The 262,009-nt window shown below is 44.5% G+C and overlaps 8 protein-coding genes across 18 annotated transcripts; 5 read left to right on the top strand and 3 right to left on the bottom strand.

The window, feature by feature from the left end:
* Positions 1 to 18,548: 18,548 nt before the first annotated feature.
* Positions 18,549 to 47,836, bottom strand: pigk (phosphatidylinositol glycan anchor biosynthesis, class K). The gene is made up of 11 exons (XM_072688373.1): positions 47,479 to 47,836; positions 46,440 to 46,493; positions 46,247 to 46,338; positions 42,878 to 43,013; positions 41,810 to 41,921; positions 40,459 to 40,555; positions 38,919 to 39,036; positions 38,541 to 38,651; positions 34,989 to 35,164; positions 25,803 to 25,878; positions 18,549 to 19,621 (listed from the first exon to the last, which is right to left on the bottom strand). The coding sequence occupies exons 1-11, from the start codon at positions 47,563 to 47,565 to the stop codon at positions 19,505 to 19,507; spliced, it is 1,176 nt and encodes a 391-aa protein (XP_072544474.1). The 5' UTR covers positions 47,566 to 47,836; the 3' UTR covers positions 18,549 to 19,504.
* Positions 47,837 to 48,429: 593 nt separating this feature from the next.
* On the top strand, positions 48,430 to 131,125 carry ak5 (adenylate kinase 5). The gene is made up of 14 exons (XM_072688372.1): positions 48,430 to 48,729; positions 51,373 to 51,559; positions 54,323 to 54,490; positions 59,176 to 59,348; positions 63,053 to 63,166; positions 76,048 to 76,239; positions 93,858 to 93,948; positions 106,016 to 106,092; positions 114,886 to 114,928; positions 116,352 to 116,396; positions 120,215 to 120,378; positions 124,303 to 124,419; positions 125,350 to 125,544; positions 129,691 to 131,125. The coding sequence occupies exons 1-14, from the start codon at positions 48,670 to 48,672 to the stop codon at positions 129,754 to 129,756; spliced, it is 1,692 nt and encodes a 563-aa protein (XP_072544473.1). The 5' UTR covers positions 48,430 to 48,669; the 3' UTR covers positions 129,757 to 131,125.
* Positions 131,126 to 132,366: 1,241 nt separating this feature from the next.
* Positions 132,367 to 156,681, bottom strand: zzz3 (zinc finger, ZZ-type containing 3). 3 transcript variants are annotated; one of them, XM_072688369.1, is made up of 12 exons: positions 156,623 to 156,681; positions 148,986 to 150,520; positions 144,446 to 144,584; positions 144,192 to 144,339; positions 143,039 to 143,163; positions 140,454 to 140,525; positions 139,590 to 139,691; positions 139,275 to 139,370; positions 138,408 to 138,557; positions 136,330 to 136,464; positions 134,911 to 135,011; positions 132,367 to 134,064 (listed from the first exon to the last, which is right to left on the bottom strand). In XM_072688369.1, the coding sequence occupies exons 2-12, from the start codon at positions 150,452 to 150,454 to the stop codon at positions 133,920 to 133,922; spliced, it is 2,682 nt and encodes an 893-aa protein (XP_072544470.1). In that variant the 5' UTR covers positions 150,455 to 150,520; positions 156,623 to 156,681; the 3' UTR covers positions 132,367 to 133,919. The 3 variants fall into 3 exon arrangements, with proteins under 3 accessions (XP_072544470.1, XP_072544472.1, XP_072544471.1); XM_072688371.1 differs by lacking the exon at positions 156,623 to 156,681 and adding an exon at positions 155,413 to 155,500; XM_072688370.1 differs by lacking the exon at positions 156,623 to 156,681 and adding an exon at positions 152,884 to 152,972.
* A 1,426-nt stretch (positions 156,682 to 158,107) lies between these two features.
* On the bottom strand, positions 158,108 to 186,227 carry usp33 (ubiquitin specific peptidase 33). 2 transcript variants are annotated; one of them, XM_072688366.1, is made up of 24 exons: positions 186,021 to 186,227; positions 182,751 to 182,849; positions 182,208 to 182,261; positions 181,575 to 181,637; positions 178,180 to 178,332; positions 177,710 to 177,815; positions 177,157 to 177,226; positions 175,150 to 175,263; positions 174,996 to 175,074; positions 172,937 to 173,327; positions 172,566 to 172,706; positions 172,358 to 172,470; positions 172,080 to 172,252; positions 171,320 to 171,390; positions 171,146 to 171,179; positions 169,936 to 169,981; positions 168,723 to 168,903; positions 167,787 to 167,913; positions 165,520 to 165,689; positions 163,808 to 163,889; positions 163,621 to 163,729; positions 161,588 to 161,690; positions 161,016 to 161,084; positions 158,108 to 160,504 (listed from the first exon to the last, which is right to left on the bottom strand). In XM_072688366.1, exons 2-24 carry the CDS (start codon positions 182,832 to 182,834, stop codon positions 160,347 to 160,349), a joined length of 2,691 nt encoding a protein of 896 aa, XP_072544467.1. In that variant the 5' UTR covers positions 182,835 to 182,849; positions 186,021 to 186,227; the 3' UTR covers positions 158,108 to 160,346. The 2 variants fall into 2 exon arrangements, with proteins under 2 accessions (XP_072544467.1, XP_072544468.1); XM_072688367.1 differs by lacking the exon at positions 186,021 to 186,227 and adding an exon at positions 184,467 to 184,538.
* Positions 186,228 to 188,308: 2,081 nt separating this feature from the next.
* miga1 (mitoguardin 1) lies at positions 188,309 to 204,734 on the top strand. Its single transcript, XM_072688368.1, has 16 exons — positions 188,309 to 188,507; positions 189,280 to 189,426; positions 191,638 to 191,806; positions 192,554 to 192,678; positions 194,644 to 194,770; positions 194,916 to 195,052; positions 196,130 to 196,250; positions 198,469 to 198,569; positions 199,258 to 199,376; positions 199,689 to 199,761; positions 199,895 to 199,981; positions 200,608 to 200,706; positions 200,992 to 201,126; positions 201,217 to 201,270; positions 201,752 to 201,868; positions 202,446 to 204,734. Exons 2-16 carry the CDS (start codon positions 189,328 to 189,330, stop codon positions 202,662 to 202,664), a joined length of 1,782 nt encoding a protein of 593 aa, XP_072544469.1. The 5' UTR covers positions 188,309 to 188,507; positions 189,280 to 189,327; the 3' UTR covers positions 202,665 to 204,734.
* Positions 204,735 to 208,977: 4,243 nt separating this feature from the next.
* Positions 208,978 to 220,524, top strand: fubp1 (far upstream element (FUSE) binding protein 1). Of its 8 annotated transcripts, XR_011980164.1 has the most exons (22): positions 208,978 to 209,126; positions 209,790 to 209,883; positions 211,311 to 211,373; positions 212,298 to 212,333; positions 212,416 to 212,455; positions 212,561 to 212,607; positions 212,692 to 212,763; positions 212,861 to 212,918; positions 213,029 to 213,191; positions 213,312 to 213,410; positions 213,514 to 213,660; positions 213,763 to 213,865; positions 213,992 to 214,228; positions 214,322 to 214,482; positions 214,586 to 214,734; positions 214,983 to 215,059; positions 215,175 to 215,300; positions 215,581 to 215,655; positions 216,066 to 216,128; positions 216,492 to 216,655; positions 217,018 to 218,422; positions 219,758 to 220,524. XR_011980164.1 is itself a non-coding variant. In XM_072688359.1 (21 exons), the coding sequence occupies exons 1-21, from the start codon at positions 209,034 to 209,036 to the stop codon at positions 217,024 to 217,026; spliced, it is 2,067 nt and encodes a 688-aa protein (XP_072544460.1). In that variant the 5' UTR covers positions 208,978 to 209,033; the 3' UTR covers positions 217,027 to 220,524. The 8 variants fall into 8 exon arrangements, 7 of the variants coding, with proteins under 7 accessions (XP_072544460.1, XP_072544459.1, XP_072544465.1 ...); XM_072688359.1 differs by having other exon boundaries at positions 216,501 to 216,655; positions 217,018 to 220,524; XM_072688358.1 differs by having other exon boundaries at positions 217,018 to 220,524.
* An 8,016-nt stretch (positions 220,525 to 228,540) lies between these two features.
* On the top strand, positions 228,541 to 233,345 carry LOC140561765 (phospholipid scramblase 1-like). The gene is made up of 8 exons (XM_072686999.1): positions 228,541 to 228,720; positions 228,810 to 228,857; positions 228,947 to 229,032; positions 229,203 to 229,245; positions 229,344 to 229,564; positions 231,528 to 231,689; positions 232,386 to 232,547; positions 232,635 to 233,345. The coding sequence occupies exons 1-8, from the start codon at positions 228,609 to 228,611 to the stop codon at positions 232,680 to 232,682; spliced, it is 882 nt and encodes a 293-aa protein (XP_072543100.1). The 5' UTR covers positions 228,541 to 228,608; the 3' UTR covers positions 232,683 to 233,345.
* Positions 233,346 to 234,530: 1,185 nt separating this feature from the next.
* LOC140561764 (phospholipid scramblase 1-like) lies at positions 234,531 to 246,757 on the top strand. Its single transcript, XM_072686997.1, has 10 exons — positions 234,531 to 234,688; positions 240,586 to 240,621; positions 240,922 to 240,999; positions 241,652 to 241,737; positions 242,040 to 242,082; positions 242,391 to 242,611; positions 244,084 to 244,245; positions 245,419 to 245,580; positions 246,119 to 246,177; positions 246,297 to 246,757. Exons 2-9 carry the CDS (start codon positions 240,609 to 240,611, stop codon positions 246,155 to 246,157), a joined length of 804 nt encoding a protein of 267 aa, XP_072543098.1. The 5' UTR covers positions 234,531 to 234,688; positions 240,586 to 240,608; the 3' UTR covers positions 246,158 to 246,177; positions 246,297 to 246,757.
* The last annotated feature ends 15,252 nt before the right edge of the window (positions 246,758 to 262,009 follow it).

Genomic DNA, 262,009 nt, shown 5'->3' with positions numbered 1-262,009 from the left:
TCTCATGTCTATTGATGTTTTTGGAGAGTAACAAAAACCCTTATTAAGTAGTTTGGCAGGAGTGAGAGCTGAGCTGTGGTGGCTCAGCGGGTAGAGCATGGGACTGCTGATGACAGGGTTGTGGGTTCGAAACTTATCTTGAGCAAGGCTGGTGCTTTCATGTCTATTGATGGTTTTTGGAGAGTAACAAAAACCCTTATTAAGTAGTTTGGCAGGACAGAGAGCTGAGCTGTGGTGGCTCAGTGGTTAGAGCACCAGGCTTGAGATGACAGAGTTGTGAGTTTGAAACCCAGGCTCGGCAATGAGCCTGGGTTGTGCTGTTGTGCACTGTTGTGCACTTTAAAAAAAAAAAAAAAAAAACTCTCTGTTTCTCCCTCTATTCCCCCTCCCTTCCCCTCTCTCTCTCTCTCTCTCCCCTCACCCCTCCCTCTCTCTCTCTCTCTCTCTCACCCCTCCCTCTCTCTCTCTCTCTCACCCCTCCCTCTCTCTCTCTCTCCCCCCCCCCCTCCCCCCCTCTCTCTCTCTCTCTCCCCCCCCTCCCCCCCTCTCTCTCTCTCTCTCTCTCCCCCCTCCCCCTCTCTCTCTCTCTCTCCCCCCCCCTCTCTCTCTCTCTCTCTCTCTCTCTCCCCCCCCTCCTATACTCTCTCTCTCTATCATACTTCCTCTAGGTAAAGTTACTTGACTTTTAATTAAAGTTAATGATGTTTCCACCTCAACCAACTGTTTAAAATCTAAGTCAAGTAGTACTAAGTAGTAGTTTTGGCTCAGTTACTTTAGGATTCATGATATAGGGTAGTTTGGCATGAGACTGAGGGGGGCTGTGGTGGTGGCTCAGTGGTTAGAGCAGCAGGCTGCGGAGGACAGGGTCATGAGTTCGAAACCCCAGCCCTGGCAAGATGCTACTCTCTTTTCCCTCTCTCCCCCTTCCCCCCGCCCTCCAACTCCTCCCCCCCTTCACAACCTGCCCCTCCCTCTCTCATTCAACTCACCTGTTTATTTTTCAGGGCTCAGTCGGTCTGTCAGAGCAGGGGATTCAGAGAGAGCGCCCTCTTCGCTTGGAGTCAAGAATCTGAGGCACAAAGAGGAGAAAGACAAATACATCCACAAAGCAGATTTTTTTGGTCCAAGCATTAACTTGGGACAGTAGTATCTTAAGAGGAGCCTTCTGATTATTGCAGCCCAGCACCACAATTGTAAGAACAACTAACTACGACCTGGAGCGGGAGCTTCTCTCGTTCATGTCCAAGCCTCTCTCGCTGGCCCGTGCCCTCCAAAAATGTAACAGTCCATTGGAAAAGATCCAGAGTACAACCCTGAGGCACGCCACGTCTCCACATCACAGCTGTCGGAGGCCCACAGAGGTTCATGTTTGGGCTTCCGAGTTGAAGTAGGATAAAGCCGCCACAGGATTTGTCTCTTTGAGGACTGGGGTTGTCTCTGGAAGAAAAAGAAAGAAGAGCAAAAGTGGACAAAACACAAACAGAATGCTTTGAATGCTACAACGATGGAATGTGAATATCCTTACACCAAAATAACAAATTACATTCTAGTTCACACTCACCAAAAAACGATAAAAAGGGGAGGTTCTAAATAGCATCGCGAAGAAAGGAAGAAATAAAAAACCCCAACCAAACAGGCATGGGGGGGTTTCCGGACTAATCATCGTAGATCTCAAGCTAATGCGGACACTAGTTTAATCACAAGCCTAACCTCCTCCCTCCACCGCAGATTCGCACTGGAATCACTACGAAGCTATCGCTAAAAGTTACGGACATTTGGCTTCACTCCTAAATGAGCCGGATACCTAAAAAAAATAATAAAAATCTGTCGCACGGATCACCAACAGGTTCTACGAAAGAGGCACTAATTCAGATCACATCGGCTTTTTATGCTTTTAAAAAACCCCAAAACAACGAGAAGTAGGCCATCGGCATTGGCCACAAATTACTTCCACAAGCTCGACAGTTCTGCGGGTTCTCAGCCAGCCCTGTGTTGCATAAGTGGTGTGTTCGAGTGCTCGACTACAATGCATCATTTGACGAATCCCAGGGTTTTGACGTACACGTACAAACGAACGGTGGTCCTAATCTGCGAGAATCTGAGGCAGATGCAATAAGTCTTCGCCTTTTTCAACTTTCCTTCACATGAATGACAATAAAATGTACATTCTTAAAAAGTAATCGTAGATATAACGACAACAACAACAATAATAATAATACAAACAAAAACACTGTATCCACTGATGATGGCTGATGATCTACTGGACTGCTTCGTGAACCAACACTACAGGCGTCTTCGTGAAAAGTTACACCGAGTTAAAACAGATCGCTGTGAGGGTGAGGGTACTATTAATAACAAGCCTGGGTGGGTGGGTTTCCTGGTTATCATCTCTGTTGCATTTATAATGCCTGTTTTTACCTCTGCATCCTATTAATATGCAAATATGTAATACATATTACACCCTAATTTGACCAACAGCTTAATCAATATCTAACAATGAATGCTTACATAATCACTGCATGTGCCTTAATAAACGCTGCCGTTTGAATAATTACGCATTTGCTTGCTTAGCAACACACGATAATTATTATGTAAAGTTCGTGAAACAATCATTAACAAGCAGTTAATTATTCATTCCGTTATTTCACACTCATAACTCACGGCTAACGAATAATAATAAATGCATACTATAATACGTCCCTAATGTGCGTCTTTGACATCCCGGGTCTAATCCCCAGGTCTTGGTGTGAAGCCCCAGCGCCTCATATTCAACACTTTAAACATTAATGTGCTGCATGCGGGGGGGTGGGGGGGAGTTCAAGCAAGCCTGAATTCATGAATACGAATAATGCTGTTAGTTATTTTGGCCGGAATACACAGATCAGCCATAACATTAGAACCACCTGTTCCACCAAAACAGCTCTGACCATTCGAGGAACGGACTGCACAAGACCTCTGCAGGTGTCCTGGTGTGGTATCTGGCACCTGGGCTGATGTTAGGTGGGACTGGCCTCAATGAGCATCAATGAGCCCTGGCAGCTCATGACCCTGTGGCCCTGTTTGAAAGGGAGGTAGTCCATATGTGTGAAGAACCGTTTCAAGGTTTAGAGAGGTTCTATTCCAGTTCACATTTATTATATAGACAGACCAGATGTACCTATGGGCACCATGCTGCCTAATGCCAGGTGTGGGCTAGAGGGGTGTAAAGCCCCCCAGCATTGAGCTGTGGAGCAGTGGAAGAACTGTGTTCTCTGGAATGATGGATGGAGCTCCATTCTATACTTTTGGGATGAATTGGAGATGATTAGACTCACCAAATGCTCTTGCCGCTCTTGAATGCAATCAAATGCTCACAGCAATTCTCTGCCAAAATCTAGTAGAAAGCCTTCTTCCCTAAACAGTAGAGATTGCAGTTACTCCAACAAAAGCAGGATACATTTTTTAACCCTTTGGTTTCTGAAGAAACAACAAATGAATAAGTGTCCCAATACTTTTGTCTTTTAGTGTGTTTCTGTACAGAGGCCATAGCCTCTGACAGTCTACAGTTCTGAACCCAGGTTAGTTTTATCCGTGGGTTGGAGTGAACATGCTCAGCAGCGCTCCTATAAACAACAGGACGCCGTCGGTGTGAGGAATTTGGATTTATGCTAATAGAAGAAAATCAAACGTCAAATGCGCCAACTGCTGGGCCTTCATTACTCACGTAAACGTTTCAGCTAACAGATGTTCTCAGCTCAGGAAAACATCATTACATATAGCCTTGTTGTTCACTTCTGATTAATCTGCTTTTAACGAAGCAGGAGCCGCCGGTAACGTGCACAGATGCATCAGACCTGAGCGAGTGCCGCCTGGCAGTGGCAGGTGAACAACTGGGGGACACTCAAACATGAAGGTGCTTCTAAGGGTTCTTTAAGCAGTGCCACAGAAGATCCACATTTGGTTTCATGAAGTGTAAGAGAGACGTGCGAGTGTGAAGAACCTTTTGAAGACATAAAAGAACCTTAAGAATGTAAACGTTCTGCAACAGCATGAGGGTTCTTCACGTTCTTCTCCTTAACAGATCGGCTCTTAAGAATTCAGCAAGGCCATAGACTGACTTATGCTTCCATACAGGACAATTTTAGTAAAGAAGCTGTGACTGTGAAGAATGTTAGGAAGATCTAAAGAACCTTCACCTAATAATAATAATAATAATAATACAATTCGAATGCACTTAAACGTCAGATAGATTCAAATTCATAAAGACTATTTAATAGCTGTAATAATAATAATAATGGTAATAATAATAATAATAATAATAATAATAATTAATCATAATAATATACAATTGTAATGCATTTTTAAAAATCCAAATTGGCAGACAATTTCTCACAAATTCATATAGATTCTCAAATAAATCAATATAAAAAATAAATAAATACACTTATGCCATTTGTCTTAAGCCCATTTGGCAAATTCAGATAGACCTTCATAAATGATAATAATAGCAATAATAATAATAATAATAATAATAATGCACTTAATACATTTACAGATAGACTCAAATTCATAAATACGCTCAGAATTAATAGCACCAATAATAATAATAATAATAATGCACTTTTTTTTTTAAACAAATTGGCAGATTCTCAAAAATTCAGAACGATTCTTAATAATAATAATAATAATACAATTTTAATACACTTAATACATTTACAGATAGACTGCATTTTTTAAAATCCATATTGGCAGAAAGTTTCTCCTAAATTCAAATAGATTCTCAAATAAATAAATAACTAAATAAATACACTTTTCTTAAGCCTATTTGGCAAGTTCAGATAGACATACAAAAACTATAACAGCAAAATAATTTTTAAAACTCAAGTTGTCAGGCAGACTCTTAAAACGTCACACAGGCACTCTAAATATATATATTTTAAATACTTAATTACACTTATTATTATTATTATTATTATTAACACCACTTACGTCCTTTTTTACTTAAATCTAAATTGACAGACAGACTCAAATAATAATAATAATAATAATAATAAGAAGAAGAAACTTCAAAGCGCTACATGGAATATATAAATAAAATATTTATAAAGAATAAATCTAAAAAGATGCTTTTTAAGTTTCTTAAATTTTAAAACAACCTAAAGAATGAGCCTTTTTAATAACGTCAGGTAAGACACATCATAACTGAGGTGCTCTGTAAGCAAAAGCTCCCTCACCCACAGACTTCAGCTTGCAGAGAGGCTGCTGTAAGGTAATGTACCTATCAGAGCGTAGCGAGCGAGAGGGCGTGTAGAACTTCACCGGGTCACAAAGACACCCTGGAGCTGTCCCACGCACTGCCCTGCAGGTCAGAATGAGAGTTTTATCATCTGTACATATTTAATGTAAAGGTTCTTCACACTCCGGCATGTCTTCTACAAACATGGTTCATAAGTGAGTGTCTGAATCTCCCCAGCAACCTCACAGCCAGAGAACAAGGCCATTACCTGTGACGCGGAGAGGACGGGAGCGGAGCTGCACAGCATGAACTACATCTATCGGAATGCGATATGATTTGTCATATGACAAAACGCATCAGCTGCTGACCTTGTTTCCATGTGACGCGGTTAAAAATAGCAGGGCTTCAACAAACATTCGACAATGAGAACGCTGGTGATTCATCAGACCACTCATACCTACCACATCTACTGGATCATCTGAGCTCGGCCGCTATTCGTGTGGCACAAACAGGACGTTTCAGCCAATGCTACGAGGTCTCGAGGTTGCAGCCTTTTTTACCGTGGCTCACCAACCGAAGTCTTCAGTAAAGCTACTCAACTTACATACAGTACATCTTGCTCTGATCTTCAAAGTGAATTAGACTGGAATCTGGGCGTTTCTACGTTATCAGGTTTTGAAGTTTTGACTGTTGAAATGAAAAGAAAAAAAAAGCGAGGACTCCAGAGCTGTTCCCAGGCCTCTAAACTGAGATTAAGGACCGAATGAGATTCAATTAAATTCAATTGCATTTGTATGGGGCTTATTATGACCGCCATTGTCCCAAAGCAGCTTCCAGAAATCCCGGACGAGCCCCCTAATGAGCATCACAGAGGGAGACTGAGGGAGGAAGAATTCCCTAATGCTGTGCATACGCTACGCAATTATCAGCCAGGTTTTACCCCTGATTTGCCCCTTCCCACCAATTTCCACACTCTCAAGTGATTTTCCTGGTTGGGGGGCTTCATCAGAACCCAGTAACAGCATGGGTGATCTGGTCATGTGAGGAGAAATGAGCCAAACTTATTATTTTTGTAGACCTTCAACCCACTTTTTCAACTCAAAATGTTCAAGAGGTGGTCGGCCAATGAGAGAACTAGGAGGGGGGAAGGGGGGGCGGTAGGATAACCAGGAGTCAACACTCGCCAAACAATTTTAACTGGACCTTCAACTGAGAGCCTAAAGACACAGACTGTACAGGAATGTGTTACTGATCACCTTCAGCTCCCGCCCAACCAACCGTTCCCCAAAACTCTGCAAAACAAGACCTGTGAGGTGATTCTCTCGAGCTTGTTATGTTAAGGATATTTGTGGCCTGTTACTGCTGCGACACAGAGAGGAGCCAAGACTCAAAAGATTTAACCTCCCTATAAGCATTAGAAACAACCTCCCTTAGATACTCAGGGAAGACCCACTAAGAGGAACCATGACTCTTGAGACCAGAACCTTCTTTGAGACCAACGTCAGGAACCCAGGCTGAAGAAGAAGTTCTTTAAGAGCATGAGAATGACCACCGAGGAGAACCATGACTAAAAAGGACAAGCTCCCTTAGATACTGAGGAAGATCCACTGACATAGAAGATCCAATGACCCAGGACTGAACTGAGAACCTCCCTCAGATACTAAGGAAGACCTACTGTGAAGAAGAACCTCCATTAGATACTGAGGAAGGCCCACTGAGAGGAACCATGACTCAGAAGGAGAACCTCCCTTAAGACCAATGAGAGGAACCTGGGCTGGAGATAAACGTCTCTAAGAGCATGAGCATGACCACTGAGGAGACCCAAGACTAGAAAGAACAACCTCCCTTAGATACTCCCTTAGAACCAAGACTGGTTCTAAGACCGCTGACATGAGCTAGGATAAAAAGGAGAACCTCTCTTAAGACCAATGAAAAGAACACTAGCTGGAGGGGAAATTCCTTAAAAGCATTAAAGGGATGAACCACTGAAGCTCAAAAGGAGAACCTCCTCCAGAGTATGAGGAGGAACCTCCCTTGAGATCAACGAGGGGAACCTGGGCTGGAGCCGAACCCCTGATCAGTGATCACCTACGACTAATACATCTAATCCATCAATCAAGCAATTCTCCAGAGCAGCTGTGATGGACAGAGGTTGGATCTACACTCTACAGGAAGATGCGTCTCCAGGACAGCGTTTGGTGAGCACTGCTCCAGACGAAATCCCCTGGTCCTGACCTTATGAACCCTACTTACTCACATTGGGCCTCATTCACCAAGACCTTCCTGAGAATTTTCTCAGCACTGCTCTCGTGTAAAGCCCTCACAGAAAGTCTGGGTCAGGCTGATGAGATGTTTTTACAGAGCAGAATTGTTCACAGCTCTGCTCCTATAATGGTGGATCCCATTGTCCTCCTAAACTGAACAAATCCCAGAGAAGGAGACGTTGGAGAATGTGAGAAAAATCGTAATGGCGTAAGAAATTTCTTCTTAAGAGTGTGAATACTTGGTGAATAAGGCCCATTATTTCCTTTTGAAGCATGAAGGTCAGCAACCATTCTTTCTTATATACAGAACATCTCAGCAGTCATTCAGCTTAACTGCTTTACAGTGTTTGGAAAAGCTGGCAAGCTGCATCCTCCCGTTTGGGGAAGTTACACATTTCCCACATATGCTGCTTCTTGTTAGGGGAAGAATTTTCTCTGGCCTTGTGTACTGATCGACCACTTCTGTTGAAGGACCTTCCTGACATGTAAACATCCAGAAGGACGCCGTCATCCTCTTTAGCCCCAAATGTAAAAAAAGTCAGGATTATCTGACACTGGATGACACTACTGCTACTTGATGCTACTTGAATTTGCACCCATTGTGTCAGACAGAGGGGTGATCATCATCATCCAACATCCTCACCTAACTCACTAACACTCTTGTCGCAGAATGCAACCAAATCCTTGCAGCAATGCTCCTCCAAAATCCTGTAGAAAACCTGGAAGGATCCTGGACAGTAGAGACAGTTACTCCAACAAAAGCTAGATAAGACTAAAAAGGACAAGATCCACTGAGAGGAAGAACCTCCCTTAAAGCATGATAAAGACCCAATGAGAGGAACCCGGGCTGGAGGACCAATGCTAAAAAGGACAACCTCCCTTAGATACTGAGCAAAACCCACTGAGAAGAACCAAGACGTAAAAGGAGAACTTCCACTGATACAAATAAGTACAACCCAAACTGAAGGAGAAATTCCTAAAAAGCTTTTTTTATTAAAACTATAATAATGTCAATTAAACTCTTTTTATATCCTTGATTTTTAAAAGAAACAATGAATGAGCAGGTGTCCCAATACTTTTGTCCACAAAGTGCATTTGATTAAATGGTCAATTAAATCTATATGCAACGCAATAGGGTGCGAAAGGGTGGCCGACACAAACAGTGCCTTTGATAGCTGGGCTACAGTCTGAACGGTGCTTTTTGCAACCCCTTTCTGATGCCATCTAGAACCATCTACAAAAGGATGGTGTCCAGCTTCATGTGCAGACCACAGGTAAGCAGTTCTCCTCAAAGATCTTGTAGAAAGCCTTCTTCCCTGGACAGTAGAGACAGTTACGCCAACAATTAACGAGAAGGTGTCCCAATACTTTTGTCCAAATGGTGGATTGTAAACAGCAGAATATTTGCATTGATAATGTAGTAGCGTGGGGGAAAAGAAAAGGATAAGCCCGACTGTTTTTAAAGAGTGCAGGAAATGAACAGTTCAGTCGAGAACAGTTCAGCTGGAGAAGTGGATACAAGGCCATTCTCCATTCTACGTCGGCCTGGTGGTGGTCTGGTCAGGACTCGATCATCTGCTTTACACGCTGGCAACTGTGCTTGGTGGGTCTAAGCTGAGGTAAAAAGAGGCTTTTCTATTTTAAGGCGTGAGATAAGGAGCGAGCATCATCAGATCAGCTAAATCTCAGAGGCTAATCGCATTTAATCAGTGCAAGGCAGCGGTGCAGAGACAGCCTTTTAACAGATTAGCTGGAAGGAACATGAAGAACTGGAGCCAATTCCAGCTCGGTTTCATGTGGCTTCTTATAGACGGCTCGCTCTACGGTAGGAGGAGCGGTCGCCACGTCTCGATCTCGGCCAATCACAAAGAGGCTATTCAGGAAGAGTAAAAAAAAAAAAACAACAACGAACAGCCTAATATTGACTGTAAGGAGCCTCAGAGGATCCTTTCAATGATCACAGTTCCATTCATTAATATTGTTCTTAATTATTATTAATAATATTATTATTATTCCCGTTTCTCCTTAAGACTCATATTCTTTGAAGAAAAGGTTGACAAGATCCACCTGCCTCCCCCTGCCTCCACCTGCCTCCACCCCTCCCACCAGACACCGTCCTCCTCTTCCTACTTCTCAGCCTTGCTTCCCTCCTCTTCCCACGGGCGTCATCCTACACCTCCTCCCATCCAACCACCCGGCCCCCGGCCCCCTAGACCCTGTTCCTACCACACTGTAGAGGGCATGCATCTTAGCAAACACCCTAGCAACCAACACCCATACCATAGCAACACCACAGCAACCAACATCTATACCATATTAGCCACTTAGCAACACCTATACAATAGCAGCAACTTAGCAACACCTATACCATAGTAGCCACTTAGCAACACTTTAGCAACCAACAGTTATATCATACCAGCACCATAACAAAACCCTAGCAACCACCTAACAACACCTTAGCAACCAACAGCTATACCATAGCATCTACTTAGCAAAACCATAGCAGCCACTAAGCAACACCTTAGCAACCAACAGTTATACCATAGCATCACCTTAGCAACCAACACCCAAACCATAGCAACCACTTAGCAATACATTAGCAACCAACAGCTGAAGTATAGCATCACCTTAGCAACCAACAGCTATACCATTGCAACCATTTAGCAACCACCTGGCAACGCCATAGCAACCAACAGCTAAAGTATGGCAACACCTTAGCAACCAATGCATTACCATAACAACCGCCCAACAACATCACAGCAACCAACAACTATACCACAGCAACACCTTAGCAACAAACACCCGCTTCACCGCAACACTGCTGAGCTGCAATCACACTCGCACGTTCTGCCGGATCCGCACTGGATAATAATCTCTGGCTGGAGTTGAGATGTGTGAGTGTGAGGAACCTTTCAATCAAGCGAAGGTTCCTAAGACCTTTAAAAGACTCTTCACAGACTAATGAGGAACAGGAAGAGCCAATTAAGCTCGTTTCTACTGCGGAAGGGTAGAGGTGGCTGTGGGATTTCAGGGACTCAAACTTGCAATATCCTGGTGCGGAGACGGCTGCAGCACACAGAGCATTGTTCTCAAAAAGCTCAAAAACACATTTCCTGATATGTACCCACATGCCCTGCTGTGTAACTCCACCCGTCAGGGCAGCAACGCAATGCATTATTTACGGTGCCCCTCTCCCACCTATCCCACGCGCACGTGCAACCGAGTCAGGACGGCCGAGCGGTTACTGCCTCATTACCATCCGAGCTCCAGAGCAGCTGTGCTGGATCACTGTCAGATCTGCAAATGCTGTCGGACACATTAATACCACTCAGCTTGGAAAGATATGTCAGCGGCTAATGGCGTGATTTATTCCGAGAGACGAGGCGCTGTCATGTAAATGTGGACGCCTGTCAGTCCGGCTTAAGCCCGAGACTGAGATCAAGAGCGTGCATTGGAGGCGCTTGGTAAGAGCCATAGGACAGGGACAGAGCGCCCCTAAGGAAGGACATCCGTCCTACAAAGCAGGGTCATTATTTTATTGGATTGGCCTGCCACTGCCTTATCGATTTTGGACTCGTCCGATCTGAGGTGAGTTATGGGAACTTCACCACCATTGGTCAGCGCCTCGGTGGCTCACCGTGCACGTGTTCCATCTCGGGTTCCAATACGAAGGCGGTTAAATGGTCCCTTATACGCTATTGATCTGGATATGTCTCAAACACCTTTCCAACAGAAAGCAATACAGTGTCCTTTTAAAGACGCAGTTCCTGGAAAACCTGTGGCCTGGCAATTCATACTGGAAGCAAGAAAACGAGCCACATGTAAACGAATCTTTGCGTCTTTAGGAAGCCTGAGCAGTCCTCATCCGTCACACTGGAGGTCACCTTCGCTCTCTCTCTGTGATTGGAATCAGATCATTTATTAGCGAGAGACATTGGGTGCAACAGACTTTCTGTAACCGTGAACAGTTAAGGGTGTAGAAAATCTGATGTCTGGTCATTTTCTGCAATATTAGTGCATTATTTTTCATTTCTATACTTTTTGGAAAGTTGAGCCATGCACAAGCTCGGGCACCCGAAAAAAAAAATCGGAGGCCTAAGGTCTCTATCTTAGGGCTACGACTTGTCCACAGTCCTCATTAGGAAAGGAACGCCAGACGAGGCAGATTAACTCCAAAGCTTCGTTCACTCCTCAAACCTTATCCCAACAATCGGCAGCCGTGGGCTCCTCCAAGCAGCTGCTGAGCACTCAAATGAACATACAAATAACCGATGCCAAAAAAAACGAACAGTAGCGATTCAGCAGACTCTGGAGTGGCGGTGGCGGCCCTGTTCTGATGGCCAACATTTCCTGTGATGATGGAGGTCTTTCGCCTGATCCAAGTCCAACAATCGGCAGCCGTGGGCTCCTCCAAGCAGCTGCCAAGCACTCAACATACAAATAACCGTAATGTGTAGTTACCAAACGTCTGTTAAAGCGAACAGTAGCGATTCAGCAGACTCTGGAGTGGCGGTGGCGGCCCTGTTCTGATGGCCAACATTTCCTGTTCTGATGGAGGTCTTTCGCCCGAGCCGTGGGCTCCTCCAAGCAGCTGCCAAGCACTCGACATACAAATAACGATGCCAAATAACCGTAATGTGTAGTTACCAAACGTACCGTCTGTTAAAGCGAACAGTAGCGATTCAGCAGACTCTGGGGTGGCGGTGGCGGCCCTGTTCTGATGGAGGTCTTTTGCCCGATCCAAGCCTGACGAGGCCTGAGACTGTATCAGATTTCAGTATCAGATTCAGAACAGCTCCACTCACCTTACAGGAGCACTGTGTAGCTCTACAGGTCCAGACTGCATCCATCTGTTTCCCTGCAGACTCTGACAGTCAGCCTCCTCTCAGCCTGTTCTCCTCAATGCTCAGGACCCACAGCACTGACCACCACAGTGGTAGTATTTGGGTGGTGGGTCATCAGCCCTTCAGCCCTGCAGTCACAATGACATGGTAGTGGTGTGTGCTTGCAGTTTATTAAGGTCATTAATATTATTAGTCACGACACAGAAACACACCTACACACTCATTTAGCCACAGAAAGGAAGGGAAGTGTGGACAACAGCACGTCCAGCAGTCAGCTAGCTAGCTAGCATGCTAACTAATTAAACCGTGGAGATTTCCTTACCTCTTAAGTCTTTGGCAGCTGAGGGAGTATTTACTGCTGGGCAGGGGGGTGTTAATGTTCATTGGCAGTGATATTTCTTTCATTTCTCTTTTAGAAATGAAGTTATTTCGCCTTGTCCACGAGTGAACGCACTTTCCCAGCCGTGCAAGCAAACGCAAGCTCACGGTCTCCACCAGGGGGCGCTGTTGCACTCAGCTAGCTCCGCGCGCGTCTCTGAAAACAGAGGAAAGCGGAACGACAGCAGCGTGTTGTAAACACAGCGGGAGTAGTTCTGCTTTTGAGGCTCAAAAACTCTTAAATGTTACAAAAATGAGAGAAATGTAAACGTTGTTGAGCTTTTTAGCCCGAAAAGGCGCAGCTCCGCGGTTCTCGCGCGTTTGTTTACAGGCACGTTTTTCCAGAACCAAGATGGCGGACGCGCTGTGGTATCGCAGCAACGGGCCAGAGCGGCCAGTTACTCTCCTCAGGCAATTCGTTTAATTATTATTATTATTATTATTATTATTATTATTATTATTATTAACAATAATAATACATTATTTTATTATTAAATAAAATTATTTTGTCGGAATAGGCCGACATTTCGCATCTCTTGGATACATCTGTTGTTATTTTTCCAAAAAACATATTTATTGAATCAGTTTTGAATAATAACACGAATTACAATTAATTATCACTATTGCTAATCCCTAATGTTTATTCGAGGTACAATTTCTACACAACATATCAACTAAATGACCCCCAGCCCATCACATTATTTACTGTATTAGTCTTCCAAATCATACATTCAGTCTGAATTTTAGATTTAATAATTAATTCTCATTTATTTTTATTGTTATTATTTATCTTTTAACGGTTGTTATTATTAACGGTCTTTCCGGAACCAAGATGGCGGACGAGCTGAAGTATCGCAGCAACGGTCCGGAGCGGCCAGGTACAGTACACACCTCTACCAATCAGGTAATAGATTCATTATTATTATTATTATTATTATTATTATTATTATTAATAATAATAATACTTTATAATTATTATTATTATTATTATTACTTAATTAAACTAACCTTCACAGGTTGTCTTTTCTGTAATTGAGGATACATTTCACATCTTCAAAAACAATCTTTCTTGAATCAGTTTTGAATAATAATAATAATAATAACAACATGAATTACATTCAAATATCACTTTTAATAATCTTTAATGTTAATTCTATGTACAATTTCTACACAAAATATAAACTAAATGAGAATATTGACTGTATTCACCCTCTGGTTCATACATTCTACCTGGATTATAAATTTAATAATTAATAATAAAAAAAATTATTAGTCCTCTTATTGTTATTATTAACAGTTTTCCAGAACCAAGATGGCGGGTGAGCTGAAGTATGGCAGCAATGGGCCAGAGCAGCCAGTGTGACATCTAGTATATATATGCTTCCACCTCTATGACTCAGGTAATTAGTGTAAATAATAATGAGTGATTTTGTTAGGTTGGGTCTCAACACAGGTGGTCTATTCTAGAATAGGGTACATTTTACGTCTCCCAGATAAACTTTGTGTTATTTTGCATTATTATTATTATTATTATTATTAATAATAATAATAATAATAATAATATTTAATTATTTAATTTTCACTATTATGAATGTTTATTCTAGGTGCAATTTCTACACAAATATCAACTAAATGATTCCCAGCCCAAACATTATTGACTGTATTCACCTTCTGATTCACACATTAAATAGTTAATTACATTTTTCTGGGATTACTCTATGAACAGTTATGAAATGTCGACTTTGTTAATGGTTTTAATGGTTTAAGCAGTTGAATGATAACGGAGTCTTTGAATCGTTTGATATTTTAAACACCCTCAATTCTAGAATTGGCTGTATAACGTACAGTGTAGTAATATAGTGCATACAGGCCAGTGTTTCTGGGACCCAGATGGCAGACTCGCTGATGTATCGCAGCAATGGGCCAAAGCGACTTCTAGGTTTATATGGTTCCACCCTTATATACATTATTGACTGTACTTGTCTTCTAAAGCATACATTCAGCCTGTCTTTGAGTCCAGGTATTTATGGTTCCACGTCTATTAATCAGGTCATTTACAGGGGATTGTTGTAATTACTCTATTAAGTTATAAAATCAGTTGCATAGAAAATGTCATTTTTGTGATGATATATATATATATATATATATATATATATATTATTTATTTTATTTGTTTATTTATTTTGAGTGTCTGTTCCAACATTCAGGTCAATTCTGTTACATCTGACCTTAAAACTGCACCAAATCTGCGAACAGTTCTGATGAAAGCAAGTGACCGTCACTCAGTGATGTCTTTTCCTCTGGCGGGAAACACGTGGAAGGCCGTGAGGTATGTCAAAATTCTTCTCAGTATTTTTGTGAAATGTTCAGGATATACCAACAATATATTAATTAGAGGCAGTGGTGGCTCAGCGGTTAGAGCGCCGTGCTATTGTATTGATAACAGGGTTGTGGGTTCGATTCCCGGGCTGCCCCAAGCTGCTGGAGTTGGCTGCCTACCGTTCTAGGTGTGTGTGTGTGTGTGTACTTACTGCCCCTAGTTCACTAGTGTGTGTGTGTGTATGTTCACTACCACAGATGGGTTAAATGCGGAGGTCACATTTCACTGTACAGTGACAAATACGTGCACCTTTACCTAATTATTTGTCAGATTTGTTATTGTGATATTGAGAGAATCAACAGTAATAAATAATACATTAAAATAAACACTAATGCACACAGAGAGGATGGAGTTAATGCACATACTGGTGGAAAATGTCAACGTACCCTCGGTTCTAGACTAGGCCTCATAACGTACAGCCCATAGTGTCCAAACTGAGAAATGGGAGAGCTCTAGTGCAGCACTGTGATGTTTTCATGCCCTTGCAGAAACAAAAGACTTGGCGCAAGAGGACGGAGAAAGTAAGCCGTAGAGGAGGACACGGAGAGTGTGATTGCTACAGCAGGGGGGCTTTGTCCTGCTGCGGTATCGAGCGGAGGAGCCAGAGCCATTTTTCCGCCATGAATCTCTGTCTGAAAGACAAGGCTCCCCTGCCCACTGAGATAATGCTGACGGAAAGGGAGTGCCAGCCTAGTCCGGCATGAGCTGGGCCAGAGATAACGCCGGAGCTGGCCACTCACATTAGATGAATCCGTGTATAATGGATGAATAGCGTCCCGCTAGTGCTACCTGCCCTGCAGCCGTGGACCTTTATGAGTTATGAGCAGATTGTGGGGGCTCATGTGTTCTGGAGGATCCAGAGATTCACCAGTGGGTTAAGCGGTTAAGTGAAGGACAAGATCCAGTGACGCAGTGGTCACCATCAGAAGCAAGAGCTTTTAGCTTCTTTCCAGAACATGTTGGACCTGCCCTGCTGAAATAACCAGCACCATCAGCTCAAGCTTAGCTCTTGACCATGAGTTTGATGGTCTACCTAGCCAAAGCTTGACCATGCTGCTTGACAAGCTTGGTGATGGTGGTCATGGTGGTCGGCAAACATAACCGACATAACCAAACCGGTTGACCAGAATAATTAAATTGACCAAGTTGGTCCCACACAATCCAGCTAGCTAACAAACATGTCCATGTTTGTCAACCAGTAGCAGCAGGACCACCATGATGACATTGGTCAACCAGCATGACCCATGGTCCATCATGGGTGACCAGCTTTTTAACCACCTTGACCATCTAAAGACCAGCTACCAGCCTGACTTTTCAGTAGAGGAGTGGACGTATTTCTAGAGGAGGTTTCGTAATTCTTTCTTTTTGATTCCTGGATGAACTGCCTAGATGGCCTGAGTGACCAGTGCATTGGTCATGGCCTAGTCTGAAGGCTGGAGTTCACCGAACATTCATTTCCGGCCTAGAAAACGCTACAGTGAACTTTCCATCATTTGCTCAGAAGACCCTGGCCAATTCAAGTTCAGACTGAAGGAAAAGTATCTTCCAATTGAAATGGCGGTCCCGCAGGACCTTGAGCGCTTTCTTCTGGTTCCAGAGCGCCGAGTCCTACAGAACAAAGCTCTCTCTGGTGCAATCCTCCGATGTTGGAGCTTTAATGAAATGCCTTTATTTGGTCTGCATGACTGAAATTACAGACCGTGACTTGGGTAATGGCATAACCGTCGCAATTAGCGGTTATCACAGCCTGGGGGCCGGCGTCCCATTATAAGAATAATTAGGGTGAATCTAATATCTGAGCCGGATGGCTCGACGTGGCGTTCTCTAAGCCGTGAGAAACAAAGACGTGAACTAATTTCCGAACCTTTTTAGAGCTTCTTGCATCTGCACGGTGTCACGTAATCTAATATAGGCTAGATATGATCATTACTGAGGAAGCAAAGGTGCAGGTTTTTGTCCTTGGTCACTGCTTGTTCTGCAGCAGAGTGAGGAGCTCTCGGAGCTCTCGGAGCTCTCGGAGCTGCTTAACATTCAGCTTCATTACTTTGTTGGTACACCCTTTACGTGAGCTTTAGAGACTTGAAAGGCGCCCAGAAAGCTTTTCCAGCCTCGTCTTTGTCGACTTTATTCAAAACAGCCTCCGAAAAAGCTCACTTTCACAAACCGTCAAACCTAGAGCTGGAAAGGAACAGAATAAAGAGGCGAGAGGCAGCAAAAAAGGAAAATGCTCTTTTCATAATGCATCATAGAGCTCCAGTCGCTGACACAGCAGTGCGGCCGGTCTCATACGTCGGGTCGGCAGACGGCATCAGCAGCTGTCGGAGCTTTATACGGACTTGAAGAGGCAGGGAAATGAGATATTTCCATCAGCTGGAGTCCTTCAATTCCTCAATCTTTCATTTGGACGCTTCGTGTAGACGGAGTGAATTGGGTGACCCTTTAAAAGCATGTCCTACCAGCAGAACAAATGGAATTGGAGAGCTAACGGGTGGATGGATATGGGAACGGTGATAGAATCCCAAATCTGCCGGGGAATGTCAGCAGCCCCTCTGAAGTGACGTACCTTTACAATACCAGTCAACAGGTAGAACCCGAGCCAGTTAACCCTCCCATTCAATAGGACTCCTGACCCTAAGAGGGGGAGGACCAGCACATGCCCTCGCCTTTTTCAGAACTGCCGCCAGTGCAGCATCACTAGGTCGTGGACCCCAGCTCTGATACATCAGCCAACAGACGCCTGCCAACATCCCAATGGGAGTGATGAGGGGAGAGAGAGAGAGCATGGCCAATTGTGCTCTCTCTGGTTGGGGCTGCCGATGGCAAAACCAGAATCCCCACCCAGAATCCCCAGGCCATAGTGTCAGCATCCGAGTCCACGTAAAGCCCCCGCATGCTCAACACTGCTGTCTAAAACAAACACAGTGCTGCTAGAGACCACCCTTACTTCAAACCACTCATTCAAGTACTAGTTCTAGTTAAGTAATGAAGGTGAGGTGAGTAATGAGGTTCATGTACAAATGAATGAAGACTGTTGTTGCCACGTGAACCAAAAACAGACCATAATAAGACTACAGTAAGTGGGATAAACACTTGGCGACAAACGTTAAATATGGGCCCTGTAATATAAGCTCCTAGCCAACATGCTCATGGGGGGCTCATATGGGTGGAATGGGGGCAAGATATGGGCTCTGAGTGGGTTTATACACGTGTTGTTACTGGGACTGAATTGGGCTTCTTACATGGGCCCCCTTATTATAGCCCACTCTAATCTCACATTGGTCCCATGTAGGCCGGGTGCAGTGTACAAATCAGTTGGGCTACCCCTACAGGGCTCACTGCAAATGATGACATCTTAGCAAAGTGAACCCCCCTTAAATGAAGTTTAATTATGAGATCTCATTTTTCTATTGTTCCAAGAATATTCTAAAATGATGAAACTTATTTTCACTTGTTTAAAGTGATTTCAATTTGCATTATTTTTATTTTATTATTATTGTTTGTTGTTTCTTGAATGAACTCCTTAATCCTTGCTTCTTCACCCTCATAACTGCAGTACTTTCATCATTAACATCCGTTTCATAGACCCTAAAATAGAACCCTGTGGGACGCCACAGAATATACTGATACCAAATAATTCATAGCGGTTTCGGCTCTGGGATTAATAACAGAACGATGAGTTTAAGAGGTAAAGCACAATAATCCACCAACAGAATGAGACCATTTTAGTGGATAAAAAGCTAAAAGTTATAATATTACTCTAATAATCTCAAAGTGAGCAATATTCAGAATTTACACCACCTTTAAGTGGACTTCACTTGCTGAGATCACTTTCGGCAGTGTTACTGATACACATGCAGGACCTAAGAGCAGCTGACCCACTCTTGAACCTCATTTCAGTGCATTACAGTTAAACTCAGTTTCAACACAAAATTATCAGAGACAAAATGATTCAACACAGGATTCACATTATTTACAAACGATAAAGAGGAGATTACGGCTGGAGTCACTCCTGTCCCATTAAAAGTGATGACCGATGGTCACATTGGAGACAAAGTGAGTTTGACCGTACAGAGTGAGAGAGTTGTGTCCTTGGCTGCTGTATCAAAAAGAGAAGAATAACAGGGTAGAAAAACAGCCCACCCTCCAAAACCAAAAAAGAAATAAATAAATAAAGAGAAAGCCCCTGTGCTAAAGTCACACCCAGATCACAGCCCGCGATGCCGAGGACAACAAAGAAGCGCTGAGAGTCAGTAGTCAGTCTTGCCGTTTTTCAGCGCCGGCCTTCAGTCCAGGTCACTTTTTCAAAAGAACGAAGGCTGTGGATGAAACTTTCATTAAGCAGGCAAATAAAAATCATCATTCATGAGCACCAAGCAGAGGAAGCTGCTCAAGCCTTCCAGGAAGGTGGTCTGGTACGGCCCTCTCAAAAGATGTGTTTGAGGTGTTTGATGCCGTAGGTCTTGAAGAACACCAGCAGGATTAGGGTCCACAGGCCCAGGATGAAGCCGTCAGGAGGGTGCCAGTCCTTCTGCTTGGGTTTCTGTGGACGACAGGAGAAGGAGGAGGAGGAAGAAGAGGAGGCTTTCGTGAATATCACACTGATCAAACATCATTGCCAAAACTAGCCAGAAAGAACTAGATAGAGAAGATGATGGACACACAGACAAAGGAGAGATGAGGGAAGAATTTGAAAACAGTAAAACTTCAGAAAAAAAACTAAATGGAAATAAAATTGAATGAAAATAGCAAAATAAATAAATAAAATAAATAAATAAATAGTCAAAATGATTTAACATGGGGAAAAATATATAATTAGTTATTAGAAATCTACAGAGTAGAAAGTCAATAAATAAATACATATGAAAATAAAAATTTAAATAAAAGAGTAAAAATAAATAAATAATTGACTAAATACACAGTAAAAGGAGTTAAGCAAAATATTAAAACAAAGTTTATACAAATAGTGAAATAGTAAAATGTAGTAGAAATAAAATTGTAAGCAAATAAAAATTAAATGGAGGAAAAAAAAAAAGTGAAAATCGTGAAAAAATAGTTTCAGAAATTAGTGCGTAAAGACAGTGTAAGCATGGAAATAACTACAGAATAAAAATGTCAAATAAAATAAAGAAATATATAGTTAATATAAGTTCAAATAGAAATAGAGATGTTAAATAAAAAAGTTAATAATGTTCAAATAAAAAACAAATTATAGTTCAAAATTAAATAGAGCAATAGTTGCAATAGAGAGAAAAACAAAAGTGAACCAAAGCAATAAAATGAATAAAACAGAGAGAAATACAAATGAAAACAGTGAGTGAAGGGAAAAGGATTGAGGCAGGGATGCACTGATGGACGGGTGAATGAATAAATAATGAAAGAAATAAAGAGACACTTTCCCCAGACGGTGTTTGCCCATTTACCGCCACATCATCACTTTGTGTACGGATATTATACTTTTAAATTGTCCTCTATTAAACATGCATCACCAGAAGTGCATTTATATGCTAATGTGGTCCGAATATTCTACAGAGAGGGGTTTAACCTCTAAAAAGCAAAAGTCCCCATAACTTTTCCAATTACATTGCAGCGAGGGGCGCGAGAGCATGCCCTTAAAAGGCGTCTGTGAACACCGCAGGTGACCGCCAGTGTCCGTTAACGTGCAAGATCTTCATTATCAGGCCACATCTAAAGGAGGTGTTGAGTGGGGGGGGGGGGGGACTGCAGCCGCGAGTTGGCCTGGGAAAGAGAAAACAGCCCTGAGCACAAATGTCCGGCACAAATCACTGTGGACTCTCTAGCACAGGGTTCAGGGTTCAGGGTTCAGAAGGACAAGTGAACAGCCTGCCCATGGTCATCAAACCAAGCTGCTGATATACTGACCAACAGTCTTTGACTTTTTGGTGCAAAATAAAAGCAATAAAATTACACTACTTAAAGTCTATCATCAGGACCTGACCTCCCCTCACGTGGCTGAATTCAAGCAAATCCTACTCACAGCAATGTTCCAACATCTATTGTAAAGCCTGTGCAGTAGAGTAGAGGCTGTTGCTGCAGCAAAGGGGAACAAACTCCCTACTAATACCCTTGATTTCAGAAGACACTCTGGATAAGCAGGTGTCCACAAACTTTTGGACATTTAAAAAGCACCGCTGGTCAAATCACACATTTTGATTGGTTTATCCTCCGGTTGCCCACCAGCGCTGTCCAGCACAGTCTGCTGAAAGTGCTGAAGGTATCGCTGCACTACTATGGATGGTCCAAAGGTCAAACTCGGAAATTAAGACAACAGTCTGCATGATGCTAATTGGTGTACATTAGCTCCCATTACTTATTAGCAACATTAGCCTTGAGGCTTCAGTGCAGAGCTGAAACCGCGCCCGTCTGATTTCCAAAGCGTCACTATAAACATTGTTTCCCATCACCTGAGATGAAGACACCAAATCCTCCATTGACCTCGGTGTTTAGCTGAAGAGCAGAGCTGAACTCATGACCCGCTGCCGCACACAGCTGACATTTGGGTAAGCCGCGAGACGGCCGGGTGAACACGGGCACGCTTGCTCCAGCAGCTCGAGAGAGCACCAGCCATTATAATGGGAAGAGGATCTCTCATCACCATGGAAACCACATCACGCAGCAGAGGAGGTCCAGGCGCACCGCTGTCAGACAGGGCTTTGATCTGCCCGAGATTGCGGATAGGGAAATTACATACAAGAGATGATGACTGACTGAACCCACCTACAGCAGCTAGCAGAGGCCTTTGCTGGACGTGTGCAGCAGAGCAGTGGGACAAAGGCCGTCACAAGCCTCCAGACAGAGCCAATAGTACCAATCCTCGAGACTCTGGGAATCGGACTCGTATCCCAGAGGCCCAAGACTCAGACACAGACTCGTACCCCAGAGGCCCAAGACTCAGACACAGACTCGTATCCCAGGGACTAAAGACACAGCTCAGACTCGCACCCCAGGGACTAAAGACACAGCTCAGACTCGTATCCCAGGGACTAAAGACACAGCTCAGACTCGTATCCCAGGGACTAAAGACACAGCTCAGACTCGTATCCCAGGGACTAAAGACACAGCTCAGACACAGACTCCTAGAGCCTAAAGACACAGCTCAGACTCGTATCCCAGAGCCTAAAGACACAGCTCAGACTCGTATGCCAGGGACTAAAGACACAGCTCAGACTCGTATGCCAGGGACTAAAGACACAGCTCAGACTCGTATGCCAGGGACTAAAGACACAGCTCAGACTCGTATGCCAGGGACTAAAGACTCAGCTCAGACTCGTATCCCAGAGCCTAAAGACTCATCACAGACTCGTATCCCAGAGCCTAAAGACTCATCTCAGACACAGACTCCTAGAGCCTAAAGACTCAGCTCAGACTCCCATCCCAGAGCCTAAAGACTCAGCTCAGACTCCCATCCCAGAGTCTAAAGACTCAGCTCAGACTCCCATCCCAGGGCCTAAAGACTCAGCTCAGACTCGTATCCCAGGGCCTAAAGACTCAGCTCAGACTCTCACACACGTTCTCTACAACGACATGGGTCACCGGATGCAGTCTTTCTCTGAATATTCACATGGGTACTTTTGTCTTTAAAATCCAGAAGGACGCTGGAATCAGCATGAGACATCTCTCTCTCTCGGGCTGTGTGTGTGTGTGTGTGTGTGTGTGTGTGTGTGTGTGTGTGTGTCAGATAAACATTTCAAAGTAAAACCAGACGATCCTCCTGACACGCAGTAGCTGGACCAAACAAGCCAGCAGCCTTCCTCAATTGGATACAGCTGGAGTCTTTAGGGTTTTCGGGCTAAATGGAACAGCTGTACATGAATCAATTTCACTATATGGACAAAAGTTTTGGGACACCTGCTCATTCATTGTTTCTTTCAAAATCAAGGCTATTAAAAGGTTTCTCCTGCTTCTGTTGGAGTAACAGTCTACTGTCCAGGGAAGAAGGCCTTCTACAAGATTTTGTAGGAGCATTGCTGTGAGGATTTGATTACATTCAGCAACAAGAGCGTTACCAAGGTCAGGTCACCACCTCATCCCTCAACTCCCCAACTCATCCCAAAAGTACTGGATGGAGCACCACAAAAACAAAATTACCCAACTCAGAGAAAACCGTTACTCCACTGCTCCACAGCTTTAAAAGCTCCACGGCTTTTAGTAAGGGTGTCCACAAACATTTGGACAACATAGTGTAAATAATTAAGAATTATTAAACGAACGCAAGAGCTGGACGCGAGCGCTGCATTCTGCTACACCTGGCTGCATACGGAGCTGCAAGCTACGAGACGTTTGGATCTTAAGGACTCTCACGAGTCTACAAATACGCCCGGATGTAAGCGGCCGTATGTGGAATGTGAAGCGGCAGCAGCGGAAAAGCCGGAAAACATTCTGCTGAATAATTCAGAGAAAGCAGCGCGGCACTGCGCCGGAGAAAACAGCAGGCGAAAAGTCGTACGCCGCGTAAAAAAAATGGACACCAGCAAAACAAACCTGGCCTGGCCTTCATCTTCAGGGCACGAACGGCAGGGCGTCTGGAGACAGGATTTGAGCGGGTGAACGAGAGCGATCCCAAAGAGCTAAAAAGTAATCAGGTTTAGTGTTGAGAGAAAGGCCCTAAGTCTCGTCTTGGAGGGAGCGTAGTATGATTAGTCTTCACCGGGGGGATAACCTCGTCTCCCACAGAGAGAGCCGCGGCATTTGTCGTCAGGCGCTCCCCGAAGTCTCGGATGCAGAGACTATTGCGCAGCATCGTCTTTTGATTACCTGCTAATAACAGGCTCGGGAAGAAAAGCTTTAGACAGCAATCCGAGCTCCCTCGGCTGCTTACCTCCGGGTTGTGGAGTCAGACAAAGGGCTTTTTTCAGCGCTACACCAGGGTTTCTATCGAGCGCACAGAGAGAATTCAATTTAGGAGAGAATCGCTCCTCCAGTGAGTCGTCCCAGCGGTGCACTGACTGCTGGGATTCAGCTCTGGGGGAGTACATTTCTCCAGTATGACAACATTTAATCCCCACACCTCCAACTTCTCCTGGGAGCAGACAGCAAATACAGCAGCTGGGACATTCCTTTAGGCCACTGGGTGAACAAAGAAGCCCCTGGGGGATTCTCCAAGTGACGCTTTGGCCACACTCCAAATTTCCAACGTCCGTCCGAGACTGTCGTTTGGCGCCGGAGCTACACGCATAGCAGATTTGGCTAACGGGAAGCTAATCAAGCCGTGCTGACTTGCATGTATGGAGGGCTCAGATGATGTCTCCGAGGACTTGCGGGAGCATTCCAGTGAAATTTACTACTAGGAACTTCCGACATCCCAGTTCAAATGGAACGCAGCATCAAAACTCCACCGACAGCCAAAAGAACCGACTTGGACTCGCTTTCCAGAGACTGGACAACACGACGTTGTCGGCGGTAGCTCCATTACCTTTGAGCCCTTCCTCAAAACCTAGGAGAAACTAATCCATGAGGTGGTGAACAGGGAGCTAAACGACCCTTCCTCTATGCATATTAACTGCAATGCGACAGTTGAGGCAACTGCTATAGTGGTCAAGCCAGGAGCCGATCCATAAGGTGGGCATGCTTTAGTAGGACTCGGTACCTTGTTGGGATGCCAGAAGCCATTTACAGGCTGGTAAAAGTCACTACGCTTGAGTCAAGGATAGTGGACCCAATGGATTGTGCAGAATTTGACCATGGACGGTGAGGACGGTGCGTTATTAAACTCCAGGTTGGTCTGAACGCATACAAAAGGTAAACCGCGGCTGGCAAACGGCTGGCAGAACTTCATCAAAAGAGTAAGAAGAGAAAAAGGGCAGCGCCTCGTCTCGAGCCTCTCTGCTTCGGGATGCACTGGGAGCTGGGCTTTACGAACACTCTGCTGTAATGAGAAAGAATGGATGGGAGGGTGGGAGAGCGGGAGGCTGAGGGAGATAAATAGAAAGCCAGATATATAGAGAGGAAAAAAAACAAAAAGAAGACAGAGAGAGAGAGAGAGAGAGAGAGTGCCATTAACCCTCCTCTTCTTCCTCAGGTGATGGTGGGGGTGATCAAAGGCTTTGATGGCATTGGCGTGGGGTCAGTAAAAGAGCCCTGAGCTCGGTGGGAGGGAGGTCCAATCAGCAGAGGCTCTCTGAAGAACTGCTGAGGGAACTAGGGGAGTGGTGGGGGGGGGGGGGGGGTGATTGTGGTGGTGATGGGTATCTATCACTCGAAGCTCTGCTTTCACATAGCTCCCTGAAACATGCTCGAGCTAGCCCTGGACTGGATGAAGCAGTAGTTCAGAGGTATTAGTTGCCTTTGCTAGCCTATCTAATCATAATGACATCATTTATTACATAGTTACATTTGATTGAGTTACATTTCAGTTGATTATGTTGAGTTGGTGAGGTGGTGAACAGGGAGCTGAACGACCCTTCCTCTATGCATATGAACTGCAGTGACACAGATGAGGCTATTGTTAGAGTGGTCAAGCCAGGAGCAGTTCCTCAAAATACAGGAGAAACTAATCCATGAGGTGGTGAACAGGGAGCAGAACGACCCTTCCTCTATGCATATGAACCACAGTGACACAGATGAGGAAACTGTTGGAGTGGTCACTGAGTCAATGCTACCAGTGGCTAGCATGTGCCTCCTCCGAGTCACGTGAAGCTTCACTGGATGAGCTCCTGAGTGAGGGGGGAAAAAAATCGATGGCTGAAGTTAAGCTGAATACACACCTGGTGAATGATTTCAGCCACTGGTAACTGGTCCACGTACGACAGGGGCTCACTCTTCGCCGGTCTTCTGACGAACCTGAGGAGAAAGCAAGCAGAAAGCCATTAGTCTTCACTGCAGACACAACAAATCTCCTCCTGAACGTGGGCTGCTTTGATTCAGGGCTTTCAGACAGAGCAACAAAGAGCTGAATTACAGCCGTAACCAGGATTCCTCTAAACGAACCGCAATACAGCCTTAATTGCAGCAACAGAAGGAGGACAAACTCTGCCAGCTCAGAGCGTCCACCACCACCACCTCCACCTCCTCCTCTCTCTCTTCCTCCCACAGGCGGTTCACCTTGTGGAGCTCGGTGGCATGTTTTCACTGTCACTCAGCACCACTAAACCTCTGTGAGGTCCAGAACAGCCAGAGTAAAACCGAGAGAGAGAGCGAGAGAGAGAGAGAGAGAGAGAGAGATACACTAAGAGACAGAGAAATTGATTTTATGTATATGAAATGGTGTGTGGTGTGGTGGAGAACGGGGGAGAGGCAGAATGTGATGGAGTGGTGGAGAGCGGTAGAAAGAGGTAGAGAGTGGTGGAGAGAGATAGAGAGTGGTAGAGAAAGGTGAAATGTGGTAGAGAGAGGTAGAGCGTGGCAGAGCGAGGTAGAGAGGTGAAGTGTGGTAGAGTGAGGTAGAGAGAGGTGAAGTGTGGTAGAGTGAGGTAGAGAGAGGTGAAGTGTGGTAGAGCGTGGTATAGGGAGGTAGAGTGAGGTAGAGCGAGGCAGAGGGAGGTAGAGCGAGGCAGAGGGAGGTAGAGCGTGGTATAGGGAGGTAGAGCGAGGCAGAGAAAGGTAGAGTATGGTATAGAGAGGTAGAGTGAGGTAGAATGTGGTATAGGGAGGTAGAGCGAGGCAGAGGGAGGTAGAATGTGGTATAGGGAGGTAGAGCGAGGCAGAGCATGGTATAGAGAGGCAGAGTGAGGTAGAATGTGGTATAGGGAGGTAGAGCGAGGTAGAATGTGGTATAGGGAGGTAGAGCGAGGCAGAGGGAGGCAGAGCGAGGCAGATGGTTTTGGGGGTGATGTGGAGTGTGCTGTAGTGCGAGACCCTCGGCTGAGGAATCCCCCCGTGCTCTGGGTGAGCTTATATATCTGAGCTCTGAGGCTCTGCTGGGTTTCAGTGGGTTCTTATTCAGGGTGATCCACATCTGGAGGAACACTATTACACACAGGGGGAGGAGGGGGGGCGATAAAATCACTGGCAGAAGAGACATCTTCTCAGACGTGTGTGTGCGCGTGTCTGCGTGCGTGTGTATGTGTGCGTGTGTGTGTGTGTGTGTGGAGGAGGTGAGTGGCAGGTAATTTCAGAGGAGTCTTTTCTGTGTGAGCTGAACAAACAGCAGCAGATGTAAGAGTATTTCCATGAAAGGGGGGGGGGGTAGTGTGTGTGTGTGTGTGTGTGTGTGTGTGTGTGTGTGTGTGTGTGTGTGTGTGTGGGGGGGGGGGGGGGGGGTGTTTAGAGCATGCCGGGGAAAAAAGGAGCCAGTAATTCATCCTCGAAATCCAGACCTACTGAGAAGACCACTTTCTGTTCACAGTGTTTCCAGTCAGTGGAAGTACATGGAGGGTGTTTCTAATAAAGTGGTCACTGGCCAGTGAGTGGACATACACAGCAGGTGTTTCGGGAAGGTACGGAGCTACAGCTAGCCGACTTCGGCTCCCCATTGGAGCGCCTACACACTCTGGAAGAACTGCGAGCGCTCGGTGTTTCGTACCCACGGTCTGCATTGATTGGCTGTAAATAAGTAATATAAGCAATAACTATGGGCTGCCATTCAATTAAGAGGTCGAGTCTGAGGCCTCGGTGTATCAGAAGAATTCAATAACATCCTTGGAAGTTTTCACAATTACGCTTCTCTCTGAACTTTCAACCGGCGGGGCTTTGCAAATTTATATCGGGCGGCTCCCTCGAGGGGGGCCCTCCCCGCGTAATCAGAGTGTGCTCTCATTTTCTTATTACTCCTCCTGATTTATTTTTCATTTGGTAACATCACCTGACATTTAATTACTCGGAGGCTCGAGGCCGGCGCGGCACAGCCGACGCCGTCACCCCCCCGGGCCAAGCTGAATTACAATACAATCTCATAAAAAAGAGTGGGCCCACATCATAAAGAGGACGGGAGAGTCTATTAAAGCGCCTCTCTGCTTGGAAACGCAATTTTCTTAATGGAGAGGGCTTGGATACAGTGCAGAGGTAGAGGCTGCGTGGTGGAGATGACAAAGGAAAAGATACAGAGCGGCAGGGAAGAGCTGACAACACTAAATCTTCACAGACAGAGAGATGGAGACTCAGAGAGAGACGCACTGGTAGGTCAATATGAGCAATAAAACCATAGATCTCATAATGAAAATCAAATATTATACATTTACGGTGTTTCCGGACGGATCGCACTGATCAATTCCTCGAACCGATATCAACAGGAAAGGCTAGAAAGCTAGTTGCACGTGGCCCCTTCGCCTCTTACTCACCAGACAGCAAGAGTGAGCAGAAGTCTAGCCATTCACTCACCAGCGCAAACCAATGGCACCTAATAACTGGGGTTACCTACAGAGCCCAGCCCCGCCCCGCCCAGCCCCGCCCAGCCCAGCCCAGCCCAGCCCAGCCCAGCCCAGCCCAGCCCAGCCCAGCCCAGCCCCTTCACCCATCGTCTAACTCACCCACTACCTCACAAGCTCTTCACGGGGCTCAATCGGGGAGGCACCTCCCTTCCTCAGTGGTTTCTCGCCGAATTAGGCGAGACATGACACCTCCGGAAGGCTCAACAGTGAGGTCTGGTGTCTTGAGTTTCTTGGACGCGAATCTGACTCCAGTCTCGAGTCTCTGGGATTCAAGTCCAAGTCAAGTCTCCGGGGTGCGAGGCAGAGTCAAATCTCTAGTCTCTGAAATGCAAGTCTGTGTCTTGAGTCGAATCTTGACGATCTGGGGTTGAAGTCTAATAAGACAAGTCTCAAATCTCTTGAGAAAGAACCTGAGTCAGGCTTGAATCTCAGGCGCACGAGTCAGAGTCATGTCTTGAGTCTCTCAAGTGCAAGTTTGAGTCGTGCCTCAAATCTCTGGCATACGAGTTTGAGTCGAGTCTTGTGTATCTGGGAGTTTCAAGTCCAAGTCAGATCTCAAGTCTCTCAAGTCAGAATCCGAGTCAGGTCTCGAGTCAGCGTTGTGTTTCGGGGAGGTGGGTTGGTCAACGTTAAGTCTTAAGGTTCCAAATCAGAGCGGAGTTTGAGTCTCCGGCGTTCAAGTCAGAATGAAATTTCCAGTCTTTGGCGAACAGGGTGAGTCTCGAGTCTCTGAAGTCTGAGTCCAAGTTAGGCCTAGAGTCTCACGAGTCTGATCCATAATATCCGAAACGGGAATTTTCACCAGGGATCAGAATCACTGCTAATGAACGATGGGGAAAACACAGAGATATGATACCTGGCCTGTGTACCGTAAGAAAGCGGGACGAGTTCCAAGTCTGAGGCAGAAAGAGCCACTTTTCTTGCTATGTGGGACAGAACGTGGGGTCATGCACACCCGCTTTGCTCCAGATGTGACAGAAATAGGCGACGCTGCTATGGGCCCAGACGGGGTACAAGGTGACCGTTTACCTGCGGTCAGAATTGGGCAGCAGACAAGCTCCCTTAAAGCCGGAGAGGAGAGGGAAAAGCTAGCCAAGCATGACAGCTGTGAGAAAATGCGAGACGGAGTGACCTCTCCTGATGTGCAGCTGTGCCAGAGCATCTCCGCTCATTAGCACTGGACCTTGCTGGACCGGGGGCTGAACCTTGCACCGGAAAAGAGTGCACTGAGTAGCGGCCCGAAGCTTGAGGTTTTAATAAACGAGCATATTCTCTTTGCCGGACTGTAAGGATATTAAATAGGCGGGTGGTCTGATTTTCCCATTTCTATACTGGTGGTAACAGTGAATTAGCAGGTGTCCCAATACTTTTGTCCACAGCAGTAAAATGCATGGAGTTAAGGGGAACTGTGGAGGTCAGGTCAAGAGCCATGCAACCTCAGATCTCTCCGAAAACTCTCAATCAACCACCCCCATTTGACAGCAAAGGACCTGCTTGAGGTTTGGGTATCTGGGGTTCAAGTCCAAGTCATCTCTCAGGTCTCTCAAGTTAGAGTCTGAGTCACGTCTAGAGTCCGAGGCATACAAATCAGAGTCATGTCAAGTCTGGAGTCTTTGGGGTGCAAGTCTGAGTTGGGCTTCAGGGATGCGGGTCAAGTGACCGACTGAGTCAGGTCTTGAGTCTCAGGCATACGAGTCAGTCATGTCTTGTGTCATGCCTTTAATCTCTGGTGTGAGCGTTTGAGATGAGTCCCGAGTATCTAGAGTCAGAGACAAGCCTCAAGTCTCAAGTTAGAGTCTGAGTCAAGTCTTGAGTCTCTGTCAGCAAAGGACCTGCTTGAAGATTCAGCCAATGCAGTAGTGGTGGTGGTGGTGGTGCACCGTTCTACTGTGCAGCATTTCCGGCACAAACATGACCAGTGAGTTACCGGAAGGAAGGCAGTTGCCTCAATACCTTGCTGCCTATGCTGCCTCATAAATCAGTAAGAAGGCAGCAGCATTTTGATGAAGGTATCTACAACCAAATCGCGCTGGAGGCAGCAACACGTTATGCCGCTGCCTGGATACCGACAACTACTGTCAGCTGGTGGCGTAACTAAGCTTGACCAAGCCTTCGAACCTTCCACTCAGAACCCGAACCTAATCCTAAACCCCACCCTAACCATGACCCATCTCGTAGGAGAAAGGTCCTCGCCGCCTTCCTGAAGAAACGTGAAGATCAGCGCAGGAAACACGCTAACAGCCATCTTTATTAGCGGCCGAGTCTAAGTGACAGCTTGTCCAATTAATGGAAGAGCTTCTTCATTTTGGTCATTTTAACTCGAGGCCTCGGAGAGACGGCGTGCAGCGCTGGAGCTAATCAGCGAGGCGGTAATGGAACAGGGAATGGAAGGAGGAGCGAGTGAGGGAGCGAGAACCTCAAAAAAAACAAACAAACACAAAAGCAAGCAACGAGTCGCAGGCTGCCCGAGGCGGGAGTTGAAACCATACGACTAAATCCTCATTTCGCATGCTAATTGGTTGTAAAGCATCTTTGATGATTTGATTAGGGCAGAATGCTATTTATGTGAGGCAGCTACACAGTGCTTTAACAACATCTGTAGGCCTCACAACAGCCCTTGTTTACCAACAGGGACGACTTAAGCTCGGAAGGAGCAAGGGACGTCCCAACACGTCGATTCTTGTAGCAACAAAAATCGAACCAAACGGGCTATAAATACATGTGGGGTGTGTGACAGGACTCAGACATTGAGAATAGTTCAGTGCAGTGCAGTGAGTGTCTCGCAGGATGTGTGGAAAATGGAGATGCATAATTTCAGGAAGAGAAAACCTGTCCAACTGTTAAGCACAGGGGTGGATCGACCATGCTTTGGGTTTGTGTTGCAGCCAGTGGCATTCAGTGCATTCAAGAAAATACCAGCAGAATCTAAAATCACTGAACCTGAAGCCTTTTGCAGGAAAGAATAGGTGCAAATCCACCAAACAAGAACTGAAAGCGGTATGGACAAAGGTGGTATTACTGTAGACTCATCAGACAGGGTGTCTAAACTTCTGCTTCAGGCCCTTTTCCTTTACTGTTATTCTGAAAAATATGGAAATAAAGCTTTTTTACCATTTAAATAGTAACAGTTTCGTATTTGACTGCATGTCTTTAAGTCAGTCCGTCTTTTATTGACTTGACTAATTAGAATAACAGACATTTTGAAGGGGTGCCCAAACATTTGCATGCCTTTGTACATATCCACAGTACATATTTCCATATATACACACACACACACAACAGGTTGTTTTTACTACTGTTACTTTAAGATACAACATATGTAGATGAGCTCTGTTCTGGTTGCTTCTCATTACTATTGTGTATACAGGTGGGCTGTCCGGCGTTAGAGCCAGAGCCAGACTTATGTAAATATTGGTCTTAGCGACATCACTAAATAAACTGACAATAGGCTGTCTTTGCAGCTTGGTTGCCACGGCGTTGAGTAGAGGATGAGCAGGTTTCCAACACCTTTATTAAATAAATAATAAAAAAAAAAAAATAAATAATAATATATAGATGTAAAGTTCTGCTTTTCCATGATCTGGGCCCTTTAATAACGTCTGGCTTCTTGAACGCCCCGAGTCTGTGGTTTTAAACCCTTCTTAACGTCTAATTATAGTCTTACCAGAAGCAGTTTTTCTTTAATTGTATTTGATCGCAGATTAATTGGGATTTCACTTTAACTGAGACGTTACATTAGAGCTTAACAGCAGCGAGAAGCCTAAGGTAAACATTAGGCACTACGGAAGGAAGGGAATCAAGCATGGAGCGCTACTGCCACCTTGTGGTGGTCTAGAAACGACACCACAGGGCAGTGGCTAGGTCTCTCAGCCCTGTGTTTGACACCAGACATCTAGTGACCGCAGTGTTGCTGCCTAGTTGTATATTGTTATGTAGGGGTGTGGCCTAGGAAGGTATTTTGACTAATGTACTTTAAAAAGTGAGTTTTAGAATCTGAAATTTTAAGATTCTGTGATTGAAGTTTTCTGTAGACATTTCCTCAAATTCAAATCATAATGTACACCTCCTCTTCCTGATGTCTGATTACAAATACCAAGTACAAACACTATCCAACCCAAGTACAAGTTCAAATACCATGATTGTGTATTAATAACATTTGAGACCAACTACAAACACTCCCCAGTCCGAGAGGCATCCAACTACAAACACTCCCCAGTCCGAGAGGCGTTCAACTACAAACACTCCCCAGTCCGAGAGGCGTCCAACTACAAACACTCCCCAGTCCGAGAGGCGTTCAACTACAAACACTCCCCAGTCCGAGAGGCGTCCAACTACAAACACTCCCCAGTCCGAGAGGCGTCCAACTACAAACACTCCCCAGTCCGAGAGGCGTCCAACTACAAACACTCCCCAGTCCGAGAGGCGTCCAACTACAAACACTCCCCAGTCCGAGAGGCGTCCAACTACAAACACTCCCCAGTCCGAGAGGCGTCCAACTACAAACACTCCCCAGTCCGAGAGGCGTCCAACTACAAACACTCCCCAGTCCGAGACGCGTCCAATTACAAATACAAACTGAGCTGAGAGCGTTCACTCGCCCTTTAACACCAACTGTTTTCTGTACAAACCAGGACAAGCCCCTAACGCTCACCCTGCCAAAACATAGGCTGGATCTGAGCCGGCAACTCTGAGGAGACTGGAAATGCTAGCGAGGCTAACAGCACTGACTCGTCCATCCATCATTTCATTAGCAACTGGAAAATGGACTTTGATGCTACATTACGTCCTCAGGAACGTGCCGGGCATGGCTGACACCGCAACACTCCGGGTGGGCTGAAGGAAGTAGTGTTTCCAACCCTGCAGCCGGGCAGGACGCGGTGGCTCGGCCGAACAGCTGGGGGCTAGCGTGGCTTTTAAACGGAGTAACGGAGTCCGCTAATAGGAGGAAATGGGCAGGGTGGAACGTGGCCTCCCTTTGAGCCTATTCAGCTCTGGACAAACTGGATTGTGTCCCGATTTATCCTGTTCTGCGGTGGCCATGGCAACGGTTGCACGGCAGGTTATTAACAGGTCATTAGAGGGAGCCCATATCGCAAATAGGGCCTTTTATTTGATCGGTGTCCTGGCGATCCAAGCAAAAGCAAACCCAGGGCTTTTCTCCAGCGGAGTCTTTTAGACAATAGAAAAAGAAGGTAATTAGACCGTCCAGGTCTGATGTGTGTGTTTAGTGGCTTGTTTTGCAAATCCAGGCCCCAGCTGCGCCTCTCCCTTTGGACGGAAGCGTGGTCACGTGTGCAGAACCTCCGCAAGCGAAGTTAGCAAATGTGTCAATCAGCGCATTACGCCGAACAAAACAAGGAGACGTCGGTAATTGCCACAGAACACAACAAAGAGGCACGCATACATTTAGCCCTAATTGCCTCCGTAATTCCATTCAAACATGCCGGTTCCACGAGCCACCGTCACTCAGCCGCTCATTACCGTCTTCTCACGCAGTACAATCCTGTTTAGTGCCCTGATGTGTGCTGGAGTCAGGCTGTGGGACACACTGTTGTCTATAAGAACAGGGACAATGACACTGAGCAGCCACAACCAGCCACAACCAGCCACAACCAGCCACAACCAGCCGGAAAGTGAAGAACAGGGATCGAACATCTGGATCCAGTGGCCAGTTCCTGAAGGTGAGGAGTTGGGCAAGGCGTAAGGATCCGAGCCACTCGGACAAGCTGTGATGGCTAGATGACCGGGTCAGAACATCTGTAAAACATCAGGCAGGTCTCGAGGGGTTTGGTTATGGGCGCTTAAGGTCCATTGATGCGATGCATGGATCTTCTCTTAACTGTGATTGGTCCTGATCACTATCCTGTTTGTTCTGAGACCTCCCCTTGCCGGTCATTGGTCCTAATCAGTGGGGCAGTGGGTTAGTATCGATAACAAAGTTGTGGGTTCGATTCCCGGGCTCGGCAAGCTGCCACAGTTGGGCCCTTGAGCAAGACCCTTCACCCTCTCTGCTCCCCGGGCGCTGGAGTTGGCTGCCCACCGCTCTGGGTGTGTGTGTGTACTCACTGCCCCTAACACGTGTGTGTGTGTGTGTGTGTGTGTGTGTGTGTGTGTGTGTGTGTGTGTGTGTGTGTGTGTGTGAGAGAGTGTGTGTTCACTACCAGATGGGTTCACTACCAGATTGCTTGACTGCAATTGGTTGTAATTACCACCTTGTTTGTTCTGAGCCCTCCCCTTGACTGCGATTGGTTCTAATTGCCACCTGGTTTGTTCTGCAATTGGTTTTAATTACCACCTCATTTGTTCTGAGCCCTCCCCTTGACTGTGATTGGTTGTAATTACCACCTCGTTTGTTCTGAGCCCTCCCCTTTGACTGTGATTGGTTGTAATTACCACCTCGTTTGTTCTGAGACCTCCCCTTTGACTGCGATTGGCCAGAACCAGCACCCCATTTGTTCTGCAAGATCTTTACCATGCTGTGTGTTTTCAGACCTCCCCCAGACTGTGATTGGTTGTAATTACCACCTTGTTTATTCTGAGACTGTGATTAGTCAATGTCACTCATAGAGAGCCACCTATACTTACACTGCTTCAGCCGGCTGCTCGACAGCAGCAGTTAAATTGACGGCTTCTCGGGTGATCTCCACTTTGCGGACGCTGCCGAAGAAATCGGTGATGAGGGCGCTTCCGGGGTCCCGCAGGAACAGGTCAGTGCGATGGCCGGGGGTGGACACACACTGGCTTTTCGGGCACACCTTGAACTGGAACACAACCCAAAGAAAATTCAATGAATGTTAACCCCTCCGCAGGCAGGCCATTATTCATGAGCGCTTTTGTGGTCCTCCGTTTAGAAGTCAGCCTGCGCAGCTTTCCGAATCAGGGAAATGATTCCGACTCATAAATCATTAGCACTGTAATAGCATTCGCCTGGCGGGAACACGCGCTGCCGTGCATACAGAATTTCTATTTGTGTGAGATTGCGGGGAATTTATTTGGGGAGGCGCCAGGGTGAGGAGTGAAGAAGGCCTTTGAGATTACTGTTAATTACAGGTGGCTCAAACAAACACACTGCACAGCAGCACCAGAGTCTAGACCTCATCTCCTGAACGGCAACACGACAGGAGCTGCTGAACAGTTCACAAATTACAGCCTCATTAGTATTCACTGGACTCGGACTCCTGGACTCACTGGAGTCGTAACGGTCATTCTCATATACACAACATGTGGATCTACAGTTAAATGATGTCCCGATCGGGTCATTTAGCCCCCGATTCTCCAATCCGAGTCTCTAAATGCTGAGTATTAGCCGATACTGACCTTTGTGTTGCCCCACAGTTTAGATCAGACGAGCTGCTGATTAATCTGATCAGTAAAATCTCTTTATTTTCAGTCTCAGTTTCTATAATCAGACTTTCTGGACTGTCTGATTTAGTTCAGTCGAGACTTTTCTTAAAATTATGTTTTATAGTGTTTAATATCTTATAATCCAGTCTGATCTCCTCCCTGACCAATCAGCTTCCAGCTCCTTTACAACACTGCAGTCTGATCACTTCCTGTAGTGGTACACACCATGGTTGTTGGTCTACTGGTGTGTAATAACTGGTTTATTGTGGGTGAATATGCTGTGTGTGATTGGGGTTTCTATAGTGTGTGTGTGTGTGTGTGTGTGTGTGTGTGTGTGAGATTGTGAGTGTGTTCGCATTAGCGTTAGCCTCCACTCTGTTGTGAATGGGTTCTGGTTTATAAACAGAAAGGCGAGCGAGCTGTAAAATATATAAATAGCTCCACACTGCAGAACCTCAACTCCTTTATTTACCTTCTGAGAACGTCCACGCTGCTGCTGCTGCTGCTGCTGCTGCTGCTGCTGCAGCCGGCTGAGCTATAATAAGGTTAATGGCGCACTGAAGACACCAGATGGCGCTCTGAACACCATGGTTAAAATAAAGACTCTGAACTCTACTGGGATTAAAATAGCAGATACCAGATCCTTTAGAAAATGCCTGGATTGCCCAGATCCCGATCCACTGACGCTTGTATGTAAACTCTGTAGGCAATACAGTGCTAGTCCAATTCGAGTAAAATCTGTGAAACAGATTCCAATCTCATTAAGGGGACCCTTATAGAGGAGCTAAATGAGCTCTTCCATTGGTTGAAACTTCCGAATAACCAACATAAATACACTGTCCCTAGACTCGACCTGGAGTGACTGATCCAACCAAACTGCAGATTTGCAAACCAGAGATTCATAGCGTTTGAGTAGGAGATTTGTATTATAGAAGAAAACTGAAGATTTGTACCGTCTCTCGGGTTTAAATACCGTCTCTCGGGTTTGCCAGATCTTCAGCCCATCAATTCAGTTCATACTGGAGAAAGCACAACGGTGTTGCTCATCCAGTCTTTCTTCAGAAATCAATGGAAAGCTGGCCACTAACACCTCCCCCACCTTGCTGCTACATCAGTAGTGTAAAGGCCAACACTGTAATAAACGTTCACAAGCGCTTAACTGTGCTTCAGCGTTATTACAGGGTGTGTCTGCTGGTCTGCTGCTGCCACTAACTGCTTCAATCACGTTTATTTCAGGCTGTCCCTCAAATGAAGTGGCAGCCCTTCGACCTGTAAAGCAGTGCTGATTAACGTAAAAATGGGAAATTGCCACTCGGTGCATTTGACAGAGAGCCATACTTCCAGAGGTCACTTCCTGAGGCCGCAATTGAGCTTCTTTAAAGCACCCGGAGATCAGCAAATGGGAGGCAAGGTGAAATTTCCTGGAGTGCGTACTTGACGCCTGCTGAACTATTCCAAACGGAGCTAAACGAGTCCGCAGCGCTGCGGCGGGGTCTGCAGCTCGGCCACAGTACCGGCAGCACCGACGGAGAGACAGCGAGAGGGAGAGGTGAGAGACTGTGGGAGGGGGTGGTGGTGGTGAGAGGTGAGCAATCACTGTAATTTCATCTGAGTGCCTCTTTCTTTCAGGATTAAAAAGCGTCTCGTCCCGGAGGAAATCCATAATATTGACTCTAATCCTGAAGAACGGGCTGGAAAAGAGACAAGGCAGAAGATAAAAAGCAACAGCGCAGAATAAAGGCCCATCTGCTGGACCTGTTTGGTCTGGAGGCCGAGTCAAGCCATTCACCATTTTCTACACACTGCATACACTAGCCCAGAGCTTCATCCCGCAGAAGCTAAACCTTCATATTCATCCCGCAGAAGCTAAACCCTCAGATTCATCCCGCAGAAGCTAAACCCCTCAGATTCATCCCGCAGAAGCTAAACCCCTCAGATTCATCCCGCAGAAGCTAAACCCCTCAGATTCATCCCGCAGAAGCTAAACCAGAGACTCTCCTGATACTGTAGGAGGTAAACTCAAAGCTCACACTGTACAATAACTCTGGAGCTACTCCTGAAGACCAGGCAGGAAAAGCGTAGATGACAAAAAGCAGGAGCTGAGAATAAAAAGCCCTGCTGGCCGTATTTGATCTGGGTTAGTTTGAGAGTGGAGAAGGAGGGCGTTTAAAAAAAAAAAGAGAAGAAAAAAAAGGCCTGATCAAAACGGATTCGGCTGGAGGGGGTGGGACGCCTGACCAAGTCAGATGAGTGGATAACGAAGCGCGGGCCGGCGAAGCCTTCAGAGAAAGGTCTCCCTCCTGTCTGTTTCAAAGCACCTTGACCCACGTCATGGATTAGCCATTCTTTTTAAAGAGAGGGGGGGGGCTGCGGTCGCCACGGCCACGCTTTTTCATCTGCCGCTGCAGGGGGCGCTCAGAGATGCAGGGGGCGCTCAGAGATGCAGGCGCTCAACCAGAGACTGCACACAGACATGAGAGCACATCCACAAGGCAGGTGTTTCTAATGAGGTGGCCAGTGAGTGTAAGCACAGGGCAGGTGTTTCTAATAAAGTGGCCAGCGAGTGGAAAGCACAGGGCAGGTGTTTCTAATAAAGTGGCCAGTGAGTGGAAGCACAAGGTAGGTGTTTCTAATAAAGTGGCCAGTGAGTGGAAGCACAAGGTAGGTGTTTCTAATAAAGTGGCCAGTGATTGGAAGCATGGTCAATAAATGGAAGTACAAGCTCTGTGATTAGCATATTAAGAGACATTGTTCACTTGTTGTAAAGTGGAGGGGGAGTGAAGCCACACCTACCAGATCGTTCATGTTGGCCTGACTGGCAGGATGAATGTCCTCCAGGAACTCCAGAAGGTAGAAGGTGTATCTGTCCATCAGGTGAACCCCGATGGCTAGGTCCGGCTGATGCTATCAATCAGAGAAACGAAGAAACCATACAAATGAAGAACATCAGCGGACGTGTGTGTTGTTATTACTAATTTGAATAAATGATATAAAGCGGTGTTGACCAGACCAGGAGGAGTCCATCTCCATCACAGCTCACGGTACTCTGTGTACCGTGATCTTACGCTCATGCATCCTATTTCATCAGCTGTGTTTGTCCACGGGGATCATAATTCTGCAGGCTTTCCTCACACAAACTGAAACGAGGTGCCACTGCCTTGGTGTACATACCGAAAGAGAGTCCTCGCCCACTTGGCTACTAGCCAGGGCCATGATGTTGGGCGAGTAAAAGCGCTCGTACATGGAAGCCCCCTGGCAGGTGTCAATGATGAACAGCAGCTCGTTGTATCTACAAAAAAAGCAACAATGCTCCGGTTAAAGAGGCTTAAACTTATTTCATTCACCTTTCTTTCATCTTGTGAAGTTTCTTTATTTTGGACTTAAGAGACTGAATTAGGGCAAAATTCTTTCTACATAGTTTGCTGGCTAGTCTAACCTGCAGATGATAATGTTGCTTAATCCCTTAAACCTGGGAAACCCTGTATGAAGGTCCAACATTACCATTACGATCATAACTGACATCAGTTTTACAGGCCCCAACACTGAACCTTGTGGGACGCCACAAAACCTGGTAAACTCATGGTAGTAAACAGGCCGGCAAAACGGTATCTGAGCATTTTCGCTCCAAGCAAAGTTACATATTGTTTATACAGGAGATGAACAGCTAAGAATGCATTCTTAAAACCTTTACAAACAAACAAAGAAAACGAGGGAAGTCTGCTGTCGTGGGAATGTTTATGTTGCCGTGCCTATGCAAGACTGAACCGTCTACACAGTATTGTTTAATTGTTTATTATTGTTTATTATTTTGTGACAAATCTGTCACAAATGTTTTATATTTTAAGACGTTTGTTTGTCTAGGAAACCAGACGGGGGTTGTGTCTCATAAATGGATAAATAAATTAATAAAAAAATAAAGAAAAACAGGACTGAAGAACACCAGAACACAAGGCCACGAGAGCCAACCCCTATCTCCTGCCACAAAACAGCAGCTACACAAACCACTCCTCGGTAGACTGTTGCCGCGGCAACTGCGAGCCCGATGCCCATTCACAAAACGCAAAGTTTGTAAGCTTTTTTTTTTTTTTTTTTTTTTTTTTAGTTTCGTTCCTCGCCTTTCGTATCGAGGCAACAGCGAGCAACTCCTGAGGATCTGCGTCCATGAAAAGAGAACAGAGAGCACGAGAGGAAGGAAGGCAGGAGAAGGAAGGAGCGCTCGCTCTTGTTGTGAAGGCAGCATGACGTAATTGCGGAGTCAATGGCGAAGCGGTGGACAAAAGGGGCCTCGGCTGCAGCAATTTGGTACATCAACCCCCCAATTACCACATCAGCGGGCAGCCGAAGAGTGACGGGCTGAGTTGGCGCCGCGTGGCCCTCGGGGCTGTGAGCCATAATGGTGGGAATGGAATCTTTCACTGGCCATCACATTTACCTCTCCGCTAATTATACGCCCCCGGACCCAAACGTGCAATTAGTGCGGTTAAAAACACGCCATTAATGGATTAGGCCGATTCAATAGAGGAGTGCTTTGCCTCGAGAGGTTCGGATGGGGTGGAGGGGTCGCGTGGGCTTCGACTGTTCAGAGCCGCTCAGAGTCCACAGCGACATTTCAAGGACGCCTCGACTGAACGAATCGCCAGCATTCGGACGGACAGATCATGTGATGAGGAACTGATCAGCTCCACCCGCGTGGCCCTACTGACAGGTTTACCTTCTCTTCTGCCACATCTGCTCAAAGGCATCGGCCAGCTCCACGTTGCTGATCTCCTCAGAGTCCTGGAACTTCAGGAAGCCGTTGCCGCCGTGACCTGTGCACATGTACAGAGTTACAGTCAGTGGAGGGGGAATTACAGAGCGAGGCTATACTGTTGAAGACCTGCCCTGGCGGGCAGACCAGTCAGAGTTGTTACGATTGCACAGATTAGGGCAGTTGCTAGGCTGTTGCTATGTGGGTCACTATGGTGAAACTAGGGTTTTTACTAGGTGGTTGCTATGCACAACGACAACCCATATTCACCATTTGTGTTTGACACAGATGAGATCTGGCCTCTGCCTTTAATTCATCCGTGCAGTGAGCACACACACACACACACACACACACACACACACACACACACACACACACACACACAGTGTGTGAGCACAGATACACGGAGCTTTGGGCTGACAACACTGTGGCACCCTAGGGAGCAAGAAGGGTTACGGGCCGGTCATCAATAGCCCGGTGCCCCCTGCTCCATGGCTAATATGGTATTTCAGGTGGTTGCTATGGTGTTGCTAGGGGCTTGCTATAATATCCCAGGTAGTTAATACTGTGTTGCTTGGTGGTTGCTATGGATTTGCATGGAAGCGTGTGCTGTGGTATCTCAGGTAGCTCCTAGGAAGTTGCAATGATGATACTAAGTGGTTACTACGGTGTTGCTTGGTGCTTGCTATAGTGTTGCTTGGAAGGGGTTGCTGCAGTATCCCAAGAAGCTCCTAGCAAGCTGCTGTGATGATACTAAGTGGTTGCTACTGCGTTGATAGGGTGTTGCTATATTGTCCCAAGTGGTTACTATGGTGCTGCTAGGTGGTCAGATACTGTGTTGCTTGCTAAGCGGTTGCAGTGGTAGCTCCTAAGAAGGTGCTATGATGATACTAAGTGATCTCTTGTGTTGCTACGTAGTTTGCTATGGCACCCAAGGTGGTTTCCTTGGCGTTGCCAAGCAGTTGCTAGGTTGTTGGTAGATTCTATAGTGTAGTTCTATAGTGTTGCTACTTAGTGGGTGTCCGGCAGTTCTTAGGTGGCTATGGTGGTTGCTGCGGTACCCCATGTGGTTGGTTGGGTGTTACTAACGTAATCTTGACCAAACGTCTGATTACATAGCAATGACTGCAGGTAGTCACTGAATCCAGTCAATGAAGGTTGAGTAGAGGTACCAGTACCTTTAACAGCACCTAGTACCCGCCCATGATGATGTTCTCCAAGGGTTGTAGAAGAGTGGACAGAGGCGTACGTGACGGACGATCAGATAAAATGGGATGATTAGAACAGGCCCGTTCGGGAGCCGTGCTCGCTGTACCTGTCAGGTAGATGAGGATGTTGCTACGGTCGTCAGACAGGAGCCGCTTGGACCGAGGGGTGCTCTGCGGGAGCCTTCCAGTCAGAACCCGCAGAAAATTCTCCACAGTCACCTGAAACCGAGAAAGCCCAGCAGAGCTAGTTTACAAAGCGCACACCTATGTGCACTGATCAGCCATAACATTAACACCACTGACAGCTGAAGTGAAGAACCCTGTTTTTCTTGTAAAGGGCTGGATACATTAGGCAGCAAATCTGTGCAAAACTGACGTTCTAGACGGCTGGGTCAGAACACCTCCAGAACATCAGGCAGGTTTTGTTGGGGTGTTTCTGGTACGCTGTGGTCAGTACCTACCAAAAGTGCTCAGAGAAAGGAAGGAACCAGACACAGGGTCATGGACACCCAAGGCTTGTTGATGTTCATGGAGGCCCTGCCCACCTCACAACTTACAGGACTTAAAGGATCTGCTGCTAACGTTAGTCTTGGTGCCAGAGTCCATGCCTCGATGGGTCAGGGATGCTGTGGCGGCACAAGTGGGTCCTACTCAATATTAGGCAGGCGTGCGGTTGCCCTCATCTATATGTAAAAACTCATCTATGTGTTTTTTGAGGCTTATGTTCCATAAACTGACTGATATTATTAGTCATTTTGATTATTTAACTACAATTCCAGCATCATTTTCAATGTTAAACTTTAACTTTTACTAACATCAGTTTCATTGCAACTTAAAAAACATCTATTTTAGAAATTTGAGTTTTTTTTGTTTTTTTAAACAGGAAACTTCATCTTTGAGCTTGTTTTCTCAAGACCTGAGACTGCCTTGATTCTAAAAATACAGAGACTTGTTTATACTTTCAAGCTGATGACTTGCTGACACCTTGGTTACAAACCACAGCTTTGCAAAAACAGAACTTTAACACTAAAAAGGTCAGATATCTGCACCACATCTACCCTCAGCATCAGCACCGAAACCACCAATTTGTTCAGTTCCCACATGGGTTTCACAGCAGTCAGACAGTAGCGAGCTTCATTCCAGGAGAAAAGGTGAGGCGCAGGGCCTAAGCCTACCTCATAGCCACGGTAATCCACCTCCACGTCGTCCCCGTAAACGTTCAGCTCCATGTTCTTGTGGCTGAACACTGTGGCTGGCTTGGGGTTTCTGTGGTTGCAGGCCATGTCGTCAGCTAGCATCAGCACGATGTGACTGGAGGAGGGAGGAAGGAAGAGCAAACGTGTCAAATTAGAAAGAGACCCGGAGAGGAACCAAGAGAAGAACCGAGCGCATCCAATTAGAAAAGGTCCAGAAAGTAGACGGACCAGATTTCACTGGGGCTTCATTAAAAATTTCAAGTTCAGCGACTTCGCTCGTCTGAAACATGACACACAGCAGCGAGCTGATACATTCAATTAGGTTATAACGGATCTGAACTGGACTAGGTGTGTGATTATGTTGGTATGAGGATGACAACAGGGTTATTTTTTACTAATGAAATACATTTGTGTTATTCCGCACTTTAGTGCAGGTACAGCTTAGCAAGTACAATTATTTTAAATATCTAATATTGAAGCCTTTCAAGGTAATTGCACTTTGTGAGCAATGTTTCTTTTTTATTTTGGAAAAAAGCAAATGTCTATTATTTTAATTGTTAATATCTCATGAAAAACATAGGAAGCTTATTTTTAGTAGATTGGTTTGAGATTTGAATGCAAAACAGGAAGTCATTTGCAGTTCATTGGTTTTAGTGCTGTTTATAAAAAAAAAATAATAATAAAAAAATTAAAAAGCGCATTAAAATTAGACGTGGGCTAGAGGGGTGTAAAGCCCCCCCTCCAGCATTGAGCTATGCAGCAGTAGAAGAATGGTGTTCTCTGGAATGATGGATGGTGCTGTGATGGGTTGGGGATGAGGTGATGATCATCCCATCCAACATCCCTACCTCATTAACACTCATGTCGCTGAATGCAATCAAATCCTCACAGCAATGCACCTCCTAAAATCTAGCAGTAAGCCTTCTTCTACGGACAGTAGAGAAAGTCACTCTGACAAAAGCAGGATCAGCTCTTTTTAAAACCCTTAGTTTCAGACGAAAAAATTAATGAGCAGGTGTCCCAATACTTTTGTCAATAAAGTGTATGAGGGTTTTTTTTTTATTAAATGCAAAACCAGAGAGCGACAGGGTACAACGTCCTGCTATGCCTGAAGGACACAACTACGTTTTGCCAAATAACCTCATGTTTCACTGACCTGACAGCCAGTAAACACGCTCGTGCTAAAGTGCTTCTGGAGTGAATGGGCCTTTCAAAGAGAATTCAGCAAAGCAGCAAAGCTGAATTTGTCCCCAGACGTTTGCTGCAGCAGCAGCCGCCTCCACCACCACCGCCGCCGCCGCCGAGGGAGCAGAGGGAGCCGAAGCCCCGTTATAAATCACAGCGCATGAAAAGAAGAGTAAATCTCCCAGAGGGAAGCCATTAATATGCACCGAATGCATAATGCTACTGCTCGCTGATCCGGATCCATCTCCGTCAGTCTGGAGTAAGAATTAGGAGCAGCTAATGCCTGAGAGCTAATGATTAGCAGCTCCGCAACGATTAACACACACACACACACAATATATATTATACACACACACACACACACACACACACAATATATATATATATATATATATATATATATATATATATATATATATATATATATATATTAATGACGGCTGATAATGAAACTACTGCAGAAATGTTAGGGAAGAGGGAGGATTGTGGGGAGTGGGAAGGTTCTTTGAAGGTTCTCTGAATGTATTTCGTTTGTTATTTTATTTTATTTTAATTTTTCTTCCAATTTTCCACTGAATTCAGAAGGTCAGTTACCCATTTACAATTACCCCTTATCTCTTTGTGTGTGTGTTGTAGTAGTGTAATATATATATATATATATATAAAATAAAAATATATAACATGTTCTAGTTGTCAAGGTTCCAGATAGAAACTCTGCCTTAAGGAACCCTTGAAGGGCTGTAGCTGAGAAGCCCAACTCTTGCTGTGTTCTGCTGAAAGGTACTGGTCTGGACATGACCCTGATGGCAAGCAGCATGACCCAGGCTTCGAACCAGCGATCCTTAGATCACAGATGGCAGTGCCTTAGTCCAATGTACAGCTTGGAGCCGGAGCCGGAGCCGCCCCCCCAAATGTTCTTTGAATATATTTAGAAATTCACTGGAGGCCCCTGAGGGCCCAGTGCTAGTCATATTCCATTGTGAAACTTTGGTGGCAACTAAAGGGTTAAAAATGTCCAATCAGGCTGGTTTTCTCGGCTGTATCTGCATAGATACAGCTAGGCTAGCTCTCCCATTGGTCGGGCCTTCACTGGTAGTACTGAAGGCCTGCGCATGTCCAATTAACCTACAACACTACCAGGAAATGACAGAAGGCTCTAGATAGGTCCCTGGTTGTGAATGTGAGCGGTAGTGCAAGCACTAAAATTCCGAGCGCCGTCATGGTTACACTGAGAAACGCTTTATTAAACAAATTATCTATAAAAATGTTTCTAGATTTGAATAAAAATGGGTTCTCTGATTCATATCAATGGTGGAACCCATTTTGGTTCTATATAAAGGGTGTAATCTACATCTCTACAGTTTTTTCACTTGCATTTGAAAACCCCTTAAACCAAACAAAGAACCATCAACGCATTCAATCGGTTCTTCTAGCGGACGGTTCTATACACACTCGGCACAAAAGGAAAGTGAGGAAGCTTGTGATTGGTAGATTATTTCTTTGAAGGAAAGAAATTGGCAATAAATCTTACACCACTGGACAGCCAGTTAATCCCCCTTTTAAATAGTGCCACATTTGTAAGGAACATGCATTTGTGTGATGAGCAGCAGAGCTGAGTATCTGGGTTGCACCCATTTTTAAAATAAAATAAAAAAAGCCAAATCCTCTCTGCCATTGCCAAACAGCTTATTCTGCCTTCAACACTTGTTCTGAGCTCCTGGTACCCCCAGGTGCTGCCAATCAGGTGCCTGATTAGCACCTTGTTGGCAGCACCTGTGAGCATGGGCTCTGCTACAGGGGTCAGTAGGTGTCTGCTCCAAGACTCGGCATGCCACATTTGACTGAACTGGCTAGGGCTCATGCGATTGGGCAACTTCAAGCTGGTGTTCTGCAAAACCAAGTTGCTGCATGATTTGGGGTGAGGGACCCAGGAAACCCTCTCCAAACTGAAGGCGTCCCAGTTTATTTGCAGGACGATATGGCACTCAGCTCTCTGCCCATGTACTCTACCATGCTGCTCATCCCACAAATGCGTGTTCCTTACAATCGTGGCTTCATTTAAAAGGGAAATTAATATTTAAGATTTATTGGCAAGAAGCATTGCTTTGTAGACCAAGCTGTAGCTGAGAAGCTCAACTCTTGCTGCGTTCTGCTGAAAGCTACCTGTCCGGAATGCCCAGCCTCTTCACGCTCCTGTACACCGAGAGCACGTTGGCCACGTGCCGGTAGTTGAACCAGAATCTGGACGTGCACACCTGGGGGGGGGGGGGGGAGAGGAAAACAGACACAGTCAGGAGACGGTCAGCAGGACACGGCGGATCATATGGACAAACCGACCAAAGCACATAAGGCTTACCAGCACTGCCCAGTTGTTGGTGTGGCCGCTGCCGAAGAACTGAGAAGCTTTCGTCTTTAGGCATAAAAACACAAGGAACAGAGGCTTTAGTCAGCAGGTGGATTCAAGGTGGAGCTGTGAGTGACAGGCAGGGTAAGAATGGATGAATCTGTTAGATGTGCTGCTAAAGTTCTGCACTAGGTACCATCAATGGGTGCGTCAACCCTAGCCATTGATATCCTGAGGGAGAAGAGCTAGAGCTGGGCAATGTGACAATACTGTATCGGGATACTCTATGTTTTTAGTGATCCTCTAACATATTAAGTCTATTGTTAGAAAGCTGGTAGGGTAAAGGGCCTTGCTCACAGGCCCAACAGTGGCAGCCAGCCTAGCCCGGGCATCGAACCCACAACACTGATCAACAGTGTAATTAGTCTGCACTTAGTATGGAGCGTATTTGGATGGTTGTTTTTAAGAATCAATCACTATTGAGGCGTCTGATCGGGTCTAGCTAGGAAATACTGTGCAGTGAGAAAATAATATTCCTTAAATATCATGATTGTTCTTTATTACAATTCAAATAGGAGCATCTGCTAAATGACATGCATGCAAATACAGTCCAGCAGTAGAGGACAGCAAGGAGAACAACAGGATGGGTGGGAGCAGGGCCAAAAAGAAAAAGCAGGGGAGGGGGAGGGGGGGGGGCATTTATGGATAAAAGTCAAAATAGCTCCTAATCATTGAGGGTCTGAATAATAATAACGCAGATACAGTGAATCTAGTGCTACACTGCATAGCTAGCTAGCTAGCCACAATGCTTTAAGCATGTTAGCAATATAGCTACCTAGCTACTTTATTCAGCACCAATAAAACAGCACTCTAGCTTAATATATACATCATTTTATACTGATGATATTTAGTCAATGAAATAATCGACTAGCTGCAGAAGCTGGGCGGAATCTGGCAGAGAGGCCAGCTAGCTAGCGTTAGCTTAGCTTAGGTCCTTTCCAATAAAGAAATCTCGCCTCCTTCATCATGACAACAGCAGCAGCACACTCACCTCAACGCCATTACTGCTGATCACCGGCAGGAAAACGAGCACATTTATAAAAGCAAATATTGACAGAGATATGAAACAATTTGCCATGATGAAATTTCATCCGGCAGCGTCGCCTTCTGCTGCAGGGGAAGCGCACTCGCCCCTTCACCATAATAAAAGTCCCCGTTTCAAAATAAAAGCGCAACGTGCAAAATGTTTTTCCCGGCGCAGCTCAGCTACTCTTGCCACTCTTGGGTTCAGAATAGTGGCTAAAAATAGAAGAAATACATTGTTATTATATAACAGAAATGTGCTCTAATTCACTGCCGTTTCTTCTTTTTTTTGGGTTGCTTTCTTGCATAATATTAATTATAAATTAAAATTAAAATGCTAGAACAGAGTTGGCCTGTGAGGAAATAAATAATGCATAAATAAATAATGGCTAAAAAATAATAACACCTCGAGTTCCAAAGAAGTGGCCAGGGACTGCTATCATTTAAAAAAAATATATTATAATAGATCATCAGGATTCACAGCAGACTCGTCCCAGAGCTAGGGATAATGGGGCTGAGGCAGCTGGGGGGCTGCAGGTCACACCCACCAGCTGTGCTCGTGAAAAAAAAATAAAAATAAGTCGATTATTAGGGTGATTTACATTTGCAGAATTACTTCTAACTCTGAAACCTCACAGAGAGAGAATCAAGTCCATATGAGCCCTGTCCCTCCTCTGGTGAGAGGAGCGGAGTCCGGTACCTGTCGCCTGCAGTCAGGGCGCTCGCCTTATTATTTTTTTCCCCCACCCGTATTCAGGGCAAATCCCGCCCCCAGCGCTGCGATTGGCCAGCGCTATCCCGCCGAACTGCCCTGTTAACTACTCACCAATCACAACGCCGGAGGTGCGCCGCGCCTAGCCAATCACAGCGTGGGACGGTGGGGTTTGTCTGAAAGCGGGCGGGTAAAGAAAGCAACGCTGTTGACGGTTGTCAACTTGAGGCTGAGTGGAGGGGCTGGAGGGCAGCAGAATGCCACACAACGGCTTCCTCTGACTGGATACAGCCTCCTTTCTGCTTTTTGCTAGTTTAATAACCCCTAAAACTAAAACCTGCTTATTTCTGGATAAAACTACTAGCTAGTCTCGTCGCCGCAGAAGCCGAGGACTGACTGAAGCAGCTTCTCTGAATTTAACGGGCTTCTCTTTCCCTCAAAACAACCATGAACACCAACGACGCCAAGGAGTATCTCTCCCGGAGAGAAATCCCACAGCTGTTTGAGGTGAGATGATGGAAGTTCTGCCTTTAATCGTAATATTTTGCAGCTAGTGATATAGAGCTAGCTAGCTAAATACCTGAACGCAAGCCCGCGCGCGGCTGGAAAACGTTGGTGAAGTTGTGCGCGCGCGCCGGCTGGTTAGCTAACGCTGGGTCTGCCTCAGGCGCGAGGCGCGAGGACGGGAATGTCACGGGAATGTTTGACTTTTCCCGGCGTTTAAAGTCCATCACATGTCCCCCAGCTGTCTTTACTATCCAGGCCGCGGGTCATGAAGACACTTAAAGCTGAAGTTCCGTTAGGATTTGGTCCCTTTGACCGCGTCCTCGGCTGGGGGGAGGTCCCTGATTGGGTCCTGGGGCTGCTCAGCTAATGGCTTCAGCTGCCCCCCTCAAAAAGTCCCCGGATGCCTCTAAAACCTTCCTCCAGAGACCCTGAAGTATGAAGAATTAAAATGTAATAATATTTAGAGGCATAATCCGTTCCCTCGGTTAAATATATCTTTATCTGCTTAGATTTAATAGCCCGTTCCCTCAGTTCCATAAACATTCCCTAAATATGATAAATCGTTCCCTCACTGTGATACATTGATGCTTAAATTTATTAAATAAATTTGTTACTTTAATTTAATAAATTCCCACAGTTTATTAATTTGTTACTTAAATTTAATAAATCCCTCAGTTTATTAATTTGTTACTTAAATTTAATAAATTCCCTCAGTTTATTAATTTGTTACTTACATTTAAAAAATAATTCCCTCAATTTATTAATTTGTTACTTACATTTAAAAAATAATTCCCTCAGTTTATTAATTTGTTACTTAAATTTAATGAATAATTCCCACAGTATAATTTGTTACTTAAATTTAATAAATAATTCCCTCAATTTATTAATTTGTTACTTAAATAAATAAATTGTTTCCTAAATTTAAATAATCATTCCCTCAATTTAATAAATTGTTCCCATCAATTTAACAATCTTTTTTCTCAGTTTAATAAATGTCATAAACCATAGTCATAAATGATCCCTTGAAATTAACAACTCATTACCTCTACTTAAATGTAATAAATAATTCCCTCAATTTATTAATTTGTTACTTAAATTTAATAAATTGTTCCCTCAATTTAACAATCCATTCTCTCAAGTTCATAAAAGATCTCTTAAATAAATTGTTCCCTCAATTTAACATATCGTCCCCAAGTTAACGATCTGTTCCCTCAACTGAATAAATTGTTACTTAAATTGAATAAATCGTTTCCTCCATTTAATAAATCGCTCCCTCAATTTCATAAAATATTCCTTTAATGTAATAAATAGTTTCCTCAATTTAATACATTGCTCTCTCAGTTTTACAAGTCGTTCCCTAAATTTAACAATCCATTCCCTCAGTTCATAAGAACTTAATAATTTGTTCCCTTGAATTAAAAATCTGTTCCCTCAATTTGACAAATGATTCCCTCCATTAGGCAGGAATGCTTTGGTTAAACTGAGGGAAGGAGTTATTACAGCGAGGGGACGTTTAAGTTTAGAAATATTAGTTCACTGCCTGGATGATTTAGGGGCTCCGTACTTTTCAGGCACAACCAGGGGCACATTACTGGGTCCGTGCCCCTACAGTGGCTGCAGTAAACAAATTTGATTACATAGATCAATGAGAGGCACATACACGACTCTCCCATAGCTAAATCTGTTTGTAGTCCGTTACCACTTTGGCCACGTTCTGTCCTCACTAAAAGTGAGAGAACTTGGCTTTTCAGTAGAGCAGTGTCCAAAAAAAAGTGGACATGGAGATAACCTGTTCATGGATGCTAGAGTCAAGGACCCCCGCCCTGCCCATTTTAGTGTTTACCCGGCTTCCAACACACCGGATCTAACTACTCTACTAGTCCAATTAATTAACAAGCCCTGAGGTGAAGGCAGTGTGTGACCTGGATTGGAAGCCATTGACATCGGCAGATATTCTGCAAGGCTGTTAGTATAGTTCACCTGTAGATGGGTTTTCTCGCCTCAGTCCTCAGGGAGTCAACATTCTGTACTTGTGCTCTGTTCTGGCTTACATGCACCAGGTATACACTGTTCAGGTGCTTTGGGAGCTGGTATAGAGTGAACAATGTGTTGATAAAATTAAACTTCAGTTTCCTTCAAACTTCACAGTTTATTTTCTGTTATTTTAATGTTCAGTGTGCTAGGCTGTTACTAAAAGGACCCCATGGTTTGAAATTTGCCGCACCTGGCCTTTCCTAACGATGACCGTGAACAAGCCATCTCCTTAACAAGCTAGTTAAGGTCTGAGATCTTGGTTTTTTTTTTTGAGAGCTCAAATCTCTCGGGATGCCCAACTATTTCCAATGAGCTTTTCTCCTTTTCTCCAGTCTAAACTTGCACAAAATCTTAAATAATTCACTTAAATTACTAAAAATGAAAAAGATAACATTCCTTCATTTTATCCCATTTGGAGATTAGTTCATCTTCTACGCCCTTAGCTGTTCACACTGCATGAATTTTGATGAGGAAGGAACCTTTGCATGCCACTGTATATGGTACGTTGCAGATGATGCTAAGCCCAGGGCTAAAGTATTTGGGCACCACTGGCACAGATGGTACATCACAGCCTGCTAAAGCAATGCCTTTTTCCTGTTCTGTCCACAGAGTTTGCTGACAGGTTTGATGTACTACCGGCCAGATGATCCGATAGACTATCTGGAATGCTGTCTGAAGAAGGTCAGGGAACTGGGAGGGACAGAAAAAGTTCGGTGGGACACCTTCGTGGGACAGGAGAAGAAGTCCTTGCCCCCGCTCAATGGCGGTCAATCACGACGGTCTTTTTTCAGAAACGGTAGGTCCAGAAGGAAATGCTAACACTAATAATAATAATAATAATAATAATAATAACACCACATTTTTATATGCTGTGTTTTAGTGACCCATCAGTCTTAATGACTGTTGTAAAAATATAATTAATAGAAGTGCTATTTTCTTGTGGAGAAAATGTTAGGACACCCTATGCCTATAGCAATAATAGCTGGTATTTCCCCCCTTGGCTGAAATAACTTAGTTAGACATTTCCTAGAATGATCTACCAGTAATTGACATAAACTGGGAGAGATTTCTTTCCACTCCTCCATGCAGAAATCTTTCAGCTTTAGTTTTTAGGCAGATGTGTTCACATTTTCCTCAAGCTCCCTCTGATACAGTAAAGAATTCCTAGTGGATTCTATGTTGGAGATCTCTCCAGGCCCTACTGCAGAAAAGCAGCCCAAAACCGTGGCATCTCCACCTCCATGCCTCACAGCTGATATGGGTTCTTATGCTCAAATACTTCGTCTGTTACTGCGTCCAAATAATTTTGAATGAATTTGTCTAAAGCACATTGTTACAGGTGTCCTGGTCTTGGGTTTCCTCCTTGCACACCTCCCATAAAAAAATCAACTTTCTGATGGTAGATGCTGTACTTTGACAGCTGTAGATCCTCTGATGACATTTTAGGATTGTTAAAAATGTCCATGTGTTTTAAATATGTTAAAAAAGAAAGTAGGTTTTAATAGGGTGTCCTGATTTTTTCAGTCCATGCTGACTGTAGTCAGTTTGATTGGAAAACGTGGTGTAATTGTAATTTCTCAACACTTTATTATTCTGAGTGTTGAAAGCTTGTTAGTTATTTATATTATATAATACTGCTGCATGCTGAAAGTTGATGCAGTATCACCAATCTCTTGCATCTGACGTCTGGGCTGAGTTGAATGCCAGCAGCAGACAGGTCTCTACACCTCTCGCAGTTATAAGTGTACTTTGCCGCAGGCTGTGCGGTTAGGAAAATGAGCGGCAAGAATCCCTACCTGTTGAGTTTGCTTTGCAAAACAAATATGTCATCTATACTGAGGACTGCCAGACACTGAGTTAACTGTGTTTTGATCCCTAGATTGACCACATTGCAACATTTGCTGGCCTTTCTTTGGCCATGTCTGTAATTACACCACGTCCGTGACCACGCACCTGCCTCTATTAAAAGTGTATCTTACAGTCTGTGACATACTTTCCTTTCCGTTATGTAACAAGTTGGCCATATTAGAGCGTGTACAGTCATTCCTAGCCTGTACGACACCGCCTTTAAAATCACTCCACTGCTCACCCCGCACAGCTTTACCATTTCATCTTTTTATTACAAAAAAAAAACCCAACTTCATTTCCAGCTAGCGCTCATGCTGTTCAAAGAACTGCGCCACTGTGCCCCCACCACACAGTACACGAGTGTGGTGAGCAGGTGAGCAACCTCTCAATAACCCTTTCCATCCAGGGTTCGTTTTCATTCCTGCTCCTGTAGCTCCTGCCTCACTCCTCACACTTTCCCTGGCAGTTGCTTAGCGCTGTTCTTACTATGGGTTTTAGAGGCCATCACACTGTCAGCACTGAGAATGTCAGGACATCTGAAGCAGCAGACGAATGCGTTAACTGTGCCTCCGAACTCTAAACCAGACGTAGTACATGGTTGTGGTGAACGTGTGAGATTTGTTGTCAACCTGGGGGTTTGCTGTCGCAACATTGAGGCAAAATCCGTGTGAATTAAGCTGTGCCCGCTAATAGCTAGGGCTGTACAGTATATCTTTCAGCATCCCCATCGCAGTGTAGACATAAGAAGCAGTCACATCGCAGGATGTGCAATGTCATATACAGCTTGATCACTTATTTTACCCTATTGTTGGGTACACGGAGTGCATTATATATAATATTGCTTATATATTAATATGTTGGATGATTGACACGCTAACACTGTTCGCTCCCACGGCCTCTTTAAAGTTAAGTATCTGCATGTCTGCAACGATGTTTCCACTCTAAGCATCATCAGATCTATGGAAAGTAATTAATTTAGAAAACAATAATAGCAACTGCTTACCACAAGCAATTGTGCTCTACACTATGTCCAAATGTTTGTGGACATCCCTTCTAATGAGTGCATTCCCTGTAGAGAGGTACTGTCAATAGAATAGGACACTCTGGAGCAGATCAACAGAATCCTGAACCTATTGGCACCATGACTAATGCTAGGAGTGGCTTAGAGGGGTATAACCCCCCCAGCATTGAGCTGTGGAGCAGTGGAAGAACTTTGTTCTCCAGAATGATGGTTGGTGTTTCATCCAGTACTTTTGAGATGAGTTGGGGAGTGGATTTGGGATGAGAAGGGTTGGTCCTGAACATCCTGACCTCTAACTAACACTCTTGTTGCTGAATGCAATGGTCCATAATCTAGTAGAAAGCCTTCTTCCTGGACAGTAGAGACTCCAACAAAAGCAGGATAAGCTCTTTTTTAATAGCCTTGATTTTAGATGAAACAGTAAATGAGCAGGTGTCCCAATACTTTTGTCAACGTAGTGTACGTTCTGTCATTTTCTTACTGTCAGTGCAAAGTGATGACTCTTTTACACGGTCTTGTCACTTTATGCATCACGCTGTGTTGGATGACGCAGAAGTAGGTCATCCGACAGTGGGTGAGACGCCTATACATCCCACCACATAAAGCCAGCAAATGCTAGTTAAGGAGTCTGCGAGATCTGCAGCGATCTTTTGTCATTGTCTCAAACACCTGTTGTGTTCCACCTTGTAGTTTTGCCGGACAGTCCCAACTTCCCCTACCGAAGGTACGACCGCCTGCCTCCCATCCATCAGTTCTCCATCGAGAGTGACTCGGACCTGTCAGAAACAGCCGAGCTGATCGAGGAGTACGAAGTGTTCGACCCCTCCAGACCACGGCCAAAAGTCATCCTCATTATTGGTAAGTGCACAGCCAGCAGCAATGACCGATGGTAGTGCATCTCTAAATGATTCGACACCTGTGTTTGTGTGTTTGAATGTGTGCAGGTATCTAAACGGGAGTAAATGCTCTGAAATAAGGGCTGCATTGAATGCACTTGTATATGACTTTCATGCCGAATATAATTTCATATATCAAAGCAAGGGACTTAAAAATACTAGAAAATATAGTTTGTAATAAGTCAATTTCATGCATCACTTTCAGTTTGCATGAGATGTTAACACACCCTTTAAATTACGATGAAAACCATCATTCAAATCCTGCCATGTGAATGAATGAAAAACAGGCGTGTGTATCCGCCACATCCTATCTAGTTTCCATGACTGACAAGCTGCGTGAAGTTCTGATTCCATTTGGAAAGCAAATGCATATTACCGTTGTGAGCAAAGCCTCTAAGCAAATGAGACGCACAGTAGTTCATTCATCTGTCTCTTTTAACCAGGGCCATCTCCTACAGTTATGAGAACGGTTGTTATTTCAGTTATGAAAGGATTCACTCTAAATACTTCATCCAAATTATTATAAGCATCTATGGGTAATTGAAAAGCAGATGATAATTGAATGTATTGTAGTATTATAATGCAGTGTAGTATAGGGCTGCACAATATATCATTTCAGCATCGCAACGTGGACATGTGTAGGACGTGCAAATTGAATTGAATTTAATTGATGGGAAAATGCTGTTTTATTTGATCAAAGTGGATAATCTGCCCATTATGATTCATTTTTCGATAATACACAGAGGTATTATGCATTATTCATAATGTTGTGACATGTTGGCTCATTGACTTCTGCAGAAAATTCATGTATTTTAATATTGCAGTATATATCATAGAAAAGAAAACTGTTGAAATGTCAGTGTTTTTTCTTATACCATGTTTCTTTAGTATAGTATAATGATCAGTTGTTGTTGTTGTTGTTGTTGTAATTAATAATAATAATAATAATAATAACCCCTTAATTAACACTAAAAGGACCTGTATAGTCAAGTCAAATTTATTTGTATAGCTTATATATATATATAACTGTTGTTGTCACAAAGCAGCTTTACATAATTAGTAATTAGTGAAAGACAGAAAAAAATAAATAACCTAAGAAGACATGAAAATACCAAATATGATCACCGAATGATACCGAATGTGATCACCTACTGTGATCCGTTAACGTCCCACCTCACGGCTTACAGGACGTGCTGTACAGGATCTGCTGACTGGTCTCCGTGCCAGATACTACAGGACGCCTTCAGAGGTCTTGTAAAGTCTATGCCTCAAATGTTCAGGCACAAGGTGGACCTACTTAGTATTAGATGTTCTGATGTTATGGCTGATTGGTGTATGACCAAAGCAGACAATCAATAAAACGTTCTTTTGCAGAATTATGATTGGAAGTATGATGGGATGTGTTTCTATGACTCGTGTTGCTTTATGTTAGAATGAGCTCTAAGTTCTAGTCTAGGGTGCAGGCTTTCAGACTGTCTGATGTGTGTAGGTTTCTTGTCTCTGAACGAGGTCAGTCTACCAGAACATGGCAGGTAAGCTGGTTTGCTAATTTGGTATCATCAGAGCCGTCTATACAGGACGTGTTTTGTAGAATGCAGGTAACAGTATTGATCATATTTTGCACAGATGATCATTTTGATAGTCAATGCTTTTTGGCAGGTGTGCCATGTGAGCGTGGGACGCGATGAGAGAGAGGGAGAGATTTTTATTAGTGTGGGAGTGCTGTGTGAAAAGGAGGTACAAGCAGAGGTGTTTCACAGCTCAGTGAGATGAGGACTTCAGGAATTCAGGAATGGTGCAGATGGAGAGGTAGAGAGGTAACAAAAGACAAAGTGTGTGTGATGTATTTCCCAGTGTTCAGCGCTTTACAGCACTCACACCTGCTAACGGTTAGCCAGTCATTTGTTTAGAAACAAATTAACTTGGTCTGTGCTAGTTTCACAGCACTAAATTTGATCATTTTACATAGTAATTTGCTTAGCATTAAAGGAGAAGTACATGATATTGTTGAAAATTGGATACTAAGCCTAAGTGGGGAGGGTTCGCACTGTACACTGATGGCTTAACCTTAATCTCACCCTTGAATCAATCCTAACCTAAACCTTAAATCTAACCCTAAACCCAACCTATCCTAAAAGGGTATGATTAGGGTTGGGTGTAGGGCTGCATTCAACAGACAATCATACGCATTCGGATGCATTTAAGAGACCTTCAGTTGAATGTTAGGTGAAGGTCAGGTGAGCATCCATGAGGCATCTACAGCGGACCATCCAAGTAAAATGATGCCAAAACTTTACTACCTAAACTGTAAAACATCTAAGCGCTCACCCTCAGCTTTATCATCAGAGATGCCACATCCATTCATGGCTGGGTTTCCCAAAGGGCATGACTGGCTTGGCTCTCTTTGGGTGGGTAGGATGGTCCTTCTTCTCCTCCTCGTCACTCAATGCGCAATGCCAGCCAGCGTGTCTGTTAGTTGGCAGAATTGGCAGTTAGCATTCTCCACAAAGCATGTTCAGCCCTGGAGCTGTCCAAGTGCGTTAGCTCTTTACTCGTCCAGCAGTGGTGGAATCATCGGAAGGGGGGGGGGGTTCTAGATAGTAGATGGGAGGGGAAATGAAACCTGGGGGGAGTTGAACTCCGGCGAAACAATGGCTTGCTACCACAGATGATTGATTCTGTAGCTTAGCAACAGGGAGGTGCACAGCAGTATAAACCCTGCCTCAGTGTACCAGAAAGTGCTTGGCTTTAAGTGTTTATTGGGCAAAATATATTGTTTGTGATTATCAATGATTATCGCCATATTGGCTGTGGCAATTGGATAAGCTCTCTATCTCTAGCGCTTTGACTGCGTGCCTTGAATATCCAGTCTCGACCAGTCTCAGCACGAATACTCAAAGTAAATAAAAGTAAACACTCAAAGTAATTCAGGTCAGTTTGTTTTAACTGCACTGTCAGGTGTCCTGCAGCCATGATACAGTGAGTCCAAGAAGTATTTGATCCCTTGCTGATTTTCTTTGTTTGCCCACTAATAAAGACACTATCCTTCTGCACTTTTAATGGTAGATATATTCTAACATGGAGAGACAGAATATCAAGACAAAAATCCAGAATATAATTTTAAAGAATATATTTTAATTAATTTGTATTTCAATGAGGAAAATAAGTATTTGATCCCTCTTGCCAAACACACTCAATACTTAGTGGCAAAGCCTTTGTTTGCAAGCACAGCGGTGAGACGTTTGTTGTAGTTAACCACAAGTTTAGCACACACACCAGGGGGAATTTTGGCCCACTCTTCTTTGCAGATCCTCTCTAAATCATGAAGGTTGGTGGGCTGTCGCTTGGCAACTCTGACCTTCAGCTCCCTCCATAGATTTTCGATCGGATTGAGGTCTGGCGACTGGCTGGGCCACTCCATGACCTTAATGTGATTTTTCTTGAGCCAATCCTTTGTTGCCTTTGCTGTATGTTTAGGGTCGTTATCATGTTGGAAGACCCAACCACGGCCCATTTTCAGATCCCTGGCAGAGGGGAGGAGGTTGTCCCTCAGGATTGTGCGGTACATGGCTCCATCCATCTTCCCAGTGATGCGGTGAAGTAGCCCTGTACCCTTGGCAGAGAAACACCCCCAAAACATTATGCTTCCACCTCCATGCTTGACGGTGGGCACAGTGTTCTTGGGGTCATAGGCAGCATTTTTCTTCCTCCACACATGGCGGGTGGAGTTGAGGCCAAAAAGTTCAATTTTGGTCTCGTCTGACCACAAAACCTTCTCCCAATAACTTGGTTCATCTTTCAAATGATCATTGGCATACTTGAGGCGCGCCTCCACATGTGCTCTCTTCAGCAGGGGTACCTTTCGGGCACTGCAGGATGTGAATCCATTGTTGCGCAAAGTGTTGCCAATTGTTTCCTTGCAAACTGTGGTCCCAGCTGCCTTCAGGTCATTTGCTAACTCCTGCCGAGTGGTTGCAGGACGATTTCTGACTGTTCTCAGCATCATTGCCACCCCACGAGGCGAAATCTTCTTTGGAGCACCGGGCCGAGGTCTGTTGATTGTCATGTTATACTCTTTAAACTTTCTGATAATTGCACCAATAGTTGTTACTTTCACATCCAACACCTTACTAATCTTTTTGTAGCCCATTCCAGCTTTGTGAAGGTCAACAATTCTGACTCTGAGGTCCTGTGACAGCTCTTTGGTTTTACCCATGTTGGAGACTTGAAATCTGTGTGATCTGTCTGATTCTGTGGACAGGTGTTTTTCACACAAGTGATTAGTGAGAACAGGTGGCTTCAGGTCAGGTAACAAGTTGATTGGGAGTGTCTAACTGGTCTGTAAAAGCCAGAACTGCTAATGAATACTAAGGGATCAAATACTTATTTCACTCCATGAAATACAAATCAATTAATATATATTCCTTAGATTTATTTTCTGGATTTTCTTTTTAATATTCTGTCTCTCCATGTAAGAATACATCTACCATTAAAAGTATAGAATGATCATGTCTTTATTAGTGGGCCAACGAAGAAAATCAGCAAGGGATCAAATACTTCTTGGACTCACTGTATGTCTATATGATATATTTAGCATTCAGTCCACATCATGCAGCCCTATCTCACTAATGTTTCCTTCTGGAACAGGTGGCCCAGGCAGCGGTAAAGGCACACAAAGCCTGAAGATTGCCGAGCGTTACGGCTTTGAGTACGTCTCCGTAGGGGAACTGCTCAGAAAGAAGATGATCCACAATGCCACCAGCAACAGGAAGTGGAGTCTGATCGCCAAGATCATCACTAATGGGGAACTGGCTCCGCAGGTAATGCGCTGCACCATTAGCAAATGGAGGATGAAAGGTAACTAGTAAAGTAAAGGTCAAGTACACAGCGTGCTTATAAGCCTGATTACAGTCTTTCATTCGGTACTGAGTTAGGGAGTAAAGTGAGCCTTCATGGTACATTTATTCTGAGTAGTGGAAGTGAGGGAGGTTGGTTGTGAGCAGGCTGATTATGCACTTTGGCCTGAAATCCTTCTGAAATCCTTATGAGAAAGATTCATTTCCCTTTTGATTGGGACAAGATCAGGCTTTTCATGTGCGTTGTTTGATGATGATCGATGAAAAGCATTTCATCGATCAGTTCTAAAATATGATAACGCAGTCATCTTAAAAGCAGAGCAGGTTGAGATGAATCAGTTTCACATGGCCACTTTTCCAGACCCTAGACATTATTAGAAATCAATAAAACACTGGAAATCTATAGTCACTCAAGCCCTCCATGTTATTTCATGCCCACATACTTTGCTCAACCCACTCAAACTGCACCCAGGTCTTCACTAAGCTTATGCAAACTTGTTCATGTGGTTTAGGCTGCAGTTCGACTTACTGTAACTTATGAAAATCAGCACAACCTCACCAGGAAGTCCCTCAGGGTTCCCCGCTGTTAACTGCCAACTCTGTTACGTCAGCTAACAGACACATGCATTGGCTAGCATCATGCTGTGTGATGGGGAGAAGATAGCAGATAGTGCAAGGCCAGCTCTGATCTTCTGGACCCAGATAGAGTGTTTGCGCCACTCATTGGTTATTTTTACTTTTGACTTTTTTGTCGCTAGCTAAATTCGTCCTGTAGTCCCAGGTAACCTTCCCAAAATCTACAATGAAAGCCAGGTTTGGTTTCATTTTTGCATTTTTCCAGATTTCTATCTTCAGTATTTTCTGATGGTGGACATGGAAAGGTTTAACATGTGGACGTGATCATTGTTAGCAACCAATACAGCCAGCTAATAGTGCAGCTACGTCTGAAATAGATGTGGAATGCGTTATTTATTATTATTTATTATTTATAAATAGCATAAATATGGGTTAATCCTGAAGGTTTGAGGACCAACACAAAGCATCCACATATGAATGCTTAATGCTGCTGCTCCGCTCTCAAGGGACCCTGGTTTGTTTGTGGGTGAATGTGTATTGAAAGCGTGGGGTTGCTGGTGTTCGGCTGGTGTCGCTGCTTGGCTCCCCGTTTTAAACATTCCCATTTTCTTTGCCTCCCTCCTGGCTCTGTTGACGGTGACTCATTTTTAGAAACCCAGATCATCATCATACATTCCCTTTTGTGAACACCTTTCAGATGCAGACGCACAACACTTACCTTGTCTAGAGGCGACAGGAAAAAGCCCAAAATAGACTAGATGTGCGCATGTGTGTATCTACTGTATGTGTGTGAGTTAGGCGGCTCCTCTCCACTCTCGCATTCTACTTGTTCAGTGCACTATATTCACATATCCACGTACCGCCACCAGTGTGTTCACATATCCAACAATAACACGGCCTCAATACCCCCCCCTCGATTCCCGCAATCAGGTTCATGTAGCTCCACACCCTTTCCTCTACGTTCGTTTTTCCAAGGAAGCCGAGCACAAAGGCTCGGGTTGGTACAAAAGCGATTTGTGGCGCAGGGCTTAAGAGATAAACGAATCGTGAAAACGCACGCCTGGATTTGTATTCCCAGAAGCACTCTCTTCTTGCACAGGACCCTTGTGTAAGCACAAAGAAAGGAAGGAATCAATCCTTAAAGCTTATTTCTGATAGGATGAAACGGACAACCTGAGCCACTAATCCAAAGCCGCCTCGGATACATACGACTATGATCGGACAGGCGATGAGTCAGGCTTTCCTTTCCCTGACTGAGAGATAAAGCTCCAGTCTGACAAAGATTACTGGAGTAGGTCAAATAGGAACATCTGCTATACATGTTAACGTCATAGCCTATGGAAGTGGGACAGGGGTCATTGTGTCAGAATCTGTGGATTGCAATAATTTTACAGTCTTGGCTTGGGGGGAAAAAACATTTAACATTATTTAATTTGCTTGATGGAAGTGGAGTGTGGGTGTTGTTTGTGTTATCTCATCCTGCTCGGCAGCAGCAGTTTGAAAGGATTTTTAACACATTACTTCTGAACTGAAATTCAATGAATCACATCATGTCTATGGTTGTTATTAATATAGTTAATAATGTATAACACTGTTAGAAGTGTAAAAATCTTTAGGGACCTTTGGAGGTTCTTCAGTTTGAAACTATGGAGGAACCTTTCTTCCTTTCTGTTTTTTTCAGGTTTTCAGGTTTTAAGAATATGAAGGTTCCTCAAAGCACCTTAAGAAGTTATATATATACTGAAGAACCTCCAAAAGTTCCTCCAAAAGAATAAAAAAAGTAAAAAATAATAATAATAATAAAATAATAATTTTTGGAGCCTGCTGCTCATCGCAAGATCAGGCTCGGCTTAAACTACTGTTCATAAGTGCAGGTTATAGATAGGGTAGCCATGTTGCCTGGAAGGTCTGGAAGAAGACCGAGTCCGTCACCCTCAGCTGAAAGAACATTGGTTCGGATGGTCACAAACGACCCAATAACCTCCAGGGCTCAGGCCTCAGGCCATGAAATGGAAGCTGCTGGAACACCAGTGTTTCCAGAATTCTAGCAGAAGCATCTGGATCCTATGAGACATTTAACCCAACAGTAGGTGTGATGCAAACATAGCCATGATGAGCGAACGTACGCTTTCGATCTCAACTGTTTGCTTTACTGAATCATTTTTTAGCACAGCATGAAAATGTCAGTACACTACGAGGAACTATTTCTATTTTTGGATGCTGAGCTACTTTATGTAGAGCAGCCAGGATGTCACCGCTTGTGTGACAGCAGCCTGTACGTAGCGGAGACGTCCTAGAGTCAGAACAGGGCCCAATTCCATCCGGCTGCTCTGGGGAACAATGCGCTTTAGGCTTTACAGGCATGTTTTTAGAGCTATCCCACACTAAGTGTACATCTGCATCCTAAAGGAGTCCCACTGCCTCATTAGACATGCTCCGCTTGCACATTGCCCTCCAGCTTACACTAAAGTGACACCACTCTGCCCCATAACGTGTTGAGAAACGGCTTTAAAATGCTTAAAGTTGCTTGGCGCGAGTCACAGGTCTGTCCTTTGTACTCTGGCTTTTAAATGATCATTTCAGCTCCGCTTTCTCTGGGGTGGAAAGCTTGACAGTGGCAACAAGGGAAAACCTGTCTACTAAAGATCAGAGATGCTGAGAAGTGGGGTGAGATATGTAGAGCGTCTAGAGAAGTCTTTTTTTTTCTGTGATTGGCAATGATCTTAAAAAGGACGGCTCATCCGTCACCCTTGAAAACGACGATGCTCATCCTCATCTGAAATATCACGTGGCAGCGGTACAACCCTGGAGGAGGAGGGCATTTAGCTTTGCACGAGTAATATTTTTAATACATGGTTTAAGCTGGCTGGAGCCCTTAAAATGATTATGGCTTATGCTTTAAATAACAGCTTAAAGTACAAAGCACATGCCATACTCTGCTGCTTTAAATGTATCTGACTCGGCTGTTGCTAATGTGGATCAGAGGAAAAGAAGAAAGAGGCTGTTCTCTCACTCTGGAATCTTTACTCGCCTCTAATTTTGGAGGGAAAATTCTCCTGTGTGACTGAACTCTCATTATTGTTCCCCAACAGGAGACGACCATCACCGAGATCAAGCAGAAGATCATGAAGATACCAGATGCGAACGGTATAGTCATAGACGGCTTCCCGCGGGATGTGGGCCAGGCGCTTTCGTTTGAAGACCAGGTGAGGACTTAAAAATAGCTTGGTTGTCTTGCAATATTAAAGAGCTAGTCTCTTTGGACTGTGTTCCTGTATGTCACCATGTCACCGAACGATGCACACGAGTCTGCTGGTAATTCAGCCTCAGCTGTCAGTTTGAAGGAACGTCCAAAAGTTATTTCAGGAGGTCTGATTCTGTCAGCGCTTTCTTCCGCTCGCAGTCAGCTATTCGTGGGTGGGCAGTGTATGTTATTGTTATGATGAGAAATGGCTTCATTAGCAAAGGTGAGTGGAAACTGGTTCCATGATCATAAACATCACATTTCACACATGACTTCTGAAATGTAGCATCTTATTTCTGACAAAGAGCTTTTTTTTTTATATGCTAGGGACAATTTGCTAAGGGTTATTTTGCCCCTTGACCCAATCCGAGTCTCTTTACACTCAGTATTAGATAAATAATCCAGCCCCACAGTTTAGATCAGATGAGCTGCTAATTAATCAGTTCAGTAAAATCTCTTTATTTTCAGTCTCAGTTTCTATAATCAGACTTTCTGGACTGACTGATTTAGTTTAGTCGAGACTTTTCTTAAAATGATGTTTTATAGTGTTTAATATCTTATAATCCAGCCTGACTCTCCTCCTTGACCAATCAGCTCCCAGCTCCTTTACAACACTGCAGTCTAATCACTTCCTGTGTGAGTGTGTGTGTGTATGTAATGGTACACACTCTGGCCTGGTATCTGTTGTTGTTGTGAATGGGTTCTGGTTCAAAAGAGAAAGGCGAGCGAGCGGTTCTGCGGTTCTCCCGCTGGTAAAACAGAGCGTTTCAGTGAGAGTTCAGATATTATTATAAGGGTCAGATATTATGGTCTGTTTTCAGGTTCCACTGTAAAATAGCTCCACACTGCAGGACCTCAACTCCTTTATTTACCTTCTGAGAACGTCCACACTGCTGCTGCAACCGGCTGGGAATGATGTCCGTTTATGTCGCCTAAATTATGCCTGTGTCGACCCCAATTCCGATCCAATGGATCAGAACTGGGGAATCCCTATTATATGCTGATTAGGTTTGAACGATAACGTAAATTCCTCAAGTGTTTCTTGTCGGAAGTGTGTAAGTAAATTTTCTCTGTAGTTTTTGTGAAGTCTTCTGTTTTCACCATACACCAGCCAGTGCACTTGCACCCTGCCTTTATTCCTCCACATCGTTACAATCAGTAATCGCCCCGAACCTTCTTCATTCTGAAGGATGATGGGTGTGCTAAGAAGCTGCACTGCAGGTCTGTCAGTTATTATAAGTAATAGTAGTTTCTGCACCTACTGATTTTGTACTTCAAATCCAGCACTATTGTTTTACTGCTGCATTTTGCTCCCAATATCGTGAGACACACCACTGAAAAATGTCTTTTTGCCATCGGTCACCCGTAGCTCTTCCCATCTGAAGTGCGACATCTAATCCACAGTAGCGTCCTGACTGTCTCTGAAACATGCAGGGCGGCGGTGCTGCAAACAACGTGTTACATGTCAACTCTGAAACCATTAACGGAGTCTGTTCTCTCACAGCTGAGTGCGCTATTGCCGGGCGATGTGACTCGGGTGACGGAGCTGGAACGGCAAAGGCCGTCCGCTGTTGTGCTCTTAAAAAGTGCCTTAATGACCAGTGCCGGCGGTGGGCTGGAAAAAAGAAACGGACAAATGGCATGTTTGGCTCTGTAGAGTTTTAGCATTCGCAGTTTTCTTGAGCTCTGCTTTGACACGTCTGGCATGTGGGGTGGATGCTTTGCTTCTACAAGATTTCTGAAGCACTCACGCAGCCCTGTCTGTCACAAACAATGGTTGGCTAGTGCCAGTAGCCTGCTGGCTGGCTCAGTCAGCACTGTGTTGTGTACATGGGCGGTTCACACTTTGCTAAATTCACACTTACTCAGACTTACACTTCTTCTACTAACTTTTACTTGCACTTTCTTTTGGTGGCAAAAATGTCATTTTCTGTAAGCTCTCTTTTAACTTTTAGAGTTTATGCAATACATATGTAAATTGGAGGTAAAATTATGCGATTATTAGGGCTGTGATTTTGGCGAGAACCTGGCAATACCACACGTATCACGATATGGGGCTTACGATTTAAAATATGGTGATATATTGCAACACTGTAAGCAAGACGAACTATAAAAACACCTCATCCTCATCTGCATAAAATCTAAGTTGACTTTTTATCCAATCAGAACACTCTCGCTATCTAGAGGTCGGGGTTTAAACACAACACTGAATGAACCTCTGTGTCTGATACCAAGATTTACATGGAAGCCTAATATTAAAAATCGATACTATTGAATTTTGAGAATCGATACAGTACCGCAAAACATAATATTGTGATAATTTGATATATCAGTATTTTCTTACACCCCTAGTAATTATATAATTATGATTACATTGACAGTTGCATGAGAAAATATAATACACTAAATTATACTAAACTTTTAAAATGTTCCTCACACTCTTCACACATCTCTATTACTAACATGCTTCTTTAGTGTTCAAAAGTTTGGAAGCGGCCATCTAAGTAAGGCCAGCTTCTTGAACAAAGTTTGTTGATTCTCTACAACTTCTCATTAGTAGTAAAAACCGATACGTAGAATTAAGCTATTTTAACACTGGAGACCGCACGTTAGCCAGCAGGTTTATTTCAGAGTGGCTCTCTTCTTAGCTAGTTTCAACGCCGGCAACCTGGAAGGCCAGCTTGGGCTGACACCTGCTTCCATGCTAATCCTTTTATGATGGGTCACACAGGTTTTTCAGACTGCTTTTGCACAGCCTGTGTTCAGAAATAGATAAAAAGTCGGACATTTACCGCTGAGCTCTGCACAGGGAATTTTCCACGTTCAGTGTGAAAACAGCTTAAGTAGGTAAAGTGTAAACCATTCAGAATCTTGAGGCAGGGAACTGATTTGACCATTTTATAGATAAATGCATTATATCATTTATAATTGCGTAACTTTTTGGTGTTCTAATGAAAACCTACTGACTTTCAGTCTCAAAAACACATCCTAGCCCATATTACCTCACTAACTACACTGCTCCTCACCACCGTGTCCAGCACTGATCAGTTGTAATCTATGAGGGACCCATGTTGACCTAACACAGCTGCTTTTGCTTTCATATCTTGGTGTGCTCATATCTAAATTACAATCCATCCTCGGCCCATTTTTCACCGTCGGTAATTAGCTCTGCGTGACGCACTCTCTTTTGCTCCCCGACAGCAGAGCGAGCGAAGCTTTCCACATTACGTCTGAATCAGTGACCTTCCCCAGCACGCCGCAGCCACGCTGCTAAAGGCTTAGGCTTCACCGTGCTTCAGTGCTGCGGATTTGGCCAGCGAGGCATTATCGCACGCCTTAACCTTTAAGCGCAGGCGGAGACAGTTTGCTGGAATTCGCCACCTGGAAATGTCACGCTTCCTTTCCACAACAGTTCAGAAAGCAGCCCGCCTCCACCAGCCGGATTCTACCCTCACTTTTCCGCGTCTCTCCACTCTTTATCACTCGCTCTTCCTTCCTCATCTCACAGCAGTTATCGGCGAGGTCATTCCATGCATGTTGTGCCTCCAGGGACGCTGCATCGTCTGGTCAAGTGCAATATGCCTGCCTTCCCCGTGCATTGGTTGTAGAAAGTCCGGATTGTCACCGAGGACATGTTCTGCTGTGTGATACATGATGTGCCTTTGATTTGATTTCTGAAGCTCTGAATCACTTCACTAATCACTACTACACACAATTTCAGCCACATGCATTTACCCTCGGTAGGCGTCTCCTGTAAGTCCGACTACCATCCGATCCGGTTGGGGAATGCGTCTTGGAGAGAGGGATGTGTTTACTTAAAGCACTTCAGACGGTGGCTGCAGAAAATAACCCCCCACTGTTACTCTGAACTGTTCCCGGTGTCCCGGAGCAGGACAGCTTTGAGACACCGCTGTTTTTTAACAGAAAGTAAAAGGAAAATGCTGTACAGGTCGGTGTGATGTGCAATCTGATCTCCTCAGGTCACACTGGGGACGCATTTTACCATAAACTTACCATTTAAATGTAAACGAAACCCAGTTGAAGTAGATCCAGATACTAATCGCATTTCAAACTGCATGTCAATTCCAGGTGTTATTACCAACCCCTGCATTTTCATATAGCTTGGCCGTATCCAGATGGAATCCGGATACTCGGATTGGACTTCTTGTGAAGTTATCTGCCGTGTGATTGCTGTCACTTTGAGAAATAGGAATTCTGGATATTGATTTTGGTAGGTACTGACCACTGCATACCGGGATCACCCTGCAAGACCTGCCTGTTTTTCTTTTGGAGATGTTCTGACCTGGTCTTCTAGGCATCACAGTTTGGTTCTTTGTCAGATTTCAGAAGTTTCTGTTGAAGAAAAGCTCGCCATGAAGATCTCTGAGAGAACAGAAAGAGTGTGTAAAGCTGACGCTCATGATTGTACTATTGAAAGTGAGGGAATTATAAACAAGGACCAGTACGGTGTAGCGATAAAGGAGAGCAGCATCTCACTGATGATTTCCTTGAGGAGCAAAGCATGTCTGTCCTCCTGTGTCGCCACGCTGGTAATTAGTTTGCTTTCGGCTTTTTGCTTGGCCGGCTGCCTCGCTCTGCTCCACAGCCTTTACTTAACGACAGCGGTGCGGTTTCAGGCACAGTGCTCCTCGCGTGCCTCCTCGTCCTCCTCTCCTCAGAACCTACCTGCAGCGACGCACTGACAGGAGATGCAAGCAGAGATGTGCCAAAGAAGACATTGGACAGATTTGACACAGTGGGCCACCCGATAGCGCTTGTACTAGTGTTCCACCCGTAATCCCATCTGTCATTTCAGAGAATCTTCTTCGGTCGCGGCCAGGCTGCAGCAGTAAATTGGCAACGCGATGAAAATTCTTACACTGAAGATTATAAAAATGTTTTCAAAGTTTTTAGTTTTTTTTTTTTTTTTTGCTGTCAGGCTCTAATGTCCATATCCAGACTGATTCATGATGCCATTCCAACAGATTGCAGCACTCTGCGGGAAGCACTGGGAGCAATATGGCGCCGGTTGTTTTGTTGCACCATGGAAGATGAAATTGCTTAGCACTGATGAAACCTTGATTGATTGTTATGCAGCAAATAAGACGAGTTTAAGGAAGTGCAAAGCGGCGTTTATGGAGAGAAAATGCTGCTTGACAAACATTTAACATCCCACTTGTGACTCATTCAGCCGCCCCTTAAGCTTGTTTAAATCCGGCACCCCGAGTAATTGGTGTGTTGCATGTCGACGGTAGTCGAGGTAGAACCTAAAACTGAAAAATGTTTTCTTGATTGTCGATTCAGCACATACATACAGCGCTTATTATCGGTTAGGAATTCTAGTTTTAATGACTGTGAGGTATCACAAACTAAACACTGAAAGGAATTGATGAATAAGTTGCTGAATAATATCAATAAGTGGAGTTATAAAATGACTTAATTTTGGTAGATGGAGCCACGCCCCACCTTCTCCTCCACAGCCTTATGTATTCCCTTTACCCTCACTTCACATATAGAGCTACATCGCACCCATTACCACCCTGTTCCTGCCTTTCTTCTGTTCTACTCCCCTCAACCAGGCTTCTTGCTCCAAACCACCAAGGTGCTCAGAATGTAGTTCTCTGCCCCAACGTGGTGGTCCATACTAGCAAATAATCTATTTACAGTTATTTTTGTGCCTTAAGGTTTCTGCCATTACCCATAAGAGCCCAGAGAAAAAATGGAAATTATTAAATTAGTTAAAATGAACTCATTAGCGTTCTTTCTTATGATATGATATGATATTTCTCAGTCGTTACAGAATCATCTACAGCTCTGTTCCTGATTCTGGACCTGATACAAATAATTAATAGAAAATGGATTAATAATCATGTGTACTAGTGCAGAATTGTTAGTTTTATGACTTTAAATGCAACCAAATTAGTTTAATAACAGAGACTCCAGACGGGTGAAGATGAGTCTATATGGTATAGTGGGTTTTCTTGCTTCTTTTTTTTTTTTTTTTTTTTTTACAATTTTTTAGTCCAAGAACTCCTGTTTTTGACATGCAAGTACATTAAATAGCAGAAATTGCTTCATTTCTACAAGGAGAATGTGCTTTATTTTCACGTTGAAACCTTTAACCGTCTATAGAAATTACTGTTAGCTGCCTGCCGCTTTTGTGATGGCCCATTTTCTCCCAGCTCCTCTCCGCTCCTCACATACAGTATGATTGGTCCCGCCCCCAGACCTACGAAGGCAGTCATCGCAAAATTCCTCCACAACGCCTCAACAGAATTTGACACGGCTGAGTTCCCTGATCGCCCCCACAGCATGGCACCCGGGAGTTGGGACTATTTTTCTCGCTTCCAAGAAGGATTAAGCAATGCCCGCCAGGCTAATGTCAGACATCTGCCTCTGCACACCCAGTCCATGAGAAATGAGAAGAGAACAGAGTGAAGGAGGGTGAGATTTCATTGAACCAGAGAAGAGAAATGGGGCAGAGCAACAGCAGAAAAGGACAGCGGCCGAAATGATGGAAAAGCTGCACATTTCTAAGCTCACTGAATTGGTTTATCAGTTATGAACCGATTGCACATTCATGAACATCCAGCAGCCTCAGTGTTCTCAGCTCTGCGGTGCTGAGAGGCTGTAGCCCCTAAAACATGTTTAGAACTACGTCCAACAAACATGGAATGGGGGAAATGGAGTCTGAAGGCTTTCTTTGAGGCGCAGCAGTATGGAAATGGCTATTAGGGAACAGCTGGTTAGCATGAGTCCAGTAGCTATATAAATCATCCACGCAGTCCAGCCTTCTTTCACAAGCCAAGCCAGTGTGAAAAATTCTTGTTGTCTCGTTTTTTTATTTATTTATTTATTTATTTATTTGGCTTTCTCTGTTGGAAAGTGGATAAAAGACTGAATTTGCCATTCTGATATCTCCATATTCATAGGTTATATCAGTGCCGTTAGCCATTAGCGCAGCGATTGCTCAAGTAACCCGCGATTGTTGCTGGTTGCTCTTTCAGAGGCTGTGGACGTGTGACTTGACCAGAGAGGCTCTCGCAAAAACCTACCAGACCGCTCTGATATTAAAATGAATATATCAGCCGTTGCAGGGCTGGTCGTGCAGCACACTGATACCGTTTACTGCAGTATTTTGTCCCATCTTCACTCAGGAATACTACTGCTTTCCTTTTAAACCAACAAATCTTAAGGACTGCTGCTTTAATATTCACTTTACTTTCCATATTGTACTGACTAGCTTCCAGAGGTTAACCCTGAACCGCTGGACTACATGCAGATTCAAGCCCCGTCGTCTTTGCTCAGTGCAAGAAGTCTGAATTGCAGCGATTCCAATTGCAGCAGTCGTCTCCAGGATCTCTTTTTCGCAGAGCATAAATTTCAGTGGACGTCTTTGGGGATTTCACAGCACAGTCTACAAAGGATAAATGCCTCCAACCTTCATAGAGGAGAAGGGCAAATCATTGAGTTATGTAAGAAAAATTTAGCCAATACATAATGCTGAATCATATTGCCGGAGCTTGACCAGCGACAGGACAATACGTTCTGAGTAATAGATTGACCACGTGGCCAAAAAAGCGTCTTTGAAAACTTTCTCCATTGAATTAGCATCGACTCCGGAGCAAACCCAATCAGGAGCCAACCGCAGAGCCGAGGAGCTAGAGCTGCAGATCTGAAACCCATGCTTGGTGCAGAGTGACGCCGGGACGGCGAAAGCGACGACAGACTCCCCCTCGCCCGTCTGCACAAATGTCAACCAAATATTATCCCAAAATGTCAGCAGGCAGGCAGAGCACTCAGTTAGACTGATGTTTTAATGCGCTGAAAAAAGAGAGATGATGTGGAGGCAGTTCGTCTGTCACTAGTTAAAGGCCAGATGAGCTGTGAAACGGATGAGCCTGTGTTGTTGTGGGTGTTTTTTTTTTTTTGTTGGCTTTGTGAAATGACTGTAATAAAGTGCTTTGTAGAGATTTAAAAGATAGTTGAAGATAATTGGACTGATAAACAGTTCTGTATAAAAACAGTTGTGTATATAAATAGGCTGGAAAACCAGTGCTGTCACTGATTCTGCAAAGGCTGAAGGCTTTTTTTTTTTGAGTCATGATCCACATTGCTGGGGGATGACGTCTGAGTGATGCTGGACTAATATTGTACATTTTTTAACACATAAAATGTAGATTTGGGAAGAGACCTGAAAGGCTTCTCAAATCACATCTTTTGAGATGACCGTCCGCACTGTTATTCGCAAGTGATCAGATCGGATCCGCGTGTCCGGAGATGACATGTAGTAACAGCATAAGCAGCAATGGATCCCCATCCGCACTTCCATCACTCTGGATTTGCACTGGTCATTGTCTGTCTTGTTGTCAGGAGCATCAGTTCGCCAGTCTATATTTTAAAGACACATTTTGTTTTCACTTGTATTTAATGTGGACGAGATCCATCCCTGACCACTTCCCAATGAGGTTTGAGTGATCCGGTCGTGATCTGATTTGCGATCTCAATGCGCCTTGGGGGTGTTTACACCTGGCCGACCGTGACCCTATACCCAGAAACACTGTTTTTGCCAACAGGCTCTATGAGTCTGCATGAACCACAGTCCTTACAAACACAAGGGTGGTTCCAAACAGAGACGGTGGTTCAGAATCTGCACTTTCATCACAATTTCCCTGCTTGTTTCAAAGAGAAATCGATGATCTCAAATTACCTTGTGCTTTTCTATCACCAGCGACAACTTCTGAGGGTTAACTCCACACCACAGTGAGCGAAAGAGCGAGGGAAAGAGATTGGGGAAGTCACACAAGGATAATATCAGGAGAGCAGAAGATTGGAGAGATGGCAGACAGAGAGAGAGAGAGATGACCCCAGCAGAAAGAAGATGAAAGAGATAACGTAAAATCAACCCTAAGTAATACACAGGAGAGGTTTCGAGGTTACAGCGCCGTAGAGAACGTGAACGTGTAGAGTACCAGTTTGACTCTCTGGTGTTCATCTTTTGAGATGACCGGCCACGGTGTTTCTGTGGACGAGATCCATCTCTGACCACCTGTGACTGAGGTTTAATCCAATCGTAATCTGATTACAGTGCGTCCTGGGGGTGTTTACACCTCATGAGAGGGTATTAAATACTAGTGAAAACATCAAATTGACCAAATAGGGTGTAGAGATGTTCTGTGTAGATTCTTCCTCCCTTGCCTTGAACTAGCTTTGCACTCTCTTGGCCTTCGGTGAAGCATCTTCATGCCAAGAATGAATGGACAGCTCAGCTGCAGATTTCTTGATTTTCTTTTTCTTGAACTGCTACAATAAAAACAGCATTTAAACACAATAAAACTGTTAGAAATTTAGACCACAGTGTCGGTAAGATCAGAAAACCTCTAAATTCAATCAGGTGTGTGCAGATTTCTGTCTGGAACCGCAAGTGTATGCAGTCTTTCCCACCAGGAGGCTTGAGTGGCAGCACTTCTCCAGGGGCTCGGGGACCTCTGGCTACAGCGCCCTTTCAAATGTCGCGTCAGACCTTCTAAGCATAGCACTCCCTCTCTTTTTATCTAACCTCATGACACTCCTCCGGGACTCCTCTGGTTTCTCTCTGTCCCCGCATGCATGCCGCCCACCTGGAAAACAATTTCCGCGCTGCCCAGAGGAAGCTTGGTGCCATTTTCCGTTTGACGTTTTAACGAGAGTTTGATATTCCCTTGAATGTTTGATATTCCCCTGAACATCGGCAAATCCCACAACGAGCATTAATGAACTTGCCTCTGAGTAAATATTGAGCTTGGGATTGTTTGATGTTCTGCCATAAACCTGTCACAGACACAAAGCTGGGGATCGGACATTTCGGCTTTTGGCCTTTCAGACATGGCAGCTTTTGTGCGAGGTGGAACAAAGGTCCTTGTGATGTTTTCTCCACTCCACATCCCATTATTCATCACGTCTGACTCCTAATTATCAGAAAGGACCTAAAAACCTACAGCCTTCAGAAGACAGTTAAAGGCTAGCGGTGCTAAGCAGCTTGCGTAACCGTGTCTTTCTGACCTTCTAGTCTAGGTTAGTGAGAGAAAGCTCTGAAGCAAATGGCTGTTTTTTTTATTATTATTATTTTTAAAGACGCCAGCACTTCAGTCAGCGTAAAAGCTCTTCATGACCCGGGCGTTTCGGAGGTTCTGATGTTCTGCAGGAATTATTAGTGTGATTGTTCTGTTGCATAAAAAACCTTTGGACCGTTTTCTTCCACTCACAGTTGTTTTTCCAGGGAATGATTCATTAAGTGCACCAAGGGATTTTAGCAGGCCAACTGTTGAGAGGGCGAAACGCTACTTTTTAGGTGAGACGCTGCCTACGCAGGAAGTCACTCTGCACACTCTTCTCTTTCGAAAGATCATTAATAGGCTGTACGGACACTGAGAGAAATCCTAGGTGCTTCACTGACTGACAGTTATGTGAAATCATTTGTAACGTACTCCACGTCTCCACGTCGCTAATTTGGATTCCGTCGTCAGTGCTGACTTACTAAAATAACAACAGCTCTGTTTATAAACACAAATATGTAAATAAAACATTTGTGTTATTTTTTGGGGAACGTTCTCGTTATGTGGAGTTTTCAGTTGAAGCACTCTCACCGAATGCTATTTTTACACACCCTTAAGCTCACTCCGTCTCTGCCGTCTGGCGAAGAACAAAGAAAGGAATTGGTGTACGTGTATAGCTCTCAACTTCTATGACAGCAAGGAGGAAGAAAAATGTCTCATTTACATTTACATTTACATTTACGGCATTTAGCAGACGCTCTTATCCAGAGCTACTTACAAAGTGCTTTGCTATTTACCCAAGAAAACCTTAGCTAGTTAGAATAGGCTAATAATTCAAAGGATACCTCTAAGCTTAGACATTGCTAAACACAAGACAATAAGGCGACCATAGAACTATTCGTCCAATTACTCTCTGAAGAGGTGGGTCTTCAGTCTGCGTTTGAAGACAGCGAGCGACTCGGCCGTTCGGACACCCAGGGGCAGCTCGTTCCACCACTTTGGTGCCAGGACAGAAAAAAGCCTGGACGCTTGTCTTCCGCGGATTTTGAGGGATGGCGGGTCGAGCCGAGCCGTACTTGAAGCTCGAAGGGCTCTTGGTGCTCCTTAGTTTCCAGTAGACAAAGAGAGGCAAAGGAAGATATCAGGGTGTTGCATACAGCGACTATTCAGAAGGCCAGGTTATTCACTGTTATTCATACAGTACAGATGTACTTCAGTATTCAAATTCAAAATAATTCAAAGATGGATTCATTTTTAATAATAATGTATTTTTTAATTATTGAAAGGTCAAATGCTCAATTCTCGTTCATGTGCACTCCCCCTATCACTAGCAATGCCCTTAGCACTAGGATGAAGGGTGAAGACTAACACATGCCTCCTCCGACACACTGCAGCAACGCTAGGTAGCACAACATGCTCGGAGGAAAGCGCAGCTCCCCAGCGCCGATAATACAGCTAACAGACGCCAGGCTGACCAACATCACTCTAGGAGTGACGTGGGGAGGAAGTGCCATCAACTCACCCCTAAGAGAGCAAGGCCAATTGTGCTCTCTCCGACTCCGGCTGGTGATGGCCAGCAGCATGACCCAGGATTCGAACCCGCGATCCTCAGAATATAGCGGCAGGCCTGTAGTAACATGTTTAAATGAGGTGGTTACATCTTATTGTACAGCAGTTAGTTCCAAGTTTGCAGTGTGATTGACCGGAAGATTGACCATTAGCGTTGTTTTATGGGTGTCTGTTTCTATTTTTCTATTTTGCAGCACATGGCCTGGATACCTCACCTCAGATATTGTGCTTAAGCCAGCTTCTTCAAAACTAGCCAAAATAGTGGAGAAGAGACTAAGCCAGCACACAATATGGACAGAAGTATTGGGACACCTATACAGTACATCTACAGGAGCTTCTACGACATCCCATTCTAGACCCATAGGCATTATTAATATGGAGCTGGTCCTCCTTTGCTCTAAGCTCTACCAGCAGCAGCAGGTCTGGAGCTCTGCTGCAGTTACTGAGTCAGTTGGAGGCTTTTCTGCACTCTGCTCTGAGCTCAGCACTCGGCCCTGACCCCGCTCTGTAGCTTTACGTGGTCTGACAGACACTCGGTGGACACTGAGCTGCTCTCTGTGAGCTGTTCCTCCTAAACTCTTCCACTGTTCAATAATAACACCACTCACAGCTGGTAGGAGGGAGGAAATTTCACCAGCTGACTTTGTATCGTTGGTGCAGCGGTGCTGAGCTCCTATTACATACAGAACCACGCTGGAGTTCAGTGAGCTCTTCAGAACCTCCTGTTCTTTCACTGATGTGTGGAAGATAAGCAGACTGCAGGGCTAGGGGCTTGATTTTATACACTCGTGGCGGCAACACCTGAATTCAGTGATTAAGAGGTGTGTCCCAATACTTTTGTCCCTATGGTGTAGCTTCCAGATAATCTTAAAATATGACATAATGAAGATTAGACACGTATCTCCCATCCCTTTCCTCTGGTCTGAAGATAGCTGTTAGCTGAACGGTCTGATGGGGTTTGTGTGTAGGTAGCCTGAAGTCTTTGTAAGGCGATGCAGTGCTACATTGTTTTTCTCTGTTTCAGTGTGTTGGTAAGCTCTGGTCTTTAAAGCAGTTTTGGTGTCTTCATTGTCTCAAAGATAGCACTCTGCTCATTAACACACTCTGACACTGGTTTGCCTGTGGCCTGCCTCTTGTGTATTATTGTATAATAAAGTAAAACCCAAACCAGGGTGTGAAGTGTCTAACATCCACCAGCAGTGTTTAACACCGGCTCTCCTGTTTCCCCCTGATTCTGCAGATATGCACTCCAGATCTGGTGGTCTTTCTGGCCTGTTCCAATCAGCGCCTAAAGGAGCGTCTAGAGAAGCGGGCGGAGCAGCAAGGTCGTCCTGACGACAACCCCAAAGCTACAGAGCGGCGACTCGCCAACTTTAAGCAGAATGCTGTCCCACTGGTGAAGTACTTCCAGGAGAAGGGGCTCATCGTCACGGTAAGAGCCGGGTTTGGGTTTCTGGGTTTAAAAAGGGTGGGAAAGGGTAAGGAGCAGGAAGTGGAAACGAGTGGGCAATGGTAAAGAGCAGGTGGTGGTAACGAGTAGATAATGACTGGGTAATGCTAACAAGTGGGTAGTGATAATGAGTGGGTAACAGTAATGAGTGGGTAATGGTAATAGTAGCTAGTGATAATGAGTGGGTAATGGTAATGAATGTGTAACGGTAATGAGTAGCTAGTGTAACGAGTGGGTAACGGTAATGAGTGGGTAATGGTAATGAGTAGCTAGTGGTAATGAGGGGGTAATGGTAATGAGTAGCTAGTGGTAATGAGGGGGTAATGGTAATGAGTAGCTAGTGGTAACAAGTGGGTAATGGTAATGAGTGTGTAATGGTAATGAGTAGCTAGTGGTAATGAGTAGCTAGTGGTAATGAGTGGGTAACAATAATGAGTGGGTAATGGTAATGACTGGCTAGTGGTAACGAGTGGGTAACGGTAATAAGTGGGTAACGTAATGAGTAGCTAGTGGTAACGAGTAGGTAACGGTAATGAGTGTGTAATGGTAATGAGTAGCTAGTGGTAACGAGTGGGTAACGGTAATGAGTGTGTAATGGTAATGAGTAGCTAGTGGTAACGAGTGGGTAACGGAAATGAGTAGCTAGTGGTAACGAGTGGGTAATGGTAATGAGTAGCTAGTGGTAACGAGTGGGTAACGGTAATGAGTGTGTAATGGTAATGAGTAGCTAGTGGTAACGAGTGGGTAACGGTAATGAGTGTGTAATGGTAATGAGTAGCTAGTGGTAACGAGTGGGTAACGGTAATGAGTGTGTAATGTAATGAGTAGCTAGTGGTAACGAGTGGGTAACGGTAATGAGTGTGTAATGGTAATGAGAAGCTAGTGGTAACGAGTGGGTAACGGTAATGAGTGTGTAATGGTAATGAGTAGCTAGTGGTAACGAGTGGGTAACGGTAATGAGCGTGTAACGGTAATGAGCGTGTAATGGTAATGAGTGTGTAATGGTAATGAGTAGCTAGTGGTAACGAGTGGGTAACGGTAACGAGTGGGTAACGGTAATGAGTGTGTAATGGTAATGAGAAGCTAGTGGTAACGAGTGGGTAACGGTAATGAGTGTGTAATGTAATGAGTAGCTAGTGGTAACGAGTGGGTAACGGTAATGAGTGTGTAATGGTAATGAGTGTGTAATGGTAATGAGTAGCTAGTGGTAACGAGTGGGTAACGGTAATGAGTGTGTAATGGTAATGAGTAGCTAGTGATAACGAGTGTGTAACGGTAATGAGTGTGTAATGGTAATGAGTAGCTAGTGGTAACGAGTGGGTAACGGTAATGAGTGTGTAATGGTAATGAGTAGCTAGTGATAACGAGTGTGTAACGGTAATGAGTGTGTAATGGTAATGAGTAGCTAGTGGTAACGAGTGGGTAACGGTAGTTGTCACCTCACTGTAGTCTTTACCTCTGGTCTAGAGGCTCTTCAGTTAAAACTTTTCCTTAATGGTCCTTTAGGGATCCTTAATGCAGCTGAAGGAACCTAACCTTGTAAGACACACAGACAGCTGCAAGCTCCCGCATTCAGTCTCCGTATCATTCCACCGTTCTCACTGTAATCCAGAATCACTAACGGAACTGTCAGGAAAGAAAGGCAGTCTGCCTCAGCATGGGTAACGGTGTCCCGCCGGAGCTGCAGCTGTAACTAGAACCAGCTCATTTCGGTTAATTAACCCCAAGTAACACGGGAGCGATGTATAAATTCATCCCATTTTTTTCACCAGTCCCTTGGGTGTCTATTAGGTAACCATGGAAACGGAAGGAGGCTGAAATTCCTACGAACAATAGTGTACGGAGGGGTCTTTTCTGTACAAAAAAAAACCCAACAGAAAGCCGTCTATGCTGAATGTCAAATCTCTGCTGTACTGCACGGCCAAGTGCTCGTATGACTAATGCCAAGCTAGTGAGACTCTCTCCAGCTGAGCCCATTCCTTCTCCCTGGAAACTGTTCATTTCTTGACGAAGGCTGGAGGGCAAATGCTGCAGCGCTTAGTCCAAATTAGACTCAAGCTGAACGTCTCTGTACAGCCAGCGATGAATGCCAGGGGAATCAAGTCCGTGTCTACAGCAGAAAGAGGCGTAAAAGGACAGTCAAAAAAAGTGGGACTGGGATCGGGAAATGTTCCCATTTAAACCCAAAAGCGGTCGATCAGCCAAGACATTTTTTTAAACTAATGTAGCATGTGGTCATACACTTCGTATTACACACATTTTAGAGTATTTGTCACATAAATGGTTTCAGATTCTTAAACTAACTGCAATTTTGAACAAGAAGAACATAAGAAAACCCAATTTATTGAGGGAAAACATTCTGCACCACCTCCATCACCCACGTGAAAAGGTTGCTGCCTCCTAAACGTAGTATGTGGTCGTGTCGAGGTAGTGGTACTTCCTATATCTGGAGATCAGCCGCTTTGGAGGTACTTTGGCTCGCTCTTCTTTGCAGGATTGCAGAATTCAGGCAGACCGGAGGGCTTTTTTTTTGAGTATGCACTTGTCTGTTTAGGGTCCTACTGCAGCATAGGGGTGGGCAGTATCCACTTTTTTCATGCCTTCATACCGTCTCAAAGCGACTATTGCTATTGGACGCACAGAAAGCTGAAATTAACGCCCCCCTCACAGTTTTGATCATTTGCAGCTGCACTGAGCTGTCTTGAGACTCGGTGGAGCTGTAGCCGAGCTAGCTCAGCAAAGTCTCCCTTAGCGGGTGGGCCACAGCCCCACCGAGTCTCAAGACAGCTCAGTGCAGCGGCCGTTTACTAACTCCTGAGCTACTGACACAAGTGTTGAGACATGGTTTGAGCGACTGGTGTTGGACGTGATGGAAAGGCTAATTGAGCCTGAGGTTCTGAGCACTGTCTAGCTGTGTTTAGAAACGTTAGCAAGCAGGATAACCACCACACCACATTTAGAGGGTAAAGCCTCATATCTGAGAGCGCAGAGTCGAGGGAATAGTCTTGGGAGTGTTTCCCACTGTTTTCAGGCGCATTTCATATCCAGGTTTGCTTGACTTTTTTTTTTTTTTGCAGTCAGCACTCAGTCAGTTCGCCCCCCACCCCACCACCTAACTGGATAGACACATCATCTACAACCGACGCTTTGCGCTTTCAGCACACGGTAAGCAGTTATCGAGCTGAATGTCAGGACCGACCGATAGCGATAGTCCTGAAATTTGGCTTATAATATCTGTAAAGCAAAGAAATGCCTCTCTTGTGTGGTCTGATTCATATACCCCCTCATTTCTAACCCGCCCTGCTCTCCTGCTGTTCCCACCAACAGTCACAGACCGACACATCATAGCAACAAAAGGCAGCTTTATAAAAGGATGAGAGCATCAGTGTCCCTTTAAATGGAAAGGAGGCCATTCACTGCTGCGCGGAGACTAATGACTCGGCCGTGCGGTTTTGTGTCGAGTGGAGCCGATGTGTCGGGTTCGTGCCAAAGCCTTTTTTGACCACCGTCAAAAGAGAGATGCACCTCTTACTTCGCATCAGTCAAAGCAGCTGTTTATTCACGCACACTGTGTGGCCTGCTGGGCTCCAAACCACAAAGACATACTAGGCAGCATAGCAGTGATAATACAGCCATGAGTGCACTACTGATCATGCTGGAATTGGGGCTGGTTTCTAAATATCGGTAAAGCAAGAGATCAGGAGAAGCTTGGTGATTTGCATTTATGAATTAAATATGAGGGAAAGCTCTGCCAGTACGATATTTGCTCTAATGGAGAAAAATGTCTTAACTAGAGCAGCTGGAACAGCTGGATTTGTTTAGAGGAATCTGCCAAGGCGGTGCCATCTGTAGCACAAAGCAAATGCAGCACTCACTGGGGTAAAATACCCCAGCAACGAAAGTTCGTACCTTCGAGCGGGCAGTGCAGTACATCACAGCAACCAGGTGATTGTATGCTGATAAGATTTTAGCTGCATACAGTTACATATGCTACAGGGCACTAAAGTGTACTTGTCTCCACGCTAATGAAATCTCTGGAAATCTAAAGACCTGGTACCTTACGGCACAAAGGTGAGGCAAATATGTAACCAGTCATTTCTATTTACATCTACATTTAAGGCATTTAGCAGACGCTCTTCTCCAGGGCGACTCACAACAGTGCCTTGCTATTTACCCAAGAAAAACCTTGGCTAGTTTGAATAGACTAATAATTAAAAGATCCTTTAGATAAGGAGATCACTCTGCTATTAAGGAGAGCCGTACTGGACGCTCGTCTTCCATGGATTTTGAGGGATGGCGGGTCCAGCCGAGCTGTACTTGAAGCTCTTAACGCCTCTCACCGAACAGTTCTGTGGTACGATTAGCTTAAGTGCCTGATAGTGTCCGCGTGGAAAAGCCACCAGAACGGCTGGCCTCCGTGCTCAGAACTGTTCGGCTTTGCTGTGGAACAGAGGCCTAGGCGTTCCTCCACTGGAAGAGTTCTGCACAATGTCCTCAGTTATTTATTTCTGATATCTTTTATGGATTATCGGAGAATCAGTGTTGAACAAATTAACGCTAACGTTTATAGCGTTATAGCGTATAACGATAGCTTTACATGTCCTGTATCCATTGACCCTTCACCACCCTTCACATGCTGTCCAGGCTGGAGAAGCCCTGTTCAGGTGCGGTACTCCACAGACAACAACGAAGCACACGTGAGATTGAGCCTGACGGCAAGGCTTTGCCTAGACTAGACTAGAATGTACCATAAGCATATCACAATACTTACTGTATCGAGTCGCTGCCAGTGCTACCAGCCGTAGCTAGAACCGAGAAGGGCCGTGGACCTACTATCTCAAACAGACTCAGTCTGTTGTGTCGGTCAACAAGGCCTGAAAACGTGTCGGATGGCACTGACAGGGCTGCAGCCTCCCTCTGAGCGAGCCTGTCTCAGCAGAGCGTAAATAAACCAGAGCACAGCTGTCTGCTCCAGCGGCTCCTCATTCCCACCTGCCTCTCTGGACTGCCGCTGATTGAAATAGTAGCGGAACCGCACTCGAAATTCAATCCTTATTGTGCATAGACTGTAAGGTGCTAGTCGGAGCACCGTGTGATTCAGGGCTACTGTTTTGCACTACGTTCCATTAAAGTTCCCTTTTTCCAGTCAGTGGGAGCTGTGGGTATATATCTGTTTATTATGACTATTAACTGTGGCACTATTTAAGGTGGAATGGAGAGTAAGAATTAGGAGCCTTGCTTTGGCTGCTAAAGGGTAATGCCAGCGCCCTGATCAGCCCTGTACCACCATATAGTGATTCGATTGCAGGGTTTTTTTTTTTAAAGGAACTGGGAGCCGAATGGTCAGCTAGGTCAGTCAGACTGGATTGTAAGATATTGATCATTAATAGTCAATATTTTGAGCTACGTTCCATTAAAGTTCGCTTTTTCCAGTCTGTGGGAGCTGTGGCTATGTATTTGTCTGGGTCAATAAATTCAGATTTACGCCGCTGAATCTACTAGCAGTGCAAAAGTCATTTGTAGACACTGCCTTAAACAATGTTGGTTTGTGAGCTTAATTCAACAACAACACAAAAAAGAGAGCTTTATGATATGATGTTACCAGTTAGCAGCCAAACCAAGTTGGACATGTATTATTTATAGAAACCCAAAGACTGCCCAAAGTCGGTAGGGACCTAATTACAGCTTATCGGTAAATATGTAGCCTTAAAATGTACAACAGTGGATCAGTGTAGTTCCTTAACCCCTTCCTTAATACTACTCCTTAACATTACTCGGTACCTACAGGGACTTCTATACAAACCGGTGGGGATGTTCTCTGGTGAAAAAGACACTTTTTAAGGGGGGTGTGGAGTGACAGAAACCCTTTTGGACACCCACAGATTTATTTAATGAGCATTAATGAACATTAGGCCTACATGTTGACCATTTGATGGAAACACAAGCACAAGCTCTTCTCCAGTGATGTGTGGCCTTTTTTGTCTTCATCTTTCATCACTCTAGACTCTCTATCCGTTTTTCTGAAGATCTTCTGTTCTCCTCATTCTTACATTAAAAATGTGTTTTGTTTGTTTGTTTGTTTGGCGTAATCAGGAAGGCTTTGATGCAGATCTCATTTCAGCCGACCGTCACTCTTCTCACTAAAGGCAAAGCAAGTGATGAAACTTGATCACCGCTTATTCACACGCTATGAATATATTACACATCACTGGTAGGTGCAGGCTTTCTCCACTCCAGATGCCGTCGCTGCAAATTCGAAAGCCGTGCGGCCCATAGTAACACTGTAGAGTGATAGCTTTGCCGCTGGGGCATCTGTGAACCTGGGATGTGGAGATGAGATGAATCGAGGAGAATTAAACAACAAAAACTGAGCCACGGAGGTCAAGCTTCATTCCCCAGCTGCATTAGCTGGTAATCCCCGGGCCTGCAAATTAGGGTGTGTTCATTATTGACGAGCTTAAAAGTCACTGATCCCTGTCCACAGTTAAAATGCAGATTAAGTGCCCCCTCCGGACGTTCACCTAGCGTGCAAGCAAGGTTCATTTCTAAATAAAAAAGAGTAGCTCACGTGGTCAATAACCCATCAAGAGGTTAATGCCCACTGAGACATGTGAAGTAAAGTGTGGGCAGATTATCAGACAGTCAGTAAAGTACTGAGTTTATTTATTGTAGTTATAAGAAAGGGTGCGTATTAGCCGATTAGTGCTGTGATTAGAGATGTCCCGATCCGATCCAGAGACTCTGCACTGTTAATGAACCAATGTTTACATGTAAACCAGTCATTAATACTCAATACTGTGTATTTGAGAATCAATACAGTACTGCAAAACATAAAATCGCAATACTTTGATATGTATCGATATATATTTTCTTAATTCCATTCGCAAATTCTTTTCAAGGTGCTCTGCATCGACTGCTGGGACTTCTGCTTCTACCAGAGTCCCAGTCAGTCAAACCGCTGCTTTGAGAGGAAGATCTTTGTAGAGTGAAAAATCCACTCACTCGGGTTGCAGCATGCACTCATGGACCTGGAGCCCTGGTTTGTTTATCTGGAGCCAGACCAGCCAGCTATTTTCACATGCAAAGCAAATCGCATTTCAAGTGTATGCGGACAGGAGAGAATGACTTTTGCAGGACATCGGCATGCCAGGCTATTAACCTAGTGTCAGTCAGACCTGTCAGAGCCCCTCCCCTCGCTGGAGAATATCATTTCATTTGCTGTCAATTGAAAAGCTGCAGAGAAAAATAGAACAGGTGGGGAGCGAGAAACGCGAGCGAGAAGAGGGGTGATGGAGGGGGTGAAAGTGCCGTGTTTTCACTTTGGCAGCAGCTTTGTTGTCGTTGGAAGCAGCAAGGACTAAGGCTGGGTTGGCGGATGGCGGTGGGAATTATCAAATGCTGCAGTATTTTGCCTGTTAAGGATAACTGAAACGGGCCGCACGGCAAAATATGCTATGAATTCTCAAACCGGACGTTTTTTTAGAACATAAAGGGATAGGAACTAGGACACCACATCATGTTCCTGTGGGTTAAACCAAATCACTGCATAACAACTGTTACTATCAAGCTGCTTAGAATCAAAAGAGTTCTCTCTTTAATTAAGCTAGTCTGGCTCCTCAGGGCCCCCAGTGTAAATGTCCAAAGCATGCCTTATGGAGATCTTCCCAAAGTCTAATAAATGCCCTGCTCTCCGCTCACCTCTCCATGTCGAACAGGTGGTCCTAAAAGTGGGCCAGGTTTACACCAGCATTCCCCTGACCAATCACATGGCTAACATGACTCTGCCCTATTGTCGAACCGGCAGGGCAGGGATTCTATATATGGGCTGGTAACTCGGTTCCAGATATCAGAACTGTGAAGGATCCGTGAATTCACAACATTCTCAGCTTCCCCATCTCAAGGCTGTCTACGTTTCCATGGTAACTTGGATTTTTTTTGTTGGCGGCTGCTAAAGGGCTGTCAGTCACGCATTGTTATTGGAATATTAAGACCACGCCCAGACCATTCTCAGCGAAGTGTATTTTAGTGATTTTTGAAGGAGTGTTTATCACATTTCTGCTTTGTTTTCCATGTAAACTTTACTGAACACTCAAGTTCAGGGCTTTAAAGCTACAGATCTGATCAGATGTATTGATATCCGATATCCTGACAGATTGGATGTTGTTTTCTATGAATTTAAAAGTCAACAGCAGCGTCAGGTTTGAAAACATCCATGCTGCGGACCTCACCGTCAGCTGAACACGGGCACCAGAGTGAACAAAAACCTAATTAACAACTACATTTACGGTTTAATTGGTAATATGAGATCATGCGACTGACTAATGGGCCTTGAAATGAGCGAGAGATCTTTTTTTTTTTTTTATATTATTGACAGTACTGATGAAGTCATACTCATAATTTACAACTTTAAACTAGTGGGAGTGACCTGTTGGCACAAGACGCATATGGCTGCACCTTTCAGCAGAAAAATTCATTTACATTATAATGTGTGTCTCTTACTCTAGACGCTGACGTATGTCGGATAAGAAATCGTTCAGGTTGTAAGATTGTAGTGTTGAATAGCAGAGTGATCTCCTTATCTGGTCTCCTATCTGGGCGAATAGCAGAGTGGTCTCCTTACTGACTTGTGTTTAGTGGAGTCTAAACTTAGAGGATCTTTATTTTTTTAGTCTATTCAAACTAGCCGAGGTTTTTCTTGGGTAAATAGCAAAGCACTTTTGTGAGTCGCTCTGGATAAGAGTGTCTGCTAAATGCCGTAAATGTAGATTTTTCATTTCTGCAGTTCTGTAAGTCACAAAAGGTTCGGGCAGCCATGGTCAAATTGCCTGTTGCTGTGAAAACCTGAAAAAGTGAGTTTTAGATTAAAGGCTTTTTGATTGATTTTTTTTTTATTTCCAGAAGACATGAATGGTAAAAAGGGGTGGGACCAGCAACATGAAAAGACCTGCCACCCATAGAGGAAAGCCTGAACCTCGCAACAGCCAGGAGACCAGTGTCAGAAGACCTTAGTGTGCGTGACGGAGCCTAAGGCAGTAAAAGGGCAGGTAGATATGTTAGTGCAAGGCCATACAATGCCTTAAAGGTCACCAGTAGAATTTGAAAACGGGTGCGTTCTGTGATTGGTAGCCGGTGTGGGCGGTGATATGGGCAGATTTCGCTTTTTGGCCCATTCTGCTATTCTTGCAAAAGGCTTCAATGGATTCCTGGACTGTCTTGCTGCAAAACCGTGCTGTTTTGAGGTCTGTCCACAGGTTTTTGACACGGGCTCAAAGCATGATGGGTCCACCCCTGTGCTTAAAAGTTTGAGAGGTGTTTTTGGTTTTTCAGGAAATTCTGCAGCCTTGCCTCCACGCATATCTTATAAAAAATTCCCAAATTTGAACTTGAATTTGAACCACTTGTATCACTTGTATCCAAAATGCATTAAGTGTGTTTAGATGTTCCTTTGAAAACGTCTTGGTCTTCTGGACCTCCACAGTTCCTGTTGACTGCCGTCTCCTAATTACATTCCAAACTGAGAAAAAATGCTTTGCAATCTTCTAATAGTCTTTTCATACGTGAGCATCAGTTATTTTAGTGTTCAGAGTCCCAGCAGCTGCTCAGAGGAGCTCATGGCTGCTGATTGCTAATTAAGCTGGTCTTCCTAATTCCTAACGAGCCAATTAGCTCTGAGAGGTTTGCATCCACATTCCATCCTCACGTTTATGCTTGTTTATTGAAGATCAGGTCATCTTCTGCTCAGAGGGCTGTGGCATCACCCTGGATCAAACCCACGATTTCCCATTGATCGAGCCGGCTGTGAGTATATAAGCCATGATTCGCCCATTTAAAGCTAAAAACCAGACTTAAGAAGCCCATACAAAAGCTGGGTCAAGTATACTCTTTGTCCGTTGTTTAAGTCCAGCTATCTCTGGATGGTTGAGGTTTTTGTGATAAGCTCTCAGGTCCAAGCATGTGGCCGTTTTGCCTAATGAGGACTATTTCTCATATCCGACAGCGGAGCAGCTGAACGCTCCGGCGTAATGAATGAGGGTTTCCCTGAGCTGCAGTTAAACTGATGCAATTTCTTTCCCCGAGGCAAAAAGTAGGCCTCACCAGTCGACGACGTAGCTGCACGAATTCAATTCGTCCTGCATCCTGAATTTATTGCTCAGCGTCTGCGGGTTGCACCAGGCAGTACAATTTTAGGAGAATGGCAGCTTGTGATTTGTTCCTATTTCGGGTGTTATTGGGCGAAAAGGACTGAAAGGCTTGTTGCAGAGCCTGAAAATCAAGCAGAAAATATGTTCCGTGTTGACTTTCTGCCTCATGAATTTGAAAAGGAAAATCAGAATATGTAACATAATGCGCTGGGATGAACAATCTGCATAGTTCTGTTGTAAACAACGCGATGCTGCCGAAGAGGTCGTTTTGATGAGCAACAAATAACTGATGCATATCAGTGCGTCGTCTGAGAGATGCCGTGACGCATGGCTGGACTGTCGTCATCAGGCGTTCATGAAATTTTATTTTTTTTGTATCAGATTTGACATGATTACTTTGCTAACTTTCTGGTTCAATCATTTGAGTCTCTTTGGTTACTGTGCTTTGGAGACTGGTAGGAAGGACAAGGAAGGAAGGAAGGAAGGTGAACAGGCTCCCACTGATGATCATGGAGGCCCCACTTCACAACTCACAGGATCTGCCACTAACGTTAGTCTAGAAGTTCCAGATACAGCAGTGCGTCGAAAAGTCTTCATGGGCACGAGGGGAGGTCACGCAGTCTTAGCCAGGTTGTTTACATGTTATGGCTGATTAATGTAAATTAATATGACTAATGGCCCAGTCATTCAGTAATGAGATTTATGATGTCAACCTCAATATGATTTGAAATCCATCAGATATTGGCGTCAGAACGAGGCAGAATTCTCATGAAATGATTAAATCGATTGGATGTCATTATCATGTATTAATGCTGAAACAGCTTCCATTTCAATTAATTAAAATCTCTCCCTCGTTATCTGATTTTCAGAGAGCGAGTCCTAATTGACGTGGGAGGTGAAGCACATAATGGCAGTGATGAAAGACGGTGATTTAAATGTGGGCGATGCCGAACCTCTGAGAAAAAGGATAATATTTACTAGGTTGAATGTGTTTGCAGTGAGGGCTGTATTGAGCATTACAGCGTATTACATCTCCATTAGAAACCATTATAGGGAATCTCCTGGGAATCAGGGAATCTGCCTGGACGTGTTTGATTATATAGATCGTAGTCCTCATTCTGCACCTGGACCCGTTTTTTTTTCAGGACGGTTAGCTAGCTGTACCACAAAAGACACTTCATACCTCACTGAGAAGTCCAATCGTAGGCTGATATTGCAAAGACAACGATGTCACCCACTAACAAATTGTCCAGATACACAATTTTACATGTAATTTGTAACTATTGAGTTTATACACATATACAACTACAGAACAGATCAAGTCCTGGAATAACATCTACCATACAAGACCCATCATGCACTCTTCAGACTGGAGAAACACTCCTACCGCATAACGGTATGTCATATATGGCATATATGTGGTTATGGCAGATGTCATGAGCTGTCATGACCGATTATGTCCACTATTATAACAGCGTTATGTTACTTGTCATGATAGATATGTCAGCACATGGCACATGGCATGGTTACAACGTTTAAAAACGTTTAAAAAAAAAGAAAAGCAATTAGGGTCTCCGAACAGCTTTAGAGCTTCGGGGCCCTCAAAATATTCTAATGAATTAAAGATGCTCAATAATGCTTCTTAATTACATTTGCTTTGGAGGAGGCTTGGGGTGAGCTTGGTGCTCTCATTAAGAGCTACAGGTATAAAATCTGTGTACGTCACCTCTGGGAGGAAAGCAACGCGACCTCTTAACAAATCAGGCGGAAATTAAAAGGAAAGCCGCCTCAGTGCAATCCGGAGCCATCAATGCATATTTCTAATGAAGTGATAATTACGCCTCATGTGTGATGCCACCCATCCCCTGCGACCTTAAAGCAAAATTCCCACCTGGTAGAGGACATGCCATTAGCGCAATCTAAAGGAACAGTTTACCCCTTAAATGTTAGCCGTATAGTTCAAAGCATAATCAGCACCATGTTTCTGTTGTCAGGACTGATTCTTTTAAAGCTCCCTTCCTTACTTTTAAAGTTCTTAATAGCTTATCTGAGTTCTGACCTTCTCCAGGTCCCAAGTCTTAAATATAGGAGTTTGGATTATAGGCTTCCTTCTGATTCTATTCTCCAAAATATATATGTATATTTAAATATCTAAAAATATATATTAAGCGTGTTTAAGGTGATAGGAACTTCAGGCTCCTGCAGATGGCGCTGCACAAGCATGATCAGGGTGTAAATTCCATAAATTCCCTGTAGGCTGTAGGGATTTCTGCCACAGCTGGTAGACCCGTATGACCGTAAGCTCCCATACACCTGCATATTCAGCCACTACCTTCACACTGTGGTCTTTGGCCACGCCCAAATGCAATCCCTCCTTTTAGCCAATCATTAACTGCATCTGCACTGTTAACTGCACTGCACTGTACTGCACTATTCTCAAAGTCTGAGTCACATCTCACACACCCCCCCGCAGGTATTTGTAGCCCGATTATCCTCGTGCAGCGCCATCTGCAGGAGCCTGAATTTACTACCACCTTAAACACTTTGATAAACCTAATATAAACATAACCAGGGGTTGCCCCAACACCAGGCCAAGGAGCACTGAAACAAGTACCAGTACGCTAGACCGAATCCAGAAACGCGTAACAGAGGACACATGGGTGGGAACACTGATAACAAGGCGGGGCTTTGGCGTAGATCTGGGATGATCCAAGGAAGCAGAGACACATGAGACTAGGAATGACTTGAGGGAAAATGTAAACAAGGAGGAAAATTAAACAAAGGAAGGTGGAGGACCAAAGCCTCCTTTGTTTTTTTGGGATGTTTTCGCACAAGAACGAGGCCAGGGTTGCATTCTGCTGTGGAACACCGAGTACCACTTTAGCACTTCTGCTGCTGCTGCTGCTGCTGCTGTTGTTGTTTTTAATGACAGAATCGTGCTCTTAAGTTTCATTTGCAGTCTTTTACAAGTCAGACTCTCTGACACTTAACTAGGACACGTCTTTGGAAACCTGGCAGGTTTTTTTTTTAGTATGTCGTAGGTTTTTTTGTTTTTTGTCAACTCCTCTCTGCTCATACCAAGCAGAACAGTCCTGGGAGTATCTGAGAATTCGGCTGTGACTCAGTGTCGGTCTCGCTAAGCTGTGAGGCTGGCTCTGATCTGCTATTTTTTTTCTTTCTTTTTTTTTTTCTTTTAACCAAGGCTCTGGCAAAAACTCTGAGCTTCACGCTGGGCCAAGAAGGAGGATGCTGTGTGTCCCAAAATGCCATGTGGGGAGCTCGGCTTATTTCGGTTGTTAATTAGAAGTATTTAACAAGCTGCCGTAAACGGGCCGGGGTCTTTAAACTGCGGCAGTTCCACTTCCTCTAACCTCCGGCCCAGGAGGGGAAGAACGGTTTACTGTGAAAGAAGCTTCAGAAGAGATATTTAAGACTTTCTTTGATCGGATCTTGTTTGCGTTGCCATGGTGATGCTGTAGCCGTGATTACCTGAGGTAGAGAATCGATAATAATAATAATAACAAATAGAAAACTCGATCTGCTTTATATTATTCTTCTGTTTGACAGTTTGGGAGATACTGACACTGTTTCAACTCCTGATTGTTGGGTCTGATGTGCGATTCTGGCTGTTTGATTGGATGTACGTTTTTTTTCTCTGTAGGATTGAAAAGGGTGCAAAAGTTTGTGCAGTCTACTTATGTCGCCATGCTGCTCATTCACTAGTAACAAGCAAACCAAACACATCACATAAGCCACTCAGCAGTGCAGTCTCAACCACATGAGGCACCATGGAACCCACCTGCCCAGCACATACCTTGAAGTGGGAACCATGTAAGCTATGCAGTCATTCTGTGCTTCCTTCAGGAAACACACTTTTCTAGTTAACCCATGTTATTGTACAGTGAGGACCAGACAAAATGGGACCAGGTGAGCTCAAATAAATTACGCAATGTGAGTTCAAAGTGATTTACCTGCCAAGTTTTTCATTTTTTAAGTGGAGCTATTAAAAAAAACTGAATTTTGGTAGGAGGAACCTGTCTGAGGCCCCTCCTCCTTTCAATCGAACGTCCTATAAATTCCATCTGTCTTCCATGTCCATGTTCCCTTTAGCTCAGTCATATTTCTCAAAGACTAATGGCTGTAGAAAACATGCACAGCCCAACAGAAGTCTTTCAAAAGTAAAGCCACCACAGATCTAGCTCCTCTGCTGGCAGGTTGCAGTATGACGTGGAGCTCCGCCCATCCCCATATGTTTCAGTGTCAAAACGGCGGTCAGACAGTGTCCAATTCCAGCAGTTAGTCTTCTCTGTGCTACGATTGGCCCAGTTTCTAAACCCTTAGTCTGCTCTAGCTTGAGAATGAAGTGATTGACGGCCTTGGCTAGAGGAGACAATCTGCAGGACACTCTGTACAAAGCTCTTTGGAGGTTTTCAGAAAGTCTGATGTTGGCATACAATGGCCAATGGGCTCTAATGACGTGCTGGACTCTCCCTGGTCTCTGGTAGCAAATTTGACAACGTGGCGGACCACGTCGTCCATGTTTTTCTACAGTCTTCATCTCAGACCTAGCTCCACTTATCAAGGCGAAGCAGAAGCCACTTGGACTCTGGGTTCTCAAAGTCCCCTTCTCTTACAGTGGCCTCCTACCTGATGGCTGATGGCATGGTCTGAACTCAGGAACGCAGGTCTTGTCAAGTCTCGGAATATCACGCACATGAAATTCACCGAATCAACAGCTAAATTAGACGCTTTGAACTGCTTCTGCTGATGCAGCCCCAGCTTAGTCAAAGGCAGTTCAGAGGACCGAGCCAAAGCCCTGTGATGATTAGACCCGCTCTAAACCTTTTAATGGACACAGGAGGTTTTTACACACACACACACACACACAAACTTGTTTGTTTTGCTTTGATTGAAGCTCCCCGTTCATTCCAGGAAAGCAGATCAATTTAATTACGAATCTCAGGGGCTAAGGTTCCGCAGCCCTCTACCGTCACCACGGGGGACGTGATGTCAGGCCCAGGAAAAGCTTGGCTCTTTTTAATGAGTACCAAACTGACCCCCTTAATGGAAACATTACTCTGCACCCTGCTCTATTCCCAACAGATGCTGCTGTAACTCTCCACCGAGTCTCCTCAACTGGATTAATTGGGTAACGGTGCCAATACAGCGCACTCGCCTCTGCGTCTTCTCCGCAACAGATGCAGGAATAAACGGGATCCTCTACGCCAGCTGGAATTGCGCTTACAGTGGTCAGTTTGTCTTGGGAATAATGATCATGCTGGAGCCGAAAATGTCAGTCCCAGTAATGAGGATAACACATTGCGGTCGTGCTGCTACAGGCTGTGATCGTGGTAGGCCTGGCAACACATTTAAAAACTCATCAGTGACCGCTAATGTGATGAGGTTAAAGACCGTAGCAGTAATTTTAACCACAGTGATTCTTTACTGTTGGATTCTGCAAACATCTCTGATTGGCCAGGAGGCTCACAGCACACAGTTCAACATTCAGGCATTGTTCAGAGGCTCGTGTATTTCAGACCTGACCATGAATGTGACCGATTTAAAGGTCTGGTAGTAAAGCTGGCTGGAGAAAACTGTTGAAATCAGTGTAGCTCTGCCCATCCCTGTATGTTTCCATAAAGAACATACAGTCTTTCTATCCCCAGTGTCTCCAAATTCTCCAAGTTTTCCCTGTGCTAATATTGGACCATCAGGAATCACTTTTTAACAACTTACCGGAACCTTAACAAACTGGGAATCCGGGGAGAAATCCGCTCTGCTTCTGCGCTGTAAGCTCAATGAAGCCGGTCTGAGACACGTGAGCTTGGTCTGAGGGGAGGGGGCTGATCTACCAAATGAGTAAATGAGTCTGGCTCCGACTCTGGTCTCTGCTGCACTTTGACTATGGTTGTAAATTTGACAACATGCCGTCCAGTTTTGCCTTCTTTTCTATAGAACGGAACGGAAATACAGTGACTATGTTTGATATAAAATATATGAACATTCAAGCATTTATTACTGTAAATTTCAGCCATCTGTCTTATAGACGGATAGCTGTGTGCACTTATTGTGCATTAGCTGTAATAGTAGACTACTGGCAACTTCCACATCAAGGACTATCAAGGCCATCATTGCTGACAACCTAGCCTGGGTGCTGGACTTCATGAGCATTCTTCCATGAGTATCCATTACCTATAGTTATATAGCTGTTAAATATGATAATCAGACATAACTGTCTAGTACTCGAGGCCAAAGCATCTTTAAAAGTTCATCTTTGGTCCCCAGACCCCCATTGCTGGATCCCATAGCAGGCCCGAGTAGCAGCTTGGCAGCCTCCTGAGGTTTGAGGGACACTCCCACGCATTGCATGCTCTGCTGTGGCTCCTTTTAGTCTGTTGTCATGGAAACAGTGGAGAGGTTTGCGGGGGGGGGGCTGTTCCTGTGCCTCCCCATATCTTGAGGTTTTTTTTTTGTCTTTTATTTCCAGCAGGTACAGTATGATGGGCTCGGATGACAACAACCTCGCGTAGCGCTTTGTTAAAGGCTTTCCGATCTGCGGTTGGAGTGCTGGCAATTATCAGCAAGCCCCGTGGGCAGTCCGTCCTCTTTTCAAGTAGTGAGCGAAGGGGGGTGAATGAAATTACCCCAGCAATGGAAGCGTGTCCTCATTCATAAATCTCTTTGCCTCTTTGCCTTTATCTCCAACTATGCTCTGCTGCTTTCGCATAAGTTCCGTCAGCCGTAAATTGATCTCTACTCGAACATCAGAAGCGTCCTTCTGGAAATCGATCAGTGTTTTCCATCGCCGGTCAGCTTGATCGGCCGATTGGCGATACCGATCGAGGGCATGGGCATTAACCTTTCCAGGCAAACCTGGTGGTCTCTCAAGATCAAAACTCCAATCACCAGCTGATGGAGCGAACAGGGCTGCTTATCTAGTGCTGAAAACTCCATCACTCTGGAGATGATTCCTTAAGCTTTCCTCCTGCTGCTGCTGTATCTTCGCTTGTGTTTAGTGTGGTTAGTGGTGTTTGTCGAACTGCAGCGCCCTGTGACTGAGGAGCCTCACGCAGAGCTACTGTAATCCTTAAATCACGAATATGATCTGATCACCATCACAGTTTGGTTCTCAGATTCTTACACTTGCCCATTTTTCACCTTCAAGAACTGACTCACTGTTCACTCGCTACCTAATATGTAGATATACCCTTTGACTGGAGCCTCTGTAGATGAAGATAATCAGTGTTATTCACTTCCTAATGGTCCTAATGTTATGGCTGACTGGTGTATTTTGTTACGTACAGCTCTGATACTGTTTAGATTCTGCACTTTCGGAGAGACCGAGACGTAATTGCTACATGCTTTTATTGCAGGCAGCAGTAACTTTGACTTTCTGCAGTTTATGTGGGACTTTAGCACCTGATCCTGAAGCACGTTCTACCTCTCTTTTCTGCACAGCTGGATGCCGACCGAGACGAGGAGGAAGTTTTCTATGACATCAGCATGACGGTTGACAACAAGCTGTTCCCCACCAAAGAGCCCGTTGCAGGTAAGAGCACTGTCGCCAACGCAGCTCGAGAAATATCTTAAGGCTGGTTCGTTATAAACATTTCACTGGAGTCACTGTACGTGGGCAAGAAGTGAAGCCCAGCTGTCGGAGGACAGCGCAGGCCACCGAGGACGTGATGACCTAAGCAGCTATTCCATCGTTTATTTCTGGCAACTGGCCGTCTGGTCGTTCGTGGCAACTGCTGTGAATATTTTCTGTGTACTTAGCAAGCGCATATTTTGCATCTCCCACTTTAATCAAGCTAAATATAATCTTCTGTTATGAACATCGGAGTGTTTATCAGATGTTCCATGAAAAAAAAAACAACTTGAAAAACATAAGAGTTTGAGCTAAAAACCGTGCTGATAGAAATCGGATAGAAATTTTCTCAGTGATGTCACAGAGCCCTTTTTCCAGCGCTTTCTGCTCAGTGAGGCCATTTTTGGCTCCTTCATTAATTAAATGGAAGATGTTTTGGTGCAAGTCAGATCTTGCTGAAATAAATGGAGCCTTGATGGAGTTTTCGAAAGTCTGATGGATTATTTGGCTCTGTCCTGTGGTGGCCTACGTTGCGTAAAATAGCTTATCATCAATTTGGTAATTGCTATGTTGACTTTTTGGAAGATCGCCACATTCACGAGGTTCAGCAGCGTCATTCCCAGAGCGGTGAGGGTTCATCCAGGAACTTGTCTTCCCCCAGTATTTACTGCCGTCAGCAGAGAGAGAGCTAAAGAGGAGCTGAATGAATGCTGTGGTGCTTTGAGAAGTAGCTGTGTGATAACACTGGCTTTAATGCCTCACATCCAGCCGTGTTTACTGCTCCAACCTTCAGGAGCACCGCGTGGAGAGGAGCAACGGCAGCCTGAGCCCATCTGCCTGCTGAAGGCTGAAGGCTAAAGGCTGAAGGACACAGCCAGCTCATAATTTCTAGATGCACAACTCTGCCATTAGAATTTCAAATCCAGACTAACTAGAGTTCAGCCCGGGTCCTGCCAGTTCACACGATGCTCAGTTAACGGTTGCTTAAATATGATCTTGAGCCAGGGCTCTCAAGTGGTGCAACCTTCTAGGTTCTGACGTAACAGAGTTGGCAGTTAGCACTCAAGTGTGTTGAGCTCCACTGATGTTGCGTTAGTGGCAGTTGAGCTTCACATGTCTAGGAGGAAGCATGTGCTGGAGTTTACCTTCCCAGGACTGGTACTGGAGCTGTAGCTGTGATAGGAGGAGAACTAGCTAGCATGACTAAATTGTTGGAAAAACTGAGTAAATTTAAATCAGTGCTGCCAAAATATTACATACAATTTGTTGAGAAAATCTTAAGGCAACACAAGGCACTAAGATTTTTTATTTTGTTAAAATTATTTTGTTCAGGATGTAAAGAACTTTGTGTTGAGATTCAATATAAATAAAATTTCATATGAATTTATAGAAATAAAATGGTTGAAAGCAATCTAAATTAATATAAACAAAAAAGTGTAATAAAAATTCTAAGGCAGAATGATATGTTGTTGGATTTTTGCATCACCGAGCTTCACTCCTAAAAGTATAAGATCCTTGAGGAACTTTTGGAGGTTCTTCAGATTTAAACTGTGGAGGAACGCCACGTCCAAAATCTACCAGCCACGTTGTTTAATACCAAAATAGCTTTTTCTTGTAACACAGAGAATCTTGAGATATAGAGCCTGAGAATCAGATATAGAAGGTCATGTGATTTAAACAACAAAAAAACACGTAGCCACGTCTACCCTGACTTTCACATGAGAAAATAGTCTGAATTTAAACACATTTCCACTGTAGGTCAGATTCAGTCCTGTAGAGGGTACTTTTAGATGGAGATCTTAAATAAAGCTCTTCTATAAAAAATGGCTGAAAAACAGAGGAACTGTGTCTTTGAGAAAGATTTCAGACCATATTAATACAGAACTATTACAGCAGCAGCAGCAGTTGGGGGTTCAACACCTTGCTCAGGGGCACTTCAGTCATGTCCTGTCGGTTCAGGGGATCAAAGCAGCAACCTTTCGGTCTAACCTTCAGACCACGGCCCCCCCGCAGCTGAATTAACGCTAAATTAGTCATACTCAACTCTCAGCACCGAGATTTCCCGAATATCCGCAGCCTTTTTCTTTCGCTTTCTTATCGTCTGGCCGACGATTTTGACCGTGGATTAAAACCCCTGTGATATTGTTCTCAGTTGTACCGTTTAAAAATATCAGATGCTGCATCTTTATTAAACAGTGTTTCTACTTCTTTTAGAAAAACAGCTCTGAGTTTTGCTTTTCTTTGATGCAGCACGTCTCAAACACTCAGCATGACTCAGGCAGCGAACGTTGGTCATGAATATGTATTTGCTCATCAGCAACAGGAAGGTTTTAAGTCACCATGGTGACTTTATGAATAGGACTTCTTTTAACATGGAGTTTCAGAATTCTGGCCTGTTGTGCCCATTTACGAAAATATTGGTATTGAATGTTTTGGAAGGATAGAACCGGACTCTAGGAAATTTTCTGGGGGATTGAGCTCCCAGAAATATCCTCAAAGCAGCTCGAGGCACATCCAGCACAGCTCAACAGATGCTTTAGACAGATAACGGAATAGGCTCAAACACTTCTGATCATTTCTCGGGCGCTGAGTCAGCGCTGGTGTGTGTTGGTGTGCAGAAGGATTTGGTGTTATGGGGGTGTATATGTGAACGTGGTGTGTAAGTGCACATCAGGATCGGGATGGAGTTTGTGTTGTGCTTGATTGACTGTGGCTGTGTATTTGTGTAGGAATATGTATGTACTGCATCCCATAACTTCATTTCCAGTCAAAACAACCATTACGGTACACACTTAAGTACTTAAGGTCTTTCAGCAGTTCTATCCAAAACTCTAGTTGGAAAAATGATTCAAAGAAACAGAGGAAATTGGATCCCTTGCAACCCTCTGCAGGACTGGCCTGATAGATCTCCAAACCCAACCACCTCCATCAGAGAAAAAAAAAACGTCTCTTACAGCTTTCATCTTTGAGAGAGTGGATTTAATCAAGCCTCACTTTCACGTCAGATCTGATGTTGTGTCCATCCTTCCACTGTGAGAAGACGACTGACCCGGCACTGCAGGTCTGAAAGCATCTGGAGATGATCCAGAAGTTCTTGCTGAAGCTGCTGCTGGTCTTAGAACAACAGACTGAACACCCCAGACACCTCAGTCTAGACCTCAGCATCATTAAATGTGTTTGGGAGGATGCTCTGAACTTCTAAGAAGAACTTTAGGGGGTTGGAAAGGGGGTTTCAGAACACTACCACCACCGTGTTTAACAGATGGGAAAAGTGAAAGTGCGTCTCCTGAAAGAGTGGAAGCTGTAATCGAGGTAAAGGAGGATGAACCGAACGCTCAAGCATCTGATGTTAGACTTCGTGTTTTTGCACAGGACTGTATGTATGTGTGCGAATCACAGTGTAGATTGGATGTGATGTTGTGTGTGTATGTGTGTGTGTGTGTGTGTGTGAATGTGGCATATCTCTGTGTGTGTGCCTGCTGGACCGCGTGCTGACAGGAGCAGAGCAGAAGCTGAAACAGCGGTGGGCTGCACACTTCCTCCCTTCTGCAGGGCAGCGTGACGCATCAGAGCGAGGTCAGGTCAGCTCTAAGCCTCAGCTTTAATCACGCAGACGTTAGTCCATATCATTCCCTCAGTCTCCACGGCTCCACAGCCTCTCTCCTCTCGCTTTAGAGAGGTTCTGATTTCACAGATGATAAAGCTAGAAATTCCTGTCTCCAAATGGGCTGTAATTGGAGGAATGGCTGCATTAGACCAATCTGTAGACCTCAGAGCAACCTGTCCATGTATGATAACAGAAAAAACACCGACCCTGTTTACTGAAATATGACCGTAGAAGTACAGCAGAAGCGGTTTGTTGATGTAGGGTTTTTCCTCAGATCATCGTCAAAGCCCATGGCAGTGGTCAGAGAACAGGCAGACTGGGTAATGGTGACCTATCCAGAATGCAGATGCAGAATACAGGGCAGGAGAAGGTCAAACCAGAGAGGTAATGAAGGCTGGGCAAGGAAGCAAGGAAGCACTGGTCCTGAATCACACTGTGATATGCAATATAGACAAGCATAGCTACACACAGATGGTGACAGCGATGAAAACAGGGCACAAGACCTGGATAAAGACATGACATCAATCAGCCAACACCAATTTGTTTTCTTTAAAAGCTACTAAAAGCTTTAAAAGGAGCTATGTTGAAGTGAAGTACTTCAGTCAAGCATGTAAAAGCAGGCTATCATGCAAACTACTCACACGCTCTACCACCCCACAGAAAGAAAAAAACACTCATCACCAACACCAGAGTGTGTGCTCAGAACGGACGAGGTGGTGATGTGGAACAGCCGCAGTCAGGGGAAGGTCTCACAACAAACAAGGTGGTGATGTGGACCAGTCATAGCCATGAGGAGGTCTTGCAACAAATGAGGTAGTGATGAAATGGACCAGCCATAGCCAGCAGGAGGTCTGGCAAAAGACTGGGTGGTGATGTGGACCAGTGATGGCCATGAGGAGGTCTCAGAACAAGCGAAGTGGTGATGTGGACCAGTCATAGCCATGAGGAGGTCTGGCAACAAACAGGGTAGTGATGTGGATCCAACACAGTCAGGGGGAGGTCTCAGAACAAGCGAGGTGGTGATGTGGACCAATTATAGTTAGGGGGAGGTCTCAGAACAAGCGAGGTGGTGATGTGGACCAATTATAGTTAGGGGGAGGTCTCAGAACAAGCGAGGTGGTGATGTGGACCAATTATAGTTAGGGGAAGGTCTCAGATCAAACAAGGTGGTGATGTGGACCAATTATAGTTAGGGGGAGGTCTCAGATCAAACAAGGTGGTGATGTGGACCAATTATAGTTAGGGGGAGGTCTCAGATCAAACAAGGTGGTGATGTGGACCAATTACAGTTAGGGGGAGGTCTCAGATCAAACAAGGTGGTGATGTGGACCAATTATAGTTAGGGGGAGGTCTCAGATCAAACAAGGTGGTGATGTGGACCAATTATAGTTAGGGGGAGGTCTCAGATCAAACAAGGTGGTGATGTGGACCAATTATAGTTAGGGGGAGGTCTCAGAACAAGCGAGGTGGTGATGTGGACCAATTATAGTTAGGGGAAGGTCTCAGAACAAGCGAGGTGGTGATGTGGACCAATTATAGTTAGGGGGAGGTCTCAGAACAAGCGAGGTGGTGATGTGGACCAATTATAGTCAGGGGGAGGTCTCAGATCAAACAAGGTGGTGATGTGGACCAATTATAGTTAGGGGGAGGTCTCAGATCAAACAAGGTGGTGATGTGGACCAATTATAGTTAGGGGGAGGTCTCAGATCAAACAAGGTGGTGATGTGGACCAATTATAGTTAGGGGGAGGTCTCAGATCAAACAAGGTGGTGATGTGGACCAATTATAGTTAGGGGGAGGTCTCAGATCAAACAAGGTGGTGATGTGGACCAATTATAGTTAGGGGGAGGTCTCAGATCAAACAAGGTGGTGATGTGGATCAATTATAGTTAGGGGGAGGTCTCAGATCAAACAAGGTGGTGATGTGGACCAATTATAGTTAGGGGGAGGTCTCACATTAAACAAGGTGGTGATATGGACCAATTATAGTTAGGGGGAGGTCTCAAATCAAACAAGGTGGTGATGTGGACCAATTATAGTTAGGGGGAGGTCTCAGAACAAGCGAGGTGGTGATGTGGACCAATTATAGTTAGGGGAAGGTCTCAGAACAAGCGAGGTGGTGATGTGGACCAATTATAGTTAGGGGGAGATCTCAGATCAAACAAGGTGGTGATGTGGACCAATTATAGTCAGGGGGAGGTCTCAGATCAAACAAGGTGGTGATGTGGACCAATTATAGTTAGGGGAAGGTCTCAGAACAAGCGAGGTGGTGATGTGGACCAATTATAGTTAGGGGAAGGTCTCAGATCAAACAAGGTGGTGATGTGGACCAATTATAGTTAGGGGGAGGTCTCAGATCAAACAAGGTGGTGATGTGGACCAATTACAGTTAGGGGGAGGTCTCAGATCAAACAAGGTGGTGATGTGGACCAATTATAGTTAGGGGGAGGTCTCAGATCAAACAAGGTGGTGATGTGGACCAATTATAGTTAGGGGGAGGTCTCAGATCAAACAAGGTGGTGATGTGGACCAATTATAGTTAGGGGGAGGTCTCAGATCAAACAAGGTGGTGATGTGGACCAATTATAGTTAGGGGGAGGTCTCAAATCAAACAAGGTGGTGATGTGGACCAATTATAGTTAGGGGGAGGTCTCAGATCAAACAAGGTGGTGATGTGGACCAATTATAGTTAGGGGGAGGTCTCAGATCAAACAAGGTGGTGATGTGGACCAATTATAGTTAGGGGGAGGTCTCGAAATCAGTGCATCTTGTGTTATTGGCTGTAATCTTGCTGCCAAATCCGAGCAGAATAGTCGGATGTTGTTGTGAACAGTATTTAGCAGAACTTTGCATCTCAGAAGAATGTCAAACAAATTGACCACATTGTTTCAGCGCTGCATATTTATTCATCAGTAATGACTTCTGTTCCACATGCTTGCCTGAATGACTGCGGAGGCTGAAATCTGGGGCATCTTCTCATCAATATTTCAGCACATGAGAGACAGATATGAGGCCATCCAGCGACAGCCTTTGGCTTTATGAAGTGGGCTTGTAGTGTCAGTCAAGTAGAGCACAAGTTAATTAAACATCACCTCCCTCCTCCGTCTGTCTCTTAACTCCAGGATAATGAATCCATTCTCCTTCCCTCGTCTGCAGTGCAGTGATTAGGTTCCGATAAACTTTCAGCCAGCATGTCCTCATGTTGTACACAGAGTTTTCATGTATTCATACACATAAAAAAGCTCCTCCCTGCGGGTTTTAAGGTGGTAGTAACTTCAGGCTCCTGCAGACGGCGCTGCACGAGGATAATGTGACGGGACTCAGAGATTGAGAAGAGGTGGGACAGTGCAGTGAGCGTCTTGTTGGATGGGTGGAAAATGGGTCGCAAAGTAGATGCAGTTAATGATTGGCTTAAAGGTGTGACTGAATCTGCAGGTGTATGGGAGGTGTACGATCATACGGGTCTACCAGCAGTGGCAGAAATCCCAGCCTACAGGAAACTCTCCTCAAAATTGTGGACGAAACTGACAGACGGTGGGACTGCCGGAGTGTTTAGTGGCTTCAGGATGAAAATCACTTCGCTTTCAGACAAGAACTGCTTCTGGAAGTCAGCGCAAGTTCTTCACCACCAATTTCTGAAATAACACTCTGCAGGGAGCTGCAGACCATCATCATATGGAGCAGAGCGTCACCCAAGATGCCTTCACTCACTTCTGAGAATGAGGAGAATCTCCTGTAGACTGTAGTGATTTCTGCCACTGCTGGTAGACCTGTATGACCGTAAGCTTCCACACACCTGCAGATTCAGCCACTGTGGTCTTCAGCCACGCCCAAATACAGTCCCTCCTTTTAGCCAATCATTAACTGCATCTGCTTTGCGACCCATTTTCCACCCATCTAATGAGACCCTCTGTAACTGCACCACCTCTTCTCAATGTCCGAGTCCCGTCACATTCCCCCCGCAGGTATTTACAGCCTAATCATCTGCATGCAGCGCCATCTGCATGCAGATGAAATTACTGAAATTACTACACCCACGTCGACTCACTTTTTTACCTTACCCACTCAGACTGAATGAAGCACCCATTAAATAATAGTTCTTCCTTCCACAATCTTCCTCTCACAAGTTCTTCTTCTTCAGCAGGGCCGCACGGTCACTGCTAAATCAATTCCTTTGTCATGCAATTGAATTTCCTGAGGGATAAATCATCTCCCATTACTCCTCATGGTTTCATTCACGCAGCCATTTGCAAGCCACTGGCAGTGGAGCGCTGACTCGGAGTGCCATTCTTCAATCAAGAGTCAATAAAATCACTCAGCAGAGGCAGGCCTGGATAGAGAAGAGGGGGAAAAAAAGACACAAGGGCCGCAAGAGGCGTAGAGGAGAAGGGCAAGAATCATTTGATGGTCCACCACTTTTAGAGATTGCCTTCTCACGGATGCGTGGAGCACATTGGATTTCAGGGCAGTACTTTCAGTAGCAGATGAAGTGGCTGACATCGTCCCATCTCTCCTGTCACTTCAGATTTAGAGTAGGTACGGCTACAGCGCGGCAGACTATGACCACAGCGGCCGTGTTCGAAGCCGTCAGATCCTGGCGGTGCTTATTAGGTGGAACTGTTGCTGAGCTGTTGTTTCTCTCTGGAAAACAAAAGCAGCCTGAAAAGACTGTGTCTCGCCAACATCAGCGGTCAGGAGTCGGAATGTACAGATATACTATATAGACAGAAGTATTGGGACACCTGCTCATTCATTGTTTCTTCTGAAATCAGAGCTGATCCTGCGTTAGTTGGGGTAACTGTCTCTGCTGTCCAGGGAAGAAGGCTTTCTACTAAATACCAGACTTGCGGGAGACTATTGGGTGGAGCACCATCCATCATTCCAGAGAACGCAGTTCTTCCACTGCTCCACAGCGTTGTACCCATGGCATTAGGCAGCATGCTGCTAATAGGTTCATGTTGATCTGCTCCAGAGAGTTCTATTCTATTGGCAATACTTCTCTACAGGGACTAGAGACAAGCTGTGTGGGTGTTTCAGCAGTGGGTGCAGCTTTAAACAGCTGAAAGTGATCATTAGAAGGGGTGTCCACAAACATTTGGACATATAGTGTAGCTAAAAATCTATACAGTTGTTGGATATGAAGTTCTGTCATGACAGTTGACCTTCCAGTGAACTGAAAAATGTCACAGCGGTCATGTCTGTGGTTTAGTCTCATAGGTTCACAATGCTCTATAATGTCATGCTGAGGTACAAGGGACTGCACCATTTTTTTGGGGGTGGGGGGGCATTATTCTGTTCATTCATTGCTGTGGCATTATTCAGTTCATTGGAAGGTCAGCTGTCATGACAATACGTCATATCCAACAACTGTATAGTTTTTTAGTTACACTGCATGTCCAAATGTTTGTGGACACCCCTTCTAATGATCACTTTCAGCTGTTTTAAGCTGCACCCACTGCTGAAACACCCACACAGCTTGTTTAGTGTTGGGAGGGGTGGGGTGGGGTTAGGGGGGTGTGCTGTGGAGCTTTGATTCAGCAAAGGCTTAAAACTAGTAAGTTAAGCTGTTTCTGTGGTAAGGTGTTACACATGCTCACATGAATAGCCAATCATCTAATACATATTAATGACCCCCTCTCAGGACCGGCTTGTTGACCAAAATGGACCAAAACTCAAAGGTCAGCAACAAATGAACGATCTAGAAATGAAGCAGAGGAGTGGTGTTGGAAGTTCATCCCATGCTTTATGAATATGTGGCAGCGGTATAAAAAGTCAATAGTAATGGACCAAGCACTGAGCCTTGCTGGACACCATATTTCACTTTTACACTTTTAAGTGGATCAGTGGCGACTCTAGTTAGAGCTGCTGTGGTTCAGTCTAAATCCAGACTGGAAACCTTAATGAAGTGAAGTGCACTGTTACTGTAACCCTACTTTTCTATGATTTGGACAATTAACCCCTTAACGCAGCGAGGCTCATTACACACCGCGGTGTGTTACTCAGTAACTTAGGGGCTTCTGTACAAACTGGAGGGGCTGTTCTCTGGTAATAGAGAGAGAGATGTTTGCAATAACACTTTTGCAACCTCCCCTTAACTCCCCTTTATCCTTTGCGAACTCACTAGGACTTAATTTTAGGTCAGATTTAATGATGCATGTTTTTCAGTGATGTGATATATGCAAGGTAAGCAATGCTTCAGTTCATGCGTTCCTACTAATGCTTTTAATCATATATCCGAGCGAAGCCACAGAAGAACCACATTTGGTTTCATGAAGAACCTTGCTTGATTGAGTTTTAGTGCTTTATAAGGTTCCTCACACTCTCACACCTCTTACAAACCTGTTTTTATGGAACCACAAATGGTTTGTCTAGGAAATTATTCAATAGAACATTTGTAGCACCTTTATTTTTAGGAGCGTAGATAAGAGCCAGGTACTCTAAGGTACTCTAAGCAAGTCTAGTCTCTAGCTTAATTTAGGGGCGGCTGTAGAATCAGGAAGGTGACCGCAGCTTGTAGGCCACAGTACTGCTTCTGTGTGAGGAACATTCTGAAGCAATGGAAATCTTCTGCTGTCTTTCTCACCTCCGGATAAAAGGCAGTACAGACACCGCAGCAGACGCTGTCCACAAACCTACAGACCTCATCTTGACATTCCCTACAGGCCAAATATTGGCAGACATTAAACATTAAGGCTTTCTGGCTTTGTACTCGAGGGCTGTGTGTGTGTTTCTGTGTGTCTGTGTGTCAGTGTCACCTCTCAGCAGAGGTCAGTCTCTAGATACGGGAGCTCCTGTGCTCGCCTCGAAGGCTGCCAAAACTGTTGAGACGCATTACTCCCAGCTCTGACCTGGTCAGTGCAGTTCATACTGCGGACCTTCTGAGAGCTTTAATCCAAAGTTCAGGATCTCATCATTAAAATGATTTGTGCTTTTTCCATCTCCAAAGCTCTCTTTACACCAACCAAACAACCCCACAGCTCCTAAGATAGCAGTCGGCTTTAGAAAACTACAGAACGTGAACTGATGGGAATGGCGTTTATTCCAGTTCCAGGAAACGGACTTTGTTTTAACAAGATGTCGTTCTAAACGGGACGTGTTGCAGAAGAAATACGTGGAACTAGAGCAGATATCTTTCTGTTGCTTTGGCAGAGGTGTGATGTTGCTTGGGAGGTTGAACTGGGAACAGGGAACAGCATGATACCTTCAGCACCACCTCCTAAGCACCTCCTGTGTATACCTACATCCCGGACCCACTGTATCCCAACGGAAACACGAAAAACTGCAGTGGTCCTGAGACTTTTTTTTATCAGCACTTCACAATGATGCAAACCCTTTGTGCCCCGTTACCAAAATACAGCAGAGAATTTACATATTTCCACCCCGTGGAATACCGAGCATGTTTACTCCAACCTCAGTTCCACCGAACTTAGACTCTCGTCCCTAGAGTTGAACCACGACTTTTTCTTTAAAGGCAACATGATCATGATACATGTTCTGCATAATCACTGTACTGCATATTTACACAGCTATAAATCTCCAGCAGGCCCTAAAGGTCTTCTGACCAGACAGGAAGATTAATCTGCTGAGCAGCCGTAAGATGGATTCTGCAATAAACAGAAGCGTCCTGTCCGCTCCCGTCCAAGCAACGCTTCCAGGCCGGGTGGGTGGAGGGCACGTATTGATAAGACATGGCGGATATATAAGCAAGCTTCATTATACACTACAGAGGAGTGAATCGCTGACATACAGGAAGCCCTTATGATGTTTATGCTCTCTTACAAACCAGGGATCAAAGCCATCTAAGAGTGCCCCAGGGTTTCCTCTCGCAATTTGCTTGTACAAATCATAAGCAATTCTTTCACCGAGCACAATGGAGCTGTGGAAATGAGCAGGATGCAATTTTACAGCGGAGTAATTCATGTATTCTCCTTCACAACAAAGACAGGACACAGAGCGTTTCACTTGGCCATGGCGGACCACACCGAATGACTCACAGTAGAGATACCATGACACTGCAGGGGCAATATTAAGACCCACCGCTGTGGGATCGGCCCTCCTTCTTGAGGCATGGCGGTCGTTTTTCCTAGCAGCCACCAGGGGAGCGATCAGGCAACAAGGCAGGGGTTCAAAAATAGGCTCAAATGGCTCCGCAGGGTCCAACTATTTGGGTGTTGCACAACCACTGCGCTCCATAGATCGAGCCTTTGGATAAAAAGTCTCATCTGACATGATCGTTTGCTAGGTTCAGGTTCAGCAGGACCTTCTGATCACACTCGAGCGATATTGCAAATTGCGGCTAACAAAACGATCCACTTGTCCAGTTGTCTAGTTGTCGTTGTAGCTTTCTCCATTGTACCGTCCAAGGGTGTCTGCTGAAGTGCCGTTATAATAAATAATGCTGGTGCTCTTCTTTTCCTACAGGCCCCAGTGAGCTCGATCTGAGCCTGCTACCAGACAGCACCAGTTTGGCTGACGTCCCCTGCAAATTCGACGAGCAGGTATGCTAACCGACATCTGTACGGCTCTCTGGGTCTGTTCCGTCTATAAAAAAAAAAAATGCTTTTGGCCTGTTATCCTTTCTCATTACCTCCCTGCTCCACGATAATATGAGCTCTTTCTCCGCCGGCGCAGGGCGGCTCCATGGCTCTCTTGCAGGCGTTATTATAACGGCGCATTAGCAGCGTACAGCGGAGCGCTCGGGTCATCCCTTCTCCTTAATTAATCGCGAAACGATTGAAACATGTTAAAATGAAATCTTAAATGGGCTCTGAATGAGGCTCGCTCAGTTGCCATGTGGAAAGCGCGATGAGTCAGCCAGGGTGGCAGTGTCTCAGTGAGGTGGCCTTGCATTAGCAGATGGACGTTCCTCCAGCGAGCCGTTTTAACTAATGTCAGCTATAATCTTCAATTTGCTCAGGACTGCCTTATGTTATTGCAGTTTTATTTGTCACTGTCATGAGCTGTGTATGAAATGACTGGTCTCCTATAGCCTTCACAGTGGTGTGGGGATATTTTATCATTTTAACAGAGTGCATATTGTGTGCAAGTGAGCTAAAAGCCTTCCAGATTCAGTCCATCTCAACCTACAAAGTCGAGCTGGGAGAAGTCTGATATACTATATATGAAGAACAACATGGTATATAATAACAGCTTTATTGTTAATCCACTTCTAATCCATTATATAAACCCTTGGATGTGCCTTGACAAAAAAATATATGGACAAAAGTATTAGGACACCTGCTCAAATTATTATTTCTTCAGAAATCAAGGATGCTTTTGTTGGAGTAACAGTCCAGTCTCTACTGTCCAGGGAAGTTAGTGAGGTCAGAATGTTGGATGATTTATCATCTCCCAAAAGTACTGGATGGAGCTCCACCGTCCATCATTCCAGAGAACACAGTTCTCACACTGCTCCACAGCTCAATGCTGAGGGGCTTTATACCCCTCCCCAGCCCACATCTGGTCTGTCTGCTCCAGAGAGTCCTATTCTATTGGCAGTGCTAATCTGCAGGGCCTAGACAAGCTGTGTAACTGCATTCATACATGGACATACAGCCTGATTTAGCCGCTGAAACATGTCTGACCATCACAAGACCTCTAAACCCGTCCTGTGCTATCTGCAACAAGCAGATCCTCTAAGCTGTTAAGTGGGGGGAGTCTGAGTCAATGAGTGGTTTTAATGTTATGGCTGATCCGTATGTAGCACACCTTTCGTTTAAGGAACTTTGCCACCCTGTCACACTTCTCAAGGTCAGGCGAACGTGCTGCTGCGAAGAGCCGAGGTGTGATCTCCACTGTGAGAACTGCAGTCGTGACTAAGAACCATGAACCTTTGGGCAAAACCTGTTCCCTGTGTATTCACTATACAGAGAGGACATCCAGGCTCTGCTTTACACGAGGCTCACGTTCACCTTGATGGTTAAGATACAGTTCTTCTTCTCCTGAGGTCCACGTCCAGAAACAGTCATGTTTATATATGATCACTTTGTAATCTCCTTTTATTTAAGTCTGATTTAAGTAAGTGTTTTAAAGTGTTTATTTCCTCATATTAGAATAAACACTAATAATAACACTCCTACAGAACGTAGTGGTGGTTATCCTTCACTGTGTTCATCATTAGAACATCTCCAAAGTTCTCCTCTCTCATGGAGTCTAGTATTATTTAGAGTTCTCCTCAGATCAACACCTGGTTTGGTGGTAAATCAGGGCTTAATGATGGTAAATCAGGTGAGCTGCTGCTGCTGCTGCTGATGGAGTTGATCACATCCTCCACGCTGTGCTGGCTGGACTGGGGGGAGTCCAGGAGAACCCTGGAGGAACCGAGCTCTGTTTTTCAGACAAGCTCACCGACAAGATCTCACTACTTTCTTTCTTCAGAATTAGAAGCTCTTGCTTCTCCTTTTTACTGGATTTATGTTCCCCTGCTTCATCTGTTCTGATGAGATCTGGAGCTTCTGCAGTTCTACAGTTTTGACTCTTATTGGTGAGAGACAGGATTTAGAATAACGTGCTTTAGGTGCCTAAATTCTCTGAACAGTGCTGTATGTCAGAGACTTCTGTTCCGATTGGCTGCCTTGTGTGGAGTGAGGGAAAAGTACAATTGGCTGAGCTCTCTCCCTGGATGGGTAGACGGCGCCCTCTCCCATCATCACTCTTAAGCGATTGCGGCGTATTGCAGTGTTAAGTGCTTATCTTCCCAGTGTCGGGAGCACTGCTAGAGCTAGGGGGAGCTACAAATGGGTGGGTTATTTGGCAGAACCAGTAACCTCAACATGAAGCACTCAGTCAGAATCTCTCATTTTGAAAACGTAGAACTTTCAGTGCTCTAGATTAAGGAACTCGTGGAAGCGTGGAGCTTTAAGGGACTAGTTGGTAACTGGTATCGTTTGGCTTGGTTGTTGTTAAATGCTCTTTTGCTAGCATTTGAAACCTGGCAAGAGGAATCCATGCTTAATATCTTAAAGAGCTGTGATTCACAGGCATCAGATACCAGCAGATATTATTCCCACTGATGCCCAGGACCAGGTACGATCATGGTTATGAAAGCTCGCACACAGGAAGTGTTAATCAGATGGCCTTTTGTTCTCACCGAAGCTGTTTTCCTTGGTACCTCCTGTTCTGTCTCTCAGTCTCTGCCGCTGTCTTTCCCTCCCCCTCTTCATCTTCCTCGTTTCTCTCACACTTATATATTTTTCTCAAGCTTTCCAAAAAGGGGTCCTTGTGTTTTTCATTCGTACATATCAGGTCGCGTTACATAAGAGCAGCAAGCAAATTACCACTTTGACGCCGTCAGTACACTCTGACACGAAAAATCCCAGATTCTGCTCACGTCCTGCCTGCGGAGAGCCCACTTTGCCTTCCCAAACAAGTCTTGTTTATTCATGCTGTTGACGGAAGCCATCAGTGTTCGCTCGTGGTGGGCGAGGACGCTAAGAGGAGGTTGCGCCTATCTCGAGAGCGGTGCGAACAGGTTGTGGGCAGCACCCAGGCTGGGCACTGTGGACTTTTTTCTTTTCTTTTTTTCTCTGTGCCACCCTCGGCTCCCACGCTCACGCCGAGAACTGGATCATCTGCACTTGTCAGCGGGGGAGCTGTCCTCTCGGGAAAACGTCCATTATCCACCACAGATCGCCGAGCAGTCCTCAGCCCAGCATGAGGCTTCTTCGAGAAGGAGGAGTTGTTGGGGCTCGCCGCCCTGTGATTGTTGTGTGCCGTAGGAACGCGTTGGGCATTCAGGTCAGAATGCCCATCTGTGGAAGGCAAAGTTGATTAATGAGTCCAGGGATGATCTGAGGCCTGTTTAACTTTCACAAGCTTTTCCTAGATCATTACACAGAGCTTTACACAGAGCTTTACTAGAGTATGAAAGGGGAGGATCACCCAAAAATCGAATTTACACACTTTCTCCAAACGTAGTCGATTGGCCTCTATAGCAGATCATGTTCAGTGATGCACAGGACCAGGTACGGTCAGTAAGGTTCTTCAGTACGGTTCCTCATTACGGTTCTTCAGTACGGTTCTTCAGTAAAACTCTTCAGTACGGTTCTTCAGTAAAACTCTTCAGTACGGTTCTTCAGTACGGTTCTTCAGTAACTTTTCAGTAAGGTTCTTCAGTAAGACTCTTCAGTAAGGTTCTTCAGTACGGTTCTTCAGTAAGACTCTTCAGTAAGGTTCTTCAGTAAGGTTCTTCAGTAAGGTTTTTCAGTAAGAATCTTTAGTAAGACTCTTCAGTAAGGTTCTTCAGTACGGTTCTTCAGTAAGACTCTTCAGTAAGGTTCTTCAGTAAGACTCTTCAGTAAGACTCTTCAGTACGGTTCTTCAGTACGGTTCTTCAGTAAGACTCTTCAGTAAGGTTCTTCAGTACGGTTCTTCAGTAACTTTTCAGTAAGGTTCTTCAGTAAGAATCTTTAGTAAGGTTCTTCAGTACGGTTCTTCAGTAAGACTCTTCAGTAAGGTTCTTCAGTAAGGTTCTTCAGTAAGGTTCTTCAGTAAGGTTTTTCAGTAAGAATCTTTAGTAAGGTTCTTCAGTAAGGTTCTTCAGTAAGACTCTTCAGTAAGGTTCTTCAGTAAGGTTTTTCAGTAAGAATCTTTAGTAAGGTTCTTCAGTAAGGTTCTTCAGTACGGTTCTTCAGTAAGACTCTTCAGTAAGGTTTTTCAGTAAGAATCTTTAGTAAGGTTCTTCAGTACGGTTCTTCAGTACGGTTCTTCAGTAAGACTCTTCAGTACGGTTCTTCAGTAAGACTCTTCAGTAAGGTTCTTCAGTAAGGTTCTTTAGTAAGGTTCTTCAGTAAGGTTCTTTAGTAAGACTCTTCAGTAAGACTCTTTAGTAAGGTTCTTCAGCAAGGTTCTTTAGTAAGACTCTTCAGTAAGACTCTTCAGTAAGACTGTTCACTTTACTGCTGACTGTACATCCAGAGAAGGCACACACATGGAAAGCTGCCAAGCTGTCTGGCCGAACAGGTGAAGGAAGAAAACGGCAGGCTGAGAGTAAAGCTTACACAAGCTTTATCCAGTGTTCACCCACCAGTATTAGGAACGTTCTTCATGGTGCATACTTAGTCCTTCTACACTGTGAGCCCACTAGAGCATGGGTAACCTAATTAGAGGAAACACACAGATTTAGGCACCCTGGGGCTTTAATAATGCATCCAAAAATAACACAAGCAAAAAAAAGATATGTGCTGCTTTATTAGTGCTCAAGCCTCTGTGCTCTGGATGCACCGCGTTTACACACAGTCATATAAAACGAATCTAACGAGGACGTGTTTAACGTCAACCACTGAGCTAACAGCATCTGCTCTGACTGGCTTTAAAACCGGAAGGAAAGTGGGCAAGAATTTAAGACCTAATAATAAATAAAACCCCAATATTAGTACATCCCACAGTACTGTGCCAAAGTTTTAGTCCCCTGTGAAAATTATCTGGACAGCAGGTGTTTAATTCCACACTAATAATAACACTACAGAACGTAGTGGTGGTTCTCCATCACTGTGTTCATCATTAGAACATTTCCAGACTCTAGTATTATTTAAAGTTCTCCTCAGATCAACACCTGGTTTGGTGGTAAATCAGGGCTTAATGATGGTAAATCAGGTGAGCTGCTGATGGTGGGATTGAACACATCCAGGCTGTGCTGGCTGGGGGCAATTATATATATATATATATATATATATATATATATATATATATATATATATAGCTCCGGAAAAAATGAGAGACTAAAGGTTTTACTATTTCTAGGCAGTGTGTTTAAGGGAAATGAACATTTGTGTTATTTCATAAACCACGGACAACATTTCCCCTAAATTCCAAATAAAAATATTACTATTTAGAGCATTTATTTATTTGCAGAAATGACAACTGCTCAAAAACTACTGCTCAAATAATGTAAATATGATAATAATGCAAATATGATTATATGATGATGATAATTAGAATGCAAAGACGTTTTTATTGAAATTTAAACACGGTACTAATATCTGAACCTTGAGAGCATTCAGAAATCTCTATGATGAAATAACCTCGACGGCCAATCACAGCTCTCATGTCTCGGCAGGCTCTCCACTAGTCTTTCACATTGCTGTTGGGACTTTATGCCATTCATAGTCTGCAGATTCAGCTAACTCAGTGGTCTGTTATTTTTTTCCAGAGCTGTATATAGTAAAATAATGGGATCTGAACAGGTTTTGTTCAGTAGTGCCCTAGAAATACCCATTTTGATCCCTAAGCATCCCTTTTTTACTGGTTGGATGTTTTTAAAACTTATATAACGTCTATATAATGGAAAGCTTCTGTACCTGGTAAACTGTACAGCCATTTAGAACCAGAACAAGAACCTCCTTCTTATCACAGAGGATAAGAAGGTGGATGGATCACAGGCAGAGGATGTACAGCAGTGCAGCGGAGTTTGGTGCACTACTGAACGGGACCAAGTCAGAGCCCACTGTAGTCATCCCACAGAAGCTGCAGTTCAGCACTTCCTGTGAACTAGAGCGCCCACGGCTCTACAGGAACAAGAGTCACTCCTCTCTTCCGTGTCAGACCAACCTTTTTGCCTTTCACCCTCTACAGCTAATGAGCTGGGGGCGCTGGCTGCTGTTCGTGATTCAGCGAGCGGCAGCAGAGAGGGACTATAGAGGGAGAGAGAGCGCAGGACGGGGTGGGCCGTGAACAGGGCTGTCTGCATCCCGTGTTGACGTGAACGACTCCTTTCTGCTCTTATACTCAAGCAGTTTGAGCTATTCCTCATTCATCCCCTCCTTTCCTGTTGGTGGGGCTGATTATAGGGACGGGGCCGCAGAGACATCGCTCTTTATTGCAGCGATTAGCAGGACTGTAAACCTCCCGCCGTTTCCACACACTCAAACAGGTGACTCATCCAGACTTCATTTACAGCTCGCGTTCATGAATCACCGTGAACTGATTGAGTGAGTTTGCTGGGTTCAGCCGTGTTCAGCTCTAACGCCGCCTGTCACACACACAACTTAATGATCTGCATCCGTATCAACAGGGGGCACAGGTTGGCTCAGCAGACTAAGGCGCTGACACTGTGGCCTGCTGCTTTGCCATCAGCAGCCGGAGCCTGAGAGAGCACAGCTGGCCATGTTCTCTCTGCCATTGTGATGCTGGTCTGCACAGGAGTCTGTTGGCTGATGTATCAGAGCTGGGAATCCGGCACTTTCCTCTGGTTGGGTTGGCTGCCTAGTGAATCGAAAAGAGGCACATGCTTGTCCTCATCTCCCTCGTGTCGCGAGCATTACATGTGTTTATTATCCTTAATAAAGCCAGAAAAATGAGCAGGAGTATCAGAAACAGCATTAGCGGCACTATGGTAGCGAACACGGGAAGCAGGACCAAGACATAATCATTGTAATTGATCACTATTTGAATCCAGCAATGATAACACTATGCAAAGAACACAGACCGTGTAGCTGTCCACAGATCATCAACAACAAAACACTGGTAAACCCAATGATTAGGGGCGGAGCTGGAAAGCTACACGGGCAGAACTGTATTAACTGTACTACTGTTGTTTATAGTATGAGCAGGGTGTAGGGTGTACTGGAGATCATATTATTATAAATAATAATAATTATAATACATCATTTATTTAAAAAATCTACTTTGTGAAGTTCTAAAATAGGATGTTGTACCTATTTAACTAACATTAATTATTAGAAAGTTAAAAATCATAACTTTACTCCCTTATAAAAATGAAAGGCACCATTTCTTAAACATTACTAAATGTACCAAAAATGTACTGAAATACTGTAACTGGAGTAGTTGTAATTCATCACTTTCCATCTCTGAGCTTAAACTGGTCTGTGTGTGTGTGTGTGTGTGTGTGTGTGTGTGTGTGTGTGTGTGTGTGTGTGTGTGTGTGCAGTTAAATGTGTGGGTATGTGTGTGTTCCCCTCGCTCTCCTGTTCTCTCCAGCAGTGAGTCATCGGACCGTCTGGCCCACCCACATTACAATTTGGCTCATCAGTGACACCCAACCTCCCCAGCGCACAGATACATACACACACACACACCACAGCTCCCTCTACACACATCTCCTCACACTCCCACCCCTGCCCCACATACAGCAGCCCACAGGTCACTCGCATTTACAGCGCTCTCCATGTCACCCTGATCTGCACATGCATCATCGTGAACCTTTGGGGCATCCGGAGCCAATGCTGCAAATCAGCTCCAGCTTGTTCTTCTCAAACCTCTCCGTCTTCACATCTTCATTAACCCCTTAAGAAGTCTGAGGCGGTATATATCCTATTCAAATATGCACATCAATTACTTTATGAAAACCCCTTTAATCAATACTATATTTGGTGTTTGTAATTATTTGATACATCACCCTGATTTCATACATACAACACTGGGGCTATGAAAGCGCTACGCACCATTGTGGAACCAGTAGAGCATGAATGATGGGTAACAGGAGATCTTTGAACATGACTAATTCCAACGGTTCGTTTTCCCTGTGCGAATATTGGCTCATTTTTATGAAATTAGAAATCCGATTTTTAACCCTTACTCTGCTGTACCCTAAGAAGGCATTGTGCTCTTAGGAATGAAGTGATTGACAGACGGCCTTGGCTGGAGGAGGCCGGTCATTAGTCGGATCTGCATGGCAGTCCTTTCTGTTCAGTACCTGGAGTTGTAGCACTGGAAGCTCAGTGAAGACGGTCTGAGACACTTGAGCTCAGTCAGAGAGAAGGGGCGGGTCTACCCAGAGTCCACCTCTGGTCTCTACTGGGTGCAAATGTGACAACATGGCGGACAGTTTTGGCTTAATTTCTAGAAGGCGTCCATATTTTCTGCAGTCATGGTGTTAAAGTCTTGTTTGGTGACAAAAACCAAGTGTTATTCTTACGAAATCCATTCCATAATTATGTAACTATGCAGTTACATTGAAGTAATGATATAGATTGAATGTGTTGCAAGACAACAATAATATATTGTGAATGTAACACATGGGTCTTCTCATCCTAGGTAGAGTGTACCTGCATTCATCTTGCGGAGAAGCTGAGCAGTGAAATTACCACTTCCACATTTATTGTCCCAATGTTAGTTTCTCCAGCAGAGCTGCCGTGAGTTTAGCGCTGCAGGAGCCCATTCAGCACAGCGGCTCGGCCTGTATAGTGTGTTTTACACTGCCTAGTGTTGAAATCCATCAGCTGAACGACCAAATGGGTCGGTTGTAGCTGCAAGTGTGTGTTTACCCAAGCGAGACTGAAATTCATTTCAATTCATTGAAACTGAACCAAACTTTTCTCTGCTGTTTCTCACAGGCAGCCGAAGAAGAAGCGGGATACGCAGAGCAGAGTGAAGAAAGTGAGTTCAGCTTCATGGAAGGTTTAACATTTAACTTCATGTCTTTTTTATTATAAAATATTTTACAAACTGCAGTACTTAATACATGACAATACTGGGTATCTCATCCAGCACACACACATACACACACACACCTTCTTTGTCTGCTATTTTAAGTGTTAAAACAGTATTTTTTTAGTTCAGGATATTTGTGAGGGTATGGAGGGTCTATGCTGAACACATGTCAAAGTCAACATGAAGTTAATTGCTTTGAAAGGAGGAGCAAATAAAGTAAATATCAATAATATTCAGGAAATAGAAAGAATACTAAGTAAATGTAATACTTCTGGCCGAGTTGCTCAAGGTTTAGTTACGTTTATGCAGTATATGTAAAAGATGCAGTGTGTTCTCTGAGCTGAGAGAATAGTCACTTCAGAATGAAGTCAGGTTGTGTAGTTCAGTTATTGAAGTTGTTTTTCTTATTTAACAATGATATAATCATTTATATACAGCATTAAAACCAATCTGCCATAACATAAGTACCACCTATTACTATTGTCAAAGTCCCCTTTGTGACAACCTAATGTTAGCAGCAGATCCTTTAAGTCCTGCGAGTTGGTTCACCAGTTGTCCTTTCTTGGTGCACTTTTGGTAGGCACTGACCCCACAAGACCTGACAAGATGTTCTGACCCGGTCGTCAGTTTGGTTCCTGTCAAAGTGTCTCAGATTCGTACGCTTGCCCATTTTTCCTGCTTCAACACCCTTAAAAGAACTGACTGTTCACCTGCTGCCTGATATATCTACCCCTATCCACCTCTGTAGATGAAGATAATCAGTGTTATTCACTTCACCTGTCAGTGGTGCTAATGTTATGGCTGATGTGCATATGTATAGGTTAAGGTTATAGCCTATTGGTTAAGGTGGGTCTGGCGTGAGTTTTCCTCTGGGGAAAAAAAGTGTGTATATTTAATTGAGTAAGTTCCAAGCAGATTCAGTACTCTTGTTGGTGTATGAGCCGAGATCAGTGACCAAAAGTCAAGCACAGTGCAGTCAGGTGTCGCTCTGTAGCTACAGACATTAGCATTGCCTGAAAACTGCAGTCCAGAAAAAAACCCTTCTGTAAATGGTTGGATCGGGCTGAGAGCGCGGATAAGCAGTTCTGTGTCTGATCCTAATGACGCAGCAGTCATTCCTCCAAACTGCTTATTGATCAGACAGGGAGCAGGATGTTCAGTTCAATCACTTGCCCTGCAAAGACGCCTAAGCCAGCCCAACACCGTCCTCCGTGCCGTCCCAGAGGTATTAAACCGGAGGTAATGAACATTAGGGCTCAGAGCTCCGGTAGGGACAGCTAGTTTACATCGCTGCATATTAATTGGTATACCTAGCACGAGTGCACCAATACGCGCTGCTCAGTGTTGATATGCTGTCTCTGTCTTCCAGGTTTTTCCGTGGAGAAGAAGAAACCAAAGGTCATCTTCGTGATTGGTATGTTCAGCGCCGACGCCATTAGAACCACCTCACGGTCTTGTTATTACGTCTCCCCTTTTAGACACATCCTAAGAGAAGCTGTTTATCGTGGTGAATGAGATTCTCCAGGCAACACAGAGAGCTCCCACAGCGGTTTTAATTACGCCCTGTCTGAAGATGCACTGAGGTACCTGGAAAAAAACAAAAAAATAAAGAAACCTGAATATGGGTTCTGATCTATTTTTAGATCCCCCATATTGTCAGCTTTCTTTCTTACAGGTCAATTAAGCAGAAAGCCACACTGCACATCTCCGAGGAAAGGAAGGGTAAAGAGAGGGAAAATCAATTAGTCTGCTTTTCAGCTCGCTGCTGGCCAGCGTCCCCCGCCGTCCGCTAATTGGCTCAGTGATAAAGGTTAACGAAGGAGGAGGTCCGGCTTTAACACAGTGGCCGTGCGCTGAGTGGGAGTCCATAGTGTCTCACAGTTGGCTGCATAATAGCTGAATCTGAGCAGGGCGAAGGACAGCAGCGCGCTGTGGTGTGAGTTATTGCTGTAATTCAGAGCGTAGAACCTCGAGGAGCAGATAAACCATCCCTCCACCAGCACGACGGCCCCTGTCAGAGCTGCCCATCACTGCCGGCCCACCCAACTCCTTGGGGAAGGACACAGTGGTTGGACTTGTTGGGTTTATATTTTTAACCTGGCTCAATCGTAGGTCACTTTTAAAAGTGCAGATTCTGACCTTTCAGACCACATCAGTGTGTGCAGATACAATAAATGTCCAATTGTTTGTGGACACTCCTTCTAATAAATGCATTTAGCTACGTTAAGTTGCACCTATATAGTTGCAGATGTGCAAATGCGCACATCTAATCCCCGTAGATGAGCATTGGCAATAGAATAGAATCCCTTGACAGAACAAAGGCTACAGGCTACTACATGTAGGCCAGTCCCAACGCTGATCCCTCCATTAATGAGTCATAGAATGAGTGTAGTTTCGAAACCTTTTCCAAACAGCAAAATGAGAGGTTAGAAAGCAAGAAAGGAAGAAGCAAAACAGCCAAGTATAATATTTATAATGTCAGCAATACTAATGAAATGTGTTTTCATCATTTTCTGCATCTCACTGCAAGCTCTTCCTGGATTCTCTGTATTAAGCTGCGAAGGGAAAGGAAATGAAATGTCAGTGTTTTCGTCACGAGCCTGTAATTACAGATAGCATCGGCAGCTTTCACTACCAAACACCCAACTGACTGAACCACATCTAAGAAATTCTCTTCCTCACATGTTTGGACCCAGTTAGGTGGAGCAACACAAACACACACACACACACACACACACACACACACACACACACACACACACACACACACTCATACTCACGTTTCAGCTTGTTTTGAGCTCTTGAGTCACTTGTAGTTTGATGCTTTCTCATGTAAACACCTACTTTCTGCTGAAGAGCATCTAATGCAGTCTCTTAAATTCCAGCCTGAACAAGAGCTTTTCACTTACACTGTAGCGTCGCAGAAGCCACGAACACTGATGTGCTGTAATTGGCACCAGTGGAAAAAAAAATACACTACAAAAGTGTGTCCAAAAGTATCTGGACACTCATTCAGATGCACACGTGACGAGTTTCATCTGCATAGAAAAGCACTGCCAATAGAACGGGATGCTCTATTGGGTCTAAGGTCCTAATGGTCAGTGCCAAGCACTGAGTTGTGGAGCAGTGGAACTGTGGAATATCTGGAATGATGGGCGGTGTCCCATCCAGTACTTTTGTGGTGAGTTGAAGTGGCAGAACTAATTATCCAACATCAGTACCAGACCTCATTGATGTTCTTGTGGAGCTGAACGCAATCAAATCCTCACAGCTGTGTTCCCAGAACATTAGAGGCTGTCACTGCAGCAAAAACATGCTTTTAATTCCCATAATTTCAGACGTGATGCAGATGTTTACTTTTTGTTTTACACTATGTGGACAAAAGTATTGGGACACACCTCTTAATCACTGATTCATTCAGTCTCATTGACACCACAGGTGTGTAAAATCAAGCCCCTAGCCCTGCAGTCTGCCTTTCCTCCACACATCAGTGAAAGAGCGGGAGGTTCTGAAGAGCTCACTGAACTCCAGCGTGGTTCTGTATGTAATAGGAGACACCGCTGCACCACCACCACCAAGTCAGCTGGTGAAATTTCCTCCCTCCATCAGCTGTGAGTGGTGTTATTATTGAACAGTGGAAGAGTTTAGGAGGAACAGCTCACAGAGAGCAGCTCAGTGTCCATCGAGTGTCTGTCAGACAGGGCCGAGTGCTGAGCTCAGAGCAGAGTGCAGAAAAGCCTCCAACTGACTCAGTAACTGCAGCAGAGCTCCAGACCTGCTGCTGCTGGTAGAGCTTAGAGCAAAGGAGGACCAGTTCCAGATTAATAATGCCTATGGGTGTCATAAAAGCTCCTGTTGGTGTCCCAATACTTTTGTACATATAATGCATAAGTAACCAGCACATTTACATATATATAGTTTTTTTTATTAGTTTATAAATATGAACTATGCTATTTGTGCATATAGGAGCCCTGCTCTGCTATTCAGGAAGTCTGGGCATTTCTGAGCTGCTCTTGCATGCAGGGTTCTGTGTCACTCATCCGTGCCTCTCTCCAACCGAGGTGCCAATCTTCTTACTGAGAGCTGTTCAGGCTTTTGTTTTAGAGCCCCCTAGTGCATTCTTCTTACACAGTGTTATTCTGACTTAAGGAGAAAGCTGCTGACGGAAGGGGAATGCTAATACTGCACTGATGGGGATGTGGGATGTCGGCTGTCGGTTGTGTATGATGGTAAAGGAACAGTTCACTGAATAGTTCGTCTAGTTTACTTGTGTTCTCCCTCACACAGAAATGTAGTCGATCAGCCAAGATGTGTTTAGTGTCTGAAGCTCACTTCTTTAATTTTACCCTGGGGCTTGGAGAAGCACCTCAATCTGTCTGAAGTTGATCAGAACTTGAACAGACGTGTGTTCTCTCCCCCCTCCCCACCCCCCAGACTGAATGACTCACGTATCTATAAACCTAGACTGCTAGAGTGCTCTCAGCACTTTTGAAAAAAAAGGCACATCAGGAGTGTACAAATGACTGTAAATCAATATGCAAAAGAAGCAGGCTTGTGATTAAACCAAATCTAACTTGTTGGAGCTGACAGAAAGGCTTAGACAGTAAGACGGATAACCATTTTGTACAATTATGGTGAGCAGAAAAGCTTCTCAGAATGAACAACACCGTCAGCCTAGACCAGAAAGCTGAGGCTGCAGTGGCTCAGCACAGACTCACCAACACTGGACGGAAAAATGTAAATATAAATAAATCTTCATTTCTGCTGAGCCTCACAAATGATAGGGTCAGAATTGGACCAATTATGCTGCCATCAGATTTTCAAAAGAAAGGATCAGACATTTTAAAGGCACTCTTCAAAGGCGAGGCTCCCCGGGCAAGTAATCAAGTAATGGATGTACCGGTTGTACTTGTGTGGAGGCTAACCTTGGAAAGTGGGGGAAAACGAGAGGTCACCTGGGCCAGCGGGTTTGTTTCGATAATGCAGAGGGACAGGCGATGGGGTCAGATATAGTATGGGGTCACTCCAGTGCACAAAAACAGATGGCCAAGTTCACTTATTATGTAGTGTGGAGTCTCGTCTACTCGTCCACTCGTCACTGATCTTGGAATACTAAAAGAAGGAAAAGAGGAATACTAAAAACACAGAATTGCACCTAAATGCCCCTATAATACACATGTATTGCACTCCATGATGATGATGATGATGATGATGTGTATATGTTTATGTTAGGTGGTCCCGGCTCAGGGAAGGCTCTGCAGTGTGAGAAGATTGAGGAGCAGTACGGGTTGAAGCGTCTGTGTCCCGGAGACATCCTGTGCAGTGAGCTGCAGTCCCACAGCGAGAGAGGACGCTTCCTCAGAGACGTCCTCGAGAGAGGAGAACAGCTTCCCGAGGTTAGGACACCAATTAAACACCATTAGCAAAGACAGTTACCCGTAACACTTATGTAAGTCTGGTGCCTGTTTGGTAGCTGTGTATGTTTTTAGTAGGCTGTGAAATTCCAGAGGTTGTGCACACAAAGCCAAAGGCAAACAGAATGGATATCTGATTAGATGCCCAACTTAAACTGCTTAAAAAACTCCAAAAGCCAGAGTCTGCACTAAGCTGCTTTAAATTCCAAAGAAATAGATAAATAAATATATTCAGCTTAAGCTTCTTTAAAAAAACATCCAAAAAGAAGCAGTGCACTAAATCCAACAGTGAATTGGTGACTGCCAATTCTGTTAGCTAACAGACGCCCGCACTGGCTGGCATCACGCTGAGTGATGGGAGGAGAGGCAGGGCCATCCTACCCACCCAGAGAAAGCAAAGTCAGAACGCTCTGTAGGACTCCAGTCACAGATGGCCGCGTATCACTAGGGATCAACCCTCAGAACCATAATATTACCACTGCGGTTCCCCAGCCTTTAGTGGGTTGTGGGGTAATTCATTAAAACCGATGTGGGCATTGAGCTGTGGGGCAGTGGAGGAACGGTGTTCGCTGGAATGATGGTGGAGCTCCATCCAGTACTTTTGGGATGAGTTTGGGAGTTGTGGGATAAGGGGAAGATGTTCGTCCAACATCCTGACCTCACTAACGATCGCTGAATGCAATCAATCAAATCCTCACAGCAGTGCTCCTCCAGAATCTTATTGACAGCCTTCTTCCCTGGACAGTAGAGACAGTTACTCCAACGAAAGCAGGATCAGGTTTTTTTTTTTTTTTTTTTTTTTTAAATGCTCTTGATTTCAGAAGAAACGATGAACGAGCAGGTGTCCCAATACTTTTGCCCATATAGTGTAGTTTGAGTTTAGTTAGTTCCACATTTTCACACCACTTGCCACTGATTTCTGTGAGAACAGTGAGTTGATGGACAGCAGACCCCAGCTGAACAGGTACCCATGCATCAGCCAATAGGAGAGGATGTGGGGCGGGGCTTCAAGCAGGACAGTGACTGGTTTGATTAAAACACACATCATCATTTTTGCTCCTTTCGATAAGAAGGAAAAAGATAAGCAACTATTTGCAGCTGCTGTTCTCTCTCTCACTACCACAAACTCGCCCCCAGCAAACCAGAAACCCAAACTCCACACACGCCAAAGACGTCACGTGAGTATGGTCTAACTGACGGCGGCGTGATGCTGTATTATAAGTGTAGCGCCTGTGCTTATTAAAAGGAGTAATAAGTGGCACTAACATCTAACTAGGTTCGGTCAGCGGTAGGTCTTTATATCAGAGACGATTTAACGGGACGTTAAAGGATTAACTCATTTATTGCTCCACAAACTATGCAATTCAGCACTGATTTTATCAAATAAAGAAGAATAATGAAATAAAATAGAGCTCTTTCAAACTAATTAGAAAAATGGTGTCGAATAGAGAGAGAGGGAGGAGTCCCTCAATTACGTGAAGTTCCGGATCCAAGATAGAGTTCAGTTCATATCCTTCAATGGATGTAGCGAAGGAATGATGCTTAATGCGGTTATGACTGTGTCTAAGACCTGTCTACCCGGGTAGGATAAATGGTGTGTTTAAGGGCTTATCTGCTGTTGTATAAGCAAGTTCTTCTGCAGGCAGTCGTCCGGTAGGCCACACCGCTTCCACAACCGTCAGCAGTCTCACTGGGCTGGACTCCCCATCAGATCATTTTCCCAACTCATTTTCTGGCTCTAGAAAAAAACCCAATCTACACAATAGTGCAGAACAGCAAATTATTCTAATTATACTCTTTCTCTTCCAGTTCAGAATAACATGTTACAACCAACTAATGGTATACTTGTCTTACAAAATATGAACTGGCTTTTTAAACATCACAGCAACATTAATATTTAATCATGTAAGGAATTCCCATACATCACACTAGCACTGTAGTATTTCATCAATGACAGTGAACTGCTGTTTTACTGTTTTCATCTATTTTAATCCGCAACTAATAGTTTTTAACATTCGTTTGAATAAAACCACAGCTACACTTATTAAAAGTGCACATTCTGATATCCAGAATATATTCAATTACAACATTACTTACACTATAAACCATTACAGTACATCAACTCAACCAACAAATGTCAGAAAGCTCAACAGCACACCTGCACTCTCTCTCTCTCTCTCTCTAAGGCTTCACCAGGCCAGTGCATAACTCTGATTATTTATTATTTATTTTTCTATCTCTAACTTTACTGCAGTAAGGTGAACTCTCCCATTCAGAGGATTAGAGGCTTAGATAGCTGGACAAAGGAACTGCTGCTCTGACTGACCGGAGCTCTAACACTTTAAATACTGGACTGAACTGCTTCCCTTCAGGCTTTATAGCTGAAATACTGACATAAGAGCAGCTTATTAGTCTTAGTATATGACAGTATTCAACATTTTAGGGATATTATGCAATATTTTCGTACCAGGAATCTTCCATCTACCGCAGCACGAAGCACATGCGGTTCTACCATCGACAAAAAGGGAAGGACCCCTAGAGACGCACGCACTGTGTATGGCGCCCTCGTGTGGATGCTACATGCTATTGCACTTCTAAATGATATATGAGGTTTTAGTAGCTCCATATTTTATATGGGTTACATAAGAGAATTTCCCCACTGTGGGACTGATGAAGGATTATCTTATCTTATAAGGCAAGCAGAGGCACAGCTGTGCCCCTCTGGATTCTGTGTGCCTCAGTACAGGTAGTCTAGGAACACCTCTGAGTCCGAGGGAGACTTTTTGCCAGGACTTTTCTCAAGAACTAGTCAATTCTGAGGGCAGCAGACTCCATTTGACTCCAATAATAAAAACATGTATCTCCATTTTTGCCTGTTTATAGTTTTCTCCTCTCTGTATACTCTGTTAAGAGCATTTTTGTCTTTTCCTGCGAAGTCAACATGTTTTCATTGGACAGCGATGATTTTCATCCTGGTCGTTTAAAATATGCATTATAAAGAGACCGTTCCCAGCTGCTTGCGCCACGCCGACCACACCGGGATGCAAAGGCAAACATTTGTGTTGTTGAAGGGAAGGTAATTCAGGGATGTGCCTGCGCCTCAGAGGTCGGGATTCTGCGCCGTCTCAGTGTTGTCTGAGGGATTAGAGCTGAACCCTCTGGTCAGAGGCTCTCTTTGCTCTGCTGTTTTGGCGTGAGCTCAGTGAGATTTTGAGCTAATCAGATGATTTATGTTACAGTGGAGTTGCCTAGCAACATGGGCATCATTAACATTTGCTGTGAACTACTTTCTTGGATGCTCAGCGTCTGACTTCACAGCCTGTGTGCGTGTGTGTGTGTGTGTGTGTGTTTGTGCTGTATGTGCATAAGCAAGTTTTTGTCATGATTAAATGCATGAACACTGGTTCACACGTGCTGTGTGAGTGTGTGCATATTCCTATTCCTAGTGAGGACGTCCTCCCTCTCGTCGCTCTTGATTGATGGTTGAAGTGAGAGGTAAAGATCACCATCATGGCCAGATCCAGTGAGCTCTCTGAGGCCCTCAGAAAGAGGGTTGGAGAGGCAGAGGTTTAAAAAGGAAGGGGTTTAGAAAGATCTCAGAACAGATAGAAATCAGCCGTCTACAAGTCGAACAGCTGACCAACGTGGCCAGGTCAGGACATCCTAGAAAGTTCAGCCCAAGAGCAAAACCAAAAGATGAGCCAAGAAGCCTCCAACAGTCCTAAAATATGATCAAGGTAGCTCTGCCTAGAGCCAGTGTCAGAGTGCAGCATCTACCATCAGAGAGCAGTAAAAAACAGGGCTTTTAAAAAGTGATGATTAAACACTTTTATTATGTCGGACTTTTGTTCATGTGTACTCTGTCTCTGTCTGTGTGTCTGTGTGTGTGTGTGTGTGTGTGTGTAGGACACACTGTTGGATCTTCTGTGCGAGTCTATGGAGTCTACAGTGCGGCATGGGAAAGGTTTCCTTGTCAGCGGATTCCCACGGGACCAGAGGCAGGCAGAGGAGTACGAGGCCAAGGTCAGTGTGTTTGTGTATGTCTGAGAGAGGAAAACCGGAAAACCATAAACCTTCACAGTCAAGGACAACATAGTTCCCCAAAGCACGTCACCACAGTCCTGCTGCTTCCCCCGAGAAGCACAGCAGCCCAATCGTATCCTAGAGGCTGAGAGTCCATGGCTGTCTTCCATTTGCTTGGCATGAGGCTAGCCAGGGAAGGCCTCTTCTTGTTAGCTGGTGTTAAAAGATTTAGAGTTGCTGTTCTCCTCCAAGCGTGCTCACCCTTAGCCCTCCCAGCATGGGTGGAATTATGGGATAGAAGGTCCTGTGGAAAAACATTGTATCTCTGAAAAAAGAGTCCTTTTTTATTGGATGATCAGAACTGGTATCTTTGTTGAAGCTACATGTGAAGTTAACCAGTGGTCAATGTATGACCAGAGAGTTGCTCAAGATGACTGATGAAGCAAAGTCTGGACAGCAAACTCGTGCTGGATGTCTGATATTTAGAGTAAGGGCAACATTGTATAGTTGAGAGCTGTATCCACCAGTCTATCCATCCATTTGTCCATCTAACCCCCCTCAGTAGTTATACAGTCAGGGTGGTGTTTATTTCCGTATGTTGTTATAATCTCGAAATACTAATAGACTCAGAGTATGGAAGTATCACACAGATTTCAAAAACTAAAAAAACATTAGACAAAGCTAAACAATTTAAATGGAAGTCATGTAAAAATATTTAATTTCAGGTCATTTTGAAACATTTCTACTGGTTCATTTATCATATCATATACATTTAAATAGATCATTAAATCAACTAGATGTGAACATTAACAGATGTTAGAGCAAAGCATCCATGGAAACAGCATGCCATCCGCCCCTGTTTACCACCTGCATGTCCTCAAAAGGGGGTTGGCTCATACATGTGATTGTGTGTGTGTGTGTGTGTCTCAGATGGGGCAGCCATCCGTGGTTCTCCTTCTGGAGTGCTGTGCGGACACCATGAACCAGCGTCTCCAGCAGAGGACCTGTTCCAGCCTGCGCTCGAGAGAGGCCCGGGACAGGGACACCCACCGCAGGGTCGACAGCTTCTGCAGCACCGTCACACCAGTCATCCACCACTACGAACACAAAGGCATCCTGCACAGGGTAGGTACAGCATACTAACGCCAAGCACCAGTCGAACTATTCATGCTCTGCCCTCATATGGATTCATTCGTAGCCTCTGCCTCTGGGTTGGAAAAGCTTTAAACAATGCTGGCAAAAGGTCTGCGGTGCAGAAAATGTGCTCATGCGCTCTGTTCGGGTAGATCAGACGTTTTCCTTCTAGAAAAAAGTGATGTGTAGTAGATTTCACAACTTCAGGGTGTTTTAAGCCTGTTTTAAACTTCTACAGCCTTACATGCACCATTTTACCACATTGCATAGACTACTGTAGCTGTAGCTCAGACAAAAATGTGTAAGAAGTGTGTGTAATCAAACAAATAATAATAATAATAATAATAAAATGAATAGCTGACATTGCTTTGGGAAACGTAGATCTACTACAATCTGTATAAAACATCTGTCAGCGTTTTGAGTGGGTGGCGGGTTTAATGAATTACCACTAGGTGGGGTCTGGGGGTCGCAAGTTCCAATCATGGCCGGAGTCTGAGAGAGCTCACTTGGCCGTGCTCACTCCTCACATCACTCCTAAAAGGGATGTTGGCCGGCGCATTGGCCTGCTATTACTGGGTTAATAATGGCTTTTTTAATTTTCACAGATAAATATGATTCTGTCCCAAATCCACACTGAAATCCCTTCACGGACACCCTCAGACTTTTATAGAGAAAAAAGAGTGCAAGAACAGGACTCTGCACAGGCGTCCATTTAGAGGGGATTCTACACACGCTTTCATACATAAGGCCCGAGTTCTCCACTGCAGTTTCTCAGTGGGATCTTTGCCAGCCTATCCAATCTCAGAACAGCATCCAGGAACAGAAGCATTTGACGGCAGAGCAAGCCAGAGTAAGCCATTTCATCCACCACTCCCTTCCAGCCGGGAACGAAAACAGTTAATCATGCAGTTTATCTTCCAGACAAGCAGGTAACGGCCATTTGTGTAGTTATGCATTACATTTTCTGCTGTAACTAATAGATTAGCAGCATCCAGGCCTGTTAGAACATGCTGGTCAGCACAGCCAAGAAATAGCTGAAGAAATGGACTAGAGCCAGACTCCGTCATTTCTCCAACCAGTCCACTTTCAAACAGTGTCATATTTTTTATATGTAGTATTTTTAATGAAAACATATATTAATATTTAAATTGTATTTAACAAAGTTTATTAAATCCAGGAGTCTATATAAAACTTGAGCTGCTGTTGCTCTATTTATTGAGGGTTGTAATGCTGCACTGTCCTGTGGACAGAGATACATATACCATCACAATGAAAATGCAGGGCAGTGTTTGTGTCTCAGTAAGGAATGATTGAAATGCCACTCATATGTGTGAGCTTTCACTGTGTTCATGACTTTGTGTTTTATTCTTTTTGCCCATTTCCTCCTGAATTTAGTCTCCACACTTTCAGCCAATCGCACAACCCGTGCACACTTTCACCCAATTGCCCATCCCATGCACACTTTCAGCCCATCGCCCAACCCGTGCACACTTTCTGCCCATCGCCCAACCCGTGCACACTTTCTGCCCATCGCCCAACCCGTGCACACTTTCAGCCCATCGCCCAACCCGTGCACACTTTCTGCCCATCGCCCAACCCGTGCACACTTTCAGCCCATCGCCCAACCCGTGCACACTTTCTGCCCATCGCCCAACCCGTGCACACTTTCTGCCCATCACACAAGCAGCGCATACTTTCACCCATCACATGCATACTTTTACCCAAACAGTGCACACTTTCAGCCCATCACCCAACCCGTGCACACTTTCACCCATCGCACAACCCATGCATACTTTTACCCAACCCGTGCACACTTTCAGCCCATCACCCAACCAGTGCACACTTTCTGCCCATCACACACGTTTTACAACAAAGCAATGTGGGGAAAGTGCATCATCTACTCACCCAGGAGAGAGTAAGTCCTCCGGATTCAAACCGTTGATCCTCTGATTGTAGTGACAGTGCCTTAGTCCACTGGGCCACCATCCAGCTGCTAGAGCAGCCCCAGCAGAAACCAGTCAACCTTATATTAGATCTGCATTTGGAGGGTAGCTGGTTCAAACCCAGCCAACTCTTATATTATATTTCTGGAAAATATCTGGTAAAGTACTTAAGCCCACAAAGCACCAGAGTCAGGGGACCCCGAGTGGTCCAGTGGGCTAAGGCACTGTGGCCACGGTCAGAGGGTAGCTGGTTCAAAGCCAGCCAACACTTATGTTATACTTCTGGAAAAAATCAGCGCAGTACTTAAGCCCGCAAAGCGCCAGAGCTATAGGGGACCCCAAGTGGTCCAGCGGGCTAAGGCACTGTGGCCACGGTCAGAGGGTAGCTGGTTCAAACCCAGCCAACGCTTATGTTATACTTCTGGAAAATATCTGGTAAAGTACTTAAGCCCACAAAGCGGCAGAGTCATAGGAGACCCCGAGTGGTCCAGCGGGCTAAGACACTGTGGCCACGGTCAGAGAGTAGCTGGTTCAAACCCAGCCAACACTTATATTATATTTCTGGAAAAAATCAGCGCAGTACTTAAGCCCGCAAAGCGCCAGAGCTATAGGGGACCCCAAGTGGTCCAGCGGGCTAAGGCACTGTGGCCACGGTCAGAGGGTAGCTGGTTCAAACCCAGCCAACCATTATGTTATACTTCTGGAAAATATCTGGTAAAGTACTTAAGCCCACAAAGCGGCAGAGTCATAGGAGACCCCGAGTGGTCCAGCGGGCTAAGGCACTGTGGCCACGGTCGGAGAGTAGCTGGTTCAAACCCAGCCAACACTTATATTATATTTCTGGAAAAAATCAGCGCAGTACTTAAGCCCGCAAAGCGCCAGAGCTATAGGGGACCCCGAGTGGTCCAGTGGGCTAAGATGCTGTGGCCACAGTCAGAGGGTAGCTGGTTCAAACCCAGCCAACCATTATGTTAGATTCCTGGATAAAATATCAGCATAGTACCTAAGCCTGCAAAGCACCAGTCATGCCCCCCCCCCCCGGGTCCACAATCAGAGAGTGGAGGCCCCCTGACCTGGCCCCTCACCCTAGAGGGCCTCCCCACCAACCTTATGCTATGCAGGGCCAAGACAGTTGGGCCAAGACAGTTGGGCCAAGACAGTTGGGCCAAGACAGTTGGGCCAAGACAGTTGGGCCAAGACAGTTGGGCCAAGACAGTTGGGCCAAGACAGTTGGGCCAAGACAAAAAGTTTCTTTAGCAAGTAAATCCTCTAACCAGCATAAGTTGGATTCAAACCCATGACCCTCTGATCACAGTGACAGCACTTTAGCCCACTGGACCACCAACCAGCTCACAAAACAGCCCTGAAACCAGTCAGCCTTATATTAGACTTGCATCTCTTGCATCAAAATCTCTACATGGAAATACTTTAGTGCAGAAAACAGTGAGGTCACAGGGGGACCCTCAGTGGTCCAGTGGACTAAAGCACTGTTGCTATGATCAGAGAGTTGCTGGTTCAAACCCAAGTCATGCTGATAGCTCTCAGCAGCCAACACAAAATTGGAACACATTACTTTATTGTTTATTGAGCATAAAAAGTTTATTTAGTGACAGTTAACTTATCCCACTGATGTGATGTGATGTGATGTGATATGGGGGGACCCCAAGTGGTCCTAAGGTACAGTCACTATGATCAGAGGGTCATTAGTTTAAATCCAGTCACACTGCTAGCCATCAGCAGCCAAGGCCCAAGAGACCATGATTGACCTTGTTCTCTCCAGGGTGGGTAGATGGCGCTCTCTCCCCTCTTCTCACTTCACTGATGCCGGTTGCAAGGTAGTGCATTGGAGCCAGGTATGAAGCACTTACCTCCAGACACACGAGTGCACGAGTCAGTTATAATTAAACAACAAAAAAAAAACAGTCTGTAGAGAACTCAAAGCTGCTAAACATGCCTTTAAAGCAGTTTTTAAAAAGTGGGAACACTGGTAACTTTAGGACAGTGTCAAGTAACATCACACTAAAGTTATGGGGCCTGTTTTCCTTCCTGGAGCTGAAACCCAAAACAAGGCTGTACCCCTTCCCACTCACTGCCAGTAAGCTCACACCCCCCCCCCCATGCTGCGAGACCGGCCTCCATGCCCTACTTCTCGATGTCAGAATTCCAACATCTCTCTGTGTGTGTGTTCATTCAGATTGATGCCGAACAGCCCCCTGACGAGGTGTTTGAGCTGATCTGCCTGGCCCTGGACCCTCGCTAAAGACTAGAATCACACAACTGCCCCCTGCTGGACCTATCCATCATCACACAGACCTGCATTACAGACCCCCACCCCACATCAGCCACCATCACACAGCCAACCAGAGCCATCTGCAAAAGCAGGACAAGGACACCTGCCAGCAGCTTGTGACTTCTCTCACTCTCTCTCTGTCGATGTGTCGCCACTCTTCTTCCCTGCTGTACATAAGCAGCTCAACAAAGGCCGCCTGCAGAGATACGCACCACACCCGCCTGCTCGTCGTTTACAGCACACACGCGCTCTAGGCTACAACAGAGTGTTCTTCGGCTCCAGCTCGTATGGAGACAGGTGGTGTTCCCACGTCCTACAGTTCTGCTGATCTAGGACCGCACTGCTCAAGACACGATGCAGCGCTGCATTTACGTTCTAGCAGAGCACAGCTTTTCATGGTCCTTGCTTTCTCTATTCATGTTCGTCGGGAGACAGGTGGCAGGCTTGCAGAAAGGACTGTGGGAAAGGCGGTGAAGCAAAGAAGGCTTCTCCTTTCCTTCTTCTCAGTGGGGCAACCAGTAAGATGCTTGGCTAAGCTAAGCGCTGAATTTTTAACATATGGCTGCAGCTCAGTTTAGCCTCCATCTCCACCTACACTTCCACTACAGACTTGCAAACCTGCTTGCAGCACAAAACACAGCACATGGTGATTCAGTGAAGCAGTTCACTTCCCTATAATGCAAATGCAGCTCAAGAGACACAGCGGACAGCACAGCTCAAACACCGTGGTCTCCAACCATGATCCTGGGTGTCCACTGTCCACCTGTCCCAACTAATCAAGTCCTTGCTGCATTTAAGCGGCAGGTTTTCTTAAACGTTCTGGACAACCTGGAAAGCAAAACCACACTGAGACCCTAGAGAAGAGCGAGGTGGCCTCGGTCCGGTCCGAGAACGCCAGACGAACACCAGCACCAGGGTTGGAGACCACTGCTCTACAACCTGCGAGAATGGAAACAGCTCAAGCAGAGGGCCACCTCCTGTCTCTCCACCCCACGCGTCCTAGTGCACTACTGCATGCCAGAATAGCAGTACGATCAATAAGTCGACCGCTTTTGTGTATTCAAAAAAAATAGAGACAAAAAAAAGATTCATAAATCAGGCTTTGTATCTGCTGTTGCCTGGCTACTGATCTGAAGAATGGATGGATCTCACCCTGACATCTCGTCACTGCATTTCTTCTGAAACATTTGGGTGAAGTTAAACAGTCTCATGGGTTAGAGAGGAGAGAGTTGAGGAGGAGGGAATATGGAGTGTTTGTACATAATGAACTGATGCAGAAAGAAGAAGAATGATGATGTAAGCAAAAAGTCTCAATAAATAAACGTTACCTTGGTCCTTTTGCATGTATAGATACTTCAGGCCTTGCCTTCCAGCTGACCTTCATGCACCCCTTTCTCTAAAGCACGAAAATACCTACACACTCCACAAACACCACCGCCCAAATCACCACTGCTGGTTAGATGGGGATAAGCTAACAGAGAGAACCTTCCTCTGTTATGCTGGCGCCACCTGGTGGCTAAAATATTACATCTAAACCTCAGTTAAGTGAGAGCTTCAGTGTAATGAGAGAGGAATCTACACCAGAACGTGATGCAGCAGGTATACCACAATACACAAGAGCCAGGACGTTTTTTGGATGACTTAAGGATGACTGGTCTGAGCACCTTCCTTCCCTTCATACCAGGTGTGCCATCTAGAACAAGAAGGGTTCTTCTACCTGACGTAAGCAGAAAGATCTAGAGGAACCACAGAAGAGTTTCATTAAGACAGTCAACAAAATCAATTACAAGAATGAACGAAGAAGCTGAAGGTGGAGGCTGGAGACTTTCTCCACAGACAGAACCCAAATCCCCAAGAAGCCAAAACACCACATTACTGCTTAAAAGCAACATTCAGAACATTACCTTTTATCTGTTACAGGTAATTAGAATCCAGGCAGAGACTCGGGATCAGGGGCCGATCAAGGCATTTTCTATCGATCGGGAATCGACTTCTAAAGTTCTGATCCACTTCCGATTTGGAGGTTTGCTGTGGCAGAGTGCCATCTGGCCTCCTCTAGGCACCATTAAGTGTCAGAGAAGGATTTAAACTCTTCAACTTCCAGAAAATGTTGTTCTGTTTTCTGCAGTTTTCGTCCGAGCTGCCAAAAAACATCCAAATTGGTTGTAGCAAAGATTTGACTTTTTTTCCCCACGTTATCTTTATTGCGAAGATCGAACGTTCCTCCCATCCTGTCTTTACAGGAATTACGCCTGGTAGGTCAGTCAGACTGGACAGTACGATTTTAAACAGTAGAAAACTGGTACTAAAAACAGTGATTTTACTGCAGTTTACTGTTGAGGATTAGCACAGCCTACCTAAAACGTGGGACTGTCATTTTTAAAAAGATTGGATTGGTATGGATCAATAGTCGGGGGGAGGGGAGGGGGAGGGGGGGGGGATTCGCCTTGATCGGGACATCACTACATGTAATACATTCTTTTGTTATGATACATGAATTACATATAAAAGATAAAAGGTAATTATAACTTTTTAAAATCTGTGTATAATTAACTGGACGACGCAAGATCTGGAGCTGGAGTGGAAAGGAGGACACCGCAGTCCGGTCTAGAAAGACTTTTCACATACTTTTATTTCCACAGTTCTTCTCTAACATTTTAACATTATTTAAGAACAGACTTTTATACACTGATATTGAAGCAGGGTAAGGGTGGATTTTTTTTTTGGGGGGGGGGTGAAGGAAACAGAATCCATACAAAATGGTCTACTTGAAGCACAACAAAATCTATGTGTATAAAATAACGTGGGTGTACCACTCGGGTGGCAGCCGCCCCCTTGATATCTTCTTTTCCTCGGCGTCGCTGCCGTTTAAATAGATTAATAAAAATACAATTTTGTCGTGGACCACAAGGAAACTGCAAAACTGGAAAATAAAAAATGGAAAAGGAAAAAAGAAAAATTACAAGGACCTCAAGGCATGATGATCGGGCCGATACTCAATCAGAAGCAAAAGTGCCACAAGCTCTTTTTACTTTTTTTTTTTTTTGCTGTAAAGTTCTTCTAAAACGTGGCCAAGGTTCAGACGTGGAATCATCTGGACAATAAAAATAAAGGAAAGGAAAAAACAAAACAAAACAAAAAAAAGATGGCACAGCACCTACCACTGGCTAGTTTCACCATACGCTTGTATACTCCACATGATCGACGACGGTACACACTGAGAAAGAAAAATGAAAAACGATACCCTTTTTGTTTCCCCCCCACGTTCATACTCTATCAGTCATCTACTGAGTCTCAGCTGGTCTTGTCCGTGCTGTAGTGCTTTGTAGTTAAGAACCTAACGGGCTTTAAATGGAGTGGGTTCATAACATTTAAAACAAAAAGGAAAAGAGGGGGAAAAAAACAAAAAAAAAAAAATCAGACATTATGATGAACAAAAAAAAAAACAAAAAAACAAAACAAGCAGCTTCTAGTAAAAGTGGTAGCCCACTGCGAGAGACGCGTGTTCGGGATCCGTCAACGTGAGTTTTTGTTTGTTTTCGTTTCGTTTATTACCGTTAAGAACGTCCGAGTTATTAGCAAATCCCCCTCGACTGGTTAAAAACCTGACACGAATCGGAAAGACAGCGGCGTAGCACTGAAACCCTCCCCGTCCCGTCCCGTCCCGTCCAGCCCTAACACGGAAAAGCTTCACTTTTAGAAAGAGTTACACTACAGACGAACACCTTCACGCCTTCTGAGCGGTGATTGACCTTCCGAACGCTGACCTTCTGAAAGCTGACGAGAACTCCATCCCCCATCCGCCATCAGTCAGACAGTTTCGACTGCTTTCAGCACATTTCTAAACCCACACACACTCTCACACACTCCTACCAAGGCCCTCTGGATTTTGGAGGGGGTGTGGGTCGGGATGCGGCTGTGCCTTTCTCCATTCCTTTTCGTTCCTTCACCGTGGCATGTTAACTGAAGGAGGCCGGTTCAGGGTGTGGTGGCCATCGTGCGAGCGGTTGGTTGTTTGGGCGGAGGCCTGGTCTGCGGAACCCTCCTCCTGCTGTAAGCGGTTCTGCCTCTTGGGTGGATGAGCCATGCGTGGAATGCCCCGGCGGCTGTGGCTGCGGCCCACCTCGCTCGTGTCATCTGTTGGCCGGGAAGTAGTTGGGGTCCAGGTAGTTGTAGCCTGCGCTGGGCGGCAGGCAGTAGTCTCTGTCCAGGAACGTCTCGGCCTGGTAGACCGGCTCCAGGCGGTGGCTGGGCTTGTGGGTCTCCGTCTTGAACAAACTGGAGGAGCAAAGGGAGGGCAAAGATGGTCAGTCTGGAGCCGGCACTGCAGTCAGCTGTACACCAGACTTAAAATCACTAAACAGCAGCACACTGCAGTTAATATTTATGGACAAAAGTATTGGGACACCTACTTATTCATAATTCTGAAATCAAGGGTATTAAAAGAGCTGCTTTTGTTGGAGTAACTGTCTCTACTGGCCAGGGAAGAAGGCTTTCTACTAGATTTTGGAGGAACACTGCTGTGAGGATTTGATTGCATTCAACCACAAAAGCGTTAGTGAGGTGAGATAATCACCACCACACCACATCCTCAACTCATCTCAGAAGTATTGGCTGGAGAACCATCCATCATTCCAGAGAGAACAGTTCCACTGCTCCACAGCTTAATGCTGGGGGGCTTTATACCCCTCTAGCCCACGCCTAATTATTGACACAGTGCCAATATGTTCATATTTATCTGCTCCTATTCTATTGGCAGTACTTCTCTACAAGGATTAGGAAAGGTGTGTGTGTGATTGTGTGCATTTGCACATCTGTGTCAACAACTGGTGCAACCTAAATTAGACTGAATGCATTCAATCAGAAGGGGTGTCCACAAACATTTGGACATATCTGGGCATACATCCGTCAGTTAAGGAAAACGCCCAGCATGCTCTTCGGTTGACCTCATGACTGCAGTACAGATTAAAGATCGGCCATGTGACCATGTTACGTTTGGGCCAAAAGTACAGGGGTCACACGCAGAGCATGTGGGGACCATCTTGCTACACTTCCTCTGGATCCAATCTTTTACACAGTGGCAGCTGGCAGGGCAGAGCACAACAGGAGCAGAGCGGTTCTGACCAGTCGGAGCAGTTTCCACAGAAGTCGATGGCGTTGTCCTGCGGGCAATCCTGGCAGTGCCACCTCACGCCCTGGATCGGCTCCATGCCACACGCGTCACACTGAGGGAGGATTGGACACACACAGAGTGAACATGATGAAGGAGTGAGACATCCTGTTTAGGGATGTGCACATCAGTCAGATTTGGTATGCTCATTGGTAACATATAATTAATAAACTAATAAATAAACAAACAAACAAACTAATAAATAAAGCAAAGATGTGAGTAAACTGGTTGCAAAACCATGAAGGAGCCATGAGTGCGGCGGTCCTCCTGCTGAGCCAGACCAGTCCAGGTTGTTTTGAGGTGCACAAAACCATAAAACACTTCATTTCATTTAAGTCCTAATTTGAGAGTGAGAGTAGTCAGCAGCCCAGCTGGCCGCTACCCTCTCATTATACACGTATACACCATAAAACTTTACAGACAACAAAAACAAAAACAAATAAACAAGCATATGGTCAAAAAGTGAATGAGAAAATAGAAATATAGGATATATAATATATAGAGATGGGACATTCAATGAAAACCATGCATCTCCATTTTTGGTCATTGTTAGTTTTCTCCATGGTTTGAACCCTGTAGCTGCTTCTGTACATTGTTTAAATAATTCTGGATGAATGGACCAATAGAAATGCTCTAAATGACCTGAATTTTACTTTCACTTCTATTCAGAGTCAAGACCTTTTTGGCCTTCTCCTGTAAAATCACCATTATGGACCACATGTTTTTTTTTTTTACTGTGGGCATGTTTATATATATATATATTTATTTATATATATATATAATTTAAAGAAATAGGATATGAGTGTGATTTTGTAAAATAACAGCATGACTGAGATGACTCATTTACTCACAGCCGTGCTGTTTTTCCCGATACCGCACAACCTGCAGTGAATTATGTACCTGTGTGTCAACTTTGTTTAAAGTGGGAGGTTTTATTATTATTATTATTATTATTATTATTATATATTTTTTAGGATATTCCAATTTCAATGTTTGAATATTCTTAATAATTAAACCATTTAAAATGAATTATTATTATTATCAGTTCCATAATGCTTTTAAAAAAGAAATCGTTTATTGGGATTATTCTATATGTTAAAGGTCTGTATACACAAGCAGTCTACAAGACTTAATAACGCAAGCTTGTGTTTTATCAACAGCAGCACTTGGAGAAGCTAAGCTCAGACCGTTAGTCCTGATTAACTGACCTCGAACCATTATCTGTACAAACTGGTCAAGTGACTAAAGTAACCACGAGTGATTCAGCGAGTGGGACACCAGACGGACCAACTCGGCAGGGGAGACCACAGCAGTCGACAGTCCAGGTTGTGTGTGTGTGTGTGTGTGTGTGTGTGTACACACATGCGTGTTACCTTGTAGCCCACGTGCTGGGCTAGAGCACTCTCACTCTGGATCTCCTGGATCTTCTGCTTCCTGAGTCTTTTCAGCTCCTGCAGCTCTTTGTACTCCGGCAAGTGCCTGAGCTCCACCGGCACACTGTCCTCATCCTAAACAGACACAGAGTGCGTGGGATTCATTAATATTACTGCCACTCCAGTTCAAAAGAAGACCTGACAGGTGTCCTCAAGCAGAACCCAGATCACCTCATTAAAGTCCACTTAAAAATGCAGCTTCTCTCGCTCTCCAGACTCGGCTTTCAAACCCAGCAAACCTGACAGACTCCTAATCTCATTACAGCCCGTTCGTTTAGGACCCTGTACTGGCAAGAAGCTGGCAAGATACGATGCCTTACAATACAGGGGTTACAATTCAGTACTGCGATATATTGCAATACTGTAAGCAAGGGGATGTACTGTGATTTTATTAAAACTGTCTGAAGTATAAAAACAACACTGAAATCTAGCGGCTGGGTTTAAACAACACAGAACCGATACAGTACTGCAGAACATAATATTCTGACACTTCCATATGCTGATGGTTTCTTACATCCCCACCATTCACCCAGACACAGCTTCTAATACCAGTAAGCTGGCTGTCCCAAAGGTCAGGATCACCATCTAAACCAAGACTTCCCAATTCAGAATTCAGAGTACAAACCTGACCATCACAGCCCAGTGAAACATGCTCATGTGAGGCTCACATGAGTGGAACGTGGACTAGGTGGGTTCCAGGTGGGTTTGCATGCATGTTCTTACTGTGACCCAGTTGGGCTTCCGTCACAGGGGTCCTGTGTGCAGTGTACAACCCAGATGGGCCCATGTTTAACCCCTCTCGGTCTCATCACTGACCCTGGTGTGCATCCATATGTGGGGCCAACATGTAACACATTCAGGCCCCACATGGGCATGTTATCAGGGAGGGAGCTTGTTCACTAGTAAATGGATTTAATGAGATCTGCCAGACAAAACACAAAAATGGTGTATCTGAGTGTGTGAGAGAGAGAGAACAGCCAAATCTGCAGTCCGGTCCTGTGGAAACACTATCTGGTTTGGTAAAGTAGTTCTGACACAAAGCAGCCTACATGCTGCCCGCGTTCTCGCCGGGGACCGCTGACCCATCAGTGTATAAAGGTTACACAGAGAGCGGAGGGAAACGTCAAAGCTTGTTGGAGGACTCGCTGGACCACAAACCCGCCTACCCCTCACGGTTCAGCAGGGAGAGGAGGGGGAGAAAGTCAGTGAGGGCAAAGACAGAAAGCCTGGTCAGTTTTAAAGCTCGAGTCTAAAGATAGAACGGCGATCGTCAGGGGAACCGATCAACCGACACAGGCCAGAGGACTCTCACCTTTCCATAGGACTTAATGAGCGGGTCCTGGATGGCAGAGCAGAGTAGCAGCTGAACGACAGTCAGCGTTTTTGCCGCGTTCGTCTCCCGCAGTTACTCTGCGGTTAAAAATAGCCCCATCCAGAAACGGCAACATTTGCTCCACTGAGATTTTATAGGGATACAAATGATTTCTGCTAAACTGCTTCCAGAGCAACACCAAACTGAGACTACGTGGCCAAAGAAAGACAGAAAGGACCGTTCAGAGACCACATCCTTTAACCCTCCTGTTATGTTCAACTGAAAGGAACTGGGTTGTCCTCTGCACATGGGGCCCAACTTGGTCCCAGTAACAGTACAAACCCATTAATGCCCACCTGGAACCCACCACATCAGTAGTGACAGACTCTTATAAACTCCTGTACTGAATTCAGTGATTCATACTCAAACATCTGCTGCTCTTCATCCAATTCAACCAGTCCAATTACACTGTTAGTAATGAAACCTGCAGCTGATCAGTGTTTATCAGGCACTAACACTCTCCTCCATACGCTTAGGAAAGTAAACAAAATGTATCACGATACGATAAAATATCGTTATATTGTCCAACTTTCCATTTACACCTTCATTCCTCTAATTACACCCAGCACAAAAAAGCTCTCCTGCAACGTGACCCTCAACATAACAGGAGCGGTTAAGCAGAGACGGGTCCGAACCGGACACTGACCGAGTCGTCGGCAGCGTTATCCTGCAGGCTGCTGAAGAAGCTGGGCCGCTCGTCCTCGTCGTCCATGTAGACTGGAGGCTCGTAGGAGGTGAGGAAGGTGGACGGCCGGTACAGGTGCTTGTTGAGGTGGTGATGCCTCTTACTGGAGGCCTGCGGAGTGTGAAGAAACGCAGCTGAAGTCGTGCATGTCTTTATTTTACACAGAGAACACAGGTCTGATCACAACAGGACAGAGCTAAGAGTTAAAATGCACACTTTAGGGACGTCAAGATCCAGTTCCACTGCCTCCCGAGCCGATCCGAGGCTCTGAATGCTGAGCATCAGCCAATACTGATCTGATCTCTGTTTATTTGCTAATTGCTGACTCACCTACCTGACCAATCAGCTTCTAGCTCCTCTAAAACACACTTACCCTGTGTGTGTGTGTATATATATATATATATATATATATATATATATATATATATATATATATATATATATATATATATTTATTTTAGTGGTCTACACTCTGGACTGATATCTGCTGGTGTCTGTCGGCTACTGATGTGAAATACCTGGTTTATTAAGCGGTGATTTGGGTTTCTATAGCATATCTATTAGCTTCTACTCGGTTCTGTGGCAAGTTAGAACCAAAGATTGAGGTTCTGGAGCAGGTAAAACTGAGCATCTTCACCATAGTTTAGTTTTTAATCATTCATAATTCAAGAGTAAAGACGCGGTGGTGGTTTCCGCAAATGGCCTAAAACAGCACCCAATAGACAAACATCCGATCAAGACATCCCAAATATTACATTTGATTCTATACATTTATATTCCGGTATGGACGTGACTTTATGGATCTTTCACTAAAAACAGCAGCTGTACCTTTTTGCTGTACATGCACAGGTTTGGAGTTCTTCCCGGTACTGGAATTCCAGCCTTTGTCAGTTTGATGAAATACTTCTGCACTCGGCTGGCAACCTATAGACGGAAACAGAGATGCTGAGGTAAACACAGAACATCTGCTGCGGAGCCTGAGCTTTCAGATGTTGCCAGGTTACTTGCGGGAGACTTTGGGAACGCTGCAGAACGAGCACACTTACAGATTAAAAAAAAAACAAAAAAAAAAAAACACGTACAGGCAACTCTGAACAGAAAACAGACAAAACAGAAAGATCTGTATAGAAAGTGAGGAGGAACCTGTTTGGCCGTCCTGTTCCCCAGTTCATCTGCAATCTTCTGCCAACGTTTCGACTCCACCTCCTCAGGTGGAAACTTCAGAAGCAGCTGCTCCAGCTTTTTCTACACAGAGCAGAACAGCCACTTAACTCCGGGACAGACAGGCAAGATCCACCCAGCCCTGCTTCACACAGCAGCCACTACAGAAGAGTCCCTGACCAGCTACTGGAGACGGGGGACAGTTTTCTAGCAGATACTGAATTAATCATAGAAGATAATCAATGATTCATAGCAGCTACTGAACAATTAATGGTAGATATACTATTATTCATAGTGGCTAATGAATAATTCATAGTAGTCATTGAATAATTTATAGATTATCTACTATGATCTGCTATGATTCCATGATGGTTAATTAATAATTCATAGCTGCTACTGAAACAATCACAGTAGTCACTTAATAATTCATAATAGTTATGGAATAATTCACAGCGGATATTGAACAAGCCATGGTGAACACTGAATAATTCATAGTGGATACTGAAATACAGATCTTGAACCCTAGGCTTATTCATGAGCTCAGATTTTTAGTGTATTATTAACAAGGGAGCCCTATAATCATGCTATTTCCATCTTTCAATATTCAGTGGATAAATGTCTCATATCACATGTTCACACAGTTATAATGAGCAGTAAACGGCAGCACTGCTGTGACAATGTGAGATGTAATTAAGCTGTAGTTTACTGTGTTATAAGTATTAACCTGAGTGAAGAGCTTTAATTAAAAGAGGCTCATTTGAAAGCTATTCAGTTTTTCAGAAAGCTCAGATCATCTGATTATACCTTCAGTACAAACTTGATTTGATGGTGAAATAAATGATCTACCTGTTCCTCCACCGTCCACAGCTGGTTGAAAGTGTCTGGCTTGCTCTGGTGATACGGCCTTCCTCGGATCATCTGCAGGAGCAGAAACATCACTGGTTAGCAGAATTTGGCAGATACTGATTTTTAATGGACCGTCTACTGTAGGGGGTCATCTGTGACATCTGTGATATTTCTATGAAATATGTTGGTCAGTGTTCTTTAAGCACGGACGATACTCTCGATATGCTCAAAGGAGTATCTTGTTTAAGAAACTGACTATTGTAAGGATCTCTACGTTTGACAGCATGGCTCCAACCCACTAAGTCTTGACTACTCGTCTTCACAGATGAAGAACTACAGCGTGCTGTAATGCACTGCAGCTCGTCAGACGGACAGCACACATCTGGGATGGTGTGTATGCACATGCTTTCTCTATAGACGTTATCTGCTAACGCATGGATATTTCTAAACTTGGACCAAATCCAACTGGATCAGTACAGTCATTTCCTGTAGGGTTAGAGAAACATATTTTACTGCAGCAGTCCAGAGTCCCCTAAACCCTCTGCTCTCAGAGTTCAATCAATACATCATCAAATATCAGTCAAATTTTAACAGCAGGCCAATTTTTTGGTTTGTTTTTTTTTTTTGTTTTTTTTTTTGCTTAAAGGGTCAGCAGTATATGGTCACCATCACACAAAAACCATGTATGTCCAACGTGATGTACAAATAAACAGTTGGATGAGTGAGGAAAGAAAGCAATGTTTTTAATATTATCATTATCATTATTATTATTGGCCAAACCCTTCACATCACAGTCAGTAACGGAGGGGATTGGACACGTCATTTAACCCACAGAGGCAGCAGGACTGCTCTTGTACCTCCAAAAACCTGGAGGCTTTAGAGAACGGTCGTTCCCAAACAGTCATCTCCTCCCTGGCCAGCCTCCCTCCACCCGCCTCTTACAGAGCAAGTGAAGTGATCATTCGTTACATTTGGGTTCGCCGAGGACAAAATTACACGCTTGGGCCAGAGAGCTTCATCTGTTGCACCACATGGAGCAAAGCGCAGTCCGAGGCGTTTGGAAGAAAGTATCTTCAGCCAGTGGGGCGGCTCCAAACCTGGGCTGGTTGATTTGTGCATGTTTGATTAGTATGAATAAATATTTTCAGAAACCAACAAGAAAACTGGTTTCCTGACGCAACTACTCCATTCTTTAAGGACTGGCTTCTTCTAAAAAAATGATACTGTGGCGAAGCTGAGGTCAGCCCAAAAACAGACATCTACAGCATATTTTAGACAAATATGTTTGGGTGTGCTTTGGAGTAGGGAGCGGTCGATTCATGGTTTCTCTAGGGAGCTTGTATGGAGTTCATGAAATGTCCATGTAATTCAAGGAAACTACTAGAGTTGGACCATAATCGAGGTAATCGGTTGATCATGATGTTGATTTGAGGTTGACTTTCCCAGAGTGCCTAGCACAAGGAATTACAGCAGTTCTCAGCTAAAAGTTCAACCTAGACAAAAGAGCCATCTTTAGAGCAGCAACACTATCCAGTAAGACTCTAACTTATTATATAGAAATATTATACCACTATATTTAAAGGCATTTTCACAATACACATGATCACAGACATCATCAGATTCACCAGTAGCTGCAGATCCTTTCTATTTCAAAACTATTCCAGAAACAATGGGGCTCCTGGGAGCTGCTGCAGTGCTGTAAACCAGCCAAAAAAAAGAAAATCTGTCTTTAACACAGTAAAATAACAGGGTTGTAAACAGGCTTGTAAAACCTCACCCCGGCATTTACCACCCCAAGCAAAGTCACACAGACATCAAACTAAAACAACCAAAGAAAACATCAGCAGTTAGTGAGCTGTGGGGGAAAAAAATACCCAAAAGCAACCAGTGACCTCACCAACAACCTCCACAGGGCTCGGGCTTGCATGGCTGCGTCTGGAACAGGCTCCCTGATCTTTATGAAAGCTGTAGCTCATTGTGGTAGAAGCAGAACGAATTCTACAGAAGCCTGTCTGCCAATTTACAGAGAAACGCATCCAATCACGTCAACTTGTAGCAAGAGCCAAACACAACAAAGGACTTCACCAGGGACACAAAAGTATAAGGTTCAATCACCAGATCTAAGCCCAGTTGAGCATGCATTTCACCTCCTGAGGAGGAGACTGAAGGGAGAGACCCACAAAACGAACAACTGAAAGAACCCAGAAAAGACGACTGATGCTCTTCTTGGAAGCTCACTTCAGGACTAGCTAACTCTTGCTCACATAAAAATTGGGTGACCTCCCATCAAAGGTGCCATGTTACGCTGTTTAACACAATTAGAATGAAGTATCAAGAAATGAAAGCTGTAATTCTTATATATTGTCTGTTATTCATCAATACTTTTGCTACTGAGAGTCACCTCATTGAACCCCTCAATGCACCTGTACCACTATTTAAAGCCCTGGCTTTCAGCCCTAAGAGTTATCCCAAGAGTAAAAGGGCCCAGCTGTGTCGTCCGATTGACAACATACTTGTATTTTGTTCAGATAAGTGACGAACATCAGCAGTGACTTAACAGTAACTGAGTGAGTGAAGAGACTCACCTGCGTTCTGCTGCTGGACATGCTGTGTTCTGGAGCGTCGCTAGAAGGCAAAGACGAGTACAGGGTAGAACTGTCGCCCTCCTTCTTGGAATCCACTGGACTTTTTGGTCTCGCCGGCAACCCCACTGTAAGTACGTTAGTGTCGTTAGTGACATGTCTAGTGTACAAGTCTGTCGAGGTTGCCGTTAAAGAGCCATAATCTGGTCATACCCAGTGTTCTCCAACACGCTCAAATGTTAGTCTGGTGTACTACACCTGTGTTTGATTGCTGAGAGCCTCCAGGATCTTCTCTCCTAAATCACTGTTCTGACTGTCAAGTTTTAATAGTATAAATTTAACTGCCAATGTTACAATGCTGGTGTCTCATATATAGGAATGCTTACATGGACACACTTTAGAAAGGTTTTTGTGGCCTACTAATAATAGCACTCCCACACAGGGACAGGCTGGTGTATTATTTTTGCCAATTTAATGGTCACAGAATTCTGGGCATCGGCAAGAAAACCCGCTGATAAAGCTCCAACAAGACTTCATTAAAACACAACTGCATTCAGAAAGGTCATGCTATCTGAAGAACCCAACACTCTGTCTGGAGTTTTTAGCCAACTCACCTGAATGGGTTATAAGAAATCTGACCGCCTTATGCTTGAGGAGGTGTGCAAGGTGCTCAAGATTCAAGATCCTGATGTTTTGCAAAGATCTGCTTTTTGCGAACCTCTCAAGAAACATATTGGGTCTCTTTCTAATGATAGATGCTGTATTTTGACAGCAACTGCAGTAAGAGCCACCTGCTACCAGGATGACATTTTAGGATCATCTGAGACTTCTTTACTCAGTGGCTGATTCTGAGATCTTTTTAAACCCCTTCCCAGACTCCTCTGCATCTACAGCCCTCTTTCTGAAGGCCTCAGAGAGCTCTCTGGATCTGGCCATGAAGGTGATCTTCTTCACCCCTCACTTCAACCATCAATCAAGAGCAGACCAGACTAAACGTCTGAGATTTAAATAAGACAGACGCCTCCAGAATAATCCTCTCTAACCATGTTCTGATCATCTGCAGCTGATGTTCTGCTCCTGGTTCTACACATGTGTAGTAATTTCTCAAAGACATTTCTCCAGTTTTATTACATTAAGACCAACAAACACCACCTACCTTTGTCGAAGATTAACTTTAACCGCCTTGTTTTGCGCTTCTTGTCGCAGAACTCCCTTTCAAATTCACTGCGGCCTGAGGTGTATTGGTCCCACGCAATTTCAGGGAGCTGGACCACTCTCTGAGGACAGGGCAAACCCAACTCAACCTGCAGAGCACAGAGAGGACCTTCAGCACCTGTGATCTGAACCTGCATGACTTTCACAGGTGTTCATAACTAGGACTGGTGTTCATTACAGGTGTAGCGGTATTACCTGCTTCTGAAGCTGGTCCACGAAGGAGATGGGGTCGGTCAGGGCCTGCTTCTGGTGGAGGGCCAACGTTTCCAGGTCCAGGATGGCTTGGGTCCGCTGGGCCTCCAGCACGCCGATGGTCTGGAGCAGTCTCTGATAACTTTTGGGGGGGGGGGGGGGGGGGGGGTTTGGAAGGAAGTGGACAGTGATGCAGGGAAGTACAGCATGCATTATTAAGAGAAGACACCTGCTTGTGCATCAGGACATGAAACTTTCAACAGCCGGCCCATGCATAATTCAACTGTACAGCACATGTAAACTCGCGCTGAAGAAAGAAACAGTCAGTAAACAGCTCACGTGAGATCACGCTGCATTAGTCACGGGGTGGGTGTGTGGGTGGGTGAGAGAGAGAGCTGCTGCACAATCCAAACACAATGCAAGAACGTTCTCCGCAAAAATAACAGCTAGAGAAAAGCCGTTTTTAAGCATGACCATGTGACTCACGATTCCCTGAAGTGTTGTCAGCACTGGCTGAGATCCAGCATCTTCCACATCATTTACTGGTTTCAAACATGTGGCTTCATCTGCACTGGTCAACTCCAGGAGATTTTGGGCTAGTCTGCTTTTGCACACAATATTTATCGCCATATCTGACACTAATAAAGAGCTGCAGGGGAAGCATACAGGCTGAGCAGCTGTCCCTCATGGGAACGAAGTGGGTGGAGAAAAACGGTACAGAGCCGGACGACGACACATTGAGCACGAGCACACATCTGCAGACCCATCACTCTGCTGTAATAGTGGACAGCAGAGTTCTATTAGTGTGAGGCGAGGGAGTCTCATATGGACACGGGCTGAGTGTAAACAGCAGCTCAACGTGGCGCCTGTATACGCATAAAGACCCGCCCTCCAGCAAAAAGAGCCAATCGGCTCGCTTGGTACTGCGTTGTTAAGAGGTCTCATTTCTCAAGGTCTCAATTCATAATACAGTACAGCATTACAGCCATCACTGCCTGCGCCACATCGTCCGAATATCCAAACATGGATCGATCCGGATTTGGAAATGAAAAATATGGTAAAATATGGTATTTAAAATGGTAAATATGGCCATTTCAGTATCAGTAACCAATCATGGAAGAAAAACAGGAGTATTGAAACCCAAGTATAAAATCTTGGCTGGTGTCAAAACCTCCACTTCAGTATGTCTTACATACACCACATTCTCCAGTTTTGGCTCTATTCTGAGGGTTTATACAGAGGGAATCGCACCTACAGCACTGCACAGAGGCTTTAGTCCTCTAATCCCATTATTCTAAACCCCAGTCTCTCAGCAGTGAGAGAGTTTTAAATGCAGAAGCTCCAGATCTCATCAGAAAAGATAAAGCAGGTGAACATAAATCCAGTAAAAAGGAGAAACAAGAGCTTCTCATTCTGAAGAAAGTAGTGAGAGCTCGGTTCCTCCAGGTTTCTCCTGGACGACCGCCCCAGTCCAGCCAGCACAGCGTGGAGGATGTGATCTGATTTACCATCATTAAGCCCTGATTTACCACCAAACCAGGTGTTGATCTGAGGAGAACTCTAAATAATACTAGACTCCATGAGGAGAGCTTTGGAGATGTTCTAATGATGAACACAGTGATGGAGAACCACCACCACCACTTTCTGTATTGTTATTATTATTAGTGCATATACTAATACCAGTGTTTCACTGGGGAGATGAACACTTACTGACCAGATCAGCAGCTTAACTATGAATTTTTCACAGGGGACTAAAACTTACAGTACTGTAGCATACTGTAGCCTACTGTACTGTAGCATAGCCATAGTCTGATTTTATGTAAATATATGTTAAAAACAGGTTATCTTTGGCTTTTAAGGTTATTTTTTTAATATGCGGAGTGAAAAATAGATACAAAATCCCATCTGAATAAAAATTCAGATTTCTGTTCTTGAAACTGATGCAAATTAGATCGTATTTAATTAGAAAGAGCCTAATTTAAACGATTTCTGGAAGCTTCTTTCACAAAAAAAAAAAAATTACTGCCTCGATGTAAGTTATTAATTGGGGGTAATCTACGCTGATCTTTATTAGTTAATCTTTTACCCGGTTTCCCTGTACATCACACCATGAGAACATGATTGAGTTTTAAAGCCTTCAAGCAAACAGGATAATAATGTAAACAGCTGCAGAGATTATCAGATCAAACTAGGATTGAGCAGAAACGCTGTGCTGAGAAAAAAGCGAGCAAAATTAACAGCAAGGCATCGGCCTCGGCCTCCTGCCTAGAACTAATCTTATTCAGAAGCTCAGCGGACCTCAGAGGATCAATCAGAGCCATGACGGGTCACGGAAGAAAATCGATCGGCGTCCGAAAGCACTCAGTTTCAATAGGTACTTATTTAGAAACTTCGTCCGACGCCGCCAGCCAAAGCCGATTCAGTGCCTTTACTTCTTAAAGCATCCCTGGCAGAACAATGCAGGTGTTCGCTCAGTGTAGATGCGTGATGACAACAGGAGCTTAGAGCAGCAAACGCTGTGGAGGTGGTGGAGTAGATCTACAAGGCTCCAGTTCCGGCACATGGGACGATACTGCATTGCCACCTAGGGACCAGCCATTCAAACTGCGATCAGAAATGTCTCCAGGAGGAAATGAATAAAAAAATAAATAAATTAGTCCAATTAGTGATTCACCACCTAATCAACAGGTCTTCCACAAATGCTGCCTTTTGCAACATGGCCTGAAAACCCCAGAAATGGTGAAAACCACACGAATGCAAAGTAATTAACATACATTAAGGTTGCGAGATATACTGTGTGCTTGCGAGTATCAGGATACTTTTTTTTAACTGTGCAGATGTAGCGATGCCCCCTCCCAAGGGACTCTCGGTACATATTCAGAAGCCTTGCCTTTAAAGCAACAATATGCAGTAAATTAACCTTTAAAAAACCATCTTCAGGATCATGCTGATGCACCACTGAATAACAGGGAGAACAGCGTGTCAGTCATTCCCACTCCAGCCCGAAACGCTCAGTCCACTTGCTTCTCCACCTTCAGCATCTCTCAGCTTCATCCAGTCAACAAATGCACATGTACAGCTGTCCACAAGTTGGCGCTCAAAGTGCGAACTGCCTTTAAGGCAGTGGTGTAAGAGTTAATTCCACTCCCCAACTATAGAGGGAGCCCAGGAGCAGCACCCACCTTTCCACCCTTGCTAATCAGCAGGTGCCCTGCACCCTCAGCACATTAGAGGTTGATGGCAAGTTTGTGGAGGAGTGGGCGGGGTAGAAAGCAGCCAATCAGAGGCTTTTCTGCTTCCTAAGTAGGAGCCTCAATGTTCAATCCTTTATTATTATGAGATGGAGTAGCAGGACTGAGATTTTAACCTAAACTAACCTAAACTAAAGCTAAACGCAATACGCACTTTACGAACACTCCTAAAAAAAATCCTACCACAGCCTCATCCTTATCCTACACTGAATATTAAAAAATGTACTTTTAAAAAATTATAATTTCAATTTTTATATAATTCCATAGATTTTTATTTTTTATGTGCACATATTTCTATTTTGAATCAGTTTGTTTTTCATTATCTTTCTGCCCTTATTTTTTCTTATGACCGAACCGTTGTCATAGCATTTCACGGCTATCTGTACTGCATATAATTATGCACTTTTTTTTAAGAGAGCAAATATTCAGATACTCGTATGGAAACACCATCAACTACGCTAAGCCTGTGAAACGCTGCACCGTGCAGAACTTGCATCCATCCAATACAGGCACAAGCTTACCAACAGTCTCCAGAAACCGAGATGGTTTTTCCCCTGTCTCCCCTTCCAGTTCCCTCAACACACACAACCAGTGCAGTTGGCATCTCCGTGCCCTGCTGGGCTGAAGGATGAATCAGATGGCCTCCCGCATGGAGAGACGGGCACGGGCTGAACGAGAGCAACCCAGCGCAACCTGTCTACCAGAAGCCGCCTCCGCCAACTGCCGTACCAACCACCAGCAACACGATTACTGAGGACAACGGCAAGCATAAATACCGCAGCGTATACATGCAGCCGATTTGGATCAAGCCGCGAGACCCCGTTCTGCGTGCCGGCAGCTTTAAAACAACAAAGACGCTCAGCTGTACTTACCCCACCGCTACGTGCCGCAAAGCTTCTAAATCCTCACCGCGCCACAAGCCAAAACACAAAAGCAAACAGCAGGTGCAGCACAGACCAAACAAAAGCCTCAGCAGGCCTGTCCTACACTTGAAGTGAAAGTACGACCTTATTCAGGCAGGGAAGACAGAACGGGGTGATGCAATGACCCGTCATGTAAAAACCTTGTTTCTCTAAAATGACAATCTTAAAGGAGAAGGAAGACACCAGCTCAACTTTCAGTGGAAGTCTAGTGAAAATTAGCGTAAATGTGGGCGAAAAGTGAAAAGCAGCAAAAACTGAGATACAAGGTTTCAGCAGGATAGCAGCAATTTACAAGAAATCCTCAAATCAAGATGACTGAAAGTGCATCACATATATGACTGAAGATGGACAACGGGAGACTCCACATACTCTTTGTTGTGTTTGAGCGCCAAGTGATCAGACTCGAAATAGTAGACGTCAGGATCCTCCTCCTCCTCCTCGGCCTGGCCGACTGACTGTTCTTTGGTGGATCTGGACAGTCTACCGTCCAACACAACAGCCTCTGCACTGGCCTTAGCCTCAGCCATGGCCTCTACTCGCTCAGAAACGGCACCGTCAGCCTCAACAGTAAAACTTGGCTCGTCTGCCGGAGTTTCTTTGCGGCAGATCTCAGCCGAGTCCGGAGGAACAGCCGCGGTCTCCTCCTCCACCACCTCCATCTCCTCCTCCTCGCCCTCGGGCAAGCCATTGTCTGCGTGTGGGGAATCAGGCTTTGGAGAACTGGATCTGGCGCATCCGACACGAGGTGAAGTCCGCAAGGTGTATCTGTGTTCTTGAGGCTCCGTGAAAGAGGGAGGTTCTGCCGGTAGCCTGAAAGAGGCCAAGCCTGCCGTTTCGCCTGAGATATTGGAGCAGTCGTCCGAAGGGTCTTGCGGTTCCACCAGTGGGCAGCCGTTGGCGCTTTCCTCAACCGCATGCTCGTCCTGGGCCTGACCGGAATCCCCCACCACATCTACGTCCACCTCAACCTCAACCTCCGGGTCCAGAGACAACACGGCTTCGGCCGCTTCCTCCGCCGAGCAGTTCCTTTCGCCGTCTAGCTGAGGGCCGTCGGACTCGTCAACCTGCTGAAGAAGCGGGGATCTACAAGGCACAATAGGGTCAGGGGTTGAGGGGGCTGCCTGGCTGCCATTGGGCAGCGAGGGACTGTTCGTGAGTGTCTGTGTGGTTGAGGAGGCACAAGGCTCTGCAGGAGAGCCTGCAGGTTCTAAGTCCTCCGTAAGGAGCTCCTTATGGGGCTCCGCCAGGCCGTTGGTCGCCCTGTGGGACTCGTCAGCCTGCGAGGGAGAGGCACTCTCCTCCGCAGACTCGGACTTGTCCTTTTTCTCCTCTGGGTCTTTTTCAAGGCCAAGAGATGGAGAAGCTGAAGATGTGTCCAATTTTGAGTCCTCATCGTTCTCCTTGGTTGCAGCAGGTTCGGGGCTTTCTGATTTTGGAGAAGGTTCCTCCTCGGCTGCCTGGGATTCCCCTGAGCGAGAGCAGCGCTTGGCCTTCTTCAGGGCTGGGGAGGTTTCCTGGCCTCCTCCGGCACGACCTCGCTCGGAGCCTTCAGACCTCTCCGGCTCGTCTTTCTCAGACACGGACAGGCCCCGTTTCCTATGGCCGGTCGAGGGTTCGCCCTCCGGCTTTCCGTCGGCTACCTTCCCCGAGTTGGCCCCGGCCTGCTGGTGCTGCTGGCAGTCCTGCTTCTTCTTGGGCGATCGAGCTCTGGGAGGCGGCGAGGTCTCCTCCGGCTGGGCGATGCTACGGTTCCTGAGGGTTCGGCCACAAAAGTTCTCGTCCAATCCATTTAACCCCACTGATGATCTTGTGACGCGCGAAGAGCGGGACGCGGCCATACTATGGAGGGTGCCTACTGATTTCTCCTCATCGTGGTGCTCTCCTCTGCGGCAGAATGTGGGCACCTGGGAGAGGGAGAGAGGGAGGGAGAAACAGAGAGAGAACGAAAGAGAGGGAGAGATGGGGAGAGAGAGCGCGACAGAGAGAGAGAGAGAGAGAGAGAGGGGACAGGGCTCAGTATATGATGACATCGGTTATTGATAGCAGCTGTCAAGGAAAAGGACAACTTGGGCCAATGTCAAGATTACAAGCTACTGTCTGTAAACTCCTCGCTGCAGAAGAGGAGAAAAGGAAAATTGTAGGCAATATAGTAGCCATTATCACTTTGATCTGCTCCACAACGTAATCAATCTGCATCCAAAGAACATGTGTGTGTTTTTTACGTAGCTTTAATTCTCTCGTGGAAGCAGTGAGTCATCTCGCTACACAAGAACACAGCAGCTATAAAAGCAGGTCACTGCATTAATAGGTTAAGATCTGAAGCAAGGCAGCAATGTTTTCAACCCAACAAGATGTTTACCCTCCCGCACTGCCATTTTCAGCTTTCCAAACTGCAATACTGCAAAGACATACACTATACGTCCATATGTTTGTGGACACCCCTTAAAAAAATGCATTCAGCTACTTCAAGCTGCACCCATTGCTGCTGACAAGTCCCTGTAGAGAAGTAACACCAATAAACCCATACTAGTGCCTGCTCCAGGACTCTCCAGAGCAGATCAACATGAACCTATTGGCACCATGCTGCTGCCTAATGCTAGGCATGGGCTAGAGGGGTATAAAGACCCCCAGCATTGAGCTGCGGAGAAGTGGAACTGCTGTGTGTTTACTGAAATGATGGACGATGATCCAGCTAATACTTCTGGGATGGATATCGAGGAGTTGGGGATGATGAGGTGGGGTTGTGATCATCATCCAGCATCCTAACCTAACTAACTAGCTCTTGTTGTTGAATGCAATCAAATTCTCAAAGCAATGCTCCTCAAAAATCCAGCAGAACACAATCTTCCCTAGACAGTAGAGACAGTTACTCCAGGCTCTTTTTTCCAATGCTCTTAATTTCCGAACAAACAAAAAATGTCCCAATACTTTAGTCCATCTAGCGTTAAAATAAAAATAATTAGATCACCCACTCACTGCCACAAACCCCACCTACTCCATCCCCATCCAACTCTATCCTCTCTAATCAAATCTCACTACAGAAACCTTCTGAAATGCTGCCAAAATTGCATGCTCGCACTTCAGGACCCTCTCGGATCTCAGCTGTTGATTAAGCGGTCCTACTGACTCCAGAGTAAGAGCATGTTTAAACCCACTGGGCGTTAACAGAGCTCATCTGCGCACGGTTATACTCGCTCAGGACCCGTCCAATACGCACTTAGGCGTGTTAACACACAGAACCAGCCCAGTCAGCAAGGGCTGCCAGATAACAGCCGGGTTTTAACCGCTGCTCTCATTTGGAGACTGATAAGGGCAGTAAAACACAAAAGCACATCCATCGGCCTCTGGAGTTCCTCAGACTCCGACTGCGCAGTTATCTGACCCTGGCAGGTGCTCTTTTTATGATGAGATTACTAGTTAAGGAAAACAGTCCATCAGAGAAACGCCACTGACTCAACAGAAAATAAGACTCAGATATACGCCCATGAAGACAACTGCAGAACACAGGCTTATGGGGCATCCGTTTATCTCAAGTCTGACTGCTGCCACATTTCCAGATTTTGGATATGTGGGCCGTATCACAAAAAGCCTGCTGACCAGCAGCGTCCTTTACCCAGCCAGCAAGATCCGAATTTTGAATAAAATCTTTCTAATGAAAGCCTAATTACGATCTTGCGATCATTAGACATCCTGACCTCGACAACTAGCTTTTGTCGCTGACTCCCCCAAGATCTAGCAGGACACTTTCTTCCCTAGACAGTAGCGGCAGCTCCTCCAATAAAAACTCTTTCAATACCCTTAATTTTAGAAGGAACGATAAATGAGCAGGTGTCCCAATACTTCTGTCTGTCAGGCATATGTTGTGCTCCAGGTCAGCGGATCGGAGTGGTTTCCTGTTCTAATGCACCACGGTCAGCTCAGGTAGGGCTTGTTAACCAACTGACTAGCGGTGTCCAAATACTTTCGTCAATACAATGCACATGAATTTGGCGTACTTTTAAAAATGCGGTAGAGTGCAAGGCATTCAATGTGGACCCATAAATGAGCCACTCTGAAGGCTTTCGAACCCACATCAAATTGCAGGCGTAAAATAAGACTTGATCACTAGACCAAACGACTGATTCTGGAGAGTCCAAATACCGAGCCCGAGTTCTGTCATTTCTGTGCGGTAAAGCAGAAGGTGCACAACACAGGTCAGGCATAGAAAGAAATAAAGAAAAACGCAAGAGCAAGCGCGACTCGGCCTACATGATTTAATATTTCGCACCGATTAGCGTCTATCGGAATGATCCGCCGTGCCCTTTACGCCTGTCAGAACACATCAAATATCCGCCTGTTCATTCAGACCGGCCTCTGCTTATTCAGCCATGAGGATCTGCGCACATCCCTTCTGCAGACGTGTTCGTCTTTCATCACGGCCTTGAAAAAGAAAAAGAGAGGGAGAGAAAAAAGGAGGCACCTGGACAGAATTGTACATGTATCCTTTTCACCCTCGGCTGAAGCCTCCTGCAGGGAAGCTAATGTGATTTGGTCATGCATAAGAAAGACAGAAGCGAGCAGGAGCAGCAGCGGCGGAGTCAATCCCGGGCTTTGAGACTCTCTGAAGCTAATTTTCAATTACTAAGCATGTGAAGTTAAACACGCTGATCCATTCTGCCCCGTAAAGAGGGGAGGGAGGGGGGGGGGCTCCACTCAAGCCAGCCATCCAGCCATGCATCCTTCCATCCATCCATCCATCCATCCATCCATCCAGCCTACAGTGGGATCAGAGGTTTGTTCCTGAGCATCCCATCAGCTGCAGCATTCTCAGTTATGGCCTATACGTCAGGTGCAACGCATCATCATGACGAACACGGGCCGAACCAACACCGAACCGGTCCAGCCCTGTTTCGATTATTTCAGGTGAACCTAATAACAGCATCCATTTAGCCATCCTTCCAACTCCTCACCACCGACTGTCCTCTTCACAGTCTTTCCATGACAATCACATCAACAAACACTACACACCATATGGACAAAAGTATTGGGACACCTGTATAAAAGGGAATAAAGTTAAAGTTTTGATCTTGCTGTTGTTGGAGTAACTATCTCTACTTCTCTACTAGATTCTGGAAGAGCACTGCTGTGAGGATTTGATTGATTGCATTCAACGACAAGAGCAAGTTAGTGAGGACAGGATGTTGGATGATCCCCACCCATCCCCTCCCCAACTCATCCCAAACGTATTAGATTGATGAAGCACCACCCATCAACTCCTAATGCTGGGGGGGCTTTATACCCCTCTCTAGCCCACACCTGGCATTAGGCAGCATGGTGCCAATAGGCTCATGTTTATCTGCTCCAGAGGGTCCTATTCTATTGGCAGTACTTCTTCTCTACAGGGACTAGACTAGCTGTGTGTATGTGTGCATTTGCACATCTGTGTCAGCAATAGGTGCTTAAACTAGCTGAAAGAGTTCATTAGAAGGTTGTCCACAAACATTTGGACGGATTATAGGGTGCTTTTAGAGTTAAGAGGGGAAAGAGCGGGAAAATCATTGTTTTTCACTTTCTGGAATGATGCGAATGTGGCAGTTGTTCTTTACGATATCATTTTTTAGAACGGACCAATAGAAATGCTCCAAACTGACTGGAACTTTTACTGAAAGTCACGTTTTTATTTTGGAGGTTTTTGTGTGAACCTGATAATCCATCGCAAAGTTACAGGTTGTTCTGAGTTTTATGATGCCAAGAGAAAGTTAAATTTTAAGATATTCTAATAACTGTTTAATAGAAACTTTCTTCTTTCGTTGGTTTGAATAAACTACTACTGGATGAAAACCACTTGACCGAGAGGATTTGATGAATTCGCAGGACGAAAAGTCAAATTTAAAATAAAGAAATAAGTAAAAAACTGCATCTAAACACATGCAATACTATACTACGCTACACTACCACAAAAAAAAGTTGCAATCCTCCCATATGTCAAGCGTAATGATCAAACTACAAATGTCGCAATTAGCAAACAAGGGAGACTCTGAGGAACGTCTCTCTGAGCAAGTACGGACGGTCTTGTCGCATTTATGATTCCTCGTAGGTAGAGGTGCCCGTCACACCTGGAATCAGCGACAAATTTAAGACAACAAAGAAAAACACGTCAAGGGTCGGAGTGAAGATGCTGGCGGCAACAAAACCCCTCCAACACACCCCTCTTTATCCTGGCTAGTCACGGAGCTTAACGTCAGTTGTGCAGCATACGCAAAAGTACGCAAGTTTCGTCACGCAGAGCTCACGAACCTCATATCGTGGGAAGTACACCGAACTCTTAATCATTAAGATCATTAAAAGCGGATTCAACTGTTTTGCCTGCTGTCAAAATAAGCTAGACCGCAGAACCGCGCAACATCCGAAGCTGAGCACCAAACTAAACACAGGCGGTTAAAACGACACAAGCGTGACGTCAGATTAGCGCGCTTTCACACCTCGGAGAGGCGCGCGCCCGGAGCTTCGTTCAATTCTTCGTTTAAACGTGCGCTTTTTTTTAAATTTCAAAACGTAACGGATTTCTTCCAACGGTCATTCCCGTTTAACGTACCAGCGTTCATTTAACGTTACCACTGCCTTAATTGGCAGTTAAACCGTATTAAATCACTAATTTTACCTGAAAAGTGTGATTTTAAGCCCCTCGGAGTTTAAATTTAACGCAATTTCGCTCAAAAGCCCTAAAACGGAGCTCTTTTACGGTGTAGCTGAAATAGTTAGCCAGCACTTGCTAGCCCAACTTAACCCGAATTTGATGTGTGAGGGATAAACTCACCTTTTCCGCCACTTTAGCGACTAATTTCACGTTAAAACCAGCCGCACTTCACGTCTTCGCCGCCGCCTGGCCTGTGCTGTGCTGTGGCCGCGGGTTTGCGCGGCAACCGCTCGCCCGGCTCCGGAGCTCAGGCTTCGGCCGGGTTCGGTGCGCTCGTAGCGTTACCAGCGGCACCGGAGGAGGGGTTAGCGCTGGGGTTCGGCTTTCGCGATTTCTACGCTATCTAGTTATAGCTGGCTAGCTGGAGAACACCTTAAACGTGAAGCCCCGCTTAGTCGCACCTCCAACAACCCCTCAAGCCGACAGAGCCACGCGGTGTGAGGGGGCTCCGAGCAGCCCGCTTGTTGAAGAGGGAGAGACCCGCACTTGGACGCCTCACCGGGGCGGGGATGCGGGATGCGGAGGGAAATCAGGAGCAACAAACAATAACAAGAAACAACGTTTTTTTTGTTGTTTGTGTTTGTTTGTTTGTTTGTTTGTTTGTTTGAGCACGAAGTGACTCAGATTTCAGCCCAAATTTGACTTGAGTGTCTGAGGGGGTTTAGCGCGAAGTCGGTGTCCAGAAGTTAGAGCCAAGTTGAGCTTAAATAATAAATAAAATAAAAGCAAACAAGAGCCACTAACTCACTTTAGCCGACTAGCTACTAGCTAGCCTGGTAGCTAGCGCTAGCTAACGCGGCGAAGCAGGCTGGGCGCATCAACGGACACGTTCCGCTGTGTTTTACTGGGATACGAAATGAAAATTAGCTTATAAACGTGTAAAAGAGCTGTTAGTTATAAAGTACACTTTATTTAGTTGTAAGCGACGCTGATAAGTTAGATAAATGTGTGTATTTGGGTTTGTTTTTTAATATAAGGGCCTACGTGTTGTGTATAGCTGCTAAGCTACGGTGAGGCTGGCTTGTTGGGTCTAATTGTGCCGTTCCACCTTAAATGGTGCAGCAGTTACATTCTGGCGCCTGAGGCGCCAGAATGTAACTGCTGCACCATTTAAGGTGGAACGGCACAATTGCAACTTCAGCTAAGCTAAGCGCCGTACGGTGGTTTTTAACTTCTCCCACTCCCGTTTTCCCCCTCATACTTCTTTTTTATGTTATTCCCATTTCTCTTTAAGGGATTTAACCTTCCCAAAGACAAACAACACGCTTGGGAATAATTTGGAATAAATAAATCGGCTTCCCAAGCTGGAGAACTGGAGCTAGCTACTTACCTCACTTCCGCAAAGCGTCTGCTGCACAGTCGGCAGCTGCCATGTTTCTCTCCACTGAACTGAAGTGTGTGTGTGTGTGTGTGCGCGAGAGAAAGCGCGTGTGTGTGTGTGTGTGTGTGTGTGTGTGTGTGGGAAAAACACTGAATTGAGATTGTATGGACAGGTCATGGAGATAATGGCCCCTCCATCCCTCAGATATCCAGCTCATGGTCAGGGTGGTGGCTGGAGAATGTAGCTGGATGGTCAAGCAGGACCAACTGGATCAAGCTGGTCATACTGGTGGACCAGCGTGGTCATGCAGGTTGGCCAACTTGGGGGGTTTACTATGATTATTATATTTATTCTACAGCTCTGGACAGTTTTAGTATACTCCAGACTATATGATTATTACTATTAATAAAATAATATTAATAATAATAATAGCAACTGAGTGTAATAGAACTGTCCATAATAATAGTAATATAATAATATTACTTTTATATTTATTCTACAGCTCTGGACAGTTTTATTATACTCAAGCGCTATATTATTATTATTATTATTATTATTACTACTATTACTACTATTTATTCTACAGCTCTGGACAGTTTTATTATACTCTGGCGCTATATTATTATTATTATTACTACTACTACTACTACTATTATATTTATTCTACAGCTCTGGACAGTTTTAGTATACTCCAGACTATATGATTATTACTATTAATAAAATAATATTAATAATAGCATCTGAGTGTAATAGAACTGTCCATAATAATAGTAATATAATAATAATATTACTATTATATTTATTCTACAGCTCTGGACAGTTTTAGTACACTCAGGCGCTATATTATTATTATTATTATTATTACTACTACTACTACTATTATATTTATTCTACAGCTCTGGACAGTTTTATTCTACTCTGGGCTATATTATTATTATTATTGTTATACAGCTTTTATATATTATTACATATATATTCATACAGCTTACTATTATATTACAGTTTTATTATGGTCTGAGGCTATATTATTTATGTATTTGTTTGTTATTTTTATATTTATTATACAACCCTGGACAGTTTTAGTATAATATTTATTTAAAGGGCAGCATTATGAAAAACTGAATTTTCCTTACTCTGAAATTTAAAATGAATAAATTTTAAATAATCTGTAAATATTGTTACATTTTCTAAATTCAGGCCGAGATATTACACACACACACACACACACACACAGTGTTTCAACTAATTCGAATAGAGCTCATTTACATTTATCAGTCTTAAAAGGTACAGCCTGTTTAAATTTGAATATATAAAGAGGTTTGAAAATGGGCGTGTAAAATTAATTACGACCATCTTTACAAATGACAAAATATAAAAAACAAACCATAATAATAATTTCGGTTCTATTTAAAATCGTTTCATTAATTGATCAGTTGAACCAATTACAAATCTGAACATTTGACCAAAAAGTCAAATAACAAACCACGCATCCAATTTTTCCACTGAATAATTTTGGGTTTAATTGTTTTTCCGGCCAACCAAAAACCAAGAAAGTGACAAACCAGTGGGACAGATATGCCAGTCATTAATTCCAGTCAATCAGCATCAAAACATAATAAAAAGAAAAATAGGAATCATGCCATTATATACATTAAATAATGCCTCAACTTTAAACAGCTGTAGTAGATTCGTGTCTTTTTTTTTTTAATTCATTAACATACGTTTAAATGTGCGCCTGGTTCTTCTAGAGCAGCTCTGCATCTACATGCAAGTCGAGTGGAGCTTCAGTCGACGGATCACGTCGTTCCTTTCAGCATGCATTTCAGGTCAGGTTTGGCTCGCCGATTTAATAAAAAAAAACAAACAAAAAAACATAAAAGAAGTTATAAACATCATAGTAAATCACGTTACCCCTTCTGGAATAAATAACATAGAATGCAGGAAACTCCGTGTTCATTAAGTACTAGTACATTCAGATAGAAATCGGACATCGGTAGTGGAGCATGCAGCGCTGGAGGCCTACTGAAACAGTGCAAAACAGGAAGGGGAAAAAATTAACGCCCTTTCCTGAGACTATTTAGCGCTCCGGATCCCTCCGCAATCTCAGGTGGAACGCTGAAACGTTCGCTCGCTAAGCCGGACACCTTCCTTTCAAAAAACGGACGACGAGCAGAGTAGAGTAGAGTTCAGTACTACGCATTGGAATTCTTCACCATGTTCAGCTACGCAACTCACGGATTCTTCGCCATTTGGTCACGAAAGTATTATGTCTGAAGATTCTACCTCCAAGGAGCGATAAGCGCCACCTCCGCTAGCCTGCTGGCTGAACGTGTGGGTTGTACGGAAGAAAACGTTAGGAACGGAAAGCGGGTTTCCAGCGCTATTCAAGCTTACGTACATTTCCGAGACGTGCCCAGTGAGGAAACTTCACTCGTCGCTCCTTTACAGAAATGGTTCGGCGTAAAATCGGATGTAGTGGATCAACCAAGGCATGTTTTGCCTCTTTACCTTAGCGCTACAGTTACGAGGCTAGCCATGCTAACAGTAGAAGTCAGTGGTCACTCGAACCTCAGATTACTTCCAGGTCTTGGTTAAGGTGGGTAAGGTGCAGTAGGGCTTACAGGGAACCATAAACATGAACAAGGCCTCACTGTGAAGCCGAATGCTCAGCAGGATTCAAATGGAAGATCTGCAGGATTATGTGCAAATGCACATACACAGCTTGTCTAGTCCCTGTAGAGAAGTACTGCCGTCCCAGCATTGAGCTGTGGAGCAGTGGAAGATCGGTGTTCTCTGGAATGATGGATGATGGGGGAATTGGGGATAAATGAGGTGGGGTTGTGATCAGCATCCAACATCCTGACCTCACTAACGCTCTTGTTGCTGCAATGCAATCAAATCCTCACAGCAATGCTCCTCTGAAATCTAGTAGAAAGATTTCTTCCCCGAATAGTAGAGACTGTTCCTCCAGTAAAAGCAGGATAAGCTCTTTTTATATCCTTGATTTCAGAAGAAACAGAGAATGAGCAGGTGTCCAAATACTTTTGCCCAAAGATGCTAGTTTTTATTTGTTTGTTTATCTGCTTGTTTGGTTTTACGCTGCGTCCACAGCACACCAATACATCTGTGCCACCTTAATAAACGCCGTGATCTGGTTTGAGCGAGTTCAGAAGTGTGTGGGCCTGGACCATTGACTTTGTGTTTGTTAGCAGCGTTAGCCTCATAGCTCCAGAACTGACCCTTTTTAGGGGTTAAGCTAGGGCACGTTGCATTAATGCTGAGAAGAAGCAATCCACCACCATACGGCGAAAGCTAGTAAAGGTGACTACCGACTTCCGGTGTTTTTGTTAGCAACGTTAGCCTCGTAGCCCCGGCGCTAAACTAAACAAGCAACGTCTGGGAAATAAGCGTGTCTTGGCTGATCGACCACATCCGAGGTAAGTGGAGAAACTGTGCGTGTGTGATAATAGTGAGCAGTGGCGACAGACAGTGCCGTATATACAAACATGAAGCCTAATCAGAGACGTATTCCACTTCTCCGCAGCAAGGAATGGTTCACGTAGGGAATGGAGACTGTGGTGGAGATGTGCAGGTGGGTGTGGAAGAGGGGGAGGAGACCAGGCATGGTCAGGCCTTTTGCTCGAATGCTTGAGAGACAGAAAGAAGAAGAGTCAAGTGCAAAATAACAGGCTGTTTTCCAGTCCCCTGTTAAAAGGGCAGCAGGTGCGAGCTGCTACACACTGCGCGTCTCCACTTCGATCTTCTCCTCGGCCTGGGAGGTGTCCACTTCATGGTGGCTGACGCTGGGCCGCACCGTCACCACCGGCCCGCCCCCATGGATGGAATGGAGGAAGTTCCAGGTCTCCTCAGATATCTGGCCCGAATCGGCACCTGTTGGGACAACGGAGAAGACAGAGACCACTGTTTGGTTTGGTTGGAAAAAAAACAAACAAATCGGGTTCTTTGGTTCCCCTAGAACCCCCTGGACACTAGCTTCACCATAACTGGTTGACCAGCAGGATTTTGATGGTTTAGCTGGCCCACCAGCATTACCAAGCCAGTCCAGCAGCAAAACCAGCTTGTCTAGTCCCTGTAGAGAAGAAGTACTGCCAGTAGAATAGGACTCTCTGGAGCAGATTACCATGACCCTATTGGCACCATGCTGCCTAAGGCCAGGAGTGGGCTAGAGGGGAGTAAAGCCCCCAGCATTGAGCTCTGGAGCTGTGGAAAATTGAATGATGGATGCTGCTCCATCCAAAAAGTTTGGGATAAGCTGGGGATGAGGAGGTGGGGTGGTGATCATCATCATCCAACATCCTGACCTCACTGACGCCACAGAAGCACAAAGAAACCCCTTTAGAGAGACTCAAAAAGTGCCGTAAATCCCGGTGCAGAGCGTTACCTTGCTTGAGTGTGATGTGCCCGTTCTTATTCACAGCGATCTTAGAGTTGTCGATTGGTCCCGGCGGATCTGGAAAGGGAAAGAAAAATATTTATGATGGGTAACATAGCTTAAGAGAACGGGCATCTGACTACAGTGAGTGGAAAAAAAACACAGGAGCTAGAAGACCTGCCAGCTTCTTTAAAATCTGTGTGGGGAAAATTCCCAGTGAGGTCCGACTGCAATGGGGAGGATGGTGGGGTGGCTATGGTCAACAGTATCCGTATCCCACGTCGGCATCAGGATGAATCTAAGAATGGGATTTTACCTCCACCCCTACCCCCATACCCTCATAAGCTTGATACAGTAGGAGAGGGCTCCGAATGGTTCGGGGTGGGATAAGACGCTACCACTATGATCCGAGGATCACTGGTTCGAAATTCCCAGTCAAGAGAGCACAGTTGGCCTGGCTCTCCAAATCCTGGCTTTACATGTGTAGTGTCGGGGGCACTGCTAGTGATGGGGGTGGGGGGGATTGGGTATTTGGCCATGGGGTACAATTTGGGGGGGGGGGGGCTGTTTTCATTACTCACCATTGTCTTTGCCTTTGACGAAAGCCTCCCATTCTCTGAACCAGTGCATGCTGATGCAGTAAATCACCACCGGAGACTCCTCCTCCTGGAAGGCCTTATTCAGCTACACACACACAAACAAAGAAATACACCGTCAGTCAGCTGGAGGGAGGACTTCGAAAAAAAGCGAGCAACAGCAGAGGAGGAAGGGGAAACACTTGGAAGATTTACTGGCTCTTGCCCAGCTTTTAGCACGAGAGAAAGAAGAGCCGCAGCCGAAAGAGAGCAGAATGAGGAAGGACAGGAACTCATTTCCTCCGCCTGCACTCGCTTGTTCCTTCAGCTGCTCCGAGACGCTGTAGCTGAGAGTGCATCTGTCCTCATGAATTAATAATGACACCCGGTTTGGGGGACTCAGGCTTCTGGTCTTTGCTTGTGAGAATGGTGTGATGGAGGGTGGAGGGAGGGGGATGCGCGCACCCAACCACACCCAATTGCTTAAAAAACGCCAGATCTGCCCTACTAGCACATGAGGCTCCACGTAGTACCATCTACAGTCATAGTGGAGAACCATGTAACCAGGCTGATTAAGAACTGATTAAGTTTCCAAATGGTTCTTTGAGTCGTCACTGAAGAACCCTAGCAGAACCTCCTCCTTATATATAGGTAAGAACAACAAGAGTAACACATGTTTTAACACACTTGTAAGACCCTCTGAAATCTGCACAAGATGTGCTCCATCCTAGTGATGAACCAGTTAAGCATCCATGTGGTTAAGCAACCACAGCCTCTGGATTTGCTCCTACAGTGTACTTTGGGCTTATATACATAGAGCTTCTCAGAGTTGGAAGTGCTGCTCTGACTCGGTCTCGGCCTCGGTCATCTGTCTCAAGGTTCTAGCAAACGATGCCAACAATGCCATGAAACTAGCCAAGCTACATCAGGTTCTGCAAGAGGCTTTTCATCTTCGAGAAGAACCATATCACCAGGCAAATAACCATTTACACACCAAATGCTTCCTAGTGCTTTGAGTTAGAAGGGTTCCATACAGAACCATCGCCTTTACTGAAGAACCATGAAAGAACCACTTGTTGCTGCCTGCAATGTGATCCAGGCTCATTTTCAAAGAGAGAATTGGAAGTAATCTGTTTTGAGGTTCTAGCAAATAATGCCATGTTGCGTCAGGTTCTACAAGAGTCTTCCCATCACATTGTGTTCATCTAACCAGACAAAGAACCATTTAAGCATCCATATGGTTCTTGGATTTGTCATGGTTATTTATAGAACTATTACCCTTACTGAGGAACCTGTGGAGAACCCCTTTTTAAGGGGGTAAGGATAACAACTAAACATTTTACAACCTTCTGAAACTGGCCTACAATTGAATCCAGGCTCATATTCAAAGAGCTTCTCAGTTGAAAGTGCTGCTGCTGCCTTGAGGTTCAATGGATGGGTTCTTGCTTTTATCATACTCCCTATCTGTTTCCCCCCTTCCTTTAAGGAATGAACTTCTCATTAAAGTGTTCCTCATTAAACTCTACAGAACCCATCAATCACAGGAGAAGCGCTTCAAAGGTGCTTCAAATGGTCTTTGAGTGATGCCACAGAAGAACCACCTTTGGTTCCATAAACAACCATGATGCTAGTAGAGATGTGTGGGTGTAAAAGATGGTAAGAATTCATTACTAATGTAAAGGCTTGTCACACTATTTCAAACATGGTTCTTTATAGAACCAGAATTGGTTCTTTTATGGCATCCCTCAAAGAACCATTTGAAGCACCTTCATGTTTAAGATTAGCCCTGAAATTCTACTGTACAATTTGCTGATAGAACATCAGATTCACTGGTCCCCTCAATGATGGACTGGGATGCTCTTCAGAGGTTGCAAAGTTCAAGCAATTCCCAGGTGGTTCCTAGGGTCCTGAAAGGTGGTTGCTATGGGGTTGCTGTGTTGGCTTATTTTCCCCAAATTTAAACAGTTGGATTGTAAAATAGAAATAAATGCTGGTTGATGGAAAGACTAAGAATCCCTGTCCTTCCTTTGCAAACTTACCCGGACGAACATGTCCAGCTCGTTCTTACGGCGCTTCTCCAGCTTCTCGATCTCCATCTGACAGGTGTGGCAGACGTACAGGTGGTTAACAGCTGGGCCTCCTCCATACCTAAAGCAGAGCGCCAAGGGTTAGCGCTCATTCCAGCCAAACACACAAACATCCAGAAACCAGACATTTGATCCTCACCTGCTGTACAGGTGGTCCCAGACATTTTGGGGGAGCATGACAACGAGGTCATCAATGTACGTGGCCTTATGTGGGGGAACACCTGTTTAGGGAAAGAGTAAGACCTGCTCAGACAGCTTATCACATCACATAGTCTAACATACACTATATGGACAAAAGTATTGGGACACCTGCTCATTCATCGTTTGTTCTGAAATCAAGGGGATTAAAAAGAGCTGATCCGGCTTTTGTTGGAGTAACTGTCTCTGCTGTCCAGGGAAGAAGGCGGCTTTCTACTAGATTTTGGGGGAGCACCAGGCCCACAGCTCCGCCACACCAGCTAACAGAGTGATTAAGGGACAGAGCGCCTTCTACCCTCCTGGAGAGAGCATGGCCAATTGAGCTTTCTCTGACTCTGGCTACTGATGGCAAAGCGGCATGACTCAGGAATGGGACTCATGACCCTCGTAGTGGTAGAGCATTAGGCTGCTGAGCCGCTCTGACCCCAGTTCAGTTCAGGAGGAGAATGGGATCCATACCTATAAGAGCAGAGCTGTGAACAATTCTGCTCTTTATAAACATCTCATGAATCTTCAGAAAATACAGCCTCTGTGTGGTGCTTTACTCCTTGCTGTTCTCCATTTCAGCCAGAAAGCCATTAACGTAAGCCAATTACCTTGTTCTATAAAATAAACAAATAATTGTAAAATAATAAATAAATAAAAATAATAATAATTATAATAAAAACAACATTCTTGCAAGTTTCAGCTCCTTTCAACTAAAAACTCAAGGCTCAAAAGAACCATGGCATGCATACAGAGGCACGTTCCTGGCTACAGCCTTCCTGCCCCCGCCACCACCCCCACCCTCGGTAAGAACCAGAGCAGGCCGAGGCGAAGGCCGCCGAAACGCTCTGTGAAAGCGCTCTGATTTACGCCCAGCCTTCTGCAATCACTGCTCAGCTCCCTCGAAAAGAAAAAGGAAGAGAGGGAAAATTAACACAATCAGCCGAGAGGAAGTGAACAGGCCTTGCCCTCCTGGCCCTCACGCAGTTGGCAGAAAGTGCCGTTCCGCGATGATCCAAGATTGGCTCGGCTAGGGTCAAGGTTAGGGTCGTAGCCGTGGAAACCGGGGGGGAAAAAAATGGACGCTCTGCAGGCTGGACAATCACTTATGAATCATAACTGCGATACAGGCATCCTGCTACACTGATATTGCAGAAGCCTGTAATATGCAAATGAGCTCTCTCTCTCTAACAATGCTTTTTTTTGTGCTGTAAGGATCCTGACCAATCACAGCTCTGCTGCAGACGAGCGGCTGAGGGTGGCTGGATGAATAGAGGCTTTCATCAAGATCAAGATCCAACAAATGTAAATGACTCTGAAGTCGTGCGTCAGTCTGTGGTCGGAGCCACGCCCAACTTAGAAGCTCCGGATCTACAGAATCTTTCCTGAATCCCAACTGAATTGGGAAATATGTCAACAAAAACATTCTGAACCCAATTTATTTGATGTCCCGTGTGCTTTTCACAAAATGTATTTATAGACATTAAATATATTAAATATATTTCATTAACATGAATCTATTGGCACCATGCTGCCTAATACCATTGGGCCATGCAACAAGACAATGATCCACAGCATGGACACACAAAGACATACAGTGCAAAACTGATGCAGCTAAATCACCACATACAGCTGCATTTACACCTATCCCACAGCCCGATCCCTCACCTCCGTGAGCACACAAGAAGTCGTGGTTGGAGATGGGCCCAGGCTCGGCGAAGGTTCTGAACTTGTTGAGCCACTGGCGCGAGATGTAGAACTGCAGCAGGCTGGGCTCCATCATGTTGAGAAGCGAAGTCACCCTCCGCCTCTCCTTCTGGGCCTCTTCGTTGCTCTTCCTGTGGCACAAACAGAACCGGGTTTGGAGCAGCACTTCATTGCCATAAATACAAATATCACACTATAAGCGCCCCCTCATGGACAGACGACTGTATTTCTGGACAAGCTGAGAGCTCCAGAAACTTGATATGACGGAAGAGAAGCATGTGGGCTGAGGCGGTAGAGTAATACTTCAGGATTTTACACTAATATGACTCTATGGGTTACGCAGCGTTACACTGCAGTTCTGGAGAGGTTCTCCTCCTGCAGCTCCACCACTAAAGCTCCATAGTGCAGGAGCAGCAGCGTTCCAGCCCGGAGTGAGAATGACAGACACCCTATTCTCCCTGTTACAGTCAGTGGAGCATCAGCATGATTGATGATGAAGCTGCTATTTTAAGATATAGTTGCTACATAATGCTGCCTAGTGTGCCCCTTGTGGTTGAGTCTGCAACACCACCTTAATTAATGATAACTAGAGAGGATTCTTTCCTCTACTATGTAGCACTGTACAGCAACCTTCCTTTAGCTACATTAGCAAAGGCTTTATTCAAGCTAGCAGGTAAAAGAGGCAGTGATAACACAGGCTTGCTAAATTAGCATTCTCATTTAACCAATATATCAGTAAAGTACTGAGTTTAAAATCCTGGGTTTTCTAACTAACATGAACTGATGATGCAAAGACAAAATTATAATTTTACATGTAGTTTTATGCTTAATATAAAATATATAATCTCTACAATAATAAGTAGTATCATTAGAACTAACATTATTAACTAGTAATAGTATTAGGCAAGCAAAGGGCCCCATTACACTCACTGGCCCCGGCCACTCACTGTACGTTTATCAGCGCTATGGTTGTACTCTATTCAAATCAATGGGTCCACTGTGGCACTGGACGTTCTACCACAATGTAAACAAAGAAGGTCACCGCCCCCCCTCCTCCCTATTGTTTAATGGAAAATTAGGAGAATATAACCTTTTTTGCTAAAAACGTAGGGCTTTAAACGGACATCACGGCCCTGAAATGCTGTTCGTTGCCGAGTCCCAACAAAAAGACTGAACACAGCACTGCTGGCCAGGGAATTTTACTGGTTGCTTTGTAAAAAAGGGAAAACATGGAGGTTCAGGTTCACTGCTGTAATTACAACCTTGAGTCTCATCCTTCCAGCAACAGCTGGGCCATTTCTAGTAATTATCAGCTGCGATCTACAGTGGTCGGGAGTCAGCGCTCGACACAAAAGCGCATTTGTCAGCCTGCAGTTTGTCCTTCTGCGTACAAAACTTCACACACACCATCCAACCGCGTTCTATTCCCGTTCTCCGATTTAGCGCGACAGTCATGGATGAATGCCTAGTGTGAGGCGAGAAAACTGTGAAAAATGTGTTTGGGGGCTCTAAGGAATGAAATACAAGTGTATGGTGGGGGGGGGGGGGGGGGGGGGGTTTAAAGCCACAGGCAATAAATCCACCGATCAGGCTTCTTGTTTCTACACTTGCTGTCCAGATCATCAGCTCCATCAACCATCTAGGAGAACGTTGTAGTTCTTTAATCCAGGCTGTTCCCTGTTAAAAGTACAGAGACGTAAGGAACTTTTAGGGGTTCCTCAATTTGTAACTGTGGAGAAACCTCTTAAGGGGCTTTGAGGAACCTTAAAGGAACCTTTTTCTTATAAAAACCTTTCCTCGAAGGTTCCTCAAATGTATCGGCCAGCATCACACTGAAGTGATGTGGAGAGAGAGAGAGAGAGAGAGAGAGAGAGAGAGAGAACGAGGGAGAGAGAGAGATCTACCAACCTAAAGAGAGCAAGGCCTATTATTGTGCTCACTCTGGCCCCGGCTGCTGATGGCAGGCAGCTTGACTGTGAGCTGTGTTTATACCCTGACCACTAGACGGCAGTGTGGTACTCAGTCTTTAAATCCCACTGTTCTGATTGGATAAAATGTAAAAATTTAGTTTTTTTTACTTGCAGATGGTGTTTGTAGTATGACAGTTTCATAAAAAGAAAATTCAATATTGTCTTGGTTGCAGTATTGCAATATGTGGCAATATACTGAATCATATATCGTAGACAAATAGAAAAGATTGATCTGTGGGTGAATTTTGTGGGTCTTACTTGTAGAAGAGCACATAGGCCTCAGCGTTCTGAACACAGGACTCAGAGACTTCGGTCACGCTCTGGTCATCGAACTCGTACCACAGCTGGTTCAGGTCATTCCGACAGTAGGCGATATAGTGGCCGCCTGCACACAGAAAGACCACAAAAAAAGACCACACGTCACCTTTGCTAATGCTATAAGGATACCGAAGCATCAGTAGCTCAACAACAACATGGTCTAATGCACACTTTAGCGCTATGATAAGAAATCGTCCTAGTGAGTAGATCAGTCTGCCTTATTCGCCTGTAACCAACACCAAGTTGACAAAAGTATTGGGACACCTGCTCGTTCACTGTTTATTCTGAAATCAAGGGTATTAAACAAGAGTTGATTCTGCTTTTCTCTGTGTAACTGTTCATTTGTTCAACTGTTGATTTGATTGATTGGACAAAAGTATTAGTCAGGAGGTCAGGATGTTGAATGATGATCACCACTCACCCCACCTCATCATCCCCAACTTGTCCCAAACTTTTTGGATGGAGCTCCACCATCCATCATTGCAGAGAACACAGTTCTTCCACTGCTCCACAGCTCAATGCTGGGAGGGGCTTTATACCCCTGTAGCCCACGCCTGGCATTAGGCAGCATGATGCCAATAGGTTCATCTAGGTTTATCTGCTCCAGACAGTCCTATTCTATTGGCAGTACTTCCTCTCTACAGGGACTAGACAAGCTGTGCGTGTGCGCATTTTCACATCTGCACGCCAGCAATGGGTGCAACTTAAAGTAGCTGAATGCGTTTGTTAAAAGGGATGTCCACAAACATTTGGACATGTAGTGAACCAGCACTGAGAAACCCCCTCATGTGTGCAGACTAAAACTGTCCAATCAAACTCATGCATCGGTAGAAGATCGGCCGGCCAACTGACGCGCCAACCTAAACAGCGACTCACTGCTGGCCGTGCCGTGGTGGCAGATGACGGACAGCAGGTCGTAGGTGGTGATTTGGGCCGAGCTGTCCTTGGCCAGGAAGGGCTGCAGGTCCAGGCCGTCCAGCGGGAAGGAGACGTGAGTGCTGATCTTGGTGGAGAACATCAGCTCGTGTCGAAAGCGCTTCAGGTGAATGCACAAGATCTGGAAATGGAAGAGGAGGAGGCAAAGATGCTATAAGGTGCAGCACAGTTTACTGGACGATGTAAAAGTCCTGTGTCAGTGTTTAGCATCTTTCCATGGAAACTTTAGCTTGGGAACTTTGGAAATTTTCCAAAATGTAAACTTTGAGAAACTTATTGGAATTTATTAAAATGAATAGGAAATGTTGGACCATTTAAAGGAACTGTATCACACACTATCATCAGTGTACCATTTTTCGTCAACAGCAGACATGAAGACATGACATAATACAAATAAACGGGTAAGCACAGGAATTAACCAGAATTAATGGGAATAAATTGGAATATTTGAAGCTGAAGGTGAGAAACTTATATATAGTTGGTAAAAAAATATATACCGAAGCATAATCGTAGCTAAAATAATTAGATATGACACCAAAACATTACACCTCAGGGCTATTGAGAAGAACACACCCCCTGCACCCACTGCTCATTCCCCAATCACATGTTCAGTATATATGATTTGGTATATCGAATTATTCTCTATATAAAGTTTCTTACGTTTAGCTTCAAAGTTCCCCATTTTATTCCCATAATTACCTGTTAATTCCCATGGTAAATTTCCCAACTTGCAACCCTAGTCTTACATATCCAAAAATCCAGCGATAAGCTACAGTAGGGGCTCTGAGTGAATAAAGACCAGACTCATCACCCAAAAAAAAAAAAACACAAAAAAGTAAAAAATCATTAGACACAATTTGTCCTGGTAATGGTGGCTCACAGAGCGACTTCAAATGAAGTCAGTAAGGTTCTGTCGCTGCCGTTCCGCTAATGGGTGCATTAAAACCCAGCACTAATGGAGGCACAGTCAAGCCTTTGCCTCCGTGAAGCCAATTCTAAACTAATCTAAGACCTGTAATGGTCTTAACGACCAAATTTCTGACTTCTTAAAGGCTTTTTAACGTCGCCCAGAATATCCAAGCGATCAAGCGCGTCCTGAACAAGACGTACAGCACAGGAACACAACCACAGAGAACCGGAGCAGAACACTCACCTCTGGCAAACTCTGGACTTTGCAGAACTTCACTCCGTTCCGTAACCTGAAGAAGCAAAACACGGCGGCAGCGGTTAAAGTGACGGCCGTTCCTCCTACTCAAATAACATTTTAGCAATACCAGTCGTTTTTTCATAGAACCGGGAGAAGTCAAAGAGCCATTTGGATGCTCAAATGGTTCCTCACTATGCTCGAAAACCTACTGCTGATGGTTCTTTATAGAACCTTTTTAAAATAGCACTATACAGCACCAATGTTTTTATCGATACAAGTCAGAGAACCCTTTTTAGTGCACTCTTAAAAAGAAGAGTTCTTTGAGCAACGCCACAGAAGAACCACTTTTGGTTTCATGAAGAACCACGATTGTGATAGAGAACTGATCTGGAGTGGGGAGAACCTTTAACAGACGCAAAATAACCTGATGCAAAGGGCTTGTTTTTATCAAAAGGGGTTCCACTGTTGTCACAAGTCAAATAGACATTTTTAGTACCACACAGAACCCTGGTTTGGTGCTATCTAGTACCAGAAGGAGTTCCACTATTGTCGCAAGTCAAAGGGCCACTTTTCAGCACCACACAGAACCCTGGTTTGGTGCTATCTAGAACCAAAAGGGGCTCCACTATTGTCACAAGTCAAATAGACATTTTAAGTACCACACTGAACCCTGGTTTAGTCCTATCTAGAACCAAAAAGTCAAATAGACATTTTCGATACCATATAGAACCATAGTTCGGTGCTATATAGTACCAAAAAGGCCCCAATATTGTCACAAGTCTAAGGGCCACTTTTCAGTAGCATAAAGAACCCTTTTTAGTGCAATTCAGTACCAAAAGGGGTTCCACTATTGTCAAATATCAAAGAACCCTTTTTACCTCTACCACACAGAACCCTGGTTTGGTGCTATCTAGAACCAAAAGTGGTTCCACTATGGTCAAACGTCAAAGAACCCTTGTTATTTGTACCATACAGAACCCTTCGTGGTTCGGCGTATTTGGAGTGTTAAGTGTGTGTCTGTGTTTTTGCACTGGAGCGACAAGTAATGGAAGGTTTACTCCACCAATTAGCACGACGCTAACGCTACGCCTACACCATCACACTCTCCTCAAACGAGGTGCTGAGTGATCACGTGGTTTCTGACATCCACCATCACTCTGAACCCATCTGATCTCTGCCTGTCCGCAAACTTATGAGGCACAATGCTGGTACTCACTTCTTGCACTTTTCACAGCTGTACATGTTATCCCCTGCAGAAGCAAAGAGCAAGCTGATTAGACTTCAGACTGACACACACACACACACACACACACACACACACACACACACACACACACAGTGATTCATTGCATCTACTGGATACATTTCATTCATTCCAGACCCTACTTACCTTTCAGCTCATCCCGAGCAAAGAAAGCAGCCAGACAGTCCTGGAGGGTGACCACAGGACCCCAGAACCAGCTAAAAAAAAGAAAAAGAAAGGGGGGGGGGGGGGAGAGAGAGAGAGAGAGAGAGAGAGAGAGAGGGGGTAAAACACAAGACGACGTCCAGAACAGAAACTGAGATCAATTTCACTTACCTCTGCTGCAGTCACGCTAACCTCTTCTAGCCAGTCTATGAGAATTTAAGTGCATGTTAGCATTGAGCTAACAAAGGCCAAACAAAAGAAAGAAAGTGGCAACCTGCCCCTCTAGTCCCCACTCGGCGTCATGCAAGTGTTTCTAATAAAGTGGCCAATGAAGGGAAGAACAAGGTAGGTGTTTCAAATAAAGAGGCCAAGTGTTTCTAATAAAGTGGCCAGCAAGTGGAGGCATAAGTTATGTGTTTCTAATAAAGTGGCCAATGGGGGGAGAAGCACAACATATGCGTTTCAAATAAAGTGGCCAGTGAATAGAACCACAAGGTAGGTGTTTCTAATAAAGTGGCCAGCAAGTGGGGGAACAAGGTTTGTGTTTCTAATAAAGTGGCCAGCAAGTGGGGGAACAAGGTTTGTGTTTCTAATAAAGTGGCCAGCAAGTGGGGGAACAAGGTTTGTGTTTCTAATAAAGTGGCCAGCAAGTGGGGGAACAAGGTTTGTGTTTCTAATAAAGTGGCCAGGGAGTAGAAGCACAAGGTAGGTGTTTCTAATAAAGTGGTCTGCATGTGATCACCTCTTAATGTACTCCATGACGAAGGCAATCCAGCCCTGAGGTGCGTAGGCCTCGCCACAAGACCCCGCCTTCACCAGGGCAGTCTGATGGGAAGAGGAGTGCAGCTTGGCCAGGTCCTCTTTCCCTGGGATGGGCAGCGAGATGTCCTGAAAGTTCTCCAGGGTCACAGACACCTTAGAAAGAACGGAAAGATGACTCTGGCTTCCCATCACGACCGATCAATGGAAGCGTCCTGACCTAACCACATCTAACACATGCCATGCGTACTGCCCTCTTACCCTGTCACAGGTCAGGCACTGCACGGAACTGACGATGGTGCCGTCGAAAACGTCCGAGATGACGCTGCGATGTTTTCTCTGACGCTTGCTCTTCGGCGGTGCAAACGAGGTCACTGAGAGAAGAAGACAGAAGCACAGAGACAGCGAATCACAGGACAGCACACGCCGTCAGCTAAAACGGGGTGATGAGTGCTGAGAGAGGAGTTACCTTTCTTGTGAGCTGAGCTCAGGCTAGGCCACATGGGGGTGGATTTAGGGGGGCTGCTGGACAGTTTGAGGGCGATTCCCTCATTGGCACTCGGGCTCTGGGGACGGGCGTTGTTGCTGACTTGGATCTCAGGGTTGGAATCTGAAAGAACAGGGGAGGAACACTGCTCGTCACTCTGCAACTGAGTCCTAGACGTTCTGAGTAGCAGGAATACGTAGCAGTCTATGTAATCAGACATCACAACAATCCCATCATCCTGTCTGAAATATCGGCAAGACATGAGAGAAGACCATGGACTTCTGAAGGACTCAAGAAGCTCATCCCTGTTCCTCACATTTGTCTACTGCACTACAAAAAAAAGCTAAATTTACCTGTAGCCTTGCCCTGCTTGATGGCACCCTGGCTGCTAATGATGGTCCTGCTCTCGTTGGTCGTGTCCACATCCTTGTCCAGGTCGCCGTGGGAGCCGGCGCGGTACAGGTTGTTGATGAGGTTCTTTTCTTTCTGCCACTCTCGGTTGGCCTTCTCCTCGTCCGGGATCAGCACATCGGCCTCATCTGGCTCCTCCGGGGGTCGGGGCCCCTCGCTGTCAGCACTGCACGACTCGCAGGACTGGAAGTCGCTTTCTGAACGGCTGCGGTCGTCTTCGTCTGGGCTGTCGTCCGCGCTGACTGACGGACTCTGGTCCTCAGGCTCCACCACTGGCTCCTTCAGCTCCTCGTGTAGTTGATCCATCAGACAGCGCAGGAACTCCTGAGAGTCCTGAGGAACAGAGGGTATTATTTCTGATTAGAACGGTCAGCTGAATCAATATTTCAGAGCTTATTAGCTTGTGGTTTCTACAGTGTACAAATGCCATTTCAGGGGAACTGTGGAAGTCTGGAAGTCTGCAACACTGCAAGAACTACTAGTAGGCTGGTAAATTAAACCCGCCATATGACCCGCCAAGAATGGAGAGTGGAGAGGGAGGTGCACTGTTCTGTGCAGCGTCGCTTGCTCAAACAACAATGTTCCTCAGGCTCCCACCATGGGAAGTGAAAACACCAGCATGACCTACTTGAATAACAACTGTGGGACGGCTGTCCCGCCAGCCACGACAGGCCGTTTGTCCAGGCGCCTGCGCTCTCCAAGGTGCTGAACCTGAAGAGTCACCGTTTGGAAAAGCAAAGGAAACCTTGTGGCTAAAGGAAGTAGCAACCTAACCCCCGCTGACGATGGCCAGCTGCCACCACACCCCGGGCCTCATTTGAGTTGGTTCTCCTTAACCCCCAACCCCTCGTGTTCACCCGAGAATCTCAGTGTGGTCCAGCTCTCTGTTCACGCCCCGCTATCTCACAGGACCCAATGAGTCAAGATCTATAACCGGAGGTCAAAGATTCCCCAAGCAAAAGAAAGGAGGTGAGCTGAATAACTGCATACAACACACACTGTATATACACACATCACTTTCCCCCGCTGTCTCAGTCTGCCTCCATAAAAGTGACTCTGTAAATGAGATTACCGCTGCTGGAGCCTTTACACACTTCCATTCTGGCCCTGGCCGGCGACAGCCCACGCATGCTAACACTAATTCTAAAAACGGCTCTTCCTCTCTCGGCCAGCCGTGACAAATGCTCCCGCGGCCTGTATGGGTTTATTGCGCGGCTATGAGGGCACTGTGGCCTGAAAAAGAGAAGGACGACCTGGCTCACAAAAGACTGAACTTCTCCTGGAACTAATCCCTCAGAAACCCAGAGTTCCGCCAGGGTGAAGAGGATGTGATCTGAATAAAGTGTGTGTGGGAGTGTGTGTGTGTGTGTGTGTGTGTGTGTGTGTGTGTGTGTGTGTGTGTGTGTGTGTGTGCGCGCTTTCTAATAATAACTCCCTCCAAAAGTACCTTCTGCAGGTGAAGTAAGTGAGGCTCAATCAAAGCCTAAACCCAATAGCGCCCACAGCTACAACTTTAGCGGCACTGACCACTGAAGGGGTGTGTGTGTGGGCGGGGGGGGGTGCAGCTCTGAAGACCCCAAGGGTGCAGCTTTCCAAGACCCTTCTAATGAATGCATTCAGCTACTTTAAATCGCACCCATTGCTGATATACACAGCTTGTCTAGTCCTTGTACAGAAACACTGCCAATTGAATAGGGCTCTCTGAATTCTCTGGAATCTGTTGGCGCCATGCCTCTAATGCCAGGTGTGGGCTAGAGGGGTTCAAACACCCTGGGATGAATTAGGGAGTTGGGGGTGAGGTAGGGCGGAGATCATCAGACATCCTGACCTCCCTGAATGCAAACAAATCCTCAGACTCAAACCACAGCGTCCCACTACATTCCGACACGCCAGCCAGTTATATGCAAATGTGTTCATGGTTGTGACATCACAACTGCAATGAATGGCCATGGCATTTGCTGCCTAGTTGGCAATAATAATTATATGGTAAGAAAAATATACCTGCTGGGAATACCCTCGAAACATCGGATTGACCGCTTTGATGCCCTGGAACAGATTTGTGGGGACGACGAAGGAAGGCCTGCAAAACACACAGCGATTAGCCAGTTTTTGACACATCCGTGAAGGTGAGGAAAGAGCTGGGAAAGCTACGCACCTGTTCTTGTGCCACAGGTCTGTGATCAGCTTCTGGTAGCTTTTACACAGAGCCGGCTTCTTGTCCGTCCTGACCAGGCCGCCGCAGTCCAGGAAGAACTGCGTCAGGGGAGGACTGAGGGCCAGAAGAAAGAGAGAAAGAAGTGGATGCAGCATCAGAAGAAGCGCTAGAAGAAGCTTTACACAACACTGACAAAGATCTGTAGACTCCAGACTGTATCCGTCGTTTTCCTGCGTACTACCCTGCGTCTCCTCTCACCCTGTTCACCCTCTTCAAAGCTCAAAACCCCACAGGACTGACCACCACAGAGCAGACTGTGCCAGCAAAGACCAATGACATCTTAACTAAGGTGGGAGACTAAGTGGACACCAGTGTGTCCCCAGTGTCCTCTGGCAAAAGCTACAATTTCTTACAACACTTACTACAAGATTTTCACAGCTGCTCTGGAAGGCGTGTCCAACATTAGCTACTGCAGCCACACTTGCGGGCACAGCCTAGACAGACCAGCTAACTGCTAACAGCTAAGTAAGACTATTCTAACAATTAAGGCTCACAGCGTGGAGAGATAAAAGAGCACACACACACGCACACACACACACACAGAGACATACACACACATACATATATATATATATATATATATATATATATATATATATATATATATATATATATATACACACACACACAATAACGAACGTCCCTGCAGTAATTAAGTCTTTTTAGGATTGCAAATTTTGACCCAGTTCCATTTTCCCAGCCAAGCTTTCACTAAAGATGTCCTCACACCCGCTGCAGAGCTTCTGAGGGTCTACATTTACACGTTTGAATTTTAATCAAGCTAATGCTAATCTTCACAGAAAAAACGACCAAAAGCCTCGACACCGAGCCCGATTTGAAATCAGAGCAGAGAAATGAAAGAAATGAAAGGAAGGCCAGGCTGATTGGGGCCGAGGGCTGAGGAGGGGGAATAGCGCGCTGAGCGGAGGGAGGCTGATTGGGCCTAAAAGCAGGGTTTGTAATGGAGCCGCTGTCCCACCGCTGCTTCCTGCTCGCAGCCGGGGAGACTTCCACACCTACCGATTAGGGAGGGCTGTGACTATGCTGGGATACAGATCCAGCTTTCCGGACTCATTGTAGATCCCGCCGTGACGGAAAGCGGACGTCCAGAAGAAAACGCAGAATGTCTGCACAGCTTAAGAGGTTCACACTTGCAGGCAGCTGTCTGCTTTTGGAAGGTGGTTACTATGCTCTTGCGATGGTATTCCAGGTGGTTGCTATGATGTTGTTAGGCGGTTGCTACAGTGTTGCTCAGGAGGTGTTGCTATGGCATCCAAGACAGGTGCTCTGGTATCCCAGATAGTGTTCCAATATTGGTTGCTATAGTGAAATGCTATGGCTGCTATGGTAACCATAGGCGATTGCTATTGTTTTTCAAGTGGTAACTAGGGGGTTGCTTAGTGGTTGCAAGGGTGTTGCTAGGCAACTGCTATGATATCCCAGGTAGGTGCTATGGGGTTGGAAAGTGGCTGCTACAGTATCCCAGATAGTTGCTATAGTGTTACTAAGTGATATATCCCAGGTTGGATGCTATAGGTGCTATGGTGATAGTCGATGATTTCCCAAGTGGTAGCTAGGGGGTTGCCACAGTGGTTGCAAGGGTGTTGTTAAGCAATTACTATGGCAACCCAGGTAGATGCTATGGTGTTGCTTAGTAGTTGCTATGAGGGTGCTATAAGTGTTGCAAGGTGGCTGCTATGAAATCCCAGGTAGTTGCCATGGTGTTGATTTGTGGTTTCTAGGCAGTTGTCATGATTTCTCAGGTGGTTGCTAGGATGTTGCCTAGTGGTTGCTGTGGTACCCCATGTAGATGGATGGTGGGTTACAAGTGTATTTATATAACTTTGACATAAGAAGGGTACACTAACTTTTGCACCCCATTCATTCCAATGTCCAATCGTCCAATCAAAAAGCTGTGTACAAGGTAGGGCTCGCATGTTTGCTCACCAGTTGGAGAGGGCCTGCAGGGCAGCGTTCATGTAGCAGGTGTTGCCAATGTTCTTCAGCCCGGTCAGTCCTGCAGGAGGGGAGCACAGGGAGACTAATGCACAAACAGGTGAAGGAACGGCTTCTCCAAAACGTACCGTAATTTAGCTACATTAGCCTCATAGCTAGCAAAACGTACCTCTGTGCGGTTGCTGTGACATTGCAATGGTATTAGGATGTTGCTAAGCCGATCATGTGTGTAATTGCAGGGGGTTGCTAGGGTGTTACTAGGGTGCTATATTATCCCAGGGAGATGTTTGCTAATGTGTTTCAGAGGCAACCAGGGTGGTTACACTACTTTGGTGTCATAGGTGGTCATTAGGATGTTGCTAAGCCGATATTGGAGGTTATTGGGTGTGGTTGCTAGGGTGTTACTTTGTACTATACTGTACCAGAGACTGGTATGAGGTTGCTACAATAAGTTAGCTGTTGCTAGGGTGCTGCTAGGTGGATGCTGTGGTATCTTTTAACAGTCTCAACAAGATGAAGGATAGAATAAGGAAGGTCCCGTCACCTCTGGTCCTCAAATCGTCCTCCTCCTCAGTCTCCATGTCCAGATCCTCGCAGGCTCCAGCTGGGGGAGCCCTCAGAGATGTTGGGCTGCCGGAGGCTGTGGGCTCCTGAGAAACATGGTTTCAGGGTTAACGTCACGTCTGCACAGTCAATATACAGTATGTTGACTTGCCTTACCCGTCCCTTGTAGCTCCACCTTGCTGGTGCTCAGTTAGAGACTGTAGCCCATCTGTTCCCTTCATCAGTGGTCAGTTTCGGACCACAGAGCCACTCTCACCTGGATATTTTTGAGTAGTATGACCACCTACATCTTACATGTTCAACATCAGCTCTGTGGTCGGTGATAAACGGGGTAGAGAATGGGTAGCAAGAGATGTGGCTGCAGGCTCCAGTAGTGGAGCTACATAAACAGGTGGGGTTCCTAATGAGGAGGGTGAGTGAAGGACAACTGTGTGGGTCAGTGGGTGTTACCTGGCTGGGGGTCTGCAGGGGAGATATGGATTTGACAGCACCAGGCAGCAAGGTGGGAGGCCCCAGTTTCCTGTCCAGGAAGACCTCTTTGGCGCAGGCGTAACACCACACCCTCAGCGTGGTCAGGTTGACCGTCAGGTTGTGCCGCGTCTCCTGCAGGGAATGACATGGTAGGGTTAGAAAGCTGAGTATTAGCCATTTTAAGCCCAATCCATTTCCGATCCTTTGTTTTTGCCGCTGTGTTCTAGAAGACTGCCCTCTGGTAACCTTCAGCCATTAATAACAGCCCTTAACAGCGAGGATTGTTCCCAAAAGGTAACAGGACAGTTTGAAATGAACTGCACTATACGGCATCACTCAAAGAACCCTTTGTGGTACTAGTGCGTATTAATTAGAAGCACATCTTTCCTAAACTGTGTGCCTGTGTTATTTACAAAAATGCAAAGATCAGATTAGTAGTAGCCGATACTCGGATCGGCTCCTGGAAGGCACAACTGTCTAAGTGTTGGCCAACTTTTAGTGGGCGACTGAGAGCTCAATCTCTGGTGATGCCAACCCAATCATATCATGGGCTCCTGGGTGGCACACCTGTCTAAGCGTTGGCTACCTTTCAGTGGGAGATTGAGAGCTTAATCCCTAGTAATGCCAAACCAATCATTTCACTCTCTAATTGGGTTGGGTTTGGGTGGCCCACCATCCATCTCCCCCATCCATCGTTCAATGCAATGCTAGCACCTTTAGATGATATTTTTACAACACATTAACGTTTACATTTACATAATTTAGCAGACGCTCTTCTCCAGAATTACTTACAAAAGTGCTTTGCTATTCACCCAAGAACAGCCTCAGCTAGATCAAAAGATCCCTCAAAGTTTAGACTCTACTAAAAACAAGTCAGTAAGGTGATCACTGTACTATTCGCCCAAGTACTCTCGGAAGAGGAGGGTCTTCAGTCTGGGTTTGAAGACAGCGAGCGATGGACTCTGCCGTTCGGACCCCCAGGGGAAGTTCGTTCCACCACTTCGGTGCAGGACAGAAAAAAGCCTGCACGCTCGTCTTCCATGGATTTTAAGGGATGGCGGGTCGAGCCGAGCCATACTTAAATCTCTGGTATCAACACGGCCATCAACACAGTATTGGCCGATCCTGAGGGTACTTAGGGTTAGGGTACTTGGATCGGATGGGGAGGCAAATAAATGTATCGGGACATTCCTCCAAAGTACATATTAAAATAAGTGTGGTTTTGTTTGCACTTCTCGTCCTGCATGGTTTAGTACTCTGGTTATTTTTAGCCTTCCTGCATTCATAGCTGAATCTACTGCGTTGATTATGAACACAGAGTGACTGTGAACTCTCGTTCCAGAGGGAAAATCCAAGAATATTCCATGGAAATGAAGTAGTGGTGCAAAGCTGCTGCCGCAGAGAAACTCGCCCAGAAAACAGAGAAAACAACAAAACGCTGCAGAAGCTGCAACAACAACAACAACAACAACAACCAGCAGCTTCTCATCTTCTCAAGCACTGAGAATCAGCTTTGCAGAATTCAGCACCACAGCCACCAAGGAGCATATGGCAGGTGTCTTGTATGTGTGCGTCACAGGGTGGCGGATGGTGTGTAAAGCTAGGGAGTGGTAGGGCGAGGTCTGCTCTCCAACTGTGCCGGCACACACACTCACTCACTCACACAGCTGTGGTTCAGGGGTCGCTACATTATTTATCAGCGGTAGATGAGGTAGCTTCCACTCTGGCCAGCAGATGTGCTTGTACAGGCCGTGCCATGCAGTCTCCTCCATCATTTATGATCTGCACCGCCCTGCCCGGGTCTGGTGCGCTCTGGTCAGCGGGCTGGCTGCTTTTGAATGGAGCTTCGCCGTGACGCTGCACTAAGCAGGCCAAACTGCAGGGTTTGGCAACGCCACTGGAGCTAAAGCAACGCGCTAACGTTAGCGTTCTCCAGACACCAGCTCTGACTAGCATCACCCACATCGATAGGGGAGAGGGGGTGCTCTCTGGGACTCCCAGCCAAAGATGGGTGTGGCACCACCTAGGATCGAGCTCTCAATCTCCCATTGAAAGTGGGCCAATGCTTAGACAGCTCAGGGTCAGAGCTCAGGGTCAGCCTGGTACAAGGTACCCAAGGTACGAGGTTCTCCAGGTACGATGCTCCCTGGAGCAGAAAGGGTTATGGTTCTTAGGCAGCTTAAGGGACCTGGGCAACTCAGCTACTGGGGCATCTTCTGAACAACGTTCCTCAGACTGGCTCTATAGAGAGGCCTACAGAGCTGGGTGGGGCATGGAGCTGGAGGTAATGTAGGTCAGTGGGGCAGGTATTGGTGCTCCTTGCTTCTCTCAGGCCTGACACTGCGGATACTCACACACACACACACACCAGTCAGGGGGAGGCAGTCTTATCAGCGAACATCAATTACTAATGCATGCTCTGACCGCAGCCCAGGGTCCTGCACAGAAGACAAGCACTGCAGCACCGTCCAGTTTTCATTACATTCGATCAACAAAGGCTGACAAGATCTGCCAGATCTTCTGACCCAGTCTAGAACATCAGAGTGTCTCAGATTCTTACGCTCGCTTATTTTTTTCTGCCTCAACACCTTCATCACCTTCATCACCCTCAACACCAGACTGTTCACCTGCTGCCTAATACGTAGATCCCACCCCTCGACAGAAGCCGCTGGAACCAGCAAACCATCCATGTTATTCAGTGGCAGCCATTCCAGCAGCTCCGTCTTCTGCGTACTGTTTGTTCCTGACTCGTTCTATGACTCAAATCCATAGATTATGCTATTATCTATTTATAGTTAATTTTTTGTTAATAATTTTTTAACTGATATTTTATCATTTTAATTATTTTTTAAGTTAATAGTTAATTCATTATTCTTTTTGCTGTGCCTGGACAACTTCTTTTTATACTATACCACCTTAATTATTGTATCTCATTACTGTGCTGTATTGTGTAACTGCTTGTGTTTGTGTGTGTGTGTGTGTGTGTGTGTGTGTGTTCCTAGGACTAATGTACTTTATTTAGCGAAATACTTACAGAATATGTTAAACAATTATTTTATAAGTCATTCTAATCCTCAGAACTCTTACCAGCTAATAAACTATACATCTTAAAACATTAAGAGTTTATGTCCCACTGCATAAACATTCATGAAAAATGAATAACTGCTTAGTAAGTGTTATGACCTACGAGTTAAGTGTCAAATAACTGAGTAACTCTATCCAAACCAGTAATAATGACATAAAAACATTATATACAGAAGCCTTAATTTATGCATATATAGCAGTTACATACCAAAACAGTCATTAACTAGTTATTACAGGATTCCAAAGTCGTGCTTAAATACATAAATAAATAAATACGTAGGTACACCAACCTGAGAGTGGACGGTGCTGTGGTCCGCATGAGACTCTCCACAGCCAACATATGAACAGCCATTCTAGAAAAGACACACACACACACACACACACACACACACACACACACGTAAGGGACAAACACTGAAACCAGCAACAGATCTACAACCAAAGTGTCCACTTCAATCTCTGCACCACATCCAGTGTCCAGTGTCTGTCCTTCTAGGCACAATCACAATCTGGACCCTAAACCCAGTTTCCAGTCCTGGGTTTCCTTCTCGTTCATGTAACCGGCTTCCTCTAGGATTTATTTCACTTCCTGTATCCGTCATTTCACTTCCCGTATCCGGCCGGCCGCTGCAAACTGTATGTAGCAGAAACGCTGAGTGTCACGCCTACCTAAGGATTACAAAGCCCTGGACTGGAAACTGGATTCAAGTGCCAGGACTGAGGACTGGGGACATACAGTAATATATAAGGACGCAGTGATGTATAGATTTGCTGAGTTCAGTTAACATATAATCAAATATCAGCTATTGGTCAAATAGGTCACATGCTCATTATAGTGTGGCTATTATAATAATAACAATAATAACAACAACAACGGTCTCACATCACAGCGTATACAATTACTTCCACAACAGCTCACTTACCTCCAGACAGGCCCAGAGGTTCGGCCCCCCGACCTTGCAGTCCTGGCACTGGCCCTGAAATCACAACACACTCATTATGCTAATGCTCACCTGCCTTTCAGTATGAAACTGTATGAAACTGTAGGAGTAGCATCAGCTCAGCAGGCAACGTTTCACTCTAGAACGAGTACTGCGGTTACTGTAGACAGACGGCTGGGCTGATATGGTAGAAAAAGTATATTACGATACGCATCACGACATTCTGGCACACAGATCAAATGTCGCGGCAGTGGAGGAGGGGGGTGCGTATGGGTTGGGCAAAAGATCTGATCAAATAATAATAATAATAATAATAATAATAATAATAACAAAAATGAGCACAATTCAATAAAATAGCGTCATAAGAGCCCCAAATGGTCCAGTGGAATAAGGCACTGGCAGTATGACCGGAGAGTCGCTGGGTCAAATCTTTATCAGGTTGCTAGCCATCGGCAGCTGGCATCAGTTCTGAAAAGGAGAGGAGGATGGACGCAGGGTTGCAGTGGACTGGGGGGGGAGACTCACGTGAGACTTCTGGATGAGCTCCTCCTTAGTGATCTCTCCAACGCACTCCAGGTGCAGGCAGTCACAGCTCGAGCCGACCGGCATCGCTTTATCTTAATGCTGAGAGAGAGAGAGAGAGAGAGAGAGAGAGAGAGAGAGAGAGAGAGAGATAAAGCAGGGATAAACAATATGGACAGTTCTCTTCAACGCCCTCATTCACCTCAGACTGATCATGAACTCAAAAGCATGACGAACCGCTCAGAGGAACCAATATGCTCTCTCCCTAAAAGCACAAGGAAGAACCACTGAGAGCACCCAATACTCAAAAGAAGAACCTCCCTAAGAACATGAGGGAGAACTATTGAGATGAACCAGTATTCAGAATGAAGAACCTCCCAAAAAGCATGAAGAATCACTACTCAGAGGAAGCAAGACCCAAAAGGGAAAGCTCCCTCAAAGCCTAAAGAAAGAACCACTAAGTGGAACCTATACTCAAAAGGGGAACCTCCCTAGAGGCATGGAGAAGCACTACTGAGAGGAACCAAGAACCTTAAGCCCAAAGCATGAAGAAGAACCACTGAGGGGAACAAATAGCTAAACAGAGAACTTCCCTAGAAGCACAAGAAGGTCTTCCTTATGCTTCTAGGAAGGTTCTCCTTTTAACTCTTGGTTCCTCTCAGTATTTCCAGATGGTTCTTCTTCATCCCAGTTGAACACTGGGAGGAACAAAGGCTAAAAGGAGAACCTCCCTAGACGCATGAGAAAGAACCACTGAGAAGAACCAAAACTCAACAGTAGAACCCACCGCAGATGGATCTACTAATTGTGTGGGACAACAATTGCAGTTCTAGACACAGTCAGAGCTACAGGAGAACATCACCCTACGGTACACTGTGCAGGCGTAGTCCTATTCCTGGCAGAACTGTCGGCGTCTCATCCTCTGCCAACAGCTTTATATAGCCACGTCCCGTCCCTGCCGCAACAGGACACTGCCGTCCAGGGACCGGGTTATCTGCTTTCTGCCTTTGCTAATCTGCTGCATGTAGGACACCAGCAATCTCCGCATGCAGGGGAGGCTAGAACCCCCTGCAAAAGACAGCGAAATCTAAAGAACAGTAAGCGTGGATCGTGGCCGGTCACGTCAGTCACTTGGTTATCATGAGGAGCGCCCTCTTGTGGTCCCAAGACAAATTAAGTTCCGCAAACCTTTTCAATATTTTCCGCCTTGGGTATTACCAAGCATTCTGATTGGCTCATTCTGGCCCAACAGATTTAACGAAACTACCCTAGCACCCAAACGGATTTGAGGTCCTAATTGTAGCCTTGCAGCTCCCAAAGATGGCATCTTCAGAAACCCTGGAAGATACGCCATCAATAGCTTCAGTGCTTCAGGTTGATCATGTGTCCGCAGCACTCAGTCAGGTTCTGCTAAAAGCAGTAAACACGATAAAGGAGCGATGGCCTGATCACTCGACGACAAGGAGCAAGATCGTGGGAGGCCTGGCCGCGAGAAAACAACCAGCTCAGCCCTCAGCGCCACCCTGAGAACGTGCTGCTGTCGACCGAATAATGGGGTGAGGACCCACGTCTCCATTTCTGTGGTTCGCTGATCCAGTAAAGCCTTCTACAGCTGGGCCTGGGTTTCGCTACTGAATTACTCTCATCCCTGTAGAAAAAAAAAAAAGTACTGCCAATAGAATAGGACTCTCTGGAGCAGATAAACAAAGATGAACCTACTATGCCAGGCGTGGCTACAGAGGGCCGGAAAGCCCCCCAGCATTGCGCTGTGGAGCAGTGGTGGAACTGGGTTCTCTGGAATGATGGATGGTGGAGCTCCATCCAATACTTTTGGGATGAGGTGAGGTGAGGTTAGGTGGTGCTGATAATCATCATCATCACCCAGCATGCTGAATGCAATCACATCCTCACAGCAATGCTCCTCCAAAGTCTAGTAGAAAGCCTTCTTCTTCTTCCCTGGACAGTAGAGACAGTTACTCCAACAAATAGCCTTGATTTCAGGTGTCCCAATACTTTTGTCAACTTCGTGTATGGAGAAGGCTGATATGGACAGATGCTGGTCTTGCAGTTAAACGACTATAAATTTGGATGGATGAACTGATGGATGGATGGAGCAAAGCGCAGGAAGCTCCTGCAAGACAACCTGCAGCAAACACACCCCTCCAGTTCATGCTGGTGGACCCACGGGGCATTTCCGACACCCCTGGCCACCCTGACCCGCAATTTGGTCACTTTTAAGGCCCTGTAGTTTCAGATAACACTTGAGTCCATGGCCTCTAATGACTGTCCATCAGAAAATACACCAACCTACACAGTGAACAGAACAGTAGGGGGCTTCCATGCTAACCCCCCATGCACAGTCACGGGGTGGTAACAGGCACTGGTTAAACTGGGAGAATACTGGGGGGAATGGAAATGAACCATTCCCCCCTAATTATGCTAATTATGCTAATTATGAAGTAACTTACCTGCAGACAGAAAAGCTGCCATATAAACCACCAACGACTGTTTTGAAGTTTGAAAGAAAGGCTGCTTCTCAAATAGCACCGTGCTCCCTTCTCAACATGCACCCTACTATCAGCACGACATAGTGTAAACACACAAAGTGTGGATATTACAAATAATACACCTGAAAAAATGACATTTCCTCCAGAATCAGTGATTAATCATCACATCCTCGACATTTAATCACCTATAACTCGATTCACGGGCTGATAAACGTAACCTATGCTACCTAGCTAGGCTAGCTATCGCTAACTTGACTGACTTCCTGAGGGAGAACGGTCCAAACACAGACCTTAAACATGAAAATCACCACCAAAACGCCTCTATCTGTCCGAAAAGTGACTAAAATATATATATATATATGCTGAGGGAAAACTGTCAGAGAAATAAATGTATGGGCTAGCTATCTAACCCAGCCCTTGTGCCTGGCCGTTACGGTAGTGCACTACCTAGGGCATCTAACGCGATTTGGAACTCGGCCGAAGTGAAAGCTGACTGTAGGCCATAAGGGCATTTGACAGCTGGCAAAGCTAACCGCGCTAACGCCACGGACCTGAGCTCGGATGACTTCAGCTCAGCTCCGGGTGCTCCCTCGACGAGGAGCCGGAGCACAAAGCGGGAGGAGCAGCAGCAGCAGCAGCTTGAGAAATTCACACTTTACGCCACAAACATCAGCTAACGTAGCAGGCAGTTAGTTAGTTAGCCAGCTAGCTAGCTAGCTCAGCTAATACCGCAGCCCTGACGCTGCCTGCTGTAGCTAGGCTTTACCTCCAGGCCGCTCGGTCCGAAGCAAACACAGGTCAATCGATCAGCCCTGCGCCGGTTAAGATGCCAAAATCTCGCGTCCCGTCCCGTATTTACATCCTCCTTGTCCTCCAGGCTGGGCTTCGCTATGACACACTGGAGCGGCGCTTCGCTGCTCCGTAACGCCGACAGTCCGCGCGGGGAGGCAGCGACGGTGCCGCCTAGCGGAGAGAAAAAGGGAGCAAGGGCGAATCACGTAGGCAGCGTCTTTTGCACACAATCCCAGCCCAAGCGCCCCCCAGTCGAGCTACGGGGACATGACATGGCCTCCACTTTATATCTTCATACCTCAGAAAAGTCGTTGGACCTCATTTCGGGTCGGAGTGTGGGGCGGCTGTTCAAACGCAGCTGTTGAGACCTGGGCTGCGTCCCAATTCGCGCTCCTGCCTTCTCGTAGCCTCGCCTGGTTTCTAAGGAGACACGAAAAGGCAGGGAAATAATATTTAGATATTTTTATATTTTATATTTAATTAGAAATCATATTAGCATGCTGTCTAACGATGAATATGTCAATATTAAAACTGAAAGATTATTAAAAAAATTATTCTGTCATATTTGTTTCATTTTAGTGCCGAACGATGAGCTAGCCTGTTGCTAATGTTTTCCCTCAGTGACATTAAAAGGGTCTTATACTTTTACACTGTAATTCAGGAGGAAATAAAGGATATATGAATAACTTCAAATAAGCAAATCATTCTGGCAGTAGATAGCTACACTCACTGGGCACTTTATTAGGAACGGGTTACACTAACTGCTGGACGCCGCCGTCCAAAACTGCGGCCATTAAGGGATGGAAAAGATTGCCAAGTGTGTCTAAAAACCATCCCCACACCTTCACCCCACCACCAACACCACCACCGCCGCCGCCGCCGCCTGTGTTCCTCAGCAGACACTGAGACTCAGGGCCTATGTTCCCCGAGCCTTCAACCCCAGTCCAGTGTGCCGAGCCGCTGCAGCCTCAGCTTTGTGGTCTTGGCTGACTGAAGTGGACCCTGACGTGGTCTTCTGCTGTTGTAGCTTCACCCTCCTCATGGTTGGAGGTGGTGTTGTGCGTTCTGAGCAGAGTGGTTATCTGAGCTCCTGTAGCCTTTCTGTCAGCTCCACCCAGTCTGGATATTCTCTGTGGACCTCCCCTCAGCTCCCCGGGGGGGGTTTCTTTAATCGCACCTTTCGGAGTAAACTCTACTGCAGACTGTTGTGCTTAAAATATTTGTTCTAATTTTATGAGGTGAAAAAAGTGTGGTGTCAGATTGGAGCCAATTATGTGAGTATCACAAAAATAAATAAATAAATAAATAAATAAATAAATAAGCCCTCCATATCCCACCTTAGAAACATGGGGTTAGTGCATAGGCCCAGCCATGCTACAGCACCTCAGGAGGTTGGAGGGAGCAGAGAGGGTTAGGGGCCTTGCTCAGAGGGCCCAACAGTGACAGCTTAGTAGACCTTAGTAGAGTACCGAACCCACAACCCTGTGATCAATAACTCCAACCACTGAGGGTGCATTTTATGCCCTTGAACCAATCGGCTTATTGCCTTTTAAAACGTTTTAAAAATGTCCTTATTTTTAAACTCTATTTTAAACCCTATTTTCCTCATTTTTAAACCCTATTTTCCTCATTTTTAAACTCTAATTTTCCTCATTTTTAAACCCTATTTTCCTCATTTTTAAACTCTAATTTTCCTCATTTTTAAACCCTATTTTCCTCATTTTTAAACTCTAATTTTCCTCATTTTTAAACCCTATTTTCCTCATTTTTAAACTCTAATTTTCCTCATTTTTAAACTCTAATTTTCCTCATTTTTAAACTCTAATTTTCCTCATTTTTAAACTCTAATTTTCCTCATTTTTAAACCCCATTTTCCTCAATTTTAAACCCTATTTTCCTCATTTTCAAACCCTATTTTCCTAATTTTTAAACCCTATTTTCCTAATTTTTTAACTCTAATTTTTCTCATTTTTAAACTCTAATTTTCCTCATTTTAAACCCTATTTTCCTTATTTTTAAACCCCTTTGTACCCTTATTTTTACATATTTTTGAAAACATATTTTTCCTTATTTGTAAATCCTTTCCCCCCTTTTTAAAACTGTATTTCTAATCCCTATTTGTCCTTATTTTTAAACACTATTTTAAAGCATATCTGTTCATTATTTTGAAAACTTATTTTTACATATTCCTTATTTTTAAATGCTGTTTTCCCTGTTTTAAACCCTATTGTTTCTTATTTCTAAACCATTTCCCTCTTATTTTTCTTTTTTGTAATCACATTAGAAAGAAAACTAATTTTGCTGTAATTCCGACTCTTATTTTGAAGGTACTTTTATTTCAGTCCTGGAAGGGTTACATAAGCGACACGTGACGTCAGAGCCGCCGTCCTCCCCACGTTCTTCTTCTCTGTGCTGAGCGCAGACCGGGGGACATGGCTCACGAGCCGCACAAACACTGACAGTAAGAGGCTTGTTTCTCTTTTTGCTTCGTGATTGTTCAGATCAAACGCCCCGGAATCTAATATAAATAATAATAATTCATATTTCATTAATATTTTAATATGAATAAAATACTCAGGATGTGTCTGTTTAGCTAAACTACCTGCTGCAGTTTGCGCGTTCAGCCTTCAGTCATGCGCGCGCGCGTGTGTGTGTATATATATATATATATGTGTTATATATGACGTGTGTGTGTGTGTGTGTGTGTGTGTGTGTGTGTTTTGTAGTAGTACTTTCAACAATCGTCACAGCTGACCCCTTAAACTTGCCTGTGAGAGTGGCTGTGTTCCAATTGGCGTACTTGCATTGCTGCATACCAGTGGTACCCCCTCTTAGACATTTCAGTGGCCTCCAGCGCTGTTTCTTGCAGAACCACTGTTGGGACCCTAGACAGCCTGGTTTAGTAAGAACACCAGCTATTGCAAACCCACCTGTCCACCAGTCCCCCATATAAAAGGACACTACCTTCCAACCCACTTGAACCCTGTAAAAAGAAGATGGGAATTAAAATATGAATAATAAATAAATAAGATAAGTGGTCACAGGCCGAGTGAAGCTGGTTAGAAAAAAATAGAGGATAGTTTGGAAGGGTAGCCATTGCTAGTGTCCACTAGTTTTGCCCTCTCGGTAGAACGCAGATGCAGGTATTGGAGCGCAGCCGAGTACATGTTGCGATAGTTCACTGATCCAGCAGCAGTAATCTGATGCACTGCTGTGTTTGATGTGTCCTCCAGCCTGTGGAGGAGAACGGGTCCCAGCTGAGACGTCGTGATTATGGCACAATGGCAGAAGACGTGCTCCGAAACTCTGGGCTGTCCATAAAGCTGGCCGCCCTGCGCGTGGTGGACCTGCCTCTGTCCGTCTTTTCCTCTCTCCCTCGGGTAAGTTGGCTTACACGAGATGACGAACAACACACACTAACACACACACACACACACAGTACCATCATTAGAATACAGTAGAATCTAGATACAGGGGATTGTTCACGGTGATGGTGCAGCGATGTCCGAGACGAGATGGTTTCCGATCCTTTTGAGAAGATTTGGAGTCTAAAAATAGTTTTGTTGCTTTAAAATTTCAGTTCATGGCGGAGGGATACGTGCAGATGCTGGAAGGCTAATAGTTCCTTATTATACCTTCATCAACGTCACGTATGAAGGCTGTGAAGGACAGGGCTATATTTGTAGACATGGTGAACCCTGGTTATTTTCACCTCCACTGTAAAAAAAAATAAATAAATAAATAAATAAATAAAATAATTGCCTTCATGCCTTTATTAATAATTATTATAACCATTATTATGGTTTCAGACGCAGGAAGCGTCCTAAATAACAGAAACGTCAGCGTGTGTGAGGGATGCACAAAGTGTGTTCTGAACTAGCTAATGAATTAATGTGCTATCCTGCTTAGCATCCAGGGGGAAATCCTCTCTAGGCTGTTGGGAGTGGCCTCTTCCAGGATAACCGCCCCCCGCTGTCCAGACCGCAGGTGTGGTCACTGAACGGGTTTATCGAGCAAGCCCTGATGCCGTCACCTTCTCGGACATGAAATCACTAAATCCCAGCCGTCCCCAGTGTTTTCCACCACCAGCACCGCCAGTCATTTTTAGGGGGACGTTCATACGTCATAATTTCATAATTCTTCATACCTCTCAGAAGGTTCTTCCACCTGTTTGAGGAACCTTCCTCTGAGATCAAGGTTTTTTAAAAGAGCTGCTCCTGCCTTTGATGGAGTAACTGTCTCTACTGTCTTCTACTAGATTTCTACTAGAGGAACATTGCTGTGAGGATTTGATTGATTGTATTAGTGAGGTCAGGATGTTGGATGATCACCTCCCTAACTCTATCCAGAAGTTTTAGATGGAGAACCATCCATCATTCCAGAGAACACAGTTCTTCCACTGCTCCACAGCTCAATGCTGGGGGGTTTTGTACCCCTCTGTAGCCCACGCCTGGCATTAGACAGCATGGTGCCAATAGGCCCAGCTGCTGTAGATCACAGTGTTGTACGGATTATGTAAGTGGCTGAAGCGATATTGATGTGGCCAGGCCTGTAGCTTCTATTCCCCATTGACTTCCATTCAGTCCTGTAGTCCTCCTCATCACTGAGGTTCCTCCACTGTGCTGTGACCTTTGGCAGGTATCCTGTGTTAAAAGTGTCCCAGGACCCTGGCCTTCGGCCTTCTTTGGTGTACTAGAACGTGCCCTCCAGACATCGGCGGATTGAGCGGCCGCTGTTCTGTGCTGTGTGCTCGCTCTCCCTTGTTGCTAAGTCCCGGTGTAAATGGCAGCGTGTTGCTCGTGTGTCAACTCCAGCCACGGGCTTATGTCACGGAGGCATTATTATACACAGAATTATACACTAAATTGACAAAAATATTGGGACACTAGCTTGTTTGTTGTTTCTTCTGAAATCAAGGGTATTAAAAAAAGACTTCCTGTCCAGGGAAGAAGACTAGATTTTGGAGGAGCATTGCTGTGAGTGATTTGATTGATTGATTGTATTCAGCGACAGGAGCGTTAGTGAGGTCATGATGTTGGATGATCACCTCCCCAACTCATCCCAAAAGTATTGGATGGAGCACCATCCATCATTCCAGAGAACACAGTTCTTCCACTGCTCCACAGCTTATCAATGCTGGGGGGCTTTAATGCCTGGCATTAGGCAGCGTGGTGCCAATAGATTCATCTTTGTTTATCTGCTCTACAGAGTCCTATTGTATTGGCAGTACTTTTCTACAGGGACTAGACAAGCTGTGTGTGTGCATTTGCACATCATGTCAAACATGAAGTAGCTGAATGCGTTTATGTTCTGACCCTGCATAGAAACAAGGCGTGTGGAGGGGCCTAGGGGCCAGATCAATCTGGTAGGACTTCCGGAATCAAATCACAGCTGACCAATCATCACTCTCCCAACTGCAAAAGGCTCCTATCATCATTCGTCTGTCTGTCCCTCCCTCTCTCTCTCTCTCTCTCTCTCTCTCTCTCCTTCTCTCCGCTCTGTCACTCCACTGGGGGCATGGTGAGAGCCGGACGTCTGATCGGAGTCCTGAGTGTGACCCAGGCTTCATGTCTCTCTCCTCTGTTGACCAGGTAAGCCTCAGCGCCGGCACCAAGAAGCTGGTGGCCGCCACAGCCTTCGGCGCCGTCTCCCTCGCCCTCCTCGCCCGACACTTCAAGAGGAGAAAAGGCAGGAAGAAAAGCCAGTCGCCGCGGGAACAGGAGGCCTTCGACTTTCTCGCCGTTTTTCCCCAACCGAAAGGTAAATCGCAGAGCCGGGAACGGAGTGTGTGAAGAGCCTTTACCGATCAAGGGACCTTCTCTATTATAACCATGGTTCTCTATGGCATCACTATATATATATATATATATATATATATATATATATATATATATATATAAAACAACAGGAAATGTATGTGTAAATTAAATTATATGATTTCTTTAAAAAAAAAATTGTCAACATTTATGAAATGGTACCAAAAATTTCTGTTACTATGGAAACTTTTTTGTGCACTAAAATTTATTACAACTATTGGGTACACAAAAAAATCTATAATATTTAAATCAGTCTTTAGGAAGGAGGTATCTAAAATACTTTCTAAAAAAAAAAAAGATTTAATTATGTATTTTTATATAATATAAAAAACTACACCATACATTTTATGGTGGTGTTCATTATATAATATTTACATCAGTATTTTACGAATAAGTATCTACAGTAAAATAAGTTTAGCTGTGGTTTCTAATATTAAAATCAGTATTTATTAGGTAGGTTTTCTGAGTACTTAAAATATCAATACACCGTTTAAAAATCAGATCTTGCTGTGCTGTTTATAATGTATCATATATTGCTATTTTATTTTATATATTTTTTTTATATATTGATATCTGATATTTAAATGTTATTCACTGGTATCCAAAATACTTAACGTATTAAAAAGCTGTAGCTGAGTGTAAATGTCGGCGCTGACCAGGGTGAACTGACCGCTCTCATGTCCTCCTGCAGATGTCTGTGGCAGCCGGCAGAACCTGAGCTTGTCTCTGAACTCCAGGAACGGCTTCTCCTGCCATGTGGTTCCTAACGGCGGCTTGTACAGCAAGCTCTCCGGCTCCCTGCAGAGTCTGGCCTCGGTAAACCCTGAAACTAAGTCTAGAGAAGGGCTGTCGCTATGACAACTGATGTTCAGAGGGTTTTAGACATTCTGGACTTGAAGTGATGGTTCATGAAACGTGATCTCCTCTCCTTACCACAAACAAACTCAACTGGCCAAGACGTGTTTGGCGCTGGAGCTACGAGGCTAATGTAGTTAACGAGTAATGTGAGCTCATAAAGCATCGTGCAAACTATATATGTGTAGATCTACAGACTTCTGGGTGTCTGGAACTCTGCTTAGCGCCGTTACTTCCTACCTACATTACGTGTTAGTTATAGGGCTCGTTAGCTACGTTTGTTGTTACTAATGTTCTTGGTTATTTTCATTGTTTATTAGCGAAGTTCTTTATCACCTTTATTTATGAGATGATTTATTTGGTAGGAGTTACGTGTTACCTTTGTAACTTGTTAACATGGCTGCTAGTTACCTTTTTTATGCTGTCGGCTACGTTCTTAGTTACCCGTGTTACTTACTTAGCTACGCTTTTACTTGGCTACGTTCTTAGTTACCCATGTTACTTACTTAGCTACGCTTTTACTTGGCTACGTTCTTAGTTACCCGTGTTACTTACTTAGCTACGTTTTTACTTGGCTACGTTCTTAGTTACCCATGTTACTTACTTAGCTACGCTTTTACTTGGCTACGTTCTTAGTTACCCATGTTACTTACTTAGCTACGCTTTTACTTGGCTACGTTCTTAGTTACCCATGTTACTTACTTAGCTACGCTTTTACTTGGCTACGTTCTTAGTTACCCATGTTACTTACTTAGCTACGCTTTTACTTGGCTACGTTCTTAGTTACCCGTGTTACTTACTTAGCTACGTTTTTACTTGGCTACGTTCTTAGTTACCCATGTTACTTACTTAGCTACGCTTTTACTTGGCTACGTTCTTAGTTACCCATGTTACTTACTTAGCTACGCTTTTACTTGGCTACGTTCTTAGTTACCCATGTTACTTACTTAGCTACGCTTTTACTTGGCTACGTTCTTAGTTACCCATGTTACTTACTTAGCTACGTTTTTACTTGGCTACGTTCTTAGTTACCCGTGTTACTTACTTAGCTACGTTTTTACTTGGCCTCGTTCTTAGTTACCTGTGTTACTTACTTAGCTACGTTTTTACTTGGCTACGTTCTTAGTTACCCATGTTACTTACTTAGCTACGTTTTTACTTGGCTACGTTCTTAGTTACCCGTGTTACTTACTTAGCTACGTTTTTACTTGGCCTCGTTCTTAGTTACCTGTGTTACTTACTTAGCTACGTTTTTACTTGGCTACGTTCTTAGTTACCCATGTTACTTACTTAGCTACGTTTTTACTTGGCTACGTTCTTAGTTACCCGTGTTACTTACTTAGCTACGTTTTTACTTGGCCTCGTTCTTAGTTACCCGATGTTACTTACTTAGCTACGCTCTTTGCTGGCTACGCTCTTTGCTGGCTACGCTCTTTGCTGGCTACGCTCTTTGCTGGCTACGTTCTTTGCTGGCTACGTTCTTTGCTGGCTACGTTCTTTGCTGGCTACGCTCTTTGCTGGCTACGCTCTTTGCTGGCTACGTTCTTTGCTGGCTACGCTCTTTGCTGGCTACGCTCTTTGCTGGCTACGTTCTTTGCTGGCTACGCTCTTTGCTGGCTACGTTCTTTGCTGGCTACGTTCTTTGCTGGCTACGCTCTTTGCTGGCTACGCTCTTTGCTGGCTACGCTCTTTGCTGGCTACGCTCTTTGCTGGCTACGTTCTTTGCTGGCTACGCTCTTTGCTGGCTACGTTCTTTGTTAGTTTTGTTTCTGTTTAGCTAAATTACCTGTTTGCTTCCTTAATTGTTCGCTGTGTTACTTGTTAGCTACATTAGCCTCAAACCATTAGTAAAAAGCTGAAAAAGTAACAGGTTTCGGCTGTGATGTGTGTCGTTAGCCGCAGGGTGACCCCTCTGCTTTCTCTCAGGTGAAGAGCATAAACTCCTGCAGTAGCTGCACGTGTGCTAATGGCTCAAGCTGCTGGGACCGAGGAGACGAAGGCGAGCTCCGTAACATCATCCCCGTCACCACTCCAGAGAACCTCTACCTGATGGGTAAGGGCTGACGCGTCTTGTGTAGACTGCTAACAAACAATGCTAAATCATGATGAAGGCTATATTAAATGTTAGCATTGCTGTTTTAGCATAGCTTCGCTTGGCTGACCCTTCACTACTCCTTCTGCTGGTGGTGTTTCTCCAGGCATGGAGCTGTTCGAAGAGGCTCTGCGGCGTTGGGAGCAGGCGCTAACGTTCCGCAGCCGGCTTGCGGAGGACGAGGCCAGCTGCGCCTCGGTCAAACTGGGGGCTGGAGACGCCATCGCGGAGGAGAGTGTGGAGGTACGGGACCTTGTTGTGAATCGATCGATGCTGGTTTCCGCTGCAGAGTTTTGATACAGCAGCAGCGAAGCGCTGAGCTTTCTTCACACTTCCAGACACAGGTGAAGGTTGTAGAGTCGGCCAAACATGAGGATTAACCGCGGCCCACTTTCACCCAAACTCGCCGCGCTTTCTCTTAAGCCTCTGCTCGATTTTTAAATAGTAGCTAAGCGCCCTCCGGTGAGCCGGGCTCTGCGAGGGATGTAGAAGGCTTAGAAGATTAGAGGGCACATGTGCCTTATTTACAGCCAAAGTTCAAGTTCTTCAAGTGCATACATTGGAACTCAGGCTCAATCAAAAATGGATAATTAATAAATAAATCAATTAATAAATAAATAACGCAGAGCTTCATTGTTCTCAGCGTCACAGACAAATGTTTGTGGACACCCCTTCTAGAAAATGCATTTTCATACTTTCAGTTAAGCACCCATTGCTGACACAGATGACACACACACAGCTTGTCTAGTCCCTGTATAGAAGTAGTACTGCCAAGGACTCTCTGGAGCAGATAACCAAGGAGGAACCTATTGGCACCATGCTGCCTAATGCCAGCATGCAATCAAATCCTTACAGCAGTGCTCCTCCCCCAAAATCTAGTAGAAAGCCTTCTTCTTCCCTGGACAGTAGAGACAGTTACTCCAACAAAAGCCGGATCAGCTCTTTTTAATACTCTTGATTTGAGCAGTGTCCCAATACTTTTGTCTGCTTATTATAGGGAAATGCTAAGCTACAGTTGCTAACAAACACTGGACTTCGACTTTGCCCAGTCTTAGGTGCTGCTTTTACCACAAACACTGGTCCAGACGTACCTATTTACTTACAATAAAACCCGAACTCCAACAAAAACAACCCAGTAGTCGCATTTCCCACACTGTTATGTTGACCAGTGATGCGGCCATTATAAAGAGGTGACATTTCTATGGCTATGAGGCACGGGACAACGTCTGCACCAGTTTCCCTCTGAACTCGTATCCATCAACGTGGTTTAGGAGCTGCTCAGGTGAATAACTGAAAGCTTCGAATCCTTTCTGTGTCCAGGACATCATCAGTGCAGAATTCATCCACAAGCTGGAGTCCCTGCTGCAGAGAGCCTATCGCCTCCAGGAGGAGTTCGAGGGAGCGCTGGGCCTGTCCGACCACTCTTCACATCCCAGCAATGGTGAGTCCATATTCCGGTCTGTAAAAAGGCAAGTTGGCGTTCTCAAATCATGTTGTGAATCTGACTCGGTCATGCAGATCTGGAGAATTTGACCCTTCCTCTCTAGAGAGTCACCCAGGTGCTCGTTCAGCCTCTTGTCACTTCTAGACTGGACTACTGCAGCTCTCTTCTGGCTCGTCTACCTCTGTCCACCATCAGGCCCCTGCAATTGATCCAGAATGCAGCGGCACGGGTCGTCTTCAAGGTTTCTAAGTTCAGCCATGTCTCTCCACTGCTGCGTTCTCTCTTCCTCGCTTCCTGTAGCTGCTGCCCTCATCAGATTCAAACCCCTGACGCTGGCCTACAAAGCCAAGAGTGAACCAGCTCCTCCGTACTTGATGGCAATGGTCAATGATCAGTACCAAAAGTCTATCCAGCTTCAAGTACGGCTCGGCTCTTTTTTCTGTCCTGCACTGAAGTGGTGGGACGAACTTCCCCTGGGTGTCTGAACGGCAGAGTCCAACGCTCTTCAAACCCAGACTGCAGACCAACCTCTTCCAAGAGTACTTGGGCAGAGTGTAGAGGATTGTGGTCTCTACACTGGCTTCTGTATTGCGTAGCATCTAAACTTAGAGGGATCTTTTGGATTCTAGTCAATACAAACCAGCTAAGGCTATTTCTGAGTAAGCAGTGAAGCACTGCTGTGATTCGTTATGGAGAAGAGCATCTGCTAAACACCTTCAATGTAAATGTATGTAATTGGATGCCTAGCATGACCATAAGCCTAAGTGGATGGGGTCTCCACTCTCAGTCTTAACTACACCACCATTAGCATCTAAACAAGAAGAACTTGTTGTGTACTCTCTAAATACACAGGTACCTGAGACCATCTGAACTACACGAGTACCAGGTACCATTATTGGCTGAAGTACTCCAGATAGTATTAGAACTACATGACTGTAAATTATCTTCAAAATCCCTAAAAAGACCAGTTACCAACAGAGTTAAGCAAGTACCGATTACTGTACTAGTCATGTACCCTTTACCATCAGAAGTACAAACGTACCAAATTTCAAAAGAACTCATTACTGTCTGTACTTCACAAATACAAATTACCATTTAAAATAGTCAAGTACCAGTCAGTTATCATCTAAAGTAATTAAATATCCATAGCCATCTGGTACAGAATAGCTACGCCAGTACACACTACTCTACAAACTCCTCAAGTACCAGTGCTACCATCTACAGTAAATAAAATACCAATTAAAAATACCCATCTGAACTACACAAATACCAATTGCAATTGAATTTTTAGGATGTTCGATTTCAGCATGTCTTAATAGATTGGCTAAAGTAACCCCGACCCAGTTGCTGTCCAGATGTTGTCGCTCAAAGTGGAGCTTAAAGCATGGCGTATCAGGCGTATCGACTCTTCGTACAAAGCGTAGTGCTAAAGAACCAGATACCATCTGAACTACAAGAATACTAATTACAGTCTGGAGTGCTAGAGTACTAATTACTGCCTGAACTACACAAATACCAGCTACAATCTGGAGTGCTGAATATACCAGTTACTATCTAAACTACATAAATATCAACTACAACCTATAGTGGTAAAGTACCTAATGACCTAAATACCAATTACAGTCCGGAGTGCTGAAGTACCAGATACCATCTAAACTACACGAATTGCAGTCTGGAGTGCTAAAGTACCAAAAGTACCAATTACTGTTTAAACTTCCCAAATACCAATTACAGTCTGGAGGGCTGAAGTACCAGATACCAACTAAATTACATAAATACCAATTACAGTCCGGAGTGCTGAAGTACCAGATACCATCTAAACTACACGAATTGCAGTCTGGAGTGCTAAAGTACCAAAAGTACCAATTACTGTTTAAACTTCCCAAATACCAATTACAGTCTGGAGGGCTGAAGTACCAGTTACCAACTAAATTACATAAATACCAATTACAGTCTGGAGGGCTGAAGTACCAGGTACCATGCAAGCTACATAAGTACCGTATACAGTCTGGAGTGCTGACCAGTGAAGTACCAGTGAATTGTACCCATCCAGCACAGCCTTGAAAAGTCCTAAACTGTCCTTAAAGGTCATATGATGTCTGGAGAAACGAAAAGTCTTGGCTCTAGCTGCTCTTAGTCCAGGCGCTGGGTCAGTGATCTGCTACACGTGAGGTAGTTGCTGGTAATTGACTAAGCTTTCTTCTCTGTCTGGCAGATAAACACACTGACGCCTCGGCGAGGGAGGATTTGGACGACTCGTGTTTGAGGGACTCTGTTAGCATCGCCTCCACCGACTCCTTTGTGTCTGCTGCAGAGGTGAGGAAGCGGGCTGAATTGTCACATGGTTTCCATGGTAACACTGCTTCACGCTGCTCTCAAACACCTAAATGAATCAAGCGTTGTTATAAAAGGGTATTTCAGTACACAGTCTTCTGCCAGTCCGGTCTGGCCTTTCGTTCCTCGGATAGCTTCTGGGCTTTGTACTTTGGTGGTTTCTGGCACCAAACGGTCGCAGCAGATCCTTTAAAGTAACTTTATGCAGCATTTTCCCTTAAAATAGCAGCTTCAAATTCATGTTGGAGCGCCACTGAGGTGAGCAGGAGAACGCTCATGAGAACTACATACCAGTTGTCTCGCAGCTTGTCCAGAAAAACACGTCTATAGGGTTTCCTTTAGTAGTGACTCAAGGTACAAGTAGGGGGAGCCCAGGAGCAAGAAATACAGATTATCGCATAATGCTGCTTTAAGTCCTGTAAGGTCTGAGATGGGGCCTCCATGGATCACGTCATGAGCCTTAGGTGACCCACATCCTTGGAGCACTTTTGGTACATAGATCTGAACAGCTACTCTCCCACTCTGTCTAGCAAGCAAGTGGCACACAGCGCCACCTAGTGCACACTGTTCGTGCACTGTTCATTTCTTCTAATGGACTATGTTTTAGCACCTAGGCCTAGTCTGGGGTTCAGATGTTGCAGATGTGCTGACTGCTCCCTCTGCTTTGCAGCTGTCAGAGCACAGGGAGATGAGGAATGCCTTTGGCCTCGGCTCGCTCTGCCACTACCCCTTCTATGAGGAGGCCCTGCAGATGGCGGAGGACGGCAAGATCTCCTGTAGAGTCCTCCGGTGAGGCTTATATACACTATGTCCAAATGTTTGTGGACACCACTTCTAGCATTCAGCTACTTTAAGTTGCACCATTTGCTGACATAGATGTGCAACTGCGCACACACACACACACACACACACACACACACACACACACACATCATGCCTAATCCCTAATGACTAGAGAGGGATATACAACCCCCCCCCAGCATTGAGCTGTGGAGCAGTGGAAGAACTGTGTTCTCTGGAATGATGGATGGTGGAGCTCCATCCAATACTTCGCTGAATGCACTTTACTTATATTTACATGCTGCCTTTTCTCCCTAAAAGAACGGAGATGCTTGAATGTCTTGGGGACACAGATTTCCTCGCGAAGCTGCACTGCATACGCCAGGCCTGTCAGGTACAGCAGCATTTTCTACGACGTCAGTAGCCCTTTCTCACAAATCCACCAAAAGGCCTAAAAAACAACTCCAGCTCTGCCTTTTGAGAGGCTGCCAGTCTCAAATAACGCTGGCCACTGCTTCTCTGTTCAGGTCATTCTGCATGAAAGAGCAACTAGGATGTTTCTGGCTGACACAGGAAAGAAGATCTTGTCCTCAATAATTGTCAAAGCTAGGAAGGTGAGTGTGCATCTTTCTTACTGGTGCAACATGACCCGTACCGGTACCTTCAGATTCACCCATCTACTCATCATTATAATCTACTCTCTTGATTTTTATGACACTTGATTATTTATGGATATGATTTAAGGTAAAAATGAGCCCTAACTGGCTCCTTTTGCTACGGACAGTTCGCCACACTTAAAGCGATGATACTCTCTGATGCTGACCGGTATGGAGTATCGTGTTCTGCTGATATTCCACAAGCAGATTGATGGCGAACAAACAAACAAACAAATTAGCTTATCTAACATCACTGGCATAAGAAGAGAATAGCTAAACTTTAAGCATGTCTAGAGGGATCAGTGGAGGAGCTGTGTTTTCTGAAATGATGGAGCTGCTCCATCCAGAGCTTTTGGGATGAGGTGGGGTGATTATCTCACCTCACTAACGCTTCTGTCATTGAATGCAACTAACTAAATCCTTACAGCGATGCTCCTCCAAAATCTAGTAAAAGCCTTCCCTGGACAGGGAATGAGCAGGTGTCTCAATACTTTTGTCAACGTTTTTGATAATTATGTCACAGATTATTATATCATAAAGACCAGTTTATGTGGATGACTCCTCTTGTTTTCTGTGGTTGGCAGAGCCCCAAGAGGTTTGAGGAGGTTTTTGAGGACATGGTTTGTTTCCTGGAGCAGACGGACCATTGGGAGAACACTGAGGCGGAACTGGCTGCGAGAGGGGTGAGAGAGATTTCCTCACATGCTCGAACCCGCTGGTGCAAAAGTACAAGCTGTCCGAGTGCCGAGCTTCCAGACCAGCTTTAATGAGCTTTATTCAAGAGGCAACGAGGGTGGGGGGAAAAAAAGAAGCTGACCGCATTTAAAGGAGTAGCCCATCATTTGCCCCCTATCCCTGTTGCCCTGGAGCTACAAGGCTAATGTAGCTAACAAGTTAAGGACGCTAGCAGTCGACTCTTAGATGATTTGTTTTGGTTCTTGCATTTCAGTCTTCTTTTCCGCCCTCAGGTGAAGCATTTGAACTTCTATGACATTGTCTTGGACTTCATCCTGATGGATTCCTTCGAAGATCTGGAGAATCCCCCCATCTCCATCCAGAATGTGGTGAATAATCGCTGGCTCAACAGCTCCTTCAAAGAGACGGTAGGTCGGAGAGTCCTCATCACGCCCAGCTTGAACTCCTCCTCTGGAGTTAGTGTGGCACTCTGCTCACTGCTGTTTGTTTTCTCGTAGGCTGTCGCGTCAAGTTGCTGGTCTGTTCTGAAACAGAAGAGACAACATATGAAGGTACTCTTTCAGGATTGCTGTGGATTGGTAGCATGATGTATACGAATATTCTAACATTTTTCAACCAATTTTCAGACCTTTTAACTAGAAATGTAAAAAGCTACAAGTTCTTTATCAAAACAAACAAAAACAAAACCATCAACCAATGGAATAAAGTTCATTAAGACAAGTAGAAACATCTAAGGGTGTTTTCACACTAGCTTGGTACGGCAAATTGTTATACACAGGTATAACGGTCTGTGGAATTAGTACTATTTTACTAGATAAAAAAATTACTTAAATTTTTACTAGTAAAAAATGTACTTAGTATGATGAATTGAATTTAGTCTGCACGATAAAATATTGTGATAAATATTGTATATTGTGAAAATGTCTTTAAATGTCGCGCTGTAGCATTTATGCCGTATCGCCCCGGCCCTAGACACAGCTCAGGCTTTTGAGCGCCAATGCAGTAACTCGTGGTTGTATGTCGGTGTGTCAGGTGCAGGATGGCTTCATTGCTCACTTCTACACAGTGTGCGAGCACATCAGCCCTGTGTTGGCATGGGGCTTCCTGGGTCCTAAAAGCTCCCTGCATGACTTCTGCTGTTTCTTCAAGGTAAAGTATAACTTCAGAAAACGTAATAATCCAGCTGTGCCTATGTGAACAAAGTCATTCAGAGCGGGTTCCCTTCTAGAGAAACGGACCCAGACGTTTGCAGAGTTCAAAGCCTTTAAAGCTTGAAAACTGGTCCATCCAATCATGCAAATCATGTGGTAAAAAGCAAGTGAACAGTGTTTATCCTGCGAAACTCCAATAAATACTCTGAATAAACCATTATTCAAGATTTTTATTCAGATTATTTATTTGAGTGTTTTTTTTAGGCTGAACAGACAAACCACTCATTTTCAATTAGCCAAATCATTAATAAGCACTATTGTATGATTCCAAAAGAGGTATTTGTGTGTGTGTTGGCTCAATTAAAATAATTATCCATAATAAAAACACACAGGTTGCACTTCAGGGCATTATTCTGAACCAGAAATGGAGCATCAATATTTTATGTAAATACTAGACTTGGTATATAAATAAACTGGTCATAACTTGGATTTTTATTCCAATTGTAATTTTGTAATCACTGGCAAACGTGTCACTGTCCATCATCCATGTTTTTCGTTGTGTCCTCATCCAACAGGACCAGGTCCTGTTCTTCCTGAAGGACATATTTGACCTGGACAATGTGCGCTACTCCAGCGTGGAAACCTTGGCTGAGGATATCCTCCACCTGCTGCACCGTCGCTCCGAGCTGCTACTGGCTTATCTTGGCGCGGACTCCCTCCGCCACGTCAACGGCTGCGTTGGAACCCCGCTGCACCTGGTGTCCAGCGCCATGCTGGAGACGCGGGTGCAGTGAGCTCACGCCTGTGTCTTCACGCTCCTGCTCGTGATGGAGTTGTCTGAGGAACGTCGTGCGCCGGTGTCTGTCCGTGTGAAGCTGACATGCGGGTTCTGCTTTAGAGGATAATGTCCTTGTGTCCAGGGCTTCGGGGTTTTTGGTGTGTTTTTATCTCTGTAGAGGTAAAAGAGAGAGAGAGGCATGACCTGTAACAGAGCAGTAGACTGGATCATTATGATTTTTCCATGTGCTGCTCTGTTGGAAAGAGCATCGACACTATTTACTGTACAAGTTATTTATTAATGGCTCTAATTTACAGTGTTTGTTTTTTTTTGTTTTATTGTTTGGGTTATGCTGCTTAATCAGTGCTACGATTTTAATTTATTAGTATTGTTAAAATAGGAATCTTGAACTTTTGTTTGGAAATGTCACAAAGTTACTGTCTAAAGGGTCTGGATCATGAATTTCCACCCCTTTTATTCAAAACAGTGGGCAGTGGTGTGTTAAAAACTGCTGCATAACATGCTGTTCGTTCTCTATTCCTTATAAGGAAACTGGAAGCTGAAGCAGATGCCTTTTTTTGTCAACTGTTAGTGATGTTACAAAAACCAGTGCATTTGCAGGTGTGTGTCCATTCAGCTGTCCAGACTGCTTTTAGAATTAGGTGCCAGCCAGCAATAATTTAAGTCTTAATGGCAAAAGACTAAAAACAAACTGACATTTAAAAAAAGATAAAAAAAAAATAATAAAAAAAAAAGGTGATGTAAGCCCACCCATTCATGGTAAGCGAGGTTCAGGGTTAAACAAAATATAAAAATTAAGAAAAAACAGGGCATGGGCCCTTTAAATGATTACATTTTTTTTTTTTCACCAATTTCCTCCTAAATTTAAATTACCCAACCTCTATGTACTAGCAGCGTACCTGGGATTCGAACCAGCAACCCTCTGGTCATAGTGATAGTGTCTTAGTCCGCTGGACCACTTTGGGCCCTGGGTCTGTGTGTTTTTTTTTTGTGCTTTTATCTTAAACACTAGCATTAAGACTTATAAATATAAGCTAAATGTTCTAGTTAGTTAGTTAGTTAGTTAGTTGGGGGGGGGGGGGGACCCGGGCCAGGAGAGTGATGGGGCCAGCTACTGTTCTGGAGGAAGGCCAACTGCATTATTGCAGGGCCTCTGCTGCGCACCGTTTGCAGCATGACTGGGATTCGAACCAGCAATCCTCTGATTGTAATGACAGCGCCTTAGCCCACTGGACCACCGGGGGTCCCCCCAATTTTAAAACTTCGTTTCTCGGTGTTATGACTTGTTTATTTCTGCCATTTCGCCGTAAAAGGGTACTTGTATTACAACGGTGGGTCAATGTAGTGTTAAGACTCTTGCCCAAGGACTCTTATTGGTGTAGCGCAACATAATCACCCAGACTGGGATTCGAACCCCAGTCTCCCACATGGCATGATAGCTCACTGCCAAGTAGTGGTGTTCCCTGTTGCGCCACATCAACCACACCGCTTCTCGTGTTGCTAAAAGCAGCTTCTGTATAAGCCTTGACAAACAAACGCAAAGCTGTTAACCTCTTATTATCACAGCAAGCTCATAAGGTGTAAACCTCACACGCCTATGGTCAATGGAACTCCCCCATTTGTTACACAGTGACAGTACCACCCAGCTAGCATTAGCATACGTTCGTACAGGGCTGTTGTGAATGTCCCATAGCGGTCATTTGATTGACTGTATGAGCCTTATTGTTAGTGCATGTATGGTGGCCCAAATGTCCACGTAACCAGTGGCTTTTTTTGTTTGTTTGGGTTGTTTTTTAACTGTCTGGTTGTCATACACATACTGTGTTGTGTGTCTACAGTATGTACACAGCAGAGTGTGTTAGCAAAATGTTAAAACTGAATATTTGTACTAGAAAATTGTTTTTTTTTTGGTCGAGTTCTCAAAGAAAACCATTTTCAGTATGAAACTGCGAGTCTCTGACATTTCTGTTTTATTGTAAACTGTACAAATATATGAGCAAATCAAAGACCTGTAAAAAAAGACGTCTGATGGGTTTGTCCCAAAATAAAGGATAACCTTGGTAAACCATGGCTCTTGATTGATGAAATTAGTTATTAGTTATCAGAATTAGTTATTAGTTGACATCTGGCTTTGGCTTTAGCATAGCTTAATACTAAAACACTGTTCAGAAAACTTTTTTCGTAACAGATTACCTGTAATATATTTTAAGGGTATTTACATATACCTTTTTAGTAAACTTTACTTAATTTCTATAAATTAATTTGAACTTTTTAATATTAAAATACATTACACACTACATAATTTCATTATATAGTGCTTACTAAATGTTAAGTTCCACCCACTGAACTATAACATAAAATATGATAGTACCCAACTCAGTAGGAAAATCTACTAAAAAGATAAAGTGTCAAACTCAGTCACGATTATTTTAGCCAATAAATAAAAAAATTAACACTAAATTTTAAGCAAGTCATTCATAAAACATGAAATAACACCAACGTAACAACGGTTAATTATTAAAGCCATTCCAAAGGCATTAACACTTGTTATCAAGCTTAAAATCTTCTAAAACTTGATCAGCAGGGAAACACAAGAGCACATCATTTATACCTACACGTCCTGGAGTTTGCTCTGACATGTGCTGTCAACCTTGTGCGAGACCTGCAGGCCGGCCCAATCATGTGCAATCAATTAAATTGAGCACAGGTGGGACCTAAATTAAGCTGCTGAAACTTCTCGAGCAGTATCAGCCAGAAGCAAAATGTACCTCATGGTTCCCAAATATGAGCTAGTAAAGGGTTTGCACACTCACTTGTGTACATATCAAATCAAAATCTATTTTTTACGACTGCCGTTGTCACGAAGCAGCTTTACAGGAATCAGTAACACAACCAACTGCAACTGCTGCAACTGTTTCTATTAGGGCCCTGTTGTCTGATAGAGGGAACAGCGAGGGAACACATCTGCAGCACGCCACCACTGAGCCGAGGACACTCTGCTCTGCATTCTGTGGTGGTGTGGTGGTGTGTTTGTGCACACTGAGGCTCGTGGATGGTTCAGCAGGAGTGGCTTCACTCAAGTACATTAAGATGCTGCTGGGGCTGAAGGACTCCGCTAGCAGTGATCCTGCCTCCTCTTCCTTCTGCAAAACACACACACTGTAGTTATGAGGGGAGTCATAAACTCGTCTGGGTTCACATTTTAAGCCTGTCTTAATACATTACTCAGATAATCGTCTGTACATAGTTAGGTTTTCTTAGCTAGAACATATTACACATATCTGGCACTTGTCTGACAACAGACTAATCATGCCTATGTAATGAAAATAATAATAATAATAATAATAATAATAATAATATAACATGAAGCTGTTTCCCTTCATCTCCTCCTCTCAGCCCCTCAGTAGAAGCAGGGGGGCGTGTTTGGGGAGCAGTGCTGATCATTTGCTGAACTCTTGGCTGTCTGGTACCGTGTTTTTATTAGGACAGATATCGCTAGCTACGTTAGCTTCGCAGACTGATACAGTCACAGACTTCCAGTTGGAAGATGGAGAGAAAGACCCCCCCCTGACAGCTACTCAGACCCCCACTAACCTCAAACACTCGCTCGCGCTGCGCCATCTGCACCGTTTAGAAACGTAGAGCCGGCACGTTGATGACGTCAGACGCTGCGTGTACCCGTATACTCATAAATTATCATATAGGACAGACAGACAGACAGATAGACAGACTGACAGACAGATAAACAGACAGATAGACAGATAGATATATAGACAGACAGACAGATAGATAGACAGACAGACAGACAGACAGACAGATATATAGACAGACAGACAGATATATAGACAGATACACAGACAGATAGACAGATAGATATATAGACAGACAGACAGACTGACAGACAGATAAACAGACAAATACATAGACAGATAGACAGACAGACAGATAAACAGACAGATAGATAGACAGATAGACAGACAGACAGACAAACAGACAGATAGACAGATAGATATATAGACAGACAGACAGATAGACAGACAGACAGACAGACAGACAGATAGATATATAGACAGACAGACAGATATATAGACAGATAAACAGACAGACAGATAGATAGACAGACAGACAGACGCAGATAGATAGACAGACAGATATATAGACAGATAAACAGACAGACAGGCAGACAGATATATAGACAGATAAACAGACAGACAGACAGACAGACAGACAGACAGATAGATAGATAGACAGACAGACAGACAGGCAGACAGACAGGCAGACAGGCAGACAGACAGACAGATATATGTCCTGTATGATGGTGTGTACCCTTAACTAAATCTACGGTCACAGTTTGGTCAAACTTTGAGCTTCTGGAATGAGATTTTAAAGAGCAGGTTGTAGACTGCTGCACTGTTGGACATGTAAACACCAAATATCTACAGTTAAGAGTTTTCTGTGAGCAGTTTATGTATTTATTACCAATTAAAGGTCGAATTTTTAATATCAGTAATGGGAGAAGATACTTCATATAAGCTTTATTTGCACATAAATCAGTCATGTGACATTTCATAATAGAGAAATCAACATCTGCCTTAATGAGTAAATGACCAATTATAATAAACAAAGCTGTTTCAAAGTGCAATATCCCTCAAGACTACTTACACGATCGAGGCTGCAGTATTAATCATAATTAATCATTTCAGGTGATTATGAAACTCACCTACTATTTACTTTGGGGAGCACTCCATTAAAGTACATATACTGTGAATATGTTACATACAGTACATATATATATATATATATATATATATATATATATATATATATATATATATATATACACAATAAATGTACAAGTAAGAAGTATGAAAGAAGTAACGTATTATATTGGAATATTATTTTTATTGATGTTATAATAGTACATCTGGATATGAATGTATTATTATATCAGAGACAAAATGTTTTGTTTACACAATAAATGAATACTCACTGTAAGTGACTTTTTTAATTACAATAGTGTATATATATATATGTGTGTGTGTGTGTGTGTGTGTGTGTGTGTGTGTGTATATCACAGTGCCACTCACCTAATGCTGCCATTCTTCCACCCACAAACTATTGAGTAAAAAGAAAGATATCAATCAACAAGCTGTCTAGACACCATATCCTGAATGGAAAGTGAGAAAATGCAGATATTCCTATTGAGATGCAGATTTCCACTATAGACTTACCTGTTCAGCACGGGACTCTGAAAAATAGGTGCTAATCAGAGGATGATGGTCTTTTCTCTCTGTCTCTCTCTCCCTCTTTCTCTGAGCAAATGTGTGTAATTTGCATTTTTATTTGGGGGCTGGGTGGAGGGGGGTGCATATGAATGTGACTGACTGTGGATGCAGCTCTCCACTGAGCTGAAAACAGTAGAAAATGATTTAAATCTTATTCCCTCCAAAATACTGGAATCATTTAATAAAACCTTTAGAAACACCAGCTGTGTAGTTCACTGAAATTAGAACTGTAGTGGATGGCGAGCGGCCACTCTGTGCATTATTTAAATAGTATATTAAGTAAGTACTGTAAATGTAACGGTCTACTTTTGTACAGGAATGAAATATAATCACTTGTATTCTAAATTACTAAATTATTTAATACTGTTTTTTATTTTTTTTTAAATGAGGACAGACTTTTATCTTGTTTATCAGAGTCTGAAAGATACCATTTTATGGGGACGTCCACTTTTTACTGTGTATTTCCTTGTCTTTTTTTTTTTTTTAGCAATTTAAATAGAAATGTCTAAACATAAGAGAATATATAGATCATATATATTATAAGATAATATAAGATAATATATATATAAGTTATTTTATTATATATATAGCAAATATAGTAGAAATATGTACACAAAACGTTGTGATACCCCTGATTAAATTACAGGTTGATTAGAGAAATAAATATACTAATAAATAAGTTTAGCATTATTTTACAAGGCGTTACGGGGTGGTTTTTAGCGTTTTTAATAGCCCCCTATTATTCTACAGTCTAAACTTAGGTGCTATTAGTGATCCAGCTTCTTCATCATCATCATCATCATCATCATTATCATTATTTCAGAGGCTCGAGTACCTGTGGGCCGTCCCTCTGTCCCTCTGTTGTTTTGGGGTCAAATGACGCTGGACTTTTATCTTGCTGGTCAATCCCTCCGAGCGGAACGAGCGGCGCTTTTCGGCAGCGGTGGGATTTCGGCGCTGCACCGTCTGCATCGTGTCTCCTCCTGCTGCTCCTCCTCCTCCTCCTCCTCCTCCTCCTCCTCCGCGGTTCTTCTCGCTCTCCGCCATCTTCGCTGCGCGGCGGGCTGACTCACTTGGACATGGCCGATTACTCCAGCGTGGCTCCGCCGAGCTCCGGCTCCGGCGCGGGGATGAACGACGCGTTTAAAGACGCGCTCCAGCGCGCGAGACAGGTGAGCGACTCCGTTACGACCGTATTTAATCGGCATGTTGTTGTTTTTTGTAGGTAATTTACGGCAAATTCCCCGCAGAGCGGCCGAGCTAGCTTAGCTTAGCTTAGCTTAGCTTAGCGTAGCGTGCAGCGGTTAGCGGAGCAACAAAGGGGGAGCTGAACGGGCTCAGACTTTTCTGGGCTTTTAACCAAATGAAAGTAAAGAAATTTCGCCTAACGCACATAATCACAAGCCCAGCGTTCATTTAAACACACGTGTGTTAAAAACATGCAGCTGGATTCGTTTATAATATGAGAACAGAGGAAAGAGGTGATGGCTAGCTGGCTAGCTCTAGCTAGCGGGGATGGGCTATCCTGCCCTGCTGTGCCCTGCTGTGCTAGCTGGCGCTAGCCTCGTTGCTGACGAACTTTCCAAATCCCCAATTTGACAAATTTACCCCTAAACAAAACCAGAATATTTATATAGCCATATTTTGTGTTATTAGTGATTAATATCACGTCTGCGTCTAATAACTGTGCACCTCGGGTGTAAGTTTTAAGTGTGAGTAAGTAAGCAAGCTAGCTAATGTCCTGTAATTAATTAATTAATAATTAATTAATTAAATAATCCAGCAGGGAATTAACTGCACATTCAGCTTCACTGCATTTCTCCCTTTCCCCCCAGATTGCAGCAAAAATCGGTGGGGACGGCGTCGCCGCTGCACCTCCCACCAATGAGTTCGGATATGGAGGCCAGAAAAGGCCTCTAGAAGATGCTGGTGAGTTCAGCCACTTTCTTTCCCCTCTAACCCGAGGGTGGTCCTTGAGTGGGGGGCTGGTGTCCAGCATTTCCCTTCTCAAACACACAACTTAGACTAGAGCTGGTAGCTAAACTCATTAAGCCACAGCCTCCCTGTAGGAACACACCCATGGTGCTCTGCTGGTAAGTAGGATTGAGTTTCTGCATTTGCAGGAACTTCCACTAAGTTATAGCTACAGCTGCCCTGAGCTAAAGGCTTTTTCTTTATGGCTTGTTAATACCCAAGCTTTGAGTATCAGGTAGGGACCCTTTAAAGTAACCAGTGTTTACTCACTGTGTAAAGTGGGGTATTGTGCCCAGGCTATGTTTTCAGCGTGTGATTATGGGTGTATGTAGCTTATCGGAATTGTAGTTTTGTTATTTTCTAATAAATGTATTAAAACTAATCAAGGCGTTTAACTACGTTATCTATTGTAACTAGTTCATTAGTGGGCAGATCTTGAAGTCATAGGTTAAAGCTGTAAACCAAGGCTTTATGGTCAAGCTTTCTTCACACTAGGGTTGTCTAAATTGAACCACTTAAAAGTTAAGCATGTTTATTATTCAGTTATTACTCAGTAATTGATGTTTAGGAGCTACATTGAAACGTATGTGTTTGTATAGTGTCGAACTGATATGCAGGCCCTTGGGGTGGTGGGGTTAAAGGGTTAGGTAAGTCTGATCAGTAGCTTAAGATGTTAGCAATGGTGTGAAACCATACCAGAGCTACGTTTAAGGCGCTTTACTTGAAACGAGCGTCTGAAGTTAAAAGTAGGTCATCGTGCTCAAACTACGCTTGCGTTTAAGGGATTTGGTTAGACAAGGGGCGACGCCTGTCTAGCGCCACGGCAGGACACGCAGGGTGTCCTGGGACACAGGACACTGGGTCTCTGTTAAGCGCAGTTAACCCGCCCACTATGAATTCTCTGCAGACTTTTCACATTCACATATGGGCTCACTTGGACATTACTCAGACTTTAATGTCTGGTACAGCTGATTTGGACGTTTGCGAAAATGTGAGATTCTGAGAGGTTCTTGGTGTGTTTTCCCCATCCAGTATCACATCCAGCCCTTTCTGCTAATATCAGCCCCCTACAGACCCCACTGATACAAATAAGCCAACAGTAAACGCAGCCAGTTACATAGAAATGAATATAGAATTGTTTGTAATTGAGTTTTAGGAAGGAATCTTACTTGAATGACCATTTTCCAGTGTTCTTAAAATAGGATGTCTAAAAACAGTGAAGTTGTTAAAGCACATATGTGGAGACAAGGCAGCAAAAACCACCTGTTTATTATATATTATTATAGTATATAAATTCAACATCTTTGTGATGTCAGACAGACAAATGTGTTTCAGCCCCACCTGTTCACTTTAAAATATATTTTTTTGTTTGTCTTTTATAGAGTTTTTCAGCCCGGACTACTTTTTGAACGAGACACAATACAGGACAGCCAATCAGAACAGAGGTTAATTTACATTTAGTTAACCTCTTAAACTCCTCAGAACCACCGGTGGTTCCTGGCTTCCCCCCCACACTGTTATAACTGACGAATAACTCAGCCAGTTTGCATTGCATGTAGTTTGTCTGTAAGAAGTCACAGAACATGAGGGGTTAATACATTTATCTTAAAAAAAGTATTTTTAGTTAATTTAGTTAATTTGTAGGATATAAACATAATGCATAGTCTAATCAAATTGAATTAATAATCAAATATAAATAATGTACTAATATACAAAAGATAAGACGTATTCAGGCTAATCAAAGCTGTAGATGATTTCTAAAGTGCTTGAGATAGCTGTGTAACGTCAAGAACGAAGTTATAGAAACGTCAGTGTTTATATGCTTTGGTTTCGTCGTCGAAAGCATTTAAAAACTGTTCAAATCTTGAAGCTGAAATCCCATAACAGCCAAAAAAATGATAAACCGAGTTATAGTGTACTGTTAATCTCGCTCATATACTTAAATTATTGGACAAAGCTTTTAAGAATACCAGTTGGTGTAGTTTAGTAGAGTACGTCTGTTGAAGTATGGTTACTGAACCACGGGTAAAAGCTGTTAATGAAAGTTAAAGGTTGTGGTCAGTTTAACGCCATTAAATTTGTGAGTTTATATCCATATTCACATTTCTATTCTTTCCTTACATACATTCCTTTCTGAAGGCTTTATAGCCACACCATTTCAAACTTGGCCATAAATAAGTTTAACACGCCGTCTGATTGGTGCTCAGTTACTGCTAAGCATGTGGCAGCGACTATGTGTATCATTTACGGCAGCCCATGTAAAACTGTAAAACCACATAGGACCGGTGTAGACTGTAGTGTGACGTGATGGTCTTGCATTCTTTAGCACTTTGCCTTAATTTGCTATTGCTTCTTTTTTCGTTTCACAGATCAGCCGGAAACGAAGAAAGTTGCTCCAAGTGACCGTAAGCCCTTTCATACGAGTTTTCGTTGTTTTTTTTCTTATGGTTTTTTGTTTGTTTTATAACTCTGCACTTTCTTTTACAGCCTTTTCCGCTGTGATGGGTGGAATGGGTGGTCTTCCAAGGTATTTTAATTCTCCTACAATTGCGAAAGTGCATCTCCTTTTAGAAGAATAATCTGAATTATTTCAGTCTCATTAATTCTTTTAATAATTCTTTTCTTTGCTCAGGCCCACATCGGAGGAGTTCAAGGTTCCAGATGGCATGGTTGGATTCAGTAAGTGGATTCTAGATAGCGTCCGCTTTTTAAAATCGAGTGATTATTCTGGAAAGCTTGGCTAATTTGAAATGTTACTTGCAGTTATCGGTAGAGGTGGAGAGCAGATATCAAGAATACAGCAGGAATCAGGATGTAAAATACAGATTGCTCCAGGTAAGTGACTAACTCTTAAAAACTGGACCCTGTTCTCTGATTATTGTAAGAAATCACGGAAGACACTAAAGAGAACCTGTTTGCTCTTTCCTTGCAGACAGTGGTGGTATGCCTGAAAGGTCTGTGACGCTAACAGGCTCTCCTGACTCAATCCTGTGAGTGTTCATACATGGTTCACACAGAATCATCAGAAAGGTCGTTGAGTTGAGTGTCACTTTTCTGATGTTTTTCTGGAGAGTAAACTATACTGTTTTTTGCTTATCAGGACTGCAAAGAGGTTACTCACTGAGATTGTGGAGAAAGGCAGACCCTCTCCATCATTTCATCATAGCGACGGCCCAGGGGCGTCGGTTCAGGAAATCATGGTCCCTGCGTCCAAAGCAGGCCTGGTCATTGGCAAAGGAGGAGAAACCATCAAACAGTTACAGGTTAGTTCACAGAAAAGATGCTCTATGTAATCTTTAGGGTTATGAGTAAATTTCTGTTGATGTTTGTAAAGTGATCATTTTAAACTGGGCTTAACATTCGAAGTGTTTTCTGAACAACAGGAGCGTGCCGGGGTCAAAATGGTCATGATTCAGGATGGGCCACAAAACACCGGGGCGGACAAACCTCTCAGGATTTCTGGCGATCCTTTTAAAGTTCAGGTTAGTTAACAGAAGGGATTAAAAACCCATCTCAACGCAGTAATTTATAAAAAAAAAATGGAACTGACACAACAAAGTTGCTCACATAAACGTCTCCTTCCAGCAAGCCAAAGAGATGGTGATGGAGCTGATCAGAGACCAGGGATTCAGAGAGCAGAGAGGCGAATATGGATCCAGGATGGGTGGCGGTGGAGGAGGAGGAGGAGGAGGTGGTGGTGGTGGTGGTGGTGGTGGAGGAGATGGACTGGATGTAAGTCCGAGCAACATTGCTTGAGTCACAGCTCTGATTAAAAGTCTATGCTTGTTTAAATTGCTGACGCAAGTTTAATTTCTGTGGTTGCTCGTCTCATAGGTGCCAGTGCCACGTTTTGCTGTTGGCATTGTGATCGGCCGGAACGGTGAAATGATCAAAAAGATTCAGAACGACACTGGAGTTCGAATTCAGTTCAAACCAGGTGTGTAACATCGGCTTCAGACGTATTCGATTTGGCACCCTAGTTGTATTCAGTGATTCAAGAAAGTCCCTGTGTTCTAGTCCTTGTAGTTTTAATTAACCGTGGCTGTTTCTATTTGACCTGCAGATGATGGCAGCACACCAGAAAGGATAGCTCAGATCATGGGCCCTCCTGACCGAGCACAGCACGCAGCCGAGATCATCTCTGATCTTCTGCGCAGCGTCCAGGCTGGGGGTCCTCCTGGACACGGGGGCAGGGGCCGGGGCCGCGGTCAAGGCAACTGGAACATGGGTCCTCCGGGAGGCCTGCAAGAGTTTTCTTTCACAGTCCCTACCATGAAGACTGGCCTTATTATTGGCAAAGGTCAGTCCTGGTATAAAGTTACTGTGGCTGCAAGTCTGTGGAAGGTATTCAGGCTTTGGGTATAACGTTGTGCGTTCGGCGATCTTTTCACAGGGGGTGAGACCATTAAGGGCATCAGTCAGCAGTCCGGTGCCAGGATAGAGCTGCAGAGGAATCCTCCACCCAACGCAGACCCCAACATAAAGATGTTCACAGTACGGGGAACACCACAACAGATCGACTACGCCAGACAGTTGGTCGAGGAGAAGATTGGGGTGAGTGAATTCATTAACACTGTTTTAAAATGACAGCCGTTTGCACTTGTCAGTTAAGAGCTCTTAGACTTAAAGTTCCTTACATGTTTGTTTTTCTACTCAGGGTCCAGTCAGCCCTATGGGTGGTCCTCATGGCCCACCTGGCCCTCATGGAGGCCCCTCACCCCATGGCCCTCCTGGTCCACCAGGACCTCCTGCGCCTATGGGACCCTACAATCCTGGTCCTTACAACCAGGGACCTCCAGGACCACAGTAAGTTTGAAGTACTCTTCTGGTCAGTAGTACATTTGCCAAATTAATTATTTTCCTCATGCGTTTAAGTTTCTTGACTTATCAATACAATTCATAGAAACACTCCTCTGGAATTGTGACCGATCGTATTTGTGTAATCCGACCACAGTGGTTCTTTAGTCTTGCGTGACTTCATTGCATGTTTAAGAGCTGACAAATTTAAGAGACTTGTTGTGATTAAAATTCTAATACGTGACTGACATTTGCAGTGGTCCTCCTGGGCCATACCAACCCCAGGGCTGGGGCAACGGGTACCCTCACTGGCAGCAAGGTCAGCCAGATCCCAGTAAGTCCTTCCTTCTATTCTGTGCTTTCCATTTGTGCTGTTAACTGCCTTACAGGGTGGCTATCCGTATCATTTAATGTCTGGAGGTCACTGAGATGGTGTTTCTGTTTTGTAGACAAAGCAGCGGCTGACGCCAACGCTGCAGCATGGGCAGCCTATTACGCTCAGTATCAGCAACAGCCCCAGGCCCCCATGACGCCCACCACTGCCGCTCCAGGCACCACACAGACCAATGGACAAGGTTGGTGTTTCTTATCTCTTCTAATTCCTATTCCTAATATAGAAGCCCTTTAGATTTGATATCAGGCCTACTCTGCACTGTAGCAAATGCCACTCAGTAGCTCGTTGCTTATTGTGCTTGTGTATATTACATTATTTTACATTTGCCTTTATACATGGGTTGCTCCTTTTCTTTAGTGTTTATGGGGAAAGGATAGGTTCTGAGAAACCTTAGACCTGTTTGGGTCAAATGCAGGCTTTCTGCAGGACGGTTCTCAATCATATTGTACCATTTTTAACAGGTGACCCGCAGGCTCCAGGTCAGACTGGACAGGCAGATTACACCAAGGCCTGGGAGGAATATTACAAGAAATTGGGTATAAATATTTTGCCAAACGTAGCTTCAGATTCTCATCCTAGGGCCCAGCCTAAACAGCAACAGGGACTTGAATGGCCTCTCAATGCTTCTTGCCATGCAGAGCTTTACCTAGTTGGCCTTAATTAGTGAAGTGAGAAGGGCTTGGTCTGGCAGGTTGCTTCAAGTCCTGCTGTTTAGACTGCGGAACTTTGGTATCTTTCCTCAGGCAGGGTAGAGTCATGAAGGTAGAAAATAAAGCATACATGCCAGCACCTGGCTTTTGTACATGCTGGTGATCGAAGAATGATCAGTTGTGTAAATGCTGTAAATTGAGTAGTTTGATCTAAGTAGCTATCTTTTGCTTCTAACTTGTATTTCCAGCACGATTGAGTGCACAGTGAGTAAAACCGTGTTCAATTTCTGTCTCAGGTCAACAAGGACAGCAGCCGCAGGATTACACCAAGGCGTGGGAGGAGTACTACAAAAAACAAGGTAAGAGATGCAGAGAGACTCCGCTGCTAGGGTAGTAAATGTGGGTGGCCGGATTGTGTTACGGCCCTCTACAGTAGAGCTGCTGTAAATACGGCTGCCCTAGAACAAACCAGTGGGATTCTGCCCCGCCACTCGGAGGCAGCGTGGCTGGGGTCGTTCCCCCACTTACAACCCTCTCTTGGTAGTAGCTCAACCACACACACTAGGTTTTTCTTTGACCGCTTTCTGGGGACAGCAGTTGGAGAAGGGGAACTATGGTGATTTTTGCTGGGCTGTTGATATTAAATATATTGGCATTTGTTAAGGCGGTGTTTTTGAATCTTGATGTTTTACTTGGGTGTTACCAGTTCTTTATGTTTACGGATGTTGCAGGTCAAGCTGCCCCACAGGCGGCCGCAGCAGGTGCCTCTCAGCCCGGAGGCCAGCCAGACTACAGCGCAGCTTGGGCAGAATATTACCGCCAGCAAGCGGCCTACTACGGCCAGAGTGGCTCTCAGCCTATGGGAGCAGCACCGCAGGCCCAGCAGGTACGCTCCCTCTGACATTCACCCTTCTCACCCTGTCTCTGTTGATGTTTTAGAGCCATCCTAAAACTTTTTAGTATCTATATTTGTTCTTTTTGTTTTTGTCTGTCTGTTTTTTTTTGTTGTTTTTTTTTATTTTTGTCTCCGTTGTTCCCTTCCTTCATAATGTTTTCCTCCACAGCTTCAGCCGGCTCCCAGGCAACAAAGCTACGCAACTTTTAACCAAACTCTTCCTTCCCTATACAGGCCACTTTATCTTTTATTTTGGGCATGGGCGGGGGTGGGGGTGGAGGTGGGAGCGGGAGCTGAGTCGGTTTTTCTGCTCTTAACATGTTGTGTATTTCTTATGTATTTCTTCTGCACAGGGCCAGTAATGCGAAGTGGACATAAAGTAAATGCTACATTGTCGAAAAAATCCTTTATTAAATGTTTGGATGCAGACGCCTTGATGAAGATCTTAAATTTCCTTGGTTTGTGTTTAAAGTAGAGTGCAACACATGGCTCCAGAAGTTCGTTTCCCTTTTGTTCTTTGTTTTTTGTTTTTTTCCCTCTCTTGTATAAATGAACGGTTTGTTTTTAGTGGGATAATAGTGGTCATTCCAGCTCCTTGTATCTCATTATGTAGTTAGAGCTCATGTTTATGAACAATGGTCCCTTTTTTTCCATGTAAATCATCTCAGTTTTAAAATGATATACCTGTTGTGTTTTGCAATAAAACAAAATGAAACCTCCTGTGTTGGTAAGTGGGGGCAGCAAAAGCGGGGAAGAAAACTTGTGTAAGAATGTTTCTTTTCAATTATTACTCTCGTATTCTTGTTTTTGTGGGATTAGTGGAAAGGGTTAAACACTTGCCAGGGATTTTAGACCATTTCTCTCTCTCTGTGTCCAAATTTACTGACTGAATGACACTCCTGTTTCTCTCCAACTGTTTATACAGCTCGTTTTTTTTTTTTTGGTTTATCTTTTATTTCGATTCCTGGTCTTGTTTTAGATTTGACTCATACAATCTACTGACTTGCTTGATAAATGGATCTAGTCATTTTTATACTGTCTTTTTGACTTTGAGCTTTTTTTGGGCTAAAAAAAAAAAATAAATCTGTGGAATTGCTATGGCCGTAGGAATAGACAGGTGTATCTGAGAGAAGGTGACTTGCTGTTGGCGAGGTACGTTGACCCCATTTGTAATGACTGCTTGCTCAGTGCTATGGTAATGTTATTTGTACTGTGTTCCCAAGTGTACTGACTTGAGGTAGTGTGCACTGTTTATAATGTGAGACAACTTTCCCCCTCACAGGCAAGTTTAGGACAGCGGTAAGCAATTATGTATATATATATTTTTTAATTTTTACTAAAACCAACAAAAAATGTTCCTTCATGTGACTGCAGAAGTGTTGCAAGCTCTTTAGTTGCTCTTTCTCAGTATGCTGCTTTTTTTTTTTTTACAGGGCAGGTGAGGGGTGCTCAATTAACAATCATGTATTATAAATTACATGTCCTCCACGCCCGTTTTCCCAATTTTTAAAAATTGTCCCCGATTACATACCTTTCGGAAAAACTATAAAATGCAAATGCATTAAACGTATATATCTGCTGGCATTTCTTAATCTAAAGTGATTTAAAAAAAAAAAAAAGCTCAAATGCGAAGTTGCCCTTTTTTCTGCCCGTTGTGTGTTGGCATTCCTCCAGTGTAGGCCTGTAAGCAGTGGGTTTTTTTTTAAAGGGCTGAGGAGTGTATGCTGTACCCCACCAGTGAAAAGAGAGCCCTCTGCTGTAAGTACCAAAAATGTACAAATGGCCCCAGTTTCTGTTCTGCTGTCAATGCATTGTCTTTGACCAACTTAAAGTACTTCTTCTCTAGTGCATAAATATTTGCAATGTTTACCCTGAAACTGCCTTTTTAAAAAAAAAATGGTTTTGGGTAAGTATGTCAGGGCTGCAGTTTGATTTGACATGCAAATTGTTGATGTCTCTCTCGAGCCTGTGACCTTGCCCTGTTAATGAATTGGACTGATGATTTTCTTGTGTTGATAGAATTGACACCTAGCAATATGTTCACTGTTTTAGTCTCTCAGTAGGAGATTCTCATTTCAATCAATGAACTGTGAAGATGACATCTTTTTGTCTGAGTGCAAATGTTCCAGTCAGGACAGAAACTGTTGCGTTAGGAAATTTCAGTTCAGCTCTTTAAAAAAGTGCCAATAGACAAGTTTGTTTTTTGCCAAGTTTTCATCCATTGCATTCTCTGTGACTCCGTGGTAATTTAGGCAGTGCACTCATATCACTGTATTGTTGACATGTTGATGTTGGCTGACTTGCGACTACCACTTTCCAGGCTGTCAGATTATTATTCTTTTTTGCCTATGAATATTTTAAATTGCAATTTGCCGTTGCTTCTGAAGTTTTTGAAGGCTGTCAAATTGATGCAAGTGATTCATTTGACAAATGTTGATTAGTGGCGCAATGAGCGGTGCAATGTCTAATTTTGCAGCGTCGTCCCAGACCTTAGGTTCTGCTGCAATAACACAGGTAAGCTTAACCTAAGAAACCAAGTGTTTGAACCTGTGACTCAGTCTTGATGTATTTTTACCTGACTTTTCCCACTGAACCTGACTTTTTGTGTTAAACATGTCAATCTAGAATTTCTAGGCTCATGTCTTTAGAAAATGTTGTGACGTTAGCTCTGAAAAGTTACCGCCCTTTAAAGTCGTAGGATGATCTGCATTTGAATGAACTGCATGTCCCTGGCTGACGTGTAGCTTAATGTGAATTTGCTTCCACATATGCAAAGTAGAAGTTGTGTCTAATTTTCAATATTCTTGTTCATTCGATGCCAATATGTCCAATGCTTCTTCATTCTGATGATAGTTTTGGGTGTGTTTACGAAAGGATGGCTCACTGTCACTGTAGACGTTTTCCCTGCCTTACCAATGCTGCATGCAGTTGGGACTATTGTTTAACCAGGGATCTGTCTTAGCCGCTATTTCATTGATGCTGAAGTGTACACATGTATGTATGCTCGTATGCTCACATGTCACTGGTTTAAACCCTGTGCTATTGCCCTTCTGTAGTGCTAATACAAATTGCTGCCTTCATTCTCACTCACAGTGTTGAAGATGCTGCAGGCATAGGTCGTAGAATCAGGTCCTGAGCTAGCTTTGTCCCTAAGGAGGAGTCTGAGTCTGTCCCTCCGCTGAACATAGACCGTTCGAGGGCTCCAGTTATAAGGTAAAGAAAAAATGTATCCTGAGGAATCTGTGATTGATTGATTGCAAAAGTGAATGTTATTCGTTTAGGGCAATTCATTGTTGATGCTATTCTGATAAGCTAGCATTGTCCTAAGATCAGTAACAACAATGCTGTTTTTTGAATTGTCGGTTGATGAATGGCTTGTCTGAATTGAACCTGAAATCATTTTCGTACATGCTTTGCCATTTGCTGATCTGAGTTAGGGACTGTAATGTGCACCAATGCTAGAGAGTTGGATCATGACCAGGAACCTTATTTTTTTGTTTTTGTTGTTTTTGCGTAGCAACTTTTACAGACCTGATTGCTTTTTGGCAGTTAATTGGAGAGTTTTAGACATTTTTGCTGTCCGTTGCTGCATATGTTTTGGTATGCATGCAATCTGCTCTTTCCTTCTGAGCAAAATGTTCACAACAGAATTCGTGGGGGTGTAGAAAAGAAGACTTAATCGGAGGCTATCTGAGAAATGGGGAGCATGCCTTAGAGGTAAACACAAATGGTTTCATGAACTGTTGAAACTCTCGAATGTACATTCTACTATCTTTTTTTGTTTGTTCTGCTGGTTATTGTTGGATTTTTGACTGTTTAGCGTTGTTGACTTGTCCATCAATAAAACTGTAATGATCGGATGTCTGGCCTCAAATGTGTCAATGGGCCTCTTGTGTTTTGAAATTCGTTACAGTCAGTATTGGGGCACTGTAGCACTTTTTTTATTCGGGTCTGAGTAGAACTCTAGTTTGGTCACCTTCTCGTATTTCTGTTGCAAACCCATTTTCACTGCAGTTGGCGGTCAATCGAAACCGACATTAAGAAACAGTTTTTGTCTGTTGAATATTTCGATTTTTTTTTTCTGTTAGTACTTTCCCTACTGTGTTCATATTCTCACAGCTACATATTCTTACACCCTGTTAGTTCAATTTTCTAAGTTTACCCTATAGAGCAAGCTGTAATGTTGACGCTCTGTCCACTTTTGACTGATATGGTAGTAAAAAGAAGCTACAAAGATTTATAACCTCCACCTAACTTGTCTCACAAAAACCTTATCTCCGTTTTTGCCCATTTTTACTTAGCCATAATGTGAATGTATTTAGATTGTATCAAGATTTCATGATTAATGGGCCACTAGAAATTTTCCAGAATGACTTGGATTAAAATCTTTCTACCTTTAAGTCTTTATTAAGTTTTCATTTTTCTTTGGAGCTAAGGTTCTTGCGTGACTGACTTTCTTTTTTATTATTAAACCCAAAAAAGAGAAGAAAAAAAAAAAGCCATGTACAAAAGCCTGACTACGCATGTACATAATGTACAAGATGTGGGTCATATTTGGGGAAAAGTAAATTGGCTCTAAAAATGAATCAACAGTCCTGCAGCAAGTGACTACTTCAATTCAGCAGTTCATTTGAAAACAATGATTATTAATCTAATAGGGGTGGCAATATTGATTAGGACACAGTCATTGAAAGTGTTCCTTCTTTGTCCACAAGAGGGCAGAAGTCATTTCTGGGCTAGAATGAATTTTGCCTATTGAACTGAACTGGATCTTTAGCAAATCAGTGCAACAATGCAGAAAAGCAAGCTCAAACACCAGAGGTCAGTCGAATTACTGTGGCTGAACCTGGTCAAGGTGGTAAAAAGTGATGGGGAAACAAATGGCTGACGGTTGATACTAATTGGTGTGTGTGAGAGACTTGTGAACCCACTTCCTGCAATCCAGTTTCCCCTTCTGTATCAGGATATTTTACTGTAAAATGCCCCACCCCATACAGCTCTATACATTATTTCAGAGCACTTTCTGTGCAAAGTTAAAGTAACTGCCGCCATTTAAAATGTTTATTCTAAGCGCCACCCTACAGCCCACATGTTAACCATGGGCACCAGAAGCAGTGGTTTGCCCACCTTTGTTGTGGTGGGGGTTTCTGACGTCAGTTCAATTTCCTGGAACTGAAATGAGTTTTCAACGAAATGGGGGCTGATTTCTGCACTTGCCTATACATGCATGCCTTTTCTTTACCGTGGTAGTGATTGCCAGTCACTTCCGAGCAGCTTCCTGCAGCATCGCGTGCACACAGTTTCTAAAAGCATGAAACCACTGCACTGTCAACCTATCTCTAAGTTGCTTGCAGAAGCATGAGCTATGGCACCAGCCTCAACTTGTTTAGTTGTATGATGGGGTGGGCTTTTTCATGCTCCAGCCATCAGATTGCAGTAGTTTAGAGCACAGGCCCGGAGGCTTTCGTGCCTCTGTACGGTTAACCTGCTACCAGTTTTCTTAATTTCTTATTTTTTGTTTGTCTGACTTTTTCAGTTTGTACATTAGCAGTAGGAAACACCACAGATGCTCAGAGTATGTTAAATCAGCACTATGTTAAAGTTTTGTTTACGTGACTGTTTAAGCCAGCAGTTGAGCCAAAGTCTTTGTTTAATATTTAAATACTGAGTACTTTACAGTATTGCAGTGGACCATCTACCAGCAGAAGAGCTCAAGCCTGTTAGCATCTATTCATCTAGTTTCTTAAATCTCTCAGTGTGGGGTAGGAGTCTGTGTACGTTCAAGTTCTAACACAATGGCTCCTTAAAAGCAGGAGCCATATGATTGTATGAACCAGTATGGATATTGTTGACTAATGAAGAAACTTTTGGGTCATGGGTGAGCTACTAAAACAAACCCTCCCCCCCAAATAATGTTTGGATGGGTGTTCCTCCAGCTTACGTCAAAACAGAACAGCTCCACCCTACAGAATAAACATTCTCTCCATAAACAAGGAATATACATTAAACAAAATCTGCTACCACGCCCTCTCACTGACCGATATCTCTACACTGACCAACACTCACATTACCAAAAACAAAAAAACACTCCAGTGAACACAGAAGTCACTCGGTGAACACAACGCATGCCACAAGACTATCAGAACATGAGTGTTTAAATTGCTTGCGTGTACAAATTTAATTAATGAACAATCCCTGACAGCTCTCCTTTTCAGCTGCAGACAATTGCAGCCCTTAGGGTACAATGCTTTTGCTTTTAATAAGGCCTGGCCACAGGTTAACATATTGAAGTCATAAATGAAGTTCCTAAAGGCTATGGTGTGATCTCTGCAGTTCTACAGAAGGGGAAAAAATATTAAACATTAATAGAGGTCAATGCAAAATTACTTCAAATAATGACTTAATTTATATTGGTCCAGTTGTCATGAAACAACTGTCAGATTCAGAGTGATTTAAAAATGGAAATGCAAGGTTTTTGCGTAAAATCAATATGCGACCTAGTGGCTTCAACATAATTTATGGTGGCTAAAGGGTGGTCTTGTGCCTACGGCTTAAAAATAAAAAACCCATTATGTCTCCTTAAGGGCTCTTATAGGCTTGGATAAGCAGAAATACCAAAATGAGAAGGTAAGAGTGCAACAAGCAAGCTGAACCAATACAGGCTAGAACTGCTAGCAAAAAAGGCCCAAAACACAAGCTGCCCAGACTGTAGATGCGTCAAAACAACTGACCTGAAATGGGTTCTCTTGACCCGCCCAAACAGCTAACCGAACGAGTCCTATCTTCAGGATCGTACAAAGAGAAAACCTATGTTTCTCACCCTACCAAACGAATGTCTGAGCTGACTGATCCACCTGTGGGCAGCACACACCAGCCGTTCTCCTTTCAAACTTGGCTACTGGCAGGTGGACGGTCAGCGTCACGCAAGGGGCATTAAAAATGAAGGAGGGCGCCATGCTCTGACCGAGTGTGGATTTTGTTTTTCGAGTTACCCGGCAACCTTAGGCAGACAGACCATGAGTTCCATCAGACACACAACGTGTCTTCCAGGCGGGTTAAACCAAGAAGTCACCGCCGGATAGGGGGACGAGCTGGAAGCGGTCGATTTGCTTTCGTGGAGCCAGGCTGTTCAGCATGTTGATGTGGATGCTGGAGGTAAACTGACTGCTGAACAACATCTGCTGCTTCAGGACCAGGAGATCTGGTAAGTACTTCACTAGAGCAAGGCGGAAGTACAGGTAATCAGGGATGATGGTCATTATGTCAGATGGAAATGGCAGATGATGGGTTGTGTAGATGGCTGTCATGGTGCTTTTCCAGCTGTACCTTTAAGTGAAATGGTATACTCCCATTCACACTACGGCAAACACTGTTGAGGGTGAGAGAAGTAAATAAATAATTTACACAAAACCGTCTGGACGGTAGCCAAGACATGACATCGTTTTCATCCCGTCACCCTCGGCAGGGTCTCACGTTGAACTGTATGTCCTCATCATAACTAAAATAATCAATTAAGATCTTATTGTACAGCAGAAAAGGGTAGCACAGCTTAAAGAGTGTGTAGAATGCTGGGCTGGTCTGGATGGGTGTTCTCCCAGGTGCTCCCTAGCACCTTCACCCTTGAGAATAAACAGGGAATATCTAAATTTAAGCCGGGGCTACACTACGCGATATCTACCCCGACATTCAAATGCCAAAAAAGCCAAAGGACTGCGGCGAACACAGGAATACTGAGGTCACTCTGAAAGCCAACGTCCTTTCGAATGCTGAGTATAAAAATGACTCCTGCTACTCAAAGCTTAAGACGGTCAAGAAATACATACTGAGCATCGGAAAATAAGCCACAACACAGCAAAGTGAGGGTCCAACCTCCTCACAAGTCCTCATAAGTACATCTTTCCTGTGCTTAGGGTAAGGCAGAATAAGATCAGTGGTTGTAGCCCAACGTGATAACTCGAGGTGTGAACTTCTATAGACACCAACTGTCCTGCTAAAGATAAATTTCCTGCAGATCGCACCTCCAACCCAAATCTTACACTTCATTGAGCTAAACAAGTTCTACCAGAAGGCCCCAGAGTGCAGAAAAGAAGAAGACCAACTCCAACAATTTGATAGATAACAAAACCGTAAGTTGGCATAGGCCCCTTCGTCAGCCCAGGTCTTGGCATATCTGGACCCTTGCAGATCCTGCTGTGCATGGAAGGCAGGGGCAGAACCTACAGGAAGGAAGTACTTCTACATGGTTTAGTTGGGGTTGATTAGGGTTGCAGCTAAAGTCTAAAGAGAAGCTAAAAAGAAGGTAGATCTGCAGCAGCAGGGTTGGTGACCACTCAAAGAAACCATTGACAGACTCTGCAGCAGCTGTTGACAGAAATGCAAACCCTCAGGTTTCAACAAAGACAAGCCTCTTCGTTAGCTAGTGTAGTAGCCTTCTGCAGGAACTAATGCCAGAGAATGTGAGAGGGGGCTCTTTGATACTTCATCAGGGCTATCTTGGGTGTGTTTGTCCAGTTAATTACAAAAAAGGGGGGAAAGAACACTCCAAGCCTCACCATATCCCATGCATCCCATCCAAGGGTCCACTAGGGTGGTATACAGACCCCCAACTTTGGACCAACTGTGGAGTAGTGGAACTGCATTCTTTAGAGTAATGGTGCTCCATCCAATACTTTTGGGGACCAGTTAAGAGTGCAACATCAGTACCAACATCAGTACTGGACCTTACTAAAGCTCTTGTGGCTAAATGCAATAAAATCTCACAGAGGTGTTCCAACAACTAGTGTAAAGCCTTCTGAGAAAACAGTCAGAGACAGTTACTGCAGTAAAGGTGGACAAATTCGTTAAAATACCCTCGATTTCAGAGAAGACCTCTGGGAGACTCTGGTAGAGGAGACATTTCTTTGCACTGGAATTTACTGAAGAGGAGAACGCTGTGCTAAACACTGTGCTAAATTCCAGAACAATGGTGGACTGGACTGAGGTACTCCAAGGGGCACATGAAGGGATTAGTATTTTTGAAGCTGCCAATTACAGTAAATCTGGGAATAGGTGGTTAATCTTAGAGGGTTAGGGCGGGACAAAAGTAGATCGCAGTGTTGCAAACGCTTTACTGAAGGTTTATTAGCAAATAGCCCACCAGCTGCTGAACCACAAAGAAACAACCAACCACAGATTTCCTCACCAGGAGCACTTCCCAAATGTTCTTCACAAATAAAGGAACTTTACGTCACTCAGTCGCATTTTCATTTGAACTGATCTGAAGTCAAGGAACTCTTTTACTCTCTTTATTAAATAGAGACACCACTTCTTATTTGTATAAGTATGTGGACCGTATGCCCCTGGTTGCCTTATTTCATGAAGGGGATACTTGTAAGGAGGCTGCATACTCCGGTCATCAGATTGATAAACTAATTAGTTGGTGTTGGGTTGGTAGTCAGCCAGCTGAACCTATGCAGAATTTTACTACTTAATAGTAGATTGAGGTTTACAGGAGTTTGGTTGAGAGTGTTTTGCTATAATATACACACTTGGTACAGTTTCCTCAGGGCTAAGGATGAGACCACGCTGTCAAAGGATTGTGAATATGGCTGGGAGGATCATACGTAAAACAACAAAAACAGTTAGGTCAGATATATTTGTCCAGTAGTAAGAGGAAAGTCCAGCAAATTATGGGGCATCCTACTCATCCTCGGTTTGTAGAATTTGATCTGCTTCTGTCTGGAAAGGTTATAGGGTTCCCTTTGGGCCACAATAAATATTTTCATAAATTAATTTATTCCTTAAGTTCCTCTTAAGTCACATATTGATTTGATTAAACATTTTTATAGCTGATTTCATCTGTACTGTAATTACTCTGATACCTGGTGAATTTGAAGATAAGGTGTGCTATTGGGTATGTTTCCTGTGTTGTGGTTTGTTTCTGTATGTCCATTTTTGTACTGTTTTTTTTATTGTATTATATTATATTGTAACAAATTATATATTAAATTGTAATAAATTAAGATTTTAGCATGTAATCAATATTGTGGTATCAATATCATGTTAAAAGAGAGACAAAGGTTTTCATGAGGTGTATACCGATCAGCCTACTCTCACTGTGCATTCTGTCAGCTCCACTCACCATACAGGAGCACTGTGTAGCTCTATAACCCTAGACTGTATCCATCTGTTTCTCTGCAGACTTGGTTAGTTAGCCTCCTCTCACCCTGTTCTTCAATGCTCAGCACCCCACAGCACTGACCACCACAGAGCATGTAGGTAGTATTTGGTAGGTGGGTTCTGGTTGGTGGCTCAGCACTGCAGTGACAATCACTGACATGGTGGTGGTGGTGGTGAGTGTGTTAGTAGTGTGTGTTGTGCTGGTGGTACGAGTGGATCAGAAACAGCAGTGCTGCTTGAGTGTTTAAACCCCTCAGTGTCACTGCTGGCCTGAGAACAGTCCACCAACCAGAAATATCCAGCCAAATCCAGTGTCCTGTGACCACTGATAAAGAGGATGACCAAAAACTACAGTCTGCTCTATGGTGGTCAGTCCTGTGGGGTCTGATCACTGAAGGACAGGGTGAAAGGAGGCTAAGAGAGTATGCAGAGAAACAGTCCGGACACAGGGCTTCTTTCTAGGAGGTGGAGCTGACAGAATGGGCAATGCGTGCAGAAACAAGGATATATATGTGTGTGTGTGCACCAGTGCATTTCATGAACTGGTGCCTAGCAGCATTAAGATCAAATACACTCGAACTGTCCCTGCAATCACTCACCCCATTTAGTTTATCAGACAGACTTGCTGGGCCTCCAGGCGGTGAGACTCTCAAAGCACCCATGACTCCTGGTAAGTAAACCACTGATAAACTTTAGGCTTATCTTCTATTAGCCTCCATGATCTCCTAACATGGTGACGCTAGTTAGGTCTGTGCAGTGAGAAGACGCAGAACTGTCACACCACTCTGCAACAGAGCAAGGCTGGCGCCTCGGCTAAATGAGCAGGGCTTAGACAATTTGCATTGTAGGAAAACTTTGTTTTCTAAATCTGCAAAAGAAAAAAAGAACGAGTGGAATGTGAGGGTGTAGATTTATTTGTCTTGCTTTGATTGTGATGATGTTTTTCTCTCAGCGTGATTCTGTAGGACGTTAATTCTAGTTGCTCATCAACTTCCTCCTTTGACCAACTCAATCCGACTTCACAAAGCTTTTATCGGCGAATCATAACATCCGTTATACTCAAGCAGCCAGCAGAGCAGACCTGCCGTTAACACCAAAGCACAAACACGAACCATTTCCCTCCGTCTTGAGCAGAGTCCTGAATCTCCCATATATATCCATAGTGACAACAACGAGAACCCGCAGTTTAGGTGCCGTCTAACACGGATCATCTGTAAGTGATCATAATGTTTTGGCATGCATATACAGTGTATGCTGCCTGTACATCCAACCCCAGGGTAACTGTAACCTTGAACTGGTCCAATGGTAATTTACATTACACAGTCATATTAGAACCACCTACCCAATAGTGGGATGAACCACCCTTGGCTTGGTTGACACCAGCAAGATGTTGTTCATTAAAGAAGTTAGCTGCTCCACAGCGGTACCAATCACTGGAGTTGTCGTTACCGTCTGGCATCAATGGCCCTTGGGACACCACTCTTATATCAATTGGAGGCACTCGATGTGCAAAAAGCCCATTCTCTGTACACCTTCACTACGGCGGCTCTATGACATCCCACAAAGTTAGCAGTATCTGGGATGCTACCAGTGGTTGATTATTGATATCGCAGATCCGCTGTTAAGCAGCTAACCTCTAGAATGACGCCTCGAAAGCATCACCCGAGCCAAAGGTGGCTATTCCCACTATTAGGTAGGTGGCCATGGTATTCTGATATGACTGTGTAGTACTGGAGAACCTGACCTAGACAAGCCCACAGACCACTCATGTGAATCCTGTCTGAATATGCAAGTTCCTCATGCCTGTTGTGGTCCCACAGTTTATACAACCGGCCTACATTCAGACATTCACAGTGTCTACCCTGCAGCCTCATATGGACAGCCATCTCTGCCACCAGGTGCACGTACTTCAAGATACCTGACCGTTGTATTGCGTACACAGTTAGGAAGTCCATGCTGCTTACACTTATGTCCTCCGTCACCACAGGTTACTCGACCCCTCAGGTACCTGCGATGATGCCGCTACCTCCTCCAGGTCCATGTCAACCCTTGGAAGTCTTTTGCTATATTACTCAAATGTTGTTACCATTTGCGTTTACCAAAAGCGTTGCGTTTATGTCTCAGGCTACGTGCCACCTCAGGCACCTGTGATAATGCCTGTCCCCCAGTGCCCACCCGGCTGCCCCCCAGGACTGGAGTACTTGACCCAGGTGAGGAATGGAACAATCCGTGGTCGTAGTGGAAAGAACATCATTAAGCGTCACTGAGCACAGTTTTATCAGGGCCAACGGTCTTAGTGTATCCTATCAATCAATGTTGAACCACCACCTTCAGATGCAATCATAAACTAGCCTCTTAATTTCCACCATCCTTCACACAGGTCGACCAGCTCCTCGTCCATCAGAAAGTGGAGCTAATTGAAGGTAACCGTCCTTAAACACTGTACAGTGATGAAGAATGTAACATCACAGTAATCTTAGCTCTTAGCTAGAACCTCTCTCCATCGTTCTGTCTTTCACAGCTATGCTGGGTTGGGAGACCAACAACCAGTACGTAGTCAAGAACAGCGTAGGGCAGCAGGTGTTCCTTGCCGCTGAAGATAGCGACTTTTGCGGGCGGATGATCTGCGGGCCCATGCGCTCTTTCGCCCTCCACCTCCAGGACAACACGGGACGGGAAGTGCTCACTCTTACACGCCCGCTACATTGCAGCAGCTGCTGCTTTCCATGCTGTCTGCAAGAGGTATGCTGTAGGCCAGTGGTCACCACCTCCCTACCTGCAGACCTGAGGTCCAGACCAGCTCTGACTAGCTCCCACTACTTAAGTCATTACTTAGCTGCATCTTACCTGCACTACAATGTCCAAAGCCTTCAAGCTGGATTCTGATTGGTAACTTGCAATTAAGTGGCTGGTCTCTGTAGTTCTATCAACCTCAGCATTACAGAACCTCCCCTGGTAAAACTTAAATGCACTTGTCGCATTCCCAGTGTATTTATGATACCATGCAAAATTTACTCCCTACAGTTCCTGGAAACACTGGCTACCGTGCAGGTCTGAGCCACAGAAGGAAAACATGGTTTAAAAGGGGACTTTCACTGCCCAACATTTGCATCCTATCTTAAACTGGATATGTAACACGAGGAAACAAAGAACTTTTTGACCTCCATTACTCCCAGACCAAAAAAACTGTACTGAATCACCAACAGCAAAGTAATGAATTTATTATTATATACATATATATACTAATCAGTCTTTTAGGCTTCAACAAGACTGATAGGAGAGGATAATGTGGATCAGGTGGTCTGCTTGTAAGTATGAAATACTAGCCAGTCCATTAGCAGGATGCTAGACACCAGGAGTCAGACATAGTGCAGGACCCAGGACAGAATAGAAAGTAGGATACTACGAGTCAGGATATATAATACATAATACAGAAACTACTGAGATACTACTAGACAAGTCCCAAAGCAGAATGTGGGACACTTCTAATGTGTCCTAGAGGTGAATAGCCAATTCTAGAGCAGAAAGTGGGATACTATCAGCTGATTTTTGAGCAGAATGCTACTAGTCAGTCAAGAACAGAAGGTGGGATACTACTAGCAGATACTATAGCAGCAAGTCAGATATTACTAGCCAATTCTAGACCAGATGTTAGGATCCAACTAGCCAGTCCTAGAGCAGAAACTGGTATGGCCTACTATTAGTCAGTCCTAGAGCAAAAGGTGGGATACTACTAGTCATACCTAGAGCTGAAACCGGTATAGCCTACTACTAGTCATACCCAGAGCCGAAACTGGTATAGCCTACTACTAGCCAGACCTAGAGCCGAAACTGGTATAGCCTACTACTAGTCATACCTAGAGCCGAAACCGGTATAGCCTACTACTAGCCAGACCTAGAGCCGGAACCGGTATAGCCTACTACTAGCCAGACCTAGAGCCGGAACCGGTATAGCCTACTACTAGTCATACCTAGAGCCGGAACCGGTATAGCCTACTACTAGTCATACCTAGAGCCGGAACTGGTATAGCCTACTACTAGTCATACCTAGAGCCGGAACTGGTATAGCCTACTACTAGCCATACCTAGAGCCGGAACTGGTATAGCCTACTACTAGCCATACCTAGAGCCGGAACTGGTATAGCCTACTACTAGCCATACCTAGAGCCGAAACTGGTATAGCCTACTACTAGTCATACCTAGAGCCGGAACTGGTATAGCCTACTACTAGCCAGACCTAGAGCAGATACTGGTATACCACTAGACAGTCTGTGAGCTGAAGGTGGGATACTACTGCCAATCACAGAGCAGAAGGCAGAATCCTAATAGCCAATCCAAGAGGCAAAGGTGGAATACTACTAGCCTACTAGGTGGTACCGTACATCTGTGATCGTTTGAACCTGCTAGGTATTTTTGGAATTTAAAGACATTAATGAACCGATTTTAACAGTTTTCTAATTGTGCCCTTATTAATTATTTAAGCTATCGAGTGGGACGGCCAACGGCAGAGAGCTAGCAACTGCAGGGCTTTGGGGTAAAACATAGAATTGACCGCGCACTACTGGTTGGGCTCTTGGGCAGAATACCTAACATGCTACTCCCAGTGGTCAGAGAAGTGAACTGGCCACTGGAAGGGTTGTTTCTGGGTGTTTCAGGTTATGTTAGTCCTAAATGCAGATTCATTGTCCGACTTTCTGTATTGCAGCTTGAAGTCCAAGCCCCTCCTGGAAGTCTTATTGGGTATGTAATCCAGGAGTGGCACCCTTACCTACCCAAGTTCACCATTAAGGACGAGAGAAAAGAAGCGGTGCTGCAGATAGTGGGGCCTTTCTGCGACTGTACCTGCTGTTCTGATGTGAATTTCGAGGTACTGTTGGAAGACTGCTCAGTTCACTGACTCAGCAGCTCATTGTCAAGGCTTCTGTCAGAGTCTAAAGCATTAAGTGTGAAGTCTGATATATCTGTTCCCTCATGTCCAAATGTTTGTGGACACCCCTGTGGACATCCAACAAATTCATTCAGCTACTTTTGTCTAGTGGAACTGTGTTCTCTGGAATGATGGATGGTGCTCCATCCAATACTTTTAACTGTGAGTTGGGGTGTGGTGATCATCCATCCAACATTCTGACCTCACTAACTCACAGCAATGCCTCAAAATTTAGCAGAAAGCCTTCTTCCTAGGACAGTAGAGACAGTTACTCCACAAAAAAACAAAATGAACTGTTTTTAATACTCTTGATTTCAGAAGAAACAATGACTGAGCAGATGTCCCAATACTTTTGTCCATTTATAAATGTATGTAGTTCTGATTCCGACACCTAAACGAGTTTATAAACTAGCTTTGCTAACAGCTAATATGTTTTACTATCACAGCAGCACTGCAGGTATTTGTTTAATAGTGCTAGCATTATTGTTGTGCCATTGTGCTTTGGCCCAAAACCACAAGGATAGTTTGTCTCCGGCAGCTTGGCATTAGGTGACTCACTGAAGTCACCCATGACAAAATGACACATAAGACTAAGGTGGCTATTAATCTGATAATTATGGTCTTTGGTGGTGTTAGGTGATGTCCCTGGACGGAGCCTCTGTAATTGGCAGGATAAGCAAACAGTGGACAGGCATGGAGGCAGAAATGCTCACCGATGCAGACAACTTTGGGGTGCAGTTTCCCATGGATCTGGATGTCAAAATCAAGGCAGTTATATTAGGCGCCTGTTTCCTCATTGTAAGTTTAAGTCGTGAGTGTTTAATGTGTGCAAAGGAGTATGCGGGTAAACTAGCAGAGGCTAATGCTTTTTTTTGTTTTTTTTAGGATTTCATGTACTTCGAGAACTCACCGAAGCAAGATTCACATCATTAATAAACTGTGTTCTGCATTATATTATAAAAACACATGAAGTAACTGTGCCTTATGTGCCTTTTTAAAGATGAACAAGACTATATTGACAAATGTGAAGGCATAGAACAAGCAGAGTGAAGTGCAGCGCTTCCTCCACTCACACGCAGTGAGGAACTGTGACTGGTGTGGTCAAAAGCAAAATAAGGAAGTTTTCATTTTTGAACAGAATCAACAGAATCTTGACACAGGTGGAGCGCAGATTTGGTGTCGGGCCTTTTTGTGGCACTGCCCGTCCAACCGACATTTGAAATGTTTAGTTACACTCATGTATCGTATGTATAGTTCAGTATGGTATGTCTTGGGGTTGGAGGAATGAAGCATACGCTGAACAGAACACCCTGCCTACAGTGAAGCGTATGGCGGTGAATCGGTAATACTCTGGGGCTGCTGTGCTGCTTCTGGCACTACAAACCTGCAGAGTGTGGAAGGGCAAGATGGAGTCAAACTAAACTAAATACACTTGTTGTGAAGTTGTGAGTTGAGTAACTCTGAGACTGCAGCCGTCATTACAAGTGGTATTGTGTGTTGTTCTATACGTTGTGTTGAGATATTTCAATTGGTCTGGTTTGGTTTATTGCAGCTGAACGTTTGTATATTTTGCTAATAAACCTATAAAACTTGCAATGGGGTGGATTCATTTCGACTGCAACCGATTTCGCCTATTAGCTTCATTCCCTGCATTTTCACAGTTTACGAATGGCTCTAAACTGTCAAATTTCCTACCAGCTAGTTAGGGCTCCCCTTGCTACACAATGCTACCAGTGCTGGGAGGATGAAGGCCATCCTGTGCTTCCTACAACACCGACGGCCAGTTCTGTTACTGCCCAGCCAACATGCCCATGGCTAGGTGGGTTCCAGGTCGACGCCTGGAGCTCTGAGTGGGTTTGTACTAGGATTAGATACTCGACGAGATACTGGGAGCCAGTAGGGCTTCCCAAATGGGCCTAATCGATGGGTTCACACATCATGTGGCAGTGTACAACCAAGATGGAGCCCATGTTTAACCCTTCCTGATCCCATCACTGATGCTAGAGGAACACTGGTGGGCATCCATATGTGGGGCCAACATGGAACACGTGGCCAAAAACCTCAGGATAAATTACTGAAGAGTTTTGAGCGGCTCGGTTTCAATTATTCCCTGGAATTCCCTGGAAATGACGCATATGGAGCTCCATAATTAATAATCCTACACTTCTTCTGTTTGTTTAGATGTAAATAAATAAACAATCAAAAAAAAAATAGGAAAGTCTTCTGTTGTTGTTTTTGAGTAGAACTTCTTACACTTCTTACTATGAATCCCGGTCCCGGTCCCAGGGCTGCTCTTATTTCGCAGTGCTGCTAATCTGGGAAGAGAAATCTAGCCACCTTCCATACATACGGTAAACCGCTGTCTCTCAGGAGTTAATTAGATTTCAGGTGGTGTTCACTGACCTCTTGGGATATCCCGCAAGAGCATGGTCACCTTGACACCCTGCTGCTGATCACCGGTGCTCCAGTGGGTGCGATTCCATCTCCGAGGGGCATGGGCCACATGCCTCGGCTTCAGATCCCGGTGACCTGTTGATGAGAGCACAGAAACTTTGAGGACGCATGTGGACATGCCTAAGCCCATTCCTCAGTCAGTCTGAGGCAGGTGGATATGGTAATGCTGTGGCTGATAGTTGATGGTGAAAACACTTTCGTTTCTTCCCTGCATCAGTGGGCGGGACAGTGTGTATGTATGCATGTGTGTGTGTGTGTGTGTGTACGTGTGTGTTACGAGGAAAAGGAGAGTTCAGCGCTCAGGGGGAGCAGTACAGTGCAGTGCAGACGGCAGCTCGTGTCCTGCCGAGTCTAAGCCCCTCCATAAATGAAGCAGGTCGGATTTGAGTAGCTGGCACTAGTATCGGACTCCCTGAGCTGCCCAAGTCTTCGCCTGGAGGACGTGTCTTCTTCTCTGGATAAATCTGGGCACTGACATCGCAGTGGTATGCGCACTATTTATTATTTATTATTATTATTTATTAATTATTATAGTTTCCTTTTTTTTTTAAATCCTAAAAAATCAAAAACAGCTTTTTTTCATTCGTAGATAAAACCTGAACCAGAAACTTACTTTTTTGTTTTGGGAGATACGAGAATTTTGTTCGTATGACGACGAAATCTCACACAAACACGGTTAGTTGTGTAGCTGGCGAAGACTGCGGGAGATGCGTCGGCCTGGGGGGCTCGATAATTAGCTATGCTAGCTAGTTAACGTTCGTTAACCTGTGGTTCCCTAGCAACCGTTTTTTTTAATATTTATTATTTTCTTATATTTATATTTTTAAGTTTGTAAACTGCTTCAGTTTGATTATTACACTGAAAATATCAAAACTAAAAAAATAAATTAGCGAGAAACATAAAAAGCGAGATTGGCTCTTTTTCGAATTTCCTGTTCCCCCTCCCCCCATAATCAATCGATCAATCAGCTTTATTTATATAGCACCTTTTAGATTTCTGACAATTTCTGAAATTCAAAGTGTTTCACAGGTGATTGACGAAAGTATATGATAAAGAGAAAAAAAAAAACCACAAAAAAATACAAGTAAATATTTAATATAAAAATAAAGTTAATAATAAAATTATAAAAACAGATACAATACAAATCAAAGTACACAAGTATGGCTATTAGGACTAAGATAAGTTATATTATATAATAATAATTAAAAAAAAAACTGGTGAACATGAAAATACAAGACTATTTCGTCTACTGGGCTCTTATCATGAGGGAACCTCTGTCAGCTTTCCTCTGTGGGCTCCAGAACTAGAACTGGAGCTAAAACAGCCACAAGAGGTGTTTGATGAGCACCAGCGTAGCTGAGATAGAAGCTTCTGGGGTGCCACCAGCTTTAAAAATGCTTTTGCTATGAGGTTGCCAGACTATACTATAAAGTAAAAAACCAGATCGAATAGTTTGTGGCTTTGCTGTTGATGTTGACTGATCACGTTTTAGCCATGATCTCCAAATACAGAGAACATGAAATATTAGGAACAAAACTCCTCCATGAGTAGCTAACCAGAATATCTTCAGGCCTTGTTCGGCACAGATAAACCGCTGCTAACCGAGATGAACATAAAAGTGGACCAGACACAGCATTGCTCTGTTAGATGACAAGAACAGCATACCAGCTGTCAAACATGGTGGTGGTAGTATGATATCGTGGAGATGCTTTGCTGCTGGAGAGCCTGTGTGACTTGCCATAATTGAGAGAACCTAAATTCTACTCTCTACCAGAAAATACTGCAGGAGAATGTGCACTCGTCGGGTTCTGACAGAAACAAAAGTGTTATTATAAGGCTCTAAAGGTTCAGCGTCCTCAGAAACATGTTTTTACACCTTGATTTGCATGCCAAATACCTCAGACAGCATTACTGAGGTCTACACAAGTTTCCATATTCTCCAGATTAACGCTGAATTGCTAGGCCATCTGCTGGGCTAAAGTACGGCTCCGTACAGCGGGGTTAGCTTATCACACCGTAACAAAAAATACATCGGAATAAACAACAAGAGTAAGTGTTTTTGGAAGGTTGTACACACGGATTATTCAAAACATACCAAATAAGTCATATATGGATATGGACAAAAGTAAAAAAGGTAGTAAAGTAAGGTCAGGGTGTTGGATGGAGGATCACCAACCTAACTCTCCAACACATCCCAAAAGTATTGGGACTAGACAAAACTTTGTGTGTGTGCATTTGCATGTCTGTCTCATTTAGCTGATGCTCTTATTTAGAGCGACATACAAGGTTACTCGTATTACAGAGGTATATATATATATATATATATATATATATATATATATATATATATATATATAGCTTTACAGAACAACAACATAATGTCTGTCTCATGAGGCTCTACTTTGAAGAGTATCTGGAAAATGCAAATGAGCTACAAGAGGTTTGAGAATATGCTGAGCTTTTTCTTTTTAGGGCCAGCACTGCTAGCTTCAGGACTAGTGTTGGGTTACATCAGGGCCAGCGTCGATTCCCATGCTTATCTCGTGTCATAGGTGGCTGTGGTGAATATCCACCGTCCACTTTGCTCTAAAGCTGGAGCATTCATTCAAGTCACGCCACCTCGAACAGGTCATCACATTTCAGCAGCTTCTCATCAACCGCTTGTAGCTGTGATGTTTCTACAAAAAACTGAGAAAACAGTGATGTTTCCCAGAAGATAGAAGGGAAAAATAAAGAGAAATCTAAAAGCCTGTCTCACATTTTCCAAAAGCATCTTGATAAGCCTTCGGCCTTTCGGGAATAATGGATTTATTTGGAATAACAAAGCATTACCCAATAAGAACATCATGCCAACCGGCAAACATGGTGGTGGTAGTAGTATACTGTGACTCACTCCACTACGCTATCAACAGCAAATTAATTCATTCATTAATTTCTAGGAAAGTAATGGACCTGGACACATAAACATAAACGCCATGTCATTGGCTAATATGGTGTTTCTGCAAGAATCAGCACTGTTAGGCCAGAAACATCAACTCACCAATGCAGGTACGCAAGCGCAAATGCCAGCTACCATTACTGTGGCAGTTAAACACTCAAGACTCAAGGTGCGATAGAGAGACCCATCAAACTGCTCCACCATGACCGTCCACTGATATTGCCAAGTCTTCTTTTGCAGCAACCCCTGAGCCAGCAGAACAGATTTCTTCCATTGTTTGTCGAGCAAGACTAATAACGGAAATACCTAGCAAGTGTGGAAATCTGCCCAGCCCTGAGGCAAATATCGTTCCCAAAGGAAGTGGTGCTTTCATGTACTTGGGTTGCCAGGAAGGCACATGTGATCGCTTCCATATGTGTTGACTGAGGCTGTTTGACCAGGACGATTCTTTTAGCTGGCTTTTATGAGCATTCCTGACTGCGGGCAGAAAAGCTCGGATCACGAGCTAAACAACAGGGCTGTTAAGTTTCCGTTTTTGATTTGTGACATTAAAGCATTGGATCAACCAAAAATCTAGTTTAGTCATGCGTAGTCAATTACTTAAGGCATGTCTGGGGTCCAGAGGTTGATTATGAGTTCAGTGCTGCTAATGAAGCTAGACGCTAACCTAGTGGATAAAAGCTTCCGTTCATGGAGAGCGGGGCATGGCTGTTTCTTAAAACTTGCAGGAATTTGATGTCGTACCATTAAGGCTAGTGTGTTTGATTACTGTGTTAACGTCAGAGTGCCATGCTAATGTATAGTTTCCACATGACGGGGTTAGTTTAGCGCACTCTCAGGGCCTCAGGAATGAAGGTCACGGTCTAAATGGTCTAAACCATCTTTGCAAGCTTATAAGCTCAAGAATTCTCAGTTTTTGCTTTTGGCGGTCACTTATGAGTGCTCCCGTACAGCAGGGGGCGCTGTGACTACTGGAAGAGGATTGCACACAGTAAGGCACTGCCTGTTTAGCACCAGCCAGTCACATGGTGTGTTTGTACGTAGAGTTCGCTTAGCTGCCGTGTGAGTAACCTGAGGAACCTAGTGCGGAGACGACGTTTGCTAAAGCCAAGCTTTAGATAGATAAGATAAGATAAGATAGTCCTTTATTAGTCCCGCAGTGGGGAAATTCACAGTGTAACAGCAGAAAGGGATAGCAGGACACTCAGTTACAAAAATTTAGATAAATAAATAATTTACACTATATACACACAATATAGATAAGAATTAAAAAAAGCAATAAACAATATTATTTACAGTAAAAGACTCTTAATTGCACATGGGGGTGGGATATTGCACATAGTATTCCCTGAACATGAACGTGTGTGTAGTTAAGTGTGTGTGTATGTGGTCCGCTGGGAGCAGTGTTGGTTGTGCAGTCTGACGGCAGCAGGAAGGAAGGACCTGCGATACCGCTCCTTCACACACTTGGGGTGAAGCAGCCTGTCGCTAAAGGAGCTGCCCAGTGCTGCCAGAGTCTCATGCATGGGGTGGGAGCTGTTCTCCAGCATGGATGCCAGCTTGGTTGTCATCCTCCTGTCTCCCACCACCTGCACTGGGTCTAAGAAGTACCCCAGGACAGAGCCGGCCCTCTTTATGAGTTTGTCCAGTCTCTTCTTATCTGCCGTCGAGATGCTACTGCCCCAGCAGACCACTCCATAAAAGATGGCAGATGCCACCACTGTGTCGAAGAACGTCCTCAGGAGCGCTCCCTGCACTCCAAAGGACCTCAATCTCCTCAGCAGGCAGAGTCTGCTCTGGCCTTTCTTGTAGAGAGCTGCAGTGTTGACTGACCAGTCCAGTTTGTTGTTCAGATGAACACCCAGGTATTTATAAGAGTCCACACTCTCGATGTTCATACCGCGGATGTTCACTGATGGAGGGGGGTGTCTGCACCTGCGGAAATCCACCACCAGTTCTTTGGTTTTTCCAGCGTTTATCTGCAGATGGTTCTGCAGACACCAGTCCACAAAGTCCTGAATAAGTTCTCTGTAATCGCTGAAATTGCGTGCTAAAATGTTTGACAGCAAAGGTTTCACACCTCTCTACGATGCGTTTGATTGGTTGGTGTAAAATAAGAGGTGCTGTACCATGTGCAATCCTCCTCCAGTGTTCACGAAATGACCATAAAATGCCATAGCGCCACCTGCAGTACTGGAGCACTAATGCACACCAGTATCGAAAGAGTTACACTGTGAGATTGTGAAGTTCGCAGCTGAAAGTATGACGAGGTCTTGACGTGAAGCATCATTTTTTCACCAAATCCAGGTAACATTTGCAAGAAGTCTTCGCAAGAAGTATCCCAAGGTCTTTACCACGCAGCCCACCAAATAAATAAATATGAATCTTTGGCATAACGATTATTGTCATGACTGATTCTACTGATACAGCTTATTCCCTATCTGTCATGGCATGATTATGGCAAGGTTATGTCAATGTTATGGTGGTAGGAGCAAGTAAAGCGTCACAGGGTTCACCTACAGGTGCCGGCCTGAAAGGACTCTTTCTAAAAGCCATGTTTTCCTCCTTATTCTTAAAACCTTGCCCACGTAGAGCTGAGCAGCACGTATGCAAACCTGAACAAATGTGCTTATTTACCTATTTCCTGGAAGGTGGCTGGCCGGCGTTTGAAAATGATACCTCTATGAAGTTCTAGGAAAATGATTGCTAAAAATATTCAGAACATTTAGATGTTTAGAAACCAACATTCCTTCTGAAATTAGGGCCATAAAAAGGGCTTATACTGCTTTTGTTGGACTGAACGTCTCTACTGTCCAGGGAAGAAGGCTTTCTACTAGATTTTGAAGGATTAGTGCTGTGAGAAGATCATTAGTGAGGTCAGGATGTTGAATGATCACCACAACACCTCATTGTCCCCAACTCATCCCATCCGAAATGATTCCAAGCTCAATGCTGGGGGCCTAATACCCCTCTATAGCCCAAGCCTGACATTAGACAGCATGGTGCCAATTGCTTTGTCATGTTTATCTGCTCCCGAGAGTCCTATTCCACTGGCAGTAATTCTCTATAAGTAGCTAAATGCATTCATTAGTAGGGGTGTCCACAAACTTTTGGACATGTAGTGTATTTGCGTACAGTGGTAAAACTCTCGCCATATTTTCAGCCTTGATTTAAAGGGGTTAGCTGATATTTAGAGTTTGCTGTTGGAAGTAAGAGATCGGTGAGGTTGGTGACACCCTAGGCCTGTGTTTGTTAGCACCATTAGCCTAGCATCTTCTGTTCTGAACAAAAGCAGCAACCGTCCGATACCAAACTTAAGCGAACTAGATTTTCTGATAACCCGTTACTTTAAAAGATGCTGTAGGTGTTTGTTTGTCTTCTTGTTTTGGATCAGCGTCTGAATTAACCTTCTGAATGGTCTGTTTTCATGTTGTCCCCCTTTAGAAACGGACCCGCAGCGGAACGGCATGGCTTCGACTGGTAAGGGCGACAACAGGTTCTTCAGCAAATACTAAACAGCTTCATCTGAGGTGTCCTGAAGACAGTTTGCTGGCAGTAAAAGTGCAGGACCATATATCGGCTGTGATACAGCGGCTTCAACTGGATCAATGTGGTCTTATTTCATCGTTCAGGACGTTTATAGTGCTTGGGTTCATTTTTAACTCTGGGGCTCAAATATTGACTACTACAATGACCATGGCTGTAAGCCTTTGATGATGTCTGCAAATCGAGGCTTGTGTAGTTTAGCCTGTTCAAATACATGTTTCTTAAAATCCACAGTTAACACCATTGATCTCCAGATGAAGAAAAATGATGTCTATCCAGCTCCCAATAACGGTCAAGTGCCAGTCCCACCAGGTACGTATGTGTCATACTGCGTGCAGCCTTAAAATTGAAGGGGTCTCCAACAACAAGAATGTATGTAACAAGAATTATATGTAATCCAGTCTTGCTTTGCATTCTTCAGGTGGTATGGGGTTAGCTAGCTGAATAGATTGTAGCTGGTCGGGTGGATTAGCTTTTAGCCTAGTTTTTAGCCTAGTTTTAGACTAGCTTTTAGCTGCCTGTTTCACTGGTTTTCCCATGTGGATGGCGCGGTGGTCCACCGACTTACCCATGTGTACACCTGTAGTGATGCTTCTTATAGCTGGCTAGCAGTAGCTTTTAGCCTTTTCATCCTTGCTTCCAAATTCCATATTAGAGCATAGAATGAAGTTCTCTAATAAAACACCTTATATTTCAGTGTATATACAGTGTAACACCAATATATATATATATATAATATAGTACCAATTTTTGTCTGCAGAAATGCTTGGAATAGTGCACAAAACACATAAAAACACCCAGCGGTGTCTAGTTTACTGTATATACTGTAAATCTGTCATCTCATATTCGTTGTTTGATCTTATAGCCGGAGGAGTTTTTGTAAATTTGTCATTTAATTTGAAATAAAATTATTTATACGACATGAGTGTCATTTCCATCTTTTTTTTGTTGTTGAACCCTGCAGGCTATGTGGCCCCCCAAGCTCCTGTGATGATGCCTGTCCCTCAGAGGCCAGCCGGCTGCCCCCCAGGACTAGAGTACTTGACCCAGGTGAGCTTGAGTGTCATCAAGCCAGCATGAGGCCACGATATGTGCCTCTCGGTCGGAAAATAAAGCCCGGCGATGCTTTATCAGTGATGACTAAGCGAATGTCAACACCGGCTCAAATACGGGTTTGCCTTCGCCCTCTTTCTATAGTGCCCAAGACTCTGGACCTATAGGGAGCTTGTAGACATCTGAGTCATGTTTGCTGTAAATGCCACAGAGTCGTGTTTACTCTTGTCATGAAGCGTGCCCAGACACGTCTGCGAGTTGCGCAATCGCTAACTTCTCCTTCTTTTTGTGTGGGCCAGATTGACCAGCTCCTCGTCCATCAGAAAATAGAGCTGGCGGAAGGTAAGCACTGTTGCATTTGTTGACATTACCAGTCTATTGGAACCGGCAAGCCTCATTAACACTCTAGAGTACAAAGGTCAATGCCAAGAGCAAATAGGCAAGTCAGTGAGGTGGGTGAAGACATATATAAGACAATATAGTGTTTAACTTACAAAGGCACTCGCTATTCCATGAACAGCCCTAAGCTGAACCCTCCCCATCCACTCACTCCACTGTTTCCAGAATAGTTCCACACTGATGTCGTACTAATGCTTCTCAGGATCTCAGTAGCTAAAATAAATAAGCATCCTCTTGTTTGGCGGCGACAGTTATTTTAGGCTGGGAGTCCAATAATAAGTACCTGGTGAAGAACACACTAGGGCAGCAGGTGTTCTACGTGGCGGAGGAGAACGACTGCTGCACCAGACAGTGCTGTGGACCCATGCGCTCCTTCGTCCTCCATGTGCAGGACAACATGGGCCAGGAGGTGATGACTCTCACCCGGTCTTTAAGATGCTCCAGCTGCTGTTGCCCCTGCTGCCTGCAAGAGGTACTGCATGTCCACGTCTGCCAGAACATCAGATTCACTTCCTTTTCTACCTCAACCCAAAAGTGTTTGGTGTCGCACGTTGTGGTAGTTCTTAACCCCAGTGCCGAGACACATCCTATCCCCTCAGACACATCCTGTCCCCACTGACACATCCTATCCCCCAGGACACATCCAATCCCCCAGGTCACATCCAATCCCCTCTGACACATCCTATCCCCTCATACATATCCTATCCCCCGGGACACATCCTGTCCCCTCGGACACATTCAATCCCCTCAGACACATCGAATCCCCTCAGACACATCCTGTCCCCACGGACACATCCTGTCCCCACGGACACATCCTGTCCCCTCAGACACATTCTATCCCCTCGGACACATCGAATCCCCTCAGACACATCCTGTCCCCACTGACACATCCTGTCCCCACTGACACATCCTATCCCCCAGGACACATCCAATCCCCTCGGACACATCCTATCCCCTCAGACACATCCTATCCCCTCAGACACATCCAATCCCCTCAGACACATCCTGTCCCCATGGACACATCCTGTCCCCACTGACACATCCTATCCCCCAGGACACATCCAATCCCCTCGGACACATCCAATCCCCTCAGACACATCCTATCCCCCAGGACACATCCAATCCCCTCAGACACATCCTGTCCCCACGGACACATCCTGTCCCCACTGACACATCCTATCCCCCAGGACACATCCAATCCCCCAGGTCACATCCAATCCCCTCTGACACATCCTATCCCCTCATACATATCCTATCCCCCGGGACACATCCTGTCCCCTCGGACACATCCTGTCCCCACGGACACATCCTATCCCCCAGGACGCATCCTGTCCCCTCAGACACATTCTATCCCCTCTGACACATCGAATCCCCTCAGACACATCGAATCCCCTCAGACACATCCTGTCCCCACGGACACATCCTGTCCCCCAGGACACATCCTGTCCCCTCAGACACATTCTATCCCCTCAGACACAACGAATCCCCTCAGACACATCAAATCCCCTCAGACACATCCTGTCCCCACTGACACATCCTATCCCCCAGGACACATCCAATCCCCTCGGACACATCCTATCCCCTCAGACACATCCAATCCCCTCAGACACATCCTGTCCCCACGGACACATCCTGTCCCCACTGACACATCCTATCCCCCAGGACACATCCAATCCCCTCGGACACATCCAATCCCCCAGGTCACATCCAATCCCCTCGGACACGTCCTATCCCCCTCTGATCATTCGATCATCTTACAGAAGGACCATTTAGGACCCAATACGTTAGCCAGCTGATGTAGCTATCATGCTACTAGTTAGCCAGCCAAACTGCCCCTCCTCCCCTTCACACTCTAAACAGTAATGTATCAACAGCATCAGGAGTCTTTCTGTTTGCATGTGACCATTTTTCTGTCTTTCATGTTTTGTTTTGGTTTTGTTTCAGCTTGAGGTTCAGGCTCCTCCTGGAACCCCGGTTGGATATGTGATTCAGAAATGGCATCCGTTCCTACCCAAATTCACAGTTCAGAACGAGAGGAGAGAGGACGTCCTGAAGATCCAGGGTCCGTTCTGTGCCTGTAATTGTTGTTCGGATGTGAATTTCGAGGTACTGTACGTAACAGGGGAAGCTGTATACCACTGTGCTCGTGTTAGGTAGAGCTGAATCTTGAAGATTCTTACATTTATTTTATAGTTTTTTTTTTACATTTGAGTTAATATATACAAACAAGTTTAATAGTACACAATATATCTAGTAGTTTCCAAAAAGCCAATTCTGTGATAGTTAAAATTTTCTCTATGATCAAAGTTGTTTTGAATTTGATATGAAAACAGCGCTACACCGACTGCCGGAGAGTGCTGCTAAAAGGTCAGTCAGGTTGGAGGCCGTCAGATCAGAAATCAGGGGTGAAGTATGGCTGCATAGCCTGCATTTATCCCTCCACTGTGACTTTTTAGGGACTATACTGCATTAAAACCCCTTATATGTATCCATTCACTACAGATTATTTCAAATCTGTTTAAAGTAGGGACTGTAGGTCTTTTTGGGGACTATTTCGCCGTACAACACCTTGCACGTATCCCTCCACTGTGAATGGAAAACATAAAAATATGTTTTAAGGACTATTTTGCCTTAGAACATCACGCATGTATCCCTCCACTATGAATGGATTATTAAAATATATATTTTATGGACTGTTTTGCCCTTGATCAACCTGTGTATCCCTCCACTCTGAATCAATTTAAGAAATATGTTTTAGGGACTATTTTGCTTTAGAACACCCTGCATGTATCCCTCCGCTGTGAATGGATTTTAGAAAATGGACTGTTTTGCTTTAGGGACTATTTTGCCTTAGAACACCCTGCATGTGTGCCTCCATTAGAAATTACAAAGATATGTTTGAATTAGGGACTATTTCCCTTGATCACCATGTTTTTAGGGACTAATTTGCCATAGAACATCCTGCATGTATCCCTCCACTATGAATGGATTTTGCTAATATTTTTTGTTAATGGATTATCTTCATGGGATGTAGCTTTTTGAGGCATTGACCTCCTGAGACTGGTTCTACCACACTTCAGAATATACAGTGTTTGGAATAATGGGTCCAGTCATCCAGAACCTGCGGTTGCTCAGGGCTCAGCTTTTGCAATGGAAACACACAACATCAGAGTGGATGGCAACCATTCATTGTTCACTGTGTTTACACTTGGACGAGCATTAACCTTCTGTTTTGCTGCTTCCAAGCTTTTGTATCGTCTGTTTCTTGACTCCTCACAGGTTTTGTCCCTGGATGAGAGCGCACAGGTGGGCAGGATCAGTAAGCAGTGGACCGGCATTCTGCAGGAAGCCTTCACTGATGCAGACAACTTTGGCATTAAGTTTCCCACGGACCTGGACGTGAAGGTCAAGGCCGTTCTGTTCGGGGCCTGCTTTCTCATTGTAAGTAAAGACATGGCATACGTGTCACATATGTGTCACTCCAGGCTGAAAAACCATATGGTGATACCTAAAGACACGCAAGGAGTCTCATTCAGTAAAGAACCCTGGCACTGATCTGCTGCCGCTATTCTCCTACACCTACAATTCTACAGTCCTGGTTAGTCTACCGCTCGTACTCACAGTCAGTGACGCGTCGAGAACCTCCACACTTTTGGATTTTCAGTTTTGCTTGTGCAATGCCAGAGCTTTTGTAGTTGTATCTACCTCGACACCACTGAGAAAGACGATCCCTAAGGGTTCTCCACTGTTTCCAGCATTGTCAGCCGATCTTGACCTCAAACCCATCGCCATTCATAGGCCCACTGATCTGATCTGCCAGCTGATCTGCAAGCTCTCAAAAATAAAGATGCTTCAAAGGGTCTCACTCTCACTCACTCACTATAACAAATCTTGGTTCTTTACGGAACCCAAAGTGGTTCTTCAATGGCATTTCTCAAAGGGATCTTCTGTCTGTCTAACTTCAGGTTCTGTTTTATAGGACTTCATGTACTTCGAGAACAATAACAACAATAAATGAGTGGACTTACTTTTTCACGTGTAAGTAGTTTAACCTAAATCTATAAAATAAAATCTGTAAAAAATTATAATTAATTAATTATTAATTATATCAGATCAGAACGGCCTTGACAAAGTTTCATTGTTATTGCCATTTCCAGGGTCTGAGGATGAACACACATGAGAGGACTTGTTGGAAATGTCTTCTGGAGTGTGATGATCACCATCACACTGTACACCAAAGAAAGGGCTTTGAAAATCTATGTTTTTTATATCCATTTAATATAAATATTCAATATGTATATTTTCTAAATATTTGCATTGCTTATGATATCTTTATTTTTGTTGTATATTGTACCTTTTCCTTTTCCACTGGCTTAAAAAGTAGCTGTATTTTGCAGTTGTTACCTGCAGGTGGCGCCAGAGTGCAATGTATTACTGGGCAGTTAAACTTTTATACCTCATTATATCTCCATTATGTAGAAACTGGTGAACAAACCTCTCTAAATTAGAGGTGGAACTGTAATTATGTCGGTTCTAGATAGCCTTAAAGTGCACCACAGACGCAGGTGTATTATGACTGGATGTGCTTTGAATGGCGCTTTTAGCAAATAGAAATGTGAACCACTCCAACGTCTGCTGTGATCTCGTTTGTGATTCATTTGCCAGCTACTATCCTGTCACGCCACTAACCGTCACTGTGTGGAGGCACTGACTGTGTACAGACGCCTGTTTTTATCAGTTAATCTGGTTCCCGAAAGGAGATTCAGCACTGGCTGTGCTGTTTAGTTGAGAAGTATGCTGCTAGTACTAAACTTTTAGAAGCTTTTACCAACCAAACCTGTGTTTTTATGATCATGAGTAGAACTTTTGTGTAGTATTTGGTCTAGTAAACGTTTATGCTGATAGAAGCTGACGTTATCTTGACAGTGACCGTTTGGGGGGACTACCTTTTTCTACTTTTACATGGAATACACCCAGAAGGCAATCATGTTAAATCAGGCTTAAACTGTCAACGATAACTTCACCTGAATCAACGTATCAATCTGGCATTGATTTATCATCACTTTCGAAGCCTGAATTAATATTCAAACAGCACTGAAAGTTTAAGCAAAATGTCAGAAACAGAAAACCAAAACTACTTCAATCATCTTTAAACCTTTTAAAAATTATTATTATTAATATTATCCTATTACTGGAGTAAAATATGGTAAATCGGCCCTACTTTATGTACAGCAATGGTCATTTTGTGAAAAGCAGAATAGGGAAATAATGCAGAAATCAAAAATTTTCTTTTTTCAGAAATATCAGTGAACATCAGCTCAGTAAAATAGAAATACATTTGCTTACATACCTGCATAAATACATTTATATAAATAAAGCTAGCTGACCTCTTCAGTCACAACCAGGCATTTGGCCACAGGTGATTTAGTTAATGTCTTAAAATGATCAATATTGTTGGTCAAAAATTTGACCAAAAATTAATGATCCACCAACATCACTTTGCTAACTATGCAGTCATTTAGCTAAGTTTGCTTCTTTAGCTACAAAGCTAACAAGTAATGTGTAAATGCTCAGTGCTAATGCATGTCCTTCAACAGCTGAAGGCCCAGCTTGCTTAGGAAGTTAGTAAGTTAGTTAGCTAGCTTTAAAACCAGGCATTTTGCCACAGTAATGTAAAGGTGATGTAGTTATTGCCTTAAATCGATCTATCCTCAACCTCAACAACGATTCTGATCAAAAATCAATGATCCATCAACATCACTTTGCTATCGGGGCAGTCCTTTAGCCTAGCTAAGTCTGCTTCTTTAGCTACAAAGCTAACAAGTAATGTGTAAACGCACAGCCATTCATTAGCACTGTCCAAACTGCAGGTAAAACACTCGCCTCAAACTGTGTGGATGTGTTAATAGGTGAGTTTACAGAACTTGTTAGCTAAATTAGCTTAAATTTTCAATTTTGGCCAACAAACATTGTTTTAACATGAAGAAAGGTGTGTTTAATGATCAGGAGTAGAACGTTTGTGTAGAAAATGGACTACAGAGCGGGCCGTTACTTTATCGTTAGCATGTTTACGTCATTATAAGCTTTAGCCGAGCTTACGCTATTACTAGCAGGCTAGCAACGAGTAAGAGATCCATTGATCCCGCTGTGGACGGCCTGGGCGAGGAACGCTCCAGGGATGTGGCTGCTGGAGCTGCTGGCTTGATCAATAATGGACAACTCATCTGCTGATGAAGATGCTTAGAGAGGCAGACGTCCTCTAATGAAAGAGCTGACTGATGCAGCGCTCTGATGTTCATGGAGAGGGAGTTGGATCATTTTTGCCTGGGTGCTTCACCCGGCACTTAAATTGCCGGCTGGCACACCACCTGGCACTTTACCAGACACACCAACCAACAGACGTTTTGGCACTCCACATTTCGTCCAGAGCTTTATTAGCCAAATGTATTGGATGAGCCTTGGATGGGCGAAGATTTTTGGTACACTTTGGTACATTTTTGCCAAATGTTTGTGGACACAACCCTATAAGCCAAACGTACTGGATTAGCTTTTAGGCAAAAGTTTTAGCACCCCACATTTTAGTCAAAAGTGTGTGGACACTTCCTAAAGCAGCCGGCACACCACCTGCCTGCTGGGTGCCGGCCTGTTTTGGTAGGAGAGCTAGCTTGTTTTGGGGCTGTTAGGTTAGGTTTGTTTCTGTAACTTTTTTTTGTATTATTAATAATTTACATTAGAAATTCATGAAATATTTATGAGAAGATTAGATATAAAATAAATCCAAGGAAACAGGAGAAACTGAATGTTCAGTTGACTGTGATTAACTTGGACTGACTACCCCAAAGTCCAGGCCTCCACATCATTGAATGTGCTTGGAAGGACTTGGATATTGAAAAATGAGTTTTTTTTCACCTAATAATAAACTAATGAGAAAATTGTGAGAAAACTCCTGAATGAACAACTAATACAGTATCATCCAGTTGTTACTGATAAACATCCAACCCCTACAGTGTTCCTGGGACTGGGCTCAGCTAACCCGAATCACCCCACCAGTATCGCTCCTGTAACTCCCAGCACCTGAACTACACAATGAACCCCATCCTTAGGCAGAAAAAATCCAAATAACAGTTCCAGCTCACCCTGAATCCATTCAATTAGCTAGCTGTGCTACTTCAGCTAAACGATTTGACAAAAGTATTGGGACACCTGCTCATCCATTGCTTCTTTGGAAATCAAGGGTGTTAGAAAGAGTTTCTCCTGCTTTTGGTGAAGTAACTGTCTCTACTGTCCAGGGAAGAGGGCTTTCTGCTACACTTTGGAGGAACATTGCTGTGAGGATTTGACTAATTACATTCAGCAACAAGAGTGTTAGTAAGGTCACTGGATGGGGCACCACCAAACCCCTCTAGTCCACACCTGGCATTATGAATGGAGCAAATAGGTTCTCAATGATCTACTCCAGGGTCCTTTTTCCTTTTTTACTTGCATTGAATATAGGTGTGTTTTCTCATGTTTACCTATAGGTGGCACCAGAGTGCAAGATAACTCTTGCACCTCTCTAAATCAGAGGTGGATCTATATTTATTGGGTTCTAGATAGCCCTAAAATGCACTGCAGACCAAAGTTGTATTATGATGATGTGCGTTGAATGGTGCTGTTAGCGAACGATCTGCTGTGATCTTGTGAATTTGTCAACTACAATCAGAGCAGGCTAGCGACAAGTGTTTTTGCAGTGTTTTCTGGCACAGGGTAACATGCCAGGAGCCCATGGATCCTGCTGTGAACGTCCTGAGTGAGCAATGCTCCAGGGGTGTGGCTGCTGGATGAGTTGGGTTTGATCAATAATGGACGACTCATCTGCTGATGGAGTTGCTGAGAGAGGCAGGCGGCCCCTAATGAAAGGCCTGACTGAAGCAGCGCTCTGATGTTCCTGTGACAGGCTGCAGACCGTGACAGCTCACCTAACCCCAATCACATCAGCAACATCGCTTCTGTAACCCCACCCACCCCCCAACTCCATCATAAATCTCAATAAATACAACTTAAGTTACATCTTACCCTCATCCTGAATCCAGTGCTACTTCAGCTACACTATGTTGACAAAAGTATTGGGACACCTGCTCAATCATTTTCGTTCTGATCGTTTGTTCTGAAATCAGGGATATTAGTTTGAGTTTATCCTGCTTCTGTTGAACTAACTGGGAAGAAGGCCTTCTACTAGAGTTTGGAAGAGCATTGCTGTGAGGATTTGACTGAATTACATTTAGTAAGGCCCGCCCACCTCATCCTGAACTTCCCAGCTCATCCCAAAAGTATTGGAGGACCTTTTTTTTTACCATTAATAACAGTGTGTCTTAAGTCAAATAAGTAAGTCTATTTGAGATTCCTTCACAACTCAACGTGTTTGGAGGCGAATGTCTGCAGTTTACGCTATGCTACGTTTACGTTTACACCACTTGTTAGCTACATCGGGCTCAATGCACCAGTTCAGAACAAATTTGAACCACCCCATAGTTGTTGCTTATACACTAGCAATGGGAGGATAATGCCAAAGTAGAGCTTTAACTTTCCAGGACCGGTGAGCCTACACTTCCGACACACCTGTTAGCACTCGCGTAGCTGTGCTCACTACTTTCACTAACCAACATTTCGCAGACGTTAGGCAGATTTATCCCACCTGGATGAGGCTGTAAATGGGCCTGATAGCTCACAAAATATGACTATTACAATTCGGAGTGGGTAAATGATGCGCTTGCAAAATTGGAATGGGTAGATATTGAGCTAGATAGACGTTAGCATTGAGCCGCACCTAAAGCTCATGTCAGTGCTAATGTACTTGAAGGTTAATTCCACATTTTTTTTCAATATTTCTGCATAATTAAATGGTTAGGATATAAACAACGTTCTTTCCAGATGGTTTAGAACTTACCAAGCTAAACTGTTTGCAGCAGAGGTAAATGGAACAAGACGTCCACAGCGTCGAATGCCTCTAAAAGCTTCCTAACAGAAAGGAGTTACATGAAATGATTACAAATGCGCTGCCTGATGCCTGAGACACTATTTTACCATAGTTTTGAATTCCGTTCACGGTGGACGGGTACACAATGCAGAGCGCTGGAAGGTTAAACTGCCCCAAATAAATCTACATCTCAGTATATTCACTACATGTCCAAATGTTTGTGGACACCCCATCTGATGAATGCATTCCACTGCTGTAAGTGCCACCCAGGGCTGACACAGATGTGCAAATGCACATACACTGGAGCAGATAAACATGACCCTAATGCCAGGCGTGGCCTAGAGGGGTATAAAGCCCCCCCAGAACTGAGCTGTGGAGCAGTGGAAGGACTGTGTTCGCTGGAATGATGGTTGGTGCTCCATTCAATATATCTGGGATGGTTTGGGGAGGGGGTGATCATTCAACATCCTGGCCTCACTAACTAGCTCTGGTCGCTGGTCGCAATCAAATCTTCACAACAATGCTACTTCAAAACCTAAATCAAAATATTTTAATAATTAAATAAAATAATTCAATAATTTAACTGTTCTCTGGAATGATGGTGGTGGAGCTCCATCCAGTACTTTTTGGGGATGAGTTGGGGAATTGGGGATCAATCATCCAACATCCCGACCTCATTAACGCTCTTATCAGCAAATGCAATCAAATTCTCACAGCAATGCTCTCCTCAAAATCTAGTAGAAAGGCTTCCTCCCTGGACAATAGAGACAGGTACTTCAACAAAAGCTCTTCAGCTCTTTCTAATACCCTTGATTTCAAAATGAACAATGAATGAGCAGGTGTCCCAATACTTTTGTCCATATAGTGTCTGTAGGTTCACTGGTCATTTTCTGTAGTAAAATGGCTATATTTGTGTTGTAGTCATAGAGACCCATGTAAAAACATTGCTATTCTAGGGTATGATTAAGCTCAACCAAGGCTCATGGGTTAGCGGGCTGCAAATCAGTTAGCAAATCACTTTAGCGAATTAGCCTAGCGAACTGTACCCCAGCAGTGTTCTGGTTTGAAGGCCTGTAGTTCCAGTAGGATAGCAAAAGCCTGCCTCGCCAGTTGTTAGTGACTCCTGATTGGGGCTTTACTTAATAATTTATGGAGTCTGTCCATAAATATTTGAGCATGGTTATGTTAGAGTGTCTGCCTCACGGTGCATGAAGGTATACAGGGAAAAGAACAAATGATGAATGTAGTTGTCCAAAATGGCTGTTAGGCAGAATGCGAGGTCAGCTTTGCTCCCAGCGTGGACTGTATTCCCTTAGTGGCTGTCCTCTGAAGGAGATAGGAGGAGGAAATTTTTAGAGCTGGAACATGGCTGTTGGTGTCACAGCGTATGACACAAGAGCTATTAATCTTCTTTAGAAACACATGCATGAACATATAGCAGGCAAGAACTCAATTAGACATGGCCATGGTACTACTAACACGGGGATGTAGGTGAATATCACTGAGGAGCTAGTGTTTAAAAGCAAGAGACTAGAGATAGGTATGCTGTGTAGGTACAGAAAATATTAATTGGAATTAATAACATGCTGATATTAGTAATAATAAATGTCATTTATACTCCCAGATGAAGCCATTTCTCAGCAGGTAAAAAAAAGACCTCAGAGACGCAAAGTACAGTCAGTACAGCAGCTAGCAAGGGAGGACAAATCCCAGCCGTACTACACAGTCACTCTGGCATCCAAAAAACATCCAAGCTGAAATGTAGTCACTCCAGCAGCGACCCTGGGAAAACATTCACACCATACTTGATGGCAAAGGTCAAAAGCCGATCCGCACCAAGAGCTCATCGAGCTTCGAGTGACCCGTGGCTCGGCTTGACCCGCCATCCCTCAAAATCCACGGAAGACGAGCGTCCAGGCTTTTTTCTGTCCTGCGCTGAAGTGGTGGAACGAACTTCTCCTGGGTGTCCGAATGGCAGAGTCCAACACTCGCTGTCTTCAAACCCAGACTGAAGATCCTCCTCTTCCGAGAGGACTTGGGCGAATAGCAGAGTGGTCACCTTACTGACTTGTGTTTAGTAGTGTCTAAAATTTTTAGCCTATTCAAACTAGCTGAGGTTATCCTTGGGTAAATAGCAAAGCACTTTTGTAAGTCGCTCTGGATAAGAGCGTCTGCTAAATGCCTTAAATGTGAATGTAATGTAGAGTTGTTCTGGGAACGGGTTGTGGAAACATACAAGCCGTAATGTAGACATGACCTGTCAGCAGGCCATGGAAGCACCCAAGATGTAGAGTCGTTCCGGCAGCGACCCTGAGAAAACATCCAAGCTGAGACGTAGAGTCACTCCGGCAGCGACCCTGGGAAAGCATTCACACTGTAATGTGGAGATGATCTGGAACAGGCCGTGGAAACATCCAAGCCGCAATGTAGAGTTGTGGCAGGTCGTGGAAGCACCCAAGCCATGACATGGAGTCCTTCCAATAGCAGGCCTGGAAAAACACCTATCCATGCTTTGGTGGAAAGCCTGGGAAAACATCCAAGCTGCAAAAAGTGAAGATGTTCTGGCGGGAGCCTGAAACATCCAAGTCGGACTGTAGAGTCACTCCAGGAAGACCAAAGCCAAGCCGAGCTGCAGTGTGGAGAGGTTCCTGCAGCGGGCCGTGGAAACAACCAAGCCACGAGGCCTGGAAAAAATCCAGACTACAATAAATGCTATTAAAATGTCCAAGGCAAGTGGCCACTCAGACTGCATATTAGAGGTCCAAATGTAAAACAGCTACGTCACAGATGTCCTGGAGTTACATTACTTCACTCCCATGCTGTATATGAGGACAACATATCCCATCCGAATAAACTTTAGAGTCATGAGTGTGTGCCAACTGGCTGAACCGGCCAGTCGATAAGTGAAGCTCATAAAGATCTATACACTGCAATAGGGGTGTTAGGCTTCTGACCAGAGCTGTTGTGAGGCTGAAAGTGGATAAAGGAGGTGGATTTCAGAGGGGTCTGCTTTTAGATAGCATTTGAGGTCCATAAGTGAGAGCAACATGGTGTCAGAAACAAAGAAGAGCAGAACCCTAGTTTTCCCCAAGACTAGTCCGTTGTATCAAGTGAACGACCTTAGAGTATCACTGGAGCAACTGGGCTAATGTAGCTAGCATTTATATTAATGAAATCCAGTTAGCATGGTGCTAACTGCTTGCCTAAATCACCACAGAGTTGCCTCAGCATGCCTCAACACATCAGTGTCAGCAATGGGTGCAACTTAAAGTAGCGGAATGCGGGGTGTCCAAAAATATGTGGACATGTACTGTATATGTAGATATGGAAGCTGAAGTGATGTAGGCTGGTTGGTGATTGTTGTTGTTAGCCTGAGCAGCCCCACCTACCCCAAAGCAAACTCTGCTACTACGTTAATATCTTGAAGCCTGACTTTCCCCCCATACTTGCGTCCATTTTTATAGATTGAGGCTAGAAGCAAAGGTCAGACACCAAGCATTGGCTGATTGATTACATTTGGAGGGGGAAAAATTCCATTTAATTTTTTCACCAATGTGAGAAAAGCTGATTGTTTCGAGTCGTGACTGAGCTGATATCACAGACCAGCTGAAACCCCAACAGCCTTATTTACACTGCCCACCCCCCCCACCCCCCGCACCCTCCCAGCCCGACCTCTTTCCAATTTTCAGCAGCAATTGCCCAGATGAGTTTCGCCTCACTCCTGCTAGAACTGTGCTCAACTCGCCTCGCATGCCGTCCACGTAGCTGACGGGCGCTCAGGCTGGAGATATGGAGAGGGGAAAAGTTGCCTAGCTTTTATTTATTAATCACATTACACTAATACAAAGTGCTCGGCCTGCCCCGGGCCCCTGCCCATTGTAGACATGCCTACGGCGTGGATCCGAGCCATATCAAATATGTATCGCTATTCAAAGTGAGACCTGCTCTGGCAATCCTCCAACTGACTACAGGCCTACACCTCACCCACACACAGCTGTCAGTCAAAGGAAGGGAGCTTGTCGGAGGCCCTGTGGACACATAATCTAAATCAATAGGTGGAATGAGAAAAGCCTAAAACCAGGTTTCAAGGTTTGTTTGCTGGGTGGAACCAGTGCAAGAAACGCCTCAAAAGCCGCACTTAACAATGCAGTTCAGTCGAGCCCAGCCTATAGTCTATAATACATAAAGAGCAGGAGGGTATCGAGTCAATAAACAATACATTTAAACAGGAATAGCAACAGCACTGTCTGTAAACAACTGGACACCTTTTAGTTTAGGTTCTTAAAAATAGTTTTCTTCATAATGTTAATATTTTTAGCCTATAGGAACCTTATAGACCATATATTATAATTATTATTATATTTATAATATAATTATAGTAATGTTTTATTGTAATTATTATTACTTCTCCCCAATTTGGGCCTCCAATTCCTCAACCCATACATATTCTCACATGCAATGCTCCTGACACCGGGAGGGTGAAGACTGACACGCCTCCTCCGATGGTTCTGTATATAATCACAGCCTTTACTAAAGAAACCTTGAAGAACCCCCCCCCCCCCCGCAGTTTTACAAATGTAAGTGTTCTTTCTAAGTGACTCTATACATCAAGTGATTGTTCTTTAGCTTCTTTGTTCTTCACACTTAAAAATGGTTCTCTGAAGAATCATCCATTGAAAGTTTTTTTTGTATAATACATGGATTAAAAGTAATGGGACAGTTAATTTCTTAGTTGGACGACCTAGGGGACCCCTAACAACCCTGCAGAACCTGGTCGACCTGATCGAAACTCCACATCACTGAATGTGTTTGGAAGGCCTTGGTTGGTGAAGTGCAGAAAATGCTCTGAACCTCTAAGACTGAACTTTGGAGGTGTGGAAAACCTCCCTGCAGATTTCAGAACAAAACCCCCACCACCATGTTTAACAGATGAGGTTGGGTCGTGGGAAGGAGGTGTAGAAGAATCTCCTGCAGATTTCTGCAGAAATGCTGAAAGCAAGTCCCTTCAAGTAAAAGCTGGCATTCTGCATTTAACCCTCAGAATAACTGCTCCATACCAAACCCAGCTTGCCGCACTGTCTAATTATCAATGGACTGCAGGTCCTCATGCTGTGTGGACAATAGTATAAATGAGTATGAATAATCGCTCACCCTGAAATGACTGTGCAGGCATTACTGTGTGAAATACAGAAACATATTAATGCTCAAGAGCAGCTGTTGAAAGATAACAGCAGGGGAAAAAAGGTTGAAAATTATAGCTGCAGGTCCTTCTGAGATGTTATTAATTAGAGAATAACTTGTTCAGTAGATCATAATTACCAACAATTATGGTAATTACGGCCTACTGAAGGCAGGACTACACTGCGAAGGAATTTGGAGAATGGGTGATGTATCCCTGCTCTTTTATCCTACAAATCAAACGATCCTAATATGGCAGATCAGGATTTATGGCATTGAGCTTTTATACAGTGTTAAAAGCCTAAGATCCTTTATGAACTCTTGGAGGTTCTTCAGTTTAAAACTGTGATGGAGCCTCTTAAGGTTTGAGCTTTGAGGAACCTTTAAGGAACCGTTTTCAAGAAAACTAATTTCTTAAAGGTTCCTTAAAGCAGTTTCAAACTGAAGAACTCCAGAATTATATCAAGAATTAACCTATGCAATCAACCAGTACTGCATTATTTGCCTTTTCCGCCTGTGGTCCAGTGGTCCAGTGGTTCGGGCCTGCTTGGATGTACCCTTGGGCAAACCCCCTAACCCCTGAGTCACCTTAGTTAAAGCAGCACTATATGGCATTTTCTACACTCCCTGACTGTAGGGGGAACCCAGGAGCAAGAAATACCAATTCTCACATAATGCTGCTTTAAAGTACAAAGAGTAGAGACCAGCTTAGAGTTGGAGTTTAGTAAAATGTGCTCTATATATTAATACACGGGCAGTACACTGGTCTGTGAACTCAGAGAAGATAAAGAGATTGGATTTAGGTAGTACAGAGAATGTAAACCATAAATCATCCGAGTGTGGTTAACAACTCTGGCAGATCTAACATAACAGCCTAACTAAAAGGAGAGAGCCAGAAGGTAACACAGACATGGGAGCACCCTAAAACACTGACATTCATCCACTCCACCGTCCACAAACCTGAGTGATCGTGTGCAAGCGGCGGGACGACGGCTCCAGCATCTCAGTTTACCACAATTCCCTGTGCCCGTGAACCCCTGGACCAGCAACCTTAAGCAAAAGGGAAACATTAATTACCAAAAGCTAAATGAAACAGATGAGTTTTCAGTCTAGACTTGAAGACTGAGTCCTGAACATTATCTGGAAGGTTATTCCCGAGTTTGGAGTTCTGGATCATGTTATACAGGAAGGGGAATGTGGAGTTTGGAGTCTTGCCCAAGGACTTTTTTTTTGGGGTATTTGGAATTAAACCCCAGCCTGACATGAGGAGGCAGCGTTGTTACCCACTACACTACTCCAACCGTTACTGACTAATGAGACCCAAAACTATATATTAAAATGATCTCAAATTAACAAAAGAATGCAGTAGTTGATATGAAAACTGTGTGAAATCGACCTAAAAGTATTCAGAAGGGCGTAAATGTGAAATAAAGTAAACTCCCCCTTTCCTAAATGAATTGCACCAGCCAGCAACTCTCTGCACGGAGTGTTTCATGTAGAGTAGCTGTATGTGTTAACAGATGTATCAGCATCCTAATTAGCTCCATATGTAGCTCTCACATGATTCAAACACACCCCAAAGAAAAAATAGAAGGAAAAAAAAGCACCACCCATCACACCCATCGGACTGCGCCTGCAGAAAAAGGGGTGTTGAGCATCTGAAGAGAGCGCGATCCCGTTCGTGGGCCTGAGCGCACCGCCACTGCCACGAGAAGCGATTTGCAGCTCGACTCTGCCCTGATGAATTAGAAAGAGGCGTCTGATCCATTTTTCACAGCTCATCACCGCTCACTCGATGCAGCAGCGGCAGCTTTTTCGGTCTATAATTGACGAGCGCTGTGATGCAAATGAAGAACTATGCGCCTCGTTTCCATGAAAGCTGGCGCCTCGATATAGCGCACAGCTGGCCATGTTTTTAAACAGAGGTTTCTGAAGGACGAAAACCTTCACGGCGACTTTGTCTGCGCCGCCCTGAAACTTGAGCCCATGAACTAAGAGACAAAGTCGTCAGTAAGGTCACCCTACAACAATGTCTCTGGCATCAGCCGTATTCATAAGCTATTCATATAGAAGCATTTCTGAAACCAGTACAGAAGACCGTTGTTGTTGCCGAGGTAACCCCATCTTCTAAGGGTTAATGATGTGAGCTTTCGACCTGTACGTTCACTTATTCATTCAGTTATTTTTGCAGAGGTGGCTAACAGGCTAAGTTAATTAGCGAAGTCTCTTTGTAGACATCGGGGCTGACACGGCTTCTGCTGAGCTTTCCTTCTCAGCGGGAGGAAAAATCAACGTACCCAGCGAGCCACCACAGGTGAACGCCACTCTTTTGATTTCCGGGAATCTGAAGGACTAAGAAGGAATCTATAAAGGGTTCAACGCTAGTGTTTGAAATACCAGCGTGGAAACAGGTATGACTAACGACGAGCCCTTGACTGCGGCAGATCCAATTAAACCTGCATGAAAAACTAAAGTAGGTTTCTTGAAGATCCACATCTATTCAAACAGAGCAATTAATTGAGTGCGCTAATTGCGTTCAGCCAATAAGTAAGCTGGACTATTCTGAGATTTTAGAGGAATAAAGCCTAATTTCTAATTTTGTCACTGTGTCCGGTTGCTCTCGGTTAATTGGAGCTTCTTCGCTTGACCTGAACTTGTGAAACAACCAATTTTCTCAGGCAAAACTTAAATACAATAGAAATACTGAATAGCAGCCGCTTGAAACACATCAACGACACCTGATCAACCATCTGGGGCACCTTGGAAACCACCTTAAAAAAAAAAAAACACCTTCCATACTTATCAGCCCACCTGAGACACCTTAGCCGACACCAGCGAAACCTTTTCGACCACCTGAAATACCCTAGCAAATGCCATAGCATCCACCTGGAACACCTTAGCAACCACCTAAAATACCACCGGAACCACCCAAGACACACCACAGTTTCCACTTACAAACGCTTCAGCAACCTGGGACCAACATAGGACACCTTAGCAACCACCTGAAATACCAAAGCAAAACTCTGTAGTTCTATCCTAATCTTTCCCCTCAAGAATCTATTTAACCCCCTGAAATACCACAGCAACCAGCCTAGCAACCAAGAAGAAACGCCAACCCATCAACAGAGTAACCTTCCCATCATGCCTTTAATTGGCTGAATGGGATCATTAAACACAGTACAGACTCCAGTGCAGCACGTTCCTCCGTCGCTTCTGCTGACTCCATACCTCGGGGCAGTCCAACATACAGAAGTGGAAAACATGTAGACCCCCCGCTGCTGCCCACATCAGGGGGTCCCTCTGATCGGAGATACTGGACAACAAGGACATCTCTTCGCTGGGTTTGTGGCAGGCCAGCTGTGACTCAGTGAGTTATGGGAGGCAGTAGCTGTGATTAAAGACACTTCATGGATCAGCAGATCTTAAAGACCTAAAAGCCTGAAAAAGGGCGTTTAAGGGAAGAGTAAGAAGCTGAAGGGTGAGGGTGGGTAGTAAGGCATTGCAATATTACTGTACTTACACTGGTTTTTCGACCTTCCCTTAATTGGTGATGATTGGTCCTAAACACCCCCTCGTTTGTTCCAAAACCTCCCCTCAACAGTGATTGGTCCTAAGCCCTGTCTCGTTTGTTTTGATCCCTCCCTAAGGCTGTAATCGGTCCAGATCCCCTCCACCATTAGTTCTGCAACCTTACCTTAACAGTGATTAGTCCCAAACACCTCACACCTCCCCACAACTCCTTCTCGTTTGTTCTGAGACCTCCCCCTAGACTGTTATTGGTCCTTATCGCCTCTTTCTTGGTTCTGAGACCTTCCCTTTAAAGTGATTGGTCCTAAACTTCTTTCTTGTTTGTTCTGAGACCTCCCCCTAACACTCATTGGTCCTAAACTCCTTCTCGTTTGTTCTGAGGCCTCCCCCTAACACCCATTGGTCCTAAACTCCTTCTCGTTTGTTCTGAGGCCTCCCCCTAACACCCATTGGTCCTAAACTCCTTCTCGTTTGTTCTGAGACTTCCCCTAGTCTGTGATTGGTCCTTATCGCCTCTTTGTTTGTTCTGAGACCTTCCCTTTAAAGTGATTGGTAATAATCACCTTAACGTTGGTTCTAAAACCTCCCCCTGACTGTGATTGGTCTTAAGCTCCTTCTGGTTTGTCCTGAGACCACCCCATGATCACCTCCACCATGGTTCTTCAACCCTTCCTTAACAGTGACTGGTCCTAATCACCTCCCCCGGCAGTGATTGGTTTGTTCGGAGACTTCCACCTGACAGTGATTGGTCTAATTGCCTCTTTATTTCTTCTGAGACCTTCCCTCCAACAGTCTTTGGTCCTAAACACTTCCTTGTTTGTTTGGAGACCTCCTCTGTCAGGCCCTACACGTTACTGTATAGTAATATAATTAATATAATATAATAGTATATAATTTACTACAATATTGATCCTTTATTGTATATTGTATGACCCATCGCATGAAGATCGGTTCTTCTTATTAAATCCAGACACTTTTGGATCTGACACATCTACGCCATGCCGTTTCATCTCAGGCAGCATTAGGAAGCTTCCTGGAGACAAAATGGTTTTCTTGGAAAAGATTCCTCCAAAATATCACCAGAAACTCATAAGAGCCCCTTTATTCCTGCTGTCGAGCAGCAAAGAGGAGGCTGCCACAAAGGGCTGAGTGTCCTTTTGATTCGGCTGCTCCTTGTTCAGAATGCGTGTGTATTAATAAAACATCTGCGGTGGTCGCGAAGAGAAAGCCACGTCCCGTCACCCACACGTGAAAATGCAGCGATGACCTTTACTCGGAGCAGCGGGCCTTCCTCGGCTGGACAGCCTGCCACACGGACGCGGAATACCTTAACATTCCCCAGCAAAGAGCTCTCAAAATACATTAGCATTCGCCTTCGAACAGCTGGCCTTAGCTTTATGCTTCAGGTCATTCAGCGGGACTTAAAGAACCTGTATTAAGATATTTAGGGAGTTCTTTTTTTAAATCATCATTTCTTTGTTGTACAAGAAGCTAATTTTGTATCTCTATTTCAGGCCCTATGTATTCCTTAACCCAGTGCGAATACACTATGTAAGGCATCTAAAACAAGATCCATTAATCCTAGTTAGGGATGAAATGCAGCTTTTGCAAACCCTAACATATCCCATCTTAAAAATCCATGGTTAAATTCACAGGGTCAGCTGTACTCCAGCACTCCTGGAGCAAGGAGGGTTAAGGCCCAAGAGTGCCATCTAAGCTAACAACTCTAACTACTACTACCGCCCCTATACTGCATATAGTGCTGCTTTGCCATCAGCAGCCGGAGCCTGAGAGAGCACAACTGGCTGTAGATGGTAGATGGCGCTCTCGCCCCTTATCACTCTTAAAGCACCGCTGGCCGGCACAGGCATCTGTTAGCTGGTACGGCGTAGCTGGGCACCCAGTGCTTTTGTCGGCTGCCCGGCGATGGAAAAGAGATGGTGGCTGACTTGACATGTATAGGCGGACCCTCTTAGTGTCTAGAACATTACTAGTTCTAGGGGGAGCTACGAATGTGTCAGTTAAATACAAAACAAAAAGGTTTACGAAGCCTGAAACACTTGCAGACCTGATCTGTCTCTCACAAGGCAATGCAGTGGTGGGACGTCTGGATTCCCCCTTTTTTAAAAGAAGAAGATCCACAGCAGCAAACAGTGGCACAGATCCGACTGTGTCCGACTGTGTCCGATTCGCTGTCCCAATTACTGA

The sequence above is a fragment of the Salminus brasiliensis genome, chromosome 9 (genome assembly GCF_030463535.1).
Source record: "Salminus brasiliensis chromosome 9, fSalBra1.hap2, whole genome shotgun sequence".
In the NCBI taxonomy this organism is placed as follows: domain Eukaryota; kingdom Metazoa; phylum Chordata; class Actinopteri; order Characiformes; family Bryconidae; genus Salminus; species Salminus brasiliensis.
The sequence above is the reverse complement of the archived record's forward strand: the minus strand, read 5'-3'. Positions and strand labels throughout refer to the sequence as shown.

Bases quoted from the DNA above. Each gene is read 5' to 3' on its own strand.
- pigk (XM_072688373.1), bottom strand. From the start codon at position 47,565: ATGGCAAATTGTTTCATATCTCTGTCAATATTTGCTTTTATAAATGTG. The intron at 46,494-47,478 runs GTGAGTGTGCTG...TTATGCCTAAAG, and splicing joins TCAGCAGTAATGGCGTTGAG to ACGAAAGCTTCTCAGTTCTT. The intron at 19,622-25,802 runs GTGTGTATTCAG...TGTCGTCCACAG, and splicing joins TGGCTGAAATCATTCACCAG to AAACCCAAGCAGAAGGACTG.
- ak5 (XM_072688372.1), top strand. From the start codon at position 48,670: ATGAACACCAACGACGCCAAGGAGTATCTCTCCCGGAGAGAAATCCCA. The intron at 48,730-51,372 runs GTGAGATGATGG...TTCTGTCCACAG, and splicing joins AAATCCCACAGCTGTTTGAG to AGTTTGCTGACAGGTTTGAT. The intron at 116,397-120,214 runs GTATGTTCAGCG...TGTTTATGTTAG, and splicing joins AAAGGTCATCTTCGTGATTG to GTGGTCCCGGCTCAGGGAAG.
- zzz3 (XM_072688369.1), bottom strand. From the start codon at position 150,454: ATGGCCGCGTCCCGCTCTTCGCGCGTCACAAGATCATCAGTGGGGTTA. The intron at 139,371-139,589 runs GTTCCTCCTCAC...TTCCGTCTATAG, and splicing joins GGAACAGGACGGCCAAACAG to GTTGCCAGCCGAGTGCAGAA. The intron at 135,012-136,329 runs GTAACACGCATG...ATCCTCCCTCAG, and splicing joins CCCAGCACGTGGGCTACAAG to TGTGACGCGTGTGGCATGGA.
- usp33 (XM_072688366.1), bottom strand. From the start codon at position 182,834: ATGCCGGTCGGCTCGAGCTGTGACTGCCTGCACCTGGAGTGCGTTGGA. The intron at 163,890-165,519 runs GTGAGGGATCGG...TTCCCTAAACAG, and splicing joins CTTCTTGTGTGCTCACGGAG to GTGTTCCCCCACATAAGGCC. The intron at 161,691-163,620 runs GTAAGTTTGCAA...GTGTGTGTGTAG, and splicing joins AGCTGGACATGTTCGTCCGG to CTGAATAAGGCCTTCCAGGA.
- miga1 (XM_072688368.1), top strand. From the start codon at position 189,328: ATGGCAGAAGACGTGCTCCGAAACTCTGGGCTGTCCATAAAGCTGGCC. The intron at 200,707-200,991 runs GTGAGAGAGATT...TTCCGCCCTCAG, and splicing joins CGGAACTGGCTGCGAGAGGG to GTGAAGCATTTGAACTTCTA. The intron at 201,127-201,216 runs GTAGGTCGGAGA...GTTTTCTCGTAG, and splicing joins ACAGCTCCTTCAAAGAGACG to GCTGTCGCGTCAAGTTGCTG.
- fubp1 (XM_072688358.1), top strand. From the start codon at position 209,034: ATGGCCGATTACTCCAGCGTGGCTCCGCCGAGCTCCGGCTCCGGCGCG. The intron at 211,374-212,297 runs GTTAATTTACAT...TTCGTTTCACAG, and splicing joins GACAGCCAATCAGAACAGAG to ATCAGCCGGAAACGAAGAAA. The intron at 212,456-212,560 runs GTATTTTAATTC...TTCTTTGCTCAG, and splicing joins GGAATGGGTGGTCTTCCAAG to GCCCACATCGGAGGAGTTCA.
- LOC140561765 (XM_072686999.1), top strand. From the start codon at position 228,609: ATGCAAGTTCCTCATGCCTGTTGTGGTCCCACAGTTTATACAACCGGC. The intron at 229,033-229,202 runs GTGAGGAATGGA...TCCTTCACACAG, and splicing joins GACTGGAGTACTTGACCCAG to GTCGACCAGCTCCTCGTCCA. The intron at 231,690-232,385 runs GTACTGTTGGAA...TGGTGGTGTTAG, and splicing joins GTTCTGATGTGAATTTCGAG to GTGATGTCCCTGGACGGAGC.
- LOC140561764 (XM_072686997.1), top strand. The intron at 241,000-241,651 runs GTACGTATGTGT...TGAACCCTGCAG, and splicing joins TCAAGTGCCAGTCCCACCAG to GCTATGTGGCCCCCCAAGCT. The intron at 245,581-246,118 runs GTAAGTAAAGAC...TCTGTTTTATAG, and splicing joins TCGGGGCCTGCTTTCTCATT to GACTTCATGTACTTCGAGAA.